General features: G+C 40.2%; 1 protein-coding gene and 2 pseudogenes across 2 annotated transcripts; 1 reads left to right on the top strand and 2 right to left on the bottom strand.

Moving 5' to 3' along the window:
- Window positions 1-25,336: 25,336 nt before the first annotated feature.
- On the top strand, window positions 25,337-226,514 carry UNC79 (unc-79 homolog, NALCN channel complex subunit). 2 transcript variants are annotated; one of them, XM_054567102.1, is made up of 52 exons: window positions 25,337-25,405; window positions 59,242-59,362; window positions 65,966-66,270; window positions 69,638-69,808; window positions 78,014-78,106; window positions 82,933-82,988; window positions 83,660-83,789; window positions 104,208-104,272; window positions 107,279-107,367; window positions 107,986-108,026; window positions 110,123-110,151; window positions 115,242-115,471; window positions 117,089-117,260; window positions 119,063-119,293; window positions 126,243-126,433; window positions 127,009-127,132; window positions 129,328-129,468; window positions 131,549-131,770; window positions 133,975-134,202; window positions 138,021-138,162; window positions 141,156-141,235; window positions 141,320-141,468; window positions 145,063-145,220; window positions 148,167-148,348; window positions 150,173-150,374; window positions 150,998-151,177; window positions 152,582-152,647; window positions 159,792-160,078; window positions 162,388-162,570; window positions 163,153-163,315; window positions 165,791-165,940; window positions 166,516-167,733; window positions 171,280-171,387; window positions 174,623-174,739; window positions 177,298-177,381; window positions 178,793-178,895; window positions 181,514-181,654; window positions 184,513-184,551; window positions 186,842-186,954; window positions 187,042-187,127; window positions 187,978-188,151; window positions 191,212-191,280; window positions 194,255-194,365; window positions 199,896-200,000; window positions 206,275-206,352; window positions 209,517-209,606; window positions 211,608-211,783; window positions 212,715-212,901; window positions 214,377-214,574; window positions 216,324-216,401; window positions 224,494-224,535; window positions 226,119-226,514. In XM_054567102.1, the coding sequence occupies exons 1-52, from the start codon at window positions 25,384-25,386 to the stop codon at window positions 226,317-226,319; spliced, it is 8,121 nt and encodes a 2,706-aa protein (XP_054423077.1). In that variant the 5' UTR covers window positions 25,337-25,383; the 3' UTR covers window positions 226,320-226,514. The 2 variants fall into 2 exon arrangements, with proteins under 2 accessions (XP_054423077.1, XP_054423076.1); XM_054567101.1 differs by lacking the exon at window positions 25,337-25,405 and adding an exon at window positions 58,377-58,479.
- LOC129065811 (glucosamine-6-phosphate isomerase 1-like) lies at window positions 43,756-44,614 on the bottom strand (annotated as a pseudogene).
- On the bottom strand, window positions 80,070-80,181 carry LOC129066103 (uncharacterized; annotated as a pseudogene).
- Window positions 226,515-237,315: the final 10,801 nt, after the last annotated feature.

Raw genomic sequence — 237,315 nt, 5'->3', positions numbered from 1 at the left:
TTTTAAACCCCCACTATAATGTTTTTATTTCAAATGACATAATTTTTTGATAGAAGAATCAAAGAGAATTTTGCACAGGAGTGAACTTAGAACACCAAGATTATATATAAAACTGCCTAAAGACAATTCTTTTTTAGGATTCTTTGTGGGATCTTATGTTACCATTGTACATTTAATTAAAAAGCGTGTTACTGATGTTACCAGTTGCATAACTCTGAATGGCCCCCCCTCCTTGGCAAGCCTCCTGCTCTTGCTTCCTGATTCTCTGAATTTCTGTCTTTGAGGTGCTGTAGTTGTAAAGACAGCCACAAAGAGACCAGAGAGAAGCACTGCTTTTCTCAAAGAACTTTGGGCCTCGAACAGCAATTAGATGTACATTTTAACAGGGGAGAGAATTCAAGATGTTTGAACCTATGGTAGTGCAGTCTTAATAGATTATATAATTGTTTAGAACTCAAACTCCAGTTCATTTAGAACATGAACATTTATAAGAACCAGATTAAAAATACTAAGTAGGCGAGCATGCCTTTTTTTCATTGTATGCAGAGCTCAAAAAACTTGATCTCTAGGCTGTAGTTCTAATTATGTCCTTTTACATAACTGCAGCAGGAAGGTTCCGCATTGTAGGTCAGAGAGTATATTCAATGCAGGCCCACTAAACCCTTAATTGAAAATTGCAGAGGTGTGAGTTCACAGTGCTAGTCTTTTGTGACTTGGAGGAGAAGGTTGTACCTGTAATTTGAGTAGTAAAAGTGCCACCTCCTGGGGTAGGATGGGCAGCAGGGAGCTTAATTGTGTTGTGGCTGAATTTTGAGTCAGATTTACTGACACTGTCAAAAGTAATTTAAGGATTTTGTCACAGAGAAATGTCTAAAATGTTGGTTCTCACATCAGCAGCATTCCAGTCGAAACTTTTCCAAATTAGGATTAGTTCATTCAGACCTACTTCTTACTGAGCTCTCTCTTAGGCTACTGCCGCATTTTTTGTTAACTTTTTTTTTTAAATTAAAAAAGTGGAGACCCTGGTCAGGCAACTCAGTTGGTCGGAGTGTTGTCCCTATATGCCAACGTTGCGGGTTCGATCTCTGGTCAGGGCACGTACAAGAATCAACCAACGAAGGCATAAATAGGTCAAACAACAAATTGGTCTCTTTTTCTCCCCTCAACATTAATACGTTAAAAATAAATAAATAAACAGATTAACAAAAAGTAGGGGAAAATCGGAGGGGGGAAAAGATCACTAATATAGTCTTCATTGAGGTTTTTTTACTTACAAGTGTTAAAAATCCAGTTCCATTAGTTTAAGCTAAAAGTGTGATTTATCATAAAGGAAATAGAGTGGCCCAGAACTCAAGGACAGAGTTTCAAGAACAGTGAGAGCCAGGAATTTGAATATGATCAGAATGTTACCTTTGCTGTTTATCTCTGCTTCTCTCAGTAGCTTGGCTTCATTATTAACTTACTGTAGAAAGGTTTTCTCCACAGGTAGGAAAAAACAAAACAAAACATGCTTCCCAAGTTAGACCACCCATCACGTAAGAGTCCAAGTTCCAGCCTGCTGGTGCCAAGCATAACATCGATGCCAAAGTGTTCTTCAGTTTGAAGGGGGCCGCCTGAAGACGCCTTTTGGGGATATCGATTTTAAGCCATTTATTAAGAGACAAGATTCAGAAAGAAACTTTGCCCCTTGCCTCACTTACCTGTCTAAGAGATTCAGATTTAAAAAAAACTGCTTCAGGAAGAAAATCTAAGGATGCTAGTTTTAGCCTAATTTTAATTAAATATGGTAATTAGGATGGCTTCAGGCAGGGGCCTGTTAGCTAGCTACCCCATGTCCCATTGTTTCTGAGTCGCCTAGCAAGCATTCTCCTGCCTCCTGTGTTTCACTCTTCCTCAACCACCTGTGAATCACCCATTCTTACTTCTGAAATCTGACACTCCAACCCACACCTTTCTCTTTTATTCCCAATGTTGTTACTATTTTTGGGATTTTATGCATATGCATTAAATTCCTCATGCACATGTATTAAAATTTGATTTCTTCCTGTTCATCTGTCTTTGTTAATTTGATTATTAGCCCAGCTAGAATCGAGAAGGTGGGGGAGAAGTATTAATGGGTTTTTTCCCCCCACAATACCTTTCTGGTTTTGATTTCTAATTTAATATTGTATTCGAGTGCAATCTTTTCCAATTCTTGTGATTTGTTTTATGACACAGGATATAGTCTATCTTGGTAAATATTGCATTTGCACTTGAAAAGAATGTGTACTGATATTGTTAAAAGTGTTCTATAAATTGTTAAAAGAGTGTCCTATAAATTACTTCAATATGACGGTGTTGTTCAAGTTTTCCATATCTTTACTGATTTTCTGTCTACTTGTTTACCGATTATTAAAGGAGTTTTTATTTCTCCAACTATAATTTTAGACCTGTCTATTTTTCTTCTTACTTCTATTGGTTTTTTTCTTCAATTATTTTGAAACTTTGTTATTAAGTCCAGGGACATTTAGCAGTTTTTTTCCTCTTATGAATTGATCTCTTAATCATTATGAAATGTTTCTCTTTATCTGTGCTAATAATCCTTGCTCTGATGTTTACTTTGTCTGATGGTATAGCCACTCTGCCTTTCTGTAATCAGCATTTGCATGGTATATTTTTTCCCATCTTTTTACTTTTAGTCTATCCATATTTTCATCTTTAAAGTGGGTTTCTTTTAGACAGTATATAGTTGGATATTTTTTTAAAAAATCTAATATGACAACCTCTGTCTTTTATTACTTACATTTAATGTAAATGGTACAAATATACAGTTATCAGCCATGTGGTCCAGGCTCAGATATGTCAATAGAGACATACACCATTTGTCACCTAAAAGCCATTTCAAAATTACAAGTATTTTATTTCAATTTTTCAGATATTCTACAGGAGCTACATAGACTATAGTAATCCTTCTTAAAATTCCCCTTCCTTTTTCCTTTTCCTTTTCTCACACTTAGCACTCCTTTTCAGCTGAGCCTCCTGTCCTTCTCCCTCTCCCCATTTCCTCCTGAATCTGCATTACAAGAGTTCAACAGAACATTTCTGACACCCCTCTTCCCCTATCTTGGAGAGCAAGGAGGGAGGAAGAAACCGAATAGGCAAAACTTGAGTCCTCTTTGTTCCATAGAAGGAGAGAAATGTCTGGAAACAATTATACATTAATATCTTTGTCCAGTTGTGCTCTCCCACATTTAATCTCATGGCCGCGAAGAGATGACCAGTATTTAAGTGTGCCACCGTGCATTCATTCCCTCTCTCCCTAATCTAGTACCTTCCTTGCTTATTTTGTAGGCTTCTACTGTGTGGGAGAGGGTATAATTCCTCTCAGAAGTTAATCCTCCACTTTCTCCAGACTGTGTCTTTAGGAAGAAAAGGAAAAGAGGGCACAAAGGTGTGAGCATTCACTCATTTATTCAACAAATATTTGTTGTGTATCTATCGTGTGCGAGACGCTCTTTGGAGTGCTTAGGGGTGATCGAGTCAGGCAAAACTCCTGCTCTTGCAGTGCTCACCTCCTACTGAAGGAGACACACAATTAGCAAACAAAATATAAAAGTTCAGATGGTGCTTTTAGGCCACAAAGAAAAGCAGAGGAGGGAGAAAGAGAGCAATCAGAAGTGGGGTGAGGGCATGTAGGACCTGAGTAGTCATGATAAGATTCTAGAACAGCTGTTCAAAGGACATACAATGAAAGCCATGTGTATAATTTCAAACTTTCTTGTTACTGTGATGATAAACAAACAAACAAACAAACAAAAAAAAAACCCAAAACCTAAACTAAAAGGAGACAGTACAGTGTTGTAGCATTTTTTTTCCTCCTGGGATGGCAGTCATTGGGAAGTCTAGAGTAGAACCTTACTCACTTTGGCATGGGGGTGAGGAAGGACATCTTTTTGCCTGCCCATTGACATATTCAGCCCCCACATATGGATATGTTAATTAGTATTTTCATTCTGAAGACAGATTAGTAATAGAAAAATAACTCAAGTAATTACCTGGCTCCTCATATTCATATGCATAAAAAGACAACCAACAGTCAAAAAATAGTTGAGCAAAACCAGCAGGGTCAAAATGAATAAACAGAATTTACCATAGAAAAAACAGAAATAGTTGAAGGAACGGAAGAGAAGTTAAAAACAAAAAATTCAAACTAATATTGTTGGAAAAATTTGAGGTGTCAATGCATCTATAAAACAAGAATGGGTGACTCTATAAAAAACCCCAAATAATTGATGTGTTAGAAATACAATTAGAGTGAAGAACTCAGCAGAAGGGCTAGAGGAAAAAGTCAAGGGAATCTTTCAGAATGTAGAACCTAAATGGGAACCTAAAGAGAAAAACTGGAACACATACATGACCCAAGGAAAATGGCCAATATCTATCTACTAGGAGTTCATATTGGGAATAGAGAAACTAGAGAGAAGGAAATGAATAATAGAAGGTCTTCCAGAGCTAAAGAGAGATCCAAGTCTTCAAGATGAAGGTCTTGTCCACTGCCAGCCCTTATGAATGAAGACCCATATCCTATCATACCTTGAAGAAACTTCACAAGTCCAAAGACAAACAGAAATTACTAGAAGATTCCCCCCCCCCAAAAAAAACAAAAACCAACATTGAGGCTACATCAGATGTTGAGAACCACATTGGCATCACACCTACCAGTTACACTAGATAGCAGAATACAAGAGAATACTGCTTGTCAAATTCCTGAGGGACAATGATTATAAGCCAAGCCAGTAAAATTAGCATTTAAGTGGGGAGCAAAATAGGTTTTTTTGACTTGTAAGGACTGAGAAAATTTACCACCCACAGACCATTACTGAAAGAACTGCTTAAGGATGTACTATATCAAAATGAAATAGGAACCTGAGAAAGAAGGTATCAGGTTGCAGAAACAGGACAAAGGAAATCCTAGAATGCTAGTTGTGCAATAGGCCTAAAAAGGAGATACTGTGAAGAAACTGGATTGTCTTAGAGATAAAGGTTTATTATGGTATTACATTTTAAATTCACTATATGTTCTATTTTTCCTCCAAGAGCTATGCATTTGTGACACCATCTTCTCTACCGGGTCCAAACACTCTGTGTGATCCCACCGTGAGCATTTTTTATATCACCAACAGAAACTTTTGATTTGGGGTGGTAAACAGGCAATCCAAAATACAGATGATGTATTGTAGAATTCATACCTGAAACCTATATAATTTTATTAACCAATGTCACTCAATAAATAAAAAAAAATTTTTTTTTTAAAAAGAACATCTTGGATAATAAAAAAAATAACCCAGATACTTGTTCTTGATTTTCAACATTGGTGATTAATTTTTTAAAAATATTTTATTTATTTTTAGAGAGAGGGAAGGAGGGAGAAAAAGAGGGAGAGAAACATCAATGTGTGGTTGCCTCTCTTACACCCCTAACTGGGAACCTGGCCTGCAACTCAGGCTTGTGCTCTGTGAACCTTTTGGTTCACAGGCCCGTGCTCAATCCACTGAGCCACACCAACCAGGGCTGGTGATTAATTTCTAGTCAATGTGCGGAGGATTTAATTAACATTAGAAAACAGACTACAAATATAATTAACTCTGCCAATAAGAATTAAAGGCATGTTGAGAGGTCTAGGTGGGGAGGAAAGAAAGGTAAAGAAAGTGCAGGGGTAATGAGTGCTTTACCTTAACCAGGGAGAAAATCAAGAGATACTCTATGTGGAGTTGGGGGGCTGGAAGGCTTGGGACAGGTAGGAAACCTAACATAGGGGTTCAGGTTTAAGGGCTATGAGGGTGATATGGGAAGGGATCTGTTATGGTTTCGAGGGAACGTGGGAACGCACGTGAGCTCTGGGCTGAGAGGGGGCGCTAGTTAAAAGGGCGGGGCATAGCAGAGCGGAAGGGGCGGGGCTCCCTGTGGCCCAAGGCGCCTGCGCAAAGCCCCGTCTGCCCAGCTCTTGGGCTTGTGCCTTCGTCTCACCTCAGCTGCCTCGTGCTTGCGGTCCAGTCGACCTCGCTTGGCTTTGCCTCGGTTTGCCTCAGCTGACTCGTCATGCCTCGCCTGCTTGTTCTCTGCCTGCATCGTCGCCGCAGCGGGACCCCGCCCGGCCGCCTCCTGGTCCACTCAGATCCTGGTCGTCGCCCGCAACCCGCGTCGGCCGTGGTGAGTTGGAGCCCAGCCCCCCAGGGCGGCGCTGACTGGACAGGGTGGGCAAGGGCGCGTGGCCGAGGTTGGGGGCGCTCGGCCTGGGGGGAAGACCCGAGCCCCGGATCACGTGGGCCACTACCGCCGCTGCTGTTGGAGCGGTTGGAGGCGGCTGAGGGTCGGGGTCAGGGTCACAAGTGACCGCTCCTTGGCTGGGTCTGAGGGGCGGGAAGCGAGGACCCTGAGTGCGCGGGCCTCGGAGGGGTTTGTGGCCCGGCCTCGCGGGTCCTCCTGGTGGGCGCCAAGACCGAGGACAGAGCCGTTGTTGCACCGCAGAATGTCTGCCACCTTCGAGCGCCCTTTTCATTGCGGAGACCCACCATTTTCCCTAAGGCGGTGAAAAATCCCGGTCTGCATCTAGGTTCCAGAGTACAAAGGTTGGACGTGGGCAACCGTTAGAAGAAAAGTGAATTATTTTTCGAAAAATTTAACTTAGGTCATTAAGGAACGGAAATCCTGCTTTTTAGTTTTATCAGGCCCCAGCCCCTAGGACAACAGCCAAGTTCCTTAAAACGAAAGCGGTTTTTGTTAGGCCGTGAGTGGTGGTCAAGGAAGCCATGCTCATTCATAGCGCTTTTCCTTTTCTCCTCCAGGACGTGGCTGTTGGACTCGTGGTCATTTTTATGACTTTCTTAACTCCGTGTGGATATGTGCTGAGCAATCTAAACCGGTTCAGAAGAGAGTAGATGGAAAGAGATGAAGAGCAGCTGTTAACGCCCAACAAGATTTGAGAAAAGCTGCAGCTTCTTTAAATGAGTGAAAGTGTTAAGTTGGGTTGATTCAACCATTGCGGGTATTGACTATATGTTTATGGTAAATATTTTGCACTTTTTTAGTACTGTGCATTATAATATAAAGTTGAGCTGTATCGTCATTTAAAAATGTTAAATAAAATTGAAACACCCACTTACGCTTGGTATTATGTGTGATCACAGTTTCCTAAACATTTTGAAAGCTGATGAAAATTTACCGATGAAAAATATAATAATGAGAACTGCTATGAAAGGTCAGACATAATTGAGGATAGTGCCATATAGTAGTATATTCTGGGAGTGAATGCATGTGCCTGGTGACATTAACTTAAAACGATTAGATATGTACTAGTAAGGTAGTATAAGTTTAGTTAAATGATTCTTCCCACTATTTGTGCTTTCCATTGGTACTGCCGTTTCGAGTAATGAGATCCAGGCTTCCCCTTGCACTGTGAGAAATACAGCGTTTAATTAAATTTGCCTCTTTAAATTCCTAAATTTTAGGATTTAGTAAGTACCTGTATCCTTTATTTGTACTTAAGTTGTATTTCAGGTTTGAAGAATCATAAACATCTTTGTTTGAATTTTAGCTTACTGTTCCAATTATGGTGTGACTGTGGACAGCATAGTCCAACTCTGAGCCTTGGTTTCCTTATCTCTGTAAAGGGAACTTAAAATTGCAGTCTTGAAGGGATGTTCTGGGGGAGTAAAATATTGATCAAAGGTAAAACCCCTCCCAGCATAGTGCCTGAAACAGAATAGTATGTAGAAGTTATTGTTAAGAGAATACATATTTACTAATACTCAGTCAACAAGTATTGCATTCCTGTGATGTGCCAGGTATTGTTTGAGGTCAGTAAACCAAAAATAGATTGCTGGCTCTGTAGGGCTTGGAGGACTTGCATTCTAATTACTTTAATATTCTTGCATTTCTATTTCAAAATTTTTATTAGTCTATTAGGGTTCTCCAGAGAAACTGAACAATGTACCAGTGTAGTGCATTCACATGTGTGTGCATGCGTTTGTATATAGAGAGAGGGAGAGTGAGATTGACTGATTTTAAGGAATTGGCTCAAAATTGTGGAGGCAGGCAAGTCAGGAATCTACAGGGTAGGCCAAGGAAAGTAAAAACTTGGGAAAGAATTGCAGTTTTGAGTTCGAGGTCAGTCTGCTAGCAGAATTTAACTCTCAGGGGAAGTCAATATTTTTCTTAAGGCCCTCAACTAATTGGATGTGGCACACCCACATTGTAGAGAGTAACCCGCATTACTCAGAGTTGATTGATTTAAATGTTAATCCTATCCAAAAAATATCTTCACAGAAACATCTATAGTAGAATAGCATTTGGCCAAATATCTGACTACTTCAGCCCAGTCGAGTAGGACACAAAATTAACTTTCATAATTGGGTAAAGTAATTCTTCAGAAGAAAACAATGAAAAGGGTTTGTGATACTCCTGGCATTTAAAGGCGTGAATGCAATGGCTAATTGAAATCTTACTATTTTGTTAAGATCCACCTTCTCTGTTCACTGGTGGCTAACCCGCCCTTACACCTTTTAAAGAACTGTGGCCCATCAGGACACAGACTCTTATCTGAAGACTTCATCAAGACTATGTTCCTGTTGCTGATTTTGAACTTTTTTCTTCTCTGACTTTGATGACTTTGTGCTTAAACATCTGATGTCTGCCTCTGGGTGCTCCAGCTAATGACAAAATACTGGTTTACCTTTGTTCTGGCTGGAGAAGTATTGAATCATGGAAGTCTTTTTCCAAGGACTTTAGCACTTACTTTTCTGAATCATTTGACTCTCATGGAAAAGTGTTATGTGTTGGGGAGTGGAAGCTCATTTTGATGAATGAGCTCTGTTGCCCTATTTTGTTATTTAATTTTACATACATAAAGGTGTCATATTCAAAGTAAAGTTGATTCTTGTTACTTGGGGTAATTATGTTATATAAAGTCATTGTGACCACTGAATTAGTGAATACTGAACCATTGCTCCTAGGGGAAACACAGGGTTAGGTTCCTGTGAGCCATTGGTCACAACATTTTTGTCATGTTAGAATACATAATCTTGTTTTATGTGTATTTCTGTTTAAAGACACTTTATACTGTTGTTACGGTTTGTAAGCACTGTACTCATGGTCAAGAACCCTGTAACTTGTGCCTGAACAAAGCTTATCTAATACTCATATTTTCCATGTAAGACACATCATAGTCTTCTTGTGCTTAGGAACTCTATAGACAGCACTTCAGCACTATGCATGGTAGTCAAGTCACCAACAAAAAGTACAAAAATATATATGACACTAAATAGAAGTTGGAACAATAGACCACATGTTTACAGAACGATGGCTAAAACAAGAAGGCAAAGCATTGCCTTTTGGACCTCACCATTGGGAGATTTAAATTTTACTCCACTCTGTATGTCTCTAAATGATATGAAAGTATTGTGTTGATTTTGGGATTGCGAATCAATTTTAGTAGGAGAATTTGCAAATATGGGATCTGCAAATAATGAGGATGAAGTATTATTCTTAGAGGAGGTTTGCTCCCATTTATTAAAGATTTTTGGAATTTTTAGTGTGAAAATTTAAGAATATGAAGGGTATTCTTTTGGGAAGAGCTAAGTGTGGGGAAACCATTATCCCTTGAGGTTGAATTTTTGTGCAATCGAGTTTTACTTTGGGGAATAAATGAAGTAGTGTACCTCATGGTTTAAAAATGAGATTGATTGATCTGGCTGCTATAGCTCAATTCATAAGAGTGTTGTCTCATATACCAAAAGGTCGTGGGTTCGATTCCTACCTAGACAGGGCACATATCTAGGTTTGCAGATTTGGTCCCCAGTTGGCACACCTACAAAAAACAACTGATTGACGTTTCACATTGGTGTTTGTCTGTCTCCCCCGCCCCCCTAACTCCCCTGTTCTCTTTCTCTCTCTCTGGAATCAATAAATATATTCTCAGGTGAGGATTAAAGAGGATTAAAAAAAAAAAGGAATAAGATTGATAGGCCCTGGCCAGATAACTCAGTTGGTTAGGCCATCCTTCTGATACACCAAGGTTGTGGGTTTGATCCCTAGTCAGGGCACATACAAGGATCAACCAATGAATGGACGGACAAGTAGAAAAACAAATTGATGTCCTTCCCTCCCTACCTCCTTCTCTTCCTCTGAAAATCAATAATTAAAACAAATTAAAAAATGAGATTGATAAGGCTCTGGCCGGGTAGCTTAGTTGATTAGAGTGTCATCACGACTGATTAAGGTTGTGGGCTTGATCCCAGTCAAGGTACATACAAGCAGGAACCAATGAATGCATATATAAGTGGAATAACAAATCAATGTGTTTATCACTCCCTAAAATCAATAAAATAAAAAAATGACATGATAAACTAACGATTTTCTTGGTAAAACTGATGAGGGAAACTGAAAGAGGAGATGATAAATTATTTGATAGATTAGAACTTCACTATCCATTTCCCAGATAAGTACTAGCCAGCTTCCCATTGGATATAAAATTCTGATACCTGATAAACAGTTAACTCACTAGCATATAAATATACTGTCTCTCTTGTCTACACAGTCAAAATTCCTTGAGGAATGATAATTTTTTTTTAATCCATGGGTGTAGCATATTAGATAAACCGAAATACTTTTTGTCCTGGCCAGATAACTCAGTTGGTTAGAGCATTGTACTGATGCACCAAGGTTGCTGGTTTGATCCCGGGTAAGGGCACATACAAGAATTGACCAATGAAAGCATGAATGAGTGTAATAACAAATAAAATTGCCCTGACTGATATGCTTAGTTGGTTGGGCATTGTCCTGCAACGTGAAGGGTCACCAGTTATGTTCCTGGTCAGGGCACATACCTAGGTTGCAGGTTTTGTTCCTGTCACGGCACTTATGGGAGGAAGCCAGTTGATGTTTCTCCCCCTCTCTTTCTCTCACTTCTCTCTTAAAAATAAAGTTTTAGGAAAAATAATAAAATTGAAAAAGATTAAAAAATACTGATCAGGAAACAAATCGCTTCTTCATATAAACTAGTATTTAGTGAATATCTATTGTATATTCTGTAATGGGAATCAAGATAGTTCCCTTCTTAATTTTTTCTTATCTACAGGGGTGGGTAAAAGTAGGTTTACAGTTGTGAGAATGGGAAACAGTTTATTCTTTTATCATTAATTATTGTATTATTTTCCATATGAACAACTAACTCTTTTTTCCACCGCTGTATTTGTCATCCCTCTCTCAATCCACATATTCTGAGCTCTCTTTTTTTTAAAATATATTGATTGAGTAGTTAAACTGATATTAAGACAAAGAGGGGGTTAATCTCGTGCCAATTTCCATCTCTTCTAGTAGTGGATTAAGTGCTGTGTTGGGGAAGATTATAGGAGAAATGGAATAATTTTAATCAGTGTAAATGTAGCACTTGTACTGACTCAGCATGTCAATTTTTCCTTTGTAACTTTGGCAGAGAAATATAAATTTATAAATTCAAGTCTTTACTCAAGGGCTTATAAATCATGTAATACATTTACAAGCATGATGAATGCAGTATTTGATTTGTAAGCATGGTAAGTGCAATATCTGGGGGAAATATTTAATTTTTGTAAGAAATGTTCATCATTATGAAATATTTCTCTTCAGAAGGATGAGTTATTTTTTCAAAACAGGAAAAACATTTTTTTGTAAAGTTCCATTTATTTTTAAAGTTCTCTTGCTACAGCAAGTTGCTGAATTTGGGTATATCACAATTTTTGGAAGTCTGTTTCCTTCTCTGTAAAATGAACAGTTTGACCTAGACCAGTGATTTTTAACTTTTTGCTCTATTCAAATCAATATATCATCTTTGAAAGATTTTGTGGCTTACCATGCAAGGAGTACATTTTGAATTTTTAATAGTCTGAGGGTAGAAAAAATTAAACTATAAATCAAGTACTATCTAAAATTGATGGTGTTTATAATTTATGCACATATGCATAAATGTACACAAAAAATATGATATTAGGGTAGGCCTATCAATGAGGAAAATCACTTCTCTAATGTCATAAGAGGTCTTGTCCGGAAAAACTCCAGCCATTGTTAATAGGACAAGAATGGTTTGTGTGACAGTGATATAACCTGGCAGCAAAGGAGAGTGGACTAGAATGTGCATACATGAACAATGACAACTTCACTGTGCTAGTCAGTGGCGACAGTGGATTCCATTGAGTGAACATGTGTACTGTGTGGCCGTCGCATTCAAATGACAGCAAGTAGAGCAACAAATCTGCATCAAATTTTGCATTAAGGTTGAACATTTCCTCTGTGAAAATGGGATGATTCAGAAGGCTTTTGGGGATGATGCAGCAAGTGCAGCAAGAGTAAAAGTGTGGCACAAACGCTTCAAAGATAATTGAAAGTCTGTTGAAAGTGATCAATGTTCTGGAAGGCCTGCAACAGGCCGTGTATCTGAGAATATCGAACATGTATGGACTGCAATTAACAAAGATTGGCAATTGATAGTGCAAGAACTAGAAGGTGATCTGGAGATTCCAAAGACTACAGTGTCTGAGATTTTGATGCAGGATCTTGGCATGAAATGTGACAAAATTCGTTCTGCAGCTTCTGCTACCTGAGCAGAAGGAACATTGAGCTGCAGTTACTAATGACTTGATTCAAACTGCTACCAATGAACCAGATTTCCTCAAGAAGGTCATAACTGGAGACGAATCATAGATGTATGGCTATGATCTGGAAACGAAGGCCCAGTCATCCCAATGGAAGTTGCCTGGTTCTCCATTCCTGAAGAAGGCGTGGCAAAGTCACAGCATGATCAGGACCATAGCTGTGTTTTTTGATTGGGAAGGTGGTGTCCATCATGAATATGCCTCTCTGGGCCAAACAATAAGGAGTACTACCTCAGTGCTCTTTGTCAGTTGAGAGATACAATACGACAAAAATGGCCACAGCTATAGGTAACTGGTGATTGACAGCTTCATGACAATGCACCCGCTCATGCGTCACATCTTGTGCAGATTTTTCTGGCGAAACATCAAATCATCCAGGTGACTCATCCCCCTCTATGGCCCAGATTTGGCACCTTGGGAATTCTGGCTTTTGTCAAAACTAAAATCACATTTGAGAGGGGAGAGATTTCAGACCATTGGTGAGGTTCCGGAAAATACGACAGGGCATTGTGATTCCAACAAAGGATTTTTCGGAGTGTTTTGAACAGTGTAAGAGATGCTGGGAGAACTGTGTGAAGCTGTAAGATACCTACTTTGAAGGGGACTGAGGCATCATTGTCCTATGTACAATGTTTCTTGTGTCTTTAAGAAATGTCTGTTTTTCATAGTACATGGCTTGATACTTTTTGGACAGATCTCATTGTATACATGATGTCAGTCTTCACTCCTCTTAGCTTTATTATTCCATTGTTCTCACTACACTTTTACTTGGAATCACTTCTTTCACTCCATTCTCTTCCATCAGAACCCTGCTCTTTTTCCATTTTTACTTGTCTTTTTACCTTACTCACTTTCATTTAAGCGTTCTACTGCCAATACCTTTGACTTCTTTGCCCTTTTATTTATCTTTTTGTTCATATGCCCTACAAGATACAAATCCTGGAGCAGACTTGGTCCCTTGACTTTGGCTCAGGTAAGTGTTGGAGAGGGAGCTGCGGAATCACACCTTTAATACTATCGGAAATTCATCTCCCAACTCTTAAGCCTGCAATGCTTCTGCAAATTCCTTTCTCTTTTCCTTTGCTTTTCATAGTGGCTATTTTAAATCTCATCTTGACTTATTATTCTATTACCCCTCTACTTAGTCTTAGCAGACTGCCTCACCTCCTACTTTACAGAGAAAGTTGAAACCACCTTCTCCAAATGCAACTGAATCCCACGCATCCTTTTTCCAATTGCCATGGAAAGAAAATTAACATTCTAGGGCTGATTCCTATGCCTGTGCTCTGGGTCCTACATCCTTCCTATCCTTTGGGATACAAAGCTCTAGCAATTGTCTTAACTTTGATTTCTCTTTATTAATTCCATCTCATAATTTAAATATGCTCAGCCTCCATTCTTTCTTCTTTTTTTTAAAGGCCCTTTCATCTTTCTGTAACATAAGCATCCAAGTTTTTGGTAGCTTTCTCAACATTCCCATTTGGTTTTCAACTAAGTGAAAATTTCTGCTTTTATCATTCTACTCATACTGCTGTCCAAGGTCGTCATTGACTTTGCTACTAAATCTAGTAGTTTTTAGTCCTTACCTTTTTGCAGTATTTGGCACTATTTACAGTAGTCCCCCTTATCCATGTTTTTGCTTTCGGTGGTTTCAATTACCGCAGTTAATTGCTGTCTGAAAATATTAGCGGATAATTCTGGAAATAAACAATTCATAAGTTTTAAATAGCATGCTGTTCTGAATAGAGTTATGAAATCTCATGGCCTCCTACTCTGTCCCTCCTGGGATGTGAATCATCCCTTCATCCAGTATATCTATGCTGTGTGTGCTACCTGCTATTAGTCATTAGTAGCCCTCTGTGTTACTAGATCAACTGTTGTATCACAGTGCTTGTGTTCAAGTAACCCTTACACAGGCATTTTCACCATCTTACATCATCACAAGAAGAAGGATGAGTACAGTGCAGTAAGATATTCTGAGAGGCCACATTCATATAACTTTTATTACAGTATATTGATACAATAGTTCTATTTTATGGGTTATTGTTAATCTCTTGCTGTGCCTAATTTATAAATGAAACTTTATCATAGGTATATATGTATGAAAAAACATAGTATATGTAGTGTTTGGTACTGATGGTTTCAAGCATCTACTGGGAGTCTGAACGTTTTCCCTGTGGAGAAGCAGGGGCTGCTATACTCTCTTTTTAAAATCTATTTAGCCCTGGCTGAATAGCTGAGTTGGTTAGAACATTGTACCAACGTGTCCCAATATGCCAAGGTGGTGGGCTTGATCCCCAGTCCCGGCACATACAAGAATCAACCAATGAATGTATAAATAAGTGGAATAATCAATGACTGCATAAATCAGTTTCTCTTGTTCTGTCTCTATCCCTCCCTCTCTCTAAATAGAAAAAAAAATATTTAGGAGCATCACACACTTCTTGTTTATTTCCTGTCAATTTGATTGTTTTTTCTTAGTCTTATCCCTACCCCTTTGTTTAAAATTCTCTCTTTGTATTCTCACTCCTTTGGATGACTTCATTTACCATCTATTTGATTATTCCCAAATCAGTCTTTATGGCCCAGGTCTTTTTCCTTAAATCCAGATAGTTATGTATGTTTGAATTCACTATTTGTCTAATAGGAACCCCAGACAGGATAGAGTAAATGGAAGGGAGGAGATAAAAAAAAAATCAAAAAAATTTCCCAGAGCTTAAAAAGACAAAAGTCTTCCCATTGGAACAATCCATTAAGTGCAAGTAGAATAAATTATAAAATCCTGTACCTAAATACATTATGGTGAAATCTGAGAAGATAAAAAATGGTAAAGAGAAATTTCTAAAAAGCTTTCAGACAGACAAAAAAGGCTCTAAGAAATAATCAGATTTCTTAATGTAACACAATCTTTGAAAGCAAGAAAACAACACATACAAAGTTAGGAGGGGAAATGATTTTTTTTTTTTTTTAACAGACTAGAATACTTTACCTAGCTAACGAAGCATTCAAGTAGGAGAGAAAAAATAAAGATTTTTTAGATGTGCAAGGCCTCAACCAGTTTTTTCTAATGTTAGCAACCTATGTAACCATGGGACACTTGTCAAAACTAACAAATGAAAATTGGTATATTATTATTAACTCAACTCCAGACTCACTGGAATTTCATCAGTGTTTTTTATTAGAGTCTTTTCTGGTCTAGGATCCAGTCCAGGATACCACATTGCATTTAGTTATATTTGTGTTTGATTCTTTAAGATAAATCCAAGATGTAGCAGCCCTGATAGTGGAGACAGTTTGAACTCAAGACTTCCTTCTCTCTTTCTCTCTCTCTCGCTCTCTTTCTCACTATTTGTTTTCTCTCATTTTTTGTAGCTTTTTTTCATGCACTCATACACATACACATATGAGCATACAAATGATGAGAGTTTTCCATTTGTGGGATCCCTTGAGGCCTGATTAGACAGAAACTCCATTGACATTCAGCTGCTGCTGAGGCAGTGGAGTTTGCAAGATTCAAGAAAGGAGTGGAGTGAGCATAGTTGTTTGCTGAGGATACAGTAGGTATACTGAGAGATGAGGTCTTAAAAAGAACAACTGCAAGGGGAAGAGGGAAAGTATTGGAGAGAAGACAAGAGTTGAGAATAAGAGTGATTACATAGGACACATTCTGAAGGTTCAGCCAGTCAGGTGTTGCTTTATATTGTATGATATAAAGGGGAGAATTAACTCCAATGGAACTTAAATTTTTATGCTTAGCATTCATCATTGTCTTCTTGGCATCTGAAATGTAGTTTCTGTTTCCTTATGTGAGAGGATGGGGAAAGGTGGGAGCTGGGGTTGTGAGTGGGAAGGAAAGTAGGGTAGAAATAATGTCTAATATAAATGATTTTTAATTCAATGTAGAAAGAGCAGAACTTCAGGGTTCTTGTCTCTCAGCTCCAAACTCTCTTCTTCTCCTTTAAGTAATACTGACCAACTTTGTGTATTTGCTTCTTATAGATTCCCCTTCTGCCTTTCCCAACTCTGACTTATTTTGCCACATGTGAGAAGAGTCTGAATTTTAGAAAGTTTATGAGGAATTTTAGGAAGTTGAAGAAGAGAAAGCAGGGAGATATTTGGGGGGTATCTGTGTGATGATTGGGGATGATCAGTGGGGAGGAAGCTCTGCCTTTGTCTAGACAGAGTCCACTTTTTTGTATTTATTTCAAAATCAAAATGCCAATCAATTAATTTACAATGATAAATATAGCTGTCAAATTGACTGAGTATCAGCATCCTTTGGCCACAAAACTCTCTATAGGCAAATTATAAAAGATAACCATGAACATAAAAATAAGAGACATAATTATATGATTAGAATGCTTGCTGCCACCAAGCTAAGCTAATCTATGTACTTGCATAAAAGCATTCACTAAGACCACTTTTGGGTGATTCATCTGGGAACAACATGAAGAATAGATTAGAATGGAGTGAGATTAATATTGGGGAAACTAATAAGAAAAGAGTTTTAATGGTTCAGATGTGAGATCAAGGAGAAATGAATTAGTGTTAATGGCAAAATAGAAGAAAGAATTGAACTCAAGGACAATGCTGAAAGAGGACTTTAAGCCTGTATTAGTCTGCTAATACTATAGAATACTGTAGACTGGATGGCTTAAACAACAGAAATTTATTTCTCACAGTTCTGGAGGATGGGAAATCCAAAATCAAGGTACGGACAAATTCAGTTCTCTGGTGATGGCTGTCTTTGTAGGGTGAAGATGGCCGCCTTTTCACAGTGTTCTCACTTGGGAGAGGAGCAGGAGAACTCAAAAGAAAGAGAGCTCTGGTCTCTCTTCCTTTTATTGTAGGACACTAACCTCATGAGATCTCCACCCTCATTGCCTCATCTAAAACTAGTTACCTCCCAAAGGCCCCATCTGCCAATACCTTCACATTAGGGGTAAGGGCTTCAACATAGGACTTTTGGGGGGGACATAGTTCAGTCCACAGCAAAGCCTGATTAGATTATATGGAGGATGCATAGCGGGGAAAAGGATAACATTGAGATTTCTGGGCAACAGTGAGAATAATGGACTCATTATGAGAAAAATAATTAGGAAAAAGTGTTGGTAAGGGTAGGAAAAAAATGCATGGTTTCTGAATATTGAGTTTAAGATAATAATGGGACATCCAGATGTAAACATCTATCAGTTAAAAATATGAGCTTGAATCTTGGCAGACTGGCTGGGGGAAAAAATGAGAGTTGAGAATCTTTAACATGTAAGTTGTAGTTGAAGCATAGGAGTAAATAATGTATCTGAAAGAGGGAGATTTAGAAAAAAGATAAGATTGCCAAGGCTGAATCTTTGAGAGACAGCTCACATTTTGGGGAGTAGGATGCAGAAGATGAAGGAGGGGTCAGTGGAGGACTTGTCAGATACTATCAGCCCAAGAAGGTCCCTGTTCATGCATTGGGCCTAAACTCATACTAATGATATGGCTAAGTTCAAAACAAGATGAATATCAGTTTGCACCAGAAACTGAACTGAAATAGAATTATGAGTAGGGTTGATTATGCTAGGCTCCAGGCTGAAAGCAGGCAGTGGTATTTTGGATTTAGAGCTCCTGCAGGATAATGGTGGTTAAAGTGTTCCATGTAAGACAGGAACTAGAGCCACACTCTAGTTAGAAGTCTCCTGCTGTCCTCGGCCTCACATCACCTCAAGAAAAGAGTCTGAAGAAAATTGTTGGCTCCTGTTTGGGGTATATACAGCTTAGAGCACACCAAGCCTGGAGATTAAGGAAGGTAGCAATATAATCTTGAGACTTGGAGAGAATCAAATTGTCCAGTGACTTATGATGGATTTGTGATACCTCTATTTAATAATCTTGCCCTGGGCAGGTGGCTCAATTGATTGGAGCCACCCAGTTGTCCCATAAACCAACAGGTTGCAGGTTCGATCCCCCATCAGAGTGCATATGGGAGGCAACCCATCGATGTTTCTCTCTCACATAGATTTTTTCTCTCTCTCCCCTCTCCACTTTCCTTTCTCTCTAAAATCAATAAACATATTGTCAGGTGAGGATTTTTTAAAAAAAGTTACATTATATTAAAAAAAACCCCAACAACCTTACCTGCTAGTATAACAACTAGTTCAGGATTGGCTGTCTGAGGAATTAGGTAGAAACAAACAAACAAACCAAGAAACTACCAATTGTTAGATAGGGAGGGTTGAACACAGAATAAGAGAGAAAAATAAAAACAAAAGTCTCTTACACAAGATACATACAAAAAAAATTACACAAACAAATCTAATGGCAAGAAACATCACCAAGAAAATAATTATGGTTATGTAAATTTGATATAAATAAAATTATTTTTCATGGAATGAGGTGTCAAAGACCTTAAAACAAGTATGTTTATGATTGAATGAAGGAATAAAATTCATAGTGAAAAAATTATCAACTGAAATCAAGCATGTATGAAATGAGAACAAGTGGGTATGAATAATGTACTTTAGCTATATGCAAATGAAATATTTACATCATTGAAATAAAAATTTTAATAATTGGGACACACACCTGATTAGACACAGAGAGAATTAGTGAATTAAAAGATAATTCTGAGGATTCACCCAGAATGCACCATGAGAAGACTATGAATAGGTAGTTAAGAAATACAGGTAGAATGAGAGGTTATGAAATATCAAATAGAACTTCCAGGACAAGAAAATGGAAGCGATGGTAGCAAAGAAATATTTAAGAGAAACTGGAACACAGTTTTCCAGAATTAAAGTGTCATAAGTTCTCAATACCAAACAGGATAAAATAAATCTACATGTAGACATATCACAGTGGATCTGTAGAACACTGATGATCAGAATAATTGTCTGCAGTGCTACCATACTGGGAAAAATAGATTATTTAATAAGAGGCAATTAGAGTGATAGCAAACTTCTCTCCATCAATAAAGGATTCCTGGAAACAATGAAATAATATCTTCAATTACTGAGAGTACGAAAATTATTTTGAACTAGAATCATCTACCCAGCTAAATATTACATGGGAGTGTAGGGCAAAGAAATATTTCAGCATATGAAAGTAAAAGAAATAATAAATGATGTACTTCAGTAAGAAAGAAATGTGAAACCAGAAGGAAGAGATGGTATACAAGAAATAATTGTGAGCATAGAAACTAGCAAAATATGCTGGAAAATTTACTTACCTATTGATCAAATGACTTAAGTTTTATTTTTAAAGGCAAACAATAACAAAATGGAGAATCCTCTTCAATTGCAAGGAGGATAGATATGGTGAATAGCTTGAGATTGTTAGAAAAATATATAGTTAAGCAATTTACTTTGAAATCTGTAAAAATTATCAGGAAAAGACTAGAAACACAACCTATAGCTTTCAAATTAGCAGAAGGAAAAAGGGATTACAGATCTTTTTTTACTAAAGTAAGATAGGAGAAAAGTGTTGGCAAACAGCGTCATGTATATATAGAAAGTTGATTTATGACAAAGTTGGCATGGGACGTGAAATTGTTGGGGAAGAATTTAATAAATGGCTTACTATGATAGGTATCCATATAGGGAAAGTAGACCCTAACTCACACTGTACATAAAATAAAAATTAATTTGTAGTAAACGCTTAAATGTGAAATGTAAAACTTTAAAACTTTTAGAATGAAATATAAGATAAACTTTACAACCTTAAGGATAGGAAAGAATTTCTTGAACTATAAAAAGCATAAATTATAAAGAAAAACATTGAAAAATTTGGTTACATTTACATTGTAAAATATCTGTTTAATAAAGACAATACACGAAGAGAAAAAAACAAGACTGCCTAGGAGCAGATACCAGTTTTCATCTGGTAGTTTCCCTTCAGCCTGAAGAATTCATTTAGTGTCTCTTATAGTGAAAATCTGCAAGTGATAAATTCTCTTAGTTTTCTTCTATAAGAAATGTTTTTATTTTGTCTTCATTCTGAAGGACATTTTTCCTGGATATAGATACTGTGCTGACGGCTTTTCCATTTCAGCACTGTAAAGATGTTCATTTTCTTCTCATCTACATTATTTCTGATTATAAATCAGTGGAAAAATAGAAGTTATTTCTTTGTATGTTATGTATCATTTTTCTCTAGTTGCTTCCAAGGTTTCCTTTTTGTCTTTGGTTTTTGGCAGTTTGAATTTTCATTGTGCCCAGACATGATTTTCATTGTATTTCTTTTGCTGAGAGGATTTTACGACTTATTGAATCTGTAAACTTTATTACAACAAATTTGGAATTTTTCAGCCTTTATTTCTTTTTCTTTGAATAATCTTTTATTTTTCAATTATAGTTTACATACAATACCATATTAGCTTCAGGTGTACAACATAGTGATTCTTTAGGTTTTTTTCCTACCTGTTCCATCTTTTTCTTCTGTGATGAATATCAAACATATGCTAGACCTTTTGTTATTGACCCACATTTATCAAGGCTCTTTTCATTTTGTTCCAGTTTTCCCTTTGTTTTTCAGATTGGATGATTTCCATGGATTTAGTTAAGTTGACTACGTCGTCTATTTTCTGCCATGAAGCCCATCCAATGACTTTTTATTTTAAAATACTGTATTTTTATGTTCTAAAACTTCCACTTGGCTCCTTTAAAATATACTATTTTTTTTTTCTGCTGGAATTCCTATCTTTTCACTCATTATGAACTTACTTTATTTTACCTCACTGAGTAGAATTAGGCTTTTAAATCCTTGTCTGCTAATTTCAACTTCTGGATCATCTCAAGGTTTGGTTTTGTTTTATTTTTCTGTTGATTGTCTTTTTTCTTAAGAATAGATCACTTAAAAAAAATGTATCAGGTAAGTTTGAATTGCATTCTGGATATTGTGAACATAATGCTGTGAAGACTGAAAATTTTATTTTCCTCTGAAAGGTGTAGGTATTTTTGTTTCTGCAGATAACTAATTTAATTCACCTTAAACTATACGCTAACTGTTGAGTTTAGTTCTTTTATCCCTAGCTGGATTATTTGCACACAACCCTGTACATGTATGCTTTGGTGATCAGCTAGAGCTTTGGACAGAGACACATAGTTTACATTTCCTTCTCTCTGGTTCTACCTAGTAATTTTCTTTCCTTTTCATTAGTATGGTCATTCTCAACTATATGCTTTGGTGCTTCAGACCACTAAGACTGTGAGTATATTATTGGAAATTTAGCCACTCTGTGTGGCACTAAGTCATCTCTCAGGCTGAAAGACATAAAGAATGGAAAGTCATATTCTTGTGACATTCACTTCTTCTAAGTGTTTCCATAATCTACCTGCTTTTGGTTAGTCTCCAATTCCTTCAGTTTTTTAAAAAAATTTTATCCAGTGTTTGTAGTTTTTTTTTTTTTTTTTTAATCTTTGAGAGGTTCTGTCTAGCCGTCATTTATTTGGCCATTTTGGAAGTGGAACCTAGAGGGAGTGTAGATATGGACAAGATTTTTCAGAACATCATAGCACAGAATTTAAGAAAGGGGGAGTTTCAAAAATGAATAGACAGGTATTAGAAATGCTGAAATTAGTCACCATGAGATAATTGTAATTGTCTATTAGAAATTATTAATGACTATAGCAAGAAACTGTTTCAGCAAGGAGCTGATAATAGGTGGGATGCTGAGGACACGGCGGCCGTAGGGGGAGTGATGGAGATCACTTATTCAGTATGAAGACAGGTACAGCTTTTTCAGATTGGAAAATTTATTCATGTTTGTGAGCAAACGTAACAATGCACTGAAATGATGAATATTTAAAATGCTGGAAGGAGAGAATGGTTAATGGGAGCATCTATAATTAGAGACATATATTAAGAAGAAAAGGGCATTTTACCTGACAGTGAGGATGGGCACTACTTCTGCAATAAAAGAAGAGAATGAAGGGTTTACACAGATAGGCGGAGACAGAGAGAAAGGTGAGGGATTTCACATTTGTTTCGTTAAAGTAGTTAAGTGAGGTCATGTGTTGGAATGAAAAAACAATCCAGGTTAGTGAATTAGCCCAATAGACATGTTAGAAACTTGAAGTCGTAAGAGCCTAACTTGATAATCAGGCTATCAATTGTATAGATGATTTCAGGCTTTGCAACAGTCAAAACTAACCTTAATGGAAAGGGTGAATTTGAGTGGCTGAACAGTAATACTAGCAGCAGCAAACACTCATATGTGTCAGAGATTATTCTAGATTCTCATGTCATTTGAAGTGTGCCAGGGATTGTTCTAGATTATTTATGTATACTCATTTAATCCTGACACAACTTTGAGGTAGCTGTGCTATTACGAGCATTTTGCAGGTGAGGAAACTGAGACAAAGAGTAACTTGCTCAAGGTTATGCTGAGGCAGAGCTGGAATTCAAACGTAGGCCCTCTAACTCCTGAGTCTGTACCCTTTGACAACATTATGCTCTATAAGTAGGGCACTAGGAGGTTTAATTGATGACAGATAGCAGGATTAGTAAGCAGGTAAAGGGGGAGTAGTTTCCTAACACCTGCTTTGTTACTTTGTTGCTGGGTTATCGGAAGACAACACTTTTGAAAAAAAAAAGTTCAATTATTGTTTTCTTTATCAAAGCCTCAAGCGTCTCAGAAATTTCTGCATTAATCATTGAATTTTCTTTTTTTTAAAATCCTCACCCAAGGATATGATTATTTTAGAGACAGGGAGGGAGAGAGAAACATTGATTGGTTGCCTCCCGTACACACCCCAGGGATTGAACATGTAACCTAGGTATGTGCCCTGACTAGGAACCAAATCCACAATCTTTTGGTGTACAGGATGGCACTCCAACCAACTGAGCCACGTGGCCAGGGAGAGTTTTCTTTTAATCACACAAAATATTTGTCATCTTGGAAATTTATATTATATCCATATTTACTTCATAATGATTCTAACTTATTTCACCCAAAATTAACTATTCATTATTTTTTTTACAACACTATTTATCTTTGAAAAATGGAACTTCTTTGTGAAAATGAACAATGGTATAGAATGATCAGTGATTAACCCGACCGATCTGTCAAGAAGTGAGGTGACATTGTCCAGTCAAATTACTAATACTTTATGAACATTTCACCAGTACCATGAATTATGAACATTTAGCCACTGTGTGTATTGTAATGGGCAAAGCTCCCTGTACACTTTTTGTGCTACACAGACACATTTCTTGATATTTGTTCACATATTTTTTTCTTAATTGGAAAAGATTTGGAATATTTTGAACATATATATACATAATTTAACATTCTTTCCCCTAAAATAAGGATTATTCTTTTCGTTGAGATGAAAAAACACTGATCTAGTCACCAGTTGTCAGTATTAAAAATAATTGGTTAACTTAAAATTTCTATGGCTTTTGCTAAATCAACTTGTTTTGATCATTGTTCCTCAACTTCACAAACTACTTAAATTATTTGAGTGAGAATAGTCATAGGGATGGGCAATCGTACAGTATTTTAATTTTAAAAGGACTTTCGCATCCATTCTACCGTTTGATCCGCCCACTAACTCCTTAGGCGACAGGGCAGGCTTTGCTGTTCCCATTCGGCAGACGAAGAGCTTGAGGCTAAGGGCGATCGCACGACTGGTCCTGGAGTGAGGACGTACTGCCGCGGTAGACCCGAGTCTCGGGTCTAGCGCTGACTCCAAGTCCAGGCTCAGACTGTCCGCCCGCTCTAGACGATTCTTCAAGTGCCTTCCTACTACCGTGCAGGGCGCCCTTTTCCAACGCCTTCCCTTTCGTCGGCTTTGTTTGGTTTCCCGACAGAGGGTCTTACTGACGTGCCAGTCTCCATCCCGGGCGGTCGCCAGGGCGCCCATCTGGGTCCCTCCAGTCTCCAACTTGTATTTTCCTTTCCCGCGGCCCTTCCAGCTTCGCCATCCTTGGAAACCTGCTTTCTCAGCCCCAACTTCTGAAGTCCTCCCACAGCCCCCGGCAGTGGGACCTCCCACCCTGTCATCAGCAGGAGAGCCCATCCGCGAGGGGAGGCGGAGGGCCGGGAGCGCAGCACGCCGGGACGCCATGCTGAGGCTTACTGCCGCACCTCCCTCCTCGCGGTCCTCAGGAGCCTCCTCGCCGCCCTCCGGCCCCGGTTCCCTCCCGCCCGCCCCGGATCCGCCTCCCCCTCCTTCCTCCGGGAGGCCGAGACGAAGCGTGGGACGCACCTGTCTCCCTCTCCGGTCACCTCGCTGAGGCACCAGGGGCTGCTCGTCGAGCAGGATTTACAGGCCCGGAGAACGCCAATGGGAGATCCAAATGGTCGGGGACTCCGGCACTTTAAGAGGCTTTTCTCTGGGAAACACCCGTCCCCTCCGAGCGCCTTATGAATGGAAATACTCCTCCCCCGGTCGAGCCCATTTTCCCGTTTCACCAGGAGCCGCGGCTCGCTCGCTCCTTTCGGTCTCCCCGCCCACAGCAACGCGGGCAGCTCCAGGAGGGGACGGACAGGAAGCCTTTGGCCGCCTATTAAATCCCACCCATTTCTCCGGGGGCGATTTCCTAACCTTCCGGGACCGAATTCTGCAATTTGATGTGCGTTTTGTCCGAATGGTAGCGACACGGGCCTAAGGGAGGGGGAAAGCGAGGGGGTGGGGGGTGGGGGGTATGCGCTCTTTTCCTCGCAACATCGCTGGCGGAGCGAGGGAGCTCACACGACACAGATTTTGGGGCAAAGCCTTTCCATCTGGACAGCACCATGTCCACCAAAGCGGAGCAGTGTAAGTAGCAGCCGGCCCGGCGTTCCGGCCCGGCCTCCGGCTGGGAGCTATTGCAGTTGCGGCGTTTGCGGCTGCCGGGAGACCTTGGCATCGTGCTGGTGCGGGGGTGGGGGCTGAGGTTGGGGCGGGTGGGGGGTGGGGGGTGGAAGCGAAGGTGGGGGAGGGTGGACGTTAATGGCAACGCGGCGCTGTCCCCGGTGCTGAAAAATAATGCGGTCTTCCTCGAGCTTCTGGTGGGGTTTCGCAAGACTTAAAGACCCTGCGGAATGAAATTAAAATGGGGTCATTCTGGGGGGGATAAAAAGAGGCCTCATATCTTTCAGATAAACATTTCAGTGTCTCTTGTTGGAGTGGGGGAAGGGGGGCAGCGGCAAATCAGGGGCGGGGAACTGTCAGTGCAACCAAAGCCGGCCTGGCCTTCTGAGCATGCCCAGTTCTCGGTGCTAGAGCCATCGGGGAGTTTGTCTGCAGTTTCCACTTCGGGCTGGAGAAGCAGTAAGGGAGAAAAGGGGGCGGGGGAGCCTGGACCCAGGCCGGATTCAGGGTCCAGCGTGAGGATGAGCAGCTGAGGAATATCAACACTAATACTAAAACTAAACACAACCATAAGTTAAAGCAGGAGTCGGTGCTGGCAAGAAAGTGAAAAGGACTCTGGGAAAATGATCTAAGCCTTTGTAGGGCAGCTCACACAAACTATAACAAATAGCAGGAGGATTTTAGTTGTCCCAGAAACGACTGACTGTGTGTTTGGTGGGAAACAACCTGCTAACTCACTCCTTATGGACAGAGGAAGTTTCTAATATGTTCCCTGTAGTCTCTTATTGCAGTGCGCATTGGTAGGCCTTGACTGTGCACTTGGTAGGCTGATTAGTGTGAAACCTTTTCCCGAGTGCTCTTGAGGAATTCAGGAACCTAAACTTCTGAATGTAAATAAAGCATATTTTTATTAAGCAATGAGTTTGAATTTTTAACAAAGATACCATCTAATTGATTCTTGTTTCTTTCAAACTAATACATAGTTATGTTGATACTGTTGTCACTACTTAAAAGTCCTTGTGATTCTTCTTTGGGATGGCTATTAAAGCCATTCTGTGAGACACCCAAAACAGTAGTCTCATAATTTGGGGACAGTAGTGTCGTATATGATAAAATGTAGTCTGCAACTTATTCTCCAGCTAGGTTAAATGAACTGAAGACACATGGAATTCCCAGACTGATGGTTCATTAGAGACTGGCTGTGCGCACCTACCATCCAGTGTTTGTACCTCTTTGCAATTCTTTATTTCCTCATCTGTAAACTGGGGCAGTCATGCTGATAGGGTTGTTGTAATTATAAATGAGAGAATACCTGAAAGGTTGAGTAGTGAGCCTACTACATAGAAAATATTCAATAAATGATGGTTATGATACAGTTATTTCCCACTTAATAGCCCATCTCTTCTAAATAGGAAGTTCTTTTGTAATGTTTGTTGCCTATATCCACAAGTTAAATCTAAACCTCAAAAATAAAATTTGCGTCTGCAGTAGGCTTTTGAAAAAATGGATGCATTATGTTTTGAGTAATAACAGCATACTTGAAATCAGTGTGGATCTTCCCATTTGAGGATATTGCATCCTTGAAGGTTTTATTATAGTACAGTTCAAAAAAAACCACCACCTTTCATTTGATTTTATAGTTACATATTTAAGTAATTTCAGGTTAAAGCCAGAGAGTATTACTGTCCTCTTCTTGTGTTTTCTCTTCCTTGTTAAGTTTTGAGATGCACTGGATGCGTGTTCCTTGTCTCTTTCCTGGACAATTAAGGCCACGATAAGTAAGATCTCCCTGTGGACTTGATCGTGTGGTGCAAATAGTTCATAGTTAAGTAGCTATTTTAGAATTGTTTGTAAAACAGATTTTTCATCTGTAGATGATAGGAAGGATACCATAAGAAGCTAGAACATGTGGATTTGAGTTTCGCATGCCCTTCTTTTAACTGTGAGACATTGGGCAATTTAATAGTTTTGTGTCTCAGGGTTTTCATCTATGAAGTAAGGAGTAGCAGAAGCAGCTCTCTTTATTTGGTCCTAAGAGTTTGGAGGGCAAAGATGGTAAATGGGAGTAGGCCATAAAAAGGGTAGGGATGCTTTGGGTATTTTTAGGTATTTTTAGAGAGAAAGGAAGTTAAGAATTTCTTTTCTTTTTCTCTTACATGCACAAACATGAATGGGTTGAGACTCTAGTGCACATTATAAATCTGAAATAGAGAAAATGCATAAAAGGCTGCATAGTTGATATTCATGAGGGGGGAACACTTTTTAATAAAGAAAAGTTGTAGAGCTGTCTTATTTTAGCCTTGGACTCAGTATGGCTAAGGAGGAAGAGAAAGAGAAGGGAAGGCCATGAGATTTTTCTTTTCTACTGGATATGAAGACCCTCAGGATGGGAGAGAATGAGAGTTCATTTCTCCCCTGCATTCAGGAGTATGCATAGTACCACTTGTCTAAGGACCAAAAGGGGAGAATTAGATTTAATATAATGTCAAAATATAATTTCTATTACTCTTCTTCCTGAGGCCTCGAGGTAGGTTAAAGTTTCACCGGTACAGGAAGTGGACATAGTTTGGTTGAACCAGCACGAGGAAGTACTTGCCTTTCAACCCAAATGGATTATGTGACTTACCCTTGAAGTATAATGTATCACAGATATGCGAAAAATGATTTTATTTTTATGTGGTGTTATTTTCTTTTATGAAATAAATAATAATAATGAAAGAGAGGCTAGTTTTAGCTAAGGTACAGTTTGGAGACTGTTTTTACATACTTAGTCTATTTCCTATGCTATGTGCAGAACCATCATAACAGAAGGTGAAAGCTTCCTAGAAATTTCTCAGGTGATTGCACAAGAGTTAAATTTTTTTCCCTCCACGTGCTTCTTTTTCTTACAAAGTTCACTGTAATGAGACTGTTTCTGTAGCTGATACAGAATCTGAAATGATTAAAAATGAGAATTGATAGTTCTTTTATTTGGAATTCTAAAGAGGAGTCCAAGCCTCCTGCACCTCCACCCCCAGCTTTCTCGGTTTTCTGAGAGGTAGAGTTGACCAATCTGGAGTACTTTGGGTGTATGCTTTCAAAAGAAGCTTGCTTTTGATAACAGCAGAAGTTAATTAAGAGTTGGGGTTCCAGAATCAGACTGCTGCCTGGATATGAATCCTGGTCCTGCTTTCTTACAATCTGTGTGACCTTGGACAAGTTTACTCAACTTCTCTAAGCCTCAATTGCATTAATCTATAAAGTGGGGATGGTCATAGGTGTGAGGATTAAATGAGGTGATCTATGAAAAGTGCTTAGCACAGAATCCTGGCACATAATGAGTTCATAAATGTTAGCTATTGTTATCATCATCATCACAAGTCTTGTACTTACTGCTATATTATAAATTATAAATTTGGAGCTAGCCCCCCCCAAAAAGTATTATTTAAATGGCACAGGGACTACTGGACTATTTTTTTAATCTCTCTTCTCCAGCAATTAGCTTAACCCATTTTGAGTGGGAAGAAATATCTGCATGCCAAATCATTGACTTGTTTTATCTAAACAAAACATTTCTAAGGCATGAACTGCCTATCCATCACCTTTTGTATTATGATGACAGTGTAACAGCTAATAAACATAAATCAGATAAATATCCATCAGAATGTTTGTCAAACTTGGATATTAGCCTGCTGATAATTTGGGCATAAGCTCAGAATAGCTAATGATAGAAATGTGAATGTATGCTGTTTTTAATGTATTTATCTTATTCAACATCTTTGTTTCAGTAACTAAAAATCTTTTTGATTACATCAAAAACAAACGTCCTAAAGAGTACAGCTAATTAGCGATATGATTTGAAGTTGAACTTGCCCTTCTCTTATACATATTTAGGGGCCATGCTTGGAGAAATCAATAGAATGCTTAAAATTTAAAAAAATGTTCTATACATTATATGGTAATATTACTAAAATGGAAAAGTACTTCTTCTTTGAATAGCACTGCACCCTGTACTTGTTTAGAAATCTTTGCACAACATTGATAATTTCTTATAGATGAAACTTGAGTTTTATTCCTATATGCAAAAATTTGAGTATGGGTTATTAAACATGTTTGTGGAAGCAAGAAGAGCACATGATATTTAGTTCTTGTCCTAACATGATTTCTCTGTATCATTTGACACGACTTGCTACATTCTTTACTTAAACTCTCTTTTCTCTCCCTTTGGCTGTTTCACTTAGATTTTTTTTAAAGCCACTTTCTTCCTGCCCTTTATAAACATGATTGTGTCATTAGTCCTCTCTTTCTCTCTCTCTCTTTAAAATCCCACAGACTTGCTCTCATTTACTCCCATATCATTTATCATCTCTATGGGGATGACATCCAAATACAATGCTCTATTCTAAGCGTGTTTGTTGAACTATAAGCCACTGTCTCTCTCTAGGCATCCTCTAGGCATCTCAAACCCAAACTCACTGTCTTCTGCCCCAAATTTGTACTTTTTATATTATTCATTTCAGCAAATGGTATCACCATCTGCCCCTTGATCCTGGTCAAAAAACTGGGCATCTTAAACTTCCACTCTCTGTCATTAGTATCCAACAAATCATCAAACCCTGTTGATTCTAGCCATTCTAACTCCTTGATTTAGTTACTTCATTGGACCTTTTTTTTTTTTTTAAAGTTCAGTGTATCATGTTTTTTTCTGAAATGCTTTCTTTCCCTCAATGGCCTGCTCCTTTGTCTTTTTATTGTTCAGTATTTAGCTTGGAAGCTCTGTCTAATTGCCAGTCTTACTCTGTATACCTCACTCGTGTGCTCATATTGTATTGTAATGATTGGTTTTCTTGTTAGGTGCCCACATTTACTTTGTGTGTAGACTGTATTATGTTCATCTTTGTGCCTCCAGTGTACGAACACTATAGATCAGTGCACAGTGTTTGCACAAGAGCGGTTTCATGAATAAATATAAATGATCATGGGTGACTTAAATGTCTTTTTATAAAGAAAAATTGCATAATCAAGATTTTGGATATATCATTAATTTGAAAATTATACCTTTTCGTCAATGTGAAGTTCTGTATTCTGTACAATGTTTTATCCTTTCTTTTCCAGCTAATTCTTGTATCTCTAATTGCTTTCTCTTTTTTAATTGGATTGGCAAATAGCTCCAGCACAACGTTAAATATAGGATAGAGAGTGAATATTTTTGTTTTTTAGTTGGAAAGGTTCTAGTATTTCACTGTTAAGTAAGATATTCTTTTGAGCTGAGGTATGCACTAAGGAAATAACCATCAATTCCTATTTTACTGACTTAAAAAAAAGCCCTGAATGATGTTGAACTTTGTCAAGTTCATTTTCTGCATCTATGGAGAACATGTGACTTTTCTTAGCTTTATTTGTATGCTGGATTGATTGAATTTTGTTGTATTTTATTTAATAACTTCTGCATTGATATTTATATATTAGATTTTTTTTCTTTTTTGCAGGGGTGGTGTGGGGAGTAATTCTAGTCAGGATCTGGGAACAATGCTATCTATATTTACTACATAAGATGAGTTTGGAAGTTTTCCTACTTTTTCTGTGCTCTGGAGTGATTAAAGTAACATTGAGGTTATCTACTCTTTTTAAGTTTGTTAGAGTCCCCTGGTAAAACCATCTGGCTTGGTGCTTTTTAGTAGTGGAGCTCTTTAACTTCTTTCTCTATTTCCTCTATGACCCTTGTTCTCTTTGACTTTGTGTTTCTACTGGGGTCAATTTTGGTAAGTTTTATTTCTCTGAAAAAAGTATTCAGTTCATCTAAGTTTTCAAATTTGTTTGCATAGAATTATGCAAAAGTGTCTTTTAGAAATTTAAACATTTCCATTAATTTGATGTAACTCATCACATCTAATGTTGTGTTAGGACAATGTGTCCCCGCCTCTCCTTTTTTCTTGATTGAGTGAGTTAGTGGTTTGTCTGTTGTTGATTTCTTTTCTATGGAACTAGTTTTTGGATTTATTTATTAATTCTACTGGTTTTCGTTTCTAAATTAATTTATGCATTTATTATTAATTTTCCTTTTTCCTTATTTCTTTGTTTTATTTGGTGGTTATTTTGTAGCTTTCTGAATTTGATGTTAATTTATTTATTTTAATATTTTTGATATAGATGTTTCATGCAATATATTTAGCTGTAGTCTACAGATTCCTCATAATATCAAGCTTTTATTATTATTTTCAGGAAATTCTGCAATTTAATTTTGTATTTTGCCTTTGACCCATGACTTATTTAAAAGTGTGTTTGTAAAATCCATGTAGAAAGAAATTTTGTTCTTTTTTAAATTTTGTTATTGATTTCTATTTTTATTGCATTATAGTGTGAGAATGAAATTTGCATTATTCCTGTTCTTTGTGACTTAGTGAAGTTTTCTTTGTGGACTGATATTTGGTCAGTTTTTGTGAATGTTCCATGTGCACTTGAAAAGAAGTTGTAATATCCACTTTTGGGATTTGGAGTTTGATATAGATCTATGAGATCTATAATTATGTTGTCTAGATCTTCTATACCTTTATTAATTTTTAGTCTCCTTGATTTTGGATTGTGAGGTATGTTAAAGTTTTCCTATTGTGTTTCTCTTTATTTCTCCTTGCTTTTTTGGTAAGTTGCTGCTTAGTGAAAATTATTGCTATTATTGGGTTCATAACTACTAGTAACTATAATATCTTCATTGTGAATTGTAGCCTTAAACATTATAAAGTGTACTTTACGTATTTTAATGCTTTTGGTTTCAATTCCACCTTGTCAGATATCAAGTTTATGACCCTCTGTTTTCTTTTCGTGTTTGCCTGATATATCTTTCTCCATCCTTTTATTTTTAACTCTTTTGAATCTCTTTGTTTTAGGTGTGTCTTGTATTCTGCATAGTGTTGGATTTTGCTTTATTAGCCAGTCTGAAAATCCTTTTCTTTCAATAGGTGAGTTAAGCACATTTACATCTATTGATATGATTAATATGTTTGACCTCAATTCTATCATATTGTTTTATTTTTGTGTCTTTTGTATCTACACTTTTTTCATTATGCAGTGGGTTTTATTTGCTTGTTTGTTTCATTGGGTAACTTTATACTTAATACCTTTATGTACTATTAGTCTATTCTTTGGACTTAATTGGCCTCTTTCATTGAACGATATTGAAATTAGCTTATATCTTTTTCTCCCCTGCTCCTTCTATCTCAGTATCTCATCTGAAATAATTTTCTTTTTATTTCCAATTAATATTTATTAAGCAATCATATCCATATGCACTCCTTAATTCTCCACCCCAATTTTTGATTGTTATACTATGCTATAGTCTCTTCTTTATAACTATGGTTTAGTTTTGTTCCACGGGTATATTCATACTTAATACAAGAATTAGTATTACTGTGTCTCAGTTTCTTCAGTTGTCTGAATGTCCTTTTCTAATAAATTCTTTAGGAAGGGCACACAGGATCATTGTACCCTGAGTTTTGGCAAGTTTATAATTGTTTGTAGCTCTGTACTTGGAGGTCAGTTGGGGTAGATGTAAATTGCTTAACTCATCTTCCCCTTACTTGAATGTCTTCAATTTGTTACACCATTTTTCTGGGGAGCATTAAGAATTGCTGAAAAGTCTGGTAACAGTCTTGTTTTCTCTTTCGTATTAGTGACATACTTTTTGCCTGGCCGCCCAAATGATTTTTTATTTTCTTTTAAAGTAGTTTTAACTATAATATGACTCAGTGTTGGCCATATTCAAATGATTTTGGTGTATCTATTCGATACGTAATTTCGAGTTCTTTTTTAAATTTTAAAAGAGTGTTCTAGAGTTATAGTTTTAATATTTATTTTGTTCAGTTGTTTGGCATTCTTTGCAGTCCCTATCATATGTATGATGGGTTGGGTTTTTTTTTTGCTGATTTTCCATATAGATCAGTTTCTACTGAATGTTTTTAAAATTCCTTCATTTCTTTTCAGTTTTTTTAGAGTCAATTGTACAATATATTTTTATTACTCTATATGTGAGCTAGCTTATTCATGGTGATTTTTGCATGTAGATAGGAATATATTTAGCTCTTAATTTGATATATCAAATAGAAATTAAAAATTGAAACTCCTCACTTGAATATTACCTTATCTCTCATAAATCCGAAGTTATTTATTATAAGCAAGTACAAGCATCTGACTATGTCAATATGTCTTTTAGTGTAGATGTGCTCAAGTATCTGTGTATTGAAATACTTATTATTTTGTCCTCTTTTTGGTTATTGTGGAAATGGTTACACATAAAAATATTCACCCATTTTGAAGGCACAGTTGAATGAGTTTTGTTAACTATATACAGGAGTGGGCAAAAGTAGGTTTACAGTTGTAATACAAATAAATAATACAATTAATAATAATACAAGAATAAACTGTTTCATGTACTCACAACTGTAAACCTACTTTTGCCCCACCCTGTACAATTGTGTAAGCAGCACCCTAATCAGTATAAAGAATAGTCTGTTTATCCTAAAAAGATTCCTGTGTCTCTTTGCTCTTGATCCCCTTCTACCTCTGGTCCTAGTATTTCATATCAACGGAATTATTCACTGCATAGTCTTTTCAGTGGGACTTATTTTATTTAGCATGAAGTTTTTGAGGTTCATTTACATTGTTGAATGTATTAATATTTGGTTCCTTTTTATCACTCTTTATTATTTCATGGCATGTATATATTATTTGGATTGTTTTTAGCTTTTGGCCTTATCACTAATGCTGCTAAAAGTATCTGCATACATGTTCTTATTTCTCTAGGGAGAATACCTAGGAGTAGAATTGCTTGACAGTATGTCAAATGAATATTTAATGTTATAAGATATTGCCATATTGTTTTTCACAGTGGCTGTAACATTTTTTAATTCTGATCAGCAATGTAGGAGAGAGTTCCAGTTGCCCCAAATCCTCACCATGCTTGTACTGACAGTTTTTTTTAACTTTAGTCATTCTCGTGAGTGTGTGTAATGGTATTTCACTGTGGTCTTAATTAGCATTTCTCTGAGGGCTAGTGATGTTGATCATCATTTCATGTGCATATTGGCTATTTGTATATTTTCTTTTGGAAAATGTCTTATAGTATTTCATTTTTATTAGATTTTTGGTCTTTTTATTGAGTTGTAAGAGTTCTTTAAATGTTATGAATACAAGCTCTTTGTATTGAAAAATTTTGCTTTTATTCTGTGGCTTACCTTTTATTTTCTTAGCTATGACTTTTGAGAAGTGAAACTTTTAGATCTTGAAGTTCATTTTATCAACTTTTTTTCTTTTATCATTTGTGCTTTTGGTATTCTGTTTAAAAAGTCTTTGCCTAACTTAATGATAAAAAAATTTTCTCCAGTGTTTTCTTCTAGAAATATAATAGTTTAATCTCTAACATTTAGGCTTTTGAACATTTTTGAGCCAATCTTTATGCATGCTATGAAGTAAGGTTTCAAGTTCATTATTCCCAAATGCAATATCCAGTTGTTCCAGCATCATTTGTTGTAAAAACAATTTTATCTCCATTGAATTATGTTGGTCGCTTTGTTGAAAATCAACTCACCATGTATTTTTGGGTCTATTTCCAGACACTGTATCGTTTATTCATTTATATGTCTATCTTTATGCCAGCTTTATTACTGTATGTTTATAGTAAGCCTTGAAATTAGATCCTCTGACTTTTCAAAAACTGTTTTTTGCTGTTTTAGATCCAGTGTTCTCTATGTAAACTTAAAAATCAATGTCTCTCTCTCCCCCTCTTTTAAAGAAACTTATTTGGGTTTTGGCCTATAGGTCAGTTGAGGAGGATTATTATCTTAACAACATTGAGTTTTCTAATCGTTGGAATAATTGGTACCCTTATTTAGGTCTTGTTTACTTTCCATTGTAATATCTTGTCACATTGTTCATTAAATTTATTCCTAAGTGTTTTTGTGAATGTAGTTGTTTTCTAAATTTCATTTTTTAAATTATATGATGTATAGAGAAATATAATTGATTTTTGTGTGTTGATCTAATATTCTGCACCTCTGCAATGTTTACTTATTAGTCTGGTAGCTTTTCGGGGGATTACTTAAGGTTTTCAACACATACCATCATGTCATCTGTGAATATAGTTTTACATCTACCTTTCCAATCTTTTATTTCTATTTATTGCAATTGCATTGGCTAGGACCTACAGAATAATGCAAATGAAAGTAGTATGAATGCACAACCTTGCTTGTTCTTGGTCTTGGCTAGATAGAAAGCTTTGTGCCTTTCACAATATTAAATCAATCTTGTATTCCTGAAATAAACCACAGTTGGTCATAAATATATATCTTTTTAAAATATTGTTGTATTCCATTTTTGATAATATTTTGTTAAGGATTTTTGAATCTGTGTTCATGATCCATCTAGGTCTATAGTTTTTTTTTTTTTTTTCTTGTTATATCTTTGTCTGGTTTTGAAATCAGAGTAAAATTGGTCCCATAATATGAGTTTGGAAGTGTTATACCTTTCTGAAAAAGTTTGTGCAGGCTGGATATTCACTTTTTCCTTAAATTTTTGATAAAATTCAGCACTGGAGTCTGAATGTGGTTGTTTTGTGTGTGTGTGAGGTAGGGGGAAGATTTTAAGTTTTAAATTAAATTTAGTAGTCACAGAGCTATTCAAGTAATTTTTTTTTGTTTTAATTTCTTCTTGGTCAACTTTGTTATTTGTGTCTTTCAAGGAATCTGCCTATTTTGCTCATTTGACAATTGGTGCAATTGTCCCTTTATTGACATAAAGTTGTTTGTAATGATTCCTTATTATCCTTTCTACATATATGTAGAAACTGTTGCTACGTCATTTTATTTGTTTTTTTAAATTAATTTATGTCTCTTTTTCGGCCTGCCTGTTTAAAGGTTTATCAATTTTATTGATCTTCTCAAAGAACCAGCATTTGGTTTTGATTATTTTATTTTATTTTTCCCTCCGCTTTCTATTTTATTGATTTCTGCGCGTATCTCCTGTACTCTTTCTTTGAGTTCGGTTTGGATTTCATATGCTCTTTTTTTTTTAGTGTCTTAGAGTGAAAGCTTATTTTATTGATTTGAGAACTTTCTGCTTTTGTAATATAGGTACATAAAGATATAAATTTCCTTGTAAGCTCTACTTCAGCTGCATTTCACAAAATTTGACAGGTTGTATTTTCATTATTGCTTAGTTCAAAACATTTTGTAATTTATACTATAATTTTTCCTCTGACACAAAGTTTCTTTAGAAATGTGTTGTTTAATTTACAAATATTTGGGATTTTTCCTGGTTCTTATTTATTGTTTTTGATTTCTAACAATACCATTTTTGTCAAAAGAAGTAATCTATAGGATTTCAATCCTGTGGCACTGAGGCTTGTTTTATGGCTCAAAACATGCTCTATACTGGTAAACATTCCGTGTGCACTTGAAAAGAATGTCTATTCTGCTATTGTTGATAATACGTTCAAATCTGCTATGTCCTTGTTGCTTTTTGTCTAATTTCCCGGGAATTGCTGATAAAAGCATATTGCAGTGTTTACTATGGTTATGGAATTGTCTATGTTTTGCCTTTGCATGTTTTGCTTCACATGTTTTGAAGCTCTACTAATGGGTTCATACTCACTTACTGTTTTCCAGTTGAAGCATCTATTTTATCATTATGGGATATCTTCTTTATCCTTGTTAATATGTTTTGTTTTGAAATCTACCTGTCTGATACTAGTAATGCTACTCCTGCCTACTTCCGCTTACTGTTTGAGTGACGTGTACAGGGGTGGGGAAAAGGTAGGTTTACAGCTGTTAGTACATGGAACACAGAATTTATTCTTGTATTATTATTTATTAATTATTGCACGATTTTTCATATGAACAGTTACAAACCTACTTTTGCCCCACCCTGTATTTTGCATTCATTTCTTTTCAACCTTTAAAAATTCCTATTGGCTTCTTAGGTATTGTCTTTTGCATTTTTCAGTAAAGGTTCTAGCGATTAAAATGTACATTCTTAATTGTTCATAGTTAACGTACAATTAATTATGTACTACTTTATTTAAAATATAGAAATCTTTCAGCCTTATAGGCCCATATCCCTCTTCCTTTCACAGTTATACATAATACATATAATATATGTGTTATATGAGAGTATAACCCATGAGACAAAGTTATGATTTTAATTTTAAAGTTATATGGTTAGTAAAGAAATTAAGAGGAAAAAGAAAATATCATCTTATGTATTTACAAAGAGATTTGCCTTTTCTGATTCTCTTCATTCTTTTCTGAGGATCTGTGTTTCTGTCTTTAGCCAGAAAACTTCCTTTAGCCTTTTTTTTTTGAATAGTGCAGCTCTGCTTGTGACCAAATTTCTTAGATTTCTTTGTCTGAAGATGGCTTTATTTTGCTTTTATTCTTGAAGGATATTTTTGGTAAATATAACATCCTGCTTTGACAGTTTTTTTTCCCCTTCGGTACTTTAAAGATATCCTCTATCGCTTTCATGGTTTCAGAGGGGAATTCAGCCATCAAATTGTACTACGTTTATAATATGTATGTAATATATATTTTTTTCTCTTGATACTTTCAAGATACACTGTTTTTCTTTGGCTTTCATCAATTTGAGTTTCATACGGGCTGCTATCGGCATAGGTTGCTAGATACTCTGTTCTGTGTTTGCTTATTTTGTGTGTGAAAATTTGTTTTTATAAAAATCAAATTTTGGGAAATCTTTGGCTATTTTTCTTCATATATTTTTTTCTGCCTCACTCTTTCTGTCCTCTCCTTTTGGCATTCCATTTATACATCCTTAATTTTACTGTTCGACGTTATGTAACAGATCTCTGAGGCTCTGTTCATTTTTTCCCCAATCTTTTTTTTCCTTTGTATTTTTTCAACCTTGAATACTTTCTATTGATCTATTTTTAAGTTCATGTACACTTTTCCTCTGTCATGTCCATTTGGCTAAGTCCATCCAGTGAATTTTTTTAATTCAGAAATTTATATTTTTCCGTTCTAGAATTTTCATCCTGTTCTTTTTTTAAATCATTTTTTTTTTCTATTGGGACTTCTTATTTCCCTGATGAGAGTTTCATGCATTGAAAGCATGTTTTATTTTACTTCATTGAGGATAGTCATACTAGTTGTATATACCGTTTTGTTAGTTCCAACATCTGTTTCACTTCATGATTAAACTAGACTGATTTTGTTTTTTTTTCCCTGAGAATGTGTTTCATTTTCTTGGTTCTTTGTATGTTGGATAATTTTGGATTGTATCCTGGACGTTATAAATGTTAAGTTGTGGAGATTTCGGATTCTATTATTTCCTATTGATGAACTGTGTTTCCTTTATTTTACTAGGTCATTTTCTTGGCGTGGGCTTGAACTGTAACCTCTGTTCCTCCTGTGATACCTTTTTTCTCCATTCAGATCTTTTGCCTTCAGCTGGGCGGCTATGAGTCTGTTTTGTATCTGTGTGGTTCAGGGACCAGGCAGGGAGCTGGGTACTCAGAGGCTGCAGGTCCCCTTTCCCTTGTGGGATTCCCCCACTTGCTTCAACATTCACTGTTTGCCAGCTTTCCTTTTGTGGTTCCCAGGTCAGAAGGACTGTGGGTTGTCCTGTCTGCCTTCACTACCGTGTGTGCTGCATGGACTGCCCAGGGCTACATGCCCGTCCTTCATGGCAGCTGGAACTCCCTTTCGGAGTCTGTCGCTTCTGCCCATTCTCCTGTGCTCTCAGGCTGTTGTTTTTTCATCATATCCAAGCTTTGTAGTTATTCTCCGTGAAAGGAGGAGGAGCTGTTGGTACAGGTTTAGTTTATCATAACCAGAAGCCTCTTTATTTCTTTTTAATTTTTAAGAATTCCCCTTTCCTTCTTCCCTTCTTTCATTCCTTTCTTCCTCTTCTTCTCTTTCTCTCTTTCTAGAGAGAAGGGAAGGGAGGGAGAAAGAAAGGGAGAGAGACATCCATCAGCTGTATTTCGCACGCCCTCAAATACGGATCTGGCCCCCACCTCCTGCCCCTCAACCCAGGCATGTTCCCCAACCAGGAATCAACTGGCGACCCCTCCGTTTGCAGGAGGACGCCCAAGTCACTGAGCCACACCAAGTCAGGGCAGAATTCCTTCTTTCCACATTTTATTTTTCTTAAGCATTATCCATTGTGTTTATTTATTCCTGTCTCTAGTGGTTGAGTCTTCATTTTTAAAATATTTCTTTTATTTCTAATTCTTTCCAGAGTTCGTTCACCTTCCTTTTCAGACTCTCTCTTCTCTATTCACCTAATTTCCCTGTGCTTAATAACCTAGTTTCAATCATTTTCTTAATTTCTTTTAGCTTGCTTTGAAACATGAGGTTACAGTTTTTATCTGTGTAGTGCACATCTCTGCTTTTTATTTTTTCTTATGTGCACTTGTACTTTTTCTATTCTTGTTCTATCCCAGTTGTCCCAATTTTTCCCCCTCTGTTCTCTTCCACCCAGCTCACTACCCGCTCCCACAGTCATTGCCCACACCGTTGTCCATGTCCATGGGTCACTTGTTCATGCTCTTTGACTAATCCCTGCTCTTGTACTTTCTAAGACTTTGGTTCCTTTCCCCACTTTTATTTGGACTTTCTCCTTTGCATCTAATGTGCTTACCCTGTTCAATGGGAATTCTCTTTCCAGCAGTTGCTTCTGAGCACAGGGCTTTATCTTAAAGGAAGCCTTGGTCTGTTAGTGTTTAGAGTTGAGCATCCACTCTTGCTCTAGATCTTATGCCATGAAGAACCCCTCCCTGTGTTGACCTCTGTTTTCGGTTTGGGCCACCAGAGTTTCCTTGAGGACCATGGGAGAGTTCCCCTCTGCAAAGGACTGTCAGGCCCTAAGGCCTTCCTTTTGTGTCTTCTGGCGTGGACGCTGATACCACAATGGGTGTGAAGCTGTCAGATGTCTGTCCCGTCCTCTGATAACTGGTTCACACAGCTACTTTGTCATCTGGTTCTGTCATAGATATTATCAGCCAGCCTTTGGGTTCTCATCCTCATGGGTCCGCCTGTTTTTAGTTGAGGGGCTTGGGCTGACTTAGTCTGCTGTTACCATTGACCCCTCCCACGGTCTCTCCTCTTTCAGCATCTTTAACCATGCTCTTTTTAAAACCCTATTCTCTGGTAGTTAAGATTCATTTCTTGAATCAAGTGGCTGCTGCCTTTATAACCAGGCTTGTGACGATTCACCCACTCTGTGTCTGTGTCAAGATGAAGTCACCGCAGCCCCTTTAGTCCTTTCTTTTTTTTCTATTGCCACTAAGAGGAGATGACCAGAATTTGTAAGTATAGGGGAACATTCGATGAATGGCAGTATTATGTTTGTTTTCTTATACTGCTGGGTTGGGGCTTGCTCTTCAGCTTTTTGAAATTAAATAATACACTGTTTACATTCACTGTTTATACATGCTCAGTGGATGAAACTATAAAGAAAAGCAAGAGAATGCTTAACAGAAAGTTTAGAAAAAGTATTTACCTTTATGGTGAGTGAGAGGGATGAAAGAGACAGATACAGGTAAGATATAGGAAATACTCTACCTTTTTATCTTGGTTGTGGGTATAGGAGCATACATTTAATATTGTTTTTGAACCTGTATATGTAATTTATGCCCTCGTTCATATCATGAAGATAAATAGAATACCTGGGACACAATTTGAATTCAGTCTCCTTGAGGGCCCCTTCTGGGACGTCACTGAGCAAGGTCAGGAGTGGGTCCACGAAAAGCAGGATTCACCACAGCCGGGGCTTCTGGTGGGTGTGGAAGTGTGAGCCAAGTACTGGACTTTCAGGGAGGGGGTTACTCTGTATTTTCTGCTTAAGCTCAACATGGCCTACCCCTAGTTCTTAGAAGTAGGTAAGGAAGAATTCTTTGGGAGTAAAATGAGTATCCTTAGGTGTTTCAAGAAACTGTGAAATAGAGTAGGCATTTCATTGGCTTAGGAATGAATAAGAATGGGAGCACACTCACCCAGGCATTCTGGCCTGGGTAAAAACCCAGTCTGTAGGGTGTGGGGCTGTTGGTGATGACAGCTTTCAACAATCTGGCTCTTGAGCTGCAGTGCTCTGATCTTGACTGATTGCTCTCTATACCTGATGCACAATTGGGTCTTTCCTAGGAGAAAGGATGAAGGGAAATACATTTTTTGAAACCATGAATGTCTCAACATGTTTTTATATTTTATTTATAGCTTGCCTGAACATAGATTTCCACTCCGAGAATTTTTTTTCAGAGTTTTAAAGGCATTGCATCCTTATTGTGTTGCTTCCTGTGTTGCTTTTGAGAAGTCCAATGCTGTTCTGATTCCTGGTCTTTCCTAAATGATATAAATGGTTAAAAATCTGTAGTTTCTACCTGGGTAGCTCAATTGGTTGGAGCATCATCCCATATAACAAAAGGTTGCAGGTTCGATTCCCATTCAGGGCACATATCTAGGTTGCGGATTTGATCCCTGGTTGGGGTGTGTATGGGAGGCAACCGATGGATGCTTCTCTCTCACATCATTCTTTCTCTCTCTCCCTTCCTCTTTCTCTGAAGGCTATAAACATACCCTCAGATGAGGATTTAAAAAAAATCTCTAGAAACATATAGAATCTTTGTCATCAGTTTCTGACATTTCACAATGATGTGCCTTGTTATGTGTCAATTTTTATTCCTTGTGGAAGACATTAAAAATCTACCATATTCTAAAATTTTCTTAATGATTTTCTTAATGCTTTTAACCCCTTTGGTTCTGCTGTTGCCTTTTTCTGGAACTCCTTTTATTCTGATGTTGGACCTCCTGAATTGATCATTTCTCTCTCATTTTGTTTCTTCATTTTTTGCTATACTTTGGGTGGAGTTTCATCAACTGTATCTTCTAGCCCTTCTATTGATTATTTATTTCTAGGATCATATTTTTAATATGCAAGGATCCTTTGTTTGTTCTCTGCATTAAAAAAATTGGATTTAATAGAAAATATCACATAGTAAACAAGCCCACTGATCTATTAGCTTAAAACAGAACGACAGCACAATCATGTATACAAAACTAAAGATGAAATGCTGGTACCAGACACAGCACTTAAGAGGCCTGAGCTAGACTCTGAAAGCCCTTCACCAGAAATAGAGGCAGCGGCAGCTTGAAACAGGCACAAAGATAGAGAGGACGAGGCTCGAAAGAGCAAAAGGAAGTAGAGTAATAGATTCATTTTGTGAAGGATAAAGGGACAAAAGTGTGGTATTTCCCAGTGTTCTGAAAACATCAGAGCATGCCACATGAACCTGAGAGGGTTAGAAGGGCAGGGTATTTTAGGTGGGGAAAGGCAACTTTAGAAGCATTTATATGTTGTCTTGGCACTCAGCTCCTAGGGACACAGGAAACCTGTCACTCACTCGTTGTGACTAAATGCATAGCTGAGCTGCTTGCTCCAGTCCCGATCACCTTGGCTGCACACCGCACTGAAATCACGCCCGTGTCCGTTGCCCCACTGGCCTTCTCCTTATTAACGAGTCTGTAAAGTGCGGAACGACAGTGAGACCTTGGAGTGAAAAAACAGGGCTCTGGTGGGAAAGGGTTTCCACCTTCCTCCCGGTGCTGGAGGGTCCCTGAGGGAGAGGGGTTTGCCATTGCTGGGCTACTTGCGGCTCTCTGTTTATCAGAAAAGCCTTCTCTTGAGCCCTACCTCCCCAAATCCTCCCCCAAGGAGTCCTCAGAAGTCATGGGAAGGCCAGCTGAGAGAGAAAGAGAAAAAAGCAACAACAACTGGAAAGAAAGAAGAAAGAAAGGGGCCGTTTTCTTTCCATGGCACTAGTTACTGACCAGAGGGGACTGCCCTTTATGCTGATTTTAGACATTGAGAGTTTGTTCACTAACCTGGAACAGTGACTCTCAAATGAGGGGCGGGCCTGCTCAAGAGGGGCTCTCAAGCCTCCCAAAGAGGTTTTGTCCGTCACAACAAGGCCCCGTTCCCCCAAGCCGAGGATCTGCACACGATGATGGGAATTGCTGACAGGAGTGAGTTGTAAATGTGAACAGTGTCAGAGGCAGAACAAAAAGCTAAAAACCCCTAATCTGTGTGGAGCAGACATCCAAATTATGGAGTAATTTTTTTTTCTGATTAAGAGTAAGTTACAAACAAGTTATTTCTCTGGTAGCTCAACTCTGTGACTAGGCTCCAAGCTGCATAACCAAGAACAGTGAGTTCCCTCATTTATCTGGAATCATCATACTGTATTAAAAAAATACAATTCTGTCCTCCTGAAGACAATTTCCAGAAAGACCTGCCTGTCCCCATGAGAAACCTGACTCTAGGATCAGCTCAGGCTAATCACTGTATGGTTTCTTAGAAGACTGGCTTTTCTGTTTCTTTGATACCGTACAAGGGGTCCACCAACTTGTTATGAACAAGCGTTAAACCTTCGAAATACTTGACGGTCTTCACTTTCAGCTCCAGGGCGGCGTCCTCATCGCACACAAACATGGTGCGGGGAGGCTGCTGGAAGGCGGACACAGTGCACATATGGTTCACTCCCTCCTCCGTGGCTTTGTACAGAACGAATGCCTTGTGAGCGCCGGCGATGACAATCTCTACCTCTCTAGCATCCGTGATGGTGCCCACGCGCCCCCCCTCCTCAGGGCCTTGATGGGCACCTGGGCGAGGTCGCCATCGAAGCACCTAGCATTGCCCGGGATGGAGACCGTGGCCCGTGTCTTTACATGGGCCCTGGACGCCAGGCTGGAGACCGGCTCCCTGAAGGCAGTGTGTCCGCCAGGGCCAATGCCTCAGATAAATAGCTCAATCCCGTCTGCAGCCTTGATCTGCTCCTCAAAGGTGTCACACTCAGCCTGCAGGTGAGCTGCGCTCCCGTCCAGAATGTGGGTGTATTTTGGTGGATGTCAGTGTGCTTGAAGTCATTTCATGTAAAGGAGTGGTAACTCTGGGCAGTCCCTAGGAAGACCCTCGTACTCGTCCATGTGGAAGGTCTTCATGTATGTGAAGGACAGGTCTCCATTCTCATGGTGCTCAGCTGTCTTCTTTTAGCAGCCAGTTGGGCTGCTCCCAGTGTGGAGTCCGGAGCAAAGTACTTGTCTGGTCCCAGGTTGAACTGGATGATGAGTTTCCTGATGTCTTTGGTGCCCACGCGCTGGCCTGAGGATGGTGGCCCAGGATGATGAGCTCCATCTTGTCACAGATACCTCCTGCAGTGGTGGCAGCAACGGTGCTGGGTTTTTGTTTCCTGTTTTGTTTTGTTTTTTTTTTTTCCCATCAGGACTTCAACATTCATTTTTAGGTTGAGTATTTCATCTTTCTGATATTAATAACAGTTTTTTTTCAAGTTTTCTTCTCCTACATAGATTATTTTTCTCCAAGTTGATTTCCTGTTCCTTCTGGTCTGTCTTCCACTTTGGAGGCTTTCTTTAGATGGCTGGCCATTCTTTGCTATCCTTATGGTTAATAGTTGGGACTAAGGAGCTGACTCTTGCTCATTGGTGGGGCCATTTATTGGGAAACCCCTCTTGTCACTGTCTGTCTTCATGTCTTTCATCTTTGACTGGTTAGGTTCACAGAAGGAAGGAGAACAAAAGAAGCTACCAGGCTCCATGCGGAAGGGTAGGTGTCTGTCTGCTAGGTATTGGGTGGGGCAGGCACACGTTGGCGCAGCTCTGTATTCAGTATTTAAACTTTGTATACCCACTAAATCCCATTGGTTTAGGTAGGTTACCTGGACTTTATCTGTGTTTGGGTACTTTCATTCCAGAGACCCTCTAATGTATATTCTCAGTAGACAACTGCAGACCCGCCGAGTTAGGGAGAGGTGCTCTCTCAAATGTGAAGTAATGGAGAGAATTTAGGGATCCATTTGCTTCTTAAGTAGCTTTCAGTCAATCCCTCCTTTTTTCTCTTTCAAAAAATTTTTTAAAAGACTTTTTATTTTATTTTTACACAGAGGGGAAGGGAGGAAGAAAGAGGGAGGGAAACATCAATATGTAGTTTCTTCTTGCACATCCCCTACTGGGGACATGGCCTGCAACCCAGGCACATACCCTGACTGGGAATTGAACCAGTGACTCTGGTTCACAGGCCGGCACCCAATCCACTGAGCCACACCAGCCAGGGCTTGCTTTTTTTTTTTAACCTTCTTTCCTTCTTCACACACTAGTTCAGAACTATCTGATGCTGCCAGGTCCATGCCTTTTGAGCATTCCGAGACACACATTGTTTTTTCTCAGCTTTCCTTGCTGCTGGGCTGGGATTTGACTCTCTTTGTTCTGCTACTTTTCTGTTGGCTTTCAAGCTTCCTGATTTATGTTGCTGTGTGTCTTCTTGCCTGTTGTTCCTTTCTTCTTATTTTTAAACAATCCTTTTACAGTCATTAGGTGACATTTCAGGTGTATATGATTCAGATGATAGTATTCATTTTGTGGTCTTAACCCAGAAGCTTTTTCATGTCTGGTATCTTCGCATTCTTTATGTCTTAACTTAAATATAATCTCTTCCGAGAGGCCTTCCCAAACCATCGTATGTAAAGAGGCTATTCCCAATCTCCTTTTTTATTCTTTATTTTAGCTCCCTGCATGGTTCTTAATAAACCTTTAAAACAATTTTTTTGGTCCATTTTGTTCATCTTTGACACTTTACCATAAGCATCACAAGATCAGAGGCTGTCACTGTCTCCTGCACTGTTATATTCCGAGTACTGGGGACATAGTTGACCCTCCATAAATATTTGCTGAATGAGTAAAGGAACAACTTACATGCAGACTGCATGAATTTTTGAAATTGATAACAGTGTCCTCAGTTTTTTCATGTTTAGAAAAAGAAAGACAAGGGAATAAAAGAGCACCTACCTCATAGGCTTGTTGTGAGGCTTTTAAGAGTTACTATGCTAAGTGCTTAGAATAGTGCCTGGTACATAGTCAATACAAAGGAAATGTTATAGTTTTAAAAAGAACCTGTAAAGAGATATAATTTTATATTCCAGCGTTGTTCCGTTTGACCAAGTTAGAGAAAATGTTGTATGATGGACTGAATTATTCTTGAGAATGGCGCAGTATGTTCCAAGTCACAGCGCATTTGAATTTTAACTCCATGTTGATCGTGAACCTCCACTTCGACTTTAGCTTCGTCATGGGATAGAATGGACTTTAACAGGAAAGTAAGAACCCAAGCATTTCCCAGAGTTTGTCCATGTAGCCAGACATTTAAAGGACCATGCTGTTTATAACTTATCTTCTTATTTAGGCAATACTGGGATATCTGCATCTTCTTAGGGAGTATTATTTATTTTCTGTGCAATCATTTTCTTTTGAAATGGAGCCACCTTGATTGGACGGATGGTTGATAATTCCAATATGTCTTTTGTTTTGCAATTAGATATGGAAACTTAAAGAATGATTCAGAGTCATCAACTTCTGTATATCTTTGAAATTATTTAATTTCTACCAAATAGCTCTTTGGTTCCTCAAAAATCTATGATTATAGAGAGCTCAGTACAGTTTAGCAATAAGAGATTAAAACATTCTCTAGTTTTTCCTCTCTTAAATCCATATGTCTGGATTTATAAGTCCTTGAACAAATCAGTAATACTCTTGTTTTCCTAGTCTCCTGTCCAGCCCATTCTTGCAGTTTCAAAACCTTTCTTCTTGTCGCATCGGGAAGAAACTACAAACTTGTGAGTCACTCTTTGGATGGGACAGGAGGTACTCAGAATATGGCCCCTTAGACTCTTCGATTTCAAAATCTTGATCTGAGGAAGCTGTCCAGTATACTTAAAAAAAAAAAGCTTCTATAGTCTAACCAGATTATATGAAAATAAAAGAGAGCTTCATGTTCTATTTCAAATTATTACTAATATCCAAAAAACTCCCATGAAGAAGATTCACTGCTTTATCACTTTCTCCATCACGCCATTAAATGAATCTGACTTTCACAGTTCCCAGTACAAGTTCTCCTGACCAATAATGCAATACAAATAGGAACAGCAATCTTCTCTTTTGACTTAAATAAATTGTTCTACTTTTTCTTTTTTGCAAGTGCTTCACCTCTGGCAAATGAAGAGTTTGCATGTTAAGGCTTTCTCCATTAGGCAAGTGGTTAGGTATCACTAATTCATGCATGAAAGCAATGGATGATTTTAGGTATCCATGTGTTTTTTAATGTGTTAAAAATGTGTGATGGACTACAACTAGTTCAACTGTTTCTCTTTGTAAGTGATATGTCAGAAAATGGCTCTATTATTTACTTCTTATGTGACCTTGGGCAAGTTACTTAACCTCTCTAAGCCTTGGTTTTTCTCATTGGTAACATGGGATTAATACTAGCATCCAACTATTATTTTTATGTTTATTGGAACAACATAAACACTCAGAATTTAGAATTATTACTATTATTGAGACCCAGAGGATAAGGATTATGTCCTTTTGTTGTTGATTTATTCATATCTCAAAATGCCTAGTGCATTAATGAGTGTTCAATCAATTATCTGATAGACAAATAAGATCACTGATATCTTTCCCTTCACCTTTGTTGCTTAACTTTTGCTTTATGTGTAAAATTCCTTAAACTCCTGACATGTTTTTTACAAGGTAACTACTCAAAAATGTAATTGAATAATGCATGTGGAAGTGCTTTGAAAAATGTAAAGGGTAGACAGATGTAATCGATGATGATGGTGGTGGTGATGATGATGATGATGATGATGGCGACGATGGAGTCACTTGCTGAAGAACAGGAAAGTTCTTTGCTGATCTCTCCTGTCTGCTGAAAGTGCCCATTAAAGTTGGCCACCTGGAACTAAAACCAACTAAAGAATATATATGTAAGTATATGAGTATTTGGAAGCATTAACAATGAAATTTGGGACATTCGACTGTTTTTGCTTTTGAGGGGAGATTCGACTGTTTTGGCTCTCTAATCTGTGTATCCTTTTCCCTCACCCTTCATTTGTATCTTTATGAGATTTTGCTTTCAGTTAAAGAGGATGGCTGTCCCCAAAGGAGGATTATTCTTTGATCAGGGATTTGCCAGTATTTGTTTTCCCTCCTTCATCTCCGTTTCTGAGTATCTTTATTATTAGCTATATTTACTTTTTTATTCTTTAAAATAGAACCGGATTTCAGTACCAAATGCATGAGTAGATTGTATGTGTGTGTGTGTAAGGAATTATTATTGATTTGGTTGATGCTAAATCTTTGCGCTGTTTTTCTCACTCCACAGGTTATTCAATTTTAAGGGACAGAGTATTGGACTAGGAAAGGGGAAAGAGAAGGATCTCACATGTAACTGCTAATTATGGTAGCAATTTATTATCTACTATGTGCCAGTCATTGTGCCAAGTAGTTTATACATGTAATATTTAAAAATCCCCATTTTATAGATTAGGAAATTGAGGCTCAAAGAAGTTTTATTATTCAAGTTCTCATAACTAGTAGGTAGAAGAGCCTGAATTCAGATGATACCTGTCTCTTTTTCTGTATGCTTTGAACTCTTGGTTCCCCCATCTTTCCATCTGTAAATTGGAATATAATTGTGTGTGTGTGTGAGAAAAGCTCCAGTTGTTGGAGCTGGGGAGGGAGAGGGCTGAGGAGACTCTTGTAGTAACTGCAGAAAATTACAGATGTATAATGGACTAAATAATGACAGGTTTGGAGAAGCTGGAACATGGGAACAGAAATAAAACTAAAGACACTACAGACCCATATTTTCTTTGTCCTTGTGGGAATGCAAATTATAGCAGGAGGGAATGAGGAAGGGAAGGAGTGCATATGGAATTTGTGAAATGCCCCTCGCAAATGTTGTTTGGCTCCTGATATAAAGGGATTTATTTGTTACTGTTATTGGGTATGATAGCACTATTGCGATTGTTATAAATGTCAGAGATTATACTAAAGCCAGAGATTATACTAAAATATTTATAAGTGAAATGATCTGATTAACAGAATTTGCTTTAAATACTTAAGCCAAAGAATACTGTAGACAGGTGTAGATGGTGACTAGTAAAGTTGAGTGTTGGATACCCAGGCTTCATTTTGCTTTTCTCTCTTGTATGTGTTTAAAATTTCTATAGTGAAAAGTTAACAAATAAAGAACCAAAACAAAACAAAGCTCCTTTTTCCAGAAAAGCTCCATGTGAAAATAAAGGATAAACAGAGAAGCAGCAGCTATACTAATGAGTACTTTTAAATGTATTGGACTAAAAGGATACAAGTAACCTGAATATTAGGCTTAGTTGGCATCAGACAGGGCTCCAAATTCTGGCCTCTTCCTATAACATCCTCCAACCAAAGTTCCCTCAGCTTGAGCTCTTTAACTGTATTAGGAGTTCAAGTTGTGTCCTCAAATGATGTAGTCAGCCTGGGCACCTTCTGTCCTCGGGGGTTCTTTTCTGTGGTTCTCATCCATCAGAGGAAGGGACAGCCTAACTCGTTCTGAATAGGATGGGGCCAATTTTAACTGTACTGTGACCTGTATATTTTCTATTTCTCCTAAAATAAATTATGTTTCCCAGAATGTCCTTCTTAGGGGTGTGCCTTTCTGAAGGGTGCTTTCCTTTCCTTGCTCACCTAGAGGAACATAGCTCTAATCCTCAGATGAGACTGACTCAGAGACTGAGGACTGTTTATAGGCCTCTGCTCTGACTGTTCTCTGAGCTGGTCAGGTGCGACTGATGCGCATCGCATCCTCTGACTGAAGGCCATGCCTGGTTCCTCATGCGGTTAGTCACTCAGAGTGGGGCTCTCTTGGAATAGGTCTTCCTTGCTCTCTCGCCATCCTTGCAGACACAGCCCATCCTCAGCCCTTCAGTTGGCTTACAGCCAGACCAGCTCCACATCCCAAAATGGCAAAGTGGAGGAACTGGGGACTTCGGAAGAAAATGATACATTAGCTCTTGCAATACAAATTGTTCTTCCTATAAGTAGTAGAAAGAGGAGGTACAGGGCACTTGAGTGTCATAGCCGAGATCCAAAACTAGCCCATGATAGGAATATAAATTCTAAACTGCTTTCTTATACCAAGAATCATGTGATATGTGAATTCATTCATTCATCGAACATTTATTTATGATAAGGCACTCATTAAATGCTGGATATACAAAAATAAAAGAGACAGTTTCTGATCTCAAGGATCTGATAGCTCAGTGGAAGAGACAGTGATTGAGTTAATAATTATAACATATAGTGGTAGGAAAGTGCCAAGGAGATGCAGCTAAGGCACCTTGTGGTAGGCAGGGTTAGTTATCTGTAGCAGAAGTGGTCACAGCTGAGCTGCGAAGGATTCTTAAGAGGTGGCCAGCCAAAGAAGTACAGATTGCATTCTCGTACGGAGAACGTTGTGTGCACAAGCATGGGAGGATATGAGCCCCATAAGCTGGGGTTTCTGCAAGTCAGGATGCTTGCAGTGTGGTACGTATGGACAAGACAGAAGAGGAAGCTTGACAGGTGAGCAGGGATCTGTTCATGCTGGACTCGATATGTTGTTGATTATTTGCATTTCAACCAGCAGGACATGAGGAAGATTTGCATTTTAGAAAGATCACTTTGGATGTCATGTTAAAAAAAAGGTCAGAAGGGATCTCAGTCTGGAGATTGTGCAGGCTTGAATTAAGGTGTAGATGAAGGAGAGAGTAGATTTGAGAGATGATTTCTAGATAGAACCAATTGGACGAAGAAGTAGAGCCTGCTGGACGTAAGAGACACTTTGAGAGTCACACAAACATTAAGACAAAGATACAGGGCAATTAAGGAGGATGTTTGATTCCTTACTGATCCTCTAATCAAGAGAAGAAATAAAAAAGGTACCATGCATAATTTTTACTTTAAACATTGTGGTGATTATTTATAGCAATCCAAATTTATGAACTACTCTGTACTTACATCTATCATTTCTCAGTGAAAGGTTAGACTGAAGTGAAGATGAGTGGTTTAAAAAGGGGCAATGGCCGCAAATCCTTAAAGCCATGGACTCTCCGTAGTGGAAGAACACACCTAAAAATAATACGAAATTAGAATATATGCCTTAAATCTACATTAGTAACCAGCATTTGCAAAGGGTGTGGGGAGAAGTAGTATTTTAATTTCTCACTTGGCAAAAATGAGAACAATGCAAACAAACAACCGCCCCTGAAGTGCAGAGATATTAAATGATTTGCTTGAGGTCACACATGGCTGTAGGTGGGAACTCATTCTGCATCTCAGAGTTCTCCGCAGGACGTCGTGATTACTCCAGGACATTCACCCAGCATGTTTAGGACATGGAAAGTAAAATGAGTGGTCTATTTGAAGAAAAAAAAAATGAGTAAATACTAACAATGATGATGAAGAAGCTATACAAACCTTTGGAATACATGTCAAGCAAAATGATTATTTGGAGCTCTATTGGAATGAGATGAGAGGAAAGTAAGTCATGAAAGACTTCTGCATTATTCGTATGTCGAACAAATTTTATTTGGAAATTACTTATTTGTGTAAATTGTATTAGAATTTTAAAGAATTTATTTAGAGGACGTTGATAGGATAGAGGATAACTGACATTTAAATTTTCAATTCATTTCAGCCATTGTGTAAAGGTTGACCATCTGTTATGTACCTAGCCTTGTGACAAGTTCTAAGGGAGTTACAAATATTATATAAGATAGTTCTGTCCTCAGATATTTTAAAGAGTTGTTAGAGATACTAGATTTGCAGACATGAGACTAATTTAGAGCCATACAGAACAGTTTATTATCAGTGATAAGTTTGTATAATGAAGTGATAAAAATTTTGAGGCAGATAATAAGTAGTCAGAAAAGGAAGATAGTGATAATGATTGGAGTCGGTTAGAAGGCTTCATGAATGGCGTGATTCTTAAGATGGGCCTTAAAGAATTAAAGGGAATTGATTTTTCAAGGAAAAAAGTGTGGGACTAGTGAGGTAAACAAATTTCATTTTGTGTTTTCTCAGGAAAGAAACAGATACAGTCTAATATTTCATCTGTTTACTACAGCGTTACTTAATGAAATATTGGAAACAACCTAAATGCCAAATAATAGAATAAGGGAAGTACTAGTATTCTGTATTATATCATACAATTAAATATTATTAAGCTAATCAAAATAATGAAAAAACAACATAGCGTGGTGGAGCAGCGTGTCTTATAGCCAGACCGTCAGTTCTGCCACTTCCTAGCCTGTGTCTTTGGATAAGTCACTTTTTCTGAGTTTTGGTTTACTTACCTTTAAATGGAAATTATAACTATTTTGAAAAATTATTGTGAGGATTAAAAATAATATCTACAGAGAACCTGATAAGTAGTGGACATTCAATAAATATTATTAGTCTTATGCATTAGTAGTATGTAAAGAGATAGTGTCTTTCTGAAGGGAAATGTCTCAATTCTTATCAAAAGCTTTTAAAATTAGTATTTCCTGTTTGACTCAGCAATTCCACAATTAAAATTTTATTCTAAGGAGATAACTAAAGTTGTGTGCACATATTTAACAGGATATTCTTTGCAACATTGACTAGAGTAATGAAAAATAACCCCAGATTTCACAAATGGGTGATCAGTGAAATAAATTATTATTCATGTACATAAAGGAAAATTATAAAGCTATTACAATGATGATGTGCAAATGTATTTCTGATACAAAAAGTGAGGAAAGCAGATTCTAAAACTATATACATTGAAATCCCATTTCTGTAAATGTATATGTATACAGAGAAAGTTTTCTAGAAGGGTAATACACCAAAATGTTAACTATGGTTGTCTCTGAAGAGTGGGCCTTTAGGTTCTTAATTTTTCTGCATTGTGCTTATGTGAATTTTTACTTTTATGGTAATGAGCATAAATAACGAAATATTAAAAACTAGGAAAGAAGAGTTGCTCTTAAAAATATTTAGCGACAAGAAAATGCTTAAGATTGAAAGAAAAATTATTTAAAACTCATGTATTATGTGATCTCACTTTTGTTAAAGTGTTTTTATATATGCCTGAAATGAATGACTGAATTTCAAGGCCTTGTCTCTCCAAATGGAGCGAGGCTTTGACGCCGTGGTGGAGATAAGATGCGCAGTGGTGCCCGTGGGCAGCAACTCGACTCGTGTGGCCTGGAGAGAAACCATCGCTCTCCCACACTCCCCCCTTTATGTCTTCCTCATTTTCATTGCAGCTTTAACAGTTGGCTTTCTTGGCTCTTTCCATGGAGAAACAAATTTTAACCACTGCCAAAACCCACTTTCCCCATCTCTCCTTCTTTTCCTTCATCCTTCCTAGGACCCAGCAAATTCGGCACCTGCTGGTCACTGGGCAGGTGTAATGATGAACAAGAGACATAGTTTCTGAAGGCTACTGTCCATTTGGGAGAGAGAGTCAACAGTCACCCAAAGAAGTATATACTTAAAATTGTGCTAACTACTGGGGAAAAAAAAACCAGAATAGGATATTTTAAAACAGAAAAGTGTGGGTGGAGGTCAGGGCATCGAGTTAGACAGGGGCGTCAGCCAAGACCTCTCTGAGGAGGCAACATTTGAAGTCAGCCTTGAAGTATGAGCAGGAGTTACCCAGACACAATGTGACAGGAAAAGCACTCTTGGAAGAGCGGCAAGTACCTAGAGAGGTTTTCAGGTAAAAAAAAAATGTTTTTGTGTTTAAAAAACTGGGCTGTGTTTAAAAAAGTGTGTCTGGCTCTTGTGGTATGACATGAAGTTGGAAGGTAGGAAGGGACTGTGTTATGGATTTTGGATTTTATTGAGGGCAATGGGCAGCCACTGAAGGATTTGCATGAAACTGTGTGTGTGTGTGCACGCGCGTGCGCGCTCACGCATGATTTTATTTATTTTTAGAGAGAGGCGAAGGGAGGGAGAAAGAGAGGGAGAGAAACATCAATGTGTAAGAGAAATATTAATCGGTTGCCTCTTGTACACGCTCCAACCAGGGACCTGGCTCACAAGCCAGGCGTGTGCCCTGACTGTGAATTGAACTGGTGACCTTTTGCTTTGTGGGACAATGCTTAACCCACTGAGCTATGCCAGTCAGGGCAAAACTGTATATATTTTAAAAAGATCCTTTTAGCGTTTCTGAGGAGAAAGAACTGGAGAGAGGCAAGAGCGAACCAGGCAGATGAGTTCAGAGGCTTTGAGAATCAATCAGGAGATGGTGGTGCCCAGTAATGGCAGTGAAGATAAAGCACAGAAGACAGTTCGGAGGCACATTTTGTTGGTAACACTGACAGGACTTAGTGACAGATTGGATTAAGGGAGTGAGGGAGAAGGAACAGGCGCTGTCAAGGATGATTTTTAGAATACTTGTCAGAGTGATGAATTATATAGATGGTGAAGTAGGTTTTTTAGGGGGTGAGGGAAGAGATAAAATTCAGTGTTGGAACATGTTTACTTTATGAGATCTACACGATTTCCAGTGGAGAAACCGAGTGGATGAGGCGAGGCCTGTTACTCAGGGGCGCTGCACGCCTGGGATGGAGGTACACATGTAAGAGCAGGGGGCCCAGACAGTGCAAACGCCTTGTGGCTGGATGGGACTGACTGTGGAGAGGATGTGGGGACAACTACGGAGTCTAGGGCGGAACCCTGAGGAACTCCAGCATTTAAACGTCAAGTAATGGGGGAGATGGCAAAGCACATCGAGTGGGATAGGGATACTCTAGGGAGGTCGGAGGAAGATGAGGAGAAGGCGGTATCAGGAGAGCCAACAAGAGAGGGTTTCGAGGATGACTGGGAAGTGCCCATTGGGTTCAGCAACCGGGATGTCCAACCTTTTGGCGCCTCTGCGCCACACTGGAAGAAGGAGAGTTGTCTTGGGCCACATGTTAAATACACTGCAACATGTAATCACAAAAAACTCAAACCCATAATGTTTTCAGTAAATGTACGATTTTGTGTTGGGCCGCTTTCACAGCCGTCCTGGGCTGCATCATGGACACTCCTGCTGGAAAAAGCAGATTCCGGGCAGTGGCAGAGGTGGAAGCCAGACCGGACCGAGTGGATGAAAGAATTGGAAGTGACAGAGAGATGGGAGAGTATACTTAACGCTTATAATCTTGCCTCTGAATGGAGAGACCAGTAGCTGCAGGGGCACTTCAGGTTAAATGAGAGGTTTTTCAGTTTCCCTTTCACAGACATTATCTGGATGCTTATGGCAATGCGTGGGAGAGACAGCTGATGGATGGGGGCCCTAGTGGGATGGATGTTCGATAGGAATAGGAAGGAAGGCAATGCAGGAGGCTTTTGATATCTGCTGTGTGTTGAGGGTGTACTAGGTACTATGCTAAGTGATTGGTACAGTAAGTGATTTATTATTCACAATATCCCCATGAAGTTGGTATGATTATCCTCATTTTACAGATGAGGAAACGGGTCAAGGGGAGGTAGAGCCAAAGTCTTAATCCAGAACTGTTTGACTTCAGAGCTCAGACTCTTAGCTCTTACTTACAGTCTTAAAGGATTTCCTCTATGATGGTGTATCTGTTAGTTTTGTTAGAGCTTCCATAACAAAGTACTGCTGACTAGGTGGCATAAACAACAGAAATTAATTTTCTCACTGTCCTGGAGGCCAGAAGTCCAAGATGAAGGTGTTGGCAGGTTTGGCATCTCCTGAGGCCTGTCTCCTTGGCTTGCATATGGCCTTGTCTCTCTTCACATGCATCCCTGGTGTCTCTTCTGTGTCCAAATCTCCTTTTTATATAAGGACACCAGTCAGACTGGATTAGAGCCCCTCTCAGGGCCTCATTTTAACTTATTCACCCTTTTAAAGACCTCATCTCGAATATAGTCACATTTTGAGACTGCAACTTCAATATATGGATTTTGGGAGGGGCATTCAGTGCGTAACAGGTGGCTTCTGTTTTCTTCAAGTGTAAGGAAAAGAGTTTTGAAGAGTGTGGAGAGGGATAAACAGTGATTACCTAAAGGTCAGTTGAGGCTGGAGATAACTTGTTTATATCCATCCAGCCCAATTATTTGAGTTTCTGCAGCAATATTCAGGATTAGGATTGGAGTAAAAATAAGAACTCTGTCCTGTGACGAGGAAGCCGGTGCTCACCTGGGCTTAGTGACCAGCCGAAGGATCCTGTCTTCTGTGCGAAGTTGAAAATAGCTGCTTTATTCACAACCTCAGCATAGTTACACGTTATTATATGTCAGGGATCTTTCTGGTTGTTCTCAAATAGTTGCAAATATGAAAGTTAAATAAAGCCATGATTTTGTTGCATTCATCAGTGCAAAAGTTAGTTTGAACATTTTTCTAACTGGTTCTGTAAATTATCTTTCATGACTCCTCACCACTATCTTTGTTCTTCTTTCCCTTCTTTCCTCTTTTTTTCCATCTTCACACATCAATTATTTATTGATTACCTACTAGATAATCTGGCACTAGGAATAAAAAGAGTCCACAGTTAAGTGTGGAAGACAGATACGTATATATCCAAAAAACCTCCAAGTGATAAGTATTATTATTAGAGTAATAATTCATTTGTTCATTTATCCCGCAAATATATCAAGTACCTACTAAGTGCCAGGCAATGTGTTAGGCATGGAAAGAGATATAAGTAAGATACAGTTTCTGCCTTCAATAAATTTACAACCTGGTATGCAAAATAAACAGGTAAGTAAACAAAAACAATACAATGTGACATGTGTAAAATATGAAAAGATCTCAAAGAAGGGAGACTCTTTTTTCTGCTTTCCCTTTTATATTTGGGTACCCATTGAAAATAGACATCACTGGATTTTAATAAAAAGAACCATGAAAAGAACGTTCATTCATTCTGCAAATATTTGCGAATGCTTGCTCTCGCTGTGTAGTGACAGTTCCGTAGCTCTTGAATGATGAGCAAGTATCGAGCTGTGGGGATCTTTGACTTTTCTCTTTCTTTGAGCTTATTGTCCACAACCTGCACTATCGGCACCCTTTTTTTAGGTGGTGGAATGATGAACGGTTTTCCTTAAATACTTGAGAGAAACCTGCTGAATATTAAAGGTTGAGTGAAGTCACAGAAACAGAGTGTTACTGGGAAGCTGGGTGAGCGGAAGGCATATGCCAGCCTAGCACATCTCAAATATCTGAGGCTTTAAACTGTGTGTTAACATGGGGGTTCCCTGTAGTGTGACCTTCTAAAAGGTAGTGAACGGCAGATCAAAAACGCTGAGAAGAAAATGGATTTTTGTAGAGTATGTAATTGAAACATTTTCAAGTATTCCTTATTTTTACCTTATCTCAGGAAAAAAGTTATTTACAACCAGACACTTACGAGGTTAAGACAATGGATATAAACTTGTTGTCTTCTTCAGAGGTGATGTGCTATACACACTCAAGGTATTATTATCTGCAATCTAGACTTATTTCTGTGGGAAAATACTAATCATATTCCGGAAATGTGTAGGTAGTTGGAGAGAGAGAAAGGAAATCTGATAAATGGTATATGTGGGATTTAGAATCAGTGAATAACCTAATAGCAGAGGAAAATTGCGTTGATGCAATGAACACCCACTAGCATTTTGACTACATTGCATAATCTAACTGTAGAATGTGTCACAGTGGAAAGAGAACTGGAAGGGAGTCAGGACCCATAAGTGCTCATTTAGCTCTGCCACGGACCTAATATGCCTTATTTTCCCCATCTTTAAAATGCAATGGTTCTGGGGAAATGGTCCTTCCCGTTCTGATAGGTCATTCTTATGTGATTCTACATCCTTTGCCTATTGAAAGCATTTTGATGTTCTCTGAGTTGCTTAAGCCCGAATTTCAGTTAGAGTGCTTCCGGTAGCCTGTTTCCGTGGGCTGTTGGGAACAGCACGGCCTTGCTTCTCCAGGACTTGATGTGTCTTCTGTTAACTGCTGACAGTGAGCCATTCCACCTAAAAGGCTCCCTTGGTAGCCTCAAAGATTGAAAGGACAAATGGACAGTGTTGAGAGCTCTGTGGAAGAGGAGACCTGAGAGACGTTGATCATCATGGCCCCTTGGGATATGCAAAGAGGAATGACTAGAACTGGGCCATTCACTGCAGCCAGGTCAAAGGTCAGGTCAGGAATGTGGACAATGCTGGTGACTCCAGGTAGGTCTAGGAGGGCGAATAAGCCTATTTAGCTCCTCCTGAATCTTGAGAAGATGTGGGCGGCCAAGTTCAGAAAGCTTAGGAAGTCTCCTAATTTCTGAAATGTCTTGGAAGAAAAATGTGACATTCATTTTTAAAATATTTTTATTACCACCCAATCATTGTATTCCTATTTAATACTTAATTACTCTATTCTTAATATTCTCTCAGTTCAAACATTTGCTAAGCATGCTTTTATGATCACTTAGTAAATTAAAAGCCTGGTTTCAACTGATGCCTTGTGCAATGGAATCCCTTTGGATCTTAGGGTATTTAGAATATTATTGAAAGACCTTCGAGTTTTCTCCTTTGGTTTTAGTTAAGTAATATTAAATATATTTCTCTAGTGGCAGAGATTTATATCTATTATTATTTTGCTAAAAATAAGCTAACTTGAGGGTGATTATAAAATGATTTGGTGTACTGCCTTTCTTGGTGATTAAAAAAGTAATTGGTAATTTGTGAAAAAGATATTAAACCAGATAACTAAAAATAATTTTGTGTACTCAATGCAATTATTAAAAATTAAAGTTCTTCTGTAATTGTTTCTGCCATGGAATTCTAGTAAAAATGTACATACTTCCCTTAAATACTGATTAAATTCCTATATCTGATCATTAAAAAAAAAGCAACTATATACTTAATGCGTAGTACAAGATGATTCTCCTTTTTTTCTCCTTCCTTTTTTTTTTTTTTTTTTTTTTTTTTTTTGCTTCTATCTAGTTGCTTCCAAGATCCGGTACTTACAGGAATATCATAACCGGGTTCTCCACAACATTTACCCTGTACCTTCAGGAACAGATATTGCAAACACCCTGAAATACTTTTCTCAGACCTTGTTAAGGTAAGCTTTAAAACATCCTATACTTTGTAAGAATTTTAAGGTAGGACTGCTGAATTGATTGGGATCTAAATTTTTATTGAACTGAAAGTTTTGAAGGGCCTTATGTTTTCTAGTGCTCTGCCAGAAGAGTCTGGACTCAAGTTCTCTGGGTGTATATAGCAGATCAGATCACAGGCCTTAATGAAAAAAAGATTGGGTCTCATGGCTACTGCCTGCCTTCCTTAGTTGGATGTCTTCCCGAGACCTTTATCTGGTGATAAAAGTTACAGGAACACAGAGTGGGATTAAAAGGAGAACCTATATGGCTAAAATTAAGAATAGGAAGCACTTACGGTCTTAAAGAAAATCAGAATTGTGTAGCATTTTAGGTTTATCCTTAGTGTCTCATATTTCATGAAGTATAATATATAGTAATAACAATTATTTTTAATCTGTGTAACACTTCAAGTGTTCAGCATGATTTACAATTAATATGGAAGTTCTCTGGAGGACCAGACAACAAAAACAAGTATTGTCTGCTTTTGCTATGAGGCAGAGACAGGAGGGGCCTATCTGCTTTATAGCTGTCATTAGGAGAAACAAGCAAAGGTGAGCTTAGTCGTTTGGGAAATAACATCCAAGAAGTGAGTGGAACATTTTACTTTCCATTAAATTCTAAGGCTTAGTCTCTTCCGTTACCACGATCTTCTCACCCCAAATCTGATTTTGAAAGCACATAAATTTGACTTGCTACTGTTTCTGTAGTTACATAACAACAGAAGTTTTGTAAGATAGGTATTAGGTAGGGAAAGAACACCAATTCTGAATGAGTGTATTTGCACTGGAGTTCGCTGTGGTCTGAGGCTTTGCACGGGCGGACCGAACGCTTTGTAGAAAGAATTTTCCTGCGATCAAGTCAGCTGCTTGTCTGCAGTCCTGCTCTCTCTTTGTTCTTATTCTTTAGAATATCTTTTCTTCTTTAGAACTCTTAGTGTCCCTGTCCTGTATTAAAGGGATTCTATTTATCAGATTCACAGATTTCATATTTGCAGAGTAAGTGTAGGACCTTGTTATGGGTTCTTTCCCTTCTTTTCAAATTAGTGGAATAATTAACTCAGTGTTCATAGTAATAGTCAGATGAGTTTATACACCAAGGCATCCGATTCTGTTCTCTTGAATTCTCCTTTTTGAGGTCAGTTTCCTCAAAGGCAAACGATTTCCTTCATCATAAATTCCATAAGTTCTCGAATTGAGAGGCACTTTTCAGTAGGGAGAAAATTCTCAATTCCATTTGCAAACAAACTGACATCTTAATTGGCACTTGGAAGCTTACTGCTTAGGTCTTAGTCATTGTGGCAAAAAGTTAAGAAGTTTAGGGTACTGAAGTCACGTTTACAAGACATGAATCTTCCGTTTTCTGGAGCAGTGGGTCTTTAGAATATGATCATGGGTGATGGTGTTTTAATGGTGAAACTGGTGTTAAGACAGTTCTGTTCAAGTGGCTTTTGGAGAAGATTCTGTGTAATTGAGCTGAGTCCATTTTAAAGGGAGACATCAACAACTACTACTAATGGTAATACTACTATTGTATAATAATAGTAATTATATATGTCAAGCCCTGTTCTAAGACCTTTACATGTGTCATCTCATTTAATCCTTTGTAACAATTCTATGACATAAGTGAACTATTGTACCCATTTTACAAATAGTGAAACTAAAGTATAGGGTGGTTAAATTACTCAGAGGTACCTATCTAGTAAGTGTTGGAACCGGGCTTTGACGCTGGCACTCCTAATCCACTGCGCATGCTCTCAACAATTATGCTATACTGCTGCTCCTTAGTACTGCTGGTTATCGTAGCGCAGGGACACTCCTGTTAGTGACAGCTTGGTCTGGCTTTTGGGAATGCTGGCATCTATGATGAGTCCATTGAGTAGTTTGGGTTGTCTTTGAGGTTAAGGTAAGAAAGGAAGTGTTCAGTGCAAAAACTTACCATCTTGTTGGACGTTCAATTGAGCTGTACTGGAGGTGATGCGGACAGTATTTCAGTTCCCAGGTGTTTTAGCTCTGTCTCCCACTCAGCGGTTCATTGCAGGTAGCGGGTCGGAGCAGAGCTGACAGGCCGTGGCGCACGCGCACGCAGGGGGAGGACGGAAGGAGCCCTGGGGGAAGAAACATGTCAGGGCTTGGCCTTCCGTATTGACAGATTCGACTCTTTGGGCTGAACCCAATACCTTTTCTTTCTTTTTCCCCCATCTCTACTTCAAAAAAAACCAAACTCTTTCATCACTTTTGTTTACTGGAAATACAGAACTTACAACTGTCGTCCTATATGTTGGACTAAGTTATGAGCACTTTTGCTGTTGGTATATGCATCCCTAACAATCATATTTATATTTCTTTATTTTATTTATGCTATTAGAAAGTTCAAGACAAATATGATGGTGTAGGTGTTTGGTGTCCAAGATTATTGACAATAAGATTTTTTACTTATGAACCAGATGGTTCCTTTTGCATTTTATATAATTTAAAAAATCTTTTAATTACAGTTTACATTCAATATTTTTTTTGTATTAGTTTCAGGTGAACAGTATAGGGTTAGACAACCATAGCGTTTCATATAACTTTTACATTCAGGAGCACTTCTTGCTTTCAGAATTCAGATTCTTGGAAGGAAAAAAGAACACAGAATTAGAGATTAATTCTCACAGAGTAACCCTCTGTCTTTCTATTTGGGTATTCTCAAAGATGTTAAAATCATGTTTTGGTTAAAATATGCAACCTGAAGTTCCAGTAGCTTCATGTGAGTGAGAATTGCTTTTTTAGAACAGTAGTCCTCTGATATTCATGCATGCATATAACTGTCATTGATTTTAATAGAGTTTTGTACATATTTCCAAAGACAGTTATTATCCTAGCTGTTTAACCAGAATTAATTTAATCCACAGGAGAGGAGAAATTATAGCACAATTGACTAGATCAGCACTTGCATAGTGCATGTATATATGCTTAGCTCATAATTAGACTCATGTTAGAGTTCATGGAGTTCTCTAACTAAACTGTAGGTTAGTGGAAGTTGAGTCCTGTGTGTTATTTAGTTTGCTAGCCCTTGTTGCATAGAATTGCCTTTAGTTCAAATTTCATCTATTGTGCGAATCCTTCTAGAGCATTTACTTCATCTAGCGGTTACCTGGGATCTGGATAAAATTCACCTGAAGGCTGAGTAGTACTCATTTTAGTTGTAGGAACCTCAATGTACGAATGGATACACAATTTCACACAACTTCGGGGTTTAGTTTTTCGTTGGCTTTCAGTATTAGAAGCAATTGTGAAGATCATCTAGTTGGATTTCTGCCTCACTGCTACCAGAGGTGCCTGTCCATTTTATATTGGAAGTATTCTGGGGCCATGTTTTAAACATCTAAATTCTTCTTTAAGGATCTTGTCTTTTACCTGGCAGAACATTTAAAGGTTTCCAGTCTTTCTGTGTCAAACACTCTTTTACGATCTCTTCCCCCAGATCTCTCTTCTGCCATTCAAGCTGTTAACATATGACATCTTTTTAAAAATCATCAAGTTTGGGGAATACTACTTGCTGCTAACTCTTTAGAAAAAGTTTAATATGTTTTTATAAGGGGTTCTAGCCTCAGTTCAATACTCTTAATTGAATGATAGTTTGAGATTACTTAATTAGAATATATAAGCTTTCCAATTATTGATTTGAAGTCCACAGAGTAGCTTTAGAACATAGCATGATCAAGGACATTTTGTTTAGTGCATAAATTCAACTCAACATTTATAATTTTATAGGAAGTTTATTTTATGTATTAATTTTCTGTGCTATAAATACCTTGGGGCAACTTCTCATCTTGACCAACACCCACAGAGATCTTCTCTTGATTTCTCTTGATGTTGGAAGCAAACGCTTGATAAAGAGGATCTCAGGAGGGAGAAGGAAAGGTGAAAGGTTGCCTGCTGGGTCAAACTCTTCTGAGCAAGGCGTTCTTAGTTTTCTGTGTGGTTGGATGTACAGACTTCTGGGAATGAATTTCAAATGGGGAAGATGGTTTTATGGTTCCCAAGTTAGACAGTTTGGTTGGGGAAATAAGGTTTTTATTTTTCTGAATAAATTTCACAAAACATCATAAAATCACAATACATTATACATTTATTCATAAGCCCTTCTTAAGTTTTTCCACAAATGAAAACATTTCCTTACATTTAAACATGAATGGTGATTTAAAGCTGGTTTCATGGATAACTCATCTTCAGCCATTTTTTTCTCAACTTCACCACTTATTAAATCTAAAGGCAGTGAGAGAGAAGTTATGCCATTTCAGTGCTACCATTCTTCCCTCCCTGCATGTAAGAGGCTGTTGCTGCTATCGTTTGGGAACCCCACATACACAGGAAGGGAAAAAAATATCAGAGTCGAGTCTCCAAAGTTGATTTACTAGTGTTTGTCAAATTATATTATACTTTGGAAAAATACTGATATATATTTGAAAATATAATATGCTGTATTTCCCCTACCAAGGAAAAATTTGACGAGAGCACTGTACTTAAAGGATAGCAGTAGTATATGATAAGCAGGAAATTTGATTCTCAATGGCAAAATGTTTTTTTTATATCACTCCTCTAAGATCCACATCTTGTAAATTTGAAAAGATGCTGGTAGTAGGCTAATTTAGGGCTGACATTTGGGAAATAATATTTCTGATTTATATCCATTATGATTCTAAAGGTATTGTCAGTGGGATAGAATCCTACAGGGTTAAAATAGTTTTCTGGTACCTGGGCTTGTTATCAACTATATAACATTCAGAGGTGGTACTTTTAGGAGTAATTGAATTATATAAGGAAAGTATAAAGTCTGGTGGAAAATCTGATGGTATTTTTGTTAGATGTAGGCAGGCAGGGGTAACTGGAATGTTGATATTATCCCATTGTAAAGTATAAGCTTACAAAGTTAAATACATCACACACCAAAAAGGTCCATTAAATCCCTTTAAAAGTTAAAAAACTTACACTAAATCTTAAGTTATTTATTGCTAAGAAGTATTACATAACTATTCTGAAATTATTTTTATTATTATTAATTGTTTTTCCCTGGACATTGAGTAACAGAAGACAAAGGAAATCGAGGTAAATTAGGCACATAGAAAATAAAAAGCATGTAGCCATTTTCTTACATTGTAACATTTTTTGCACTAAGAATATATAAAAATAAATGTAAATTTGGAATAGCAAGCATGCTTGACACTAACCAATTCTTCACCCCACTGTAAAATTGTAAATATAATATCATTAACTAAGAACTTAGTAATGTTTGATACACATAGAATAACTGTAAAACAAGGTTATTTTTATGTGATGAAGCATTTATAAATTGTTACCTATTTTGATTAACATATAAAAGCACGTTGTAAGTGTAGCAGATATTATCATTATAATGTATAACTGTTGTCTTTAATGATAAATAGTATAACCTCATTTAAAAAAACCTAAACATTTGGCTGTTGGAGTCATTTTTTCTATTTTTAAAATAATAGCTTTTCTGCTTTATCGCTTTTACTAAATAGTTTTTATTTAAAAATGAAGGCTAAAAGAAAGCCAGTTTCTTTTTAGAATTTATTTTTATTCCCATTAAACTTTTTTTAACTTTCTAAATTATCTTTCCTCTAGTTTTTAGTGAGTTTTGTTGAATAATAACGTAAGTAGCGGCAGTAATATATGAGATCTTATTGTATGATATGCGGCTACATGACAGATACTGCTTGCTTAGTCTTTAGAATTTTGAAGGTAACTATTTAATAAACCACTGTTTGTATTCATAAAATAAAATGTTTCCTCCCCAACATGTAAAATTTTAAAAAACACACATAAATAACCATTATCATTAGTTCACAAACATATGCTACAGCCATCTAATATATATTATTTTACAGCTTTTCCAATGTAGTTTAGCTAACATTTTAGAAATATGTATTATTTCTAAATTCATATGCCTGTTTAAACTTCATTATCTCAAATGATACTGACAGAATGTCATGAAACAGTATCATAATATACATATAGACATTATTTTGATGCAATAAACATGTGATTTTTAAGACTTTCTTAATAAACGCACATGTTTATTCTTTGCTAAAACATGTTTCTGCAAGTGCCATACCTATATTTTGCAAGTTTTTATTTACCTGATTAAGACAGTCTTGCTGAAAACTTCCTTTGCTTTGAAAGCTCCTTTTAATTAAGAATAAAAGCCCTAACTTGTTAGACAAACCTGTTGCCTTTCCTTCCAGGAAACTTCTCCTTCACCAGATCGATAAACTGTAAAACATGGGTTTGGCACTGAAACATGCATTTTTATATTTTTGCTCCTTACTAACCAGATAACACATGAGATGCAATGCAACTTCCACAAAATAAACCTGGCGTTATTGGTATCTGAGCACGAAGCTGTGTGACTTGTACTAGATCTGTAGATGCTCCTGGTGTGGCCATTGCATCTTATGTGGGATATATCTGGTGTTTTATTATTTGTTTTAGAGTGTCATTTCAATGTAATGTGCTGTTCTTTGTGTCTTTGTTGTCTCTTTTTTTTCTTTGTCCCCCCAACAGCATTTTGTCCCGCACAGGGAAGAAGGAAAACCAAGATGCCTCCAATTTGACAGTGCCCATGACCATGTGTCTTTTTCCTGTGCCATTCCCACTCACCCCATCTCTAAGACCACAGGTCAGTTCCATCAACCCTACTGTTACTCGCTCCCTCCTTTACAGCGTCCTGCGAGATGCTCCCTCTGAACGCGGCCTGCAAAGTCGTGATGCTCACTTGTCAGACTACCCTTCTTTGGACTATCAAGGCCTCTACGTGACTTTGGTGACTCTCCTGGATCTAGTTCCTTTACTACAGCATGGCCAACACGGTGAGCATTTGATCGAACACTTTGAAAATGTATATGTATTATTTATGGAAGCCGGAGGCTGTTGCTATTGGAATAAATTGCTTGAAAGGTCTTTGTGTGGCTAAAGCCTTTCTTACACTGACATTTAATTATGGTGTTTTCCGTCCTAACATTTCGTTGTTCTATGGCCAGAGCGATGTTATCCAGGTGGGCCTGGACTAAGAGAGGATGTGCTGGGGGCAAGGGGAAGGCTATAGCAGGAGTTTATCTCCTCTCCCCTGACCTGCTTGCCGTGCAGACTCCTGTTGAAATGATGTGGGAGCTAAGACTTCCCAAATTTCCCCCCGCGACAGTATAAGAGGTGGGGCTTGAAGAGCAGGTCAAATGCACTGACTTAATTCTGTGTTTCTGGGGAGGCAAATCACAAAATCTCTCTGGGATTCATTTTTCCTGCCTTTAAACCCAGGAGATTAGATGAGAAGAAATCGGAAAAAAAAAAAAGAAAAGAAAACGAAAAAGAAATCTCTAAGAGGTGTCCAAATTTAAGTAACAATCGATATTTAATTACAAAATGTTGGCCAAGTGGTAGAGAGCATCCCTGGCCTGCATGGGGGACAGCGCATGGTATCGTTGGCGCTTCAGGACAGAAGCCTGGGAGCGCGCTCCTTACCTCTTCTCCTTTCCACTGCGTGTCCTTGTTTGCTTGCCAGATTCTTCTAACACATAAAAAGGGAGTACAACAATACCTACTGCTTAACCATTCAATATTCTATTTGGGTGAATCAAATGGAAAACCATACTGTAAGAAAAGAAAATAAACCTTTTTTTTGGGAATCAGATGCACTTATGATAGTTGAATACATATTTCAATTTTAATGACAAAACTTGTTAAACAATCAAGCTTTATAATTTCAAGTTCATAAGCTTTTTTCACGAAGAGAAATGAGAGAATGGTAATGGAATTGTATTGCCACAGTATTAACGAGTGAGAAAACAAACTTTTAAAACATCAGTTGTAATGTAAGAGCACTGAGAATGTGGTTTCTGAAGGGATGAGACCTGGTGTTTCACTGTACAGAAATATTGGAATGTGCAAGATGGGTGGGTGCTGGGGCTTATCTTGCCTTTTAGTTATGGTTAACTCTCCTGTGAGAATGCTCAATGGCTTATTTAGTAAGATGTGTTCCTAATTTAGAAAAAAGTTGTTTAAATCTACTTTCATAAAAATGATGACATAATGATTATTGAATTTGTTTTTGCTTACATTTACAATTCTGTATTAGAGCGAATATAAAAAATGTAGCAATTTGTAAATTTGCTTATCATATAACTTGGTAGCTGTTTTAAGACTGGTCTCTTTTATTGTGATCCCGACCCAGCTCAGGAGGTAAAGGAGATGACTCTGAACATAAGGCGGCCAGTGGGGTGAGCTTGCTGGGTGGTGAGCTTGCCAGTGCTTTTCGCTGTGACCACCAGTCCTGAGGTCACCGTGGACCTGCCTGGTCCTGGGCGAGACCACTGTGTTAAAGCAGCTGTTCTTTGTCTTTCTTTATCTTCAGATCCCCTCGATTAAGAGAAAAGGATTCAGTGTGTTAACCAACAACTCATTTGATTGCAATTAATGTGCAAATTATGACAATTTGGGGGGATTGGTTTGTATTTTTGCCTTTATACCCACAGCTATTTTGTGACTTTTTAGTGTTATCTGTATCCTGTTACCTTGTTCTGCATAACAGAGCTTGGAAGATAGGGGAAAACTCACTTAACTGTTCCTAGGAGGTTAAAGATAGTACCAAATTGTTTCCCTACGTTGATCAGAACTAGGTCAGAATCCCTGAGGGAGCTGGGACCGTGGAATTCTGGGTCCCAAGCTGGGACTTCTGAATAAGAGTCCCCAAATTTTCAACTAGCTCTCTAGGTAATTCTTTCAGACACCAGGTTTGGGAGCCACTGCACTGAGGCTGGAGGCTGTGTCCGCATGTGGGGCAGTGCATTATAGCCGGAAGAGTCACATTTTTGTCTCAATTCAGAAACTAACTCTTAGGAAATCTTGGACAATCACTTCCTTTTTCCAGGCCTCAGTTTTCTTATATGAAGAATGTTCCAGATGGGCTCTCAGGCCTTAGGTCTGTAAGTAGGCTAAAACGCAGCTGAGGGGTCTTTTTATGCACAGCCTCAGTTAATTCTTAGTGAACCACCTGTGGATTTTCTGTTTTTTCAATTGCAACCCAAGGTTGACTGCCCCTTGCTCCCCAGTGTGCAGTGTGGCCACCTCTTTTCTGTTGACAGTTGGTTGCTTGCTGAGATGGCATATTAATTCTAATGAAAATCAGAAATAACATTCGACAACAAAATAGCACTAAGAAGGTAAATCTGCAAAATGAGGAAGTCTAATAATTTCTTTTACAATGAATATGAAAATGATCAAAGTCCTCATTGTCAAGTCTTGGCTGATGACCTATGTATTGGGAGGTCCAGAAATATCAAAAGTGCACATTCAGTGCAATGGGATTTGGTCTACATGCATTCTAAAGTTAAATAGTTATTTTTTTCAAATGTCCTCTATTTTTACTCCTTGTGCAGGTAATAATAATAGAAACAATATTAATATTAATAAAATGGCTAATATTGGTGGAGCACACCTTATGTGCTATGTTAAACACTTTACATTTATCTCATTTAAACCTCCTAACAATCCTTCTAATGAAGTGAGGTAGGTACTGTTTCTATCCCTATCTTAAAATGTTGGTAAGTTATTATTAGGTGGCGTGTTCTTCTGTGACAGTTGGTAACTAAACGCATGGGGTCATGCAGCATCAGTTTACAGCTTCCTTTCTTTGCTGCGTGCTGAATCTGCCATTGGGCTGGAAGATGCAGATTACTGTATTGCCCAAGACTCCAGATGTAGGAAGATTGTGGTTTGGTTAATGGAGCAGAAATAGTCTGGTTTTATTTCCAGCCCTGCCTGTGATTTTCTAAAACTTCCAGTTAGAAAATAATTTAACATCCTGTGCCACAGTTGTCTTGAGTAGAATGTAATGGAGGTAAGAGTGCTGGAGGGATTTCAGGATTATCACATGGAAGGTGCTTCTAATTTAAGAACTTGAGGAGCAATACGAATACCAAGTATTGCTAAAGATTGATCAAGTGTTGAGAAAAAGCTCATGTAATAGATGTTTATATTTCTTAATGCAATCATTCAGTAGTCATTTATTGAGCAAATGTCATATACTCAGCATACTGAGCAGTAGGTTTCAGAATTCTTAATAGGAAGGGAGCAATAGTTGCTTACAATTTAAATCAGTTCATAAAAACTTAGAATTTATGCTTAGCGTATTTTGTTAAATGGCAAAATATTCGTGACTGATTACTCAATTTTGTTTTGTAGATCTTGGACAGTCGATATTTTATACAACCACATGTTTGCTACCCTTTCTCAATGATGATATTCTGAGTACTTTGCCCTACACGATGATATCAACGTTAGCTACCTTCCCTCCATTTCTGCACAAGGATATTATTGAATATCTTAGCACATCTTTTCTACCAATGGCTATATGTAAGTTCAATCTTACCTAATACTAGATTATTTTTATATATTGTACAAATGAAAATTGCTTTTGCTGTTTGAGGCTGTAGATTTTCAAGATTATAATGAAATCCCTTGCTATGGACATATGCTATGATTGAAATTCAGTCATTTCAGCATGAATATTATGGTGAAAACCCAAAACATGGAAGATGATTATACCTTAGAACTGTTTTATTCACATAGTTTGATCTTGTGCAATAGAAAGAAAGAGCATGCCAAGGCATGTCTATATTTCCTGTATATAAATGATGGTGTTTTTTGCCTCGAGAAAAAAAAGGTGGGGCGAGTGTTGCCTCAGATGTAGAAATAGTTATGTTTTGCATTTGAAGGCAGTAAGGTGTGATGAGAAGAGCAATGGATGGAGTCAGGATATGAAGATTCTAGGCTCAGCTCCATCTGTAAATCCTCTGTGTGATGTTGGACAACTAATGAGATTGGAACATCATTTCCAGAATGATGGTAGCATCAGCTGTCTCTCACAGGGGTGTCATGATGATAAAGTGAATCAAAACTTATGAAAACACTTGGACAAAAGCTAAGGCTTGAGACTCATGTGAAAGGTACTGTTAGAAATATGGAACTGATTTAAATTTTATTTCATTTTTTTAGACTTAAGTCTTCAGACCTTCTAGACATGCGAGCAAAGAGAAAAAAATTTGGGTTGTGGCTTTTATGATCAGAATCCTCCAAACATATATTTTATAGGAATGGATTATGAATTAGTCTACATTTCAGTGAATAATCTGAAAAGAAAATAGATCTTGATTCAAATCGTAGTTCTGCTACCAACTAGCTGTGTGACCTTACGCAAGTTAACTCACCTTGCTCTTTCTTACCTGTGAAATATCAAAAGAATAGTAATAACAGCTGCTTCATGAGATTGCTGTGGTAAATGAGGTGATGGTTACCCTAGAACATGGGTGAGGTGCCAGCTAGCACAGTTAGCACAATGCCTCGTGTTCAGGAAATGTTAGTTTACTTCTCTCTGTCCCTCAGCTCTTGTTCTAGAAAAATACCTTTATTGGTCACATTCAATTACTAATGATTGTTTTTCACCATTTTAATGTTATGTATTTATGATCTTATTAAAGTTTTGGCTCTATAAAGATATGTATCTTTGAGCCACATTTGTGTATTTTTCAATCAAGTTTAATTTTAGCTATGAAATTTTAATTTTCATGCCTTTTAAGCAAAGAGTCTGACTTCTGCCTAAATTGTATAGTGATTAAAAAAAAAATTAGCAGACTGATTATACCATCCGAGTAATAGAATATTTAACTGTTGTCTTCTTTGTTCTGTGTAACCTTACTGATAAGTACTTGTTTATGGCTACAGCCTTACAATTGGATAGTCATTAAAAAAAAGTACTATGTTAACTGTTAAACTTAGGCATAGGAATTCTCTTTTTTTTAAAGAATAGCAAGTAAGGCTGTATCTTGGTAATAATCAATCCAATTCACTGTATTTCTAAGTTTTAGGAATAAGTTAATAACTTTGGGAGAGGCATTGAATGTATCAGGCCCACAAAGTTATGCTTAAGATTGATCATGCATTGTAACAATTGGCAATTTGTTTCTTCACTGCTTATTAATTTCTATTTAATTAGAAACCAGGACCCCAAAACCTGCCTTGTAGTCATATTGAAATTCTAACTTACTTAAATGTGTGAACCATGGCAACTAAGGAGGGCAAAATAGTAAATTGAGTTTACAGCATATGTGTGAATTTTGGTGTTTATTTGTGGAGTAACTTGGTCTTCTCTTAACAGCATGAACACATTGCTAATGTCTCCTAGACTCCATTTTTATCAACTGTAAAGGAGGGGTTTGGGAGAAATTTTCCATCTGTAATGTTATTTCTGGTGTTAATAATCTAGGTTAAATAACATCAACATTATTTCTGTAAGAAACGCATATCTCTTGCTAACCCATTCGTTGATCTGGTTCATTTATTTGTTCTGGTTTTAGTCACTTGGTTCTGACTAGCTTCTTTTCACCCTTCCTGTGGTTCGATAGTAGCCAACCTTTGTCATGTTTAAGTCTTTGAAAAATAAAAATAAATTTATTTTTATTTTATTGTAGTACTGACATTAAAGCCAAATTTTATTAAAAGATTCAGGTGTTTCTTTTGTACTTGTCCCTTCACAAGGTCGGTACAAAGGCACAGACCCAAAGATGGAGGGATCAGGTTCTAGATTAATCATGTTAAAATGAATTGATGTGAGAATGTGTGTCTGTTGCTCGCATCCTTGTGGTTTTTATTTTTTTTGAAGTTGTTTTAGTGTCTAGAAATTCTGACGGAAACAAGAGAAGAGCGTTTAACTTTTTCCAGGCTATTTTTGTTTCAGGAATGAGCTGTTAGGATGAAGGATATTGCATTTTTTGAGTACTTCATAAAGTCTTTAGAACCAAAGAGCTTTTATCTCTTTGGTATGGTGTTCATAAGGTCAAATGTAAAACATGGACAGTTTTTCAGGTATTAAATGATTTTATCATTAAGAACCTAGAAGATGATGTTCTGAGCTCAGAGTGGGCCCAGTGAGGTATCACAGCTCTTTCAGTTTAAGAGCCATGAATATTATCAGTTGTGTCCTTCATGTTATTTTTGTCAGTAAACCAGGTACAGTGCTTTTATTTTAAATAAGTCCTTTTGGGGTGGCATAGAGCAAACTGCAATTTATTATAAAAATTTCCTTTGATATAACATTTTCTTTTTAAATTTTTCCATAAATAAGATATACTTCTTTTTATCCCAAGTTTGTACAATAGGCTTGTTTACTTAAAAATATTAAGGAGTTACTGAGAATTGAAAAAGTCATTTGCATTTCGCCATGGAAACCTCTCTTTTTCTGATAAAGAATCTGTGACTTGCGGGCTGAATTGAAATACGGATGTTGGGAAGACAGTACCTTGGCAGAGAGGAGAAAAAGCTCATTCTGGTGACCATCGATTGATGTAGGCTATGTTATTTCAAAGATAATAGTAAAGCTGAACGATTCTATCAGCGACAGACGCTTCTAGTGTATCTGGATAGCCAGGACTGTGCAGTCTCATCTAGTTTCTTTTCTAAGTTAAATTTCTCCCAAAAGTCATTTAACCTCTGGAAAAACAAAGGTTCATTCAAATCTTTGCGTTGATTTAAAAGGACTTGTCAGACTTAATTCAATATTTGGTTTCAGACCATTGGCCCTGGATCATTTCTTGTTCTGCTGCTACAAAGGATGTGTGTTATATTTCTGTGATATTCCAAAGTCTAATAAATTTATACTAAAAAAGACAATAAAAAACGAACTCAAGAGCTCTGACCAGGTAGCTCAGTTGGTTAGAGTGTCATCCCAATATGCCAAGGTTGCGGTTCGATTCTTGGTCAGGGCATGTATAAGAAGCAACCAATGAAAGCACAAATAAGTAGAATAAAAAAATCGATGCTTCTCTTCCCCTCTCTCTCCCGTTCTTTCTCTAAAATCAATGTTTCAAAAAACCCCACAAGATATTGATGGCATTTAAATAATCTTTTATATATAAAGTCTATTTTATTGGCAAATGATTATTTTTATAAGGTAGGCCTTACTTACTGTACTTTAAGTGTTTATTGTTGAAGCAGGGGAATTGTTCTAAAATAACATTCCAGAAAGAGCCGAATTGTTGTCCTTCAACTACTGACAAATCTCTTTACCACATCAAACTTTAGTTTCCTTAGCTGTAAAATTGTGAATAATCATAACCTTTCCTGTCTACATCCCATGTGTGTTGTGAAGACCATGAGATAATGTATAGGAATGACCTTTGAATATTGTATGTTACCCAAGTGGATAAACAGACCAAACCCCATAGTCAAAGGACAGACGAGTCAATTTCCATGGTACCTAATTCCAATATTCTGCTCAAATTCACAGGTTGTCTTGAAATGTTGTCATCTTATATACTGCTTAAGATAAGGGGCCATCTTCTGGGGCTTGGGATTTTTTTCCCCTAGAGTTCGTTCAATCATAACAGCAATTGTTGTAACAGGTTTTTATCTCATAGAACCTCCATGATAAGCAATGCCATGTCTATGACTTTTATTAATCTACACGTTTGTAACTATTTTAAAGCTGCATCGACTTCAGGGTGCTGGAGTCTTAGTCTTCCCCTTATGCTGAACTGACGTGCCCTTCTGAAGGCATAGGTATCTTATGCTCGCTCCTTGTCTCAGGAAACACAGCTACCTCTGTTACACAGAGACTGCTCGTTAAGCCCAGCAGGGCAGTCTGTCCACATGTCGAAAGCGGTTCAGCTGTATGGCAGCATGGGGACCGGAATGTGTTTCTTCTTCCCAGGTGACTCCATTACCTTTACCCCTTAAAAAGTATGAGGCTCGTGGGGCTTATCTAAATATTCCAGTGCAGACCACTTCTTACCACCGTGGCTCACCTGGATCAGCCCAGTAGCTTCTGAACTGGTCTCCCGCTTCTATTCTTAGTCCTCCTGTGGCTGTTCTCCACCAGAGTCAGAGCTAATCTCCGAGCTTTCACTTCACTTGAAATAGGTCACGTCACTTCCCTCATCAAAACTGCCTGGTAGCTCGCAATCACTCATAATCAGATTCAGTGGCCCTCTGTGCTCTGGCCTCTGCCTGTCCTCCTGCTTCGTCCCTGCCTCGCCTGTGTCCAACCTGCATGCATTGGCTTCTGCGCACTGTCATCAAGGTGCCAGGCTTTTGCTCTTGCTCCAGGCTCTTCTCTCTGTCTCAAAAGCCTTTCTCACAAATGATCACAAGGTTTGCCTCCTCACTGTCTTTAGGGCTCAGCTCAAGTAGCACATCTCAAGATGCCCTTCCTTGCCCTGTAGCTAAAATAGAGCCTTCCCTTGCTATCTATTTCCGTGCACTGCTTTGTATTTGTTCTCAGGTATTTGTGTGGAACAGCGCTGCCCGTGGAACTTTCTGCAACGATGGAAATGTTCTATAAAATTCTCTGTTATCCAACACAGTGTCCACTAGCTACAGGTGGCAACTGAGCACTTGAAATGGATCTAGTGAGACTGAGGAAATGAGTTTTTAATTTAATTTAATGTAAACTAAATTTAAATAGCCACATGTGGCTGTGGCTACCACATCGGATTGCACAGCTCTAACGTTTGAGCTCCATAAGGACAAAGAGCTGCCTACCCAGAATACAGCTGTGTCTCCAGGGCCTCAAACAGTGCCTGACATCGGAAGTGCTGAAAAAATACTTTTTGAATAAGTGACCTAGTGCACTGGTTATCCAGTCAGATGACTCGGGCTGTAGTCCTAATAATTAAGTTGGTGTTCTCATGATAATAATTTGAGTTCTCTTTTATAAAATGGCTTTTTCCATATACTTTTTTTTTTAATTTTTTGGTAATACTCACAGAAGAGCTGTACCCGACTGTACCGGCGGAGCTGTGAAACACAGGAGCAGATTGAGGAACTGTTATTCACAGAGGGAGGGGGTGGTGGTAAAGGCTATCCTAACGGTGCTGAGACGGTCAGGGACGAGGTCTGAAAACTTTTGGTTATATTTCCTGAGCGCAATATTAAGTGTAAAATTTAAAAATGTTGATTAATTCTTTTCTTCCTACCATTGTATGTAGCTGTGGCCTTTTGCACCCTCATGGGGACAAGCAGCACATCTGTTTACATCATGCTTTTTAACAAGATTCAGTAAATGATGTGTGTCTGGGTGCGTTTATTAAATTAGAATTGCGATGATTTTGTTCAGCCTGTTAGAAGGCTGAGAAATTGCAAGGCACTGTCTGTTTATATAATAAGTGTTGGAGCCAATTTCCGAGGGCTGGAGCCAAGGGAGTGCTTTCGGCTTTGTGGGTGACCACGCTGGAGGGAGAGCGTGGATGTGAAGGGTGGAAGGGGCATCCAGAGGTCACGGAACCACTTGGGCTGTTCTAGAAATAGACTTTACCTAAATCATTTCAGGCGCTTGGGCATCTCTCCCATTTGCAAAGGCCTCCAGGCACAGGGATTCTCAATCTCCCTTAATAGTTGTTTCCATTTTTTTGGAAATGCTTATTACTAAAAAGATTGAAATGAATTTAAACAAAGGTGAAATCCAAAAGGAATGGATATATATATATGTACAGATATACACACACACATATATACACATACATATATATGAAAAATTTTTTGAGACTCTCTTTTTCTTCCTTAAACGAAAGGCACAAGGGGCATGCAATTATTACTTCCACACGGGGACACCTTACTGAGTGTTTTCTGCCTTATTTCTCATCTCTCAAGTTTACTTCTCAAACAGAGGTCCAAGGTCCATTTGCATCAGAATCACCTGATGTGCTAATTAAGGGTGGAACGTTTCTGTGTCCGGACTGAGCTAAGCCCTCTAGATATGGGTCTCCAAATGCTGAATTTGAACAAACTCCCTGGTTCAAGTCTGAGAACAACTGCTTCTTATTCGTTAGGATTTGGCTCAAAGTCCTTTTTCCTTGATCGATTACATTTACTTAATCAACTTTACCATCTAAGAGCAATGAACGGATCTCCATATCTTTGTATAATTATTAGAACTTATTGATATTGTATAGCCAAACGAATTTATCTATCTGAATATCACCTACTTTGTCGGTTAACAGCAGCCCAGCTGCAAGTGATGAATAAAAGCAAAATCAGGTAAATGAAACTTGATTATAGACTTGTTTTATTGGTTTGTTTATTTCTATAAAGCTGTTGTAATGGTCACCGTCTATTGTGGTGCTCAAAGTCTTTTATGTAAAAAAGAAAAAGAGTCATGGTAAATTGTCTTTGTCTTTGCTCGATGATGAATCTTTTATTAGTGTTTTAATGGTACTTTTATACATGTGTTTTATTATAAGTTGTCTCATTATTTTTTAGGTGTAGATGAGATATTATTCCCACATATCACACTTTAATGTAGAATAAAGTAATATAAAATAAAGTACAGTAGATTTTAGGGCTGTCTGCTTCTTGGTGGTCTATGTTCACGATCTTGCCCATGATTTGCAGGAAACTGAGAATTGACGTTACATTCCCTGTACACTGACCTAGTCATGTTTTCTTGACAAGTTACCGCACAAGCCCAAATACAAAGAGAAGTTTCTTCTACTTCTACAGTTATCCCTGAAAAAAGAAATTCATTTTATATTTGAGTCCGTATAAAGTTTCTTTTACTGTGGGTCCTCTGTCAGTTACTGTGTTTAGAATGATTAAGTGCTCTTTGGAGACAATATATTACCTTGAATGACTTCAATCAGTGCTAGCTTTGAATGTTTATTAGGGTTACCTGATACATTCTATTGAAAAAGACAGAAAGAAACTTCATGTAGAGTTGGGTGTCATTGTAAACAAGCCGCCTACCGATGTCTTAAGTGGTTATCATTTGGAGAACACAATTATTCAGCTAGATAAAGAATTTTGAAGAAACCAGCTTGCTTTGTGACTAATGATTGTGGCGCAGCATAAAGTATTTAGCCAGCAGTGTTATTCATGGAATCAAAATACGCTTTGTTTAAGACAGCTCAGGTGGATCTGGAGATGGTAAGCTTGGAAAACTATTATCAAAAAGTGGTTCTCATGGTGACGAAGATGCTAATGGTTAAGTTACATGTGAAGGTTTGAATAAAATTTTTTAATGACACTTGAGAGTTGAAATAATTTTTAAATTAGCATATAACTTTTTATAATATGTGATTTAAAAGTTGTATAACTATATCAATAACGTACCTGTTATAAGTAGACTATTATTTTATGTGCATCTTTAAAACTTAATATATTCAAGTTGGGTTCAGAAATGTTTTACGTTTACTTTCTTACCGGGGTAACCTTCAACACGCCTCGGCCCCCGGGGCATGGAGCGCTCTGTATTTGTTTCCTTTCTTTTCCACCCACACAGACATCTTGGGAGCAAAGATCCCATCTAAGTACAGCTCTGCAAAAGCCATTACATCACATTCTGTCACCATTCCTGCTCACTAAACACTGGCTACTGATGATGACAATTGTAGCATTCATATGTGAGGACAGATTTTGTGATTTTATTTGTGCAAAATGTTCATTGATTTGGATAGGAATTTCAAAAAAAAGTTTCTGCTCAGTTCCCATGCTCTAGGTGAAATAGCAAGTGTGTGTGTGTGTGTGTGTGTGTGTGTAAATTGTGTCTAATTGAAAATATTTCGGTTTCAGTGGGTTCTTCAAGGAGAGAGGGAGTTCCTGCCCATGTGAATCTCTCTGCATCCTCCATGCTAATGATTGCAATGCAGTACACGTCGAACCCAGGTAGGGAAATCTGGTGGCTTGACTCATTCCAAAACCAATGATTAAGCGAGACATTAGATGAGCAGGCTGGAAGGTCTCATGTGAGAAGAACTTGTTTTGGTGGATAGACAAGCAAAACTGTGTTAGAAAGCAGAGTTGTGAGTTGAAATAAATTTCCCTTGCCTGTTGCTATTAGCAGTAATCCTGCAGGCTAGTGATATTTTTCAGAATGTTTGAGGACACAATTTTAAAATATTGACTGGAAATTGATTGACTATAAGTATAAGCAATAGTTGAATTAGAAATATAAAAATCACCTGCAATTCTAGTAATTAAAGAAGACCATTGTTAATCATTTGTGAATTTGCTACTTTAACGCTACACAAGTATCCCTGAACATACATCTTTGACTACATTTCTGATTATTTCCTTAGAATAAATTAATAAAAGAGGGATTAATTGGTTAAAGGACTTGAAAAAATTTCAATAGTCTCACTAATTATATATGAAAGTACACTTAACCTGTCATTGAATATTATCATAAAATTTGTATAGAGTTGGATAGGTGAAAAATAATATCTCATTTTGATTTTCACTTCTTTGATTACTAGTGATGTTAGACAGGTTTCACGTGATTTATTTTGTTTGATTTCCACTCATCAGTTTAATTGCAGATGAACTTCGGGAAACTGACCTGTAAAGGGGCTGCCTGCTGGAGTCACATGCTGAAATAGGACAATTTTTATTTTGACTTTACTGCTTATTTGGCAGGTGAACAAATTTGGTGGCACTGTTTGCAACCTTCTACCTAATTACATAGTAAATAATGATTGTATTTTGACTCAGGATGAGGAGAAAAGTATTTTTCCTTTTAAAACCTTAATGCTTTCAGTGTGGAGTATCATCCTTTAAATATGAAATCTCTGATGATTATTTTATGCATTTAATTAAAATGTATATATTTTGGAAGTTATATCTCTGCTTGGCTTAAAGTACCCTCAAAATGTCATTTATATTATATAGTATGTTCTGGAAAAAGATCCTTCATTTGGAATCTAGTTAATTGCAATCTCATCATGAGGCTTTGGTCCTAACTTCTAAGTTGCCAGGCAATAAAGCAGTGCAGGGAAAAATCATGTGCTTTGCGGGGTCCCCTCTGAGCTCTCCTGCAAGTGGCCAGTTAGTATAACCGTGAGCGAGTTTTAACCTCTCTAAGACCAAGTTTCCTCATAAAATTCCTATAAAGTGGGAGTAATTCTTCCTGCAGTGCCTTAGAATGTTGCAAGGATTTAAAGAATTAAGCCTGTGTAAAATGCTTACTTAGCATGGTGACGGGCACGTTGTCAATGCTCAGTAAATAGCAGTGCGATTGCTGCAATCTGCCATTTGCTTCTTGGAGTTGAATGTTTCAGGGAGACTGACTTCTGTTATTTCTAAGTCTGTATTGTCATGTGTTCATGGGGGAATGTCCACAGCCAGAAATTAATTCTATAGTAAGGATTATACTTGGAAGCCCAGGCCAGTCTTGTGATCCGGGGAACCACTAAGAAGGGAAGCGAAAACCACCAGGAGACACTCTGGGACCCAGGAGTAGGTCATCATCGTACTGTTCGAATTTTTCGTGAGGGAAACATTAAGAGGCAGCATGGTCCTTGCAGCCTTTGTGTATCAGGGATGGAGAACAGACCTTGTTCGACTAACAGGCATCTATTGAGCAAATCCTCTGTACACGGTTCTGTGCCAGGCATTGGGAAAACCGTCAGAAATGTAAGGTGTGGTGCTTGCTATATGGAGCTTATGTTTAATTGGGGAGATTAGGCATATTCGCTATTAATTATTAATTTACAATATAAAGAAACATGTGAAACATACAAAATAAATAGTATAGATTGTGATACTTTATCAGAAAGTGAGAACTCTATGGATTCGAAGGCTTAAGGGAGGCTTTGTGCCATTTGAGCAAAGTATGAGTCTTAAAATATTGATAAAGTTTTGACTGATGTGGTTAAGTAGGGCCTTCTGGGAAGGGAAACAGTTTATTAAACTGATAAGAACAAATACTACACTTCATCTTAGCCAAAAGGCTGAGAAGCGATGGGGAAGATAAACAGTTTAAACAGGGACTCTGCTCACGGGGCTGTCACTGAACTACTGGGACGCAGGGCCAGATAGCAGACACATGGAGAACGGCAGATGGTGTGTGGGGGAGTGTGGCCTGGGTCACCTGCACTTGCGAATTCACCAATGGCTAAAGAACAAAATTCCAGTTCTGGAAGGTCATCTATATATTCAACAAATAGTCAATGACTACATACTATGTGCCAAAACTGAGGACGTCATTGTTAGCAAAACCGAACTGACCTCTGCCCTCACCTCATGAAGCTTATCACAGGGTAGGCGGTGGTGGGGGGAGAAAAGACATTAAAGACGTTAATCAAATAATTATAAAAGCAAATGTGAAGTTTCAGCTGTGACAGGAGCTTTGAAAGATGTATGTTGTGCTACGAAACTCTGTAAGAGGAGATTTTTCCTTTATTGAAGAGATCAGGGAGGGCTTCTCTGGGGAAGTCACTCAAGGAGGAGTAAGTAGCATCAACAAGGCCTGCAAGGGCTGGGGCTTCAGGCGGAAGAATCCTATGTGTCAGAAGGGAGCCCGACAAGCTGGTGGGACTGAAGGTCAGTGCAGCAGGGCTGCCTCATGGGAGATGAGACGGGGGACTTCTGTGGGCCAGAACACGTAGGATGTTGTGGGCCCTGTTTCGGAATTTGTGTCTTTCCCAAGTCTAATAGGAAGGCACTGAAGGACTCCCTGTGAGTGGTTATGCATCTGTCACCTGGGCTGCAGTTGAGAAAGGATTAAAAAGGAGCCAGAGTGGACACAGATTGACCCATGAGGAGGCCATTGCATTTGTCGAGGCGTGTAAAAGGCAGAGGTAATTGAGACTGAGAAAAGTGGACACATCTGAGAGCTACCTAGTATGGCGGGTTTTTGGTCCCATAAATGAATGTGTGGCTGGTCTGTTCATTGAGAAAAGGGGCACTGGAAGAATAGGACCAAGCTTCTGAGGGAAGCTCATGAGATCTGTTTTTGGAGATGCTGTGTCCAAAGGTGTCTTTGAGATATTTAAGAGGATATGGCACACCTTGGACTAAAATACTGTTACATGTCAATTATATCTCAATAAAACTGGAAAAATGCCACACATGACCTCAGTAATAATTCTGTAAATCCAAAATACAAAAATGCAAATAAATCAGCTTGCTTAAAAAAAAAAAAGGCAATGATAAATCAGGAAGTGGTATTATGAGTGTGGAATTCAAAATAGAACTCTGTGTTAGAAGTAATGAACTTTGAGCCTACATGTAAGTGTCCAGTGACACTCACTGAATTTCCACGTAGATGGCCACTGAGGTTGTATGTGAGCGTGACATTGATTACAAGAGAGTGCAGAACAAAAAGTGGAGTGGACTTGTGACCAGGTCTTCAGGAACGCAGCAGAGAATGGTCCAGCGGAAGAAGAAGCTTGACAAGGAGACAGAGAGGTTGTATCTGGCAGGATGTGTCTGGCTGACTAACAGAAGCCTTAAATGACAAGAATGTTTGTTGTTTACTTAGTAGGAAGTCTTAGATGATAGCTCCATACTGTCAGGGGCTGAGATGGCATCTTTGTGTTTTTCTTGAACTTCTCAGGTTTGCAAGATGGCTGCCACAGTGAAGGTTATTATAGTCTTTATACGACCACATCCACCAGCAGGTAATAGGATCAATCAGGGCAATCGAGCTGTGTGTCCTGGTGTGCCTATTTCCTTTTATCAAAGAGGAAAAACGTGTTTCACAAGTTCTCCAGCAGGTTCTCTCTTAGGTCTTGTTGGCTAGAACCGAGTCACATGGCCATCCCTAGTGGCAGGCAGTGTTGGGAGATGGATAAGGTGAAAGGGGTTGTTAATAGCAGCTGAGTAACAACAGTAGTGTCTGCCATGGGTGGTAGAAGAGGGTCAGTCATGAAGTCAAGGCAAGAGAGGGTTTTCAAGAGAAGAAAGTGGTCAGTACTGAACGCTGCCGAAGGTCAAGTAGAAGGCACTAAAAAATTTCTGTTGAATTGAACAACATGGAGGCCATTGGTGACTGCAGAGAGATCTGCTTTAGTGCCATAGTAGGGTTGGAAGATGGATTAGGGAAGGTAACAAACAAACAACTGACTAGGGTGAAAGTATGTTTGTTCTCTAAGTAAGCATAAGCAAATCAAAGAAGCTTGCTAGTGTGTAACTTTTAAGAATTCCTCAACAGATGAAATTGGCAATCAAATGGTAAGACTCCCATTCTAATCCATCCTTCTGTCACTTGCTATCTGTCCAGATTTGGGCAAGACTGGAAACTAAATCTCAGTTTCCTACCTGCAACATGGTGGTTACAAGGTCATACACATAAAGCTCTTAGTACAATGCATGGCACATGCATGTCAGTAAATGTGGCCTGTCTTTACAATCCCATTAGGCTATTTTTTTTCCCCTATGTAGTTCTTGATTACATTGATATAAGTTTCTGTTGTAAAGGAATGATTACTAGCGAGTTTTGTAAATATTTCCTCTGTTGATAAGATGAATAAAATATACATCTCAAGGATCTTGGAATAAAGCTTGATGAAGTCAAGGGCTTATATGATTTTATGAAAAGTTTGAATATATCAATGGCTTACATCATTTTATGAAAAGTTTGAATATATGGAAATAAGTAATTTCCAATTTAATGATTAGAGTGAGTCATACCAGTATAGTTTATTATATCTGAAAGGATGTATTACCTGGTATTTACATTTCATGTTCAAATTACATTTTCTTCCTTACAGTGTATCATTGTCAATTATTGGAATGCCTCATGAAATATAAACAAGAAGTCTGGAAAGTAAGTTTTAGGCCACGTTTAACTCATAGCCACAAACAATTTATGTAATATATCAATAGTAAAAGTTGTTTGCATGTTAAAGGTATTTTTAGGTCAAGTTTATTGATGTTTTATTATTTTGGTATGTAGAGCCTGTAATTCTTCACTGGTTAGTCATCATTTAGAGCAGGAATAATCTCTTGATCAGTGGTTGACAGAAAAAGTAATTGAATAACGCTTATTCTTGGAATTGAGCAAATACTGTATTTTATGACAGTTTTATTTAATTCGAAAGGTTGGTAGAGAACTTGTCTTTTTTTCAAATAGGAAATGTGACTTGTTAATAAATGTGTTTTAGGAAATTTAAAAATGCAGTGTTTAGCTAACTGGCTTATGCTGTTTGAAAGTCTATATTTAACAGTATTCTGAGTAGAGAAGGATTTGTTAAAAGATAATATACTTAGGAACTCAGTCTGGGGGGCTTATTTTCAGGACCTGTTAATAAGTAAATGATAAAAAATAATGTTTTAATATGATCAAATCTGAGAAGCACATCTGGATGATGAGATTCCAGGGGAATTAACCACCTCAGCCCCTCTGTTGAAATTTTCACAGCTTTGGTACTATTGAATGAGCCACCTTTATTTTTATTTCATCATGCTAAGTCAAAGCATTCTTCCCGTTTCCTTTAGGATCTTTTGTACGTGATAGCCTATGGGCCTTCACAAGTGAAACCACCAGCTGTGCAAATGCTGTTCCATTACTGGCCCAATTTAAAACCCCCTGGGGCAATAAGCGAATACAGGGGCTTGCAGTACACAGGTAAGAAGAGAACAGCCCTGTGATACCCTGTCTTCATCTCTCCTATGTCACGTTTTCCTTACCTATTTACCTATATTCTTCTCTTGCTGTATTATATGTATGTGCCTTTAGACTTTGTCATAAATCCTTTCTGAAACTAGGTGGTATAAAATAAATTAATTAAAATTAATTTCAAAAGCATTTATGACACCATAGCATCTCATTTGCTATGCATTGCCCGGTGGTCTTAACTACTGCTGACGTTCATCACTGCAAAGGTGTGAGTGGTGAGCAGTGCTACACATTTGCTCACCATGTAGCAAAACTGCAGGTGGCTAATTCTGTTCTGATAAGACCTGGAGCATGTTCACCATTACCAGTTTATACGCTAAGTAAAAATTAAATGACCCAGATAGCCTAGTTGGCCAGGAAGAGTCAATAATTGCTGAATATTGGTGTCATTAATAGCTGAGAAGTAAACATTGAATTTAAATGTAAAGACATATATTTATCAAAAACAAACCAACCCCAGGTCCTACGTTGTGGTTTATGTTTATGTGTTATAAAATCGAAGAAGCAACCTATAGCCAATGGAGTTTTGGATGCCCCTGACTACGCCTCCCCCGCCCCCACTTAATTGTATACATAGTTTTCTGAAATGGAAGGGGGGCATGCTTTGGCAAAGTTAGCTTTTACTCAAGTTATTGTGGGATTGTATACCTATGTTCTAGAACCTACTTCTTTCTTGGCAACACTTGTCTTTCCTAAGATGATTTGAGGTGGTTCAGAGGGGATTTAACTTAATTCTGTTCCTCATGTTCCTGATTAAAACCAAGAGTTGGAGGAATTAGTACCTTTTTTCAGGGGCTCAGATGGTCCTCGGTGGGCTTATTCTAAACTCAGAACAAATAATATTGGCCATAGTGGTAACAATGCTATTAATTAGGACAATGAAGGTAGATAGTAAGTAATTTTTAAAAAATAGAAATTGGTATCATTGGTGTTTTATATTCACAGTAGTAAAGAAAGTTGAAATGTTGCTAAGTAGATAATTGAATGTAAAAGCAAAAATAGTTGGAAGTCTTAAAAAATAAAAGGTGAAATAATTGAAATATTTGATACCAACCCCTCTCAACAGATCCCTATAAATGCTTATATAGAATGTATGAATGGGTAACCAGTATTAAATGAAATTTATTTATTTGGTTAATATTTGAAGAGTAACTCTTAACGTGCCAGACCCTGTATTTTTTGACAAAATCAGACTTTGTGGAGCTTAATACAATCTAGATATGAAAATTAATTTAGTTATTCAATAAATATTTGTGACGTGTCTACTATTAGCCAGGTATTATTCTAGGCACTGGTGATAGTACAATGAAAAACCATACTAAAATCACTAATATCTTGGTGTGTACATTTTGTGAGTGGGGGAAGGAGCAGGAAACCACCTTACAGTGTGTTAAGTGCAAAAGCAGAACAAATACAGTTTACCCTTGAACAACACAGAAGTTAGGAGTGCTGACTCCCACCCCCTGCACAGTTGAAAAATCTCTGTATAACTTTAGATTCTCCCAGGACTTAACTACTGAGTGCCTGCTGTTGATGGAAAGTTTTACAGATTACAGTTGATTAACACATTTTTCATGTTATATGTATTATATACTGTATTCTTGAAGTAAACTAGAGAAAGGAAAATGTTATTAAGGAAATCATAAGGAAGAGAAAATTCTTTTATAGTATTGTTGAAAAAACTTCATGTATACATGGACCCGTGCAATTTAAACTCAGGTTGTTCAAGGGTCAACTGTCCAGAGAGTTGTGGAAACACGCAGAAAGGACCTCTGATCTCACTGTGATGGTGGATAGGTTTGAGGAGGGTTGAGTCGTCAAGAAAGGCTCTTCAGTGAGTGTGACATGTGAGCTGATACTCGAATGAGCTGCACACACTAGACGGAATAGGGGGCGTGAATCATTAGTTGATAAAATGGGAGACTGAGGCAGAAGGAGCTGCATGGATCCAGACTTGGAAGCCAAAGATAGCATGATTGTGTTTTAGTTACTCCAAAAAGTCGTATGCAGCCAGACAGCGGAGGGATGGGGGAGAGTAGCTGGGGGTGAGCAGGAAACCTATGAGGGGGATTGGATTTCATCCTAATGGCAAAGGGAAACCACAGACAGTTGTAAATGGAGAAGCCACATGACAAGATTGGCCTGTTTAGAGCATCCCAGAAACCCTGGGGAAATTGACAGCTGCTTCTGGTTCCCCCTGTGGCCACATTGTCTTGGAAGAGCCAGACAAATGTGTCTTCCCAGAGTAGCTCAGCCTATGCCAGCTATCTGTGCGGCTCTTCCTTCTTTGCTTGGCCTGTCTGAAGAGGGTGTTTTTTGTCTCTCTCTATGGGCATTCATTCTTCAGTCCATTCTTGTTATCACCCCTCCACACACTTCCATTCTTTGGACAGCATCATTCTGTGCCTGCTACTGGCCAGGCACTGTCCAGCGTCCTAGGGAATCAGCTTTCTTGGAACTCCCATTCCAGTGGGTCATGCCATTCTATGCAGAAAACAGGAGATCGGGGAAAAAGTTAACCATTCTGGTCTGTATGTTGCTATTTATCCAGCACTGTATGCATGTCAGATACTGTTCTAGCTGCTTTTTATCTCATTTAATACTTCAGCATCCTCCAGTTAGACAAGATTCATGGACCAAGCACCAGATTAGGTTTCATAGACATTTTCTCAATTAACTTTACAAAAATCTTTAGAGGTAAGGAGGAGGAGTGGGACATAGTTTAAGTAACAGGACCAAATTCACACAAATAATAAGGAAACACTGCTTGAATTTGAACCTAGATTATTTTCATTGAAAACCCGCAGTTTTCTGGTTTAACATTTGGTATATTTATTAACACATTGATATATTTCCTTCCAGTTTCATTTTGAAGCACACTTCAAATAAAGTTGAGATCACATTGTGTGTAATTATATAAGGTCACCCCTCAACCTTTTATTACGGCAGTTGTATTTTTAAATGTTTTTCTTTTTTCCCCTTTTTTTATTGTTGTACAATTACAGGTGTCTCCGTTTCAGCTACCCATTACTCTCCCCCTGCCCAACCCGCCCCCAGCACCCCAATTAAACCTACCCCCATTGTTTTTGTCCACGTGTCCTTTATAGATGTTCCTTGATGACCCTTCTTTGCTCCATTATCCCCCCTCCCCTCCCCTCTTATGACAGTTTTCAAATACAGAAGTTTAAAGAATAACATTATGAACACATATAAGCCACATAGAATTAATACTTATTAATAATTCACCATAATTTTAACTATACATATATATGTATGTAACTTATTTATTGCTTTTAAGCATAGTAACATAGGAATATTTACAACTCATATGAAGAAGACCAAATATTGAGGTAAGCTACAGTGTTTGCCTCTTTTGAGTTTATTAGTATTTGTCAACAACAAAAACTACTCCAAGCATTTGGTTATTAAATATGAGTTTTAAAGATGGAAAGATTACAGGCTTCTTGGCAAAGAAAATCTCCCATTATGTTTTTCCACGAAGCTCTGCTTGTGTGGGGAAGAGAGAATTTATTTAGCAATTTTCTTGTCACAATGTCCCAACAAGTAAATACTTCAACCTTTGTTAGCAAAGATCGGCACCAGTTGTGGTGTAGTTTCCACTCAAACTATGGGCAAAAGATGTGGGGAGATACATGTTTCCCAGCAGAGACTGGTGAAAACCCAGGCAGGGCATGACTCACCAAAGACAGAGCATAACTAAGGACAGCGCTGCAAGGGTAAATTTTGGTTTAAGCTACCAAATCAGTAGAGCTATATTCTTGAGTTGTATACAAGTCAAGTACAAGCAGCTCTACCACCTTTTTATGTCTTAACTTCTCTGTCATTGAGTTCTTATTTATCTTTTTATTATCTTGATTTTTTTCCCCACAAAATTTAAAAAAGTGTTTTAAACCTTTTTACTGGTGCATTGTAAACATGTAGAAAAACACACAAATATTGAATATCTGTGGAACACTTCCCACCATGTTTACCGCCACGATTACCGCCTTCTGCTCTCCCAAAGGTAAACCCTGACCCTGACTTCCCACAGCGGAGATTAGTTTCGTCTATATTTGCATTTTATATAAATGGAATCATACACTATTTATTTGTGTTTGTGTGCAAATTGTCCATGGGTTGAGGATAACTGTGCTTTGTTCATTTTTATTGCTATATATATGTTACCAAACAAATGTGTCTGCTTTATTAATGGATATTTGGGTTGTTCCCATTTTTTTGCTATTATAAATAATGCTGCTATGAACATTCTTCTACATATCTTCTGGTGCACACGTGTACATATTTCTGTTACATATATGTCCAGGTTGGAATTGCTCGATTAGAGGATATGCATATATCCAATTTTAAGGGATTATGGCAAACAGTTTTCCATAAGGGTTGTACTAATTTGTACTTACATTAAAAGAGCATGAGAGTTCTTTTTGTTTATATTCCACATTTTGGGCAATTATTTTATTTGTTTTTAAAATTTCAGCCATTTTTGAAGGGATGTAGAAGTATCTGTGTTATAATTTGCATTTCCCTTGTTATTAATGCACACTTTTTGATATATTTATTGGCTATTTGGATATCTATGTAATCTTTGTCAGTTATATATGTTGCAAATATCTTTTGTTCTTTTTTCACTCTCTAAATGATGACTGTTGATCAACTCAAGGCTTTATTTTTAATGTAATCACATTAGCAGTCTTTTTTCTTTTTATTGCATTTATTGGGGTGACACCGATTAACAAAATTATAAAGGTTTCAGGCGCACCGTTCTGCAGCACACCATCTGTATTCTGTGTTGTGTGTTCACTACCCCAAGTCAAGTCTCCATCCTGCGCCACTTACCCCCCTATTCCACCGCCCCCAGCCCCCGGCAATCACCACGCTGCTGGCTGTTTCCATGAATTTTTTATTTTTTGCTTAATCCCTCCCCGCTCCAGCTTTTCAACCCCTCCCCAACTCCTGTCAGCCTTCTCTCTATGGGTCTCTCTCTGTTTTGCTTAGTTCATTTTGTTCATTAGCTTCTCCATATGAGTGAAATCATACGGTATTCATGTTTCACTGAGTGGCTTATTTCACTTAGCATAAGGCTCTCCAGGTCCATTCATGGTGTTGTTGCAAATGGTAAGGTTTCCTTCTTTTTGTACTGCTGAGTAGCATTCCACTGTGTGAATGTACCACAACTTTTTTATCCATTCATCTGCTGATGGACACTTGGCTACTTCCAAATTTTGGCTATTGTAAATAACACTGCAATGAACATAGGGGTGCACATGTTCTTTTGAATTAGCATTCCGGGTTTCTTTGGATAAATTCTTAAAGGTGGAATCTTTTTCTTTAAAGGGCTTTTTATATCCTGTCTAAGAAAATCTTTCCCTACTCCAAAATTATGACAACATTCTTTGTTGTCATCCAGAATATTTGTTTTTTACCTTTTAAATTTAGATGTATCTGGAATTAATTTTTCTGTATGGATAACCAATTGACTCAACATCATTTATTGAAAATGCCCTTTCCTTACTGTTTTATTTTTGTTTTTTTGGTTATTTTTAAGGATGGTTCTGTCTCTGGATTCTTTATTTTGTTCAACTGATGTTTTGTTTTCTCAATACCGCAGTGTCGGAATTAATGTAGCTTAATAATAAAATTTTACATCCTTCAGTGCAAGTCTTTCTACCTTGTTGTAATTGTTTTTCGCTTCCTCATCTCCCCTGCTTTCTCTTCTTCCTGTTCTTTCTCTTCCCTTTTCTTCTTCTTCCTTCATGGTTATTCTCAGCTATTTGCTAAATTAAAAAATTTGCCGAGTTAAACACACATAAACATACATGAAAACTATTAAGATTTTGATTGAGAATGCCTAGAATCTATAGATCCATCTGGGGAACTGATATTTTTATAATATTGAGTCCACCAACCCATGCACATAGTGTATCTCCATTTATTTAGACTTGAGTTTTCCTCAGTGCTGTTTTCTGTGTAGATGTCTTGCTTCTCTCTCATGTAGTATGTCCTTAAGTTTTTATTTTTTTATGTTACTGTCAATGATAAATCTTTTTAAAATTATACTTTTTAACTCCTTTTGCTAGTATGTAAACATGCAATTAATTCTGGTATATTGATCTTATATCTAGCAACCTTGCTAGGTCAATTTTAAATTCTAATAATTTACTGTAGTTTTAAAAAAATACTTCTCATGTATGCAATTATATTATGTTGAATGACAGTTTAATGTCTCTTTTTCAATTCTTGTGCTTTTTATTTCTTTTGCCTTATTGCATTGGCTAACACCTTCTGTGCTATGCTGAGTTGGAAGTTCCTTCATAGTTTTATTTTTGACCCATTGGGTGATTAATTTCTAATTATATGGGGATTTTCCTAGTGAGGTTTTGTATTGATTTACAGCTCGGTTCTTCTGTGGTCAGACAACACACTTTGTATTATTTCACTCTTTTGATACTTTTTATACTTTCTTCGGAGCTGAACCTATGGTCATTTTTGTAAATGTTCCTGTGTACTTTAAAAGAACCTGTATTTTGTGGTTGTTTGATACTATGTTTTATATATGTCAGTTAAATGAAATTTGTCAGTTAAATGAAATTTGTCAGTTGTGTAGTTCAAATCTGTGTTCTTACTGCGTTTTTGTCTATTTCTTTCATCAGTGATCAGGAATAGAATCTTAAAATCTCCTACTATGATTGTAGATTTGTGTATCTCTCATTGTAGTTCTATTAATATTTGCTTGTATACACTTGGAGGCTGCATTATTAGGTGCATACAAATTTAGAATGCAGTATCTTCCTGGTGAATTGAGACGTACCATGATGAAATGCATGTCTTTATCCCTAGTAATGCTTTTTTATATGTTAAATCTACTTTGTCTTATGCTATTAGCTATACCAGATTTCATGAATGCCTAGTATAACTTTTCCTCCCTTTTATTTTCAACTTTATATTCATATATTTCATGTGTCTAGTAAGCAGCATATCATTGTTTCTTAAACTCAATTTTCATCACACTTGCCTTTTAATTGGAGTACTTAATTCATATATGTAATGTAATACTGGTATATTTGATTAAAAATCCATTTTCTATTTGCTTTCTATTTCTCCTACCTTTTTTTCTCCGTTTTGCCTCTTTTGTTTGCACTGATTGAGTATTCCATCTTTGTCTTAGTGAGCTATTCTGTCTTCTGTGTTTTTTTAGTCACTAGCTTAGAGATGATACCATACATTCTTGACTTGTCAGTGTCTCTTATAAAATAGTCTTTTTCCTTTTCCCATAAAAGACAGATGATTTTAACTTTTTTTACCCTCTCCTGACTTCCATGCTATGTTTGTTTTTCATACTTCCACAAAACATAATTATTATTGTTCTTCGTAGTTAATATTCATTAGATTTTTCTTTTTTCTTGTTTTTTCCTTTTTATATCTCTAAGCTCTCATCTGGGATTTAAGTTTTTTCTTAATAATACCCTTTTATATTTCCTTTAGTGCCTTGCTACTGGGGATACATTTTCTCAAAGTTTGTCTGAAAATGTCTTTGTTTTGCCATTATTTACTTTATTTACTAAAAATATTTTATTTATTTATTTTTTAGAGAGAGGGAAAGGAAAGGGGCGTGAAAGAGGGAGAGAAACATTGATATAAGAGAGAAACATGCCTTTTGCACATGCCTGGCTAGGGACCGAACCTGCAACCTAGGCATGTGCCCTGATCGGAAATTGAACTTGTGACCTTTAGGTTTGTGGGATCACCCCCAACCAAGTCATGCAGGTCAGGGCTTTGCCGTTATTTTTCAAGGATGTTTTCTCAGTGTGTCAAATTCTAGCTTGAGAGTCATTTTCCTCCCATACTTCGAAGATATTTCATGATGTTTTCATTTTTATTGTTTCTGTTTGGAAGTCAGCTGTCAGTTATTGCCCTTTTGAAGGTAAACTGTGTTTTGTCTGTTATTTTGATTTTTTTTCTACTTGATGGAAACTTTCTTTCTAAAATACTTTTTTCAGTTTTATTGAAAAATAATTGACATATATCACTATATAAGTTGAGGCATATAATATGATGTTTTGATTTACATGTATTGTGAAATGATTGTTGTGATAGGTTCAACTAACATCCATTATCTTATATACACACAGTATAAAGAAAAGAAAGAAGAAAAAAATTTTTCTCCTTGTGATGAGAACTCAGATTTTCTCTCGTAACAGCTTTCCTATACAGCATACTGGTCAGTGTTAATTATAGTCATCATGTTGTACATTATATCCCTAGTACCTATTGATCTTATGACTGGAAATTTGTACACCCCGACCCTCCATCTCTGGTAATCACATTTTTGATCACTTTTTCTGAGTTGGTTTTTGCTTTTTAGATTCCACATAAAAGTGATATCATACTGTACTTGTTTTTCTCTGAATTATTTCACTTAGCATACTGCCTTCAAGATCCATCCATCCGTGTTATTGCAGATGGTTGGATTTTCATATATTTGTGGCTGAATAATATTCCATTATATATATCACAACTTCTTTATCCATTTTTCCATTGGTGGACGCTTAGGTTGTTTCCAGTTCTTGCCTATTATAAATAATGTTGCTGTGAACATGGACGTGCTGGTATCTTTTTCAGTTAGTGTTTTCATTCCCTTTGGGTATATTCCCAGAAAAGAAATTGCTGGATCATATGGCATTTCTATTTTTAATTTTTTGTGTATTCTCTGTGCTGTTTTCTATAGTGCTGTAAACAATTTACAGTCCTATCAACAGTGCACAAGGGCTTTTTTTTTCCTCCACATCTATTGCAACATTTGTTATCTCTTGTCTTTTTGATGATGACCATTCTAACAGACATGAGGTGATACCTCATTTTGGTTTTAATTTTCAGTTTCCTGATGACTAATGATATTGAGCATCTTTTCATGTATATGTTGGCCTTTTGTATATCTTCTTTGGAAAAATGTCCATTCAGGCCCTTTGCCCATTTTTTAACTGGTTTGTGCTTCTTTTTTGCTACTGAGTTATGTGAGTTTTAAAATATATTTTGGATATTAAGTCCTCTCAGATATGTGCAAATTTTTTTCCCATCCCATAGGTTTTCTTTTCATTTTGTTGATGGTTTCTTTTTCTATTCAAAAGCTACTTAGTTCCATATAGTTTTACTTGTTTAGTTTTGATTTTGTTGCTTGTACTTTAGGTGTCATATACATAAAAGCCATTACCAGGACCTGTGTCACAGAGATCTCTTCCTATGTTTTCTTCCAGGAGTTTCATGGTTTAAGGTCTTACATTTAAGTCTTTAATTCATTTTGAGTTCACTTTTGTGAATGGTATAAGATAGTGGTCTAGTTTTACTCTTTTACATGTGAATATCCAATTATCATAACACCACTTATGAAGAGATTGTCTTTTCTCCTTTTAGTGTTGCCTGCTCCATTGTCAAATATTAATTGATTATGTGTGCTTGGGTTTATTTCTGGGCTCTTGATTGTACTTCATTAGTCTGTTTGTCTGTTTTTATGCCAGTAGCTTTATAGTATAACTTGAGTTAAGTAGTGTGATGCCTCCTGCTTTGTTCTTCTTTCTGAGATTTCTTTGGCTATATGGGGTCTTTTGTGGTTCCATATAATTTTTAGAAGTGTTTTTTCTACTTCTGTAATATTGCCATTGGACTCTTCATAGGGATTGTATTGAATCTATAGATGACTTTTGGTAGTATTGACATTTAAACTGTATTAATTTTTCTAATCCATGAACATGGGATGTCTTTTTCATTTATTTGTGTGTCCTTTGATTTCTTTCATCAATGTCTTATAGTTTACAGAGTAGATGTCTTTCATCTCCTAGATTAAATTTATTCCTATGTATTTTATTGTTTTTGTTGCTATTGCAAATAGGATTAATTTCATTATTTTGTTTTTAGAAAATTTATTGCTAGTGTATAGAAATGCTACTGATATTTGAGTGTCAATTATGTATCCTGCAACTTTACTGAATTCATTGATTACATCTAACAGTTTTTTTGGTTGAGTCTTTAGGATGTTCTTTATCTAAAACTATGTCATCTGCTCTTAGAGACAATTTTACCTCTTTTTTTCTGATTCTGATACCTTTTATTTTTTTCTTAATAGTTTTAGCTAGGACTTTGTATTATGTTGACTAGGAATGGTAAAAGTGAGCATCCTTGTCTTGTTCCTGGTGTCAGAGAAATAGCTATTAACCTTTCACCACTGAGTGTGAGGTTAACTGTGGGCTTGTCACATATAGCCTTTATTTTATTGAAATATGTTTCTTCTGTGACTAATTTGTTAAGCATTTTGATCATGAATGGCTGTTGAATTTTGTCAAAAGCTTTTTTTCGTGTCTACAAGATGATCACATGATTCTTTTCTTCCATTCTACAGTTATTAATGTGATAAGTCAAATGATTGATTTGTGTGTGTTGAACCATCCTTGCATCTCAGGGATAAATCCCACTGGTCATGGTGAATGATCCATTTAATGTGCTGCTGAATTTGGTTTGCTAGTGTTTGAGATTTTTTGTATCTGTATTCAGCAGGGATATTGACCTGTGGTTTTCTTTACTAGTAGTGTCCTATTCTGGTTTTAATATCAGGATAATGCTGACCTAGTAACCTGAATTTTGGAAGTGTTAATTCCTGTTTAGTTTTTTGGAACAGTGTGAGAAGATTGGTATTAATTCTTGAAAGGTTTGGTAAAATTCACCAGTGAAGTATTCTGGTCCTGGGCTTTTTTTCATTGGGAGATTTTTGAGTAGTGATTTAATCTCTTTCAGATTTTCTATTTATTCCTGATTTGGTCTTGGTAAGTTGTATTCAATATGTTTCTAAGAATTTTTCCATTTCTTCTAGGTTGTCTAGTTTGTTCGCATATAATTGTTCACAGTAACCTCTTGTAAGCCTTTGTATTTCTGTGGTATCAGTTGTAATGTACCCCTTTTAATTTATAAATTTGTTGATTTGGGTCCTCTCTTTTTTCCCCTTGGTTAATCTAGCTAAGGGCTTGTCAGTTATAGGAATCCCTTTTGTTTTTTTAATTTGGAGATTTATTTATGAAAAAGAATTTTTCATCAATGTTTCTATATATGAATATCTTTTCATTGATTTTTTCATATACTGTGAAGAGTGCTTTCAATTTAAAAATTTAGGTGCTTTTTCAATCTTTTTCAGGAAATTTCTCATTGGTGAAATTTTAAATTACTGCTTTCTTCAAATTGTTTTGGTATTTTTTCCTAAAGAATACCTATAATTTATAGGTCAGATTTTTATTTTCTGTGTTTTGTAGCTACTATAACCACTATTTTCCTTATTTTATTTAATTTTATTTATTTTATTATTTTGTGTTTTATCCCACATAAATTTTTGATTTATCTTTTCGTCTACAGTCTTAGCTTTTTAGGTTAGTTTATTCTATGACTTAGCTTGCCCCCGCCCAAAATCAGCTCTATTTGTTGTTTTGAATGAGGGTTTCTAATTTTGCTGGTTTAGTTGTAGTATACTCACACCTATATTTCTTATGCAAATCCATTTTTATCTCATTCTGTTAGCTTCCCATCTCACCCTGAATTTTTATGAGTTTTTGCTCCTGTTTTTATAGAGACCGTGTGTTCTTGCATCATGTTTCAGATGCCACACATTTCCTAAAATTTTTTGAATCATAGACTAGGAAACTTTCAGACATATGTTGTTTTCCTCAGGCTTTACCCTGATATTTTGTTTTCTTTGAAGTATCTTTTTGGATCATCCTTCATTTTTTTCCTTTTTGAAATCAATTTTATTGAGGTTAATTTTCATGCAATAAAATACCCATTTTTAGTAAAGTTTGGTAACTTTTGACAAATTTATACATTAATGTAACCAAGTGCTGTAATCAAGGTGTAGAGCATTTCCATCACCCTACAAAGATTTCTTATTTCTCTTTTCAGTCAACCCCCCCACCTTCCTCTATGGACAACCACTGATCTACTTTTTGTCATTATAGATTAGTTACTAGCCTGTCCTAGGATTTCATAAGAATGGAATCATATGGTACATGCCATTTTTATGTCTGCTTATTTCACTCAGCACGTTTCTGAGATTTATCCATGTTGATGTATAAGTAGTTCATTTCTTTTTAATGTTGACTAATATTTCATTGTATGGGATATATCACAGTTAGTTTATTCATTCTCTTCTTGATGAACAATTTTTCCTATTATGACTAAAGCTATAAACATTCATATAAAATTTTTTTGTAAAGATATACATTTATTTCTCTTGATAAATAGATACCAAGCAATGAAAATGCTGGGTCTTATGATAAGTGAATACTTAATTTAAAAGAAATGCCCAAACAGTTCCTCAAGAGTGGTTTTACCCTATTATACTTTCTTCAGAAAAGTATGGGAGTTCCAGTTGTTCTACATTATTATCAGCACTTTGGATCATCAGGTTTTTTGTTTTTGTTTTTGTTTTAGTGTTAGGTATTCTGATTGCCATGTAGTAGAATCATGTTGTTCAATTGTCATTTCTCTGATGACAAATGATAGCAACTTTACAGGTGCTTATTGGCCAATCGTATATCTTTTTTGTGAAGTTCTCAATGAAATCTTTTATTCATTTTTTAAATTGAGTTGCTTGTCTCTTATTATGTGCACAAAATAGAAGACTTTTTGTCAGATAAATGTATTGTGACTATGTTCTCTCAATCTGAGGCTTTCCTTTTTAAGTATTTCAAAGAGAAAGAATTTAAAATTGATAAATTTCAGTTTACCCATTTTTTCTTTTGTCTCCTAAGATTATAAAGAAATCTTCTATATTTTATTCTAAAAGTTTTACAGTTTTTACATTTAAATATATGATTTATTTATAATTATTTTTTGATAATAGTTGGGAGGTGTTGACTTTTTCTCATTGGGATAGCCAGTTGTTCCAGTTCAATTTGTTGAAAAAATTGCTATTCCCACATTGAATTACCTTGACTATTTTGTTGAAAACCAATTGACCACATATGTATGGGTCTCTTTCTAGAGCCTATTTTTTTACTCCAGTTTCTATTCTTATGCCAGTATCACACTATTTTTAATACTGCAGCTTTATAGTAAATCTGAAATCATGTAGTGTAAATCATCAGGACTGGTTCTGTTTAAAAATTTTTTGACCATTTTAGGACCTTTGCATTTTCATGTACGTTTTTCTATCAGCGTGTCAATTTCTACAGAACAATATGCCTGGATTTGGATTGGGATTACACTGAAATCATAGTTTAGTTTGGGGGGATATTGTCATCTTTAGAAAAAACTCACCATTGAGTCTTCTGACCCATGACCATGACATACCTGGCCATTATTTAGGCCTACTTTAATTTCAGCAAAGTTTACTAGCTTTTAGTGTACAGGTCTTGCAGATATTTTGTTAAACATACTTGTAAATATCTTATCAGTTTGGATGATATTGTAAATAATGTTTAAAACACAATAGTCAACTTCTTTATTGCCATTATATAAAGATAAAATTGATTTTTGTATCTTGATTTTATCTTGCAACCTTAATAAATTTACTTAGCTTTTGTAGTGTATTTGTTAAGTTTCTTAAAATTTTCTGTATGCATGATTATGTTGTCCTACAAATAAAAATACTTAAAATATTTTCTTCTTTCTAATTTGTATGCCTGCCTGCCTGCCGGCCTCCTATCTGCCCCCCACCATCCCTTCCTTCCCTCTTATCTCTCCTTTCCCTTCTTTCCGTTATTCCCCCTTTCCTTCCTCTCTTCTTTTTTCTTGTTTCACTGGCTCATATATCCAGTTCAGTGTTGGATAGAAGTACTGAGAGTGGATATCTTTGTTTTTTACCCGAGTCTGTGGGGAGGAAGTATTAAGGCTTTCACCATTAAATACTATGGTAGTTGTAGGTTTTTCACAGATGCTTATGTTTTTTTAAAAAAATCAGATTCAGGGAGTCCCTGTCCATTCTTAGTTTGATGAAAGTTTTTCTCATGAGTGAATGTAAATTTTGGTCGAATGCATTTTTTCCTATTTTGGTTAAATACATTTTGAGATGATCATATGATTTCCTTTTCTTATTATGTTAATATGATATATTACATTGATTTGCTTTGCAATGTTAAACTAACCTTGCATTCCTGAGATGAATTCTATGTTGTAAGCTGTGTTATATTGCCAGGTTTAATTTGTTAATTCTTTGTTGTGTTCTTGCTTCTATATTTATGAGGGATGTTGACCTAGTTTTGTTTTCTTTTTTCTTTTTAAGATTTTATTTATCTTTAGAGAGAGGGGAAGGGAAGGAGACAGAGAGGGAAAGAAACATTGTTGTGTGAGAGAGAAACGGTTGTCTCTCACATGCCCCCGCTGGGGACCTGGCCTGCGACTCAGGCATGTGCCCTGACTGGGAATTGAATTGGTGACTCTTTGGTTTACAGACTGGTGCTCAATCCACTGAGCCACATTAGCCAGGGCTGATCTAGTTTTCCTTATCATAATGCCTTCATCTAGTTTAGTTTACAGAGTAATACTGACCTCATAAAATGAGTTGGGAAGTGTTTCTCTTCTATTTTCCGAAAGGGTTTATGTAAGAGTTGTATTATTTATTCTCTTAAATAATTAATAGAATTCACTGGTGAATCCATCTGGACTTGGGGTTTTCTTTGTGGAAATGTTTTACATTGTGCATTCAATTTAATAGTTGTGGGGCATTTAAATTTCCTTTTTATGGAGTCAGATTTTGTAATTTTGTAATTTGTGATTTTTAAGGAATGTGGGCATTTTCATCTAACTTACCAAATTTATTGGCATGTCTATAGGATCTTCTGATGTTCTACCTTTCATTTATGATATTGGTAATTTTTATTCTCTGTATTTTTATTCATAAAGCTAGCTAGACAAAAATGACATAAATTTTATTAAACTTTCCAAAGGACCAGTGTTTGGTTTTGGAATTTTCCCTATTGGTTTTCTGTTTTCAATTTGTTGATTTATGCTTTTATCTTTATTTTCTTTCTTCAGGTAATACTGAGTTTAATTTGTTCTTTCCTGTCTTATTAAGGTAGAAGCATAAATCGTTTTTTGAACCTTTTGTATTTTCTAATATAAGAATTTAAAGCTATAAATTTCCTTTTAAACATTGCTTTAGTTGTATCCCACAAATTTGATATGCTGTTATTTTATTGTACTTTAGTACAGGATATTTTAAAATATTCCTTGTGATTTCTTCTTTGATTTGTGGATTGTTTAGAAGTGTGTTTTTTCAAATATACAAATATTTGGTGACTTTGCAGATATGCTTTTGTTATTTCCAGCTTAATTTCATTGTGGTCAGAAAAGATACTCTGTGTTATTGCTCTATATAAATTTTTAAGGCTTATTTTATGGGCCAAAATATTGTTTATGTCAGTAAACTTTGCATATACCCTTAAAAATAATGTTTATTCCGTAGTGGTTGAGTGGAGAATTCTATCATTATCTATTAGGTCTGGTTGTTGAGAATGTTGTTCAAGTCTACTATTTTTACTGATTTTCTGTCTGCTTGTTTTATGAATTACTAAGAGAGGATTGGTGAAATTTACAATACTAATTATGGACTCATTTCTCCTTTTAGTTTTGTCAGTTTTGTTTCATATAATTTGAAACTTTACCATTAGAGGTACATATATTTATGATTGTTATATCATCTTGATGAATGAACTCTATCATCATTGTGAAATATTCCTGTTTATTACTGGTTATAGTCCTTCTCCTGGAGTACTTGTCTGATATTTATATAGACACTCCAGTTTTCTTATTATTAGCATTTGCTAATGCTTTGCTAATCACATATAATATAATGGCACAACTTTTCCTATCTGTTTACTTTTAACATATCTATCTTTCAAGTGTTTCTCACAGGCAGCCTATATTTGAATCATGTGTTTTGAAAAGCAAATCCTATTTGACAACCTCTGCCTTTTAGTCCATTTACATGTAATGTAATTGTTGTTTAGGCCATTTATATTTAATGTAACTACAGATATAGTTGGGCTTAAGCCTGTTATTCTGTACTTGTTTTCTATTTATTCCATCTATTCTTGGTTCCTTTTCTTTTTTAATATCTTGCCTTCTTTTGGGTTAATAATTTTTTAGTATTGCATTTTAACTTTGTATTGAATTGTTAGGTATACTTTTTTTTTTTTTAAAAAAAAAGAATTGCTTTAAGATTTACAATATATACCTTCAATTTTGCAACCTACCTTAAAATATTATGCTAGCTTACATGTAAATAGTTAATAGAATTCACTGGTGAATCTATCCCACCCTTTTTGTTCTTATTATCAAATATTTACTTCTTTCTTTGTATATTATTAGCCTCACAATACATGGCTATTATTTTTGTTTTAAACAGTAAATCTTCATTTAAAAACAGGTTAATATGAGTAGAAAGTCTTTTATTAATTATATTTACCACACTGAGGACTCTTTTTGCCTTTGTGTAGGTCCTAGCTTTCATCTGATATCATTTTCCGTCAGCCTCAAGACCTTCCTTTAACATTTCTAGTAGAGGAGCTCAGCTGGCAATAAATTCTCTTTTCTTGTGTTTGTCTTCAGATAGTCTTTATTTCATATTCATTTTTGAAGGATATTTTCACTGGGTATAGAATTCTAGGTTGACAGTTTTTTTCTTTCAGCCTATTAAAGATGTCGTTCCATTGTCTTCTGGCTTGCATTGTTTCTGACGAGAAATCAGCGATCATTCTTATCTTTGTTCCCCTGTAAGTAATGTGTCTTTTTTTCCTGGCTGCTTTTAAGATTTCCTCTTTATCATTGGTTTTCATCACGTTGATTTTAATTCATTTGGTATTATTTTCTTTGCTTTTATTTTGATTAAGTTTCATTGAGCTTCTTGGATCTGTGGGTTTATAGTTTTCATTAAAACTGAAAAATTTTGTCCATTTTTTTTTTCAAATAATTGCCATTCCCTGATCCTTTTGCTTCTTTTTGGATATTAAACATACATACTTACTCTTCTTGATATTTTCCCACAGCTCATTGAAGCTCTTTTTAGTTTTCTTCCGGTATTTCAGTTTGCGTTGTTTCTGTTGTTATGTTTCTTAATTCACTGATCTTTTCTTCTGTATTGCCGAATCTGCCATTACTCCTGTGAATTTTTCATTTTTGATATTGTATTTTTAATTTTTAGAAATTTCGTTTGTCTTTTTTTTATATCTTTAATCTCTGTCCTCATTGTGTTCATGGTTTCCATTAAATATGTTTATAATAGTTGTTTTAAAACCCTTGTTTGCTAAAACTACTTCAGTTCTGTAATTTCTGGGTTTGCTTCTAAGGGCAAATTTTTCCTCAATTATGGATTACTTTTTCCTCCCTTTTTAAATATTAAGTAATTTTTGACTGGATGCTAGACTTCATGAATATTCTATTACTGAGTATCTGGATTTTGTTGTCTTTGGTTACAGTGTGTTGAAGTTTGTTTTGGCTGTCAATTTACTGGTAGATCAGCTTGGCCCTTCCAAGGCTTGTTCTTATGTTTTGTTAGGATGAACCTTGGGTAACCTTTTCACTAATGGTAGTTCAGCCCCCCTACTATGGTATGACTTGCTAGAGTCTATTGAATATTGCAGGTTTTCACCGAGTTTCTTCTATTCTGACTGGTTGGAACTTGAACATCTTCCAGCCCTGTACGAGATGTAGGAATTAGGAATTATTTAGGTTACAGATTCCCTATAGTTGTTCTCTATGCAGCCTAATGAAGTTTTGCCTTACACAAGTTCAGCTTCGTATAAAGCCATTCCCTCCAAAGAACTCCTACTCAGATTTCTGGAGCTCCACTTCTTTGGTACTCTACACAGCAAATTTAAGCCATCTTGCCTCTCTAAACTCCAGTTTTTGTCCCCTCAACTCAATAAAACCAACCTACTGTGCTTTTATTTTCCCTTTTAGGGTCAAGGTCTGGAAAGCTTCTATGAAGAAAGCCAGGGTGATTGTAGGAGTCACTTCATTGTTTATTTTCTCTTGTGGATTATTGTCTTGTACTACCTGTAGTCCAATTTCTGAAAATAGTTGTTTTATATATATTTTCCATTTTTAGTTGTTTATGGTAGCAAGGCAAGTCTAATACCAGTTACCTTGTCATTGGGAAGCAGAATTCTTCTGCTATATCTTTATGCTATATTTTTGTTTTTATTTTCAAATAAAGGGAGATATATTATGATTATATTTGCCATATGGTAAGGAATGTAGGGTATCATTATATTAGAATAAATTGTAATGTTTTTCCCAATTACAGATATCCATGTTCTGTCTTCAGAGATTTTGATTCACTAGATCTCTCATGGGTGTTAGGCATCACATTTTTTAAACTTTGACATGTGTTGTTTTTTTAAAATACACAATCAAAGCTAAGAATCACTGTTCTAGTAAGCTTAAATCTAGTGTGATTTTGGTGAGCTTAAATGAAAAATCCTACTACCTGTTCTTCACTCAGTTTCACTCTAAAAATGGAATAAAAATTTAGAGGAGTAGGACCTCCTGGATATCTTTGCCATCCACATATAAAGCATTAATCTCTGGCAGAGCAGGAGTCTTTATGTTGTATCTTTAATCAAATGCTGTGGCTATTGCACATTCTAATTTGTTTGTGCCTGTGCCATAGCAATTTTTATATATTTTGAATATTACTTCTATCTAAAAGTGTCAAGAAAATCTCCTTGATATTTATAAAGTGATCTGCAAATATTCTCATAATATACAAATTCAGAGATGGTTTTATCTTGTGTGTGCCAACTCTGTTTTGATTAGTGGTACTTTCTTGGAGCTCAGTTTTGAGAAGTATTCTAAGGTCAGGTCTGGACTCAGCAGAAAGGAATATTATGGATTAGAGACATCTGTCATGAATTTGGGATTGAAAGAATGGGGCAACATGTCCTATGTATTTGCAACTCCTGTACTGGTTAAAGACACTCTTTTTTTTTTAGGTTTCTTTAATTACACAAGAAAACTTGTTGCTACTCTCTATATTCATCTTGACTTTTCCATACATAGGAAACAAATCTTATAGAATGCCTATATTCAAGTAATTTCTTCATTTATCCATTCCTTACTCATTTCATTCTTCTTTCTCTCTAAAAATATAATCAATAAGATATTGTTATTAGAGTAGTGGTTTCTGGCTTGTACTTTTTGTATTTTTGTATATTTTTTAAGGTCAGTGGCTCTGCTGATCGTATTTTCTTGAATTCCAAATTAGACAAGAAATTTTATGCTTTGTCTAACAATAGGGTAGAATATTTGAAGTTAGAATACTTCTAGATAGAAAATTTTATAAAATGTTTGGAGCATAAATTAAGCCTGAATTATTAATAGTAAATATTTTTGAATTATGATTTGATATGTAACCAAGTAACAATATCCTTCTATCTGCAAATTCTTGTGTATTAGGCCCATCATGGTCCTATAAGATTAGAATATGGCAATTCAGAAACATCTCTTACTTTCAAACACATATTTCTATTACTTTTTAATGGTGGAATATCATTAGCTAAGTGCTTTGGGCTACAGAGTCATCTGGATGATGATAATTACGTGTTGTGATTCTCGTTCTGATCTATTCCAGATCACTTGGTTCCTGTCTTCATTCTCTGTGCGTATACTGTGTTAAGGTTTTTGCACATTAGCAAATAACAGAGATTTAATTTGTGAGTCACGCGTGAGGGAGAGCTGCATTTTATTTGGGCAAGAAAGTCATCTTTTCAAGTCTCCACATTTGGTGGCAATGGGGTGGGAAATGGAATGGTGGAAGTTGCTTTACCATTCATTCCAGTTGTTCAATTTGAAACACTTCTTGGTGCCAAAAATCTAGGATGATTAGCCTAGTAAACTATAGTGAAAAGAGCAGAGTGTTAAGAACCAAGAGGTACAGGTTCTAGTCCCAGCTTGTCATTTACTAACTCTGTGATCATAGCGAGCCACTTAACCTTTTTAATTTTAACTTACTCATATATTTAACGAGGTTAATAATCTGCTGTACCTATCCTACAGAGTTGTTGGGAGGATCCAATAAAGCTGTAGATGTAAAAACCTTTGAGAACTTACTAATGGTATGTCATTGTGAGGTAATATTATGGTATTTTATATGCCACCTTATACTAGATTTTCTCCCTTCATAAGAAAATGGATGATGGAGTTGTGATATCTTGCTCAATTTTAAAAGTTTTCATAGATTTAAAAATTATTTTAGGAAGCCTTCTGATGATGGTTCTATTTAGGAAAAAGAAAACTAATGAAGTAGCGGCTGTGTTTTTTATTAGGACCCAAATAATTTCAATGGGAAGTATTCATCGATTATGCTTTGCTTTACAGCTTGGAACCCCATCCACTGCCAGCACATTGAATGCCACAATGCAATTAACAAACCAGCTGTGAAGGTACTGTTTTAGTAGACTTGGCATCATGTTGTATTGTCGGTGGTCAAATTGTCAGGAACGAATTGTTGAATGAAATATTAGTTCATATATTATTCATGGAATTCAGCTTAATTCTTTACAGTGGTAAGACTTTCATGGTTTCCATAATTTAGTTTCTATATTTGTTCTTCTTGCCTAAATCACAATGCCCTCTGTTTTCGACAATGCGCAGATGTCCGCGGGAAGGAGGTAATTTCTGTCTGATTTTTTCAGTTAGTTTTTCCCCTAATTTTATAATACCCTGCATTTGCAGGAGTGCCCTGGCTTGCTGGTGATTTCTGGCCTCCAACTCACCCGGCAGCTTTCCTCCCTCTCTGGCAGGCCCACAGCCCAGTCTCCTCCTCTGGCCTGGCTGCAGGCCTCACTTTTCTCGTGGCTGTTTCCTATAGCCAGGCCTCCGGCAGAGGCCAAACCGTCTTACTTGCTGTCACTTTTTTTATTGAGGTGAAATTCGCATAACATAAAGTTAATCATTTTAAAGTGAACAGTTTAGTGGCATTTTGCCACGTTCATAATGTTGTGTAATCACCTCCTCTTCTATTTCTAAAACATTTTTATCACCCCCCCAAATTTTCCTTTCTGAACCCCGGTTTTCCTAAGGAGCTTCATTTTTTAAGATTTTCACTTTATTCTTCCCATTCTTGTTAGTGTGACATGTTTTTGCGTGACATCAGGTCTGTGCGGTGTGCTTTTTTGACAATAGGAGCACTTCCCAAGTGCACATAGATATGACCTTATGACATGTGTATCAAGAGTATCCAACATTTAGATGCTTATAGAATAATGTTAAATGAAAAAGAAATTATGAAATTGTGAAGTGTGACGTCAATTTCCTTTAGAAATTGCATATGTGTATATTTATATCCGTATTCACAGTGAAAAGCCACAAGTGACGCTCACCAGAACATCACCAGTGTTTGCATTGAGATGGATGGTTATTGTTTTTTAAATTTTTTCCCTTTTTTTCATGTTTCCAAACCTCTACTTTGGGCATAAATTATAAACAGAAAAGAACTATTTTTAATGCAAGAGTCAGATATGAACATACTAGTATACGTGTAAATAGACCTGTTCACAGGAGAACAGAATTGAATTATTAGTCACAAATTAGATGGGTCATGTTAGTGAATTCATTGAACACATTTGAGGTCAACCAGCTAATCTCTGTTGAGTCTTTATAAGTTCTAACATTGTAGGCAGTTTTCCTTTTGAGCAGAATGGACAAATATCTTTACCTGACAGAAGTATCAATGGCTTAATAGAAATGAAAGTAAAGGTGAAGAAGAGGTCTACATGGGGTGCATGAGTAAGACTCAGGGAAAATGGATTTATTTTCACAAAAAGCCTAATATTCCATAATAGTGAACTATACCATCAAGCAGAAATGATTTTCCAAGTAGAAAAGTATTATTTATTTCTGTTGCAGTAGTTGCAGAAAGGTACTTTTGGGGCAAGAGCCAAGACTTGTGACGGGATTCACAATGAAAATATATCGGAATTTGTAGTTCATTATATTGCATTCTGCTTCTGGTTTTACCTGATTCTATTTGAAAATCACTATATGAATACTTTGGAGCCCAAATAATTATCTAACACGGGAGTCAGCAAACTATGGCATGTAGCCAAATCTGGCCTGCTGCTCATTTTTGTAGATAAAGTTTTATTTATTTGCTTATGCATCATCTATGCTTCTTCAATGGTACAACAGCAGGGTTGAGTAGTTGTGACAGAGAACACATGGTCCACAAAACCTGACATATTTATTCTCTGAACATTTACAGAAAGTTTGCCAATCCCTGATTTAACATACCTCAAGGTAGTTACACATTGCATCAAAGGAAGCATCAAACTTACTGAAAGGAAATTTCACACTGGGCCTTCAGCTTTCAGGGAATACATAATTTACAAATTTTGTTCGTGCAATTATTTAAATTTAGGAATTCAAACTCTTGTGTCCCCAGTCATTGAAACTCCTCAGGGTTTTAACTTTAAATGACAGGCTGTTTAGCTTATCATTAATGAGAAGTTTGGCTCATTTCTCCCTTTCAAATTGATAAAAAACAACAAAAGACAAGTCAGAGGAATGTTCCAGAAGAATTCGCGGCGTATTAACTACGTAATAGGCTGTAGCAATAGCACGGATTGATTATTTCTTGAAAGGCAGGAACAGAATTCAAAATGACTCTGGCAAGTCATAGAAACTTAAACCGATGCAAAGTACAAAATTCAGTTAGTCATCTGAACGTTTTGTTCACCTGATTTAAGACATCCAGCAACTGAAATATCTTGATGATCACCTGGAAAGAGATGGACACTCTTCATCTCTGTGCTTAGACTAATGAAAACTCAGCCATAAATAATCCAAAACTGAACAGAGCACAACAGGGTTAAACAAACTACAGGTTGTGTGTGGAAGGAAAAAGAACCTAGAAATGAGACACTGGATGATTTATATAGGACAGATTCCAGAGTGAGAAAAGTGAATCATTCAATGGTAGACTTAAAGCTATGTTTTCTGAATCAAGTTTCTCCTAAGCAGCAGAGAGATTCTACTGCCAGCATTTAAGAAACAGTTATGATTTTTTATTTTAACATCTTTTACTTTTCTTAAAAAGATATACTGTGTTTACCACTTTAGAGAATAAGATAGAGGCAATTTGAGCAGCCATTGAACAAGGTGATCTTGTTATCTTAGTGGAATGAGAGTTGATTCCTTGATACTCTTTGTTACTTGCATTGCAAATAACAGGAGAAATGAAAAACCACAGTAGCCACATTTGAATCAGCCCTGTGGACTCATGAGCCAGTCAGCACAGGAAAAACAGTTACAGGTCGAATAGGTTTAACTAAAGATATTTACTCCACTTTGCTTTTGCCAATCTGTCATCACTGACGCATTTGTGCTCATGATGTCAGGAATGTGATAAACGGACAGGAGAGTTCACGCTGGCCTTCCATGTGTTTCAGATGTGCATTGACCCTTCCCTGGCGGTGGCTTTGGGCGATAAACCACCCCCTTTGTATCTCTGTGAAGAATGCAGCCAGAGGATCGCAGGGTAGGTACGAGGATTCTCAAAGGACAGGGAATAGGGCAACCATGAGAAGATAAGAGCAATCACCTGGACTTAAATTGGTTATATTACCCGTATTTCCCATTATCCTCTCTGTTTCTTAAAGAGCACTTTGTCAGATATTTAATATAGAGCAAACTTTCATTGGAAAGATTTCAGCTTTGAAAAGTTGCAATATTTCTCTCTAGGTGACAGGAGAAAGCAATTCCACTTATTTGCAAGCAGCTCCAATTTTCAAGTGACCCTGTTAAAAAGGCCACGGAGAAAAATAAAACTGGTTTTTCAGACATGACGTATAATTCATGTGGGTTCTCTTCATTAGTTTCACAGAATCACATTCAGCTTTGTACTAATCGTGGTATTTTGGTTGGCTTAATTAGCATCTGGAAAGTATCATTCAAAGAGAACTGAATATGATAAAATGCCTATAATTTATAATTTAGCTGGAATGCACTAGACAGTTAAAAGGTTTATTATGATAGTGCTCCTAACTACACTTCCTTTTATTAAAAGCCTTTTAGCAATAGCGTGCAGCTTATAAACATTCATGCGGAAGAGTAACATTGCTAGAAGTTCAAAAACGAATTTTGTTTTTCTTCACAGGGACCACAGTGAATGGTTGATTGATGTTCTTCTGCCACAAGGTACGGTTTACTTCAGAAAGAGTGAGTCATGAGTAATCATGACTAATAGTATGGTTGATTGGTCTCCTTTTGCACTATTTTATTTAACAAAGATAGTAACAGACATATTATACTCCATGAATATTCATTGATATGAAGCGTTATATCGATATCTTACTTGTAATCTGCCCACACCTTTAATAATGAGAGAAGAGGTATCATTTCTACCCCAGTCAAGGGGTGATGTTGGAATTAGAATTCTGTATGATTAAAGCCATGCTGAATTATGTCAAGAGATTTTCTGTATATATAGCAGGTGTTGCCAATGATATGTCTGCTATGCCAGGTCAGAAAGGGAACAAAGAACATCAGCAGGAAGAACACTGAATAAGGGGACTTTCTTCTGCCACTATTACTAGTCTCTTCATCAGTAGTATGGGGATAGAGTGTATCTGACCCATCTCAACGAGGAGGCAGGGTTGCGATGCTTGTCGTTTGTTAGAGGTCTGAAAGCTATGCCCGGTAAGTTGGCAGGTCAGGGAGATAAGCTCCTGTTCTACACATGGGGAGGCAGGTATTCCAGCCCCGTAACTGGAGACTGAAATGACCAGGAAAAATCCTGGAAAGCAAAGAAAAGGTGGCGTGTGGTCAAATCTGGGAGAATACTGAGTGCAGACCAGGTACACAAGAGAAACTTGGTCTATGGCTTCAGAGGTAAGTGATAAAAGACTGTGTAAGGCCTCCTGTAAAAATAAATGTGAAAACTTTAGTTACCTAAATTCTGTGGACTTAAAAAAAAGTAAGGCCTTTGCTCGATGATAATGACCTGACTTCCTTGTAGCCTGACTTTTAGTATTAGGTCATCTGAACCTTAAGAAATAAATTAGCAAGTGCTCTCCATCTGTAAAATGGGTCAGTAATGCCAGCCTTCGTATCCTTCAAAGGGACATTTTGAAAATTTATATAAGAATATGTGTGAAAAGAGTTGGGCTTATATGAATAAAGGCAGATTTCGCCCCCTTATATTTGGCTACTTTGTTAGTGAACTTCCAGGCTCTGAGGGAAAACCCACAGTCTGGTCCGAAGCTACGTTTTTACTACCAGAAATATTGCCAAATTCTGGTCATCATCCCCTGATGAAATTCATCTTTGGAAGGAAATTGACAGTAACTTATTATAACTTACTGAGATGTGACTAACTTCAGATTAAGATAAATTCTAAGATATCAAACTGTTAATTATACAAAATCAATTTTAAAAACTGAGTTGTAAATTTCATTGATTCACTAATTTATAATTTCCAGACAAAGTTTGGGAAATGGTTACCTTTGACCTTTTTAATAAATTGTAACATAAAATAATCTATAAGTAACAGTTTAGTCCATTTTTGGGCACTTGCTACTTCAAGGGAAATAACATATTTGTGGAAAAATTATTTTTGAGTACTCTCAAGCATCAATTTTCATGGAAATAATTTGCCCACTCAAAATAATTTTTATGTATTCATCAAAGTCGACCCTAAAGTAGACAGTAAGTAGTTTGACGGCCTTACTGCCGCTGGACAAGCCACGGGTTGAACATGGCTTTCTCTTACATAAGCAAGCAGCTGGTTTTACATGTAGTTAAGGACTGATATAAATGGATTGTTGAAGTCTAAGTAATTGAAATTAGTGAGCTTTTTCTATAGTTCTGAGATAGCAAGTAATCCTCTTGGAGAAGCTCTAAATGCATCCCATCAACTCAGAGTCACAGTATAGCAGAGCAGCTGTAAAGAGGGAATCCGCAGACGCATTGGTAGAGCCGCCTCCACTGCTGATGGCCTGTGACCCTGAAGGAGTCAGGGTAGTGGCCCTCAGTTTTGTTTTCTGTCAAATGAGAAGGTGAGATTAAAGTTATTTGGCTTTCATATGATCTGAATTCTAAGTCATGTCTGAGGAGTTTGAATTACTTATAAAAATAGGTGAAATATTTGCAGCGTGGAAGTGTTTTTAACCCCATTAAACATAGGCAGGTGCCTAGAGGTTGCATGACAAAACTTGTTTTTAGTCTTCATGGCTGCCCTAATGGAAAATGGGCTCACTTTCTTTGTTGATATTTTGTGTACCTTCCCCTTACAGCTGAAATATCTGCTATATGTCAGAAGAAGGTAAGAACAAACCGTCTGTGTGGTGGGGCATGATTTGCTGTGTTTGTATGTGAATTCATTCATTGACATCTGCCTCCCTTCTGCACCGTGGTTTCCCAGTGTGTACATGTCACTGTATTTGTGAAGGGGGAGAAGAAATAATTTAGCATGCACGGTTGCTGTGTCCTAATGGTCTCTTTTTCCATGTCTGCTTTTGCTTGCCCATCTTATGCACCCATGTTTTTGATAAGTAATCTGAAATAAAACCTATGTGCTTTCTTGGAGTAGAAGTTTAATGACAGAAATATGTGAATGACAGTGTAATATGTGCAACTTTACTTTGGTAAATGATGTATCTTGTATGCTAAACATCTTTATTGTTTTGAAGTGGAGTGCAAATAGTCCAATATATGTGTTAAAACACACTCAGACCAACTCCATGTGGAAAATATTTACTTGTATGTATGTTGAACATTATCGCTAAAGATTCCAGCTTCAAATTTCCCTTAGCCACCTCTCATGACAGTTTCCCTAAACCATATCTGTCTTTTTGTTGTTATTGTTCTAGTTGTGGAAAAGTACAAGAGAAGGTAGTATGGTGTCATATAAAGAACTGTGGACTGGCTGGTTGAGATACTTGGGTTCTGACCAGCTCTGTTCCCACCTACCTTTGAGACTGTGTACAGGTCGTTTAAACTTTTTAAGGGTCTGTCATGAATGGGCGCCTTTGGAGCGCTGTGCCAGTTATCTATTGCCCCACCGTAATCCATCCTAAAATGTAGTGGTTTATAACAGTGAACATTTATTTGATCCCAATGCTGTGATTTGGCAATTTAGCTTATGCTCAGCGAGGCTTCTTTTGATAAACTCCTGTAGGCTCACTCGTGTGTTTGCATCGGTTGGTGAGCAGGCTGGGGATTTGCTGGTCCCAGATGACCTTACTCCCCTGTCTGGGGCTTCTGCTGGGGTGGCTGGAATGGTTGGGATGAGAGGGGCTCACCCTCTTTCCTATTAGGTGTCTCTCCCTCCAGAAGGCTGGGCTGGATTTCTTCACGTGGGAGCAGTGTTCTGAGAGAGTGAGAGAGGAGGCTGAAAGGCCTTTTGAGACCGAAGTTCAGCAGTCACAGAGCATCAGTTCTGCTGCGTTCCATTCATCAGAGAAAGCCCCCAGGCCAGCCCAGCTTCAAGGAGTGGGGGAAATAGACTCCCCCTGCTTTATAGAGCAGCAAGAATTTTGTGGTGATATTTAACTTACTACAATCCACCCTCCGGACGTTAATACCTACATTCTCTTCAAATGCTAAGCACTCTTACCACCTTGTAAAGACCTTTAAATTTCTTACCCATTTGTGGCTTTGGGCTTAAAGTCTATTACCTTGTGATCTGCAGCTGGTCTGGTCACTGATGAAACACTTGGGGTGCAAATTCGCTTGATCCAGAGACCTAGGAACTAGAAAGGCAAGTTATCTGCTCTCTACACACCCAGCACACACACAATCGTGAGCCAGGGACATGATAACAGCAATAGACTTCTGTTCAAAAAGAGGAAGAGGAAGCAGGTAGCAGTCAGTGGTCTATAGTAGCTCCAGCCGTGAACACACCAAGACTTCTTCTGTGTCTGGGGATCGTGAATGTGCCTTCAGTTGGAATTGCTTTTGCTGTCTTGGAGTGGCTGCCATGCCTGTTTTCTTCTTGGGCATTTTGCTGCACTCTCTGAGACATCCCTCCTTTCGGATAAGAAATGGCCCACGCTGCAGCTGAGCGACCCTCTCAGTTACTCACAGACCTCCCTTCATGTTGCTCTGTGTCTGTCTCTTTCATCTAAGTTGGTGGTGCTTTTGCTAGTGTGACTATGTGACTTTAAAACTTGGTAGATTTTCAGTAAATCTTATTGCGGTTCTGAGCCCTGAAAGCCGTCTGTATAATTCTTTTTGAGACAGTCCTTTCTGTACTTTGGGCACTTCAGTCTGCCCTTAAAATGATGAGAAGCCCTGTTCTAGCTGAGAGGATCTACGGGGTGGTACCCTATACCTTTCTGAAGTTTTAATGAAGGATCATACAGTCATTCAGCAAACTTTTAGTTTGGGTTTTATCCTGAGATTATTTCTTACTTTGAGAGTCTTTTAGAAGCTGGAGACAGTAGTATGAGAAACAGCTTTGTTTTCTAAATCAGCATGTTCTGGCTCTGGTTGTATACCTAACGTATTTGACATCCAGATAATTTTTTTACACTCCCCTCCCTCCTTTATGTGATAAAATTATTTTTACTAATAAGCTTCCAATTAGCACATTTTTATTACTTATTCTTTAATAAACATTGCATTTTATATAAATGTTATTTTGGAGACCTTCCATTAAGTTTGAAATAGTTCAGAATTGTTAGCTTACTTTGGGCACAGTTTGTCCTTTTGGTATTACATGTTCCTATATTTGAACAGTAGGTTTGAAATAAGCATCAGGATTGTAAAGATAAGAGATAGGTCTTGATTCATTTCAATTCTGTTGTTCTTTGAGACCACTTGGAGTTACTAATTTATGTTTAAAATTAAAAGCAGTGACTGAAACAAGGTGACTGAAGTAACATTTGAACACCATGCTCAGCGGAATCTAAATCTAAGGGAAATCTCTCCAGTTTGCTTTGAACGAATGCATATAGATGGCCCCATATGGGTTGAAGACCAACTGTAGCTTGTAAATTTATTATTAAAACCTATTAGGAGCCATAGTAATTGTTTAGAACATGGTGAGCCAAATGTTATTTTGGGGTTCAGTCTTTTCTTACTGATATTATTTAGAACTGATGGCACATGGTGATAAGGCAGGCTGACTTTTAGTTGGTATTCCTGATACTAATATATGTAGTATGCCCAGATACTGCATAAGAAATCATTCATAATGTAGAAGCATAAAACAACAATCATTTAATTATACTCCGAGAGTCTGTGGATCAGGGATTTAGACAGGGCACAGCCCGCAGCCTATCTCTGCTTAACGATGTTTAAGGCCTTGTCTGGGAAGCCTTGAAGAGCTGAAGCCTGGAATTATCTAAATGCTTCTAGATGTTATGTTTGGGCTCTGGGGTGGGGTGGCTTGGAGGCCGGGCTTAGACAGAACGGTTGACTAGAGACTCCCACATGACCTCCCCGTGGGGCTTGGCCGTGCAGAGTTCCGAGATCAGTGTCTTGATGAGGAAGCTTCTGAAGAGAGAACCTCCTGAGACATTCATTCGGGTGGAAGCTGCTTATCTTTTTATAACCTGGCCATGGAGTCATATGTCGCCTGCACTTACTCTCTTGGTGGAAGAAGCCAGCAGCCCATCTAGGTTCAAGACCTAGATTCAAGGAGGCGCATCTGAGGAGCCGAACCTGAAGAGCCTCCCACGCAGCTGGGCTTCACTGAGATGAGAAGGCCTCGGGCCTCCAGTTATGAGTTTGCCCATGGGAAGAATGTGAACAATGTATGACCAGAAAGTAGCATGAGAAATTGCAGACCTTAAACTGCAGGACTTTATTATAGCAAATAACTACCCACTGAACCCATGTCCACATCCCACTGTTTATGTAACGGCAGGAATCCCAGAGGAACAAAGACTAATTATAACCCAAAGGAAGGAGTAAACACTAAGATTATACTCTGCTATATACCACCCTGCTGGTGCTGTGGTATTGGTTTGGTGGGTGAGCAGGAGAAGCCCCAAGCCAATAAAAATTCCCGAGCTTCCAGAATGAGATTTAATGTGCAAAAGAGAAACAAAGGGCACGGAGCGGGGACAGTACCCACTTGGGCAAATCAGGGCTGACTCGAATGCTGAAGAGGACTTGGGCTTCAGATGCGGGACAAACGCACTGCATTTTAATAAATAATTTTCAAAAATAGTAGTTAAAGAAAAATCCTATAAAAATGTTAACTTGCTTTTACGATTTGTTGGCCTGGGTCCTTTTCAGAAAATGAGGTTTGCTAAGACTAGTACCCAGAGCCTCTTGCTAACATCCAAGTGGAACAGGCCTTACTCTGAGATGCTCATTCAGGTCGACAGCTCAACGCGTTGCCAATGCCTTGACATGGGCTTGGTGCCTGCCTCCTTCCTTCCCTCTCTCCAGGGCAGCTGTCATGGAGGGTTCTCAACTCTTCACCGAGCTCTGAGTTCATAATGGCTTAGAATGTTATATCCCCTAGAGGTGTTCATATCTTTTTAAGCTCTGTTGAGAGACTGAAAAGCTCTCTGGACAGAAGACATTGAGTAGGCGGTCGCATGTCTGATAGCCTCGGGGCACACTTCCTGGGGGAGGTCAGGGGCGTTTCCTGACAGTGCCCCCAGTCGCTTTGCACAGACGCAGCCTCGCTCCTCCGCCCCGTCAGTGCAGCCCTGACAGGAGCCCCCTGACCTCAGGAACCCTCCGCTGCTCCACTTTTCTCATTTCCATCACTTCATCTTTTGATTCCTTCCTGTAGATGATGTCAGTGGCTGACTCTATGAATGGTTTTTGCTGTGCTTTGATATGTTACCATGGTGTCATTTGACATAGTAGTAAGGTCTTGACAGAGAGTCCTTAAGAATATGGGACTAGAAAGGCCTGCTTTGGGTCCATCAGTGGCGTAGCAGACCTGCCTCCCTGTGCAGAATGCAGCGAGGACAGATGAGCCACTGTGGCTGTTTGCTCTTTTGGTGGTGGATAAAATAATTTTGAAAGTTTATGCCTGAGGTTAAAATTATTCCTTTTCTATGTTCATGTGCTCTTTCTGGACCGTGATGTTATTTTTTTTCCTTCATATTTCTCTCGAGAACTCTTGAAACACTAACACAAAATAACCCAGAACTCTGCCCAGCCCTGACTGAGGTGACTTTACAAGGGCTTTTCAACTCAGTTCCACTTGTACGTAGACCGCTTCTACCACTCGCACTGATGGAAACCGTTTCTCACCTTTGTTTTTAACTATGACTGAGCTCTCACTGATTAGAGATGACCTGCATTTTGGGCACTAGTGAGTGGCACTTCAGAAACACGTGCCCATTTTCGTTGGTCCCTTAAGTTTCCATTCTTTCCAATTAGGCGAATTTACCTCTGTGATTAATTTTAATTGATTTCACTTTTTTTTTTTTTTGCCTCTAGAACTGCAGTTCCCATGTTAGAAGAGCAGTTGTCACCTGCTTTTCAGCAGGATGCTGCGGTCGTCACGGGAACAGGCCTGTTCGGTACTGCAAACGATGCCACTCGAATCATCACAGTAACGAAGTGGGGGCTTCCTCGGAGACCCACCTCTACCAGACCTCCCCTCCACCCATCAACACCCGCGAATGCGGTGCTGAGGAGCTTGTCTGCGCTGTGGAGGCTGTGATTAGGTAACAGGCTGTTTATTAGTTGCTTTCTCTGAAAACAGCGCCTTGGCTTTGAGCCACCCTTCTAGCTTTCAGATGTGTAAATTTAATTCAACTTCAAGTGCCCTCAGCCCAGCACAATGTTGCAATGATGATGTTTTAATTCATTCATTCAACAAATATTTTTATCAAATGCCAGTTATATGCCAGGTGTGTGCTACGCACTTGAGAGGCAGAAGAGAGTAAAATGTTTCTGCCCTTAGGCTACCCATGTAGGGACTATGAAAATAGAAGCATGTAATTGTGATCCAGAATGTTGAGCACAGTGATAGCACAGCAGGAGGTCTTAGGGGGAATGAATTTGGAGAGCCAATCAGAATGAGAGGTGGGGGTCAGCAGGAGGGGGTCTGAGGCTTGACCGACAGGAGCCAAGTTGGGGAGGGCTCTGGGTCATTCAGTACTGGGCTCAACAGGAAGGCTGTGGAATGAACGAGGGCCAGTCCGGCAGGTTCCTGGCTTTTTCTTCTTCTGTCACATGACAAAGAAAGGAGCTTTAGAAATGGTAACATCTAGGCTTGTTCTCTTTTTGTATAACATTCACTGAGGCAAGAATGAAAAAAATTAAAGAATAATATTAGAATGTAAGTTTTAAGGATAGGGACTAAGTGTCTTCTGTTTCTCTCATCCCAGTGGCTGACACATGTAGAAATGCAATAAATATCTGTCAAATGAAACATGACAGAGATTTGGAAATAGAAAAGTCAACCATACTGCTGTCATCATCATCCATTTTCCACATGTTCTTCTAGTTTTATTCAAATGCATGTTTAATTTATGTAACTGTAATCACAGTCTATCTACAGTTCTTTCTGATAATAACGTTACACCATTATGTTTTTTCCATGTTGTGCAGTTTCCATTTTTATCATTTTTAGTGGATACATAATATTTATTTAGATTATTTTTTCCTCTCTTACTATTTAGAATGCTTCTAATTTTTTACTGTTATAAATAAATGATAAATATTTTTGTGTATAGTGCTGTTTCTATATTTTTTATTTTCTCAGGGTAGATGACCAGATGCGGTCAAGGGTATGGATTTTTGAATGGCTTTGGTGCATTACCAAACTGATTTTTAAAGTGTATATGAATTCATGATGCCAACTGTACTGTATGATATTGCTAGTTTTTGCTACACCCTTGCCAATATTGGGTATTATTTTTTTAAACTATCGTTCATTTAGCAATTGAAAAGGGAGTCTTCGTTGCTTCTTTTCAGGTTTTTGAGTACTAGATATTGAATATTTTCCATTGGGTACAAGCTCCTCAATCTCTCCTTGCGTATATTTATGTCCTTAGAGCTTCACGTTCGATACAGAGGAAGCAATGACTTCAGTGGGATGGGTGGTGAACCAGAAGCCGGAAGGCATCAGTTCTGTTCATAGCATCTCTGTGCCTCACCTTGTTCATCATTAGAGTGGGGATGAGGACCAACCAATAAGGAAATGAAATTAGGCTCCTCGGAGTGACTCCTACCAATTTAAAAGATGCTTGAGTACTCATGAAGTACTTGCTCTGAGTAGGTCATCCTCTAGAATGTGTTTTCTCATAGTCTAATTTAACATCTCTCCTATCGGGCAGCTTGTTGAAAGAGGCCGAGTTCCACGCTGAGCAGCGGGAATACGAGCTGAACCGGCGGCGGCAGCTGGGCCTTTCCTCTTCCCACCACTCCCTGGAGAACGCCGACTTTGACAACAAGGACGACGATAAACATGACCAGCGGCTGCTCAGTCAATTTGGAATATGGTTCTTAGTAAGAACAGAAGTCAACCGTTCTCTACTTCCTTATTTCTCATTCCAACCTCACACCCATGAGCGATTTCTCCTTTCTTTTTAAAGAACTTAAAGAGTAAATAGTGAGAAATTAACCTGAGCACTGGGACCCTACACTCTAGGACAGTGGCCCTCGACCCTGGGCTGCACATTAGATTGACCTGGGGCAGCTTTTAAGAAATGGCAATGCCCAGATTTCATGCTCGGTTCTTGGGAACTTTTAAAAAGCTTTCTAGTTGATTCTAATGAATAGCCTGGTGTTGAAACTTACTGTACCAGGCTCTAGACTGTTTAAAGTGCACCTTTTGACAGGAAACAGATGGGGAAATAGGTAGGGTATATCATGAAATATTGAATTTAATATGATTTAAAGATTATTGGCATTCCTATTTCACATTCCATTACCTATGAACATGAAATTTTTCTTGAAAATTCAGTCTCTGTGGAGCTTTTTATTTTATTTTTTTCATTAGAGTGGAAGCAACTTTTTCTTTTTTTTTTCTTTTAATTAATTAATTTATTTTTCCAAATACATTTGTCTCTGCCTTTCCTCCACCACTTTCCCCTGCCCCCTTCCCCCGCTCCCTCCCTCAGTCCTTTCCCACCTTTCCCACTTTGGTTTTGTCCGTGAGTCCTTGCTATATGTTCCTTGACTTGCCCCTTCCCTTTCTGCCCCACCTGCCTTCCCTCTTGTCTCTCTTGGTGTCTTTTCCTTTCAGTGTTGCTGGTCTTATTTTCCTTGCATCTTTGTTTTGTTGGTTAGGTTCTGCTTATAAGTGAGATCATACGGTATTTGTCTTTCGCCCCCTGGCTTATTTCGCTTAGCATAATGCTCTTGGGTTCCATCCATGCTCCTGCGAAGCGTAGCAGTTCTTTTTTTCTTTCTTTCTGCAATAAATAAAAAAAAATTTATTGCAAGTCTGCTTATAGCCAAACTAACCCAAGGAGTTTGATTGATACTGACTGATTCAGCTGGAACATTCATTCAGTAGAGATCAACAAACAGATCCAAAGTTTCAAGCCAGCTAGATTTGCCAGTTCTGCAAAGAAGCAGACTTGTTTCTGCCCACTGGGGACATGAATTTAAGTCTCCATGGTGATGCATCTCTTGCATGCTTTCACATGGTTACCTGAAAAAATCTTTTAGAAAACCAAACTGGGATTTAATTGTTGATTTTACATGTATTGTTCCTACAACTAATTAATGATACAATGACTACTATTGTGAACTCTTTGAAGGCAAGGATGGGGTTTTATTAATTTTTATAATTCTGGACCCTATTGCACTGCTCAATAAACGATTATTTCAGGGTGAATGAATGAATGAATACATGATTAGTTTTTTTAAAACATCTATTTATAATGTGGTGAATTTGGGGGGTGCGCTAACATTTCAGAATTATGACTGATGGAAATTCTCAGCTAAATCTGATCACATTAGAACTGAAATGCATATAGTTATTTTTTTCACTGAAAGTGTTTATGAAATTTCCCTTTGTAGACTCTACTTTCTAAAAGCGTCTATCTAGTGCAGATTATGTAATATATTTCTTATAGGAGAGAAGGCCTATAGGAAGGTGCAGTCTTAAGGGGAAATGATTGTTGCAATCTACCTCTCCAAGAGGAACACAGTTTCCAAGATAAGTGATCCCCATCATTTAGAAAACTGCCTCTTTCAAATGGGTTATCCGGGACATCTTTTTTTAATCCATGGAATGAGCCTGTAATAATTGCGTGGAGATGGCTGGAGGCTGAAGCAGCGTCTGGTCCGCCTCTTCCCAGGTGAGCCTCTGCACGCCCAGTGAGAACACCCCGACGGAGAGCTTGGCGCGGCTGGTGGCCATGGTGTTCCAGTGGTTCCACTCCACAGCGTATATGATGGACGACGAAGTCGGAAGTTTGGTGGAAAAACTGAAGCCTCAGTTTGTCACCAAGTGGTTGAAGACAGTCTGTGATGTTCGCTTTGATGTCATGGTCATGTGCCTTCTTCCCAAACCAATGGAATTCGCCCGGGTAAGTGGAGGCCTGCCGCTCGAAGGTGGTTGCTAGTGTCTGTGCAAGGGCAACATGTCTTTGTGTTTTAGTCAGTGCAGCTGAATGAGTTCAGTTCAGTGTGTGTATTTTAGGCGATGTCCTGCTTGGGTGTTGGCTTGGGATGGGGAAGAGTGGAGGAAGAATGTGTGAATTGTCTTTTCGAATTTAAGGGAATATTGTTCCCTGACATGGCTGGATATTTTTGTTAAGGAACAGGAGAAAAGAAAGCCTCTCTCTGTGGTTGCTAGAGCTCAGTCCTTTTCTGGTCTACAGTCTGCGGAAGGGCTAACATTTGACTGCAGGCAATTTCTGTGCTTTCACGTGTATTTCTGGAAATGAATGGTAGACGTCCCTGCCCTCCTGTGTGGAGTTCTGAAAAGGGTTAGGAGCTGCCCACGCCATTTTTCGACTACAATATAATTTGTGTGTAGTCCAGAATTAGTTTTTGGCAGCAATATATGACATTTTTTCAAGGCGTTTTCTAAGGAGGGGTGGTGTGGTGTGTGTGTGTGTGTGTGTGTGTGTGTGTGTGTGTATATATTTTGGGATTTCTTTTAGTGAGGCCTTGAGGCAATTTTCAGTTTAAATATTTAAGACTAAAACAGAGCACAAACTATCTAAACGTGTAGCTTTTGTTAGATTTTCAGAACTTGAGCATTCTTTGCATTTATCAAAATACGCTTCTTCCTTCTTTGGTGCCACCTACTGACTCACATATGAAATTGGATCTTTGCTCACTGGAAATTCCCAATTTCCTGGCATTCTTTGACTGTGTTAATGTGTTTTCTATTAGTGTTTCTTTCTGAGTAGTAAAGGACTGGTGTGATCTGACTCTGGAGGATAAGAAAAGATTCTGTTGGGAGGACAACTTTTCTAACTTGAATTCAGTGATTGGGAGCCTGCTAATTAACCGGCAACAGGCATATATTAACAAGAGAAAAGACAAAATTTGTTTACGTTATATGCAGGATTACTCAGACCCACAGATATTAGAATGGGAAGATATGGAAAGTTCTTTGGGGCTTTTTGATGCGAATACTAGTGGGACTGGGTTGTGCGTCCCCAGGGCAGCTGAATGCGTGGTAAAGCTCCCTTTGGAGGGGCTGCTGGCAGCGCTATGGCCAGGAAGCTCTGCTGTAGTCAGAGAAGGGGAGTTTAAATAAGTTCTCTTTCTGAGTCTTCTCTGGCTCAAATGTTTTCCGCTTTAAAATAATCTTTATAATAACTCGGGAGTGTGAGTGGGTCGCCAACCTTTCTGCCATCTGAAACTTCTCTAGAAGTTTCACGCAGAAAAGAAGCTAGGTTGATTGCTATTGAGAGAAGATTCGGGTTAAGAACAACGAGCTAAGAGAGCAGCAAAGGAGGAAAAGAGCAGAGATTAGAAAAAGGAAACAAAAAGAACTCAAAGATTAATGGTTTGAATAGACTATAAACCTAGTTCTGAGTCCAGAGTTCAGGAAGGTTTCTGGATGTTGGGCTCGAAGCACCTTTCGATGATGGAGGGAGCGTATCAGTGTCACAGTCAACGGTTATTTCCTGGGGCAGAGCCGCGACGACGCGGGCGTGTTGTGAACTTCCTGAGCGGCCTGAACGCTTGCAGCCGTAAGTCCTTAAAGGTTCACATCAAGTTGTCCTTCAGCTTACAGGGCTTTGGGACAAGACAACTTAGTTTCAGTAAGTGTCAGGTTTTAGTTACTTAGTGACACCAAGTCAGTAGAGTAGGAGAAACATTGGAAACATCAGTTACTGACAAAATGTGAAAGACAGCAGGATCCAGTTTCCAAAAAGATGAAAAATAGCTGAAAGACAATGAATGAGACGAGAATCTGATAATCCACAACGGTGGGTAGTAATTTTCCATTGGAACATAAAGTGTCTCTAATCACCCCCATTTTGATTGAAGATAAAGTAATATTACTCCTGTTCACAAAATAAGTCTAGTCTCATTAAATTTGGGCTGATTATTTCTGTAAGTGCAGCAAGAATGGTAATTGGCCACAAAGGCATTTTTAAGTTTGTTTTGCTGGAACTTTTATAAAGAATCTCATATTTTATTCTCAAAAGCTTCTCAAGGTTAAGATGCCAAGCCAAGACGAAGTCATCATACTTCATCTGTGTTATCTATAGATTTGGGTGAATTTCTTTTTTCTTGAGGTCCCCAAAATATTTTAGGTTTTCTGGGCCTGCCAGGGAGTGACTTTTTTACTTGCCTATAAGATGGGAGCCCCATAAGCCAGGTACCAACGTGGTTTTTCCGAGAGGGCTTTGTACCACTGGCACAATGTTCAAACTTAGTTCTACAACTGAGTGAAAGCTTGAGCTGCTCACTGCATGACAGCCAGTAACTCAGGTGACAAGGAGTTGGGGCAAGAAAAGCGACCGTATTTGGCAAGCTGGCAAGCCAAGAACATGGCAGACTAGCATCCTAAAGAACCATCTTGAGGAAGTACAGAATTCAGGCTTCTTTTATGTCAGGGGAAGGAGGAAATGGGAGGGGTTTGAGGTCAGGAAGTAACTGATTACTGCAGAAGTAATCTGGACGCAGCAAGGGTCCAAGGGGCATGGTGACACTTCTTTGCTTTTGGTCAACAAACTCAGTGGTTGTGGTCCCCGTCACAAGGTTCCTATAAATCTTTAGATAAACAGTCATTATTATTTTTTATCTTCATCCAAGGACATGCTTATTGATTTTAGAGAGATGGGAAGGGAAGGAGAGAAAGACAGGGAGAGGACATTGATAGGAGAAAGAGAGACATTGATCAGTTGCCTCTTGCGTGTGCCCTGTCTACCGAGCCTGCAATATAGGTACGTGCCCTGACCAGGAATTGAACCCACAACCTTTTGGTTTATGGGATGATACTTCAACAAACTGAGCCACACCTGCCAGGGAAAACAACCATTTTTGTATATACCTTCCTTATCTCCTTAAGGTAGTAGTTTCTAGCAGTGAGGTTGCTTTAGTAATTCCTAGGCTACAAATTAGACTCCTATATTGATTAGAATATTTATGTGAAGAACTAGGCAGAAATTGCTAACTGACAGGTTATAGGCACTGGATAGGCTTGAGCAAGATGGAGTCAGGAAGATTAAATATTAAGTATTTTATTCTATTATAATTCCTTAAAACTTTCAACCTTAGTCATAATGTCAACCTTAGTTCCTTAAAACTGTCTGGTCATATCTGATTCTATCCACATCATACTCAAATATGACATTCTAGTCAAAGCCTTAGTAATACAACCAATTTTTTTCAATTATGCCCTGCTACAAGGAGAACAGATTCTTTTTGAACTTGTGCAAATAACTATATTTCCATGAAAATAAGAATATTCAATAAGAGTTTCTGAATTATGGAGGGATCAGGTGGGGAGAAAAAGACATGTTTCATTTTTGTTTACAAAGGTACCATCTACTAAATTGTTGTGAGTTATTGATAGCCTAACCGGGATCTTATATCTAGAAAATGGAACATTAAAGAACCAGCAATGTTCCAAACCAAAAAACCCATAAAAATTATCGTCTTTCATCATCAGTTCATTTAGTCCCATGTAATTAATTTTTGTTCTGCTTGATTTGGGACTAGCAGTTTTATGGACCCATTAATGTCTTTATTAGAGCTCTGGAACCGTTACTCAGCCCAGTGGTATAGTCTTGTCAAGGAAAAATGGTCTAGCCTATAGAAAAATTTTCTAAGAGTTAACTGGAGCCAAAATGTTGAGGACATGCCTGGAAGCAAAATCTCAATGGATTGAGAAAGTGCTCCAGAGAATGACAGTTTTGCAGTTTATTTTATACACTGTAGAGTCAAAGGAGGAAGTGTAAAGAGGGTTACATGAAATCCATTGGGGGTAGATTAAGGGGGTGGGAGAAAGCAAAGCAGGGAAATCTCTGGGATTGGAAAAAAGCAAAACAAAGAGGCACCTACTTCTTTTATGTTGGTGTGTACACATAGTTAACGCTTACAGCACGTAGAGATGGTATGTGGACGACAAGATAGCACTGCAGGCTCCTCTGGTCTCCTGCTCTGGCGGTCTTGTGCCCTAGTGCTAGTGGTTTTGCCTTCAGGGGGTCTGGAAAAGAAAATGACTCTGACATTTCAAAGGTATGCTATCTTAGATGCACAAAGACAATAGACAGTTTCAAAGGTAAAGATTGACCTTTGTCAAGGAAGCTCCCAGCTTAGGACTTGACTATCCACCATGGCCTGCTTTTAGTTAGGAATTTTTATGCTCACATCATCCCCTGTGGTTATTTTTGGTCTCTAAGTTTGTAAGGCCTGCATGGGCTTGTCAGGTTTAGTACATGGCCCCTTTTTTGGTCTATAGTTAGACAGCTGTTTTTATTAAACCAACAACATTGGACTAGTCTTATTTATCAAAGATTTACCTAAATCATATACACTTCAAAAACATTTGGGTTATTTCCTATATTTCTTAACATTTTGGGAATACTTAATTTATATAAGCTCTGATTTTTTTAAAAGCTCATTCAGATTGAGAGCTTTTGAGGGATTTTATAGCATTTTTTGGCAATACCATCTAGAAGTAAGAAAATACCATTTATATATCACATACATATGTGAACATACAAGCGAATACAAATAAAGAGACCTCATGGTAAAGACTGTCATAGTAATACAAGACTCACTAGTTTATATGGGAGTTGCTTTTCATCTTCTCCTCACTTTTTTTGAATTGTGTTTGTAGCAGATGGGGCAAGTTGTTACCTTTCCATTACAAGGGCTAAAGCTTATCAATAGCTGTGGGGGAGACTTCTAAAATTTTTTATTTGCCCTGATATGTAATCTCATGGAGGCTGGAGTTCAACCTCAGGCAGTTGTTTTGGTTGACTGAAAAGTTACTTTCTAAAGGCTGGGATGTGCTAAGGAAAAAGGCATTGGAGGTCAGTTAAGGGGGATGTTGATTGGAGCTTATCAGGAGAAGAAATACATTTTCTCCTATTTTGTAACAGGAGGAACTAGTAAAAGCAAGTTGCCCCTTGGTCGATAGCCAGAGTTAATTTCTCTTGATGTTTGCATTTTTTTACACTAGTATTTTTTATTGCCTTTACTGGGGTCGCATCCGTTAATAAAATTATATAGGTTGCAGGCATACAATTCTGTAATGCATCCTCTGTATACTGCATTGTGTGTTCACCACCCAGTCAAGTCACTGTTATCCCTCCGTACGTTCTTCCACCTCCTCCGCACCCCTTTCCCTCAGTTAGTCACCCTGCTGCTGTCTGTGCTCATCGGGTTTCTTTTTGTTGAATCCTTTTACCTTTTTCACTCAGCCAGGCAACCCCACTCCCCTCCCACAGCTGTCAGTCTATTGTCTGTACCTATGAGTCTGTTTCTGTTATGTTTGTTAGTTAATTTTGTTCATTAGATTCCACCCATGAGTGAAATCATATGGTATTTGTTTTCTCTGATCAGCTCATTTCACTAAGCATAATGCTGTCCAGGTCAAATCTTACAAAGGGTAAGATTTCTTTCTTTTTAAAGGCTGTGTAGTGCTCTGTTGTGTGAATGTCCCACAGCTTTTTTATCCGCTCATCTACAGATGGGCACTTGGGCTGCTTCCAGATCTTGGCTATTGTAATAATGCTGCCATGAATGTAGAGGTGCATATATTCAGTCTCAGTGTGGCTTCTTCTATAAATCCTTGGTTATAAGCCTCATCTTCAGCTAGTCTTTAGTTGGTTATTCAGATTGATTGCCCTGTATTTTACTTGTAATTCCAGTTCGGTCCGAGGATGAGGTGAGTGTAACGTCCCCCTACTCTGCCACCATCTTGGACCTAAAAATCCTTTCAAATATAAAAAATTTTTCCAAATAAAAGGACCTGTTGTCTGGCCATTGACAGTTTAGGATCTCCACAGGGGTGTCTGTTCCAAAATGTGACTCAAAACCAATAGCCCTGTGTGTGGCTTAACCAAAAGTTGTATAGCCAAAGGAACCTTGGCAATGATGCCTGCCCTGGTCTCATCATTATCAGTCTATGTAGCAGCAACTACCCCAGAACTATAGTCAGTTCCTGAAAATATCTAGTCAGTCACCTAGGATTTTGGCCAATATGATACCAAAAAGATATTTGAGCTTTCAATAAAATTGATTTGATTGTTTTGAATAGTCTGGAATTCTACACATAAAAATTAAACACCTAAAGTTAGATTCATTTAAAATAAGATAGTGTTTCACAAATTTTGTTACATAGTAAAGATTCAGGACTAATTAATAACCCCATGTTACTTTGATATGCCTAACGAGAATATAGGAATTTATCTAAAATTGGAATTGGAAACTAAATTTGTGATTTTCATTTTTTTCTGCACTAGAAAATTTATATACTAGATTAGTAAAAAATACCAATGTTTTTTATTCATGAACTCAAGCAGCCTTTGAGCACGTTTAGGAAAACCATTGTGGCAGCACATGCAACACAGGGGGACAGCCCCCGGGGCCTCGCTGTCCCCCCTGATGAGCCGTCTTTGGTGCGGAGTTCATCGTAGTAGAAGTCTTTTTCTCTGAAGTACCGGTATAACTGCATGTATTTGTAATGGGTTTGTCAAACTTGAGAAATAAGAGCACTCCAATAGTTCTTCTGTTAGGAATACATCTTTGGAATGTTAATTCATGTGTGATTTGGAAAGTCTGCAGTGGAATAGTAATAGTTCACATTCAGTTGTGATTAATATTTGAATGTATTTATACCTATGTTTTTTTTTTGTTTGTTTTTTTGTTATGTAACTTATGGATCCAGATGGTTTGTAGATTCTCACAGATCTCACTCTGAGGATACTTGGCCCAGGATTCGGATATAATGGACTGTCGCCTTTCTCCGTACCCCTTTCCTTTAAGAAACCCTTGTGTGTAATTGTAACAAGTGCATTCTGTTCTTTTCTCCTGTGGCTGTGGAACCACCATCAGGTTGGTGGATACTGGGACAAGTCCTGCAGCACCGTGACTCAGCTGAAGGAAGGTCTCAACCGGATCCTCTGCCTGATCCCCTACAATGTGATCAGCCAGTCCGTGTGGGAGTGCATCATGCCCGAGTGGCTGGAGGCCGTCAGAACCGAAGTCCCAGACAACCAGTTAAAAGAATTCAGGGAAGTATTAAGGTGGGTAAGTAGTTTAATGGCATGACTGTAATTATAATGATATCTAATATTTATTGAGCGCGTACTGTGTGCCAGGCATTGGGCTAAGCATTTTAGGTAAATCTCATTTACTTTTTAACAAAACCCTATAGAGAAATTTGAAGGCCCAAAATGAAATAGTTGCTATAAATCATGCTAAAGTGATTTGGGATTGTTTAGAAAAGATTTTGTTCTTGTGGAGCAAGAGATGCACCATATTATTTGCTTATTTTCAGACATAATCATGGTTTGGATAAAGTGGGAAAAGTGCAAAGGGAAAATGTTTTAGATTCTGGGAAACAACTCTCATTCTTTAAAAATGCAAGCCCTTCTGCTAAGCCTAATGTATGAACAGTAATGTTACTACAACCATATGAATTATTTATATCTATTCCAATGACGTAAGCTATTACCGTAAAATGAAACATACTAATAACAATTCAGAGCACAGACTAATCTAAAACATTTAGCTTCTCAAATAACATATTGGAAATGCAGAGTAGATCCTGCTATATGCCCACCCACTAGTTGTTCACTTTTGTTGCTTTGCTTTCCAGCAAAATGTTTGACATTGAGCTCTGCCCTCTACCTTTTTCAATGGAAGAGATGTTTGGCTTTATTAGTTGTCGGTTCACAGGATACCCTTCCTCTGTGCAGGAACAAGCTTTACTGTGGCTTCATGTAAGTGTATGATACTTTGATCATTTTGGGTACTAGTTCTTAGCCTACGAACTTTAGGTCCCAGTTAGAGAGCAGGGAGCTACTGCGGAGTCCATAAATCTCCATGTTTGCTGAGGACTACCTGTAGACTAATAATTCATATGCATAGATAACTACATTTCAAATACTTGTAGCTATAGTTGTGATTTATTAAGAAAACACAAATTTATGTTCTACTATTACTGAATTCATAGTTGCTTTTGACCCATTGGTATCTTTCTATCAATAGAGCTGTTTTGTTGGATTCTGATGAATATTTTGATGTTAAATAGGCCCTTTACTTGGAAAGGTTGAGAGCTACTTGTCTGGGAAGTAGTTCATTCTGTTCACTCAGCCTGGAGTGACCTTCTGTCCCGTTTTCATGTGGACTCCACCTTATCTTTTAAAATCCAACTCAGCAATTATCCCATCTGTGAAGTTGTCTGCTGCTTTACCCTCCATCTTCCCGTCAGAATTCGTTATCCCCCCCCTCAGTATTCGTACAGGCTCTCTGTGTGAATTCTAGTTCTGTCTAATATTTTAGTTTATTTTTGTCTCTTCTCATGCTTATAAATGCTTCGAGAGCGGGGACCATGTCTTTTTTATTTTTAAATTTATAACTCCATTCATTCTTTCTTCTTAGCACTTGGCACATGTTTTGAATTTAGTGGATGTTCTTAAAAGTTTATTGAGTAGTTGAATACCTGATATAAAGTTTAGAAGGTTTCAAAAAAGGAGGAGAGAACCAAGGTTTATTTATTTATTTAAAGATTTTATTTATTTATTTTTAGAGACAGGGGAATGGAGGGAGAAAGAGAGGGAGAGAAACATTGATGCGCGAGAAGTACATTGGTCATTTGCTTGTCGCACACCCCAAACTGGGGACCTGGCCTGCAACCCAGGCATGTGCCCTGACTGGGAATTGAAATGGCGACTTTTCAGTTCGCAGGCTGGCGCTCAGTCCACTGAGCCACACCAGCCAGGGCAGAACCAATGTTTAGATTAGCTATTGCTGCAGATACATTTGTTTCACGGAAGGATGCGATTCTTGAAGCTTTTCAAGTTCTGAAGTTGCCTTTCTGGGTTCTAAACTAAAGAACAATATTTTCCTAAATGACAGAGTAAAGGGGACAATATATATTTTTTTAAAAGTCACCTTTGAGACCTAGAATTTTAACTTCATCCCCACGTAGGTTTTGATAAGATAATTTCTCACTTTAGGAAAGCCAATTCTTCTACAGATGGCTAGTTGTTGCCACTGGGTTACACACCCTTTGAGCTGTGCCATCTGGGGACAGGGCTGTAACCTCTGTCCCCACCACAGCTGAAACAGTTTACATGCTTTACAGACTGGGCTTTGCCATAGTTTTGGTTGGGAGACAGTGCAGCAGTTGAAGGAGGATTTAAACCACTGGTCTAAACATTTGAGGAATAGAGTGAATAATGTAGTGATCGCAATTAACTCAATGATTAATTAATTGATTGTGGAAACATTTATAGAGCTCCTATGTGCCAGTCACTGGAATAGGCACTGGGATACAAACAGGGTAAGAAATGGTCCTTTCCTCATACTTCCTTTCTTTGAAGAGCTCACAATGGGAGAGATCGTATCAAATAATCAAATGTAATGCAAAGAGACGATTGCTCTCGTAAGGAAGGTAGAACGTTCTAAGAAAGTCTAATAGAGGATGGATTAATTGTGTCTGAAGGAAGGAGGCATCTGTTTCCAGAAAATTCATTACAGATAAGATAACTTGATCTTGGCAGGACACCTGAGCTTGCTCCAGGTAACACGGTGCAGAGGGGCATTCATTTGGGGAGGGGACGGACTGGGAGGCGAGTGCTCACTGATTACACTCATCAGGAGGGAGATGATGGGCTAACGTGCTAGCGGTGGCACGGAGAGGAGGGGACGGCATCAGGAGGCACTTTCAAGTGTTAATAGGCAGAACCTGGTGAGATGCTGGATGCAGGGAGGGAGAGGAAGGGAAGCTTCAGCGGCAATGCTGATTTTCCAACACAAAAACTTGAGGATGACTGTGCTGCTAGAATAGGTAGACTATGTGGGAGTTCTTATATTCAGTAGTTCACTTTGGAGAACATGCTAAATGTAGTGTTTTTTTCCCTAATTCTAAAGTTTATATTTTGGGGGGGATATATATGCCTTTTTTCCTCAGGTATTATCGGAGTTAGACATCATGGTTCCACTTCAACTATTAATAAGTATGTTTTCTGATGGCGTTAATTCAGTCAAAGAACTGGCAAATCAAAGAAAATCAAGAGTCAATGAACTGGCAGGGAACCTTGCAGCTCGAAGGGTAATTATTGCCACAACTGTTTTTGTCTTACTGATTAAGATTTGATTGATCTTACTAGGCCTAAAAGTAGCATCATATAAAGTTCACTGAAAATGCTTTTTCATCTCCTCGTACCCTGAGACCTTGCAGGCACATTAAATAATAGGAAACATTAATCTGAGTTACATTTGGTATAGTCTGTAATCAATAAGTTACTGAGTTTTCACTTTCTCTTATGCATACCTATTAGCTATCTCTCAACCTTGATGAAGTTAAAAAAAAACGTTGGGAACTTTTTTTTTTGTCTCCTGGCAAATAATTCTTTATCAGCTACTGAGCAGATCACTTCTTTCACCTGAAGATGAAGAGGTTGGATTTTTTTTTTAAATTATGTTTTGAGAAGGTATGATCGACACCTGGTGGTGACTATGAGTGATGCTGTCACTAGGAGCCAACTGAAGCCATTTTATTAACCCCTTTATACCTTTTTAGTTGAGAAAAGTCGACACAGTCTGGTTCAGAGTATATGAAAAATGTGGGACATTTTTTATACTTTTTCTGTGGAGGACTTGATAGAGTTTCAGCCGGTGTAATGACGTTCCCAGACCATGGTCAGTTTTGGAGAGGCTGACTAGCAGCCTCTCGTGGTGGGCAAGGACTGTTCTTAACTCTCTCCATGTCAAGCCTCTCCATTACATTTTCCCTACGGTCTACCACAGGCCCCCAGTCATTCCGCCTGAGGCCTGGGGATTAGACAATAGAACATGGTCATGGGATCATAGTCTGTATTCATTGCTTTAAAAAAAAATCTGCCTCATAGGAACCAGCTGCCATTTATATTGTTTATTTTCCTTTGTAACCTTTAATATTAAATCACTTCATTAGCACTGTATACTGTGCAATGTATTCACAATTAATGACATCATGGAATTGTGTGAAGCAGTTGGGGAAGAACTCATTATCCTCATTTCACAACTACTTAACCTGAGGTTGAGTGATAACACCATCAATAGCCAAGTATTCTGATTCTCAAAGGGGTACTTTTCTTCTTTATTTTAAATATGTTTGTGGAGCATGCTGGTTATTAGCGATCTTTAAGAGAGAAAAGATGATTTGAGAGTGATGTACAGAGATGTCAGTCATGGCCCTGCTACAGAATTTATCCCAGATAGCTCAAGTGAAGGGACTTTCATGGAAACTCTGACTGTAGAGTTATAGGAAAGGTTAAGGGAGCAATAAGGGCTGGTGAACTGTTGGTGAACCGATCATTCCATAGGAAACCATTATACACCTCGGGCTGAAGGAACAAGGGAAAAAGTTTCTGAAGCCCATTGGGAGCTGAAATTATAAGGAAGGGCTGGCTAGAGGAACTACAGGGTGCTGGAGAGACTGCCCGAGATGCAGCCTCAGAGCAGGCAAGGGACGGGGAGAAACAGTCCTGCCTCTCTCCTTCAGCTTCCGGCTTTCTGCTGGTGCCTCCCGTTGTCATAACACAGAAGGAAACGAGTCAGCAGGAGAGCGAGGAGCGGCTCAGTCCTTGGCATCCTTGGGTGTAGGTGCAGGGAAGAGCCGGGCAGTGAGGGCCTGGAGGGTGTTTGGGGTTTGGGCTGGCACATGGAGAATAACTTGTAAATAGGTTTGACATAGATCGTTTTCCCATGACAGTTTAATAATCATAATACCCAGGGTCCATCCTTCTTTAATCAGCCACTACAATCCGACCTTCTGTACTTATACTAAAACTGATCTTGCAATGTTTTACTTTCATTAAGTTCTCATTTTTTTAGGTTATGGTTTTAGGTAGTGCAGACAGTTTACTTTAATAGGAAATATTTGATGGGATGGAGAATGTAGTGACACAGACAGCTGCCTTCATTATTCAGAGTGCTGATAATTTATTCTTTTGACAGAAAGTTTGGGTAATTTTATTTCTTATTTTTATATTTTGACAAGATTTATAGTATTCCCAGGTATTAATGCTATTGGCTAAGAAAGGAAATCAGTGTGACACCTGGAAACACCTTCCATAGTCCCCAGTAGTTTATATAGCCAGTTGAGTCTCTGCAAGTTCACTTATGTATGTTGATATTCTTTCTTCTAGGTGAGTGTTGCCTCTGATCCTGGTCGACGAGTTCAGCACAATATGCTGAGTCCATTTCATAGTCCTTTTCAGAGTCCATTTCGGAGTCCTGTGCGTAGTCCCTTTCGTAGCCCTTTCAAGAATTTCGGACACCCAGGAGGAAGGACTATTGACTTTGATTGTGAAGATGATGAAATGAATCTAAATTGTTTCATCCTCATGTTTGATCTTCTCCTGAAGCAGGTAGCTGAAGTATGAGCTTCCTTTAGTTCAGAAATGAAGGATGAGGAAAGCATTGTATAGTGATTTTTTTCTGTGTTGGACATCTTCACACTTACTGAAACGATGCAGTGTAACGCAAGACATTTCTCAAAGTCCTTTGGGAATTTACTAAAGAGCCTGAAAAATACTTGTATGAATATCTGCAATGATATTGAAATATGAGGATGGATATGAATTTTAGAGACATCCTACCATCATTAGAATTGATTCTGTTGAACAAATTTGATGAACAAACTGGGTAATACTGTTGGTGGGAATAGCAAAGTAAAACTCTGTGGTGGTGGGCTGATTTTAATATATTTTATAAATTGATTTTCGAAGGTAAATTTATTTTTTGTAGATTTTATTTATTTATTTATTTTTAGAGAGAGGGTAAGGGAAGGAGAAAGAGAGGGAAAGAAATGTCAGTGTGTGGTTGCTTCTCATGTGACCCTGACCAGGGACCTGGGCTGCAACCCAGGCATGTGCCCTGACTGGGACACAACCAGCGACCCTTTGGTTTGCAGGCCAGCACTTAATCCACTGAGTCACACCAGCCAGTGCTGGGTTTTGAAGGTGATTTTAAGAGAAGTTTAAAAGGTTTGGTCAGGGGAACATTTTTTCTTAACTTTTTATTTTGAAATAATTTTAGACTTGCAGAAAAGTTGCAAGAATAGTACAAAGAATTCCCAAGTACTTCTCCCCTAAATTCTTCAGATATTAATATTTAGCACATTTATTTATTTCTCTCTCTTTTATTTTGTATATGTATGTATGAATTTTTAAATTAAGCATTTGAGAGAAAGTTGTAAGTATTATGACCCTTTAACCTTAAAACTTTAGAGTGTATTTTTCTAAAAAATAAGGACACTTTCTTATATAACCAAGTGAAGTTATTAGAATCAGGAAATTAATATTGTTAAAATACTATTATCTAACTTACAAAAATTATGCATTTTTAAAATTGATACAACAATCACCGTTATAACAAAAGAAAAGTTTTTGTTTGTGGCCATAATCCAGCATCACTTACTGCAATTATTTCTCCTGCCTCATTAGTTTTAATCCAGGATGGTTCTTTAGTTTTTGTTTTATGTTCTTGACATTTTAAAAGAGTCCAGTTATTTTGTAGAACAACCCTCATTTTTTTTTATGAATTGATTTGGGTTGAACATTTTTTGGCATTAGTGCCCTAGATGTGATGTTGTATTCTTTGCAGTGCCTCATGTCAGAAAACACATGACATTGTAATGTCCCCTTATCAGTGATAACTTGGTGAAGGTGATTTCTGCAAATTTCTCTACTACAAAGCCATAAATTTTCTTTGTAATTAATAAGTAACTTGCAGAGAGATACCTTAAGACTATGAGATTTCTTGTTTCTCATCAGACTTTTACCTACTAGTTTAATACCCATGGATGATTCATGCCTGAATGAGTTAATACTATGATGGTTATCAAATGATAATTTTTTGATTCTCTAATTAAAAAAAATTATTAATTGGCATTCTACTGAAGGAACAATTTTCCCTTATCTCTCATTTATATATTTATTTATTTGTCTGCTTATGCCCTTGTGTAGTCATGGATCCTTATTTTATTTGGTGGGTTAAAATCTGTTGCTATGAGTATTTATTTTGTGCTTCTATTGGCCCATATTTGGTCAGTGGGAGTCTCTTCAGGCTGACTCCTGGGTTCTTTTGACATGGTCCCATCATTCCTTGAACACTTCCTTAATTTCTCACCTGACAAGATATTCCAGGTTCATTTTATTATTTCCTTGCCCCAACTTTGAAACCAGCTATTTCTTTAAGGATCCCTGGTTCCTTTTAGTGGATAATGATATTTAAAAATCAAGCTCTGAACACTAGGTGAGGAGCAGAATTTTTTAAACATGTAAAACCTCACAGAGTGATATGTTTAAAAAACAACTCTTTTTAAGTGTCCTACATGATTTTAAAAATAATTCTCATTACTTTATCTTATGTTTATATTCTTTTTAGAAAACTCCATGGAAATCAATTTATATTCATGGTCTATAAACCCTACCACCTTTTAATAACTTAACATTGTCAGTTAATGAAAATTATCTCCAATTATGCCTGTGGAATAGTGGACAAAAGGACCAAACTCCTTCTTCTTCTTCTTCTTTTTTTTTTTTTGGACTTTTCTTTTGGTGTTTTTCAGATGGAGTTACAGGATGATGGAATCACGATGGGTTTAGAGCACAGCTTATCAAAGGACATTATGTCCATTATAAACAATGTCTTCCAAGCCCCCTGGGGGGGCTCGCACACCTGCCAGAAGGACGAGAAAGCAACTGAGTGTAACTTGTGTCAGTCTAGCATTCTCTGCTATCAGCTTGCTTGCGAACTCCTGGGGAGACTGGCTCCCAAAGAGGAAAGCCGGCTGGTGGTAAGCAGTTGAAGAACCGAGATGGTCCGTCATAAAGACTGCAGTAGCTGGTAAAATGGAGTCTTTCCCCAGTGCTGGCTTGTGCCCCATGCTGGGTTATATGTGAGACTGTGTTCAAAGAAAGTTTTCCTGTTCCTTGTACCAACTCAGGCTCCTGAAAAAAAATATGAGATGGAGCTACATTATATAGTTTTCTTTTTCCCTGTAGCTCTTAAGTTTTATTTTCATGGTGGCCAGTGTTTTTTTTTTTTTTTTAATAGCTATTTATTTATTTATTTATTTTTCTATATACAATTCTTGAGTTAGGTCTTGAATGGGTTTGTAGCTTACCCATTCATATAATTTTCATAAATAAAAAGCATTGCTGGTATTCTTGAAATAACTTTTGTCGGGAAGTCATGTTACAAAGTTTGGATAACAGTGAGTACTACGAAATGTACCTATCAAATATGGAATAAATTTGTGAAGGACACTGAGACTTCCTAGGGAACCTCGGTTTGTAAAACTCATTGACTTTGTCAGCAGCCAATAAAATCTTTATTTTATTTTTTGCTTTCCAAGAAAATTATTTAAATAAGGAAGAGCTAATACATAGCATATGAGTGGCTCCATACATTCATTATTTCCTGTTTAGCTTATTTTCCATCTAAGTCATGCACATCACCAAGATGCCCTTATGCCATCATGGCTAGAATTATTTGAGCCAGTGTTTGCCAATTTTTCTTTCTCTTCCTTTCCCCCAATGTTTGTTTAGGTATATTGTGACTTAAAACCATTTTTTTGAGGTATAGCTTACAAGGAGTAAAGCGTTTCTTCAGTTTCTAAATACCTTTCGGCCCATCTAACTTGTTGGTCCTGCCTGTCGCAGAGTAACATCCCTGTAGTGTTGTCTTTTCACGTTGTCATTGGGTGCTTTCCATAAAACAGTCACAGTGAGAAATGACATGCCAGCACATTAAAATCAAGAAGCTTAGAGTCTAATGAGGAAGGTGTTTAAGTCAGTGAAAAACCAGGACGGGGTGATGAGGCTTATGAGAGAGAGATGAGTAAGGGAGCTATTGGGGCACAGGAAAGCGACAAGTCGGCCTTGGAGGTGTGACAGGGATCCAGAAGGTCTTCCCAGAAGAGATGGCTCCTGAGCTTATGTTGAAGGAGGAGCAGGATTAATGAAATGAAGGCAGCTGGAGAGCAGGACTTTTGAGACCCAGAAAGCTCTCCCTTTAAATGGTATAGATGCAGGTGGGCCCAACCTTTTGGCATCTCTGGGCCCCACTGGAAGAAGAAGAGTTGGCTTGGTCCATACATTAAGTACACAAACACTAATGAAAACTAACAGGCAAAAAAAACGGTTTTAAGTAAATTGACGATTCTGTGTTGGACCGCCCTCATAGCCATCCCGGGCCGCGTGCGACCTGTGGGCCACGGGTTGAGGAAAGCGGGGGCGATACACAGGAAACTGCCAGTAGTTCAGTGTCACTAGAGCAAGCGAGGAGGGTGGCACCGTAGGGATGATTGAGTCAAGGAAGACTCAGTTTTATACTCAGATGTATTAGGGGCTTTGTTTGCCAAACTAAGAAGTTTGGATTTTGTCCTGGTAACCTGGGGGAAGTGCTGGAGAATTTTAATCAGGTGGTGATCCGATTCAGTGAGTTTGAGAAATTCATCCTGTCAGCGGAGGAGCCAGAGGAGGGTTTGGACACCGGGAGCAGGACCCTATCGGAAGGCTACCGGGGCCGCTCTGGGAAGGAAACAGGGGAGCCTGCGTGAAGGCAGTGGTGGGGACGAAGCGAAGGGGCGGGCCTGGCGGACTTTGGAGGCGAGAGGGGCCACAGCTCTTGTTAATTGGGCATTCAGGAATGGAAAGGTTGACAACAACCCCGTGTTTTCTAGCTTTGCCCCTTACATTGCTGTTGACAGAGAAGTTGTTACTGTAGCAGGAGAGGTGATTTTGGGGGCAGGAGGGCGCTACCATGCAGTCACGTTTAGACACAGAGCGTTGAAATGCCTGGTAGATGTCCACGCGGGGCTTGTGTGCACCATCAGATGTGTCCATCTGGATCTTAAGATGGAGAGCGGAAGTAATACAACTTTGGCATCGCCAGCATGTTGGGGTAGGATGTGTGGAATAAGAGGGGAAAAGACCCAAGGCTAAAGTCTGGGAAGGACCAGCTCTTGAGACGGTAACTGGGGGAAGTAAAGACCAGGAGAGGTAAATTGCGAAGAGGCCAGAGACAACAGAGGTAAACTGAGGGAGAGTGATAACTCAGAAACCAAGATAGGAGATTGTCTAAAAAAGAAGGGGATAGTAGATCATGTCAAGACAAGGGAGGAAAAAAATAAAGGCCTGCAATGTGTGCAGGGGATTCTGAAATCTGGGGTCCCGTGAGCCCTTGGGGATGGTGGTAGCCATGGATTACAGTGCTTTGCGGTTTATGAACAGGCTCAACAGAGGCAGTGGCTGCATGAAGTGCAGGCGTCTCCTTGAGGAAGGGAGTGAGTGTGCGGAGAAGATGCATGTAGATGTCCCGAGCCCCTCCTCTGTTCCCAGCAGGCTTTCTGGATTGTGCCAGTTTTCACCCCACCATCCCATGAAACGTGGAGGAGTAAGCATACGTGTGGAGAAACAGCCATCGAAACAAACCCCCATGGGCATGATGCTCTTGACATTTATCATGGGCTTAAAATACCAAATGTGGAGGTGAAGCTGAATGGGCTCGTTTTCCTCTCTCGACATCTTATGGGGGAGATGCTCGTCAATAAAGAGGGCTCTGTCCCAGAGCACGTGGTCCCCACTGTGCACATCAGCCCCCTTCGCTCTTTTGTTCTCATCTGGGGACAGGTGGAGGACACGAGGGTGAGGACAGGAAGTGTGGGCTAGCAGGAGGCTTAGGCTAGTAGGCTTGACAGGTAACAACAGTCCCTGCGCCTTGGAGGGTGAGTGACAGCAGAAACACGAGTGGCAGGGCGTGCGTGGGAGGGTCCCTGCAGCAGGCAACCGCACCCTGTTGAGCTTTATGAAACCCGGTTTATAATGTGCTTGTTGTCCAGTCGATATCCAGAACATGGCCGTCTTGCAAAACTGAAAGTCTACACTCATTAAGCAATGACTCCCTGTGGCCCTTTCCTCAGCCTCTGGAAGCCACCATTCTGTTTTCTCTTTCTGTGAGTTTGACTGCTGTAGATACCTCACAAAAGGGGAAACATACCATATTTGTCCATTTTGCAACTGGCTTATTTCACTTACCATAACATTTTAAAGTTTCATCCACATTGTAGCATGTGTCAGAATCCTCTTCCTTTGTCACAGCTGAATAATGTTCCATTGTGTGTGTGTACGACATTTTGTCTATTAACCTGTGTATGGATACCTAGCCCTCTTTCGCTCATGTGTTATAGCAGTTTCTTAGTCCTAAAATTTTGACTTCTCCAGTTGACATTTATATTTTAAATACCGACGTGAACCCCTTATTATTCCCTGCTAACTAAGTAGCCATTGAACTAAACGTGCATTGGTTGGAATCACTTAACGGGTAGGACACGATCACGGGGATTAAAGCAAAGAGGGGGAAGCAGCCTGAAGAAGATTTAACAGTTTTTGATATTTTCCCAAATTTATTTCAAGGGGATGAAAATGTTTCTTTAAATGATCCACATTTCCATTAACCGTTATGGAAATAAGCTCAAGTCTCTTCTGAGGCAGATGCCTCTGCCCCCGGGGCTCAGCACAGGCCTGGGGCCCAGCAGGACTCACTCAGTGTAGAACCTTCTTTACATCCCCAAAGGGCTGCTCATCAGGCCGCTTGTCCTGTTTGTTTCAGGAACCCACAGACAGCCTTGAGGATAGCCTCCTTTCTTCCAGAGCAGAGTTTATTATAGGCCCTGAAGGTGAAGAGGAAGAGAACCCAGCCACCAAACATGGGGAGAACCCCGGCAACTGCACGGAGCCCGCGGAACCTGCTGGTAGGTGAACTCTGGCTGCTGGGGTCAGCTGCGTGCACGTCCCAGCTTGCGCTGGCCCACCGTTCAGAGCTCTGGTTTCTGAGGTTACCGTTGATTTGCACAAGTTCAGACCTGGCTTCCTTAATATCGACCCGTGGAAATGAATCATTTCCCCTCCGATTATGAACTGAACAGACCCAGGAAGTGTCTGTAGTGGAAGAGAGACCACCGGACATCTTCCTGGCAGCAGGAGCTTGCTATCAACAAAACCCTGCTGTGTTAGAGTATTGTGTTCTCTGTGCAGAAGTAGCTGGGGACCAAGGTGAGTGGCAGACGTGGAGGGTGCTGAGACTCTTGACAGCCACTCGGGGCATTTGGCCAGAGCTGAGTGTGTTGGGACAGAGGTGATGGAATGTGAGTTCCTGCGGCTTCTGTGCCCCAGGGCCGTGACCAGGACGCTGGACAGGCTCACTACCTAAAAGGTGTGTGATTGGTGCGCAGAGGCTGAGGGGCTCTGCTCAGAGCTGGGAGGGAGGATGGCCTCTTTCTAGTTGCTCTAAAGCTCTGTGTGGGCTGACGGGACAACACTGTGGCAGGCAGGCCCGGAATCACTCTTGAGCTCTTCTCACACTGCAGGAGTTTCAGGAAGTAAGGTCATGACCCTAGGGGCCTCTGGGAAAGCCTGCTTTCTAGATGTGCACCGAGGCACCTGGGAATGTATAAGGACCTGGAACAACTCTGAGGAGCTCTTAACCTCCCTACTTCCGCTGTCCTGAGGTATTAACATATGAGGCTGGTCCCCGGGAGGCCTGCCCCCCCCAGAACAAAGTTTGGGAAGCATAGGCTTTCTGTCACACCCTCAGGGAGCAGCAAATATTGTTATGTGACTGCTGTGCAGGGTTCATAGCAGGTCCTGGGGTGTCATACTCAGACCAAGGTAACTATATCATTACTACAAAATGCCTGGTTGGAACTAACTGCTTCTGTGTGGTTTGTATACATGGTCAGTTGAGTGTGACTCTCCAGGCTCACACTCGAACCACTGACACTGAGGATTTGAAGGAACACCTGAGGTGACCTCCTTCACTGGTTCTCAGCACGCACCTGCAGTCACGCACGCTCTCTGTTGTTTCCTTTGGACCTTCCTTATTTGGGGTGGCAATTAGTAGGAAGACATGGGTAAATGATAAAGACTCAGGTTGCCCAGCCCGCTTCAGCCACACTGCTCTGACTTGCTCTATTTCATTGGTTGGAGCTTTAGGTAAGATTTTCTTTGAGCAAGGTATTCCATAGAGAAGAAGTTTGAAACCTGCTGATTCTGGTCCAGCCTTCTCTCTTGACAGGTGAAGAAAAGACATCTCAGATGAATCAAATGACTTGCTATTTTCATGTCGCTCCTACTGTTCATTCCTAGTTTATGCTGTATGCTTCTCATGCTACCAAAACGGTGATGGAGCACCTGGGTCATCTGAGGAGTTGAAATAAAACAAAATGAATGAGCTTCCCCCCACCGCAGCTCTGGATATATCTGGGGGCGCAGGGGTCTGTGAACAGAATATCCAAATATTGTAAAATAGTTAGTGGCATGGATCAGACTAGAACCTACATCTCCTGGTTTACTTAGAATTAATTATACTTGCTGAGGCCCAGGCCCAGGCTGCATTTACATCTAAAGGAAGCAAGGATTTCACTTATGATCCAGTAACCTGTTCTATTTATATGCCAGCATATTTTTTAAACCTAAGATAGCATACAAGTCAATTAACTGGCACTTTTATTTCCTTATGTGTAACATATTATTTGAACAATGCTTATTTTTATAAATGACTCTTTTCTTTGCTTAATTATCATAAATTCCACTTGTTTAAACCTTTGATCTATTCATCTTCCCCAATATGTGTTCAGACTCCTGTTACAGCTTGTGGTCCATTTTCCTCCTTTTATTCTCTGCTGTCATGCAGGATACAGTTATAAATGGTCTCCGCAGGGAGGTCTGCATTACCTTTCTTTCAAAGCCAGCCTCCCCGGTGGCCCAGTGCCCGTGTCCTGCCCTGGCAGTGGTCTTGGGCTCCTCCGTCACAGAGCAGACGGGCGCTCTAGCCCCATGTTCAGAGATTTCTCATTCCTTTTAGAGTATTTCCTGTTTCTGCATTTTGTGGCCTGGTACCTGTTTTTTCTAGCAGTCAGATAACTCCTCCATTAAAAATATTTTTAAAACTTTTACACTAGACCAAATAGAGCTGAGTGCTGATTACAAATATTTAAAACACATTAGGGTGGAAGATCTCCAACAAACTATCTAGTATACATGCCAAGGAGGTTTGACTCACATTGCTTCTGATCCTAGGAATTGCCAAAACTCATGATGGAGATTTGAAAACATTTGACACCAGTTTCTGGTTAACTTGTGAATTTCTCTAGCATGCCTCATGTAAAATGCGCTGCCATCATTTGTCATAGATGCAGAGATTTTAGAGATCCTCATAAGAAAATAAAGCCATGTTCTGATTTGAATATACTCAACTTCTTTCAAAGGTTCCTTTTTTCAGCAGATGTGCCCTTTTTGAGCACGGGGTAAGTCCCTCTTTAGGTGCTAATACAGCTTGAATACCTCTCTTCAGTACCTGCTTATCTCCCTTTCAATTAGGAAAGCAGACCTAACCAGGTCTCAGGCACCGCCCCCCCCCAACCTCAGGGAGCAGCAGAGCTAGCGGCCCAAGGGGCACAGGGCAGAGCCAAAGGCATCTGAGTAGATGATGGACTACGTGGTAGGCAGTAGAAGCTGAGAAGCCCAAATCTAGAAGGTTTCCTTCCCTTGATCGTAGAAGGGATATATGCTGACTTGGAGAGCAAAACAAAACAAAACAAAACTAAACAAGAAAACACTACACACTTTTAAGATGTGTATATTCTGCATTTGCTTTTGCTCCTTTTGGCTTTCCGGTCTTGGTCAGGTCATGAGCTGCGGGGAAAGGCGGAGTCGGGCTAACCTTTGTGTCATTATTTCCTCACAGCAGTTAAGAACGACACTGAAAGGAAGTTTTGCTATCAACAGCTTCCAGTAACTTTGAGACTAATATACACCATTTTCCAGGTACATTTTTTTGAATATTTGAGTTTTTGGTTTGGCAGCATTGCTATTTTTGATAATTTGGTAACCATGTGGTTCTTTGCGTAGGAAATGGCAAAGTTTGAAGAGCCAGACATTCTTTTTAATATGCTCAATTGCCTGAAGATTCTCTGTCTGCATGGACAGTGTTTGTACAATGCTAGAAAAGATCATCCTCAATTTTTAGCCTACATTCAGGATCATATGTTGATTGCAAGGTATGTCTTCCTTTTTCTGTTTGTGTGTTAGCCTTTAACTATGAAAATTAACGTTAGAATAAGATTTACCAACTCATTTGGATTATTTTTCTTAGCCAGGACAGCCTAATCACCTATGGGTACTACTTTCATTTCTTTTGTTTAGTTTAATTATTAAGCATATCAATATAAGTAATAGTATTTTGTTCCTAGATACTATAGAAATAGAAAAGGCAAAATAAAGATTATTTTATACCTTTCAGTTATTAGGTGGCTTAAGAATATAGGTTGGGACTCATATGTGAAGGGCTTTGAAGATAGAGACTTTATTTAATGATGTTTGGAGATCTATGGAAGATCTTAATACAAGAAACAGGGTCAGAGTTGCACTTTAATAGCATGAGTAAGGAGAAAAGGGAGATCCTTGGGAAGCAGCCTCATCGAAGTGAGTACAAATACATGGTGCAAGGGCATAAGCAATATAGAGAGAGAACATAGAACTTTCCTCTGAAAAGTTTGTTGGGAAAGGAAGGGAAAGAGCGTATGTTGGGTTGGACAAAAAGTTCATTTTGTTTTTTCCATGTGATGGCTCTAGTAGCGCTTCATTGTCTTTAACTTAATTTGAAACACTTTTGTTAGATTGTACAGTGAGAGCTGTCATATCAAGTGCATTTAAAAAAACTCATCAAAATTGGTGAAATTTTGTGTAGCCATTTTAATACTGAAGATGGAAGAAAATATGCAACATTTTTGGCATATTATGCTTTATTCTTTCAATAAAGATAAAAATAATTTCTCGCTGGATGATGCTCCACAGTCCAGTAGACCAGTTGAAGTTGTGAGAGATCAAATTGAGAAATTAATTGAGGACAATCAACGTTATACCACGCTTGAGAGAGCCGACATACTCAAAATACTCAGATCAATAAAGTTATTGGTGAAAATAAAAAATGTGTCTTATTTTACAGAAAAAACTAAATGGACCTTTGGCCAATACTCAGAGGGAGAAGGGAGTGGATGTCAAGGATTTTTAGGAGAAAGACCTGAACATATTTGTGGTCAGTGGGAAAGGATCAGAGGAAAGGGAGCCATTGCTCAAGCCAGGTCCTGGGAGGCATGGGCATTCATTCAGGAACAAAGGGTGCATAGAAGAGGAGGGATGCTCTTTCCTCGGAAAGTAGATACATTTTGAAGAAAAGAGAAAGTGTTAAGGGAGTTCATAACAGATGACTGAAACCTTCAGAATAGTAGGTGCTGCTGTCTTCTCCTGAGGGGAGGGGATAGGGAGTGGGTTGGGAGCTTGAGGAACACGGAAAAGAGAATCGAACAGCCCACGGGAGGAAAGCCGAAGGGAGCCAACGTGAAATAACCAGAGAATTGCCAGCTTCAGGCCCGGCTGCAGTTAGCTAGTGCCCGTTTGTGGTGGACCCAGTGAGGAGAGCTCTGTGATTCTTTCTCACGGGGGCTCCAGGGCTGTGGGAGTGTGTGAGAGAAAGTGGGCAGCATCTGCAGGGAACCGATTTCCAATAGGGCCACATTCTGAGGTCTAGGTGGGTATGATTTTGGGGGATGGGGACAGAGCATCCTCTGGGTAAGGTGGAGGATATAAGGACGTTTTCTCATAGTGACATTGGGCTTCCACAAGTACAATGGGAGGAGCTGTTCGAAGGGGGGACCTGTCTGACCTGGATGTAGGGGAGAGTCACAATGATCCAAGAGGATCAGTGTAACGGACCAGGCAGAAGCAGTCCAGGGACAGGGTCAGGAGTTAGGCAGAAGCTCTGTTCATTCCAGAAGAGCCGGAGTACTAAGTGGCTGGCTTTGGTTGTTCAAGCCTCCTCTGTTGGATGAGTACTTGGGACAAATGGACCTTTGGTGCCATGGACTCTGCCGCTGCCTTTGGGCTAGATAGCCCAGGTTTTTCCCTCAAAAACCCTGACGGACAATGAAGGGGTCTGGAGAAAGGACACTTTTCAGCTTTCCAAACAAAGCTGCTTTAGGGAACTGAGAAAGCCATGTGGGATTGGCCAAGTCCAGGAATTTCTGTCATTGAGACGGGTTTCTAGCAATGCCGAATGTGATTTGCTTCCTTCTACTGAACTGAAAATTCCATGAGGGCAGAGATTATGCCTTGTGTTTCGTTTGCAGTCTCTGTAGGGCCTATTGTTGTCTAGAACCATCATCATTCTTTGCCTCACAATGGTAATAGCGGTGTCACGTTTTTGAATACCTACTATGTGTCAAGCACTGTTCATTTAATACAACCAGCATTGGGAGGAAGTGGAAGCTCAGACAAGTTACATTTCCACTTGGTTACACAGCTAATGAATGACAGGGTTGGGGTTAGATCCATGTATGTCTGATTTCCACAACTCAGATGAAGCCTACATTGTTTGAAAATTACCCCTTTTTCATTCTACAGGTCTGGTATGTCTTCTGAGACACCAGCAACTTTAGTGACTTATATCTCCACGTATTCTTTGTAAAATGGAGAAAATGCATTATTCCTCCTCTCTTTTTTGTGGTGCGTTACAGGTTTTTTAAAGTCACAGACAGTTTTAATTCTGGATTAACTCTGGAGCCAAGTAGAAAACAAAATAAAACAACAAAAACTAAACAGATGGCATACTTTAAATAATTGAATTAAAGTAATTGAAGCCCATAATATATTACTAAAAATATATCTTCAAAATTATTCTGGTAGAAATTGATAGGTACGTAGCTAAACTTGCTAAAGTACATTTTTGACCAGTAGCGATCTGGTTTTAGGCATGGCTAGTACTCACAGGTGTTATGAGGGCGCTCGCTCTCTCTCTCTCTCCCTCCCCCCCTTTCTTTCTCTCTCTTTCCCTTCTCTTTCTTTCTCCCCTTCCCCCATCACTTAGCCTCATTCCATCTGTATTGGCTTCTTCTCAGCCTCCTGCCTCTGTGAGAAGACGACCTTCCCTGTCCCAGAGTCCCTGTCATTATCTGCAAAAAAGATTCTGGCATTCCCACACTCACGTCCTTTGTCCACCCCTAGGCTAATCACTCTGTTCATGGAATCCAAGTACTTTGATCAGCATGGGTTTTGTGTTCACACCTACAATAGGAAAAGAGGGGTGGGGGTTGATGGACAGCCCTGCCAATTGAAGAGGCTGTTTTTAATAGAAAAGGAGTTGTTTCTTGCTAGAATAATAAGAGGAAAAACCTGTTGGGCAGGCAAAACCAACAAAACTCCCCAGATGTTCAGTGTAAGGAAAAAAGAAATTTAAATCACTAGCACTTCATTATCTCAACAAAACGAATATCAATTTTGTATATTATTTAAGTTATTGTTCGTTTATATACCTAAATTTAAAATATAAAACTAAAAATTTTTATGTTAAAAATGCAATCAATGTTAAGTGGTGTTTTTCTATGTTGCATAAAAGTAATTACTTTAAAAAAATTAATGGACTAGAGAATAGGAAAAGTTTTATCAGAAGATTATAGTCTTGTGGATGAATGTAATTTCACTAAAAGCATTCCTTCCAGCTACCTGTTAGCCATACTTCTTATAAATTAAGATAATAGTGGTTTCTCTCTAGGAAGCTTATCATAACTGCAACCCTTTTGTTTCTTCTTGATTCCCAGCCTGTGGAGAGTCATCAAATCTGAGTTCTCCCAGTTATCTTCACTGGCAGTTCCTCTCCTCCTCCACGCTTTGTCACTTCCTCATGGTGCTGACATTTTCTGGACAATCATAAATGGCAACTTCAACAGCAAAGACTGGAAGATGAGGTTTGAAGCAGGTACCTCTGTATTCGCTTGACAATCCTCTCTGGATCACAGTGTAAACCAGATGTCCAGTTACGGCGCTCCTTTTTCCTCCCTTCTTTTTAAAAGGCATTGTCCTACTTGCTGGTGTTCTTTATACCTAGCTGAGCTTCCTCGATAATAGCATTTTGCAGAGTGGTCGTTAGGTAGGGTGACCCTGTCTAATTTGCCTAGGATACTCTCAGTGAATGCCTGTCATCCAGCTATGTTTACTAACTGCACCCTTGTTTACTTTCAAACGGGTCCTGGCTGGAATGATCCATCATGTTGTCAACCTGATGGGTTACTTGCATCACAGTAACTGGGAATGTTTGTTACACACACAGATTATTGGGCCCCATCCTAGACCCACTGAATGAGAACCTCAGAAGGTAAGGTCAGGAATCAACATTTTAAACATGTTCTCCAGGTAACTCAATGGAGCTTGAGAATCCCTGCTGTTACACCCTTACCACTGAAGCATCGGGACCGAGTCTGGGGCAGCGATGAGTGCAACATGCTAGTGCTCAGAACAGCAGCTTCTCGGAGGAACATAGGAAGGAAGGATGTGTCCTCTCAGCCTCACACCTGCTGGCTTCACTCTGCTAGTACAATACTTCCCTTCTCTGGGGCAGCAGGCAGGGCTGGGCTACCACGCTGTGCTTTGTCAGGATGGTTCTGTATATTTTAGTGTCTCATAAACTGGGCAATGAAATGGAAGCTCCATCAGGCGAGTAGTTAACTGTTAGACTTTAGAGTTCAGTTTCTTAATCTCTGGCCTTTTAAATGCCTGTGAATTTCAGGGGCTGGTGTATTTTTTAGGGTGGTACATAGGTAAGGAATTAGATCAGAAAAAAATTTCCCAGCAAAAACAACATGGTATTGGCAACATTTTATTGGCATTAAATACAAATAAAGCAGATAATTAACTGCTCTTTCATTCCAATGGAAGGATTAGATTGTTGCCAGGTTAATTTTCTGAATCTCAACTTTGAGTATATTGTTTTTCTATTCAAAACACTTTAATGGGTTTTCGGTGTCTGGAGAATAAAGTCCTACTCCTCACACGGACGCTGGAACCTTCGCCCCTCCTGACCGTCGCGTTTCAGCCTCGTCTCCTGCCCTCCTTCTTCACGAGCCGTCCCCCTTTCCCCGCCGCTTCCTACTTCCCCGCGTCCGTGCCTTGACCATTCTCTGTTCTCAATCCAAAATCCTCTTCCCTTCTTGGTCCCATTCAACTGCCACCTCCATCCAAACCACCTCTAAATACCCCCACTGAGTCCCACTTTCCCAGTTCCTTTGGAGGAAAGTCATTTCTTCATCCTCCCACATTTTATTTATACCCGAGTAGCAGGTTTTAAATAAACCTGCTTTTTTATGTTATAGTTTTTAATGTTATATTTTGGTTATAGTTGTTCCTATCTTACCTTTTTTAGTTGGCTTGACTTTGAAGTCAAGACCTGTGAAGGATTGGCACGTTAGCCTGCCCGCGCTGCCATGACAGAATACCATAGACTGGGGGGCTTCAGCAACAGGCATTTATTCCTCTCAGTTCTAGAGGCTGGGAGTCCAAGATCAAGGCGGCAGCCGATTTGGTTCCTCACCGAGGGCTCCCTTTCTGGCTTGTAGATGGTCACCTTCTCACTGTGTCCTCACATGGCAGAGAGAGAATGAGAGAGCTCTGGTTTCCCCTCCACTTTTTGTAAGGATATCAGTCCCATCATGGGGCCCCACACGCATCACCTCATCTAAACCCGCTGACCTTTCACGGCCCCAACTCCAAATGCCATCGCTCTGGGGGTTAGGGCTTCAAAATGTGAATTGTGGGGAGACACAAACATTCAGTCCGTGACAGTTCATTTTCCATTTACTTCATGTCCCCGCAAGTACCTAGGATGGTTTCTTAGTTATATATATGTTTAAGATATATTTAAAAAAATGAATCAGTGGATTTATTGAATCAGTACTGTATCTATGGGAGCAATAACGAGTACAAGAGCAGATTTCTGCTCCCGGAAGCTCCCAGTTTAACTGATGAGAACAAATACAAACATATATGAGGTTAAGAAACTAGAATGGTATAAATATAGTTCAAGATCACAAAAGAAGATACGTCATACAGCAATGCACAAATGCCACATCAAAATAAACAGTGTTTTTGCAGGAGTTCATAGGATGGAAAGGCCACTCTAGGAACTCAGGGTGGACTTCACGGAACATGTAGAATTTTAACAGCACACTCCTTGGAGGACGTAGAATATCCATTAGCAGAAAAGAATAGAAAGAATATTTGAGGCTGCCAAAACAGCTTAAGCAAAGTACTGAAACATCTGTATTTGCATGAAACTATATTGCTTCACTATCTGCTTAACTTTTTATCAAGCTATTTTTAAGAGTGGCTGGAATCATTTAACATAGATTTGCAGAATAATTAGAAATTAATCGAGTAAGGGTGCATCTATTTCTTGAAAAAAATATGCTCTAGAGCCCCAGGAAGACTCGTGGTCATTTCACATCATCATATACAAAGAGTGGAGGAGAGGGTCCAGAATCTAGAGCCAGGACTGGCAGATGCCTCCTACCTCCCTGCATGGTCTGCGGAAGCTCCGTGGATTGGACAAAGAAATGAGCGTGGAGGCATTTTGAATAGTTTGAAACACAACCGGAAGTTAAACAAAGGGAAAGACCATTAAAAAAAAAGAGAGAGAGACAACCCAAAGCTAAATCAAGGCCTCCTGGCAGAAAAACACTGCACTGAGTAGAAATGGCCTCTGCCGCACTGATAAAGTAGGACGCCTGAGAAGGTGGCGTTCGCATTCCCTTTGGTATTTAAAATCAGTGGATGGGGGGGCCCAGGATTTCCTTTATCCCTGTGCATTCCGTGCTCAAACTATCTAAATAAATATCTTTTTTTTTTTTGTCCTTTGCCTTTTACATTGCAGTGGAAAAAGTGGCTGTAATTTGTAGATTTCTGGATATTCACTCAGTGACCAAAAACCACCTGCTGAAGTACTCCCTGGCGCACGCCTTCTGCTGCTTTCTGACAGCGGTGGAGGACGTCAACCCAGCGGTGGCCACCAGGGCCGGTCTCCTACTTGACACCATTAAGAGGCCGGCATTGCAGGTGACGTCCCTCAATGTGTGTTATCTGCTCCACAGACGGTGCTCTGCTCCGCTCTGCTAAATCACTGAGGCAGTTTGTCACGTAAACACACATAATACTGATGATGATGACGGTAACGGTGGAGATTTTTAAATTGGGGAAAACATCCCAGAACCATCTTATTAACGGACCCCTTATTCTTACTTGTTGATGCTTTCTTTTCAGTCTTCGTGCATGGTGCTGTCACTTCTGGCAGATGTAATTATTGTATAACTTTTTTTGGTGGTAGATCATTAAATTAGGCTTGATTATTTTATACCATTTAGCTGGCTTCTGGGCTAAAAGCTCTTTTATTAGAGGCTACATGCTAAGAGAAATCAGATGAATTGTTATATAAATCAAAGCAAACCCTGAGAAAGTAAATGTGCTACCAAAAATAAAATGCTACAAGTTAAAGCCAAAGTAACAGGAAACATGAGACATGGGGAGAGTTGTATATTTATCTTTTGGCACCTGTTTTTGATAGTTGAAGAAACCAAGTCTCAGAGAGATAATGTCACTTATTAAAGGAGACAGAGTGAATTAATGGGAGAACCAAGACTAGAACCCCCAAAGTCCTGATCTTCTGTTTTTCCACACTGACACCTGATATGTTATTATATCATTATTGTTAAAACTCAAAATAATGGCAAGTGCTAACATTTATCAACTAGGTATTGTGTTTCCAGGGCAGCATATTAAAAGTGTCCCACTGTGCATGATCTCATTTAATTCCCATGATAACCTTCTGTGTGTTCCCATTTTACAGAGGAAAAGCTGAGGGTTAGAAAGGTTAAGTAATTTCAGAGTCACACAGCTAATAAGTGGTAGAGAAAACTCAGTTCTGACTCAAAATAAAAGCATCTTCTTAAGTGTGTGTGTGTGTGTGTGTGTATGCACTGCCTCCCGATCAGTTTAAGTGTCCTTCTTGTAAAAAAGACTAAGAAGTAAAGGTAAATGCTGCAGGATCTGAAAACATTTAGGGTTATGCTGCCTGTGGACACAAATCCTCCCTTGTAAAAACTTCCAGTTGTTTTCTGGGTAGTCCTTCTCTGTTGATCCTAATAAGCTTAGGTGTTTGTCTGTCTCTCCCTTCTCAGGACCTGGAATGTAGGAGGCACTCATTAGGTGTGAGTTGAATGAATTAATAAGATGGTTGAATAAATTTCAGTTTTTAAATTTCATTGAGTTAAAAAAAAGGGAATGGTAGACTCATACCCTAGAGAAATAGATGCTCTACCCATTCCATCTTTGATTTTTAAAGGTTCTATGTTTTACTCATATCCCAAAAAGATGACTTTATTTTATTTTAGAATTACTAAAAGAATTCTAAAATCTAAATTTATTTTAGAGATTTTAATTCTATCGCTTCTAGGCTGTTTGGCTAAGATTAGGTGTAGAAATTTTAACTCTCAATTTTAGAATTTAGCATTGAAAGGGAATTTAGAGACCATCTTCTTGTGTATGCTAAAATGTAGCTTTGAAAGTATGCTTCTCTTATAGAAACTATAGATATTAAGAAAAGAAACATTGGTTTGAAGGTATTTGGGTAAAAAATCAGTAACATACATTTAGTACATATTTCTGAGTCAAAATTCAAGAGATATTCTACAATTAGGAAAAGCTGCTCTTTTGTATTTTCCTACCAAAATTTGCAATAAAAAAAGATTTCAGTTAGATCATTCTACATGATGAGCATAGGTTGAGGAGTATGCCTTGTTTCGCTGACTTTGCTTAGTGTATTTGTTTTGAAGCAACTAAGATGTTTATGTCTGACTTTCCCCCATTTTTCGCCCTTTTCTCCAGGGTCTGTGTCTTTGTCTTGACTTCCAGTTTGATACTGTGGTTAAAGATCGACCCACAATACTAAGCAAGCTTTTACTCTTGCATTTTCTTAAGCAAGATATTCCTGCTTTGAGCTGGGAGTTCTTTGTCAATAGATTTGAGACGCTTTCTTTGGAAGCTCAGCTGCATTTGGATTGTAATAAAGAATTTCCTTTTCCTACAAGTAAGCAAAACTAAGAACTTGCTTTAGAGAGTGGCAGTCCCTGTGCTTTGCTTGCTAACATAAGCAGAAGATGCTCTGCATGTGGTTTAGTGTCCCATGACGGAGGATGCCTTCACTCCATGTACTCAGTTTATCAAGTGTTTGTTGAATATCTACTGCAGTAATCTGCAGATTAACTGTTTTCTGGCATTCTGAAACCACAATTCTTCTCATTTCTTTGAGGACTTGAGAGAACGATTCGTGACTGTGTGTTCCTTAAATATTATGCAAGCATCATGGTTGTAACGTTTGTGAGCAAGCTTGTAAGATATATTTGCATCTTGCAAATTCAGTCTTGCATGCCTATTCATCAGTTACCTACAGTTCCAAATAGACGGGGAAAGACTTAGGTCACTCAACTAGTTGTCCCGCGATAACAAAATTAGATCATTGAATCTTATTTAGGTGACAGTCATCATAGGCAATAGTCACGATTTTTAATATAAAACTTACCAAGAGAGAAAGGTGAGTTATGTATGCATGAAAGATGGTTTTTAATACTGAAAATATACACAGACGGGTGGTTTCAAGCTAGTTGCATAACAGCCAGTTAAGGAAAGGACCCTGTAACTCCTTTCGCACAGCTATCACCGCTGTGAGGACCAATGTGGCCAACCTCAGCGACGCAGCGCTGTGGAAGATCAAGCGGGCACGCTTTGCGAGGAACCGCCAGAAGAGCGTGCGCTCCCTGAGAGACAGCGTGAAGGGGCCCGCGGAATCCAAGAGGGCGCTCTCCCTCCCCGAGACCCTGACCTCCAAAATTCGTTGAGTATCCTCCTTCATCCTTCCTCTAAGTCTGTTTAATGTCTTTCTGAGGCCGACCTGTCTTGTTGAGTGTTCACAGAGAGCAGCGTGTTTAGCAAACAGCTCAGTTGTCAGGTTTGCCCTTCAGATTCCACATCCGAAGGGTGTCAGCGCCCTGGGTGGCTTTTTCTGGTTTTGGGGTGAAGCAAAGCCTTGATCCAGCAGTAGAGGGTTTTAAAATGTGCAAGGGAGCAAATCCATTGATGCTTGGCATGAAAGTAGAGCATTTGCTCCTAAGTCCTCAGATGTGAAGGTTTGCATCAGCCAGGTAACCTAAGAGCTTCCTTGATGAGACTTTGACAGTTGTCATTTAAGACATGATATAGGCAGCCAAATAAGCTCCCAGACAAACAATAAGAATGGTTGCTTTTGAAAAGGATAAATCAGACTGAGAAGTTGAATTTCTGCCCAACATTAGCGGGTAAAATTAAAACAAGCTTCATTGCCAGTTTAATAAAAAGACCATATATACTTGTTTTTTAAAGGTCTCTCCTTATATCGCACTTTTAAAGAGAACGAAATTTTCCTTAAATTACCAAATCACTAGATAAACTCTAATGATTAGCAATGGCTCATGAATGAGAAATAATTAACAATTCATAACTAAATCATCATATTAGTGAATGGATATATTTAAATCTATTACTAATTTATAAAATTTATTAAATGATTTAATTTTTAAGTGCTGTAAAGTTAATAAAATAACACCATAAAACATATTTCTTGTCCTGTCAGAAGCTGAAAAGTTTGCTTTTTCATTGGCATTCATTAGAAGACAGCCAGCCTTATGTAACATAACCATTTTTAATCATAAATATGATTTGATTTTATTTATTGCATTTTCTCTATTTTTTGACAAGCCAAGGAAATGTGGTATTTTAAACTTTGAAGAATCAATAAAGGCCCTTTAAGCAATCAATAATCCAGTTTTTCAGAGAGCAAAGATAATCATAGGTACCCACTTAATAACATCCTGTAGTAATGTGAGGCCCCAGGTGAAACTGAGTCAGATCCTAGAAACCAGTATGTAGATCCAATAAATGACAATTTCTATAAGAATTTCCCAGCTCTTTATGAACCTAATTGATCAATTTGGGATATAAGGTTTATTTATTGTTATTTCTTGTTAATTGATTCACGTGACAATTTTGAAGATTAAGAATTAAAGTAACATTGAAGGATGTTCTTGAGATCCAAATGAAACCACGAAACTTTTGTGATGTAAGCATCTTTTATGTGAAATTAATTACAAATAGGAAAACTAAACTTGCCCCTACTATCCAATGCAGTTAGCACTGAGTATATTTTCTAGGCTCAAGTTGTTTTTGATGCTTATTTAAATAGAGTTGTTGTTGATTTTTAAGCTATGAGGTTGACCAGGCATGAGCAGTCTGCTCCAGCTCTCGGTGGGACACCCGAACAGACACCAGGTGGGTACTTCTGACCTGAAGGGCTGTGTGCAACTGTCTATCACAGGTGGACAAGGTAAAGAATGCAAGGACTCTAACTGGGCCAGAGTGATGTATTTAGGATTTGCAAGCTCAAAAGATCTTACCCCAGATGCTTAGGCATCTGGGCCCCTGAGATAGCAATTTTTTAAATTTAATATTGGCAGGTGACTTTTGATCCTGTTAACTTTGGCCCAGTAAGAAGCATCATGTTACCCGAGTACGCACTTTTCTCCCCTGAGAGCCAATATGACTAGAATCATACCTAGTACTTATATTTTTATGTGTATTTACACATAGAAATATTATGTTCGTATATATCTGCTATAGGAAAAACACACATTTCATTTGCATTTTAAAAGGCTATACATTTGAACCACCATCATTCACTCATCCCCTTAGCCATTCCTAATTCTTTGCAACTCTACATGCATTTCTGTCTCTCAGAGAAAGGAGGACCTCACATTTAGCTTGGTATGGTGTACCTGTCATTTGGTGTTCCATGATAGGTTACATTTTCTCATGAAGGGTTGCAGGCAAGGCTATTACAGATCCCATCTTTTCTTTTTGTCTTAAGGCTTAATTGAAAAGCTAATCTGTAGCATTATTACTCATAACAATGCAGCCTCTCACATCTATTTGGGAAAATGTATACATATTGTATTTTGCCATGTATAATGTGCACTTTTTTGCCCAGATTTTTGAGGGAAAAATAAGGATGTACATTATACATGGATAGTACTAATTCTGTATCTATATAGATGTTTTTAATTCTTTTATTTATGCTCATGTGTTAAAAATGAAAATTTTTTTATTTATGCTCATAGGAACTCTAGAAAGCAGTAACAATCTCTGTATGCAAACTAATACCCTGGAATACAATAACTGGTTTTATTTCTAAATATAAATAAATAAATAAATAGATTAAAAAATCAAAATGAAAGACTTTTTTTCCCTGAAAGTTTGGACCAAAAATGTGGTGTGCATTATACACGGCAAAATACAGTATATTTCTTGACATTAAGGAAAGCCTTCAGTCATCTAGTTGTGCCATCAAAAGTGACCAGATGGAAAGGGGGCAATTAGCAGCATTGTTTATATTGAATATAAAGATAATTTACATGACACCACTGTAAGCAAAACTTGCTTAGATTTGGAAACCTATAAATTGCTTATAAGACAATTTCAAGCTAGTTTGTTATTTTTGAATGTTTTAACTTGGAAGCAAAGACATGCCAAGATAATCAGAAGACTACAGGATAGTTTAAAATAGTAATTGAATGGAAACTGAAGAACTTGCTACTTGAATATACTTTTGTTCGGTGCAGGTCATGAGTTCCTTTATGCAAGACTTCTACTGATTAGGCCGGAAGTAAAGCAGATGCCCTTTAATTGTTGTGTAGGCTGAACTTTTGGGCACTGGATTTACAATACATGGCTCTGATCTTAGCACGCGCAGCAGGTTTTTTTTGCAGATTTTTGCAACAGAGATAAACTTGTGTAGACGATGTACTGTGCGAAGCTAGTGAAGAGCTGCGTTCCTCTGTGACACAAGTCACACTGAGGCCTTGTGCGCATGTGTAAAGTTCATGGGATGCTGTAGCTGAAATATTAGAAATATGTGAATATTATAGAAGAGGACACTGAGGTTCCCAGAAAGGAGCAAGTGCCACGGGTTTGTTAGTTAGTAATGCACAGATCTGGGTTTCAGGCCCAGGTATCTGGACCTCTCTTGCAAGGCATTTGTGGTAAACACTAGCAGGAGCTCCGCACCTTTACTTAACCCCAGTTGATAAAATATACACTTTCACCTGCTAATCTGAAATTGGTGTAATGATGATTAGATATAAAGCATATTTTCCCTAATGCTGTGAGAACCAGGAATTCTTTGTCTTTGATGATTCAGAACATCTGTTAAATATTAACTGAAAAATGCAGCAGTTACGAAGTTTTATAATGCATAATACTGAACAAACAATATCCACTCCATGTGATCATAGGGAGCTCAATTGTATCTTGTTCCTCATCTCCTAAAATATAATAATTAAACAGTTAGGAAAATAATAATACTTCATATATGTATAGTTTTTCTATCTATAAAGAGTGTTTTTATGCAAATCATCCAAGTTTGATTTTACGACAACTCTGGAGAAATGTAAAGTATTTTTTTTTCACTTTACATATGGACAGGAGCACTGAGGTCCTGGGGAATTAAGAAATTTTTCTTAGATAATTAGCTGAAGATAACATGTAACTAACTAGTTAGGGATAGAACTGATACTTGAGTCTAGGAGACTTGATTTGCTTTTTTTCTAATACAGTAATCCTTTCATGGATTGGGTTTAGGGTGTTCCTACCCCTGGGGACATGAGCACACTGGTCTAATTATGGAGCCGACCTGCGCATTCAGGTCTGGTACACTGAGCATCCAGTAAGCCCGTGGGCATCCAGACCAAAGGACCTTTCCAGTTAGAACCCACAGGTTGGTCTGGAGCTGTCCCAGTCCCTGAAGGGACTCCAGCCTATAGAGAAATCTTGAGATATCTTGGTCTGAATTGTACCATACCAAAAAGAGAAGGTGCCCTACGCTAGGTACCCAGTGCTAGGTAACACTGGTACCACTTGTTCTGACCTTTCCTGCCTCCCTCTTGGTGTCCCCGCTTAGACTTCCCAGTTGCTTCTCTTTGTTTCTGGAAAAATAGTTTGCAATTCACATCTTCACTAACTTCAAAATACCTACTGATCATTGCGATCCAATAAATCACAGAGAACAATTGTTTTTTGTAGGAATGCCCTTGTTTGAAATGATAGTGTTGGGAAATGACAGTGTCTATTGAATCACCTGCTGTATTAGCAGATACTAAGAATGCAAAGATTCATTGAAAATTTTTATACTCACAAGTTGCTTATAGTCAAGTAAGAGAGATAAGGTATGAACATAAGAAAACTCTCATCCAGAGAAAGTGTTAGTATCACAGAATGGTTCGTGTCAAATGCAGTGGGAAGAGAGCAGGAGGCAACAGGTAAGGTGTAAAAAGCTAGTCTTGACTGGTGGATGGGACATAAACACATGGAGTTAGGATTTGAGGTAGGAAGAGGGAGGGGTGGGAGCAGATGAGGATGTGGAGTTAGTCACCTGCTCCAGCTTAACGGCCCTTCTGTGGCCACGTGCACACAGAACACAACTGCTGTGAACGAAGCTTTGAGTTGAGTTAATGAGCTAGGGAGACCAGTGAGGCGGTGTAGTTAGGACTACGGAAATAACGCAGCCTCATTTACAGTGCTCAGTCGTTGGCTTCTCTCGACCAAATGCAGAGTAAACTCACGGAAGGAGTCCTTTCTTCCTCTACTTAATTGTCACTTGTTGGTCAGACAGTGGGGTCAGTGAGTTGACTTACCCAGAGGAATTGTTTCCTACTTCCCTGGCCACTTCCTTACTGTTCGGGACCTCATCAATTTTTTCCTATAGAGAAAACAAGATCCGAAATACTTACTTGAATTCAGTATGTCGGACACTGCCCCAGTTTCTGTGAAGGAAATAAACGCATAGCACTTGCGTTCAGGAGTCTTGGTTCTTATAGATGAAATTAAACAAGAACATAAATAAAAAGTTCTGCCTTGTGTAATAGTTATTTGCCACATGAAAGTTAGGGAGTACTAAAGGAAACTTTCCTTCATTCTTCCCTTTCTCCCTCCCATTTTTTCTCCTTTCTTGTCTTTGGAGATTCACAGAGGGTAGGGATCACATCCAATTGCCGAGAGGAGGGTGGTCACATGTAATAAGAATGGCTTCTGGGGACCAGATCCATAGGATTAAATTGGGGCTTGGGGTGGAGGACCACTTTCCAAGGCGAAGAGAGCACTGTGAACAAAGACATAAAGGTGGGAAAATGCTGGCAACATTCTGAGATCCGTGAGCAGTCCAGCTCCGTATGCATGTTGAGCGTTTGGGGTGGAGTGATAGGAGATAAGTCTGGAAAAGCAGATCCTGATCCTGCCTGGTTTCAATTTATCTGAATAAATAAAATCGTATTATACTTTGGAGTTCTGACTGGTTGCGCCACTCTGTGGATAGATTGCAGTGGCTCAGTCCATGTTAAAGTTATAGCAGGAATAGGTCTCTCTGCTTTGTGATTATAAAGATGCTTACCTATCTCTTTACAGAAACGACACGCTCAAATCTCTTAACACGTTAAATCTCTATAGTTAATACAGATATTCATGACTTTCATAGAATAGAATTCAAAAGTGTTTTCATTGTCACAACTTAGAGAAAATACTGTAGGTATTTAGTTTTAAAATGGAAATTTTTGTACCCTTTATAGATGACTAACTAGTGTCTTTATCAATAAAGAATATTCCCACTTTTCTAAGGTCATTTTTCTTATGGACTTGATTAAAGTAACTTTTCTTAATGAAGAGTGTACCAGTCACAAGCCTATAGTATTGTAAAGAAAGACCGTATACAAAACACAGACTTGCAAACCCCACAACTGGAGGGGTAATTATTGGAATGAAAAGAGATTTCCCCCCCACTTTATGCAATAGGTCCCAATAACTAGTTCTTTTTCAGTAAATTTAATGGTTTTTTTTAAAGAGCATTCTTTCTTGATTATTTGGAGAAAACGAAGTAAAAGCAGCAAACAATGCTAAAGCACTGAAGAGCGGTGAAAAACTTAATATGACAATAGGGCATTTGTGAAATGATAATCACTAGGAAAGTGTGGTTTGATGGGAAAAGTGAAGGTTACAGACTCATAAAATGAGTGTCTTCTTGCAATGAGAAGAAGAATTTTGACACATTTAAAGGTGAAAAGTCGGATGGTTTGTTTTCTAGACCTAAACTGGAATAGAATGAAATGGGGAGCTGATGTCCTAGTTCGGCCTAGTCTAGAGTTCACTTTCTTCTGTATTGGGGTCCCTGTTGTCCCAGGGCTAAAAAACAGGCGGCAACTCCTTCCCCAACCCTCCTCAGTTCTACTTTTAACTTTGGGACTTTGGAGTCAAGCCGCTCTGGACTTGGAGGTGGCCAGGCAGCACTCAGTGATTCGTGTCACCTGAAACCTCGCCTCCCAGAACCAAAACCGATTGAGGAAGGAAGCTATGTTGTACAGCCATCCCTTGTTGCTACAGTAACACTGAATCTTGCAGGGAACCCAGGTTTTCACACTTGCCACAGTCTTGGCTTAGGCTTGGCCAGAGCGACAATACCTTCTTCTAGCTGTAAAGTCATAGTCTGGAGGAAAAACAGACCGAGATTAAATATTCTTCAAAGTTGAAAAGATAGTTTTCTAAACATTTTCTGTTTTGTTTTATGAGGATTTACATAGGTATTGTTTTGGTTTGATCTTTTTCTAAATTTAATTTAATTACACAGCAGTGCTTCACACTATTGGGCTCTTGGTGAAATAGGGTGATTTTTTTTTTATGATGGCTGATGCATGGCTAATAAATAATGATAATATTAACAATTAATTTATTAATCACTCTATGAAACACCATCATAAACAAATTCTTAGGTCTTATTTGAATAATCTTTGGTCAAAACTTCTCTAAAGTACATTGCACATATTTTTTCCTTCAGGAAGAGACTCTATGATACAGAAAAGGTTAAAATCCTAGGGTCATAGTGAAGTTTGTCAGGTGCTTTCCCCTCTGTTAGAGGCTCTCTGACTTACTTGATTTTGCTGTCTCTTCACACATTGTAAACTGTCCCTTCTCAGCATGTCACTTTTGAACAGACCAACATTCTTCTGACCACCTGGGGAAGACTAGACAACCTAGCTCGCTACCTTAAGCGTTGTTCTAACCTAGTCAGTTCTAAACTTGACATTACTTTCATGCTACTGCTGACGAGGAAGGTGCTTGGGCTCAATCAAGGCAGCTGGTTTCCACAGTCTCCAGAAGCATTCTGTCTATCCTGCGTCTCTTGGCTGTGTGCTGGAAGGTTGAGGTTTTGCTGAATTGGTTGACAAGTTGGTGGATATAAATTATGACCTCGCTTTTTGTCATCTCCTCTATATCATCATTAAGTAAATGTGATCAAGCTTTGGTTTATAATAGTTTGTGACCAAAGCTTGTCATCATTTAGCAGAACTTCTCCCTGCAGGAAAAGGGGTGAGGATGCTGGTGTGCTTACCTAACCCACCAGGCAAAACTGGTCTTCAGTGTAGAAATTCTGATGCATCTTGTCAAAGGAAGAACAAGAATAAATCCCCAAACAGCAATAAAGAAGAGCAAATCTCACTCTTCCTTCCCCCAAAGTCCTAAACTAAACCAGACCAGAAGAGACAGAAAAACAGGGGAGACAGGGTATAATTTCTGACGTTGAAAAATAACAGAGAAAGTCAATGTCGAGGAGCTGCTCAGATATAATTATCTGTTAGGTTAAGAATAAGTGAAGGGCTAAGATATTTTTTTCTTTCCATGTGAACTTTCAGCTCACCTTCATGTGGCATTTTTTTTCTTTTTTCTGTTTTTTTCTGTTTTCATGCTTCTTTTTGTCTGTGGTCTCTCCGCCCTGTATGTTTCTCATTACATTCAGCAGGGCTTATAATTTGCTATTTATAATTTTGACTCTATCATTCAAAGACTACACAGTGCTAATATCTCAGGATTTGAAAAAGAAAACTTATTTTTCACCAGCTGATTTATGAACATAACTGAATCGAGATAATTTAAACAAAATAACCCAGTTTTTGTGCTCAGTGGATTTTAGAATATTTTTTGCGGTTATTCTTACTTGTTTATTTTACAAAGCTGGAAGGAAAACTTCTCTTTATCACTGAGGATAAAACTTTGCCAAGTTATTTAAACATACACTAAATGCAAAGTTTCTTTGGGCATTTGTCTTGCTGGTCGAAGATAAACTAGCTTTGTAGTGCCTCATTTTTATTTCTATTTCCTTACGACTCCCCAATTACTTGGTTGTTGATGGACAATCACTTACTTGGACTAATGCTTTGCTTAGTAGGCTACATTGTGCCTTTTGTGCCTTTAAGTGTTCCTAGAAAAGAACCCTTCAGTATTTAGTGGCAGAAGAAGGGTGATTGATCAGTAAGTGAGGTTTTAGTGTAAACTTAATCATGGAGGGGCCACCCACTGATGGCCCTTCTTGTACCGACAGGGCAACAATCCCCCGAGAATGACAACACCATCAAAGACCTGCTCCCAGAAGATGCGGGGATCGACCACCAGACAGTCCACCAGCTGATCACAGTGCTCATGAAGTTCATGGCCAAGGACGAGAGCAGTGCTGAGTCGGACATCAGCAGCGCAAAGGCCTTCAATACGGTCAAGCGACACCTGTACGTCTTACTCGGCTATGACCAGCAGGAAGGGTGCTTCATGATCGCACCTCAAAAAATGCGCCTGTCAACTTGCTTTAATGCATTTATTGCAGGAATTGCTCAAGTAAGTGTAGTCACAGCTTTCGGAAGTCCATTAGGCTTTCGGCAGAAGCAAGTAATTGAATTCCATTTAGCCAACATTGGTTGAGTGTAAAGGTTTGTGTGAGCTACTTTATTTAAGTTGGGGTATGTGGAGGGGAATATAAAGATGAGTAAAACTCAGCAACCTGGTGTCCTAAAGGCAGTTTGGGATTTTTTTTGGGGGGGGGGAGTAAAATATACATAACAAAATTTACCATGTTAACCATTTTTAAGTGTATAATTCAGTGGCATTAAGTATATTCACATTGTTGTCATTGTGACCGCCTTCGGTCCCAGAACTTTTTCATCATCCTAAACTGAAACTCTACCTATTGAACAATAAACAATGTGGGATTTTTGTTTGTGGGTGTTTTTTTCTTTTTAAATTCTTACTGAATTTATCGGGGTGACATTGGCTAATACAATTATGTGGGTTTCAGATGTAGATCTCTATAATACATCCTCTGTTTATTGTATTGTGTGTTCACCACCCCAAGTCAAGTTTCCTTCCATCATTGTTTGTCCCCTCTTTACCCTCTTCTATCTTTCCCCATGCCTCTTTACCTCTGATGATCACAATACTGCTTTTTTAAAAAGATCTTTTTCCTTTTCTGCTTCAAGTGGAGTTGAATTAATGATACAACTTACTTTGTGCCACATCATCATTATTGGCTTTTCCATGTTTGTCTGCTACTTCTAACTGCTGTGTCATATACCATGACCCATATCTACCATGCGTTAACTACCCATTGCCCCAGAGATGGACACTCTCCCATTGCTCCCAACTTCTCACTACCCCAAACAGCTCAGCCATGGGCGTTCTCATACGGGCACCTTATCCACTACTCTGGGAATTCCCCTGAGATGTGAATCCAAGAGCAGAATTAAGGGATTGTAGGGTATATTGTGCACCTTATTTGACCAGTGCTACACATCAGACTCTCCAGAATGGCTGCACAGCCTGCAAAGGGTTTAGGGCTTGGGGCTAGAGAGAAGGGTATTAACTTCAGCTCTGCCACTGTCACTGACTGCTCTGGCCTCAGACATCCTCTGCTTGTTTGCTCATTGGCAACGCTTTTTTCCAAAGATGAGAGACAACATATTGCAAAGCTTCGCTGCTCAGTGCCTGTCTTGTGGTAGGAACTCAGTGATGGTCACTGTTATCCATTAGTGCAAATAGATTGTAAAATAATCAAAACATGCAAGCAAAGTGGGCACAACACATATGCAGTTGTCACTTGGTGATGCTGTTAACTAGATGGAGCACCACTAGCACTCAGCTGTCTGTGATGAAGAGACAACACACCATTTCAGCCACCAAACCCTCTCTCCCTTCCTCCCTCCCTCCCTCCCTCCGTCCTTGCCTCCCTCACTTCTCCTTTTCTAAATCCTTGTTATGCATATTCATTTTAGAAATATAACCAATAAGTTAAGATACAAATCTCCAAAAAACCCCTTGACAAATTACTAATATTTTGGTGTATGTCACTGGCTCCAAGTTTACACACATACCCATATACATGCATGTCTATGTCATATACACACAGACACACATGTGCATATGTATTATGTATATGCATGCACATTTTTAATAAGATTGTGTTATACATATTGATATACATCTGTGTAATTTTTTAAAATGTAAAATATATTATGAAGTTCATATAGTGTAAATAAGCTTGTTTCATATCCTATTTAATGGCTATGTAGTAGTCTGTTGTCACTAAAACACTTTTATTAACTAGTCCCATATTGTTGGATGTGTTGGTTGTTTTCAATTCGGGGTGCCTGTAATGCTGAGTATCTTTATGCATGCGTCTTGGAACACTGGCCTGATAATTTCCTTAGGATGTATTTAATTGCTGTATTAGAAGCTATGTGCTCTTTCTTACTTCTGAATGTGGCGCTACATTGCTCTCCTGAAAGGCTGTTTTGTGTAGTACAGTCGTGTCTGAGACTGTCCATTTCCCCCAGTGATTTTCAATACTAGGTGTTTTGACTGATTCTAAATTTTACTATAGTTGATAGTTTAATAGAGCATCTTACTAGATAATTAAATAGATAAATAATTAGACAATTAAGTAGACTAAAACTGTTTTAATATACAAATTGTTAAAACATTTCTTATGAGGTTGGACTTTCCTCCTTTATGTCTACTCGTCATTACTATTAATATTTTGTGAGATGCCTGTTAAATGTTTTGCTTGTGTTTCGATAGTTCAGATGTTTCCTCTTAGTTTATAAGTATTCTTTATAGTTTTCCTTCAGTTATTAATTTCTTTCCTATTTTAGGTTATGGACTATAACATTAACTTGGGAAAACACCTTCTCCCCTTGGTGGTTCAGGTGCTCAAATACTGCTCTTGTCCTCAACTACGGCATTATTTCCAACAGCCACCTCGTTGTTCCCTCTGGTCCCTAAAACCTCACATCCGGCAGATGTGGTTGAAGGCCTTGCTTGTCATCCTTTACAAGGTAAGTTGCCATAGTCACTCTGGGTGGTATGATTCTCTTAGTGAGGAAAACACTTAAGAGACCTATGCTGAGAATTTTGTAGGACAATAATTTGACCTTCAGAAGAATTGTCATGTACAATTAGTGCTGAGAAGCAAAGAACTATTGGAATGAAAACAGAAATGAAGGCCATGCCTGCGTATTCTCTTGAAAATGTTTAGAACAAAAAAAGATCAATTATAGGACATTGATCAACAACTTCTATTTACAACCAGAATCTCCTGTTTTATCTATATGTTAACTCTTATGTCAGAAAACAAGGAAGCTATTTAAAATTATATTCAGACACCAAATGCTTATGCCAGTCTCAAAAGGAATTGTAACTACGAACGGACATGCATTGCTGTCCACGGTTCGGTGCAAAAGGCAGGGAGTATGGCCCCTTTTCAGAATAAGGCCCTGATAAGAATTTATGTTTTTGCTTTTCTGTATTTTTCTTTTTATCCCAAAGAAGCACTGAGAAAAACACCTAGCAAGATCAAATGGAAAACTTACCCTTCAAAATAACCTTTTATATTTTTCTGCCTTCATTTTATCATGCAGTATCCATATCGAGACTGCGACATCAGCAAGGTCCTGCTGCATCTGATTCACATAACAGTCAATACACTTAATGCACAGTACCATAGCTGCAAGCCGCATGCCACGGCGGGCCCTTTGTACAGTGACAACAGTAACATAAGCAGATACAGCGAAAAAGAGAAAGGTACTTTGCATATCTCGATTCTATGCTGAACTTGGCTTGAATATATAACGCATTTCTAGGCAGCGTGTCTCTTAGGAGATACAAGAGCGCCCCGGGGTATCATCCTGGAGTCAAAAAATCACTTCGTGTTGATTAAGTTTCCAACTTTCCTGTGCATGCGGCTGCCTTAATTTTTTATAAAATGAGCATTCCAGAGTAGTAATTAATATGCTTCTAAAGTCCGTTTTATAAGAAATGGTGTTTGGTAAAAAGTGTCTGCTGTTTGGTTAAGGAGCCTTTGTAAGCCTTTTTCTACGTGATGGAAACACCTTGCTTTGGGCTGTGAGGTACATCTTTGTTGGCAGTCAGTGGAGCCATGTGACCTTGTAGGTCTCTCGTTTGCTCCTGAACTATGTGCTTATGGATTTGAGTGGAGTCTAAATTTGTTGAAGTACTGTTTCCTAGCTGCCTTATTCAATATGAATTGATGTAAGGCAACTGAAATGAAATATTTATGCTGCATAGGTTTACATTACTTACAATATTGACACTTTTTATATTGATCGCTTTTCCACAAAGGAGGCAGTAGAATAAAACTTAAAGAGTAAAATTGTAACCTGAAAGTTTTTAGGTGAGAGCTGAAGAACCAATGTGTATATATCTTGAATGCTTGTCACAGGGTGACTAAACTTGTAAAAAAGGATATCATCAAACTCAATCCAGGCAGAAAGCCAAGTGTCCCATGACCCTTTGGGGAATTATATAGTGTTATATAGTGACTTGGTAGACTGCTCTGGCGGTATCTCTATAGGATGGATTGGAGCCAGCGTTCTGATATTGGTTTATTGCTGCAGGGTCCAAGAGTCTAGGTCAGCCATAGATGCAGCTCTGAGTATTAAGGTTTTTAGTTCTTGCACCAATTAGATCCTCTCTGAAGAATATCTTATCTACCAGTTTAGGTCCTACTTTCTGGGAAATTGGGTAGATTCACTTGCACTATGGATGTCCTCAGTGTGGGCTCAGTGTTTGGGCCAGTCCCAGATGAACCTTTCTGGGTGGGAAATGCCCTCTTGAAGTCTTTCTGTCTCTATAAACTAGCACAGCTGAGAATTATTTCAAAGTCATGTGATGGAAATTGCATAACTATTTCCTCAGAAAACTATTTGTTAAAGGAGCATATTTTTATAAAGGCAATAAAAAATAAAACAGATCACTGTGTCACATCACCCCCAGAAGACAGGAATTTGATTGGCTTTCCCATCTTTGTGGAAGTTCACTGGGAGTTTTGTATCCATTTTGATTGTTAACATTTATTTTTTATTTGACAAAAAGATTAGTATTCTTAGTTTATTTAACATCTGCTGCTTCAAATTTCACTTACTTGTAGGCTTTTGTGTGTTAGGACAGTATCCAAACTTAACTCTGTGTTCATATTCCCCTTGTACTCAAGAAGTCTTAAATAATCATAACTGCACCTAGGCTTCACTTTGGCATGTAAGTAGACAGGTTACTTCCATTTGTCGAGGTATTTATAAAGTGCAGTTTAGTAGCCTTTTCTCTTGCTGCTTTGTACATACGTGACTTTGGCCTTTCCAAAGCATGAAAGAAGAACCTTTGAAATTAAGTGAACTTTATGGGTGGCAATATAGCAACCCTTTCCTTACTAATATGTTTTTGGGTTTATCGTTGATTCAAAAGTGGCCAAATGCAGATAGAAGAGGGCACAGAAACTAGCTTGACAGATGTGCCAGTGACCAGTGGGCTTATGGGGCCTCAGAGGAGGAGTCAAAGATTCTTTCCGGGGCTCATATTAGTTACACATGGCCAACTCCTCAGAGAAGAGTCTCCACTAGAGGGAAATGTTATTTTCTGTTTTCTTTTTTCCTTTGTTTACCCTTTCAGTCCATAATCATTTGTGGAGCTTTTGAGATGACAGTGGCTTTTCTAAGCTTTTTCTGTGTTGTGTGTTTCATTACCAAATGTAGAGTACAGTATTTTGCATTCACAAAGTATAAGGTGCATGTACTGTTAGGCTGTGTCTATGCCAGTTCTCAAATCCCAGGAAGGCATATATTTCTGGAAAGAGTGAGAGCCACTCATTCTGTTTAATTTTCTTTTGCCAAATTAGCCTGAAAATTCACCCAAAACAGGGATGTCAAGCAGCATCACAGGTCCCTGACACGCATGTGTTATCTGGTTTTAAGTGCATTGGAAAAGCTTCTGTGTGACGTCTCCATTGGAATATTGAGGTGCCTCTCTTGAAAATGCTGCCAATTGTCACATGGAAAATGAGGGACAACCTCGTAACAGGTTGCTCTGTTCAACGCATGGATGATTTGATCTGGATGAAATACCAAGCCATGGCTAGACTCGGGCTGGCGTAGAAACCACCCCAGACGTGGTTCCACATAATGCTTTCGTTGAAATGCTTGTGTAGACACAGCCTAAGAGAGAATAACCTCTTAAGTGTAATTTTGACTTTCTCTCCCCAATTAGAAGAAGATAGTGTTTTTGATGAATCTGATATTCATGATACACCTACTGGACCCTGCAATAAAGAGTCTCAAACTTTTTTTGCAAGATTGAAAAGGATAGGCGGCAGCAAAATGGTGAAATATCAGCCGGTTGAGATGAATGTACAGAGAAGTATGAATTTTTTCCTCTTAGTCATTTTATGCAGAAATGTTGTACTCTACCGTTTGTTTGGGGTGAAATCTTAATTTTATTACGTTACTACACATTTTAATACCGTTGATTTTATATATCTGTATGCACAAACAGTATATATATATCCACAGTTATATATATACGCGAATTGACAGATACATCATTAACGTCATGACTGTCCTAGAGGGCCATTGCTTGATTTGATTTGTTGCAAAATGTTTGCTTCTCTTCCACGCAATTTGAATACAGTTCCCTAGCTCTTCCCAGCCAAAAGCGACCCCTCTCCTGTGCACGCATGAACGGAGCTGAGGAATTACCCTGAAGCCCGATTTTGGACATGTGATCTTAAACCGCCATTGGGGGTTCTTTCATCCCAGGGGTTTCTGGTTTTTGAAATTAGAATGAACCTTACAAAACCTTGGCCAGAAAATCAGTGTTGCCTTCTGGTGGAGCTGGGGTTGTGATTTATGCCAATTGTATGCCCAAGTACAAGGGGGAAAAAGAACGATGAAATCTCCAAGTAAAATAGTACTAGCTTTTTCTGTTTTAATCAGGTGAAATAGAGCTGGCTGAATATAGAGAAACGGGTGCATTACAAGACAGCATTCTCCACTGTGTGAGAGAAGAAAGCATTCAGAAAAAAAAGCTGCGCTCTTTAAAACAAAAATCTCTTGATATAGGGAATGCAGACTCCCTGTTGTTTACATTAGACGAGCACCGTAGGAAGTCCTGCATAGACCGGTGTGACATAGATAAGCCTCCTGGCCAGGTGGCTTACAGCACACAAAGACACCACGACCACGGACGTCCCAGACAGAATTCCGCCGCAAGGCCCGACAGCACCGAAGACCCCGAGAACCCTGCTGTGGAAGGTTTTCCGGAAACGCGGAGGCCTGTCATACCAGAAGTCAGGTTAAACTGCATGGAGACGTTTGAGGTCAAAGTGGATTCTCCAATAAAGACCGCTCCTAAAGAGGATTTGGATCTGATAGATTTGTCCTCAGATTCAGCATCGGGGCCTGAGAAACACTCTATGCTCTCAACATCCGACAGCGACTCTCTTGTGTTTGAGCCTCTTCCCCCTCTCCGGATAGTAGAGAGCGACGAAGAGGAGACCATGCACCAAGGAAATGACGGTGCCTCTGGTAAAAACGCTGCCTCCTCACCCTCCCTCCCCAGACACCCCTCTGTCCTCAGCCTGAGCACAACTCCCCTTGTGCAAGTAAGCGTGGAGGACTGTTCCAAAGACTTTTCTCCAAAGGACTCAGGAAATAACCAGTCGGCAGGCGACAAGGGCTCCAGTCTCATAGCTCTGGATGACCCCCCGGACTCTGCAGAATTATCAGCGCGGGGGGAGCTGCAGGAGTTGCCTGGTGGCAGCCCGCTGACACTCAAACAAAAGCGGGACCTCCTGCAGAAGTCATGTGCTCTCCCCGAGATAGCACCCGGCGACAGCCTCGAGCCCGATGTCGAGGAAGAGACGCTGGGTGGGCTGACGCCAAGTCCAGGGGCAAAAACCGTCCTCCTTAAAGTCCCTAACGATGCTGAGAATCCAATGGAAAGTGAGAAGCCTGACACCAGTGCTGAGTCGGATACAGAACAGAATCCCGAGAGGAAGGTCGAAGAAGAGGGAACGGAGGAATCCGAGTTTAAGATTCAGATCATCCCCAGGCAGCGGAAGCAGAGGAAGATCGCGGTCAGCGCCATCCAGAGAGAGTACCTCGACATCTCCTTCAACATCCCAGACAAACTGGGGGAACAGAAAGAGCCAGGTAAGCCGGTCCCGCCTCTCCTTCCTCCCCCGGCCTTCCATTCGAGTTTGTGCATCTTCCTTGGTAGGACCTTGGCGCTGACTATGCATAAATTCTCAGTCTTAAAATGTCAGAGAATGACTTTATAATTGCTCCGTAATCACCCCGAATCCTTCCTGCCTCGTCGCACGTGTTGAATTCAGATGCGGTTCTATTGGCTCCATAAATGTTTCTGTATCTATTGTTTCTAAATTCTTGACCATCCTTGGCAGTAAGAGGCAATGGTTAATTCAAATCAAGAGATTCCCAGTATCACTTTAGCCTTCCTCAATCAGCAAAAGTCATTCGTTTGAATTCTTTTTGCTTTCTTTTTTTTCCCCCTGCTATATATACTTTAGTGAACTAGTGTGATAGAGTCCAAAGGAGGAACGATCATGAAGGGCTAAAATGAAGCAGAGTGCTTGGAATAATTAAGAACTGACTGTATAATCATTTAGGGCCTACAGCTGATGGATTATTTTAACCAGTATCAGCAATCTGGTGGACATTGAGTGCCCTCAGGAACAACAGTGACAAAAAAGCCCAGTTGCCCAGTTATAACCGAGACCCTGATCCGTGGACACCACTTGATGGTGAAGCTGCCACAGCACATAGATTTCCTGCTTCAGGTGCCATTGCTTGTATTTCCTGAGAGGCGCCATTGCAAAGAAGGATAACTTGCAGAAGTGGCAAGTTGGACACCCACCTCGTCCTAAAACACGGTCGTCGGCAGTATTGCCATAGCACTGCTCGAACGCTTCTGCATTTCTCAGCTCAGAGCTGGAGAAAAAAAAAAAAAAGAATAGGACTTCCAAAAAAGGGAATTGGTTAGGGATGATTATTTTATTAGCTCCATAGACTCTAGAGTAGGGGTGTCCAACCTTTTGGTATCTCTGGGCCACACTGGAAGAAAAAGAGTTATCTTGGGCCACACATTAAATACATTGTGACACATAATCACAAAAATAATCTCATAATGTTTTAAATAAATTTATGATTTTGTGTTGGGCCACATTCATAGCCATCCTGGGCTGCACTCGGCTGGCAGGCTGCAGGTTGGACACCCCTGTGAGCACTGAGAACCGGCAAAGATCTCAGAGACCCCATTGTCTATACGAGGGCACTGGCACTGAGGGCGCCATGGGCCTTACCCCACATCACACTGCCAGGCAGTGGCAGCGCCAGGGTTATCTCTTGGTTCTAGTCCCACTTCCCCACTGTCCACACAAAAGCCACTCCCAAGAGAACAGGCTCAGCTCTTTCATTTGCATGAGGTTTCTAGCTGTTCTCTACCTCATACACAGAGCCCCACACCTCAAAGCTGCTCTGTAAAAATCTTTTGAATGAACATTAGCGTATTTGTAAAAGGCCATGCTCAAGCCAGGCAGGGGGAGGAGAAAGATCCTGGTAATAACAGGAAAGTTTAAGAAGGTTTCTAGAGAAACCGGGATACCTTTTTATTGTTTGGAGCCAGGAAAATTTCTGTATATATATATAGAGGAAGGAAACTGGGAGGAAATTGTTTTTATAGGAATATACTTGTTACTAGAACAAGAGGAAAGTATCCAACAACTATAATAACATGGCCTTGAACATTGTATAATATATATTGTACAGTGATAAGAACTTCATACAGTGCCCCACCTCTCACAGGCGTGTGGACCTCCTACCCTTCCTTGCTGGGTATTGGCAGGAGACCCAAGTGCCCTGAGTAAGACTCAGCTTCCCCAGACCTCCTCGCCTCTGTCAGCTGCAGCCAAGGGGGGCCCGGACACCTTCCCCCGAAGCCTTCCCCACGCACAGCCTAGCCCCTGCCGATTGCCTGGAGTCCACCGGGTCTACCTCGTTGTGCACTTTCGGTTCATGTCAGCCCCAGAAGGCTGCCCTAGGGCGCCCTTCATCTTCCCCGCTCTAACCTCCATGAGGCCCTGACCGTCTCCTCTTCTGAATCTTTCTTCTACTTCATTCCATTTCTGAAATCCTACCTTGGTCAGACGAAATTCACAGTCCTTCATGAGAAAAGTCCCTTACATACTCTCTCCTGTTTCCTTCACCTTCTCTTGGAGGGTCTAATGGAAACCCAGCTTTCCTCCGAAGACATTGCTTTCCCCACAACCCCGTGCCCTTGGGTCAGGTGAGGGGTGGGCATGTTCCTGCTCATTACTGCCCCCTTCAGACCACTACCCCTGGGAATATGCTCCTGGTGACGCAAGAGGCACAGGAGAGCAAGCCGTGTTGCACAGGCGCTTTCCAGGCCTTTGCTCATGTTACGCCTACAAACATTCAGTTATCCGAAAAAATCACATGGCTGAACCCAAAGTCAAGAGAGGAAGTACACTCTACCTCTTCAGTGGGAGGACCTTCAAAGTCACATGGCAAATGGCACGGGTCCAGGGAGGAGCCAACTCTCCCCAATATTGCATGGTACATAGCCATATTAGAAAATTATCGGTGGTTCATCTGAAAGACATTTCAACTGGGCGTCCCCCATTTTATTTGGCAACCTTATTTGGCCATGTTATATCCAGTACATGGCGCCCACCTCATGGCCTCCCCTGTCTCTACCCAGTCGGAGCCGCGATTGCCTCTCACCTGGGTCATCGTCATAGCCAAGGCACTGGCCGCCCCCCACCCCCGTCTTCTACTCGTACTGCCTCGGAATCTTCCCAGCAGAGCAGCCAGAGCGGTCCGTAAAACACGAGATCTTGTCATTCCTCTGCTTCACACCCTCGATTGGGCTCCCGATTTCTCTTGTAGGGAAAGCTCATGTCCTTAAGTTCCAGGATGCTGCACGTGGTCCCGGTTGTCACTAGCTCTCTGACCTCATTTCGCTCTGCCCACTTCCCATGTCCTCTACTTGGCCAGAGTGGCCTCTCACCATTTCTTGAAGAGTATTTACTTCATGTTCAATACAGCCCCTGTTCTTAAATTACTTACAGTTTAGCGAAATTATAGAGAAGTAAATAGAAATTACATTAGGGTGTGGTAGGCTAGGAGCGATTAAGGACAGGGTCTTCTGGAATTTCATGAGTGTCACCTGGCCCAGTTTTTTCGTTTGTATTTTTTGGGGGGAGGGGTCCTAAATGCCTTCTTGCAGGAGGAATTTTCATATAAATTGAGATGTAAATGATGAGCGGGTGGGATGATATGGGAGGAGTGAACTGTAAGCACCTTTACGTATTAGATGAAAAGAAATTTCAGTTCTGGGAAGGTTCAAGGACCTGCTCGGGGCAGGCTTTGTGAGTGTGCGAGCCTTAGCTTTGTCACTGGGCTGTCATTAATCTCCGAGAGGCATATCCACAGATGCAATATCCAAACAGTTCTCTGTGAAACTTTGAAACTGCTCTGTACGTAATTCCATTAAAGTAATTAGTAGCGTCAGAAAGTATACAATGGTATATAATGGGTATAAAAGTAGAATTGGGTGTTTTAGGCAAGACGGGAAAGGCTATAGAAGAGGTGCTAGCATTTTAAATAATGTTATTTTAATTAAATGTCCTGAGTTTTAAATCATGTGTATGGTTGTAGATCCCTCTGCTAAAGGACTTTCTACTCTGGAAATGCCACGAGAATCCTCGTCGGCCCCTACGTTAGAAGCGGGCGTGCCAGAAACAAGCAGCCATTCTTCCATATCAAGTAAGACCTCTTGTACATTGATTTTGGAACATTATCTGCTGCATTGTTTTTACTTTTCACACTCTTGCTATTTTTTCTCCTTTTTTTTAGTGTGTTAGCTTCCTAGGTGACGCTACGTTGTATGTTCTCAGAGACCCTGAGGCATAGGCTCTCCTTTGTCAACATCTCAAGTGTTTGCTAAATCAGTGTGGTTACCGATTGGCCAAGAATCCTAATTCATTAAGGAAAAATCACTGAATTTCATCATTGAATAAGATAATAATTATATATTAGAAGCCTAACCATAAAACATGAAACTAATTTTTGAACAAGTGAAAAGCATTGCCTATGGCAGAATTTTACATGGAACACTTTAAGTCACCTTCCTCACTGATAAAGTTTTGCCTGCGTTATCATAAAATAAATGTATCTGGTATCTCATGATCCCAACATCATGGTTGAATTAAGCCCTTTTGGATCAGAAAGTAAAAATGCGCTGAAATTTTACAGGGTCTCTAAGAGGCAACTATTTGGAAACTGCCTTTTGTTGTTGGGTCCTAGATTTTGTCATGAGAAGCTTGAGTTCCATTGAGGTGAAGATGAGGGTGTCCACCTGGCTCAGTGGAGGCAATTAAAGAGACTTGAGAACAGGAAATTGTCTGCAGGGATCAGATACAAACAGAGGGGCAAGTTCTGCAAGTTCTGCAAATGCTTGTCACATGTGCTGATATCGTTTGTGGTCCATGGGGACGCTGCCTGTGGAGCTGGTTAATTTTCATTTGACTCTCTTGAAATGAGGATGACTCTGAAAAAATCAGATAAAGATCTTAATTTAAATGCTGGACTGGTAGTATGGAATGACTTTGTCATCTTCATCATTCATTCATTCTTTCATTCATTCATGCGTTCATTCATTCAGCACCCATTTATTAAGTGTCTGCTGGGTATCAGGCACTGTGCTTGGCACTGGGGATCAGATGTGAATAAATAAGACACCCCTTCTTCTCAAGGGGTTTACAGTCATAGGAGTAATAAGAGCTACCATTTATTTGACATCTATCATGTGCCAGGCACTATGCTAGGTAGTTTAGATGCATTAATATCTTGTTCAGTCCTTACATTAGCATTGCATGGCAGATATTATTGACCTCATTTACATATATTAAGAAATAGAGGTTCAGAGAGGCTAAATGACTTGCCTAAAGTCACACAACCACTAACTGGTAGAGACAGGAATTGATACCAGGCCTGTTTGACTTTTAAAGTCCATGGTCTTTTTAGTATACCACACGGCCTTAGAATAATTCAAATTCAGTTGTAATAGAGAGTATAGGAGTTCTAAGAAAGAGTTTTTAAGTGACCATTAGGTAGCAAAGTGTTTATGTAGCAAAGAAGAATGACTAGTTCTAAATCTAGTTGTTTTTTAAAAAATCACAAAAATAATCTGTTTGATAACCTGATATAATGCCCATTTTCACGTCTACGTACAAAAATCATAAAGCATATTTTCTCCTCCTAATTTGCATGAGTCATCTAAAAAAAAAGTCAGTTCTAGTTAGAATTCCAAGTTGGGTATAACTGGGGGTAGGATGACTGAGTCAGTTTGAGTTCAATGCTAGTTAAACATATCATGAAATAAATGCATCCAATGTATCATAACCCTCAGATCAAGACTAAATTTAGCCCCTTTGGATTTGGCATGGCATGTCATTAGATTTCCGCCCTCCTCCTCCTCTCCATCAAAGCATGCATTGGGTGGCTCTTGGTGACGTGTTCTTCGAGGCACAATGCCATGCGCCTTATACACTGAGCTAAACTGTGAGGGATTTTATTCTCAAGGAATCCTGTTGTCTTTAAAAACAACTGAGAATTAGAGAAACTATTCAATCACTAGAGCTTAAACCGTTTTTTTTTTTTGCTGTTAATTTTTAAATTTGTTAACTCTCCTAAAAGGTTTCCACTTTTGCATTTTAGAGAAACTGTACTTTTAAAGTGAGTCATAAACTTGTAAATTTTACTAATCAACCAGGAGAATCAGAGTTTTTTCATATTAGTTTGCATAGTCATTTCCATGAATTCAGTTAACATGGATCCCAAGACACAAGACTTCCTCTCCCAGCCCTCTCATTTCATGAGTTTTTAAGCCGATTATTTTGTAGCTAAGCATGCCATGACCACCATGAATCCAACAGCATGCTAATTACATTAAAAATAATGTTACAATTGATTTCACATCACGCCAAGTTGCCGGCTTGGTACCAGGATTGTGAAATCTGTGTGTAACATTCGCAGCTTCCTGGGGGCCACACAGTCGTCCCCGCCGCTGCCATCCCTTTCTAGGTCATGCAGCGCAGCTTCCATTTCTGAAACTGTCCTGATAAGAGAGTGAGTGACCACCAGTTCTCAAACGTCCCGGTGTCTGGGATCATGTGGAAAAAGCACATGTGTGATGCTCTGCCTCTCTCGCGGGGCTGGTGGCAGGGACTGGGGGGACCACTCGCAGAGGAAAAGGAGGCAGGAGGCTTTCCCTCAGCTTTCTTTCTACTGGCAGAAGTGCTCTTCATTGTTTTTCTGGTTTGGAAATGCTTGTAACTTGACATTTCATTGGTGGGGTATTCATCAATGCCTAGGTGCAGGCTAAAACGTTGCCACTGTTTTTTAAAAGAAAGATCGGGGGCTCACACAGAGATTGAAAACAGCACGTTTGGGTTTTACAACGGCCTCATTTGCTGGTTGGTTCCAAGAAGCATAATTACTTTAGCTTCAATTTCTCCCTAAAGATCGGGGTTGAAATGTGTCATCCTACTCTAAAATACACACACACACACACACACACACACACACACACACGCGAGCCTCCAGAGATGTCATGGAAGCTGAGACTATTTATGCACAAGCCCTATGAAAGAAAGTTGAGCTATAAATTCAAAGCGAAATTACCTGTCCTGAATCCTTTTTGGAACATGGCGGAGTGTGTAAATAAAAAGTGAATGACAATCATCATGTTGTTGGGGTAAACATTTAGAAGCTACAGATAAGTGCTCGTAGGCACCATTTCTTCCTTGACTGAGTAAAGGAGCGCAGCTGGAATAGAATAGTGCCATAGTCTTTTGTTGGGATGGGAGCATACGATTTACCAACCAATTACGAATAGCTGGTGAAGAGTCAATTAAGATTCTCTATGGATGTGTAGAACCTTTGTGCGCCATGCAGATGTATTCTCCCTAGTAACCCTCTGCTCGTTTCCTCCGTATAGCTCAGTATAGGCAGATGAAAAGGGGATCCCTGGGAGCTCTGACAATGAGCCAGTTAATGAAGCGACAGCTGGAACATCAGTCTAGCACCCCCCGTAACATCAGCACCTGGGACACTGGTGGGTCAAGCTTTTTCTTCTTGTTTTACCTCTGAGATTAGCTAACGCCACTTTCTCTGTGTCCACTCTGCTCCCTTGACAAGGAATAGATTTTCTCTTGTGCTCTGTGGTTCAAATGGTTTTTAAAAAAAAAAACCCTAAGGTAATTAATAAGTATATTTAAACTTTCCAAACATTCTAGAGCCACGATCTAGGCTGGTCCGACCCTTTTTTTCCCCTCTAGGAGCCAGATTCCAGATATTAGGGTATCTATCCGGGAGTTATACGATGCAAAAGCATAAAGGAAGGAATGGAACTATGATTTCATGATGCAAATTAAAAATACAAACCGAACACCAGATCATGAATATTCTCTGTTTTATAAACTATAACGTACCCCCAAATAAGGGACTGTTACTCATAATAATAACCAGTGTCAGCTTAGTGGCGTCCCAATCTGCTGGTGGCTTTGGGAATGTGAGCTGTGTGTGTCAGTCAGCGGGGTCACCAGGTTGCAGCCACGTGCCCTCAAGCCCATACGATGGCAGTGCACCCTGCCTCACTGCTGTGACGTGTCTACCTCGCATGACCACTCTGTGTTTTCCACACTTTGTTACCACGTTCTTCCTGCGCCTGTGCCACGTTCTCAAGCCAGTTCCTGCCCCAGTCTTGCTCTTTTGAGTGTCTGCTTTTTCTTTCCTTTTTTAATTAAATAAGTCATTTGGGTTACAAGATTATACATATGAAAGCACGTTGCAGCATACATGTACTAGAGAAACATCAGGGTTTATCACTCTGATTTGGGGGCCAACACTTAGATCAGGCTGATTTAGTATCTTAATTAGTACTTTGTGGCTACAGCTGTATGAGATTATTTTATTATCCTTCCTTATGACCAGGAATTATAATGTCTACATAGCCAATGTTTTAAGATACTGTTATTTTTTCAAAACCAGAATAGTTACATACATTTCAACTTATACCTACCCTTCTGCCTTCTTAAAAAAAAAAAAGAGCTGGTCTAGGTAACTATAGATAACTACATCCCACACACTGTATACAATCCTACATTTAACAAATAGTTTCAACTCTCCTGGCCTTTATAAGGGTTATTAACATGTTAGAAGTTTAGTGTTTTATCTTTCTTTTAGTGACAGGTGGTAGTGAGTAATGACATGACCAAAAGCCAACAGACAAGAGAGAGAAGGAGAAAGACATGTGTAACCAGTCTCGAGTGTTTGGGTGAAAACTTTCTGTCCACACCCAAGATGATTTTGTTTCTGTCTTTACTGAGATGACGTTGTGTAAAGAACTGAGAATGAAAGATATTGTTTGGTTAGTTCTTTAATAATTAAATGCCCAGCTTTTGTTAGGTTGACCCAGGGACTCTGAAGAGTGGTTGACCATTGTACCGTTTTCTACAGCAAGTAGCCCAGCCTAAGCCAACCATTTTAGATTCTGACTCCAATTACAGCCCAGTGTGATGGGCTCAGTAGAGATAAAAAAGCAAATAGAGCTCAATTTCCCATTTACATTTTAATTTAAAAAAGTCTACACAATGCCAAATAACCTATTTAACTGAATTTTTTACTTTTCAAGCAACTTTAGCCTTGTCCTTGTCACTCTGGTTTATCATTTCATACTTGCCACTTACATGCTGTGTGAATTTCTTTCCCTAGAGTTTTCCTGGGCTTTTTTTCCATCCTTCAAGTTCTTTCTCTAGTCACCTCATCCAACCAGAGATTCATCTCAACATTCTTGTTTTTGTTAGTGCCATAAAAAGTCCTCTCCAAATCTGGCACCAGAGGAGAGTCGGTGAATGTGTAGTTCAATGTTAGGTGACATGTCACTTCATACCACATGTGCTGATGCAGTAACTCGCTAGTCTCCGGAAGAACAAATCCGGACACGTAGAAATGCTGAGAAAGGCAGCCTAATACAAGGGTCACGATCGAGGCACCCTGGCGTGCAGCTACTTGCCCTCACAATGCTTGTCTCTCCTCCCTCCGTCCGTGCACATCTGCTGGCTTACGTCTTTGCTTCATCTTTCATATGAAACAAATGTGTCTGAAGCACCGCCCCTCCATTTCCGCCCCTGCTGCCTTATTCCTGTTCCTCAGTCCTCAGTCAAATGCCTGTCATTTCCTTACTACCAGTTCCACGTGGTTTCTGAATGACCATTGTGGCCATTGCCCCAAATGATCACTTGTGTGTTTATTGATTTGCATAAAACATTTATTTTATGGCTGTGCCATTAGCCTTAATTTTTTCATTTCATAGAAAGAGATAAGGGATGTGAGCTTTTGGCCGGCGGGGCGGGGGTGGCGGATCTGGACTAATTATGGATGGCTTTGGAGGCTCTTCTGCTTTTAATTGTACTTCATTTCCCTGAAGGGCAGGCTTGTAGTGAAACCCCAACCAGCCCTACCCTAAAAAGTAGGATGTTTCCTGTAAATGTTAATAGTCAACGATAACAGTGGCCCAAAAATAGCCCCAAGAGATTATTGGTTAAATTCTTTGTATTGTGAATTGTGCTAAATTGACCACATTGAAGACTGAGATGCTCTATTTATCCACAGAGCAGATACAGCCCGGGAAACGCCAGTGTAACGTGCCAATGTGCCTAAACCCTGACCTGGAGGGACAGCCATTGAGAATGAGAGGTGAGTTGAGTCACAGAATCTCAGACTGTGAGAAGCTGAAAGAAACTGTACCTGGGAACCACCGAGCCATGCAGCAGGTGCTAAAGTCTCTTGTTTAGCAGCTCCATGAAGTGGCTCCAACCTCTGCTCCAGCACCCCCAGGGAGTGGAAATGCATGACAGCCCTTCTCTGAACATGACCAGCAGAAAATTCTTCCTCATACTGACTTTCTCACCCTCGGGACCACACAAAATAAGTCTAGTCTCTCTCAATAGCCAACCATTGCTTATTCCCCCGGTGTTTTCTGGACCACACACATCCCTGGGGCCTTTGCTGTTCCTCCCAATATGTATCAGTTTCCAGATCATCTTGTATCTGCTTCTCTGAGCATGCTCCAGCTCATCCATGTTCCTTCTAGAATGCTGAGGTCATTGATGAATATCTTCTTTTCAGCCATCTGAAATTGCACGGAATATACACTTGACTTTGGGCTTCTCGTAGGAGCAAGCTAAGAGCAAGTCTGCGCTAAGATCATCAGGATACGTATTTTCAAAATTCGTCTCATGGCTAGTTAATCATTACTTTTGTTCCTCTTTAATTCAGAAAGTAGGTTAACCTATCATTTGTAGAAAGCAATAAAGCAAACATGAGTTATGATCACATCTCTTAGCTAGTCTGTTAGATCAAGCAGCCTACTATTCTGGACCATAACTCTCCTAATTTTCCCTAGGAATGGGGGGATATTTAGCTCCAGATTTTGCTAACATTTGTATGGCAGTGAGTAGCAGTTTTAGTCCCTGTATGTAATGAGAGGAGACTCTTCTCATTCATGGGCCATATAGGAAAAGCTTTTAGAAGCAGAAACCAGGGCTGTCGAACAAACACTGGTGCATGTCTGTGATCTAGTGGTGCAGTTAGTAGCAGCACACATGGAATGCGGTGTTGAGAACACAGACAGACACCGAGTGTCTTTCGGGGTTGACGAAGAGCCTGTTGATGCAGCCAGGGGGCTGATGTATGCAGGCATGCTTGGAGACAACCAGCGCCGCCTTACTTTCTCTTACCTCCAAGGTTCCCAAAGCAGCTTTTGTCAAAAATATCCAGCTTTCAAGTTGGGCTTTAAAGGAGGTTCCCTCTTTATTCTGAAGTTTCTAAGAACCTTCTATCTCTGTTCCTAGTTGCAAAGAGCATGCACTTTGGGTATTTAAGTAGGGGACCAGAGGGCATGGAGCACCGGAAACGTTGCCAACCGCGGGGGGATCATGAGATTCTCTTGAATTCATTGTACTCGCGAGAGTGTTTCACAGTCCTGCTGGACCACCATTGTTACCTCCTAGAATGTGGTCTTTGGAGGAATTGTAAGAGGAGAATGGGACTGTTCCTGGCCCCCAGGAACAGATCTTCACTCACCCGTTGTCTCTTTGCTGCTCAGGGGCCACCAAATCCAGCCTGCTGTCAGCGCCCAGTGTCGTCAGCATGTTCGTGCCAGCGCCTGAGGAGTTCACAGACGAGCAGCCGACGGTGATGGCGGACAAGTAAGTTCGCGCCGTTCCTCCCTCCGCTGCGTTTGCAGAGTTTGGGTGGCCTTACCCCGGCTGCGAGACGGCCTCAGAGGGGCCGTGCTGCCATTCGGTCTTCAAGTGATGTAACCATAAGTGTTGGTATGAACGTTCTATTCTAGAAACATAGGCTCCTGTGGGCAGCTTCCGATTATGCCAAGGCACTTTGAAACATTTGGACGATTGCAAATAATATCTAGATACTGGTCATTCCTAGGAATAATTTCACACAGATAAAACCCCGCAATCAAAAGCTTCCTATTGCTGGCATGGCACGAAGCTGGAGACTTGATCCTCATTCCCATTCTACCAGCAGAGTCTGTTCTCTGAGTCTCAAACAGGTTACAGCACATCCTGGTTTGTCAGCCTTCAGTATCCCCAGATTTCTTACAGGATAAAGTCCAGGTGCCTTAGTTTATAAAAGGCCCATGTGGCTGTGAGGGGGTGGCCTTGCCACTTGTCACCAGGAACTCGTTGCCAAATCCCCTCACCTTCTCCAGAGCGTGCCCGATACGTTCTCTGCTCTGTGACATCAAAGGTGCCCTTCTCTTGGTACTGTCTCTGCCTGGTGAACTCCTGTTCATGCTTCAAGGCCCAGTTTTGGGCAGATTCCCTGATTCCATAAGCAGAGTTAGTCTTGCCGTTCTCCAGGTTTCCATAGTATTTGATGCATCTGTTTATTCTACCACTTATCACAGCGTATTTTAATTGGTTAGGTGTTAGCATATACATATTCTGTTATAGAATGCGAGTTCCTTAGTTTCTGGGTTGCTTTCTACTATATTTTATACCCTAAGCTCCCCGCACATTGCCTGGCCATGTATGCTTATTCAGTGTGCATGATAAAGAATAACACTTCTAGGATTTCAGGGTTGGAGAGATCCTCGTGCGTGGGGGAGGCTTCCTGGTAAAGGTGTTCCAAGTGACCAATGGTGCGGGCTTGTGACAGGAGAGGTGGGTGGGGTGGAAGGGGCTGGTGTGAAGGTCCACAGAGTTGGCCGAAGCTGACGGTCACTGCGAAGACGTGACGGTGCCCGTGTCGAACAGTGGCCTTGGCACGTGCACATGGGGAGCGCCTGGTCGCTTGAGGAGGACTCCTCTGGGCTCCTGCTTTGGTATAATTTCCCCATCGTGTTACTCCAGTCTTTCCCAGTCGCCTTCCTGGTTGCCATGTATACATTCTATTTATCTTCTTTTTTTAGCTACAAATGTGAATCCTATATTTTTTAAAAGTCAATTCATGAGGAATTTTATATATATATTGGGTTGACCAAAAAGTTCATTCTGTTTTTTTCCATAAGATGGCTCTAGTAGCGCTTAGCTGTCATTAACTTCATTTGAAACAGTTTTTGTTAGATTGTATTGTGATAGCTGTCATATCAGTGTGCATTTTTAAAAAACTTATAGAAATTGGTGAATTTTTGTGCAGCCATTTTAATGTTGGAGATGGAAGAAAATATGCCACATTTTTGGCATATAGAAAGGTAAAAACACAACTGAAATGCAAAAAAAAGACTTGTGCAGTGTATGGAGAAGATGCTATGACTGATCGAACATGTCACAAGTGATTTGTGAAGTTTCCTGATGGAGATTCCTTGCTGGACGATGCTCCATGGTTGGGTAGGCGAGTTGAAGTGGACAGCGATCAAATCAAGGCATTAATTGAGAACAAGCAACATTCTACCATGTGGGAGATAGGTGATGCACTCAAAATATCCAAATCAATACAGTTATTGGTAAAAATGAAAAACGTGTCTTTTATTTTGCGGAAAAAACTAAATGGACTTTTTGCCCCCCCAATACAATATTATTCAGGAAGTTTATGGATGGAAAGCTCACAGTAGCGATTGCAGCTCGGCTTCCCAAGCTCTTCCCAGTGGACTTTGTTTTTGCGTTATACAGCTGCCCAGCTGTGGCTGCAAAGTAGAGCTTTGGCTTTGACTGAGGTGAATTAAATGGAGCCTACATTAGATATTACAAAGAGGAATAAGTTGGGAGTCACTTAAGAGCCAGTACCATCCTGTTTTTACATATTACACTCTATAGGTGTGGTGCGTTTATCACACTGATCTGAGTGGGACAGAAGAGATGGCAATTCACGTTCCCCAGGCTTTCTAGAGTGTTCTGTTGACCTGATGTCTCTCACCCACAAATAGGACATTTTTGCATTTGAAAGCTTAGGAAAGCTTCCATTTGTGTTGAGGCATTCTTAATTTTTAATTTCAACAAATGAAATTCTATCTAGTTTCTGACTGTCTCTAGCAACAATTTCATGTGCGTAAAATCCCTCAACTGGAAGCTTGAAACTGATAGTCCGACTGGCACTCACTGTAAAAGGGGGCAGAAGATCCCGGTCAGGTCAGATGTTTGTGAGCTCGGAGTGTTTTCAGTGCTCAAGGGAGCCCTTCTGGTCTCAGGCTTGTGTGCTGGCTGTCGCCGCGTTGGTGTTGGAGCCTTCTGTTTATTGCTCGAGTGAGACCACTGACCTCCTTTGAGGACCAATTCAAGACTCACCGGAAATGGCTGCACATGATTTGTTACATACCGAAGTCATGGTTGGCTTTCATGAAAGCACCGCTCTGTTTCCTTTGCAGGTGCCATGACTGTGGGGCCATCCTTGAAGAATACGATGAGGAAACCCTCGGGTTGGCCATTGTTGTCCTCTCCACGTTCATCCACTTAAGCCCGGACTTGGCGGCCCCGCTGCTGCTGGACATCATGCAGTCTGTGGGAAGGTGAACGTCGGCTCCTGTTTAGTTTGATAGGAAGGCGTCTTCTTCAATGTGTATATTGAAGTAAAAACTACCAGTGTAAGAGGGAAACATTCGGTAACCTTACTGATGCTTGCTATATGCGGAATTAACTCGCGCTAATTTAGAAAACCCAATGGGCCAAACATTTGGTTGAGTTCCCCAGCTGCGTAGAGTCAGGAGTACAATGTCACAGGGAAGCTAGAGGAGAGCACGCTAAGGAAACTCTGTTGTTTGTTGCCTATTTCTCTATGAGCTGATGTATCTAAAGGGCTCAGAACTGCGTGTAGTTCAGAGTAAACACTTCATATGTTTCAGCTGTTGTGATCATTAATCTCTCTTTGCCTGTTTTAAGATGGGCTCTCCAGGCATTTTGTAATCTTGAGGTGGCTCCTTCATTATGCAGTTGAAACACTGGAATATGGGGGAGAAGTGGAAATGTAGCACAATTCTCACAATTCACTTGTTTCACAATTCTTGCTCAGAAAAGGAAGGGCGCACACACTTTGGGAACAGGGCCTTCAGCCCCAATGAGGGAAGATTAAACTTAGCTGCTTTGAAAATTTTCATGTTAAGAAACTTCCATTTAGTAGATAGGGCCTAAGAAGGAAAGTGAAGTAGTTCATGGATGTAAGTGATGTTCAGGTTTAGTGACAAATGTAGTCCTATCATGAACAACCTATGGGAAAGGGCTGAATTAAATTCCACATGAATGTATTAAGTTTCCAGTCTGTGTGGGCACAGAGTTTAGGTGCTTTCTAGTCCGTGGGCATTGGACCACGCTCTGGCTCTCAGGCGCTTTGTGGCTTAGCTGTTGAAGAGAACAGTGACGTGTGGAATAACTGGGTGGCCACCCAAGATAGGACACGATAAAGAGCTGTAACGTGTGTTGTGAGTGGTAAGTGCTATACACGTTTAGGGTGGACATGATTTCTTGGGGAAGTTCTCTATGGAGGAGGTCATGGGAAAACTGGATTCTGCCAAGTCCTGGTACTTGAGGAAGGGGAAGAGAATGAATCTTAATGGAGCTAAAATTTAATCTTTTTTAATAAAGAAATGCTGATTTCAATTTAAAGACAAATAGGAAAGCGTTAAAAACCCCTTGACCTTAAAAATACATGACTCCTTTGTCTCGCCTTCCCTCAACTTTTCCGTGGTGTCCTTAGGGGTGTATGGTCGGAGGTGGTGTAACTTCTGCCCCTCATACTTACAGAGAGTCAGTGTGAGAGGTGAGCGATGAACATGGTGAGGTGGAGAGATGAGAAAAGGTGAATGATTCCATTTAAGCCCTTGATTTTAGCCTAATCATTATAATTGTGGTATACGTTTTGAACCAGCTATCAACAATGCCATGGAATTGAGAGTTTTTTTTCATGCAAGGTCCCAATTGTCAATACTTTGCAGTTTTAATACAGACAGAATTATTGTTCTGATCTGTAACCATCTCCTTGAAATAGCTGATCTAAGTTGTAATTATCATATAAAGGGGTTTTATTTAGTTATTTTTGTTTTAACGTTAAGAGAGAATAAACCATGTGCAAGCATGGCCAACTCCTAGGATGGAAACACATGAGATTTGAAGAAAAGCAAAGGAAAAACAGTTGCAGATACATGTTTATCTACTTACATATACAGATATTTAAATCTCTACCTCCTTTGGGTAGCAGGAGACAGGGAGAGCGTATTTAAATTGAGCTTCCAGAATTCTTAACCACGTAAGCCCAATCACCGAACCTGCCACGAAAACCAGTTTGGACTCACCCGATTCAGGGCTTGCTGGCACACCTCAGCTCCATGTGAGGTCATGGGGGTGTACGAACTCTTGGTTTATCCATGCCAGGCCCTCCGGAACTACGTCCAGGGCATTCTAAGAGAATGGAAGTTCAGCATAACTTTTTCATTTACCACCCAAGTCTTTCCATATGATTTTGTATTTTGCTCTCTAGTTACATCCCTCTTAAGACTTACCCACCCTTTTTCTAGGTACAGCCTTCAATATCACATTTGCTGTGCCCTTAATGACTGCTGATTTCATTTGCCAATGTTTATCTCTTCACCGTAGTCTCTTTAGCGTGAGAGGGTCCAGGACCACAGCAGCTGGGAATGGTGTGTGGTATCAGTGGTCGCTGGACCCCCTGTTTCGCTCCAGACGTGCTCTTGACTCAGCTCGCTCTCTCACGGTCTCCAGCAAATAAATTTGTAGCATTCTCTTTGTTTGTTTCTTCAGTAGTTTACTGATCAAGGCATGTTTTTTAAACCCACTAGTTTAGTGTATTCTCCTTTTTTCTATGCCTATAGAATATTTCCATGTGTGCTGAACTGTATAATTATACTTATCAAAAATTACGTGTTATACAGTATATTGATTACTTAACCTAACACACTTCTTAATATGTCCTCTCAACCCAACAAATATCTGACAAATACCCTTTATTACCCGTTTTACTATCTTAGAGAGGTGCTTCCAATTTGTGATTTGTTTGTGGTTAGGTTTCAGAGGTTGTATACAAAGAAATTACTTTTGAGTTCATATGGGGGTAGGTCAGGTCAAATGCTGTTCTGATTCCTGTCTGACCCAGATGCAGAGCCATTTTGAAGATTGGCTGGGTGATAGTAAACCAGCCACTCTGCATGCATTTCCATGGAAATATCTGATTTGATGCAGAAATCAGGTCGCCGTTGAACCTTGGAGACTGGCCACGGTGTGGGCCCTTCTGACCCTGGTCAGTTGTTTCCCATCTCGCCCCGTAAACCAGAGCCACAGTGGGTCCTTGCACAGTACTCATGCACTGCGTCATCAAGGCCTAAGGCGGTCACGTGACTCTGTTTACTTTATTTCCTAGGTTGGCGTCCAGCACTACTTTTTCCAATCAAGCAGAAAGGTAAGGTCCCAAAGCAAGCCCAAATCTCACTTTCTTTTTGTCTCTTGTGCTTGGTCATCCCATTTCTAAAACACCAGGGTGTACAACATGGAAGGGATGTTATTAGGTTCAGTTGCAGCGCCAGGGAGCACTCGTTCATTTTCTGTTCACGCCCTCATTCATTCATTCATGCATTCACTCATTTTAGTCAGTAAGTATTTTCAAGCCCCCTCTGTAGCAGGCATTGTGCTAGATAAGAGGTTTCTAACAGTGCACAGGACTTTTGGCCGCATTGGTCTTTCTAATTTTAGCCACTCTAGTGGGTATCTCATTATACTTTTAGTTTGCATTTCCCTGGTAACTAAATGCTGTTGAGTATATTTTCAAGTACTCTTCATAACCCTCTGTAAATCTTTTCAATTCTTTTGCACATTTTTAACTGGACTTTTGTCTTTTTAGAACAATTTATAATTATTGCTTCCTGTTGTTTGTCTAAGGAACCTTTGCCTACCCTCAAGTCAAGAAGATATTCTCCAAAGCTTTACTTTAGAAGTTTTATGGTTTTATCATTTAAATGATCCATTCAAATTAAATTCTTTTGTGTGGTGTGAGGTAGGGTTGATGCTCCTTTTTATCCATGTAGACATCTAGTTATTTCTCCACCTTTAAAAAAAAAAATGATTCTCCCTTCACACATTGGATCACTTTGGTGTCCGTTAAAATCAAATACCATCTTGGGGTCGAGCTGTTTCAAGGCTCTCTGTCCTGGTTCACGGATCCGCACGTTGAGTGTTAGGCTGGCACCACGCTGCCTTGCCAACTGTAGCTGTGTGGGTCGGCCTTGGAGTCAGGCAGTGTGAGCCGTCCGGCTTGGGTCATCTTTTTCCAGAAGATTGGTTTGGATGTTCTAGGTTCCTCACATTTCCATATAAATTTTAGAATAAGCTTCTCAATTTGGTGGGGGGTGGAGAGGGCTCCTGAGACTGCAGTGAAACTACAAATCAATATGGGCTGACATCATAAAAATATTCAGTCTGTCAATTCATGAACGTAGTATATATTCTCATTTCATCCAGTCTTTTCAGTTTCTCTCTGCAGTGTTTTGTGATTTTCATTTGTTGAATTTATTCCCCTAAGTTTTGTTTTAATAATTATAATGTAAATGGAATTTTAAAAATTTAATTTTCCAACTTTTTGCTGCTAGTATGCGAATGTACAATTGATTTTTTTTTTGGTATTAACATTACAATGTCATAAGCTAAGTTCACCTCATTGCTTGTGAATATTAATTCTTAGAAACTAAGATTATGGACAGTGAATTCTTATAATATTAAGATTCTGAATGTTAAGTTATTCTTACCTTCCTGGGGTAAATTCTGTTTGGTCGTGGTCCAGCACCCTTTTTACTTAGAGTTGGATTAAATGTCCATGATGACTGTTGGTCTGTCTTTCTTTTTGTCTATTTCCTTCTTGTTTGTTTGTTTTGTAATGACTGTATCTGATTTTAATTTTAGAGCTATGTTAGCTTCATGAAATAAGTTGGGGAGAGTTCCCTAAATATTGAAAGAGCTTGTTAAGTTTGGTGTCATTTCTTCCTGAAGAACCTTTTTGACCTACAAGTTTGAACCAGCATTTCAGGGTAGACGTGGCATGAAACAGTTCAGCTAAGAGGGACTTTTACCCAGTTATCAGATTGGGCTCTCTGATTTATATGCTGTCTAATACTTTAACCTGAGCGGCAGGGCCGCCTAATCATCTCCTGGCTCCCTCTTGCCATGCAGAGGTGGTACGGAGGGTAAAAGGGAAACTGCACACATCAAAGTCCTTTTGGTTTTACACAAGTACCAACTCAAAGCCCCTACCCTGCAAAAAACCTTCCCAGTTCTCCCAGTAGGAATGACCGTGTCTCTCCCTGTATTTTCCTTCAGAGAAGTTCTTTTTTAGCCAGTGACATTTTCTGGGGGGATCTTGCTGATAATCCTTATCCTGGGTCCTAGTCCTGACTTTACCATTCTCTGGACTGGTGGCCTTTGCAGGTCACCTTTTCCCCCTGGGCCTCAGAACCCTCATCTGTACATTGGGGTGGCTGGCTTTGCCTGGGACCACCCTGACATTTCCTGGTTCTGTCTTTCTAAAAACTGATTAAGAGGATTCTGTGTGATTGGAATATTTCATCTCACTGATGAAAATAGTCCATAAGCGGACTGGCGCATGTAACTGCCTGAGCTCTAAATAAAAAAGAAAATCAGTACCTAAACTCATGCTATTGCTTCCACGATGCCTTTCCTTTTCTTCCCCTGCTTAACCCCAGCATGATGGTTCCTGGCAACGCAGCGGGGGTGGCCAAGCAGTTCCTGCGCTGCATCTTCCATCAGCTGGCCCCCAATGGCATCTTCCCGCAGCTGTTCCAGAGCACCATCAAAGGTAATTCGGCCGCGGGGACTGCGGGGGCCACAGACACAGCTGGTTGCTGGAATCGATCCCTGCTAAATCTGGTTGTTCACTTTCCAGATGGGACTTTTTTACGGACCTTAGCCACATCTCTAATGGACTTCAATGAGCTGAGCTCTATTGCTGCGCTCAGTCAGCTCTTGGAGGTAGGTTTGCTTGACACTCTGAGCCCCCTCCGGAGATCCCTGCTGAGGAAGAAAGTCATTAATTTAAAAGAGAAATTTTAAAAAATTTCATTAAAAAATTCAGCTGTAAATTTGAAATAATTCAAGTTTAAAAAATTAATTTTAATAATTGCCAGTGCATAGGCGAGTGTCGGTTAGACAGTGCTGTTTAATGGATTTACCATTATGTAAAGCCTCTGGACTCTCTCAGCTAACGGGTGGTTTCCAGCCACTGAGCGCTCACCTCCAGGAACTTCCTGCCTTTCGAAGTGTGTGGTGGGTAGAGCAGTGTGCTCTGCAGAGTGAGGCTTGGATTCAAGTCTTCGTTTCACTTATTCATTGTATCACGAGCTTTGGATTCAGGTCCTGCTTATGTGATGCATTGCTTAGTCGTTGTATTGCACGACTTGCGCTCATGTCCCCCGCTTACCAGCTCTCCCAGTTGGCTTGGAGTGTTGGCAGATGGCCACAGGGACTTGGCTGCTCATCATTACTCTTCCTCTTTGGCCAGTAGTTTCCCGCAAACATCATTCATGGTGTCTTTTAAGCACCTAACCATGCCAGTTATAGATATTTGAAAGATGTTTTTCTTGCTCACATTGCAACCATTTTTCACTGAGTCAAAGATCACAATTTTTCCTCCCAAGTTTATCAGAATGTGTGTGTCTATTGTTCTCTGTACTCCTGCCAGTTGCAGTGGTTACACTCTATGTTAGGTGCACAACACAATTATAGCCTGAATATGTGATTTTTAAAAATGATCTTTAGCAAGTAGTTACACAAATTACCGCACTGTTTCAGCAGCTGATTGTCTCTGCTTTTGTGTTTTTAGGGTCTAAATAACAAAAAGAATTTACCAGCAGGGGGTGCTATGCTACACTGTTTGGAAAACATTGCTACCTTCATGGAAGCTTTGCCCATGGATTCTCCTAGTAGCCTCTGGACCACAATCAGCAACCAGTTTCAGACATTTTTTGCCAAGCTGCCTTGTGTTTTGCCTCTGAAGGTAAGTTGAGCCCAGGATTTCATTTTAAATTACTTCTTTCTGTTTGCAGACTATCCATCTTCAGTGATTTAACGTTTCCTAATAGGCTATATGGAACCTCTGTTAGCCATGGAACGGAGAACGTTAATTAGGCGGTTCTCTACATGTGTTACAAAATGACAGCAATATGCAGTGGGCCTTTTGACTTAGTCATTCATGTTTCCAGTTTATTTAAAAAAATAAGGGTCAGAAAGACATTAGATTGTGTTTATCTAGAAATTTTTCTCAAGTGGATATTAAATTAATACATAGATAAATGAATGAATAGTTTTGTCTAAAAGGAGACAAGATATATAATGTAAAGCTTCACTTTTAAAGAATTATCTAGCCCTGGCTGGTGTGGCTCCGTGGATTGAGTGCCAGCCTGCAAACCAAAGGGTCGCCAGTTCAATTCCCAGTCAGGGCACATGCCTTGGTTACGGGCCAGGTCCCCAGTAGGGCCCTCACGAAAGGCAACCGCACATTGATGTTTCTCTCCCTCTCTTTCTCCCTCCCTAACCCTCTCTCTAAAAATAAATAAATAAAATCTTTAAAAAACAACAACAACAAAGAATTATCTAAATGGAAAGTGAGTGTTGTGCATTTGTGAATGAAGTACCTGCAAGAGCAAGGTGATATTCTTGATGACCTTACACGCTCCTCTCTGCAGGCAGCCACCCTCCAAGAACACACGCACAAGGTCCTAGCTGGAAATCTGATAGCCTAAGGAACATTTTTAACAGGAGCCCATTAAATGTGAAAACAGAATCCTATGCCGTTAAAGTGGGAAGAGACCTGTAGAAACCATTCTTTCCAGCGTCCGCATTTTGCAGGTGGGGGCTCCAGGTTCGGGGAGGTGCAGGCAGTGTGAGAATTGGAACTCAAGTCTCCTGACCCCCGGCCCAGGGCCTTTCCCACTAGCAGACTTCTCGAGTCCCCCTGAGGCAGGGCTGCAGGGAGTGTGCTCTGTCGCTGGAGCGGGGAGCGAGCTGGCTGGCAGTGGCCACTGCTGTTGTCCCACAGGCTTTTTGTGCCCCCTGCAGATCACGGATGGAAGTATTCAACGTGTCAATGAATCACTTGTTAATCTGACAGGTGAAGTTACATGTTAGCAGCACCTCTTTTAAAATGAGTGTCACTTGTATATAAAATGTTTTATAAAGACCAACCGCCTCTGATTAAGACCTTTTTCCAAATTGGCAGATTTGGAGAATAGGACCCCTCTCATAGGTTCTGTGAGGATGATAATTCAGGGACTCGTAGCTTGGTGTGTGCTGCATTCCTTGAGCTGGAAAGTTACGGTGAGAAGCAGGAATACCAAGATCTTTACTGTCTCTCACGTCCTTTGATCCTTGTCTACCCATAAGTCTGGAGTAGCAGAATAAATACAAGCGAAGAGGATTAGTACTTTGAAACCATGTATGTATATAGCTGCTGTATGTACATACACACCTAGGAAATCAAGTGTGTGCCCTTTAACTTGGCCACATGGAACTTCCCTAGGACCAGAGCGCCATTTAGGGCCATTTGTTGCTTAAGAGAAGGGGCTGGACCAGGCTGACAAATTCAAATGCCCATAGGCTGATGCTGCAGTCAAAATATTACACTTGAACACCGACCAGTTGGAAGTCTTGCCAGCTGCAAACAACTGGTAAGCCTAATTGATGACATTCAGCCCCGCCCATAGGGACCTAACTGCCCATAGGAGTGGAGTGAGATAAGATAATAATGAGAACGGAGGCCCTTGCGAACTGGAAAGCGCCAGTTCCTTCTAACAGGGTGGGCCAGTTGGTATGTGGGAATGCAGGCCTCATGCTGTTGATCTTCCCATGTTTTCCAAAATGTTATCTCCTGATTTTTAAACCACTTTAAGGACCCAGTGAGCAACCAGTTTTCAGCCCCAGGCTCAAAGTAGTGTAAATGTCACGTCAACTCTGATGGGTATTGAGAAGATTAAATAGACCAATGGTTCCCTTAGGAAGTACTCGCGAAGTACTTTCAGAATGTGTGTGAAAATTTCCCCTGCTAGATCCGATCTGGGCACTGCCTCTGATCATCTGCTGCTTTGTTTTTAATCACTGGGGGAAATATTATGCCATAGAAAAACCTTCTGTAGTTTGTTCTCATTGGTTTAAAGAAGTGGATTATAGATTACAGTATGCACCCATGTCCCTGGAGGACCGGCTAAAAAACCAGGTTCCTGGGCCTTATTTTGAGAGTTTCTATTCAGCAGGGGTGTCGTTTGAGAAATTGCATTCTAGTAAATTTCTAGGTAGCAGAGGGGCTGCTGGTCCAGGGGTTACTCTTGGAGAAGCCCTGGTCCACTTTGTACTATATGAAAGAAGTTACTACAGTCCCCAGAGGCAGAGCTTTAACTGTAGCCGGCTATTGTGATAGATTTATAATGTTAAATGATAATTATTGTTTATTCTTGCTGTAACATTTTCTCCAGTCCCAGTAAACTTGATTTTAAAAGTATGTTGTGATGTGGAACCTTGCCAAATACAACTAACAAATTTGTGTGATATGACTTTCTCTTGCAGAAATTTTACTGCTTTTCTGCAGGTTTCTGTCCTGTCTTTAGTAGCTGAAAAGGGTAGATGAAACTGGTTCTTATTTGGATTAATAAGCCTAATTGTTTTAAATCGATCATTTCTTTTCAACATGGCCTTTTACAAATTAGTGTACCTCTGTAGAGTTGGGCATGTGCCCACCTACCCACCTGTTAGTCCATCTGTCCATTCAACCATCAGTCCATCCGCCCAGTTCTTTATCCAACTCTATCTGATTTAATTTTAGGGATATATCTTTGAGAAAGAGTTTAAGAACTCTGTTTAATTATTTAATTGTTTACCATTGTTTAATAAGTATTTTAAAGCCTGAGAATGATACTTTTCAACATGAATATATGTTATGGAAAACTATAAGGAGGCAGCTGTATCTCAGATTTTACTTCCTTAAATAAATGCTCATACAAAATATATGAAGCAAAGATATATTGAGAAGGGAACTGACTTTTCCTTTTTTCATATTTGTTCACAGTGTTCTTTAGATTCCAGTTTGAGAATTATGATTTGCCTCTTGAAGATACCCTCTACCAATGCCACAAGGGTATGTATGTTTCAGACAAACAGAACCAGTTGGTATTTAGTTATTTTTTTAACCTAAAAAGAAAGGCATGTAGCAATACCGAAGAAAGTTGTTGCATCCTGAATGCTTAACTTTCAATGTCCGTGAAAGCGTCTAATATGACGAGCTCTAATATATCACAATATCATTTTTTAATAATTGGTTCTCTTAGCTCGGGGCCATGTCTACCAGTCTGTCCTCCATACTGTGAACTAAATGGCGGTCCTTCTAAACACAGACCTCACTGCATTAATTCCTTGCTTAAAAGCTTTGATAATTTCTCTTTTCTTTTAGGATATGTCCAAAATTCCTTAATGGGGCATACAAGAAAGAACTTCATTAACTTTGCCGCCTACCTTTTCAACTTAGTCTTGGGCTATGTGTGCCCCCCCCCAACCCCCACCCCGCCCGCCTCCCTTGCCTCCTGTGTACTTTTGGAGTCATGATCATCATCAAAACACCGACCACTGTTGTTGAGCACTTAACCGTAGGGCAGGCATTATGCTCACTGCTTTCATTTATAGTTTTATTTCATTTCATACTTCCTTGCCTTTGCTAAGGTCATTTCCTTTACCCCAAATGCTTAATGCCCTTGTCAGTGAGGTGAACTTCTCATTCTTCAAAACAAGATTTTGTATTTCAATTTAAATAATGCTCACATTCTCTGTGGCAGCTTCCTCTGATATCAGACGCCACAACACTTGATAGAGCTCTCTGAATTAGCACTTTTGTTGTATCGAAGTCTCCCAGTGAGAATGTGAGCTGCATGAATTCCAGCACTCGCTCTGCTTTATTGTCCTGGCTTCACTTCTGGGCTGCGTTATATGAAATGGTACGATAGTTTGTACTGCAACGGCTTGTAACTACCAGTTAATAGACCAAGAAGGCACATTTCCCATCACTTTTTTTAGCTTGAATGTACTTTCATAGATTCACGGTTTTTGCTGGAAAATTGCAAAGAGATCATTTGGTCTCATCTGTTTATTAACAGATAAGGAAAGAGGCTCAGAGAGATGAACTGTCTTGGTTACAAAGCTGGTTAGTAGAAGAGTTAAGGCTTGAACCCAGGTCTTTTGATTCCAAGTTCCTTGATTTTCCTGTTGTACTCTATTGTCCCATCATCATGTTGCTTTGCTAGATAAAAGAGCAAATTTCTGCATGGATTTGAATTCAGGTTTCTTTTTTTCTTGACAAGTAAAGATGCATTTTATCTCAACAGAGACACACTCCTGTCCCCATTCATTCACCCTCCAAGGCAACACCATTTATACAGAGCAAAGAATGCTGAATAGGCAGGACTATTTCAAAGAGTTTCTTTTTAGAATATTTTTTAAATGTGGAAGGTACTATATGAATTTATGTGGGGAATAAAAATAATTAAAGATATAATTCCTATCTTCAGATGCAACTGACATATAATGGTTCATTTTTTTTTATCATTAAGGAAAAAAGATCTCAAAATGCTTCTATCTTTGATCCAGTCATTTATTTTCTGGGAACCTATTATGAAAATGTAAATATTATGCAAAAACATATTTATTGGAATGTTATAATAAAATATGACTTGTTGCCATTAAAATGGAGGATTATGAAGAATTCAGTAGTATTGGAAATTACTTTTGTTATTATATTAACAAAATGTAGGATTGTCTATGTGTAAGATTTCAACTTACAAACTTGTGTGCAATGAAGAAGGGAAATATAACAAAATGTTATCACTAGGTGGTAGGATTATAGGTGACTTTGATTTCCTTATCTATACTTTCTGCAGATCCTGCATGTACACATCAAGCGTGCATTACTTTTATAATCCAGACAGTTAGAACTATAGAGGTTGAGAAGTAGCAGAAATAATGGCATGGAGGTCTTTTGGAGCCTAACTAGAATAATTTTGTCTTCCCTACAGAGCAGTTCTGCCTCTGGAAAATTGCCCTGGAATATGGTTTTGAATTCCATTGAGTAGCTGTGTGGCTTTACCCAAGTCACTTGCCTGCTGTTGCCTCAGCTGCCGAATGGGGATACTGAGGCTTCAGAATTATCATGCATACCATAGCTCACAGTGATGGAGGGCTTACTGTTGCCAGGGGGTTCACGTACACTGTCTCCTTTAACTCTTAAAACAACCCAGTGAGGTGAAGGCTGTTACCATCCTCATCTTGCGGAGGAGCAAACCAAGTCCAGAGAGGTTACTTCACCTATTCAGGGTCGCAGAGAACCAAAGTTTGAGAACACTTGTAGGGGACTCTAGAGCTTGTATCACTAGCTGTTGTTATATACCATCTCCCCAGGTTTGTTACAAGAAATTTGAATAAGATAAACTATATAAAAACATCTACCTCTGCCTGATACTTAGCAGGTGCTCAATAAATGTTCCTAAATGGCTTCAAAAAGCATATGGACCAAAACTGACCCTTTCTGAATGAACTTCAGATGGGGAAACCAAAACTGACAATACCTTTCTGAGGATAATCATTGGCGGGAAGCTGGATCATGAAGTATCTTATCTAAGCTAATAGTGCTTTGGTGCTCACGTGCGAGGGTTGGTTTGTGCTACTTAACTGAGATACGAGCTTCTAGAGAGGCTGGATCTGATGGACCTTTCGATGCCTAGAGATTCTGAGAACGAGAGTGGAAGATCTAATACAAACCTCGCAGAGTCTTGATTGCTGGGGGTGAACATGAGGATAGGATTGGAGTTAGGTAGGTTTATAAGTGACGCATCTGGAAAAACGAATTTCTTTTTTAGCAATAAAATGATTAAATCATTCTCTTCAAGTCATTGATTGAAGGCACTGTTCTATTCTTGTTAGATCGGTAAGGTTGTTACGGTAGCCACCTGGCAACAGATGTGAAACAAAAAGAAAAGAATGATCCCATTAAAGTATCGTAAGACTTTAATACTTTTTTAAATGAAAGAATCAGCCATTGATTTCATTTGGCCCCAATCTCATTGCAGAGTTTGTTGGAACCATTTTCAAAACTGCTCAGCTTTGTCATTCAGAATGCTGTCTTCACGTTGGCCTACCTGGTGGAGGTGTGCGGCTTATGTTACCGGGCCTTCACCAAGGTGAGTATGCATGTGGGGGTCAAATCCCTGTGAGGATCATTGCTTCAATGTGGTTTTAAAAGGAGCGATTCTACTGAGGTCTAATAAATATCGTTGGAAAGAAACACTTTACATATATGCATAAAATATCTTAAATATGCAAACTTGGAGGATTGAACATCATATAGTTTTGTAGAGAAGAGGTATTTTGAATGAAATGAGGTAATGGTCTAAATGACCTCTTAATGTCCTTCTCAAGTTCACCCATTATTAATGGACAAGCCGTCCTTACCTATTATTTTTATACCCAAAGTAGAAAAATATTGGGTTGTCATTTGTAAAAGCCTGTGGAGAGCACCTTAATTCTCCTCATTTGTCTGTCTCCCCAGTTCTGGGTTCTTGGCCTCTGAGAGTGTAATCTCATCTTTTGTCATCTTGCCTTCATAATGCCTTCTCCTGTGCACTATCTTTAGTATCCCCTGCCCCACCTCTGAGGGAGTGGAAAACTACTGCTGGCCCTGTGCACACAGCAGCCGTGCTGGAGTCGATAGATGCTAATGGGAAAGCAGGAAGCCTTTCTGTCCCTACGAATAATGTGCAAATGCTCCTCTTTCAGTTTCCAAGTTTTCCAAGTTTATTTTCAATGGGGTCTCTGTTTCTGTTGTTCTCTTGAATATTCAGAATACTCCTCTAGTCATGTTGTTCACTTCCGTAAGTCCTTTATTTTCCTCATAAAAATCTAATTTTATAACAAGGATAGAAATTTCCTTCTATTTAAGGCGCTCTTGCCTCCTTTCTTTCCATCTTGTGTCCGTTTTTTCCATGTTGAGTGTTCCATGACAGCCTTCTCTTTAGTCCTTCTGGTTATAAGCTATTACTCTGCCTGGAACAATATGTTTTCTAACTACCAAAATAATCAGCACTTTTTCTTTTTTCAAATTCTTCCTAAAAAAGAAATTTTTTCTTTTTTTCACTTTAAAAATGTTGATCTGTAAGACATAGCACCACATAGAATGCAAAGAAGCTTTATATTTAGAAGTCATTTTCTTTATGTTTGATTTGTTTAAATTAATGCATTTTGTTAGAGGAAGAACCATAATGAGTTTGTATTTTCTGTGCTGTCCACTGTAGGTATTGATTACAGGGGACCTTCAGCCAATTTGAATTCAAGATAGTCTTGGCTTTGACTATTCATTGTACATTATATCCTCTCATAATCTACCATAACTTTAGGGGCCTCTTACTTCCTGTTGTCATCTACTTGTCTCACTTTTTTAACTGGAAATGAGTGTTACTTAAAGGAAGCTTCAATCTAGGGTATTCCCACGTACCTCATAGATAATGAGAAGCTATGAGAAGTAGTTAAAGAGCAGCATCTCATCAAGCCTTCTCCCTATTTAATCTAAAGAAAAGCCATGAAAAGGTAAGGCCTTTGAAGGCTTCTCTGGCGGCCTAGGTAACTGGAAAACTGTCCCACTTGAACACTAGAAATGCTGGATGAAATAAACATGATTTTAAAAGGAGAGCTAATTTTATAAAAATGAAAACAGACAAAAATGAAGAGGGGGTTGAGAACCAGAGTGGTAAGCATATAAGCTGATATCACAGAAATATTTATAAATATTTCTAAAGATTTATAGTCATCCTTGAGAATTAGTAAATACATACCTATCTTTGAACATGTTTAGAGTTTGATTTATAATACCTGCATGCTCTGTGAAACCGCAAAGAAAAAAGTCAAGTAACGTTGGTTACTTGAGCAAGCAGTAGTATGAGAGTCTCTGGCAGAAGTAAACTCGAAATCAATTCTCAGGCCTCTCTGGAAGGATACGCCTTTGACCTAGGCCCCACAGACTTCTGTAATTAAAATCCTCATGAACATTGGCTCATAACCGAAAATTATAAATCATATGAAGAAATAATCCACTGTGAGCTAGATTAGTATAGTCAACAAACAGCAAGGTTATTCCCCCTAAGGATTTCTAGTATTAGTACTATGTCATAGAGTCTAAACATACTTTAAATGATAAGCATATGAAGGAAGAATTAAAAACATGAGATCTAGTCACTTAAAAAAAAAGATAGATTTGAACAAAGTAGAAATTCTAGAAATGAAATAGTCACTAACATAAAAAGCTTGATGGGTAGGTTAAAGAGCAAATTAGAGCCAAAGGGGAAATTAGTGAAATGGAAAAGAGAACTGAAGAAATTACACAGTATGCAGCAAAGAGAGATAAAGAGATGAAGGTTATAAAGAGAAGATCTAACATGTATCTTAATAAATGCTTCAGAGGGGGAAAAATAGGCTTTCTATCAATTCTAGAATTGATGAAAATCATTAATGTTTTGATTCAAGAGGCACATTGGGCACCAAAAGTATTACAAATAAATTTAAGTTTTACCTGCTCATGTCATAGTCTACATGAGTAAGGTACAACTTGACAGAACAGACAAGAAAAATAAATTAAGAGCAACCAAGAGAAAAGACACTCTATAGACTGACAACAGACTTCTGAACTGAACAGCACAATGAAAGCCAGAAGATAATGGGAAAGTGTCTTTAAAATTAAGAGGATAAAAAAAACCGTTCACTTCGAATTCTCTGCCAGCTAAGTTATTATTTGAGTGAAGGCTAAATAAAGTATTAGGAAAATTAGAAATTCCCTAATATATTTTTAACTGAAACAAGTACTAAAAAATGTTTTACAGCATATTTTGAGGCCAATAGATTCTTGATAACAATCAGACAAGGTCAATGGGGCCAAGGATAACTCTCCTTCAGAGATGCAAAAATTCTAAAGGAATAATAGGAAATTAATGCATTAAAACTAAAGCCTCATGACCCAGTGAGGATTTTCTCAAAATATAAGAATTGTTTAAATATTAGAGCATCTGTTTATGTCACTGTGTTACCAGATTAATGGAGAAAAACTTTTATCATTATCTCAGCAGATAAAAAAGAAGCATCCTATATAACTCAACATCGATTTATGATGATTCTTGTCAAACTACAAATAGAAGGAACTTCTTTAAGTTGACAAAGGTTGTCTACCAGAAACCTCTAGGAAACATTATACTTAATGGTGAAATGCCAGCGGTAGTTCCTTTAAGATCATAAGTAAGCGAAGGATACCCATTATCACAGCTTCTATTCACTCTGGCCTTGGATGTCCTACCAAGTTCAGTAAGACAGGAAGAAGTCAAGCATATAAGGATTGGGAAGGAAAAATAAAACTCACTTTTCATAGACATGTGCTTATAAATGAACCAAAGAGAATCTATCTATAGACACCTTTTTATAATGTTGAGGTCAGTAAGGACATTGGATACAAACGGATACCCAGAAGTCACTTCCCTTAATATTCAGGTACAAGTGATTATAAAATGTACTTTTAAAATGTCATTTATTGTATCAACAAAAAAATACAGCGAACAAAATGTATAAGAACTTTATGGAGATAACCAGAAAATTTTATTAAACAATGTTAAATAAATACAGATCTCATGTTCATGGATGAGGACCCAGCATAATAAGAAAACTAATTCTCACAAAATAACCTACAAATTTAATGTAATTCCAATAAAATCCTAGACTTTCTCCCTGATAATGATGGACTAGATAATTTGAACTTATCCTCCCATTTAACTTAAAAAGTTAAAAATCAGTGAACAGAATATTTTCTGAAAACTTCCTAAGGCACTGAAATGTTCACCAGACATAGAAGAGTTTCTGGGCCGAGATCTGGGCGGTGCAGCATAGACATGTGCAGAACTGAACCCGACACCGAAGGCATTTGTGCCCTGGCCGTGTTTGCCTGTCTAGGAGAAGTGACTGGAAGACCCAGCTGCAATTCTGGAAGATTTGGGCCAGGGGGACAAAAGTCACCATCCAGGACCTACCAAGAGTGGGGACTCTGTCTGATAACCCCCCATCCCCTACATGCACACTTTTGGTCAGAACCACCAAGTAAAGATAATCCAGAAGTAAACTTGCCCTCATGTGGACACAGCTGAGTGTCCAGCCCTTTGGTGGCCCAAGATAAGAAAGCACAAGGCTCGTGTGTTTATTAGGGTAACCCTAAACCTCTAATGCCTCCAAGTACCCAGCAAAAACAAACAGAAAACTCTTTGGAGGGAGATAATATTTCAGGCCTCAAACTCTTTTTACAAATAATTTTCTAATAAAGCATCCAGAACACAAAGATGACCAGATGTATGAAGGAGCAAGATAGCATGCGCAAGAATGAGCAGAAAGGGAAGGTGGTGGATACAAACCCACAGGGTCTCTCCAGGTACCTCATTGTGGTCGGGAAAGGACACCCACAGGCTTCTAAGGTGCTTCCAATGGGCTGTTGTTTGACCTGGGTGCTGATTACATGAGAGTTCAGTCTGTACTAACCCATTTATCTGCACACTTAGGTTTAATGTACTTTTCTGCCTGTATGTTAGAGTTGACAATAAAAATGGCTCATGAAATTGAAACAGTCTAGTGTTCCGTTAATAGGAGGACAGGTGGATGAATTTAGGTATGTTCCTACATAACATATTGAATATTTTTAATCCATTTAGTTGAAACAAATAGAGCCATGTGTATCAATAGGGGCTAATTTCAAAAAATATGATGTAGTGAAAAATTATAAGTTGCAGAAAGATATGCACAGTATGATACCATTATAGAAAGTTTAAAATATGCAAAATATATATGTAATATTATACACTATAAGAGAAAGTTAAAAACATGCAAAACTAATATTACACATAGCGGTGACAAGTTGTGCATTGTATTATACATTATAATAGTATTTTATAATTATTTTTATAATAGAAATGTTAAAAATATGCAAAAATAACATTGTGTGTGTGTGTGTGTGTGTGTGTGTATAACATGTGTAGTAAAAGTATTTAAAAAGTATACATGAAATAATAAGCACCAGATTAAAAATAGTGGCTACTTCAAGGAAGGGAGAAAGAATAGGTAGCTTCAACTGTTTCTGTGGTGTTTGATTTATTATTAAAAAAATGTAAAATCAAAGCAAAATGTTACAATTTGACAAAGACAAGTGGCAGTACCTAATATAGTCCATGTCTTTGTTTCTCTAGATACTTAAAATTGCCCACTTAAAAAGTAAGTTCCTTAGGGAGGATATGAGATCCTCGAAGCTATTGTACATGTTTCTCTCTAAATCATTTGCTATTGAAAAACATACTTTTAGATTTGTTTAACTTCTGCAGTTCGGGGACCCTATATCATTGCCTGTGCAATAGACCCAAATCCTGCGGTTTCAGTATTTAAGGGCTGGGCATCCTTTTCTTGTCCATTAAATTATGTGCTCTCAGTACTGCAGTAAACTCGTTAAACACACAAAAATGACTGTTTAATCTTTCCTTTTTAGTTTTAATTTTATTTATTAAGGACAGTTCATTATGCATTTTTTTAAAAATACCGTTTTTTACTTTTGACCTGTGAATCATTTAGAAGCCCTTGTAACACAGATGTATTCTAATTGAATTTTTAGAAATTGCTCACCTTCTCCTATTTTCTTTGATTTAGGAGCGGGATAAGTTGTACTTGTCTCGAAGCGTTGTTCTAGAACTCCTGCAGGCCCTGAAGCTGAAATCTCCTCTACCAGATACAAACCTCCTTCTGCTTGTCCAGGTAGGCTTATGCCTTGGTTGAAATACTTTCATGAGATGTACTAATTGGAAAAATTCAGGAAAATGTGGGGCATACGCAAAAATCAAATATTTCTGCACCTGTTTAGTGCCGGGCACTATGGCAGGCACTTTACAAATTCCCCTCACTTTTTTCTTATAGCCACGTGAGGCATTGGTTCTGATCGTGGATGGGGAGCTTGGCACCCGGGGGCTTTGCGTGGCTTGCCCAGCCAAGGTCACACGGCTGGCACGAGCAGAGCCAGCCTCTGAGCGCAGGGCCTGGCCGTGGTGGAGCAGCGCCGAGGCGGCCTCTCCTTCCCGCGCTTGCCCAGGTCATGGTAACAGCCCTGAGCTTCGGTGCTGCTTTCTCTGCGCTCCCTGCCCATCCAGCCTTCTGGCTCATGGCTGCCTGGAGGCATTTTGCTAAAACTCTGCTTTTTATCAAATCGCCTCCTGCATTGAAAACCTACAGTGACCTTGCAGTGCCTGAACTACTGAGGTCTTTCATTGTCTGGCCACGTTTGACCGGTCAGCAGTGCTTCCCATGATGAATGTTTACCGACCACCTGTTTTGGGCTGGGTCCTGGGAATTCAGCGCTGTAACCGACGCAGGCCCTGCCCCGATGATGTGCGGACCATTATGCAGCCTGTAACGTACGAAGGGTGAGGGAGCAGCGAACCAGCCTGGGAGACGGAGGAAGGGAGGTGCAGGGGGAACAGAGACGATTAGGCCACGGCCCCTTCCTTCCAGGATTTATTATCTGGTAGGCAAAATTGACATGTAAACAGAAATTTCCACCATAGTGGAATGGGCACAGTAGCAGAAGTGTGCGCTGAGCAGGGCAGTGGCAGAGTAAAGGGACTGCGGACCTCAGAGGGCGCACAGGAGTTGAAGTATTTACTCGGGAGAAGAGGAGGAAGGAGACCTGTCATTTACCATTTAATATCCACTGCCCGGTCCCCTTCCTTCACTGCTATATACTGTTATGACTAATCCATAGGATCAGAACTGAGTTTCCCTCAAAGCCTAGAGATTTAATAAAAAGTTGGTGTACTTTCAACGAAGAATGCTCTTCAGTTGTCTTTGAAGCGCTTTGGGGGCACACCGAAACTCCCCAAGCCGTGACTGCCGGAAAATGACAGTACTGGACGTCAGGCGTGGTGTAGGCAGAACGAAGTGGCTCCCGCTGTTCCAAGATGCTAGACAGCCCAAGAGGAAGGTGGGAGCAAAACTCAGCCTGGACACATCTGTGTTCCGGGGTCAGGCAGACCCGGAACCTCTTTCAGGGGGTTGCCTAGGGTCAGCCCCTCCTACTCACCCATCAGCTGCTATACTGCTTTTGAGTACAAGCATCTTTGACACAAATGACCACAAAGATGAATGGGATCCACACCGATCTGGAGCAGAGGGCCGGTGAACTGGGCTTGGTGAAACAGCCCATGAGAGACACAAGGCCCGCAGGTTGACAGAGTCTTGAAGTCACTGGCTTCTGACAGTGTTTTGGTTGGCGACCCGCCACCTCAAAACACCCTAGGTTTTAGGCCCCAAAGGGACTTTCCCCTGGGCATCAGGGAGCCCGCCCGCTGTCTTGAGCAGAGCTGGTCTACGAGGCTGGATCTTCTTGGGGTCGAGCCCCCGACGCTCTGACTGCAGCGGGGGGCTGGTTTGCTATGAAGTATGTTAGTCAACCGTAATAAGCACTTGTCACGAAACAGCAAAAGAACACTGACAGTTTCAGTCGCCCAGCCTTTAGGAAACCATGAAAACAGTGATTACTGTATCACAGCCTCGCAGATGAATAACAAAAACAAATTAGCTGTAGGAAAAAAGAAGGCAAAAAGTTGATTCTTCTAAAAGTGCTTTTTAGACTCTCATATCCCATGTCACCAGATTCTATTTTCATCTTTTTAAAACAAATGTGTATTTGTTATTGAATCATTGAATTTAAAAAATCAAGTTGTAAAATTACTTAGGTTGGAGAGGTATCGTGGAGACATTTTGAGATCGTGCCTATGAAGAACAACTTTAGGAATGTTTCCACCTCCAACAAAATATGTTAAGCTTCATGCTATTTTGAAGTAATGTATCTTGGTTCTATAAACTTGTAGAATAAATACTTTTCAATAGTGAGAGGAATACAAGGGAGGCATACTTAAAATTCCCCTATCTGCCCTGTGGTTCTGACTAAGTGCTGGAGAGGAGTCCTCTGTGGGGCCACGCGTGGGATGAAGAAGGACCTCATCTCTCTTCGTGAATAGTGCATTTCTCTGTAGGGGTTTCCTGTTCCTTTTCTCTGGCCCTTGACTGTCTGGGTCCTCCAGGTGTCCTCTGGAGGATAGCACAGGGTGTAACCCACTCTCTGGCAGCTTCTCTTGGGCCAGAGAATGTAGCCTGGAGTCAAAGAGATCTCTTCCCTTTACTGATGGAGCATGTCAGGCTCTGACATGCTCACAGTACAGACAGATAATGCGTCTGTGACAGATTATGGGTACAAGTGACCGCCATCTGAAGGCTGTCGGGGTGGCTTTGCTTAACTGAAAGCGCAATTTGGAAACAGAAAAGAAAGCAACATTTGGAAGGAGGAACTCCCCTGAGCCACCAGAAAGGACGCTGGCTCCATCAGTGAGGGGAGAGTCAGTGTCTACAACCTCGGGGGCACCCTTCGTTCCTTCACCCCGCAGGAAAGCGCCAGGGTGTTTCCTCTACCTCCTGAATTAACAACGTAGCAGGTCGATGAGTTCACAGAGAGGGAGCTGTTTGTGTTCTTCTCCCAGGTAGACTGTGCCTTCATTGTTCACCAAATGCTCTGTTGGTCAGAGTCCCCTTAAGGAATAGTGAAACACTTGCCCAAGGAATGTGGGGTCACCCAAGCTCTAAACATTCCAAGGCAGTGACAGGTACCTCTTGCTTTTTAATTCCTAGAATTTTTCTGGAGGCTGGGAGCATGGGAAACCTCCCAGCCTGCTAAACGGTTCTATTTATTTATTTTTTCCAGCCACGAGTCCTACTATTTGTTTTTTCTCACATATAAAGTCAGGTGGCCTTCTGTGTTCAAGTGGATTTTTTTTAAGACAAAGAGGCATGGAGACAGCAAAGAATTTGCGAAATAGAAAAAAATTCACGTATCCTACAGAATCTAAACTGCAGATGATCAGGGCATGGTTCTTCTGCACTTTGGACCAAGGCTCTATCTTGTTGTTTTAATGCAGGTCCATTGAGAGTATTGCTTTCACTTACCACATTTTCTCCTCTGCTTGTCTGCTGTAGCTACTTTACGGTGGAAGATGTTCTTATAAGTGTTCTCAAGATGAATTAAAGCAGCATTTTCATAGAAAATGATAATCCATTAACAGCCACCGTAAAGGTTATACCAGCTCAAATCCAAAAGAACGTCCTCAGCTCCTATTATGTGTCAAGAGTAGGTAGACATTCTGCTAATTTGCATGTGACACTCCCACTGTGTGGGATATACCTGCATATTTAAGTGTGAGAAATCATGTGGGTGAAAGGTTTTCTTTTAAAGATAGCCTAGATGTGGGCTGCAGGACAAAGAAATGACAGGGGGACCGCTGTTGATTTTAATTCACAGTTATTGTCGATGTGGGGTTATGAATATTAGTTGACTTACTAACAATCTGATCACTCTTTGGGATGAGACGTGGAGATACTATTTCAAGTCTCATTTTGATAATGAGTAAGGACTGTTGCATTTCTTCTGTAGTCTTTCGTATTTGTGCGGGAGGGCCTATTTCTCTCTGAGAGCATAGAATTTTCCTCGTGTGACAGTCCCCCATTCCCTCTGATTTTAGTTATATCTTTATGTTTTGAGCAACTCTATAAAATTATAATGGAGTTTTTCGGTTCCTGGTCGACAGCTGTATAAAATGAAGAAATAAAAATGGGCTTAGTTGTACATATTAAATTAAAATGCACTGGATTAAATGCATTGATAACAAATAAACAGTAGATGGTTTTAGGCTTATGCCTTTTCATACCTTCTAATACACCAGACCCTCCACAGCACCTCCATAATGGTTAAGGTGATCATTTGATTAATTTTGAGTTCTAAGAGTTATCACAGATCAGACATGTGAATTTGGCCTCATAGCTCGGCACAACATGGCTGACAACCTACTTATGTTACGTTTCTCATTCCGCTTGGCTGGGGATGCTGGGTGAGAGGGGCTTGTGCTGAGGGGAGATGGATGTTTGACATTTTGTTTCTTCCCAAACCTTACCCTGCCCCAAGGGCGCAGCCCGGCTGTGTAAGGGTCCCTGAGGGCCGAGGGCCTAGCCCACTCAGAACGCTCCCGCTCCGCGGGCTCCCCTGAGCTCCCGCTTCCACGCGGTTCTGTCTTGGCCACGGCTTTTCAGCTGCGCAGTCTCTCGCTTCTGTTCTAAAGAAATTAATTAAAATAATGGTGTCCTGACAGAGGTTTTGGAACTCAGATATAAGTAGTTTATCTTAGATGGCAGACTCAAGAAGCTTTTGGAAATACATTTTATGGGGAAAATGTCTTCCAGGGTGTTGGGAGTTCCTTTTTTCCATCATGTACTTCTATCAGATTTTTTTTTTTTTACTTACAGGTTTTGGCCGAAGTTAGAGGCTTTACTTTTTTAAAAAAATGAAGTCCTGATTTATTTACCTTTCCTTGTATTAGAAATTAGCCCCAGTTAGAAGAGCAGACATAAGCATTCCTGAATAAGATGATGGAAAATATTAGGTTTCCCCTGGATGTTACAAGCCGGCACTTTCTTTGCCAGATTCAGAGGTAACGGCCAAACAGATTCTTCAGCCTTCTGTAACTGTATTCGGGGCCAGTGGGAATGATAGAGCGTGGAGAGACGTGCCCGCTCTGCCATGTGGCTTTCAGACACAGCTCTGCTGGCTGTCCTCTCCCCCGCTCAGTTACCTGTACTGAAGCACCTTTCTTGGAGAAACACATGTGAAGACCAGCTTGTGGCCTTGACCAAGATGTCTCAGGGCTTCTTGACCTCAGAAGGCCTCTGGCTTAGAGCTCCTCCTTGTTACCTAAAGCCCATAGTAGCGCTTTGGTCCCGACCCCTGATTAGCCAGCAGCAGGCTGGTCTCCTCTCCTTGTCAGGCCCCCGGAGGCTTTCTCCGCCAGCCTAACGCGCCTTGCTTCTCCTGGTCTGGCAGGGCCTGAGCCTGCCCAGCTGAACTCAGCTCGTTGTCCTGACCTACTGAGCTTTTCTGTGCCCTTTCAGTGTGAGAGTGAAATGAACCAGGAAGAAGAGCTCTCTGTGTCGTAGCTGCTCTCCGAGCCTCTGCGCTCTGCACAGTGGCAGCTTTGGGTCTCCAAGTGACTGGGGCCACTGGGCAGGGGCCAGGAGAGGGAAATCAAGCAGGAAATAATTGTTCATAGCCAACTCTACTGACGGAACTTTTTCCTTAAAACCGTAGCATGGGGCTTTGCTTTAAGTGGGAAACACCTGTAAAGATCTGTAGAGAAGGAGATTACATTTTGTAATCTGGCAAATCTAGCCTCGTCATGATCTCAAGTCATAACTGATTAATTGATTCACTTCACAAGCTCTGGCCGAGCCCCTCTGATGCGTCAGGCACAAGGCTGGTGCTGGGGGTGAGGTGCGTTGAGTCTGTGCTTGTGAAGCTTGAAGCCGGTTAAGAAATAGACTCTCAGGTCGTTGCAACCTAATGTCATGAGTGTTACAACAGCGTACGTGAGTGTCCTGACTGTTACAATAGAGTACGTGAGCAGTCCTCTGGGGACCCAGAGCAGGACAGCAGTCATTGCCAGCACAGAGGATGGGCGTGAGTGAAGTGGGAGAAGGAAGACCAGACACGGAGGGGCCTTGGAGGGGAAGAAACAGCTAGAATACTCACTCTGAGGGTGCTTGTTCTTCTGTTTTCATCCTAAATGTATGATATAACGGTAGAAGTCTGGAACAGCCTGTGGAAATTCAGTAACTATCAAGAAGTGCTAAAGGATAAATAAAATAACTTCAGAATTAATCTGACAATACTGACATGTTTTCCTTCTTCCTTTATCAAATGCATGTTTCCGGTACAATTTAGTTGTCTGGGTACAGTAAGAATCTGTGTGCTCATCTTAGGACCGTGATTCTGAATTTCTGATAGGAATCAGCGGTTGTGATTTGCGAGTACCGTAAATCCAAGGCAGATTGTCATGAAAGTAAACACGAATGAATTTAGGCCAAGTTAATAAAATTATAAACTACCTATTACTGTCCACGTGCTCTTAAAATAATTATCCTTTCACTTTCTTGTTAGTTTATTTGTGCAGATGCTGGGACCAAACTCGCCGAGTCGACAATCCTGAGCAAGCAGATGGTCGCCTCTGCACCTGGAGTAAGTCCTGGCCGGGTCCAGGGGCCCGTTTTATGTCTTCCCTCGTTGCCTCATTTAGCAAAGCGTTATTTTTGGCCCCTGTCCTGGTTCACTTTGATAGGACAAACACTGTAGAATTGAAAACATATTAGCATCTTTTGAAAGAGAGCACCAGTGAAAATTTTAAATGATCCCAGCCGTTGGGAACTTTTAATTCCGGAAAACATGAATAAAATTGACGCAGTGAGTTAAGGAGAGGAAAAAAACGACCAGACATAAAGAATAGATTTATTGTGGACCTGGTGATCAGTGCGGTGATTGTGGGGAGGCAGGCGAGGGTGGAGGTGCAAGCGGGTTGGGGCGATAAGTGGTAATGGGGAAAAAAGAATACATTTAATTAAAGTTCCATTTTTCCAGAATCAACTTTCTTATATTGGTGCCCATTAACCAATTTGATTTAACTACTTCCAGAAAGAAATAAGCATTGCAATACTTCGTTTTCCTTTATAGTATTTCTTCTGAAAATGGAAACGTTTCCGTTATTAGCAAATAGTGACCTATTTGGTAAAATGTGTTAAGATCATCACTGACAGGATCGAAGATGAGAAACCACAATTACTTATGGACAGCGAGTTTACTGCAACAAACTCAGAAACTTTAGAGATGTTGTTAATTAAAAACAATTATTTAAATTTCAGTAGAAAAAATTAATAAGGAAAAAAAATCCCCTAGAAATTCCTCTGCCTCAAAATGAGAACTCTGTTGTTTTATATTTTTCCATATTTTGATCTATTCATTATCCTAATTTGCTTATTCCTATATTGTTAGATATTTATATACTTCTCAGTTTCTTATTTTCACTTTTACTTTGAATTATGTCCTTAGGATTAATTCCTTAGATAAAGAGTAGGAATATCCTAATGGTATCAATTCTCATATTGTTTTTCAAAAAGTTTTTATTAACTTACATTTATAAGTATACCAGTTTTATCCACAACACTAAATATTTTTTTAAAACTACTATTTATTTTTTGATGTATTGAATTTTTATGAGAGAGGAAAAGTAATCATTCAACACAGAGAAAGTTTTATTGCTAACATATTAATGTACTTTCTTTCTATTTTTCTGTGTATTTGTTTAAACCCAACTGAAACCATAATCCAAGTGCCACCTAGGTTCATGTGTCATAAGCATTTTCACCCAAGAGTAATGGCTGCAGAGCATCACCTTACGTGGCCGTGCCTTGCAAGGGGGGTGAGGAGTGGACGGGCTAGGTGCACAGTGGCAGGAATTCGGGGTTTTCTTTTTCTTTTTTCTAATTTTTATTTTCCACGTTTTCCACACTGCACATGTTACTTTTGTCATTTAAGCAGTATAACTTTAACATCAAACATAAATTGTGAGGGAGAATTGGTTATGATTCACTTTGATTCGTGTTTTGGGGTTTGAGTATGTTTTCAACATCTTTATCATCAGTTTTCCTGTTGAAATAAATATATGCCTTCTGAAACAGGTGGAGCGTGACTCTAGGTTTTTCTTTTGTTTTGTTTTGTACTGTTTTTAGTAACACACCTCAGGTGATACCTGTGTTTTGCAGAGTAAAAAAAGAGAGGGAGAGATTGGGGATTATATTTTTTGTTTTATAAGTGGATATGGCTCACTGAGATTATTCTGACTATGAAGTGTATTTTAAGGCTTTTCTTAGATGTAGTTGCTGGTCTGTAGAGCAAATGTAACTGGGTAATAATAAATTCCTTGCTCTCATTTTTTTTTTCTTTTTGCAATTTAAACTTAAAGGACAAATATTAAAAAATGCTCTTAGTAATCATTTTCTGTGACATTTGCCTACTTGAAATGGTAGAAAATATTGCCTGTGAAAGAAATAAATCCCTTTCAAGAAATGCAAGAACAGAGCGTATGCTTCTATTCGCATGACATGTGAAAGGTCAGAGAAAATGGAATAAATTGGAGGGAAATCCTTTCTTGCATTAAAGGATTAATATTCCAAAAGCAGGAACACAATAACCTTTATAATTCCCTCACTTGATTTAAATTAAAAGAAGAAAAGCTTAGAACGTATGAAATGCTTGGAAAACATTCTGACAGAACTGCCAGCGACCTTATTTTGCTGTTTGTCAGCCTGTCAGCAGACTGACAGGCGTAACATTCTAGAAGAGATAGAAGGTGATATAGTTCAGTGCAGCGCCGACAGACATGAATATGGGAAAATGATTTCTGACTGGGTGAGCTGGTTAAGTATGTCATGTTCCAGATTTCCCTAAAGGAAGCTAAGAAAGGCCTTAGCGTGGTATTCAGACGGCTTCAAAGACGGCCTGCTTTGATCCACAGTAAACCCAGCCTGATGTGTGGGGTTCTCTCAGGCAGCTTTGATGTGGCAGCCCGGCTGCACATTTTCCCTTTTTTTGCTTATAATCCTACATTCCCTGCATTGCCCCGAGAGAGCAGGCTTGTGCCATTTAATAACATGAAGCTACTGTCTTTCCCTTTAAAACTTCCCCAACATGCCGCTAGTGTCTGGGGAAGAGGGCTGTTCTGTTTGTTTATTTATCCCCAGCAAGGACACCAGCAATACATCTAACTACTTCATAGCATGCCTACCGCATATGAGTTACGTTGTAAGTGACTTGACTTGAATATAAAAATGTCCGACTCTTCCGGCAAACACGATACCTGTTTATGTACTTTTATTTTTTTAATAGAGAAAGTCAAGATTCTGATGGTGGAATCCAGTGCCACATATTTTATGTGTATCTAAGACTCCCTAGAGTGATAAAGTGTCACTGTAGTTTTAGTGTGACTCATGTCACAAAGGCTGGTATTAATGGCTTTACATAGGTGAAACCTTTGTACACCAACCAGTTGAAAAACCACCAAACAAAAGCCAGTTAAATCGCCCCGTGGAAGAAAGCACGTCAGCCCTGTCTCCCACAGGCTGTTTCTTTGCTCTCCACCACAACCCTTTTATCGGTTTCTGTCCCAGCTCTGGGCAGATGACCGCAGACCACGGTGCGCTTCAGTAATGAAGTGAGTCAGAAACCCAGAAAATGAAACAGCTCCCTAGCAAACAGTGTGAAGTCAGAGCGAGACAGTCACGGCAGTCAGGGCCGAGGTGAAGGCCGAGCGTGGCTCGGAGCGCGCACCCAGCCGTGTCCTTGTGTTGCAGTGCGGGACGGCGGCCATGGAGTGCATGCGGCAGTCCATCGGCGAGGTGCTGGACTTCATGGCAGACATGCACACGCTGACCAAACTGAAGGTAAGAGCGCTCACGCTGGCCTGGCCCGTAGGGGAACAGAGCGGAGATGTGCTCAGAGGACTCGGCAGACCAGGTGGAAATGGGCTGTTAACCTGTAGGAGCCGTGCCCGGGGAGTCCAAGGAACTGAGTTCCACCTCTGCAAAGGGGGAAGGACACTTACGTGGCATCGGCTCTGTGCATAGCTTTACTTTTGCCATTTATTCAGTTCTCATCATGCCCCTATTGAGGGGTCATGCCCATTTTACAACCGTAGAAGCCGAGGCCTGAGGTGGTGCAGTAATTTGCTCAAGGCCACGTGGCTGGTAAATGGTGGAGTCGGGGTTGCCCTGAGGCTGTAGTGACTCCCAAAGAGTTGCTTTCCACGGAGCCTCATTTAAACACCCAGAGCCTCAGTTTCCTCATTTGCAAAACAAGTCTAATAATACCTACCTTTGCTGATGGTTGCGAGGTTTGATGTGAAAAAATGCATGTCAAGAGACTTTTGGAAACTGTAACACGTTATGCAAACGTAAGCTGTTTATGGTCTTTATCTGCATTGAACCTATCTTCAAGAAAATAATTAAAGACAAGCGATGGAACACACTTTAATTTGCAAATGGGCAAAATCCCAGGGCATTTGTTGAGTTTATTGACTGTTTCGCCGGGAGGAATGAATTGCTGATGCAAATCCACTTCCCTGCCGTGAGTCTCCTGAGAGATGGATAGTCTGAGAGATTTGAGGAAGGCCCTGGACGGAGGGCAGGAGAGAATCTAAACATGGCCTAATGAGCAGCCAGATTGCAACCTGGCATTAAATGGCTCCTCTCTGATAAACAGGATCTAGCCATGCCAGAAGTTCATCAGCTAAAGTTATGGCCCCTCCAGCACCCACATCAGGGACCAGGCTCTGCTCAGATGAGCTAAGCATTTCTTGGGACAGCAGTAGGTTTGCACATCCTAGTGGAAAGTAGAATCAAAATTTAAAGTGATGATTCCTCATGTTATCCAAACCCAGTCATTTCCAAGGAAGCTCCCCTAGCGCTTGACCGTATACTGGTTACTGATTGCTGAACCAGTTGCCTGCACCTAAGTGACTTCAATGTACAAAGAGGGAGTAATTGTTACCTATCCATTTTTAGCTTGTTTTACATGCCACTTTCAAAATAAAGACAAAAATAATAAGATGAATCCCTGGTGATCAAAAGGTTGGGGACGGCAGACACAATCCACCTCTCTGATTTGACACAGTATTAGCAAACAGGTGAGAAAGGTGACGTGGCAAGTGGCTTATCTATGGCCATGAGACTCAGTGACCTAGGTCCAGAACCTAGGTCTCAACTCCCAGTTCAGTCCTCTTTCCACTCTCTAAGCCACACTGAGCGCATAATTTTTTCTAAATTAATTCAACAAATTTTTATGGAGCGCCCATGGTGTACCTGGCAGTGTTCTAAGCGTTTAGGATGCAACGAGGAACAAAAGCAAATACAGTAGCTGCCCTCCTTTAATTTATAGTCTGGCAGTGCAGGGCAACTGTAGAGAAAATTTTATACAAACTAAAGTAAAATTGTGACTTTCACAATTGCTATGAAGAAGGGGTAGACTAATAGGACGACGTGACCTAGTCAGGGAGGAGCTTCCTGTAAGAAGTGACACTTGAGCTAAAGTCCAAACAATGAATAGCAATTACTTAGGTGAAGAGAGACGGGTACAGTCGTTTAGGCAGCAAGGAGAGCGGGAGCGACGGCCAGTCGCGGGAGGGAACCAGCTCAGCGGGAGCACAGGGAGAATGGGTAAGATGCGGAGCCCTGCTGCAGGGAGATCATCCCGGGCTTTTTGGGTTATGCAGAGGAATTGTGTTTTCTTTTCCCTAAGGACAGTGGGAAGCCATTGAAGTTTCAGTGGGTTGTGTGTCAGGCATGGTGACAGAAGGCGCGGAAATGCCAACCTGGTCATTTTAATGAGCGGCTTGGGATATCTCCGGGTACTCTGCCAAAGTCTCAACACGCCATTTGGTTTTGTAGAACCACATGAAGACATGTTCCCAGCCTCTGCATGAAGATACCTTTGGCGGACACCTCAAAGTTGGGCTGGCTCAGATCGCGGCCATGGAAATCTCCCGGGGCAACCACAGAGATAACAAAGCTGTGATTCGCTATCTGCCTTGGCTCTATCATCCCCCTTCGGCAATGCAACAAGGGTAAGGCCCTTCGTGTTCCGGCAACGAGGGCCAATAAGCCCCTGCACTTCCTGGGGCTCAGCGAGAGCAAATAAGCGCGCTGGAGATGTATGGGAGTGTGATATGATTGGATGGGAAGGTGGGGATCGAGACCCACCTCCACCCTTACTTGCTGACCTGGCAGCATTTTTGAGCTTGAGCACCTCGTGACATGCTGCCAATAAAAGAAACTTGCTTCAGTCACCCTGAGGGATGATGAGCGCTTGCAGCTTTACCACTTGAACTCTTAATTTCAAGTCACAAAATAAATCCATAGATGTTTAGTGAGCACTCACACAAGCCTCTGTCTTCAATGAGCTTAGACCGTAGCTGGAACAAGATCTGTAGCAGAGAATAAACGGAGTGCAGGGAGGTGTGAGCCTCTGAGCCCACTCCTAAGGGGGGCTCAGAAGAGAGGGGCCCGTGGGTAGCTTATCTGGGAACTCAGAGGGGGGCGAGCCTGCGTTTTGCGTGGTTAACTTCCTGGCTAGAGGGCAGGTTTAGAGTGGGGTGCGGGGAGCGCCAGAGGAGGCAAGCACTGGAGAGCGGAGGGAATGGACGGCCGTGGGCCGCATCTTCTCTGTCCCCTCCCGGCTGGGGGGGCTGTCGAACTTCTGAATGAGAGGAAAGGAAAGATTCGAAAGAGAAGGTCGTCAGAAAGGCAGCCAGGTTTGCGGAAGAACAGCGTTTAATCCTGTGCCACCAAAGGCTGCTCTTTGCTCAGGAAGCTGAGATCCAGGATTAGAGTGGGCAACAAGAAAAGCAGGTACACCCTTTTGCTGGCCCTGTGTCACGGTGGTGCTTCATTTGATGTGGTTGCCCACAAGACCACGCTTTCCATCCTGTCCCTCAGTAAGCATTTGTTGAGCAGAGAACGTGAAATCATCTTTAACATTTCTTTCTTCCCCGATAGGCCTAAAGAATTCATCGAGTGCGTCTCCCACATCCGGCTGCTGTCCTGGCTGCTGCTGGGGTCCCTCACTCATAATGCAGTGTGTCCGAATGCCTCTTCTCCCTGCCTGCCCATACCTCTGGATGCGGGTTCCCACATTGCAGACCATCTTATTGTTATCCTGATTGGATTTCCAGAGCAATCAAAGGTAAGTGATTTGGGCAAGATTAAGACCATATGCATCGAAATTGCTAATGGAAACCCTTATCAGCCAATTATGTGCCTTCTGAGAAGAAAATGCATCTTATCACTGGCCCTCCTGTGGATATTAGGAAAGCAACTTTGTGCTAATGCCTTATTTAAAGTTGTTTAAATTCTCAGGCTCTCTTTTCTTCCCCCTAAGTTGTTTTTCGGTTTACTTTTATGAAGATAAATTATGAAGGCAAGCAAGAGTTAGCTTCCTAGGCATTTCTGCTGCAAAATAATGAAGAGGAATAAGAAGCTAGAAATATAATAAAAATTCTGGGATCAGTTTTTAGAACCCGACATGAAGTGGAGGAAAATTTATGCTCTACCTACCGGTAATTCTTCATGCACCCCCTTTGCAACTCAAATCTCTAGGGACGTACGGAGATAGAAAATGAAAATAAGAAGGCCAGTGGGCACTTGCTAAAGTGCACATGAGAAGCGCCTATGCAGAGGCACTTTGTAAAGTGTAGAGATAGATGATGCGTTTCAGGGAATAAAGTAAACCCAAGGCAGGTGCCCATTGTGAGCCAGAACTAGCAGACCGGACACGTTGGTACCAGTTAGCTGTGAGGAGCCAAGGCCCCTTCGCAGATCTTAGGCAAATCCTGGGAGGTCGTGGGGGGCGGTTCGGGCCAGGACAAGCTGACTCTGGTAAACTAGAGCACCCATCGGATGACCTGAATGATGTTTGCAGGAGAAATTAGGCCGTTGGTTGCTAATATTTCAACCCAGATCTGGGTCGGATCCTAAACAATGGTATTGTGTCATTTTGTGCCTTTGAAAAAGTTCACCTCTCTGAGCCCGGTTTTTATTCTGTAAAATAGATGAGGGATGGTTTGAGAATTACGGAGGTGATCTGTGAAAAGCATCTAGCACCATGCCTGGGACACTGTAGCTGCGCATCCAGTCAGCGTTTACCACCCGTGGGAATCCTATCTTTGCTGCCGCTGCTCCTCTCAGTACTATTACTCATATTGTAATTATAAGTGCTGGGCAGTGCGTTCCTTCGTATCGCCTCACTTTCTCCTAAGTGCAACCCTTTGAGGAGGGTACTATTACCACCATGTTGCAGATAAGGAAACACCCTAAGGTGATAGAATGAAGTTCTTCCTAATCCAGTTAAGGGATGAGAGTGTCAGTTTCATTAAAGAGCCAGGGGGTGGGAAGCTTTATTTTGCGAACTAAGGTGTCTCCTCTTTGAAAAGGTGCTTTGTTCTCTAAGCACGTTCTCACCGAGACCGAAGGAAGAGCAGCTAGTTGGAAGGAGGTGAATCGGGAGCTGTAAGCCAGAGCTAGCTCCTTCAGCCTCCGGCCGCTGAGATCGGCTGTACTCCTTGGCTGGGTTCCTTGGAAGGCCGAAGCCACGCAGGGAGGGCTCCATGAAGTAGCCCAGCCCACCAGAAGGTAACGGCTCTTCCTTTTGTTCCTCCTCAGACCTCCGTGCTGCACATGTGTTCCCTCTTCCATGCGTTTATCTTTGCTCAGCTCTGGACCGTATACTGCGAACAAAGTGCCGTAGCTACCAGCGTCCAAAGTCAGAATGAATTCAGCTTCACGGCGATCCTGACAGCGCTGGAGTTCTGGAGCAGGGTGACCCCCAGCATCCTTCAGCTCATGGCCCACAACAAAGTGGTGAGTTCATGAATAAGTTTTCCCTCTTGGACAGAATCTCAAAATGGGTGAACCATGCCCAGTCCTCCCACTGTCTGCCTGCAAGATCTCAATTGTAATGTTATAGAAGTGGATTGATGAACGTTTGCATTAGAAACCGGATGTTCTCCTCAAGTAAGAACTTTGATGAAAAACAAAGCAAACAAGTCAATGGAGTAAAAACAATTTCTGTTTTCTCTGCCTTGTGCCAAAGGAAATGTATATGAAAATTCTACCTTTAAGAGCTGTTTTTGGTGCTATAAATTGAGAGAAATAGGAGGGAGATTCTTACTATTTTTGGAAAAACCTAGCCCATTAGACCAACTTTCTGTGTGTTTTAAGAGCAGACCCACCACATGTGCCCATGGCACTCAGGACTCAGAACCGGAAAAGAGCCTCAGCTTTTTCAGTTACCCAGTTTCATGTTAATGTAGACGGCTCGCCGAGAGGGGGCTGCTCCAGCCCTTACTGGGAAATCTCCAGGGTTACGGTTCGCATGAGCCCCCTTCATGGAATGTGCTGGGACGAGTCCGCATGTGGCCAAGGTTGGAGGGTGGACTGAAGGAATTTACCAGGGAGTCCTATAGTCCAGTTCACTGCTTTCGAACAGGATTCTGAGCTGGGAAGGCAGCTGCCAGTGTGTTGGGTACAGTCGATTGCATGTCCACAAGGGGCAAGGGATGGAAGCGCCCTGTGATCGTGGTCTCAACACACGCAGAAACCCAACACTGCACCACCCCCAATAGGCATTCCAGAAATTGGAAAGGGGATTACATATTTCCTTTAGTGAAGCACTTTCTTTTCTTTAGAGAAGCAGATGTTATAAGGCAATTCCGTATGGGGAGAGATGTTTTAGTTCCATTTAAAAGACATTTCTATGAAAATTTTAGGGTGCACAGACAGCTCTGACTGCTGTGGAGATAATTACATTTTTTGGATCATAGAGTCTGGGACTTAAGAAGAATGTGGAGCTGAAACACTCTATTCTGTCATCTTACAGACCATGAAACGGGGACCTCTAACTTAAGCTAGAGATTCAAAGTTTCCTTCCATTGTCATTCATTTTTTTGATGCTATTAATGCTGCTTTTCAAGGCTCTTTTGATATTCAAATATTACAGATGAATTTTGTATAAATGATGTTATAAGTGAATTTGAATTAATTTTATTCCAAAAATTTCTTCCAACCATGTAAGCCAGTCTGGTAAAATGCCCATGGGGTATTTAAAGTCCCACCTTAGGAATTTTCAAGCAGGGATAACATCGCCAGGATACCTTTGAACTGTTGGCAGCGTAGCTGCCCTTTTCACAGAGACCAAAGACTCAAAGACACAGGTGCAGTGAATTAAACAGCCACTCCAGGTGACGGACCTGGAGGACATAGAGAAAAGGGCCGAAGCCTCAGGTTCTGTGGTTGGGCATGAAGGAAGCAGAAGCCATTGATCCTCTGGTGTGAATCAGTAGAGTGCAGATTAGCGAGATCAATACCCGAATTCCCTCGGCAGCCCCGAGAGAGGGGAGGAAGGCATGATAATGGGAAAACCTCTGGAGCTTTGAAAGTTCAGCTTTCAACTGAAGCTTCAGGGGTGAATAAAGACCAGCCCCTGCGGTCCCCTCTGGTCATCGTGCAGGCAGAACTCACAGGCGCAGGGTACAGGTTCTGTGACCACCGCTAGTTTGCAAGGTTTCTGTATTGCTGGAAGTGGAATTGATCTCATGTTTCTTGTTTCAGATGGTAGAAATGGTGTGTCTCCATGTGATTAGTTTAATGGAGGCATTGCAAGAATGCAATTCGACAATTTTTGTCAAGGTAGGAAAATCTCATGATTTTTATAGACTGGTTTTTTGCTACTAAAAACAAATGTGGATTTATTCGAATGTATCTTCTCAAGAGGAAAACAAAAGTGATTTAATTTTAACACTCGGCAGTGGGGCTGGAGGATTCGGGCTCATATAACGACCCTTCACTAAGGGGTTATCGTGTTATTTTGTGTTCTCTTGCTTCACCACCGTGACCAGCTCTGACTGGGTTAAATATGTCGGACCGTGATTGCTTGCAACACAAGCAAGTGACGTGTAACTGGGGAACGCTGATCTGACAATGACCCTATAGTAATATAAACTGGTTGGAGGGGCCTCACCTCACCTGTTGCCAAGATATCCAGAAAACCAAAGAAAACAGTCTGTGACTGTATGACTTGTTAGCTGGTACTTTTCTCAAAGATAAATTAATTTCGTTTCTAATATTACTACTCTAAACCATTAGACAGTGTATGAAAGTAACCTAAGCATTTGTCATCTATCCAGTGGCATTAGAAACATACTCCTGGGATAAAAAAGTAAAAGTAAAGGAGAACTTGGTTTCTCACTCACTTTATCTTTTCCTTCCCCTTTTTCCTTCCCTTCTTACCATGCCACCTCTTAGTCTCACTGGTTCTTTGTATTTCCTCTTCTGGTAGGACTTCCTTCTTTACCTCCTACTTCCTAATTCCATTACCTTGGCCACCTGACCCCCCCCGCCACACCCCCCTCCCCCCCACCGCCACCTGGAGGAGCATAACTTTCTGTTTTGCTCCTTGGTGGACTCCCTCCTTTAATAAAGGACGCCTGTCAAGTTAGCGCACGTAATGCTGAAGAAAAGTAGCCCACTTTCAGGGAAAAACTTGACTGTTATCAGAATGCTGCATAGTTGGTTTGAATGATAGTAGCAAAAATCAGCCCTATGAGAGAAACTATATGACTGACACTTGTATGATCATACATGACTTAATTTTTCACAGCTTTACTGAACTGTAATTTACATATAGTAAACTATACATATTTAAAGTGGACAGTTTGATAGGTCTTAACATATAGTACGCCTGTGAAACCCTGACCACAGTCAAGATAATGAACATGTCCACCACTTTCTGAAGTTTTCTGGTACCCATTTGTAACCCTGTTCTCCCTGTACCCCACCTTCAGATCCCCAGGCAGCTACTGATCTGCATTCCATCAGCGTAGGTTAATTTGCATATTCTAGAATTTTATATAAATAGGTTCATCCAGTACGAACAGTTTTTTCTGCCTCCTTTCACTCAGAAGAATTATCTTGAGATTAATGCATGTTGTCGCACGTATGAGAAGGTCAGTTCTTTTTATTTCTGAGTAGTATTACATTGTATGGAGTACCACATTTTGTTTACTTATTCATTGGTTAATGGATATCTGGACTGTTTCCAGTTTTGGCTTTTTACAAATAAAGCTGCTGTGACTACCCAGGTACAAGTCTTTGCATAGATACATGCTTTCATGTGTGTTAGATAAATAACTAGGTGGAATATCTAGGCTCTGTGATGGGACTATAACTTAAAGAAGTCGACAGACTTTTCTTAAGTGGTTGCACCCTGTTACGTTCACACATCTTGGGAAGTATTCTTCCTTTTCTGTTTTCTAAAAAAGTTTCTGTATATTTGGTATTTATTATTTTTGCCTTAAATAGAATTCACCCGGGGAATGTCCTGGGCTTGAAAGTTTCTTTGCAGGAAGGTTTTAAACTACAGATTCAATTTCTTTAATATACATAGGGCGATTTATCTGTTTATTCTTGAGTGATCTTTCGTAGTATGTATCTTTCAAAGAATTTGTCCATTTCTTCAAAATAGTCAATTTTATTCATAATATTCGCTTATTATACTTTTAACATATGTAGGACCAGTAGTTATGCCATCTCTTTAATTCCTGATTATTAATGACTGATGATGTCTCTTATTTTTTTCTGTTCAGTCTAAATAAAGGTATATCAAGTTTAGTGAGCGTTTGATTAAAAAACACCATAATAACCAGCTTTTGTTTGATTTTTTAAATTGAGTTTTCTATTCTTTTTCTGTTTTCTGTTTCAGTGATTTGTTACATTCTTCCTTCTGGTAACTTTAGACTTAATTTGTTCTTTTTTTTCTCTAGTTTCCTAATGTGGAAGTGGAGCTCACTGATTTGAGTTTTTTCTTTTCTAATATAAGCGATTAGTGCTGTAAATTTCCCTCTAAGCCCTGGTTTAGTTGCATCCCACAATTTAGTATGCCATGTTCACTTTCTCATTCAGTTCTAAATACTTTCTAACTGTCCCTTTGTTTTCTTTTTAGACTCATTGGTTGTTTAGAAGTATATTATTTAGTTTCCAAATATTTGGAGATTTTCCATAAATTTTCTGCTATGGATTTTTAATTTAATTTCTTTATGGTTAGACAAGCTTTTTATAATTCAAATTATTTTAAATTTATTGAGACTTGTCTTATGACCCAGAATATTGTCTCTCTTTGTAAATGCTCTCTGTGCACTAGAAAAGAATGTGTTTTCTGCTGTTGTCGAGTGTGTAGTATTCTCTTGGACCGACTGTTCAAGCCTTCCATGTCTTTCCTTCTATTTACTTATTCTATCAGTTATTAAGAAAGGGATATTGAAATATTGCAATAATTATGGAGTCCATTATCTTTTCAAGTCTACCAATTTTTGCTTTAAGTATTATGAAGCTCCATTTTTAGGTGCATAAATGTTTAGAATTATTATGTTTTAATAAGTTGAAATTATGAAATCCTCAGTAATATTCTTGATCTGAAAGCTACTTTGATATTAATAAAAGGAGTACAGTTTTCTTTTGACTAGTGTTAGGATGGTATATCCTTTTCTATCCTTTAATTTTAACCTCTTTGTATCTAAACATTTAAAGTATATTTCTTATAGGCAGCATATGGTTGGGTCTGGGTTTTTGTTTCAATCTAATCTGACAGTATCTTTTAACTGGGGTTTTAAAACCATTTTCATTTAAATCACTTCATGTGTTTTGAGATTTTATTGGGTAAATCTATCCTTACTATTTATTTTCCCATTTGTTCTTTGTCAAATATTCTCTCTTTTTCTTACTTCTTTTGAACTGAACTTTTAATGAATAAATTCGGATATAATTTCCTCATCTTTTTTCTGTTTTTTAAGATGGAAGCTAATGATTACCCAGAGAATCATTAATTGAAGAACCTCTTTTTGTCAATCATCAGAGTTTAGTGCTCTGAATTTCCCAATGCTTCTTGAGTTGCATTCCTCTAAATTTTGATATGTTCTCATTTCCATTCAGTCCAAAATACTTTGTAATTTCCCTTAGGGTTTCATTTTTGATTCATGGGTTACTTAGAAATGTGTTTTTTAGTTATCTTATTAGTTAGGTGTCTTAGTTATTATTGTTTTAGCAGTTGATTTAGAGTTTATTGTATGTTTTTTTGCTTATCACAATCTACATTCAAGTAATATACTACTTCATGCATACTTTCACTTCCTACCTTCCGGCTTTGTGATATCATTGCCGTACACTTTACTTTTACATATGTTATATACGAAAACATACATTATTATTAAATTTAAATAGTCATCTCCTAAAGAGATTAAAATTTTTTTAAATATTTATTTATATTTGCTATTATTGCCATGTTTCCATTTGCCATTGTCATTGTGTTCTTCATTCCTTATGCAGAGCTAACCTTTCATCTTCCTTCTGCCCAAATGACTTCCTTTTCTAGTTTTGTGTAGTTGTCCTGGTGATGAATTCCTCAGCCTTTACTTTGCCTTCATTTTGAAAGACATTTTTCCTGGGTATTGAATTCTAGGTTTGAATTTTTTTTCTCATACCTTAAAGATGTTGCTTCTCCACTGTCTTCTTCCTTATATTGTTTCTGACAAGAAATCTCTATTATTCTTATATTTTTTTCTTTTTGTCTGTAATATCTCTGTTTTCTCTGGCTGCTTTTAAGATTTTTTTTTTTTTTTTACCATTGTTAAACCATTTGATGATGAAACACTTTGGTGTAATTTATTCATGTTTCTTTTGCTTGGGTTTGTTGCACTTCTTGAATCTGTGAATTTACAGTTTTCATTATATTTGGAAAAGTATCAGCCATGTTTCTTTAATTTTTTTTTCTATGCCTCTATTCAACATATTCGATATTTCCTTTACCTTCTTGACTGTATTGAATATAGTTGTAACTGTTTTAATGTACTTGTTTATAAATTACTATGTGTCATTTTTGGGTCTTTTCTAATTGCTTGAATTTTCTTCTCATTATGGGTAACATTTTTTCTGCTTCTTTGCATGCCTGGTAATTTTTTATTGAATTCTTGACATTCTGATTTTGACTTTCTTGGATGCTGGATATTTTTGCATTCTTATAAATATTCTTGAACTATATTCTGTGACATGGTTAAATGACTTAGAAAAACCTTTATCCTTTTGAGTCTTGCTTTTAAGCTTTGTTAGGCGGGATCAGAGCAGCAACGTTTTGTCTAGGGTTACTATTTCTTCACTATTGAGGTAACATCCCAAATATTCTACCTCATGTTCTGTGATTGACACTCTAACCACTGGAAACACAAAGTGTTGCTGGTCCCGTGTGGCCAGCAAGGATTTTCCCCTCCAATAATTTTGGGTGTTTTTTCATTCAGCGTTGGGTAGTTGTGTCACCTGTGTGCACTGGCCACGATTCAGCTGAAGACTCAGGGGGAACCTTTTACAGATCTTGAGGGTTCGCTCTCTCTCTCTGTGCAGCCCTCTGTGTACGAACTCTCACCAGGTTGGCCTCCCTGGACACCTGGCCCCATCTCCTCAACACAGGAAGACGGCCAGCTCTGCCTGGGCCCCTCCTCCCCAGGCAACTGCCCGAAAACTCTCCCCAGGCTGTGAGCGGGGCTACCTGTCGGGCTCGCCTTGTCTGCTTCCTCTCCCTCCGTTATCCCTGCCCAGCGCTGCTGATGTTCGGTGTCTGAAAACCATTGTTTCAAATACTCCATCTGGAAAATCATTTGTTTCAGGCAGAAGAGTAAATCTAGCCTTTGTTGCTCCATCTTTACTGAAGGAGAGCGTTTCACAGCTAATTTTTATTTCAAGGGCTAGAAAAAGCGTGGAGTACAATGAATACATCTGACTGAGCAGGGTGTCTTCAATTTATTCTGTAGCATAAATCAAGGTCAGAGAAAAGAGATTACTTTTGTTTTGGCGAAAAACAACCTCTTTTTTCAATTGTCCTTTAGTTTTTCAGATATTGTTTCTGGAAAAGAAAAAAAACCTCAACCAACTTTATTATAATATTACAGAGCCTAAAATAAATTACATCTAATCTTTACCGACAGCTTTGTAGGCGCCACTATCAAAAGGGAACTGAAATGAATGTTATTCAATAAGTCAAATTAGTATTCCTGAAATAGGACGACCGCTGGATTATATAATGCTCTCAATTATAATGAGATTTAACCTGAAGCCTTTAGTCCTGTAATTTGTAAATCGCAAACCTGAAAGTCCCTCGTAGGTATATTTTAGAATCTTATGGTTGCATTTTATGTCAATGGGGAAAATAATGAAAACCCTTCTAAAACCAACCTCATTCTTCCCCCTTGATTGCCTCAAAGAGGACAGCGTTGGGAAAGGTGTCCACCAGGGTCTGAGTAGGGAGTGTTCCCCGGCCCCTACAGGTCCCTCGGGATTCTGAACAAGAGGTTAGTTCAGGTATTTTCCAAATATAAAGAGGCATATGGGCCTGCTTCCATATCAAACAGGTCAAGAGTCAATTAAAGCCTACAGACGTCGGACCCACAGGGTTTGGCTCTTGCTGTGCAGACATCAGGGAGGAGGTGGTGAGACTAGTTTATATTTTCCAGTTCAGGGTGTCAGAGAGCCCAGCCTTCTCTGGCACCACCCTTTGTGACCCTACAGTTTGTTATGAATGTTGGTGGCAGGGGGAGGTTGGGAGATGGTGTCATTTTCTGATATTTTCATTTTAGTCCACTTACGTCCTTTGGGGCCTACTATACTCCATTTCTAAACACATTTATGTTGTGCTTATGTTTAGGAGTAAACATCACTGGAAGTTAAGTTAGCAAATCACATGCACCATAGAGTGTTGAAAGCAGAACAACAGCCAGCTTTAGCCTTGGAAACAAAAGCATAGAGAGAAATGTCGTTTATCACTTCACCCGGTTTATTATTATTTTTAATGTTTTGATGAATTAAATGAGACCGGCAGTCTATGGCCATGACGAGTGAAGAGAAAGGTCATTGATACACTATCCCTCATCCCAGATCTCTCTCCCTGGCTCTCTTGTTTTCTTCAGTGCATTGCTGTGCTCCAGTTTGCCAAGGCTGGAAACCTCAGCTTGGCCTTTGACTTTTTCCTCACTATACTGAGCAAACTAGTCCTCAGATACCGCAGATGATCTCTGCACGTGGCACCCTTCTGCACCCAGACTCCGCCCCTGGTCCTGCCTGGGGACCCACCTCCAATGTCCTGTCTTCTCTCCCCCTCGTCTGTCGGCTCCTGCCACGGCTGTCTTTCTGGAGCACAGTCTGCTTGTGGTGAGGGGCTCCCCATGTCAGAAGCTGTACTGAATTTGGAATAAAGCCCGATCTCTCGTGTGGCTCCCCCGAGCACCTATGGTGGATGACGAGAGGCCTCACCTCCGCTCTCCTGGACTTGTTTCTTTTGGCCCTCTCCCCAGAGCCGTCCCTTCAGTGTCCCCCGGGCCCCCTCCGCCCCACGCCTCTCTGCACACTCCTGCCTCTGGCTTCGCTTCCTGGGTGCTCTTGTCTGACTTTGCTAGTGCTGCTGTAACAGCGTGTGACAAATTGGGTGGCTGCAGTGACAGAAACTTGTTGTCTCGCAGTCCTGGAGGCCACAAGTATGTGGTCAAGGCATCGGCAGGGCTGTCCCTTCTGAAGCGGAGGGAGGACCCATCCAGGCCGCGCCCCGAGCTCCTGGCAGTTCGCTGGGACCTTTGGCTTCCGTGGCTGTAGATGTCTGCCTCCGTCTCACGTGGTGTTTCCTGAGTGCGTGCTTTGGTCCACGGCTCCCCTTTTGATAAGGACGCCAGTCCTATTGGATCAGGGGCCCACCCCACTCTAGAATGACCTCATCTTAACTAATTCCATCTGCAGTCACCCCATTTCCAAACGAGGCCACGTCGCAGGCTATGGGCAAGGATTACGGCATCTATCTGAGGGGACACAGTCCGATCCATTGGAAGTAACCTTGGAGGAAATGATAAGATGCACATTAGCATATTAAAGATCTGAGCAGTCCTAAAATAAAGACACTAACATTCCCAGACTTATTGGACCCTAACCCCGCCTCCCCATTTAAATCCTGCCAAACTTGACTTCTGTGCTGTGTTCTGTCCTCAAGAGAGCCAAGCAGACAGAGTGAGCCTGCACTGGCGGCATCGGGTGGGGCCCCCTGTGCCTTCCTGGGCAGGGTGTCTGCCAAGGGGCCAAGGCGAATCAAAGGCAGCAGAGGGCCCAGCCCCCCGTCCCCTCGCCGGCCGCCAGCGCTGCAAGAGCCCCCCCCACCCCCACCGGCAGGCATGCCCACCTGCCCTGCTCAAGCCCCAGGCCCCACTCCCTCTGGCTGGGTCTCTCCTTCCCCATCACAGCCAGGCAACCTCGGCACTTGTCTTTTTCTGTCACTGAGCCATTGCGACCGCGTCCCAGTGGTATTTTCCTAATGACTACAGACAGAGTTGCCGTGCCGCTCAGCGACTTGGGTCTAAAGATCCGTGGAGGAAATTCCATTTCAAGAAAGCGAGGATTTAATTAAATAAATACACATTTAATTTCCTGTGCTTGGGAGCTTTCAAGAGACAATCAGTCATTTTCTCTAAAGTGTGTGTTTCAGGCACTCAGAGGGGTGCTTATTAACCTCCAAATGCCACCAGCTCGGCAGGGCCTGGCCACAGAAGGGTGCTTCTCTGATAACGGGTAACTCCGCAGCGGGGCCCACAGCCTTCTGCGACGTCAGAGGGATTCGGTGTGCCCGGCTGTCCCTGGAGGCACGGAAGCGGACGTGGGAGAAGGGGGAACAGGGATAACGGGGCCTCTGTGTTTCTCCACACAGCTGATACCCATGTGGCTGCCAATGATCCAGTCAAATATCAAGGTGAGTCGCCCCCCGCGGACAAGGCCCAGTTCCCTCCCGAGAGCGTTATAACACTCACAGGGCTCGTTTGGGCTCCGAGCTCCGTGTGCTGCGGGGAAAGGTGAATGCCACCTGGCCCTGGTCCCAGGGGCTCTTAGTGCAGCAGACCCTGTGGGCCAGAGAAGGGGCCCACAGCCAAGGGGACAGCAGGAGACACTGTTGATGAGGATGAAGGTGGCGCAGGGACGGGGGAAGCGGGGAGAATCCCACAGTCCGACAAGGCTCAGTTACAGACTAGGATGCGGGCTGAAAAGCTGCTCTGCCTTAACAGGGTACCCTTGGGTCTGGTCCCAGGCACATCCAGGGCTATTTCCTGGTCACCGAAATTGACATTTAGTGATGGGAAGAATGTTCTTAAGAAAGGATAGCATTGAATGAAGGACATTTTCACAGGAGGAAACTGAGGACCAGAATGAAGAGTAACTAGGGCAGCGCCCCACGGCGGGGATGGGGAGAGCCTGGCTAGGCGCACTTCCTGTGGCCGGGCTCCGCCTTGTAGGGCCAAACGTGCTCCCTGACCAGGAAACAGAGTTATTGGGGCTTGACACGAAGATGGCAGAGCTGGCCGCGCGCTCCATCCGGAACTGAGCCCTGTTGCGGCACTGGGAGCAGGGGAGAAGGCGGAAGCCTTCTTGCTGGATTTCTCCTCAGGGCTGGGGAGAGATGCTAGTGGAAGGAAGGGGGTTGATGTCAGGGTACCCAGAGGGCAAGCCGTTGACAGCGACTGCAGGCTCAGAGTCCTAGTCATGGTGTTGTGGGTCCCATTTGCAGCCACTCGTGGATGAACCTCCTCCCAGTACTGGTTTTTCTTGTGAAAAGAGCTTGCACTTCTGCCTCGAGGCATTCCAGGCTGCCCCTCCCCGGCTCCATCCGTGGCAGCTGGACTTTGGATGGGCTGCTAAGAGGAGGCCAGAGGGCCTTGATGAAAAGCTAGGAGAAATAAGAAAAACTTACAACCCAGCTCCTTTATGTGCATTGACATGAGAACGAAGAGATTATAATGATGAAATAAATGTAGCAAGCACTTACTATGCACCAGGTTCTGTTCTAAACCCTCTATTCACTCATTTATCCTTACAAAAACCCCATGAAGTAAGTGTGGTACTATCCCCACTTTGCCCATGAGAAAATCCAAACATAGACTGAAAAAGCTAGTTCCCAAAGTTGTCCACAGAGGAGCCAGGATTTGAACCCGGGGCGCCTGGCAGCTGAGCCCGCCCCGTCACCGCCACACCGGGCTTGTGTGGTGAACAGCTCCTGGGGGGCACATTTGGTGCCAGCACTGTCACAATGAGCGCGTTAAGATAGGGATGGTGTGCTGTGGATGGATTTGGGCCAGGCTGACTCCAGAACGCGGTAGCCGCCCACACCCCGCGTGCTGAGCACTGCCCCGTTCGAGAGCCGGCCGCCTTCAAGCCAGAGCGCTCTTGGGCCAGGTGCAAGGTCTGCCTGAGCATGTCCAGGCTGGCGCTCCCCGGGGCCACTGTGAGCGTTAGCAAGAACAGCAACTAAACGAAACGAACTGTCTTGCCCTTTCTTAACAGCACTTATCCGCCGGACTGCAGCTTCGCCTCCAGGCCATTCAGAACAACGTCAACCACCACAGCCTAAGGACGCCGCCCGGTGCGGCCCAGAGCAGCGCCGGCCTGGCAGCCCTCCGCAAGTGGCTGCAGTGCACCCAGTTCAAGATGGCCCAGGTGGAGATCCAGTCCTCAGAAGCAGCCTCTCAGTTTTATCCTCTCTGAGTGGACTCCTCGGCTCTCGGTGTCAACACTCTGGTTTAGCAATAATGGGTTTAAAAAACAAAACAATTCGATCCTAGCAGGTTGGGGAACATATTGGTACTGTACATTCTCTTTCTAGTTTAGTAAAAGACGTGCAAAGGCCGGAGAAGGCCAACAACGAAGCTTTCTTGCTACACATATTTCTGATGACTCCTTGGGCTATCTGATTAAGTGTTTCCTTACATTATTTTTTAAAAACCAAATCATTTTTCTTTAACTAACTTCTATTTTTTTTAAGAAAAAAAAAATAGACTGGTGGGTACTCACAGAAAAGTTGTATAAGTCCCCCTGTTGCTATTTTTGATGATAGAGAATAAATAGGGTTTTTGAAACCTTTGTAGTGTTTTTTCTTAAAATCCACTCTTGGCAATGCAATAAAAAAAAAAAAACAAAACCCGTCACCATAAGCCAGTGACACTTGACTGAAGCTTTTTGTCATTATCCTGGGAAAAGTGGCAGCTTGCAAGGACCATTACAAAGTGCACTTAGAAATTAGGTGGTTAAACTGTGCCAATTGTTTTCTTTGTTTTATAATATCATTTTCCAAAACTGTCCAGTATGTGTTATTATTTTTAAAACTAGTTTTTCAACTCATTAGTTCTAGCCTGTACGTTCTTGTAAGCTTTCTGATAACCACTTTAGTTTTGTGAATAATAAATTTTATCCTTTTGTTAATACTTGTATACAATTCAATTTAACACTGTAGACTGCATACTGGACCAGACGACCCCCCACGCAGGCACAGAGCACCTGGAGCTACGTTTCCTAAAACGGAATTTTAATAGTATGAGAACACCAAGACTTATCAGCACTTATACTTAGCATTTGACTGTGCATTCACAAATGATATTTCTCTTCTCTATCCCTGTAATGCACTGACTCAAAGAAGACTTACTATACATTTAAGCTGTATACTGACATGCTATTAAATGCATTTTTTTATTATCTTTGTGAGCCTGGGGTTTTTTAAAAATCAGTATATAGAGCTAGACTTTAGTTCCTGATAACTATTTCCCCTAAATTTTTAAAATTTCTGACTTCCCTTATAGCTAAAGTGCCATTATCAGGAGGACAGGACTTCCTTTCAGACCATTTGGTGAGAGGAATACACATTTATTTGAACTCTCCTCTCTCGGAAGGACGTTAAGGGCATGAGACAATTCCTTTTCTTTTTTTTTCTTCCCATGTTGGTTAATCAGAGCCTTCTCTTTTCTTCTGGGAAGTCTGATAGATACCTTCATGCTTCTCAGGGGAAAACAAGTCCTCAGATGTCTGGGTGTTTCACATCAGTTCTGGAAAGATGGGGCAGACCTTCATCCTTATGCAAGCTTGCAGGGAACCAGTAGGTCTCTATATTAAGAGTAGAAAAATAATTGTTCTTATTTACTAACAAACTTTTCTGAAAGGCCTTCCCACAGTCAGAATTCTCTGTCCAGTTGGGCTTGGTTATGCATCTGCGAGCATTTTCTCTTGTATTATAGAAAGTTATGCATATATTTATCTCACTTGTAAACTGTGACAGGGTACGTCCCATCTCTGTATCCTAGTGTTTGGCATGTAGTATGTGTTTAATTAATGTCTATTGCATTGAATGGATCGGATTCAGCAACAGGTCTCTTGAACTACCCAGTAGGCTCAGCCAGGGCTGGTTGTGACATTTGCTTTTAGTGCAGGGACCCTTAGCAGGGGTTATAGAAACAGGTGGTGGAGGCGGCCCTGCCTGCTTTCCCCGTGCGGGGCTGAGCGGACTCCCCCACCTGGGCTCGACGCTAGGCCTGGCTCTTCGCTAGTCCTCGCCGGCCCGGCTGCAGGAGCCGGCAGCAGGAGCCAGCAGCGCCATCGTGGCCCTATCCTGGCGGTAGACAAAGTTCAAAGTCCTCCACAGCTTGTTCTCCCACCCCGTCTTCTTCCCCTAGTTCTTTGGATGGCCCTCTGCCTCAGTTTCCCTTTGTATTTGCATCCCCCCAGGGCTGGAGATGAGCCCTTCACTTGGACCGGGCCTCTGTCTCATGCTTCGTGCTGTCCAGACCTGTCCAGTACTGCAGGGACAACCTGGGGCCTTGGTTCCACCAGGCGGGCCTCTCTCCTTGCTTCTGAAACTGCGACCCATTCTCCTGCCAGCCTGACCCATATACTGCCCCTGCTGGGATGCGGCCACTTTGCTGGCTGGTGACGACCAGCCAGGTTCTCTGGCCTGTGCTGCCCACCCCCCACCCCCCATTCCCTACCTCCCGTTCCCCTGTGTCCTCATCTTCTTTGTTACCTCATTATGTCAGCCTCCCCAGCAAGTGAGGCTCAGATACTTAGGAGAAAAAAGTCAGGAAAAGAGGGGACAGAGAGACGTTGAGCAGGATTGGTCCCAAGTAGGAGAAGCCATGCGCCTAGGTCAGGGGTCAGAACACTGCAGCCCACAGGCGCCCAGGCTCCACTGCCTGTTTCTTCAAAGTGATGGTGGAACACAGCCCAGCCTGTTGTATACATTGTGTGTGGCTGCACTGGTGCCCCCATGGCAGGGCCGAAGAGCTGGGGCGGAGGCCGTATGGCCCCAACAGCCTAAAACATTTACCACCTGGCCCTTTGCAGGGAAAGCCCGTTGACCCCTGGCCCAGCTAAGGGCCACCGAGGAGCCCTGAGCTGGACCTTTGCATGGATATATTTTTCCTACCGCCTCAGGGTGTTTTGAAATTTTATTATTAGTGTTTCCTCATCTGTAAAATGGGGGCAATGACACATTCTACCTCATACGGCTGTTGAGTTGATGAAATAAAAGAATGCAAGGCAAGGGCTTTGAGCCGTGCCGGGCACATGGTAGGCGCTCAGTAAGAGTTATTGATTGTTACTGTTTTTCTCCTGTTAAAGCCTAGAGAAGTAGAGCTCCTTGCCCAAGGTCACACGGGTAGTCAGAGGCAAAGCGGGCGCGTCATCCCAGGCTGGCCTTCCCCAGGACGGTGCCCTTACCCACTGCCCATACTGACTCCTGCTACATCATCCCCCAGCCCCAGGTGACAGCCCCGGCAGTAGCAGAGGGCAGGGGGATCCCTGCAAATTGTGCCCAGTCCAGACCGGCCGGTACTAATGACTGGCTTGGAGAAGAGCCAAGGAATAGATTCCGTTTTCCTTCCCTTGTGGAGTCCTATTGGTCTCAGCGTGTGAACAGAGCATTCTGAGATGCCCAAGGGTGGAATGAGCCACAATCTGCACGTGCACAGGTTCTATGATGGTTCGCAGGGGGCATGCCTCTTACTAGTGGGGTGACCTTGGACAAGCTGTTAAACTCTCTGGACCTCTTTCCCTTACCTGTAAAATGTAGCCGTCTGCCCGTCCCCAGGGCCGGTGGAGAGCTCCAATGGGGGAGGACTGTGATGTGCTTGGGGGACTGTGCCAGAATCTACGGACCTCCAGGAGGACAGCGGCCACCACCTCATGAAGACCACACGAGGGGACAGCTCACAGCTGCAGGCTCCTTCAGGTTTTCCCTTCAGCCAATCCCTAGGAAGCACGTCCTGCAAGACCCATGGGAGCCAAACAGTCATGACCCAACGTTGTCCAGTCTCCACTGTATACCATCTCTTTGCAAGTCTGTCCATCTGCCTGACATCGCAATATTTTCAGCAAATCTCCTCCCAGAGAGTCTCGTCTGGGGCCGAGTGGTTGCAGCAACTTCATTTCCATTTCCAAACTGAGATTGGATTGGATCAGAGAAGAGGGGTTATCCCCCAAGGCTCTTTCAAGAGCTGGGATTGAAGGGCTTCTGACATTAATTGGACAATGCAGATCATTTAACATATCTCTTTAATAGAATTAATTTGCAAATATGTATATTGGGCAGACTGGGTGTTTTGACAGTAACGGTTTTAAGAAGCATGTAGGGAGTGGTTGAGACTCAACGGAACAGTACCAAACTATGTATTTTTGAACGTTGAACCTTTGGGAGATGGCTGAGGTGTTGTTGGTAAGAGGCTGGCCCATTCCTTCTGCTGATAGGAGCAGCAGCGAGCCTCTTGTGGATGGTATTCAAGAGGATCCACGAGAACCATCGTTAGTTGAGGCACCTGTGGGATATGAAGCACTTTGCATACATTATGTTTACTCCTCTTAGCTCTTCTTGCCACAAGAGAGATGGTGTTATTCCCATTTTGCAGGTGAGGAAACTGAGGCCCAGAGGTTCAGTGACTTATCTAGGGTTATGCAGCTGTCAGTGTTAGCATTAGGACCGGAAGGCTCCTGTGGCCAAAACCTGCCAGGAACATGGGAGAGGAACCTGTGGGCTTTTTCCGAAGCAGCCCCATGTTGTTGGGATCTCTGTTTGCTGTTGTCCCGTCATAAATTTCCATCGAGCCAGCGTCATTTTATCTGACAAAGGCATTTTCCCCTTGGCTTTGGGAGTTCATTTATTTGAAAACTATTACAGCCCACAAATTAAATGGTGTTTAGTTTTCCACTTAATATAATAGTTTTATAAGAAAGAATAAAATTTTATTAATTGAAGATTGTGATGATGAACTCTATTAGATCGAGGGCCTGTTGAGAATTCATTCAGCCGTATAGAGACGTGCCCCTAATTGATTTTAACCACAGCTGCCGTATGTGAGGGTGGACTGCACGTCAGGCACATTAGACACACTAATCCCATTCAATCTTCGTAATGATGTGAGGTAGGCACTTCTGTCATTCACCCCATACTGCAGATGAGGAAACTGAGGCACTGAGAGACTTGTGTATGTTGAGGAGTCACTCGGTAAGAGGTAGAGCAAAATTTGAATCCAGTCAGGTCTGTCTTCAAAGCCCTGGTCCTTTCTAGTACATAATTCTGGTAGTCAAGGGATAGGTAGTCCTTTGCTACTCACCTGACCAACAAGGTCATTCAGAATCATGTAGACCGCAAGTCCCCAACCGGCAGCCTGCTGGCCAGACTTGGCCCACGGCATCTTTTGTCTGGTGAGCCTGAGCTTTTGGTTTCTGCTTTTGGTCTGAACACGTTCACGGGGGCAGGCAGGCTCCAGTTTTGTTTAGTTCCCACTGCTCACCGCTGCCTTCCGAGATCCCCGGCAGGTTCTCTTGGTGGAAATCCTGCCGCCTCTGGGTCGGTTTGCAAGGCCTGGCGTGCCACCCCGTTTAGACTGACCCTCTCATTTTATGGGACAAGAGGGGATGGGAGTCACCCATTATCACTCAGCAAGACAGTGGCAGAGAGGACTTGGGGGCTTGCCCTTTGTCGCTAGTGGTGCTTGTCTCCCTGGTACACTTCTCTGTCCCCGCCTTCAGGGCCCCAGGTTGGGGCGCGCGCCCCTGCACACGCGCAGCCATCAGTTTCAGTGCATTCCAGCCCAGGGAAGCTGGGGCCGGGTGGGGGTCGGGGGGCTCAAGGTGAGCCCCTTTCCTGCAGCGCGCACAGGCCACTGGCAAAAGTCCCAGACTTGGTTGAACAAAGAGCTGGCTTTTTAATTATGCAGTCCAGACAGGGCCCGCCTGCAGGCCAGTGGAGAAGGGAGCCTCCTGGGGCTGCCTGGCAGACGCCCTGATTTCTGCTCCTTCAAGTGGCCTCTTGGAAAGGAAAGGAACCAGCAAGCAATCAAGCCTGAAGGGCAGCAGCACTGCAGGTGAGGACAATTGCGTGGCCCAGCTGGGGGCGAGGGACAGGCGGGCCCTGCAGAGGGGGATGGGACAGCTCCAGACCGCAGGGCGTGCCCCCGCCAGCAGCTCAGCGCTGGCCTTGGCTGGTGGGGGTGGGGGGCAGGTGGGGGGTGCCAGTGGTGGGGACCTAAGACAGGCTCTGCAGCCAGGTCGATTCTGGACTTTCTAACGATTTGCTCTTTGACCACAGACCAGCCACTCACTTAATCTTGCTAGGCCTCTGTTTCATGCGCCACAAAATGAAGGTGGTATTTCCTCTCTCCCAGCGACTTTGTAAAGCGTAAAAGAAATGACGCCCGCCAGGTCCTCAGCCCAGAGAGAGAACTGGAACAAGAGCAAAGGCCCACCTTTCGAGAGCACTCACCACTCCCATGTGCCGGCTCGGTGCTGAGCACCTGACAGGCAGCCATTTCTCCCCCCCGCCCCCCGCCCCCCTGCGACTGGGATGCCCTGTGGCAGCCGGTGTTGTGCTGAAATGAAACCACAGCTTGCGGCCGGGGATTTGGCTCTGATTCTTTTGAGACTGGCGCCCCTCCACTGCTGGGCTTGGTGTGCTGACTCCAGGCTCCCCAGCACCCCTCTTCGAATGAGCGCTGGGGAACCCTCCTCTGTATGCTGCGTCCTGTTGTTGTTGGGACTTCACCTGGTGTGAACACATCCTTGTGTTTGTAACGGAGATAACATTTTGAAAATAATAAATGTATATGTTCTTTATTCTCCAGGAAACCCCGTTCCCCAGCCTTGCTAGGCAGACAGCGCGGGGCAGGAGGTTCAGATGGAGGGAAGGTCTGACCAGACAGGGTTGGGGGGCTCCGAGCCCACCCCTTTGGGACCTGGGGGGTTGTTGGCAAAAGCAAAAGGGAGGCATGTGTAGGGCAGGGCTGAGAGGCCAGCTGGGCGTGCACCCTCCCTCTTGGTGAGGACTTTGGAGGCGTGTCCAGGTGAGCCCCCAAATGTGGTGACAGGCAGACCTCCAGGAGAGGGGCCCCTGGCCGCCTGCGGCAGCCCCCGCAGGGGAGGTGGCTGCCATCAGGAAGCTGCGTCCCCGCTCCGGCTGCCCTTTCCGACCTGCACGAGTGTGCAGATTACAGAGTCCCCACGGCTGGTACTGAGAGAACAAGATGGGCAGAGTCCGTGGTCACAGGTGTGAGATGGCCAAAGCCAGAACATTTGCCACCGGAGCCTGGGGCCCGGCTGGTCACCCTCAGACCAGGCACGGCCCACAGTCCCCTGGCGCGGAAGCAGCCCAACCCTGCCAGGACCCTGACGACACCATGAGGCCCGAGCCCTGCGCCTGCTGCGACCAGACACCTGCCCAGGAGCGTGTCTAGGTGCCTGCCAGCGGAGACGGACCTGGGAAGATGGCTCGCAGACTGAGAACTTATCCGAAAGAGGCTCCTTAAATTGGAAGAGGCCCAGGTGCCATCGGTTTGCAAATTCAAATTTTTCTACTCCCCCACTCCCTCCATACCCAATGAGGTGGGGATTCTGAACAGTTATGTGAAATAAAGTGCCATATTCTCTTCCTTATGCTGCATGTACGGTGTTAAATGTGTAACCCACGATGAGTGAATGAGTGAGCGAATCCTACAGATATGTCTGCGCCAGCCACGGGAGGGAAAGTAAATGTGTACGCCCGTCAGCGGGCGTTCTTCGGTGGGGAGAAAGGGAGGCCCTCGAATAGAGAATGACAAATGACTGGGGGCAGCGAAGAAAGCCACAAGGCGGGAGGGGAGGGTGGCTGTCGCACCTAAGAGGGAAGGGGCCGGCCTATGTGGGGGGAGGCGTGAGGCCTGGGGAAGGGTGACAGGGGAGGGGGGAGGGAAAAGCAGGGGACGACAGTGAGGTACCGGGAGAGCTTGTATCTGCCACATCCGGGTGGATACTGTGGAGCCTGGAGCCCGGCTTGGTGGCACTGTTTGTTCCAGGCACAGAGACCGGGCATCAAGCCCGTGTAAGGGACTTTGTCAGGTGCTCTCCTGAGAGCCAATTTTGGAAGAGGGAGGAGAGAGCATAAAGGCTCTTAGTGCCTGCGTGGGGGAGGTGAGAGGAGGGGACGGGGGTAGACCCGTGTGTGGGCCACTGCCTGGCCCGGCGGGTGAGCCGTGTCCAAAGGTGAGGCCATAGCGAGGTCACCACTTGGAATCAAGCACACACAGGAGAGCCTTTCTGCCACTGCCTCTCTGGTCAGGAGTGGTCGTTCCACCACATGTCTGGAGGCTGCGCGGGGACCCCGGTGGACCCCACCGTGTCCTATGCCTCAGTGCAAGGGCAGTTGGTGAGCCGCCCAGGGAGTGGGCAGGAGTCCGACAGGCGGCCGCGCACGTACTGTTGTTGGCTGTCAGTTGCCCAGAGCTGGAACCGGCGGCCAAAAGCCCCAGAGGCTTGAGTCGGAGAGGGGTGCGCTGCCTCGGGGAGGGGGGGTCTGCCCCTCTGCTCTGTGTTCACAGCTCCTGAGCACCCGTGGGTCTTTCCCTGACCCCATGACCCATGCTGGGCCTGGCGCTCGCCTCAGGCCACAGAGCCTCACGCACAGAGCTGGTGGCCTTAGCATTTGCTGCTGTGAGTTTGGCCAGGCGGGAGTGTGGGCAAGGCTGGAGGTATCCCGCCAAATCCTCACCAGCCTCTAGGGGAGAACCCATACAGGTGGCCAGTGGGCAGAGGAGAGGAGCTCTCGCCAGGGCCAGGATGGCAGGCAGCCTTTTATTAGTGACAACAGTGACAATAACATCAATGACGGCTGTCACCCACTGCGTGCCTATTATGTGCCAGGGCATGTGTCAAGTTTTGGCAAATGGCAGCTCACAGAACCCTAGGTGGTGGCAGGTGCTGTCTCAGACTTTCACAGCTCCTCTCCACATGCCTGGGGCAGGGAACTTTCCCCCAGGGGACCATTCCCGGGCTGGGGTCAGGGTGGGGAGACCCCTGGACCCCGGCTCTGGGCACGCAGTGTCCTCCCAATAGCCTCCACTGATCTAACTCTGAAGCCACGTGGAATCCAGGTGGGGGTGACAGGGTCCAGCAGCACCCCAACCGTGGGGAGATAGTCTGGGTTGGGGTGTCCCTCACTCGTGTCCAGTGGCTGGGTGTTAAAGAGACCCAAGGCTGGGTTCAAACCCCAGCCCCACCTGTTTCCTGATGCGCGTGTGACCTCGGCCACCACACTCCATCTGTGATGTGCCTCTTCACTCCTCGGGGGGTAGCGACGACGCTGCAGGGGCTGCTGTCTTCTCCCTCCTCCGGGCGCATCAGACAGGAGCCTCTCCCCTCCAGAAACGCTGGGAAGGGGGGTTGCTTCTGGTGCGGCTGGAAGAGAGACGAAGGCCCCGGGAGGCAGTTCGCATTCCACTCATTCCTTCCAGGGAGCAGGTGGCCCTTTGCGTTCGCTCTGCTGAGGGCGTGGGGCAGGCCACACAGCACAACGCTTGAGCCGCTCAGGTGAGGGGTGCTGCAGATCGACTGGGAGGCGGGGCGGCCGAGGTCGGGGCACAGGGGCAGGCACAGTGGGAGACTAGCCCGTCTCCCCTCCAGCGTGGGCCGCTGACTTCTGTCCCCCGTGATTCTTAGGAGCACTTGTCAGATTAAGGTGACTGGCTTATCCTTTTTGCCTGGTACTTTCCTATTTTAACCCCCAAAGGCCCACATTTTGGGGAAACCTCCCAGTCCCAGGCAAACTGGGATGACTGGTCACCCTCAGCTGAGTAAAGGATCAAGGTGGCCGGGTAGGGGATCGGGACCTTAGGATCCCCACAAGTGCCGGCTTTGGGGTGTTGGATGAAACCGTACAGAAATGAGACAGGCAACATGCCCAGCCCCGGGGTCCCAGCAGGTCCTCGGGAGGGCCGCGCCCACCGCCACCCTCAGACTGTTGGCGCCTTCCCACCCCCACCCCAGGGACAAGCCCCCGCCACACACGACAACTGCAGCCATCTTTATAAGTATATTTTTATTGAAAATAAAAAAAGCATGGTGCTTTCTTTCTGATAGTTAGCATACAGCCCACCCCCCAACGCTGTGGTCCTGCTTCATGCGCAAAGTCTCAGCACAAAATCGACATCACTGGCTTCCTGGCGGACAGGTCGCACCAACAGGTCCGTTGAGACCAAGCTCTCAGGACAGGAGCTGGCTTCTCGCGCACACGCACCTTGTTAGGAAGGCAGATCTCAAATATTTACATTCATGCAATAGGTATCACACACTGCCTGGGCTGTTTAAATCATATACTTCGCACAGATTTAGACAGTACAGTAATTTTGTATATATATTGATATCTCTTTAAATATATATAACTATATAATATATATGTTTATTATTTTTACAGCTATTAGTCGTTCTTCCAAAACCTGCTTTAGAAGCTTCTAAGTTAACATCTGAAAACTCTGGGAGATCCTATAGGCCATTCTAAATTTGGGCTTGACTAGGAGACACGGTTGAAAAATATCTATTTGAGAAAATGCAGAGAAGGAATGTGCATGTCGTTCTTGGCCTCCGCGTTCGGACTAGGCTGAGGATTGGCCCGCTTAGGGGCTGCAGATTCACTCCTTACGTACAGGTTCTAAGCTCAAATACCAGGCTGGTCCAGTTTCACGGACACTTCTGTCATCTAAGCTGATACTCTGGTGGGGCCCTCTCGCTGCCCCCGTGAGAGCTCCGTTATGAACGGCTGGTTCTTGGCTTGGGGGTTCTCAAGCAAATCCTTTAAACAAAAACAAAACAAACAAAAAAGGCTCTTCCCTTGGGTTTCACGGACTGGGTGAGATGTTGCAAACCCAATTTGGGGGAATTGCATTTACTCCCAAAGGTTAGCTTTTCTCAGAGCTTTGGCTGAGTCTCCAGGGAAGAGGATACGGCCCCCAAGCCCGGTGGGAGGTTCGCTGGGCACTGGCGGGTTAGGCTAATTGCAAAGTCTGGGCCTCTGAGGTTTAAGTCAAGGTCCGGGGAAGTGGTACCCATGGGTGGTGCAAAGGTGGGCCGTGCCTGCGCCCTGGATGGCCCCCTGCACCTGGCGACTCCTTAGCCAGGCTCCTACACCTTGGCCGGAGGTGCTCTCCTATCACCTGCTCAGGGAACAGGCAGGGGACTCATGAGGCGGTGCAGGCGGTGGGGGAAGTACACCGGGGTAGGGGTCTGCCCTGCTGAGGAGCCATGCCCTCTGGCCTGTTTGTCACCCAGCTGTGCATCCCTGGGAGGAGTGAGGGCATCACCCCGGAGTATGCAAAGAGCTCACGCGGCCGGGGGCAGGGTGGAGGCCCAGGGGCACTGTGCCATGCTGGGGTGTGCGGGGAAAGCAAAGCCCACATCCAAGCCCCAAGCCAGTCCTCAC

Source organism: Pteronotus mesoamericanus, unplaced genomic scaffold (genome assembly GCF_021234165.1).
Source record: "Pteronotus mesoamericanus isolate MK-2021 breed Mesoamerican mustached bat unplaced genomic scaffold, CSHL_Meso_final contig_182, whole genome shotgun sequence".
Lineage (NCBI taxonomy): Eukaryota > Metazoa > Chordata > Mammalia > Chiroptera > Mormoopidae > Pteronotus > Pteronotus mesoamericanus.
The sequence above is the reverse complement of the archived record's forward strand: the minus strand, read 5'-3'. Positions and strand labels throughout refer to the sequence as shown.

Excerpts from the sequence above, each read along its gene's own strand:
- UNC79 (XM_054567101.1), top strand. The coding sequence starts at position 58,377 with ATGGCCCCTTGGGATATGCAAAGAGGAATGACTAGAACTGGGCCATTC. Across the intron at positions 108,027-110,122 it reads TGATGTTCTTCTGCCACAAG|CTGAAATATCTGCTATATGT; the intron begins GTACGGTTTACT and ends TTCCCCTTACAG. Across the intron at positions 181,655-184,512 it reads ATCATGCAGTCTGTGGGAAG|GTTGGCGTCCAGCACTACTT; the intron begins GTGAACGTCGGC and ends TTTATTTCCTAG.